General features: G+C 40.5%; 8 protein-coding genes across 15 annotated transcripts; 6 read left to right on the forward strand and 2 right to left on the reverse strand.

The window, feature by feature from the left end:
- Positions 1 to 63,877: 63,877 nt before the first annotated feature.
- LOC124072755 (fructose-bisphosphate aldolase A-like) lies at positions 63,878 to 71,535 on the forward strand. 2 transcript variants are annotated; one of them, XM_046414402.1, is made up of 8 exons: positions 63,878 to 64,032; positions 65,201 to 65,317; positions 65,914 to 66,180; positions 67,057 to 67,217; positions 67,458 to 67,541; positions 68,499 to 68,673; positions 68,763 to 68,962; positions 71,005 to 71,535. In XM_046414402.1, the coding sequence occupies exons 2-8, from the start codon at positions 65,206 to 65,208 to the stop codon at positions 71,098 to 71,100; spliced, it is 1,095 nt and encodes a 364-aa protein (XP_046270358.1). In that variant the 5' UTR covers positions 63,878 to 64,032; positions 65,201 to 65,205; the 3' UTR covers positions 71,101 to 71,535. The 2 variants fall into 2 exon arrangements, with proteins under 2 accessions (XP_046270358.1, XP_046270359.1); XM_046414403.1 differs by having other exon boundaries at positions 63,915 to 64,032; positions 65,168 to 65,317.
- A 774-nt stretch (positions 71,536 to 72,309) lies between these two features.
- Positions 72,310 to 80,593, reverse strand: gps1 (G protein pathway suppressor 1). Its single transcript, XM_046414400.1, has 14 exons — positions 80,405 to 80,593; positions 78,984 to 79,076; positions 77,816 to 77,997; positions 76,988 to 77,152; positions 76,228 to 76,363; positions 75,899 to 75,976; positions 75,589 to 75,649; positions 74,949 to 75,034; positions 74,506 to 74,600; positions 74,307 to 74,412; positions 74,076 to 74,156; positions 73,719 to 73,856; positions 73,501 to 73,635; positions 72,310 to 72,744 (listed from the first exon to the last, which is right to left on the reverse strand). Exons 1-14 carry the CDS (start codon positions 80,435 to 80,437, stop codon positions 72,670 to 72,672), a joined length of 1,464 nt encoding a protein of 487 aa, XP_046270356.1. The 5' UTR covers positions 80,438 to 80,593; the 3' UTR covers positions 72,310 to 72,669.
- Positions 80,594 to 83,538: 2,945 nt separating this feature from the next.
- On the forward strand, positions 83,539 to 102,045 carry LOC124072756 (calcium-binding mitochondrial carrier protein SCaMC-3-like). Its single transcript, XM_046414404.1, has 10 exons — positions 83,539 to 84,370; positions 90,086 to 90,209; positions 90,854 to 90,941; positions 92,174 to 92,285; positions 92,513 to 92,671; positions 93,489 to 93,641; positions 93,787 to 93,900; positions 95,232 to 95,399; positions 95,691 to 95,841; positions 95,956 to 102,045. The coding sequence occupies exons 1-10, from the start codon at positions 84,164 to 84,166 to the stop codon at positions 96,135 to 96,137; spliced, it is 1,458 nt and encodes a 485-aa protein (XP_046270360.1). The 5' UTR covers positions 83,539 to 84,163; the 3' UTR covers positions 96,138 to 102,045.
- Positions 102,046 to 107,083: 5,038 nt separating this feature from the next.
- Positions 107,084 to 135,479, forward strand: pdxdc1 (pyridoxal-dependent decarboxylase domain containing 1). Of its 3 annotated transcripts, none has more exons than XM_046416634.1 (24): positions 107,084 to 107,293; positions 110,669 to 110,809; positions 111,036 to 111,104; positions 111,249 to 111,332; positions 111,790 to 111,939; positions 112,731 to 112,920; positions 113,198 to 113,266; positions 113,360 to 113,438; positions 113,606 to 113,690; positions 114,662 to 114,710; positions 115,450 to 115,551; positions 115,720 to 115,845; positions 116,385 to 116,435; positions 117,893 to 117,937; positions 123,984 to 124,044; positions 124,490 to 124,560; positions 125,623 to 125,728; positions 125,862 to 126,036; positions 126,480 to 126,598; positions 126,707 to 126,828; positions 129,010 to 129,102; positions 129,926 to 130,022; positions 130,410 to 130,508; positions 130,693 to 135,479. In XM_046416634.1, the coding sequence occupies exons 2-24, from the start codon at positions 110,733 to 110,735 to the stop codon at positions 130,977 to 130,979; spliced, it is 2,406 nt and encodes an 801-aa protein (XP_046272590.1). In that variant the 5' UTR covers positions 107,084 to 107,293; positions 110,669 to 110,732; the 3' UTR covers positions 130,980 to 135,479. The 3 variants fall into 3 exon arrangements, with proteins under 3 accessions (XP_046272590.1, XP_046272591.1, XP_046272592.1); XM_046416635.1 differs by having other exon boundaries at positions 111,793 to 111,939; XM_046416636.1 differs by lacking the exon at positions 117,893 to 117,937.
- A 391-nt stretch (positions 135,480 to 135,870) lies between these two features.
- On the forward strand, positions 135,871 to 147,569 carry gspt1l (G1 to S phase transition 1, like). Of its 2 annotated transcripts, XM_046416637.1 has the most exons (14): positions 135,871 to 136,351; positions 137,365 to 137,409; positions 139,655 to 139,909; positions 140,945 to 140,978; positions 141,072 to 141,149; positions 141,387 to 141,567; positions 142,290 to 142,444; positions 143,664 to 143,804; positions 143,927 to 144,020; positions 145,212 to 145,292; positions 145,533 to 145,706; positions 145,989 to 146,078; positions 146,214 to 146,382; positions 147,342 to 147,569. In XM_046416637.1, exons 1-14 carry the CDS (start codon positions 136,159 to 136,161, stop codon positions 147,392 to 147,394), a joined length of 1,743 nt encoding a protein of 580 aa, XP_046272593.1. In that variant the 5' UTR covers positions 135,871 to 136,158; the 3' UTR covers positions 147,395 to 147,569. The 2 variants fall into 2 exon arrangements, with proteins under 2 accessions (XP_046272593.1, XP_046272594.1); XM_046416638.1 differs by lacking the exon at positions 137,365 to 137,409.
- Positions 147,570 to 149,408: 1,839 nt separating this feature from the next.
- On the forward strand, positions 149,409 to 153,024 carry si:dkeyp-72e1.6 (transmembrane protein 238-like). Its single transcript, XM_046416639.1, has 2 exons — positions 149,409 to 150,153; positions 150,893 to 153,024. Exon 1 carries the CDS (start codon positions 149,610 to 149,612, stop codon positions 150,138 to 150,140), a length of 531 nt encoding a protein of 176 aa, XP_046272595.1. The 5' UTR covers positions 149,409 to 149,609; the 3' UTR covers positions 150,141 to 150,153; positions 150,893 to 153,024.
- Positions 153,025 to 157,157: 4,133 nt separating this feature from the next.
- rrn3 (RRN3 homolog, RNA polymerase I transcription factor) lies at positions 157,158 to 171,013 on the forward strand. Its single transcript, XM_046414525.1, has 17 exons — positions 157,158 to 157,584; positions 157,666 to 157,722; positions 157,823 to 157,912; positions 159,394 to 159,523; positions 159,936 to 159,995; positions 160,151 to 160,214; positions 162,207 to 162,276; positions 163,171 to 163,269; positions 164,651 to 164,746; positions 166,028 to 166,151; positions 166,317 to 166,447; positions 167,455 to 167,585; positions 167,702 to 167,889; positions 168,312 to 168,420; positions 168,514 to 168,666; positions 169,299 to 169,383; positions 170,353 to 171,013. Exons 1-17 carry the CDS (start codon positions 157,489 to 157,491, stop codon positions 170,500 to 170,502), a joined length of 1,833 nt encoding a protein of 610 aa, XP_046270481.1. The 5' UTR covers positions 157,158 to 157,488; the 3' UTR covers positions 170,503 to 171,013.
- A 386-nt stretch (positions 171,014 to 171,399) lies between these two features.
- si:dkeyp-72e1.9 (syntaxin-binding protein 4) lies at positions 171,400 to 243,136 on the reverse strand. 4 transcript variants are annotated; one of them, XM_046414523.1, is made up of 21 exons: positions 242,722 to 243,136; positions 214,619 to 214,692; positions 209,173 to 209,268; positions 204,221 to 204,290; positions 204,045 to 204,119; positions 200,559 to 200,638; positions 198,620 to 198,743; positions 197,735 to 197,876; positions 191,142 to 191,248; positions 190,837 to 190,978; positions 189,968 to 190,040; positions 183,284 to 183,372; positions 180,540 to 180,636; positions 178,207 to 178,334; positions 177,997 to 178,089; positions 177,551 to 177,616; positions 177,230 to 177,427; positions 174,795 to 174,911; positions 173,627 to 173,676; positions 173,374 to 173,504; positions 171,400 to 172,872 (listed from the first exon to the last, which is right to left on the reverse strand). In XM_046414523.1, exons 1-21 carry the CDS (start codon positions 242,784 to 242,786, stop codon positions 172,814 to 172,816), a joined length of 2,076 nt encoding a protein of 691 aa, XP_046270479.1. In that variant the 5' UTR covers positions 242,787 to 243,136; the 3' UTR covers positions 171,400 to 172,813. The 4 variants fall into 4 exon arrangements, with proteins under 4 accessions (XP_046270479.1, XP_046270478.1, XP_046270477.1 ...); XM_046414522.1 differs by lacking the exon at positions 242,722 to 243,136 and adding an exon at positions 241,600 to 242,634; XM_046414521.1 differs by lacking the exon at positions 242,722 to 243,136 and adding an exon at positions 239,405 to 240,412.
- Positions 243,137 to 243,793: the final 657 nt, after the last annotated feature.

Consider the following 243,793-nt stretch of genomic DNA (forward strand, 5'->3'; position numbering starts at 1 on the left):
ACCTCTCTCCTGCTTCGTATGCCTGATGATTAGCTACTCCTCTGTGTCAAAAATGGTGTCGCGTCGCTGACGCAGAAATTTACTGAATCGGGGTTCAGTAAATTTTGCAGAGTAAGAAAGCGGCAGGCGTGGTGGAGGTCCAAAAACACTGGTCTTTTATTAAACAAAGCTAAACACAAAAATCACACTTACTGTGGCAAAACAACTCCTGGGCAAACATGGCAAGGCATAGCAAGGTAAAACAAGTTCCTGGCATGGCATGGAGAAAAATGCAGAGCATGGCATGGCATGGCATGGCATGGCATGGCATGGCATGGCATGGCATGGCATGGCATGGCATGGCATGGCATGGCATGGGGGGGGGGGCTGACGCACTGACAATGGTGACTGGGAAGACAAGGACTAAATAGACAAGACAACGAGACACAGGTGACACACATCAGGAGGGAAAAAGCAATCAGGAAAACTAAAGCAAAGCTACATGAAAACAGGACATGCAGGGGAAGAGACACTTTCAAAATAAAACAGGACATGACAAAAAACCTTGAACATAATACATGGAAGCACAAGACAAACATGGAACATGGCACATGGACAGAAATCAAAAGACAAAGCATAACCAAAAAACACCAGGCATGACACTCTGCCTCATTTACTGATAAAGGTGCTTGTAATAAGTGTAGCCTTTTTGCAGCCCTGGAGGCAAGGCTTAGTGCTTTGGAATCCCAGCTCCGCACCATAGATAGTAAATCATTAGTCTCTAGCAACCTAGCTTAGCCACCGTTAGCCGTTCCCCCGCAGCTCCCAAGCAGCCGGCAAGCCAGGCTAGTTGGGTGACAGTGCAAAGGGGTAGTTCAAAACAACAGCCCTTGATTCACCACCAGCCCCTTCACGTCTCCAGCGACACACCTGCTGGGACACACCTGTTCCCATTATCTCTAAAAACCAGACTGGGAGGCGGAATTTGAGCTACTGTGCTCCACTTCTGTGGAACCAACTCTCTCCATGGGTCAGAGAGGCAGACGCTCTCTCCACATTTAAGTCCAGACTAAAAACACTCCTCCATGATAGAACTTATAGTTAGGGCTGGCTCAGGTAACTGAGGTAACCATTTTATAGCTATGCTACCATAGGCTTACACTGCTGGGGGACTCATCAGGACACAAGGAGGCATCTAATCCCCTCTCCTTTCCTCTCCTCTCCTCTCCTTCTACACATTTGCTGTTCCTTCTTTATCTGTTATACTGTATAGTCTGGCCTTGGTGTCTCACTCTCTCTGTGACTTCACAGATTTCTCCAGAGCTCCATCCACCGGCACCAACATCCACCTGCATCACCTCCTTCCCTGTGTTTCTACCCTGCCTGCCGTCCCTGCTCATCAACCAACCTGCTGCTCCTGCTTTCCCTGTTCACGGCCCAACCTGCCCACCAGGAGCTGCCTCCATCAGCTCTCCCCTGACTGAACATTCCCCATCTATCCCATATCTCATGTTGTGAACTGCTTTCCTGCCTGTACAACATCCATTGCACGTCTGCCCGTCCTGGGTGAGGGATCCCTCCTCTGTTGCTCACCCTGAGGTTTCTTCCATTTTTTCCTGTTAAAGGTTTTTCTGGGAGTTTTTCCTTAGTCGATGTGAGGGTCGAAGGGCAGAGGATGTTGCTGATGTTATGTTAAGCCCTTTGAGACAACCTGCTTGTAAAAATGGACTAAACAAATAAAGTTGTCTTGTCTTGTCCAATTGCAAACTCACGCCACAATGCTGAGCTTTGATGGAAAAGAGAGTCATGGAGTTCAAAATTCAGCAAACTGTCGTATTTCCTATGTTGCACCATCCACTTTTACATCAGCTGGTGTGAGCATAAATGGCTCCACACAATAGAAGTGCAGTCAATTGTTGACAAGGGTGGATGGTACATATATGTTTCCCTCAGTTAACTGTGTTAATTTACTGTCCAATTAGCAACCAAGGCATCGCCATGCATTGGATGCAGAATAAATTTTACTTTATGGTTCGATCAAACACGAAGCCACAAACTGGCTCCAGCATTCAGCCCTTGTTATACTTTGGCCCATGTTATAATTTTAAGCCCTTCTGAGCTTTCATGTGTTATTGTTCTCAGTCTGGTGCTCCTCTATGCTTGTTCTACAGTTCTGTCCAGTAATGCTTCCCTCCCTTACAGCATGCTGCACAGTGTTTAATTCTGTTCTTTTCCATGCTGTTTTGGTTGAGTGTTTTGGGCCTTGGCTGGTTATTAACAGCCTTTAGGGTGTCATGAATAAAATATAATCCAGATCTCTCTGCCAATCTCCACCACAATGATACATTGTTCTGTGTTTTTGTGTTTGTGTATTTGTGTGAGGGAGATTAAGAGCTTTAGCAGTGACTGACACACTGTTTGTCCATCCATACAGTGTAAGTAATCTCTTTCCCTCCCACACTCAACTAAACTTGTTAAAATTGCTGGTAAGAGAATAAATTCAACTTTTTTTTTTCATTGCACAGCTACTGCAATAGCAAAATGCAATTAACTGCTAAAAGTAGTAAAGTGCAGAGCAATGTATATGAGTCATAATAATAAATAGTCAAGGATAATTATGAATATACTTAGTTATATGCAATATGAACTGTAGAAAATGAATATGCTAAGATATATACAGAAGGCAATGCAAGTTTAAGGATAAAATATGAAGTGCAAGTATGCACATACAGACATTATATACAGAACAAAGAGCTGGAGGTATGATATGAATACATTGTATACACTCATTGTGTGTACATTGTGTACACATTGTACTCACTATACCCTCCACTATACTGGACAGTAGTATGTTTATGAATGGGTATTTGAGAGCTCACAGCTGGTGTTGAGAGCCAGGTTGCTGCCACAAGATGCGTATGTATATATACATATGCACAAATACACACAATATTGGCTGTTGAGACATGGAATGTGACTTTACTGGGTGAGGAAGGAGCCTGAAGTTGTGCGTGAGGTCGAGAGATACCAGCTTGATATAGTCAGGCTCACCTCTATGCACAACAAGGGCTCTGGAGCCACCCTCTTTGGGAAGGGTTGATCTCTCTTTTTTCTGAAGCTTCCCTGAGCCTTCAAGTTGGGGAGTGAGTCCTGACTGTTTTTATGATTATACACTAAATGGCAGTCCAGTGTACCCACCCTTTTTGGAGTCTTTGGGATGGGTGCTGGAAGATGCCCCTACTGGAGACTCTGTTGCTCTGCTGGATGCCAAATAGACCCAGGAGGAAGTAAACAACTAACTTATTAAACAACCCACAAGGGTACACAGATTGCATTTTATAGACATATCTTTTCTTTCCATACAAGGGAAATACATGGAGGACCTTCACCTTAAGAACTTGAAGAAACAGCAATGGAAAGATTATGATTATCTGCACAGATTATCTGCTCAGGAAAACTCACCAGCATGCTCGTTCTCACCGGAGTCTTGACCTGAGCACAGTTTGTCATAGTAACAAGGAAAAATAAATGTACAGTACCACTCGAAGTACTTTTTCACTACATTCACATTCACCCATTCCCACACAGATGGCAGCGGCTGCTATCCATCAGAAAGCCATTATCAAACCATTGACACACAATCACATACCAATGGTGCAACATCGGGAACAATGTGGGGTTCAGTGTCTTGCTCAGGGACACTTTGAGATGCAGACTGGAGGATTAAACCACCAACCTTCTGATTATTCAATTCAATTCTTTAAGGGGCCAGCCATCTGCCTAGACTAGTTGAGTTGAGTTGTGAGAGAGAGATAGAGGGTGAGTCAGAGATAGAGATAGAGAGGGTTCATCTGGTGTTTTCTAAAAATGACACCAACAGGGAGTATATACGGGGGGAATAATATTGGTCCAAGTACCAAACCTTGGGGAACTCCATGACAAATTTTTGAGCATATGGAAGATTCATCATTAACATGAACAAACAGAGTTCGATCTGATAAATAAGACTGAAACCAGCTTAAAGCAATTCCTTTAATTCCAATTAAGTGTTCCAATTTGTGTAATAAAATTTAATGGTCAGTGGTGTCAAACGCAGCACCTATCTCTGACAATACTAGTACAGAGACCAGAGACTCACCTGATGCAAGAAGGAGGTCATTTGTGACTTTGACTAGTGCTGTCTCTGTGCTTTGATGAGCTCTAAAACAAGCCTGGAAATCCTTAAATAAACTATTACTATGTCAAAAGTCAAACAGCTGATTAGCAGTTTCTTTCTCAAGAATTCTCTCAAGAAGAGAAAAAGGGAAGGTTAGATATCGGTCTATATTCGCCCAAAATCTCTGGATCAAGAGTAGGGTTTTTAAGGAGAGCTAGTGTGCAGCATAAATTTAACTGTACTTATTTTCCTCAATGTAATAAATTTGTCTCTGTTTAGAGACAGATATTATTTCTTATATCTAGTAGGGAAGTAAGGGTAGAACTTCTTTGAGCGACTGAGTTGGGATGGGGTCTAAGGGGCATGCTGTCAGTTTAGATGCAAAGATGAAAGAGTGTAGTTGGTGAAGGTCAATAGGAGAAAAGCAGTCTAAATAATTATCCAGTCTTACAGCTGTTTCTAAGGCTCCAGTGCTTGAAGGTACATCAGTGCCAGTTGAGGTTAGGAGGTGAAACATTTTATAAGTAATAAGTAAAATTTGTCATTAAAAAAGGTTATAAAGTCATTGCTACTAAGGGTTATAGGAATACAAGTCTTGATGGCTCTCTGTCAGCCTGGCAACAGCGCTGAAAAGAAACCTGAGATTATTCTTATTTTCCTCAATTAATGTTGAGTAATAGGCTGCTCTGGCAGTCTGTAGGGCCTTCCCATACGATTTAAGGCTATAGGATTTTGAGTGGATAATTGTTTTAGTGGAAGCGTGGAGAGGTGTGTAGGACTGCAGCTCTGGCTCTTGGTCTCAACTCTGGGTTGTCATGTTTTAGTTTATTAAGAAACAGATTTCTAGATATGAAAGCTACTCTGTCCAAAGTGGGACGAACGTCTCTCAAGTCAAGTCAAGTCAAGTCAACTTTATTTGTATAGCCCATTTTTACAAGCAGTTTGTCTCAAATGGCTTAACATAACATCAGCAACATCCTCTGCCCTTCGACCCTCACATCGACTAAGGAAAAACTCCCAGAAAAACCTTTAACAGGAAAAAATGGAAGAAACCTCAGGGTGAGCAACAGAGGAGGGATCCCTCACCCAGGACGGGCAGACGTGCAATGGATGTTGTACAGGCAGGAAAGCAGTTAACAACATGAGAATGACATTACTAAAAAGACAAGTAAAACAAAATTTCATCTGTTTCTCCTAATCAGACCAAGTTATCCCCAGAAAGTCTGCAAGTTATCTACAAAGCCCACATTGTTTGCTGGACACCACCTCAACTGCCAGCAGCTGAATAATGACAGGTGGCTAAACATGTCATCACTGGCCAGATTGGGTAGGGGTACAGAACATAGTCTTTGCAAATGTACACACCAAATCAACATTAACATTTTTGTGACCTTACCCTACTTTAAAATATAAGTTGAGAGTGTCTGAACAATTCAAACAATTGCATTTAATGAATAGTGATAAAAATGATGGACTATTTACACCATATTATCATACATGTATTATTAATGTGACATTAATATTTCATTTATTAATATGAAAGTTTCCTTTCATATTAACTTGTTTATTGTGAGCAGTCCAAAGCATACCTGTCAGTTGTATGGATTCTCTTGGCAAAGGAGTGCTCACTAACACTAATTTTAACAAATTTGTCAAAGAATCAGAGAGAATTAATTATTTCGTGTGTATAAAAAGTCTTAAATCGTTTCCTTTAACTTGTGAAAAAATGAGAGCAAAAACAAAAGTGCACTTATTTTTCTGTGTACAAATGATACTGGAAACGGTATCATTTAACTTTTTTTTAAAGGCAGTTGTTCCTATCTGTGTCTTTCTGTATATATAGAAAAAGTGTAATGATGCATGTGGAGCATAAGAGTTTCTAAATAAACAACACAAGTAATGAGTTATTGTCTGGCTCAGAAAATGCAGAAAAATCTAGTTTTTCTCAATTAGAGGAAATTGCCTGGAAAACAATGTGTAATTTCAAAGTGTGACAACCATTATTCTATAAAAAGACTGCTGCTTTCCTTTCATATATCCATGGTTACAGAGCTAATTGGCTAATTAATATCCAGCAGAGTTTGTTGTTTGGGAAACCATCCAGTCCCCACCACCCCACATTTCCTCACAGCCCCCACACGCGTGTTATGCCAGAGAAATGTTGTTGCCTAGAGTGCTTTGCCTGTAAGCCATTTTCAAATTTCACAGGAAGTATTTCACAGCTCTGTGTAGGGAAGATGACACACACACACACACAGTGGGTGACTTCAGCATGTTATATGAAATGACAGTATCTCACACACAGGTGCACATGTACAGTACAAATTATGTGCCCCACCTGCATACAAACATGATCACCTGGAAATGATGAAACGGTCATAGCAGCACAGAGATGAAGTGAACTCAGACCCCTATAGAGGCTGTAGTGTTCATTATTAAATCAGCCAAAATGAACATTATTCTGACTTATTATTATTAAAGCCTTGCCAATAGTGTGGTTAAAATGTAAAGAGAGTCCTAAGGGTGCCTGTACAGGAAAGGGCATTTAAAAGCATAAGAAATGAACCTCTTCACAGCATGAATGTACTCAGTTAAAAAAAGAAAAAGTAATAAAATGTAATATAGTTTCCATTGACATGTTGAGCTGAAGGGCATTACTGGAAGAAAGTTTTTGGAAGGTGAAGAATAAAAATTCATGCACATATGCATGTAAGAATTCTTGTGGTTTAGTGGGTAGCACTGTTGCCTCACAGAAGAAAGAAATCACCTGCATGATTTACCTGCCTATTAATAGACATATGGGATAGATGAATTATGAGACTCAAAACTGCCATTTATTGGTATGGGTGTTGCTGGTTGTTTTTAAGTGTGAATCAGACAAACTTGGTTGTACCACAGCTCTTATACCTATTTCAAAAAGTTACAGTCAAAGGCTGGATAAATAGGATTAGGCCTGATGGTGACACTAAAGGAAAGGTTACTGGATTAAGGCAGATCTTTCTGTGAAGAACTGTAAGATACCAGAAAAGGGCAGGTCAAGTGTTCTCTTGATATATACAGGATAATCTCTCTCTCTCTCTCTCTCTCTCTCTCTCTCTCTCAGACACACACATGCTTTTGCCCTGTTATGCCTTAACATAATCTTTGTACCTTGTTTTTCTGAATCAGTGACTATCAGGGAAAAGGCATCCACAGATAGTATCAGACTAAGTCCTGAGTCTGTTGTCTATTATATGGTCTCTACTGTTAAATCAAGTACTCTGGCAAGAGTGCTTTATAAAGCCTCCATACTATATCTTGGTATTCCGGTATTCCCTGGCATATGTACATACATCGTGCTGGAAAAAAAAGCTGTACATGTATGTACGTACATGAGATGGTAACAGCAGCTGAAACTCAAATCAGATTGAGTGATATGTACAGGTTTTAAAATTTCCTAAATTACTTAAGCAACAGAGAAGACTACAGCAAACAGCAGTATGGCAGAGCCTTTGTTGGAGCCTATGGCATCATAAGCACATTGGCAGTGTGTGTTTCCTTACTATCACTGCAAGAGGGTTGACATTCCACACTGCAGGTTTAAAGTAAAGTATCTTTTGGTACACAGCACTAAGTTAGTACCACTGTTTAAATGGTATTAATATTTCCAGTTCAATAGTTTGGTAATTAAAATATAATAAGACAGAAGCTGAGTAGACAGTAGTAAGATAAGAGCTATTATCATCATTGGACTTGGACTGGGTTCACACAGACACACAACGTAGTAGCAGTCAGTCTCTGGCCTCTCATTGAGCTGCAGCTCTATGAGAGTGTGTCCTGAGCATGTAATTTACATACTCCGCTCCAACTGAACAGCTGTTTCCTGGTGTAGTCAATATACTATTCACAGAGAAGTTTGATTCCTGAGTGCAGAATAGCATTTTTTTAAATCATGCATACAGGCTGTTGAAACTGTTTAAATACAATGATACTCAAACAAGAAAGACTGGTGTGGACCTGAATCTACAGAGAAAGCGAACCCAAGTAGTAAACAAGTCTGTGCTTCTATATCCTTCTGCATAAAGTTTAGTCTTTCTCAGCTTCCCTTGTAGTGCCGCTGTAGCTTTGAGGACAGCACCAGGTGGCAATAGTAGGTCCTATTTACAGTGAACAGCTGTTCTAGCATGCAAACATTTGCACATACATTGGGACAAGTATATGTAAGTATACTTATATATGATAAGTTTCCTCTGCCTCAGTCTGTCAGAATAGAGAACAGGACTTCAGTCAGCATCATCACAAACATTGGCACACCACAGGGTTGTGTCCTCAGTCCCATCCCCTACACCCTGTTCACCCACGACTGTGTGGCCTCCCACAAGGACAACATCACCTGAAGTCTGCAGACAACACCGCCGTGATAGGACGCGTCGCTGGCGGAGACGAGGCGGCCTACAGCAGGGAGGTGGCCACTCTGGTGACATGGTGTGAGGACAACGACCTCACCCTCAACACAGACAAGACCAAGGAGATGATAGTGGACATGAGGAAGGAGAGGAGCCCTCATCAGCCACTGGTTCTCTGGGGACTGGAAATGGAAAGGGTGAGCAGCTTTAAATATCTGGGGGTCCACATCAGCGAGGACGTCACCTGGACACTCAACACCACACAGCTTCTGAAGAAAGCTCAGCAGCGGCTGTACTTCCTGAGGAGGCTGAGGAAGTTTGGCATGTCAACAAAGATCCTCAGCAACTTCTACAGCTGTGTTGTTGAGTCCATCCTGACCAGATGCATCACTGTGTGGTACAGCAGCTCTACAGTCATGGACTGCAAACGCCTGCAGAGAGTGGTGAAGATCTAAGATCACCAGGACTCCTGTGCCCTCTCTGCAGAGCATCTACTACCACAGAGTCCGCAGGAGAGCTGCCTCCATCATCAAGGACCCCACCCACCCCCAACAAAGTCTGTTCACTCTCCTCCCCTAGGGCAGGAGGTCCAGGAGTGTGAAGTGCAGGACCACCAGACTCAGGAACTCTTTATTTCCCTCCACCATTAGACTCCTCAACAGCTGAAAGGAGTCTGTAACAATGAACTATACCCTTACACATCCAGTTTACATCCAGAAACACAGTACAATGTAATATTGTCTACTGTTCATGCACCTTAATATTCAATAATTGCACATGTACCATGCTGTTTACCTCCTGACAGTTCTTGCACAATTATTCATTCTCTGCTGAATTTTGCACAGCAGCTAATGTAGCACACATGCACATTTATATATATAGCTTTACTTTACCTTCTTAGTCATAGTTTATATTTTATGTTTACTTTTGCATGCCCTCACAGACAGTAAATTAAACTTCTGTATTCTCTATCTGTCTCAGTTGGTGAAAAATAATTAAATGAACTGGAACTTCGCTTGAAGTGATCAGAAATTTCTGGGTTGATAATAGGGTGGTTTCTCGTGCTTTTGTGAACTTGTGTTCATTCTTCTTTCTTAAATTTTTGTTTCTTATTCTTTTTAGGTTTGCTTGTCAGCAAGAATAAAGATGCTGGACCAGCCATCAAGAAGTTCTCCGCCAGTGTCGATAATGACAGCGCGTCTCAGCGGCCACACTAAAAACAACTTTTTTACAATCAACCAACTTTTATTTTTTATTGTCTGCTGTAATTTTTCTATTTTGTGATTTGCATTTTATTATAATTTATATTAAACTTTCAAGTCCTGCCAAATTTGCCTTTTCATTCATCACTGATCATATTCTCAGGTAAAAACCAAAAAATACCATTCTACAGAGACACAACGTTAGGGGAATATTAGGGCAAAGTTGAGGGAATCAAACATGTAACCCAACAACATTAGAGGAACTTTCAGGGAATCAAACAGGTAACCAACACGCAACGTTCTGAGAACAACTTTCCTCTGCAACCAAGCGGCAACCAAAACCTAACCAAAAGTAACGTTCAGGGAACCCGACTGCAACCTGAAGCTAACGTTCTTAAAATCTTCTGGGAACCAAAATGTGCTACTAGGGAAATAACTAAAATTCCTAATTGGTTAATGCCACACTTTTGTCAAACCCCTTGAATTAAAGCTGAAAGTCTTGAGTTTTTCATTTCAGATTCAATCTGATGATGTACAGAGGCCAAATGCCAAAAACACGTGTTCCAATATAAAATGGACCTAATTTTCAGTCTTTGTGTATTAGAGTAGGAGGCAAAAGCAGTATGTATGGAAAAGAACTGTGTTCTAGACCTGTCATTTTTTATTTGGTATGTCTCTTTCGTCGGGTGGTCAGGTTTGAATCCCGGTCTGGGCCCTTCTATGTGGAGTTTGCATGTTCTCCCTGTGCCTGTGTGGGTTTTCTCCGGGTACTCCGGCTTCCTCCCACAATACCAAAAACATGCACATTAGGTTAATTGGCTACTCTAAATTGCCCCTAGGTGTGAGTGTGAGAGTGTGTGGTTGTGTGTCTTTGTGTGTTGGCCCTGCGATTGACTGGCGACCAGTCCAGGGTGAACTGCCTCTCGCCCATAGTCAGCTGGGATAGGCTCCAGCTCCCCCGCGACCCTGACAGATAAGCGGTATAGAAGATGGATGGATGGATGTCTCTTTTGTCAAACTGTATAATGCACATAAGAAACATGCAGAAAGAGATGCAGAGCATGCAACTTAAAGTGTAAACTAAAAGGTTTTGTGATTATCAGTTGTCTGTAGTGAATTGCATGAGGGTTTTTATGTGCGTATGCATTTCTCTGTGCGATAAAGAGATACAAAGTGGATGAGAAAGGCAGAGGAAAAAATGAGGGTAGAGAGAGAGAGAGAGAGAGTGCTGGGGAGATAAAAGAGATGACGGGTGAGCAAAGAGCACAGAGATAATGGACAGAGGAACAGAAAAATAAGTAGGACAGGGATAGGGGCCAGGGATGGGGTTTTGTGATTTGAATTAAAGATACGGACAATTACATTGAGAGAGAGAGATGGGTTAGAAAGCAGGAGAGAGGTACAGTAACTGTTAAATTCTCAGATATACACACATCAGTCCAGGTAAAACAGCCCAAGTAAGTCACAATAAGAAGACAGGTGAATGTTGTGAACCTGGATGAACTAGGCAGGGAAACTTTATTATTATACTTGTTTATTCTAATAAAACTTTGTTATTATTAGAATAAACAAGTAAGTAGAATAAACAAGTCCTCCAAATTCAGTGAGTGAACACATCAATTGAGATTTGTTTTCCAAAATCGTTAAAAATGGTCGGTACAGATATGTTAACTGCGCGACTGTTTTCTTATCTGCTGTGGTTAAATGATACAGTATTCATATTCTATGGAGGCACAATGGAAAGAAAATACTGAGATTTTTCTGAATTGTTTTCACACATTATTCCAACATGTTTAGTTGACAGTGAAATAAGATACAAAGAAAAAAATAGCACTCCTTTTAAATTTGCTAAATCAATATATTGTGGTCATAATAATGATGTAATATACAATTATAACATGCACTGTACAATGAACACAGCATCATTGCACGTCTGCCCGTCCTGGGTGAGGGATCCCTCCTCTGTTGCTCACCCTGAGGTTTCTTCCATTTTTTCCTGTTAAAGGTTTTTTGGGAGTTTTTCCTTAGTCGGTGTGAGGGTCGAAGGGCAGAGGATGTTGCTGATGGTATGTTAAGCCCTTTGAGACAAACTGCTTGTAAAAATGGGCTATAAAAATATCGTTGTCTTGTCTTGTCAAAAAGATGAATCACTGCCTGATCAGAAAGTAACCATGCTATGTATTTTATCCATATTAAATGAAGTAAAAACAGCAATTGTGTTATTTGAACATCACAAAGTTATCTGGCTGAAAATTTTTATTCCACCTTTCAGTGAAATTAAATATTTTTATTCAGTCTTTTTGAATTAAATAGAAAGATGTTTGATAATATTACTAATATTATTTAAGTTAGATTTTCATTGCTACAACTAGTACGCATCAAGCAAAAAAAGTACATTTAAAAAAACTTAATACTGATAGCACATTCTTAAAAGCTGTTATTCATTTGTTTCTTTTGTTGCAATATAGTGGGTTTTTAAATTTTTGACAATTTTACGATTGTGCATGCAAAAAATATTAAGATGCCGTTTCAATGTTGATATTTCCCAAACTGTGCATTAATCATAGCAAAAAGTAAAAAATGAAAACCCTAACCCTAACCCTTTGAAGCCCCCTAGGAGGTATCATGAGGTCAGAGAAGGTCTTGTAGATGTGAGTCTCAGGTGATGCACAAGTGGTTGATGGAACGCACCAAACTGGCGATGTATTCAGTCAGTTTATTCAGATAGACCCTACTTAATTAGCTGTTCATGTTCTAGTCCTCTGAAATTTCTCAGGAGAGATGCGAATATCCATCCATGTTCTATACCACTTACTCGTCAGTGTTGCGAGCCTATCCCAGCTGACTACGGGCAAGAGGTGGGGTACACCCTGGTTTGAATTGGTTGCCAGTCAATCGCAGGGCTGACACACAACGATGGACAACCACACATGCACACACACCTAGAGGCGCATACAGTGTGTGTCCATTGGATGGGTCTGTGCAAGTGGTAACAACTATGGCCAGGATGGGCTCAGAGACTTGCGGAGTCCATGGGGTGGTAGGTGTAACATGGACAGAAGAGTAGGAGCGCATGGGTGAGGAAGAGCACAGCTGGTCAACATTGGCTACAGATGTTAGTTTTTACCAGACATAATGAAAATAAAAAATAAGCTCAGCATTAGTGATGACAGTCTGGGCTATGTTTACGCCAAACAAAATGGGTCTTGAAGTCTGAAGTTAATAGCAGTGACAAAGCATTTGGTGAGGAGTTTTCAGGCAATTAGCTAATATACAAAAAACAGAATATATTCTCGAGGTGTGAAATTAACTTCATCTTCCAAAAATAGCTCAGGATGAGCATTTCTAGTGTGAGGGTGCTCAATCGTGACAATTTAAGCTATGAGCACATGTTCATAACAATTCCTAGCCTTATCCATTTTTATTATATTGGGACAGCCTTCCTCTGGCACCTTTGATTCAGAGAAGAAAATGTGATCTTCGTGCCAGGGCACTGGAAGTTAGACTGGTGCAGTTGAGCACTGTTTGCAATAGTGATGTGGAGAGTTATAATTCTTAATTTAAGTCATTATGGACTGACACATCCATATTGAAAATCAAACTGCAGAGTTTTAAAATATTACTTCTGGTATAATTTCTAAATAGGATAAATGTCAATGCAAGTAACGATTAAACATTCATGATAAGAACACTAAATAGATATCATCACATATAATTTAGTTACAATTAAGTGATATCCAAATAAAGGACCCAACAACAGCCAAATCTGCACCACTGGAGTAGATATTTGGTTACTGTTGTAACCACAGATTCTATGACTATAGACATAGTCCTCCATAGAACAATTTCTTTCTGTTGTGTGACACAAGTTTCTGAGTTGCAAGTAGCAGGTAATGAGTGAGGTATGGAATGTCACGGACCTGGCTAGGTGAAAGGAGGACTCACATGCACGACTCGAGTCGGTAGAGCAGAAAAAAAAAGGTTTATTCCGGGCAGAGGTCGGTACACAAAAAGGCAGTCAAACCAGGCAAAGGTATCAAAGTCGAGAGGCAAAAAGACTAGGTCAAAACGAGCAGGGATCAAACACTAAGAGGCAAAGACTATGGCTGTGAATAACGCTGGAACGTGAAGCTATGAACAACGACAACCGTACCACCATAGACATGTGGCTGTCAAGCAGTTTCATGGTCAGATACGGTCTGTTCCCTCATTAGTTCATGACAAATGAAGCAGATAAAGGTCTGGAGTTGATTCTGAGTGTTACATTTGCATTCGATAGCTGTTAACTGGAACACTCAACATGAGGTCCAAAGAGGCGTCTATGCAAATGAAAGAGGCTGAAAACATAAATATATAAACCCATCAGGGAGACAGCAAAAACACTGGGGGTGACCAAAACAAAGTTTCCACTTCCATCCATCCATTTTCTATAGCGCTTATCCGTCAGAGTCGCAGGGGGGCTGGAGCCTATCCCAGCTGACTGCTGGCGAGAGGCGGGGTACCCGCTGGACGGGCCAATCAATCGCAGGGCCGACACATAAAGACAGACAACCACACACTCTCACACTCACACCTAGGGGCAATTTAGAGTAGCCAATTAACCTAATGTGCATGTTTTTGGGACTGTGCGAAGAAGCCGGAGTACCCCACACATGAGGGCCCAGACTGGGATTCAAACCTGACAAGAGGGTTCCTCTTGCTATGAGGCGACAGTGCTAACCACTGCACCACCATGCGTCCCAAGCTTGTGCTAATTTATTAATTCAGATATGGATATGGATATACAGTGATTCATCTTAATAGAACACCACTTTGTTTCTGGATAAGGACATTATTACTAAATTTGAATGTGACCATGTACATTTTTTCCTGTAAATAATGAGGCATATTACTCCTAAATAATTAAATTATTTACTTATTTTAAGATATATTGGGCACATTCCCTCAAGATTCTAAATAAGAGAAGATAAAAGTATGTATTAACTCATCATTTATTGATTTTATTTTATTTGATACAGCACATGACATTTGTTTTGACTTCGATCTTTGCTGTTCATATGACTTAATCTCTTTATCACTTTATCTCATTAGATCACAAAATTAAGTGACAACAAGAGATATTCAATATTTTGATATATTGTATGATAGAAACGAAATGTTATATAGAAAAAAAAATCAGAATGAAATCAATATCCCTATTGTCCTTCAATTATTTTTTGGTCATATTTACATCAATACACTGCTGTAATTTGGGAAATAAGTTTTTAAATGTATTAAGAGAGTGGCAAGAACTGATAGAACAGCCTGGTCAGGTAGGAGACAGCCTTATGCCAGTGGACACAAACAGCCTGACACTGACAAGGAGAGGAATATGTGATCATTTATAGACAAATGAGTTCCCATCACCCACTTAGTGCATAAACAAACAAGAGCCCCCTCCAGCAAACATTGCAAGGATGTTGTTGAATTTCAATGAGTTTCTACCCAGCTTGTCTAGTGTGACGCTGCCTGATCCATATACAAATACTGGAAATATGGCTTGGCTATGGCTTGTCTCAGCCATTTACCCACTGTTTGCCTTCCTCCATATGAGAAGAATTAAGCTAAGCCGTGAGACATTCACATCAAACATTCCTCCATCTTTAGACACACACAAACACAAGCACCATATTTCCATCACTTTTGGGGACATTACATAGACTTACATTAATTTCTTGGAAGCTTGACCACCAGCTAACCAGCACAAAAAATATTTCTTGCCTAATCCCAACCCTAACCCAAACCTAACCACCCTAATATTTAATGATTAACATGATGGGGACTTGCATTTTGTACCCATAAGTAAGGTGGATCCCCACAATGTTACTGTGTAAACAGATTTTCGTCCCCACAACTACAGGAATACACACACAAACACATACAGATACATTTACATATGCATACACAAATCAGGGTCAAACAGAGTCTGGCTAAAGAACTGCACTGTCTGTACATAGAACAATATAAATGTCAATACATAGAATTACTGTGCACCCTGCCACTACTGCCTTGGAAAAATCCCTCCCTTCATCCAACCTTCCATCCTTGTTCTGAATTTTCAGAAAACATTTATCTGCAGAGGCATACCTTAAACCTCCTACTCTCTCTTACAGGTTGGGTTGAATGCCAATCTGGGTCTGTTTATCCTTGAAACTGAACAACATATGGTTATATTATTGTTGAAGCTACATATGGTTGAGGTTCAGGATTTATATTCACAGAAAGTACTTGGTATGGGGTTGATCAAAACTGTAATCCTTCTTCTATTAATAATGGCTCAAATGACTATGTTTAATGTATTTTTATTATTTAGCTTATTTATTAATTATTAATATTACTAATTTATTAATTATTAATATTACCATAATTTTGATATCAAGGTCAGAAGGTCAAAAGGTTTTTTTATTGTCATTTCAACTGTTTACAGTTGAACAGTGAAACAAGACAGCCTTCCTCCAAGGACCAGGTGCGACACTAGAATTTAAATACACCTGTAATACTGTACATAGTGCAAACCAACGCAAGACTATACATAGTGCACAAGGCCTATACACAGTGAGAGGAAAAAAAGAAAAGAAAAAAAAGACAAGCAGCAGTACTAACCAGAACACGGTCCTGTTTGGAATGTGTCAGACAGCCATAAAGTGCAGGTAGGGACACTATTATAAACAGTGTCAACAGTTATTGTAAACATTACAAAGTATAAGATGACAATGTGCATGTTCTGTTGTGTAGTGAACTCAGCCCAGCCTCTGAGAAAAGAGGAGTCTTAAGGCCTGGAGAAGAAGCTGTTGCACAGTCTGGTTGTAAGAGCCTGAATGCTTCAGTATCTTTTCCCAGACCAACAGTTTGTGTGATGGGTGTGCAGGGTCATCCACAATGCTGAGGGCTTTGCAGATGCAGCATATGGTGTAGATGTCCTTCATGAGGAGGAGAGAGACTCTGATGATCTTTTCAGCTGTTCTCACTTCCAGCTGTAGGTCCTTGCGATCGGCTATAATGCTGTTACCAGGCAGTGATGCGCTTTCCTCAGCCACCTCAGGAAGTGGAGCAGCTGCTGGGCTTTCTCAATAGTGCAGCTGGTGTTGATGGACCAGGTGAGGTCATGCGCCAAGTGAACACCAACGAACTTGGTGCTCTTGACAATCTCCGTGGTGGAGCCATCAGTTTCCAGTGGAGAGTGGTCATGCTGTGCTCCTCTGAAGTCTGCAGCCATCTCTTTGGTCTCGCTCACATTCAGGGACAAGTTGTTGACTTCGTACCAGTCCGTTAAACATTGCACCTCCACTCTATTAGCTGACTCGTTGTTCTTGCGTTGTTCTCACAGTTGACAGTGCATGTCAGAGCACAAACTAAGCCATGAAGTCAAAGGAATTGTCTGTAGACCTCCAAGACAGGATTGTGTCAAGGCACAGATCTGGGGAAGGGTACAGAAAAGATTTCTGCTGCATTAAAAGCCCCAAAGAGCTCAGTGGCCTCCATAATCCATAAGTGGAAGAAGTTTGGAACCACCAGGACTCCTCCTAAAGCTGGCTGCCCAACTGAACTGAGTGATCGGGGAGGAAGGGCCTTAGTCAGGGAGGTCTCTCAGACCACGAGAAACAGAATTCTCTGGTCTGATGAAACAAAGATTGAACACTTTGGCATGAATGACAAGCATCATGTCTGGAGGAAACCAGGCACTGCTCATCACCTGGCCAATACCATTCCTACTGTGAAGCATGGTGGTGGTAGCATCATGCTGTGGGGATGTTTTGCGGCAGCAGGAACTGGGAGACTAGTAAGAGTCGAGGGAAAGATGACTGCAGCCATATAGAGAGACATCCTTGATGACAACCTGCTCCAGAGTGTACTGGACCTCAGACTGGGGTGAAGGTTTATCTTCCAACAGGACAACAACCCTAAGCATACAGCCAACATCACAAAGGAGTGGCTTCAGGACAACTCTGAATGTCCTTGAGTGGCCCAGCCAGAGCCCAGACTTGAACCCTACTGAGCATCTCTGGAGAGATCTGAAAATGGCTTTGCACTGACACTCCCCATCCAACCTGATGGAGCTTGAGAGGTTCTGCATTGAAGAGTGGGAGAAACTGCCCAAAAATAAGTGTGTCAAGCTTATAGGATCATCAAGACTTGAGGCTGTAATTGCTGCCAAAGGAGCTTCAACAAAGTATTGATCACAGGGTGTGAATACTTATGTACATGTTATTTATTTATTTAAATAAATTTGCAAAAAATTCAAGCAAACTTGTTTCACTTTGTCATTATGGGGTATTCGTGTAGAATAACATACAATGTGCAAAAAGTGAAACATTGTGAATACTTTCTGGATGCACTGTATGTTCAACTTTTGCTGTGAACTCCTTGTAGGAGTGTAGGTTATTTGAATCCTTTGAAGGAAATGCAGACTTAGCCACTAGTGATGAAAACTACTATATAAAGCGATAATCATAGAATGTAAATACATTGTATAGATATTGCTAAAAAATGAAATGACCACAATAATTATGAAAAATGAGCTATAATGGGATATAGTACTAATCTTAAGGATTAAAGCTTTTATGACATTTCTAAATGACCTTTCTATAGTTCACTAGATCTTTGCTATAATCACTCAGTGAATTTCAATATATCTTATAAAGATACTGCAGCTTTCATTACTTGACGGATTTCTTTCTTACTTTCTTTCCTTCTTTGTAAATATGTGGTTATGGACCAACAACAGCCTGCAGTGTCTGAAGTCTTCAAGATTATTCCTCATTCCCTCCCTCTTTCTCTCTAGTGTAAATGACTTTCTGCTCTTTACCTTGACTAAGCTGCAGAGAGCTGCGGAATGGCTTTAGTTGATGATATTTGGCAAAGGTTGTTTGATGTTTGTGTTTGTGTGTGTTGCCTACACTGAGAGAGAGAGAGAACAAGCTGACGTATAGAAGTAGGAAAGAGCGGACACTGTGGAGACTGTTTAGAGCTCATCAGGCTGTCCTGTCTTTCTCAGGGTCAAAGTCAAGAAGTTTTTATTGTTATTACAGCCATGTTTGTGCAGTATATAGAGTAATGAAACAAGGCATGCTTCAGGCATCCGCTCTACATCACCATCTCTTCCTTTTCCACCATCCAACAAATTAACTCATACATGCGTGTGTAACTGCCACATTGAACTGTTCATGCCAACTTCAGTATCTTCCATGTGGGATGGGACTAAATCAGTTCGTTGTTGCAATACAGAAAATAAAGACCTCTAAGGGAGGCTCTGATCACTCCCTTTTGTCACTGTGGTATCCCCGTTGATTCCTTGGTTAAGGGATGTTGAGTGAGCTGTAGTGTTGGCACTGCTCCTTTGTGCTGCAATACTCTCAGTGAATGCTTAAATGTACAGTGACAGGCTAGGGAAAATATTTGTTACACCCACTGCTTGGTTTAATTACTGATAACATGAATATTATGTCCCAGTTGGTCGTGCCTGGAGATTGTCAGCTTGGAGTTGGATCTTGCCTGCATAAGCTGACTGCCGCAATATAGAGGTATTTCTTTCTGTCTGTCTGTCTTTCTCAAGGGCAGCTTTAGGGGGACACAGTTGAGTTCTTTTGCGAAATGAACGTGTTCCAAAACAGCCACATCTTTGTATCTGACATGTCTTTTGCTCATAAAGTTGCCTAGAGCCACAAAAAGACAATGGGTGGTATTTTTGATATTTGATCAGTTTGTCTATGTGTGTGTATGTGTGGGATGGAGCAAGATTTCCTCTGAGGGATGTATGGATATGTCAAAGGGCAGCTGTTCTAATGATAAAGGCACCTGGCTACAATCCAAATATTTTAATTATGAATTAAATTCTTGGCAGTAGCCTCTGTCTTTGGCAACATGCGCAAAATGACTAATGCAGTAGTGATTGAGGAAGTATTTAATTCAATTCAATTCAATTCAATTCAGTTTATTTATATAGCGCCAATTCACAACAAAGGGCGGCACGGTGGTGCAGTGGTTAGCACTGTCGCCTCATAGTAAGAGGGTTCCAGGTTCGAATCCCGGTCTGGGCCCTTCTATGTGGAGTTTGCATGTTCTCCCTGTGCCTGTGTGGGTTTTCTCCGGGTACTCCGGCTTCCTCCCACAATACCAAAAACATGCACATTAGGTTAATTGGCTACTCTAAATTGCCCCTAGGTGTGAGTGTGAGAGTGTGTGGTTGTCTGTCTTTGTGTGTTGGCCCTGTGATTGACTGGCGACCAGTCCAGGGTGAACCCCGCCTCTCGCCCGTAGTCAGCTGGGATAGGCTCCAGCTCCCCCGCGACCCTGACGGATAAGCGGTATAGAAAATGGATGGATGGAAATTCACAACAAAAGTTATCTCATGACACTTTCGAGCAGGTCTAGACCAAACTCTTCAATTAAATTGTAAATAGAGAGAGCCCAACATTCCCCCTTGAGCAAGCACTTAGCGACAATGGAGAGGAAAAACTGCCTTTTTGAAGGCAGAAACCTCGGAGCAGACCCCGGCTCAATGTGGCCAGCCATCTGCCTTGACCGGTTGGGTTGAGAGAGAGAGAGAGAGAGAGAGAGAGAGAGAGAGAGACAAAGAGAGAGAGGGAGAGGGGGGTGAGGGGGTGTCACCAATCAGCTATATGACTTTCTTCAATATAATAACTTATTTAAGGATATTCAGTCTGGCTTTAGAGCTCATCATAGCACAGAAACATCATTGGTCAAAGTCACAAATTACCTCCTACTGGCATCATCGTCCTTGTACTGGTAGACCTTAATGAGGCATTTGATACCATTGACCATTCTATCCTATTACACAGATTGGAACACCTAATTGGCATCAAAGGAACTGCACTGAGCTGGTTTCAGTCCTATGTATTATTTATGCTAACTATAGTTTGCATAAAAGTTACTTCTCAAATTAATCATTTTGTTGATAGTGCTGCAAGCACACTGAGAATGACATTCAACTCTATTGTCACAGTGCTATCAAGCCTTGTATTCCCGTAACCCTTAGTAGCAATGACTTAATAGCCTTTTGTTAAAGTTGACAAAATATTACTCATTAGACACAAAATTTATCATCTTCTAACCTCAATAGGTACCGATATACCTTCAAACACAGGAGACTTAGAAACAGCTGTAGGGCCAGATAATTATCTAGACTATTTATCCCATTAACCTTTACCAGTAAAATCCTTCTCAAAAAACTCTTAACTCTTATCTTTATCATCTAATCTTACAACATGTCTCTTAGACCCCATCCCAACTAAGCTGCACAAAGATGTTTTACCCTTACTTAGCACTTCTGCTTTGAGAGAAGAAGGCACTAGTCAAAGTCACAAATGACCTACTACTCACATCAGATCAGGGTCTTGTTTTTGTACTCATATTGTTAGACCTTAGTGCTAAATTTGACACTACTGACCATTACATTTTATTACACAGATTGGAACACTTAATTCCCATTGAAGGAACTGGTTTCAGTTAACAATGAATCCTCCATACATGCAAAGGTTAGTCACAGAGATTCTGAGCTCGGACCAATACCATTCACTTTAAATATGGTACCTGTTAGTGATATTATTAGGAAACATTCCATAAATGATCATTGTTATGCAGATGACATGCAATTACACTTATCAATGAAACCAGATGAAACAAATCAGCTAACCAACCTTCACATGTGTCTTAAAAACATAAAAATCTACATGATTTGCAATTTTCTACCTCTAAACTCAGACAAAACTGAAGTTCTTGGGCTGGGCCCTATGGAACTTAAAAATAAAATATCTAATGATATAGCTGCCCTGGATGGCATTACCATCCTCACCATAAGAAATCTGGGAGTTTGCTTTGATCAGGATATGTTCTGTAACTCACACATAACACAACTTTCAAGTACTGCCTTCTTTCATCTATTTAACATTTCAAAAATTAGGCACATCCTGTCTCAGAAAGATGCAAAAAAATTTGTCGGAATGTATTTATTATTATTATTTCCAGGCTGGAATATTGCAACTCCCTATTATTAGGTTGTCCCAAGTTTCTAAAGACTCTCCAGCTAATCCAGATGTTATCAAGCTCCTCTCCTACAAAATCAACTTTTCTTTTTGATAAAGCTGGTAGTTAGGGCTGGTCTAGACTGGCCCTTAGTTATGCTGCTATAGGCTTGGACTGCCAGAGGACCTCCCATGATGCACTGACCTTCTGTCCTCCCTGTCTTTCTGTACACATTGGTGTTCCATTAATGCATGTTACTAACTTGGTCTCTTTCCCAGGGTCTTTCACCTCCTGTTGTGGTCCTGCTTGAGACCGACTGCCATTATTATCATTTAGTCATATTTCTGTTTTTTTCTGTTTATTTCTGTGTTTTTGTTATCATTACTAGTTCCAGTACTCTGTTATTACTGCTGTTGTTATGCATGTCTGTCTGTGTGCCCCCTCTTGTCAAGGCAGATGGCAACAAACCTATAGCTGGGGTCTGCACCAAGATTTCTGCCTTCTTAAGAGAAGTTTTTCCTCGTCACTGTCGCCAAGTGTTTGCTCATGGGAGAAGGTTGGGTCTTAATGTATTAAAAAGTAAATTAAAGAGTTTGGTCTAGACTTACTCTGTTTGGAAAGTGTTATAAGATAACTGTTGTGATTTGGCACTATATAAATAAACCGAATTGAATTAGGGTTAGAGCTGTTTTGTAGTTACAAGATGCTCACAAGTCACATTTTGCAAGTGCAAGATTTAAGCCTCTAATGGTTGTAATGGGCCTATCCTTCATAATTAATAATGAAGTATATGAGTACTTTTACTTTTGGTACATTAGGCGATTTTGATGTGAATAACTACAAATTTAAATGCACGACTTTTACTTGTAACAGAATCTTTCTACACATTGGTATTGCTGCTGTACAAGACCCGAGTACTCCTTCCACCTCTGAACACATCTAATCAGAGCAACTGCACAAAGTGGCATAGTTTACAAAGCAAAGTGAAGCAAATTTCAAGGTCAAAGCTGCTACTCAGCTATTGAGAGCAATTGAGATCTAGAGACGACTGCTGGAACTTCTCGAGGAAGTGGCGAGTTGCAGTGTACAATGAACATTGTAGTGTACAGTAATTAATTCAATTTAATTTCAATTTCAATTTATTTATATAGCACCTTATACAATCAAAACCGTCTCTAGATGCTTTACAGAGACCCAGAGCCTGAACTGGAGTACTACTGGAGGGAAATCAGGGAAAGCACATCTCTGATGGGTTTTGAGTTTACCAGATGTGACACACAGAGCCTCAGTGCCTGCCACTGCATCAACCCGCATCAGCAGTCTCTATGATTTGTGTTTTAAACACATATGATATTTGAACAGAATTTCTCCCAGGTGTCCCGGATATTGAAGTCTTTCAGGACATGTGGACTGGTAAGTTCTCATCCAATCTCTTACAGAAACTCTTGTCTGTGGCTACCATTCTGTCATCTTGCTCAAGGTTCCACCCACAGGACTACCTGATGGTTTAGCTATATGTCACAAATAGTCTGATACTGAAGGCTCCTATGCCACAGAGACTGAAGCTGCTTTAGTGAGTGAGCAGACATGTGTGTCACGATGAAGGCAGCAGACAGTCCCGAAGTTCCATCACAATCATCACAGCCTTACCATTTATTTCTAGAATGCATGCCCAGTTACTCACCACTGAAAATGCCCAGTGATATAGCCTAAAGAATTTTGATGGAGGCAGAAGTGACAGCTTTTAAATCATCTGTCACTCCTCCAAAACCCAGTCATTGTTGTTCAGAGTAAAACACAGTACATATCTGTGTTATGTAACTAAGCACTGCAACTCTGCATCCAGATTTAGGCAATTACTTTCTAAAAAGTAAATTAAAAAAAACAGTGGCAGTAAAACTGTATTTCATCTTATGGGACTTGCACAGATTAACTACATTTTGTTGCACCATTAGTGAGTGTGTGTATGTGTGTGTTTCATTACATGACTATTTTGGTAAATATTTAACTGGCAGCAAGGCAAATAGTCTGTCTAGTCTCTGAAACAGATGTGTACAATAATCAATCCATCCACTAATCATAACCTGAGGGACTCTAGTGTAAATAGTATTTTTCTTTTCTGTACTGTGTACAGCTGCAGGTACTTGTTTCCTGTGTATTTATTCGTTTTGAATGCCCATCCTTCTCTTATCCCTGCATGCTTTGCACCCTCTATATCCTGTTTGCTGCTATAGCACTGTAATTTCTCAGTTATGGGACTAATAAAGGATTATCTTATCTTATCTTATCTTATCAAGTTAGTTGAACCGAGTTGAACTCAGAGCAGCCACACTGTCCACAGGAGCAGCACAGCTCACATGTGTGTCATGTGCAGCTCCTGTGTCAGCTCACCCAGAAATCTGGGGTCTCACTCATGCAGTTCTCACCAAAAAGGATCCATGGATAGTCATATCAGGGTTATACCAGTGTTGCACTGCACAGTGTCTATGTCTGCAGAATATGTCATTGATATAAAATGCACACAAAAAAATAACCAGGTGAAGGGCAATCATTTTTCAGTGTGTTCCACGTTGAAAGATAAAGCTGGTTGTGGCAGTGTCCCAGCAGCAACGCTATCTGTCAGGACACACAAGTGCACAGGCAGTTCAGCAATGCAACTGTCACACAAACAGCCAGGATGTTGGTCCCTTGACAGGTTTTAATTTGTTTCAACATGAACCCCTTGTGCACCTTACATTCTGGAGATGGCTTATGATAGTGAAATGAACATTCAGCTTATTGGTAGCAGCTCTGGTAGACATTCTTACAGCTGGCATTTCAATTGCATGCTCCCTCAAGACTTGCAACAGTATGGCTATGTGTCGTGTGATAAAACTGTACATTTTAGAGTGGTGTTTTGTGACCAGTCAAAGCAGACTTATATTTGATTTATTGACATAAAATATTGAATAGTATATCTGTCTAATAATAACTTAAAATAAGTAGTGCTTAACCTTGGGTTTAGAACTAGTAGGCTTGTTTGTACAGGTTTAGGTTTTGATTATGCAGACTTGTTGTTGTGTTTGGTCTCAGGCCTCTCAGACCTGTGGCACCAGCCCTAGTTGCTATAAAGATACAGGCTATTTTATCCTGAAGGAGGCGGTTTGTGTAAAGTTTCATCTTTATTAGTAAAAATGAATGTATCTGAGTTATTAGTGTGTGGCTTTTCTATTGTTTTAAAATAAATTTAAACATTTAAACACATTAAGGTTAATTGGCTACTCTAAATTGCCCCTAGGTGTGAGTGTGTGAGTGTGCGGTTGTCTGTCTTTGTGTGTTGGCCCTGCGATTGACTGGCGACCAGTCCAGGGTGAACCCGCCTCTCGCCCGTAGTCAGCTGGGATAGGCTCCAGCTCCCCCGCGACCCTGATGGATAAGCGGTATAGAAAATGGATGGATGGATGGAAGGAAATGCCAACTCTTTTTTGTGACTATCTAAGGAAGTGTAGATTGGGTCAATTAGAGATGAAAGCGCTCAGTTGCTGCTGAGAAGTGCTTCAGTTGAGAAAACAGAAATTAGAGCGTCATCCTCCACTCATCCTCCCCCCCCCCCACACACACACACACACACAGAGCTAATGTGGAGATAGAATCTTTCATGGACCACTGATCATTTTACTCTGACTCAGCAGCAGTCCATAGCTATGTCTGTCATGTCAGGTACATATAACCTTATCTGCATGAATGACAGTACTCTGACAATTGCATGTAACATTCTGCAGAGAACCGTGACCTCTGTGCAAGGACAGAGATAAAGAAAAACTGAACCATAGATAGGGATGCCACCCTTCAAGGATGAGTACACAAGGAAATGACCTCTAGCGTGACAGTGTGTGCATCTGTGTGCACGCTCTCATCTCACTATGATAAGACTCTTCTCCATGCCTCATAAAGCCTTCTTATTACCTCATCTCACTGCAATCAATCTCTCTTCTGTGTGTATGGGTTTTTGCGTGTAGTCGTGTCAATTCATATCTGTGTGTGACTGTGTGTGCAGAAAACAGTGAGTATCCCAATGTGGTACAGTGTCTTTGTGTGTGTATTTATGTGTTTAGTTTGTATGCGCTTTTGTTTGTGTGTGTGTGTGTGTGTGTCCATTGCCTGCATGGCTGCACACTCGTGATCATTGTGTAATGTGTTTATGCTTGAGTGTGTGTCTGGGCTTAAGGCTATTTCCTCTCCAGTCTCCATCTCTATTCTTTATTCCTTTTATCTCCCGCCTTCAGAGACTGAAGGAATGTTTTTCTTTGTCTTGGAGCTGGCACAGCAGCTATCTGATCTAACCTTGCCACTCCATTTTTACAGCCAGCCTTTACGCTGTTTAACTCATCTAAGCACCCACATACAGACAAAGATTAGATGTGAAAGCAGTTGGTTGTCGGGTGACATCGAGGTGTCAGCAGAGGTGTGTCAGTGTCCTTAATCCAGAGGATGAAACCTAAAATGAGCAGTGAGAATGAGGACACAGACTGCTCAAAACACTGCAGCTAGAACCCCGTCCAGCTAAAACGTGGAATTGTATTTATAATGTGTTCATGGCATTTATAATGCACTGTCACCTTACAGCAAGAGTGGCCACAGTTTGAACCCACTGTCCTGCTGGTGCCTTTCTCTAGTGTTTGTATGCAGGTGATGCAGTTTTCTTCCAGATTGTCTGTCGGTGTCAAAGACTGTCTGTTTCTTACCAGTGTGATATACTGGCAAACTGTTCAGGGTGTGTTCAACCCAATGCGAGCTTAGTCTCCAGGGGCCTATTTCACAAAGGGGCTTTGTGAATACTGATTACACAGAGATCATAAATGGTGGCAATTGTCTCGGTAGTCAAATTTATTTCTGTGGCACATTTACAGCACTTTGAGCTGACCAAAATGCTTTACAAACATATGCAAAAAAATAGGGTCAATAGAGCAGATAACAAAAATCATGCATATGTATACAAAAGGGGCGGCACGGTGGTGCAGTGGTTAGCACTGTCGCCTCATAGCAAGAGGGTTCCAGGTTTGAATCCCGGTCTGGGCCCTTCTATGTGGAGTTTGCATGTTCTCCCTGTGCCTGCGTGGGTTTTCTCCGGGTACTCCGGCCTCCTCCCACAATACCAAAAACATGCATGTTATGTTAATTGCCTACTCTACATTGCCCCTAGCTGAGAGTGTTGTCTGTCTTTGTGTGTTGGCCCTGTGATTGACTGGCGACCAGTCCAGGGTGAACCCCACCTCTCGCCCGTAGTCAGCTGGCATAGGCTCCTGACGGATAAGGGGTATAGAAAATGGATGGATGTATACAAAAGTAGAAGATAAAGATAAAATTCATGAGGAGTGAAAAATTAATAAACAGCCAAGATGAAAGGCCATTTAATAGAAAAAAGGTGAGTCTTGCTATGTTTTGAGCAGCTTGATGGAGGATCTGATGTGGTTGGGCAGTTTATCCCACAGACTAGATAGTCTGTCTTTCTTTCCCATCATGTAGACGACCAAAGGCTGCATTGACTTTGGCAATTCTGACATAAACTTTATACGTGGATTAGAGAGTTCTTGCTAGTCTCTGATGCTTTCCATCATAAGGAGGAGGCTTATGGCTTTCCTGGTTTACTCAAATGAAGGTGGAACAGCCAGAGAATAGTTTATTTAATCTTGTGGCAGTCTCACAATTGCTGCCTGGTTGAGGACTGAAGTGAAGTGTTCAGCCCACCTTGCAAGTATTTTGTCCTTCTCTGTTAGGAGTTTGGTTTCATCTGCATTCAGGAGAGTAGAGGTTCCTGAGTGTTGTGGGCTATCAATCTGTTTGAGTGCATTATAGAAGAACTGTGTTACTACTGTCAGGGTAGGACTGAATCAGCTTTTGTGCATGGCCATATATTATGCTTGACTCCAGAACATACACAGACTTTTGCTGTTAGTTCAGCAAGCTCAATTCAATTCAGTTTAATTTTTTTAAGTAACTTCCAACAATAACAGAAGTCATTTCACAACACTTTCATACCGAGGAGGTCCATATTGTACTCTTTATAAATTTACTTAAACAGACCCAACAATTTCCAAACATGAGCAAGCACTTGCCTACATTGTTAAAAAAAAGAAAAATACAACCAGGCCATGGCTTAATATCTGTATTGTTGATATTAAGTGATGGATTTCCAGAAACCTTTTACAGCTGAATACAGACAAGATTGAGATACTCAAACTTGGTCCTAAAAGTCAGAGACAGCAAAACTTTTCACATATGTGTCTCTTAAACACAGTGAGCAAGTCAGAAACCTTTTAATTTTTTTTACAATATAAAACTCAATTTTGATAATTATATTATCTGTACCCCCATGACAGTGTTTTATCACCTGAAAAATTTATCAAAACTGCTTTAAGTTACTGTGGTCCTGTTCTCTGGAACAAACTGCCTGTCCATCATGGTTCTTCATAACCGTGCCCACTCACCTGTGGACTTGTCCATTTTGATGGAGCCTTTCAGTGAAAAGCACATTGAGTTTACTTATGATTATATTAATAAAAGTGCCATTGCCAGCTGCCTTGACCACGTGGGTTGAGAGAGAGAGAGAGAGAGAGAGAGAGAGAAACGTCTTTTGGCAACCTCAAGACCATTCTGAATAATCTCTACTTGCATGTGACTGCTTTTACTGTGGGGTCCGTCAGTTCTCTCTCCATGTTTCCTTTTGTCCTCCACCAGGGGCCTGGTGAGACCTCTCTTAAACAGAGTACAACAAGGCATGGGCAAGAATACATTCACTGAACTTGGAATCTGAGGCAATGCAGTGGCTCGGATGGCACAATCTCTTCCAAGAGGGACACACCAGTACTTTGACAGGTATTTCACCTCCATCAAGCTACTGGATGGCTCGAAAGCAAGTGGTATCCTGGGAACAGGGACTATTATGAAGAACTGAATCCCTGCACCGTGCAAATCAAAGATGTCAGATGAAACTACAACCAAACTACAAAATCAAGGAAGATGTAAATTTGAAATGGTTATTAGAAAACCATCTGAGGTTGCCTTTTTTCAGCCACACCACGCTGTAGTTCTGCACTGTTTTGTTTCAAATAATCACATTTTTACAAAGCCAGCTTACTTATTTTCCACTCCAGCATCCAGCAGCTCACAAAGGGAAAGTTAATGCTGTGTAATGCATCTGTTTTTCAGAGCTTTTAAAAAGTGCAGAGTAGCAATGATGCTGCTGCTAGTACATCAGAGACAGCAGCTAGCATAACTACTACTTTAGCATCAGCAAGCACTGCTTCACCTGTACCTTCCCCAACAAGTGCTGCCCCAAAGCGTGCATTTGGTACAACATTAAGATCATTCAATCCTGCCTGGTACCCCATACGACCATGGCTAGAGTATAGCATAAGATGCCTGCTTCTGTTTCCCCTGTTGGAAGGACTTAGTCTTCAGGCGGGACACCCAAGTTGGACAGATCTGGAGATAGAGGCCTGACAAAGTGCAATCCACTTCTCCAGGTTGGGGTTGGACACATAGCTAACAACCCAATTCAATGAAGGTTGAAGGTTGTTACTATAAGCACAGGAAACAAAAAGTGCTGGAGCATGATGTGTATGCATGATGCAACCTTCACATTTCTGACCGCCCCCTCATATATGCCTGCCTCGAACTGGCCCTGCTGAGGAGACGATTGCTCAGGCACAGGGAGGGCAACAGACTGATGATGTGGCCAGTGATGATAATGAAATGAAATGCACTCCATTTGCCAAAGATGGAGCAGGCAGTACATTCATCACGATGCAGAAGAGATGCAAAGGGAAAACATCTGTCAAGTGCATCAAGTGTAATGTGTTTCGTTCAAAGACCAAAAACTGTTTCCTGTTGTACCATGCAAGATCTGCTGTGATTTGGGGCTGTATGTGATGTGACATGAAATACCCAGCATCAGGTGACTATCAAGTGTGCAGAATGTAATGTGCAAAGAGTTTATTTGAGTATTCAACTATTCTTGGGCAATCTGCTAAGTTTAAATTCTTGTTCAAATGTTTATTGTGAGAAGTATCAGTAAGGATATTCCAGTAACTACTTGCCCTTGGTCAAATATGTGTTTGTTTTGGCACCTTTTTTAACTAGTCCTGTTTAGTAAATTAAAGAGTTTGAATTAATTTTGTTTGATAAATAAAGCCTTGATCTGGATTGAACATTGATCTGTAGCCTGGGAATTTCCTTCTAGTTGGTTATATAACTTGTCTTGAGAGGAGACGGGGTCCATGTAGGTTAAATAACATTACTGTCAAGAACAAATACCCTCTTCCTTTGATCAGCTCGACTTTTATTTTCTCCAAGCTAGATTTCACAATGCCTACCATCTAGTGTGTATAAAGGAAGGGGGTGATAGGTGCGAAAGAACCCCTTTCGATCCATCCATCCATCCATTTTCTATGCCGCTTATCCGTCAGTGTATATAATGTAAAGTGTGTTTGTAAATAAATGCTTTCTAAAATTTTATCAACATGTTGATTTTGTGTTATAGGCTACTCTGCCATAGAATAATAAAATATCATAATACATTATTCATTCATGAAATTATAATTAATCAGTGGTCTTTGGTTCTTTTAACCTTTTAAATTTTGAAACTCCTGAACTTTAGTAGTTCCTATACTTCATCCACTCTGCTTTCTTTGCTCATGTTCAAAACTTTCTGCACATATGTGTGTTCTCTGACATGTCGGGAGAAAAAGTAATCATTTAATGAGAATTATTTTTTGTTAAGTCTACCTGCCCTATTCGAATCTGTGCATTACCCTGCTCTGCTGCTGTGGTATCCCCTTCAGTCTGTCTGACAGACACACAAACGTTTAGCATCGAATGAGAAAAGGAGGTGGAAACGCACCACAAATCCTCACTAAATGTTAAGTTCAGAGCCTCTGGTCAAGTGTAGCTCACACAGACCAAGTTTGCATCTCCTGAGTTGAGGGGCCATGTTTTGGAAATATTTTGATGAGAGGGTAGCAAATACCAGGGCTTCCACTTCATCTGATTCTGCCACATCAAACGCCTCAACTGCTGCCATGATGGAGATGCGGGCCTACCTGGCGGAGCCACTCCTATCCCGCACATCAGATCCTCCATAGGGCACAGTTTTATCTTCATCACCTCAGACAGAGTTTTAAATACAGGCGAGCACATCTTCCACCATGCCAAAGGATCTGCCCCTCCGCTGGCAGCCGCAGCAGGACCTTGAATCTCCGCCTCCTCCTCACTGCGACTGGGGTGATGTGCTGCAGCAGCAGACTGACAAAAACACTAACAGGTTGTTTGAAGAAGAAACCAATCTGAAGGCTCAGAAAACCAGACAGTACAACATCCAAGTGAAAAAAGTTCAGTGCCTATATGGCAAATCAGAAACAAGCCCACCTTCAGCATCTGAAAAGGGAAGAACATGAAACTGAAGCCAGGAATGCAGAACAGACTGCTATGGAGGAGAAACAAGTCCAGCAGCATAAAAATATTATGTTGTATATATAATATACAATATAAAAATAAGGCTAATTTTAGCTGAATAATGAAAAACATTTTTGCTGTTTTTTCAACTTTTTGCATCTTGTTACTTTCTGGTTCTCTTGACCAAACATCAAGACAGTGCTAAAAGAAAGGGAAAGGGGGAAACGACAGAAGGAGGAAGGTGGAGGAGGAGGAAGAAAAAAGGTGATTATGTAGGAAAAATGGTGGAGGAAAGAATGTATGAGTGAGGCGAAGAAGGGAAACTAGGCGGACAAATGGGAGAAATCAAGCAGGGAAGGAAGGGTTTGGATGGAAGAGATTTAGGAGAAAAGAAAGAAGGGAAGAAGGAACCCAGTGAGGTAAAGAAGGAGGAGAAGGAAGGTAAACCATTGAAAGAATTACCAAAAGGGAACAGAAATACTGAAAGGAGGAGAAAATTGAAGGAAGGAGATGGAGAGCAGCCTGGAATGGAGTTAGAAAAAGAAAGTGATGGAAGAGTGAAGTGAAGCAAGGCAAGAGAGAAAACAAAGCTTGCAGTAGATGTGTCTGTGGGGAAGAGAAAGCAAACAAACGCAAGAGGGAACGAGTGTTTCATGGAGCCCCCTGGTTGTTTTCTGCCCGGGTGGAAGACAACGATAAGGGAGAAAGCCAGACAGAAGCGTGTGTGTGTGTGTGTGTGTGTGTGTGTGTGTGGGAAGGAAGGAGGGGAAGGCAGAGGGAAGGAGGAATAATGACAGAGAGGAGGCTGGAGGCTTGATAAGAAAACTCATTCAGTCATATTCACACCAAGCACAGATTTTGCACTGCTATAGGAATACACACACACACACACACACACACACACAGACTGATCTAGGTTTTTATCTTAACTATACTAAATCCCATCATTGTTCATAAAACTGACATGTAAATGTTAACCTTTTAAAATATACCACCTTTAAGCCTACTGCAGAACTTCAATAATCTTAAATGTACATGTTTAACAGTAAAACACCTTTTTAAAACTCAAAACCATTAACAACAGTAGGAACTCTTTCTATAAGTGCTGAAACTATGCTGTCCTTTGATAAAATGACCCAAATGTATGTATGTCACATTATATTGTACCAATGTACCAATACCAAAATCAAGAAGGAAAGTAGATCAATAAAAATAGCATTCTCTGCATCAGTTGGTCTTTTGTAGTCAGAGTCAGAGTCAGAATAAGAGAAAAAAAATACCTGAATCCTGTTACCAGAAAAAAAATCTGTTTTGAAGACTAATTTTGAACTAAGGTCTACTTCTCTCTTTCACATTTACCAACTATCCCTTTCATCATCACAGAATGTATTTGAACACTACTCAGCAACTGAACAGAACAAACTGTTTATATTGTTTGTATTTAAAGCTTTACACAGCTGCACACTGTGTGTGTCATTTTTTTTGGGCTCAATCTCCATGAAAACCTTATAGTGCCTCAAAAATTGCCCCCCACCCACAGGTATATGTCTTTCAACTATATGTACACATATATATCCATATATGAACACATATTTACATATATATGTATAGCATATATGTACATATATGTGTATGTAGGGGGCCAATTAAAAAATATGTGCATATATGTTGGAAAATACATGTGGCATAGATAAAAAACATATATGTTCATGTATTTTCTTTCCGTGTGGGGTGATTTGCAGAAATTCACTGTTGATCTTAAAAAACGAAATACCACACCTGTGTTTCAACTCCTCCACTCCTTTACCACAATTTCCTATCTTTGCAAGGAAAATGTTGTCCTTTATCAGCGTGTAATTGCTTCGCTTCTTCACTTCACCCAAAAGTGACACCCTCTCTTCCTCCAGTTTATCTGGAGTCTCTCCACTTGGAATGTCAGGTATGTGGTTAGCCTCTTCTCTCTTAGGTCTCTTGACTTTATTTGCTGGTGATCCATCTTCTGGAGTTTTAGACTTTAGGGAATTTGCCAGTAATTCAGAACAGCCGATGCCCTTTAGCCGAGTTTGGTAGTTGCCCATTTGTGTCTTCAACAGCTGCTTCCATCCATAGCAACCGTTGCACGAGCCAGGTTCAGCTAGACCTGGGTGCTTCTTGAATCGGGCTTCGGTGACAGCACTGAAGTCAGCATCTGTTGGGTAAGCTTTGTACTTGAAAATTTCTTCAGAAACCTTTTTGAAAATATCTGGCTTTGCTCTGGAATTCAGTATCAGCCTTGCTATGTTCGTGTTGTACGCAGCATTTCCCTTTTCTAACTGCAGTTTGGTGTCATAGGCAAACGTTGGTATTGGAAACTCTCTTGGCGACATCTGTGTTCTTGTACAGACAGAGCTGGAGGGTGTGGAAATAAGCTCTGCATCATCTGATTGAGAGAATTTGGCCTCAAGATTTACAGGGGTAATTCAGCGTTGACCTGAAAAAAACAAAGAAAAAGGCAAAAAAAAAAGGACAAGACCCAATTTACAAACTTTTAACAATACAATTTCTGAATTTCAGCCTCTTCTGTCCAAGATGTATTTGCGTTAAACCGTGTTGATTTTCTCACCTGTGACACATTGAACGAGGCAGGCAACCTTTCCCTGATGTCAAGCTGGGACTCGGAGCAGGACTGAGATGCAGAGACTCAAGTCACAAGGTCAGCCTTTATTAAGGATGTCTGAGGCAATACCTCTTGGCAGAGTGATAAAACAAAGAGGCTATGTAAATAACCTGACGTGAGTTCTTCTCTAGAAGAGAATCCACGGCTATGAAACATTAACAAAAGAAACGAAGAAACAAAAACTGGCTATGAGAATTTTCGGAACAAAAAACGCTCCCAAGGGAGGAATAATACTACTATCAAAGAACAAAAGATCACTCTAAACAGAGGAAAATCAAAACTCACTAAACAAAAGATCTACAACAAAAAATCACTCTTAAAGAGGAAATAATCTAAGTCAAGACAAGATTCTGTGGCTGTGACGAGATATGCTGGTGTGATCATACGGGGACGAAACACACTGGCGAAAGACAAGGGAAACGCAGACTCCTTGAACGCATGAGGGTAATGGGAAACAGGTGGAGCCAATCAGGTAATCGGGAAGACAGTCAGACTGGAGACACATGAGGAAGGGCAAGTGACCTGAAACCAGAGGAGAGTTACTCTTCAAAATAAAACAGGAAATGATGAGACAAAAACCCAAAACAAGACAATACCTCACCGCGGTGTGACACCTGATCTCTTTGATGCTCAGTTGAAGACAAACAACATCCTGTCTTCTATGAGAAAAAGTATTATTATCAATTCATTGATGGTCGCCCTCTCTCTCTCTCTTCTTTAATTCAGACAGAATTTTGAGCCGCTGTTGCTCTTGGTGTTCATTGCTTTCTCCTGAAGGATAATGTGGGAGATACATCGCTTCCCCTTTGCATGCTTTTTTAACATCTTGGGCTGGTTTCCTCTCACAGGATGCTTGTTTTTGAGAGAACTGCACGTAACTTCAGGAAATCCAAGATTTCTTAACTTGGACTTAAAATTCCCCATCTTGTATTTTAGGCTGTACATCCATCCAATCCATCTGTTGTGACTTCCAGGTTATGTTAGACATGGGTGTTTTTGGACTAAGGCTTCAGCAACCTGTCCAACCTGAATTCAATTAAATTTTATTTAAAGTGCCAATTCATAGTTAGTTATTTCAAGACACTTTGCAGGTGTGTAAACAACACATTCAAATAAAGAAGAGAATCAGAGAGAAGCAGGTCCCAGGGCAAAACCCCACACTGAGTAAGCATTTGGCAACAGTGGCAAGGAAAAACTTCCTTTTAACAGGCAGAAACCTCGAGCAGAACCAGACTCAGTGTAGACAGCCTTCTGCTGTGACCGTCTGGGAGGGGGAGGGGGGAGAGGAGAGACAGGGAGATGGAGAGAGAAAGGAGAGGGAGAGAGGAGAGACAGGGAGGATAGAGAGAACAGTGCAGAGCAGGAGCAGCAGGATTCAGGCAGGGCCATGGACAGGGTTCTGGATCCAGCAGCACTATCAGTACAATAGGCAGGGTCATAGAGGGCTCAGGATCCAGCAGCGGTATAAGCAATAAGGTCCTTCAAGAGAGGCTCCAGGACAGTTTCATAGCCAAGTTTCTTAACATCATTAGCTTTGCAAAGAAGTGCCAAATTAATTGATGTCAATTGGAATCTCATTTCTGATGGCACATCTGCAAGTACTCAGTACACAGCTGTCACTTTATGTTTTTTCTGTGAGGTTCCAAGTGGATTACATATTTCAAAATCATCCACATAAAGTATAAGTGAAATTCTTAGCTCCCCATCCGTGTAAAACTCATTTAACTTAAAATATTTGCCATCTCGAAAGGATGAAAGCTGTGATGCATTGCCTGAATGTGTTGTCAGTATTTTACTTACAGTGTCTTTGTTGCTGCTATAAGGATTGTAGGATGGGTACATATTGAAAAGAACAAGTGTCCAGTGGATCAAATACTGTAGTACTCTTTTAGTATGACTCACTCAAAATGCTTTACAACACAAGCCAGTATTCACCTATTCACACACACACATTCATACACTGGTGGCAAAGGATACTATGCAGGGTACCTCCTGGTCATCAGGACCAATAAGGATCCCACAAATACTCACACGTCGATGGAAATGCCATCAACCCTCTGAGTGGCAGTTGACCACTCTACCTCCTGAAATACAGCCACCCAGAGACTTACATTATGCATCAGTAGTAATGCAAGCATTGTATAGAACCCTTGTGGCTAAGAGGGAGCTAAGCAAGAAAGCTTTCAATTTAACAGTCCATCTAAAAGTTTTTCCCTTACTTAGCACAGGCCATGTACCCCAGTCTTTTAAAGTAGCTGTAGTCAAACCTCTCCTTAAAAAAAGAAACACACACTTGACCCAGAGGTTTTAAGCAACTATAGACCAATATCTAACCTTCCATTTCTCTCCAAGATCCTTGAGAGAACAGTCATTAGTCAAAGGCACAAATGACCTCCTCCTGGCATCAGATGACAGACTTATCTCTGTCCTTGTACTGTTAGACCTTAGTGCTGCATTTGACACCACTGACCACTCTATATTACTGCACAGATTGGACACCAAATTGGCATCAAAGGAACTGCATTAAGCTGGTTTCAGTCTTATTTATCAGATCAATTTGAATTTGTTCACGTTCCACACTCACAAAAGTTAGTCACGGAGTTCCCCAAGGTTCTGCACTCGGGCCAATACTATTCACCCTTTATATGCTCCCCATTGGTGATATTATTAGGAAACACGCCATACATTTTCATTGTTATGCAGATGACACACAACATACGCAATTATACTTGTCAATGAAACCAGATGAAACAGATCAGCTAGCAAAACTTCAGGCATGTTGTAAAGACATAAAAGCCTGGATGACTTGCAATTTCCTACTTCTAAATTTCGACAAAACAAAAGTTATTGTTCTGGACCCTAAACACCTTAGAAACAAATTATCCAGTGGTAGATGGCTTAGCCTTGGCCTCAAGCTTCGCTGTAAGGTTATTTTTGACCAGGACATGTCCTTTAACACACACATAACACACATTTCAAAGACGGAAGTCTTTCACCTCCGCAATATTGCAAAAATTATTCACATTCTGAGTCAGAAAGATGAAGAAAAAACAGTCCATGCATTTATTACTTACAGGCTCGATTCTTGTAACTCCCTCTTGTGAGATTGCCCCAGTAAGTCTCTAATGACTCTCCAGCTGCTGTAATGGATACGGAAACCGTTAGGGGCATATTTCCTGCATTTTTACCTCCTGTATAAGGAGCAGAGGGTCTCGTACATCGTACAGACTTTAAAGCACAATGAGGCTTTGTGATTTTGGGCTATGTGAATAAAATTGACTTGACTGCTGACTAAGGACTTTTTGCTGTGACTACATATGTGCTTTGTATGTTTAAATTGAGGTGTCAGAAGGAACTAGGGTGACCAGGCATCCTGGAAAATCTGGGACAGTCCCAGATTTCAAACAGTTGTTCCAGAATCCTGAATCCTATCCTGTTTCAGAATAGATACAAACACACATCACACAAACTAGTTCACTTGAGTATCATCTCCATCATGCCATACCAAAAGGCAGCTCCTGCACTCCTTCTTATTGTCCTGCTGACCTTCTCAGTGTGTCCTATGTTCAATAGAGCATCAGATTTCCACATTATTGGCATGATCACGACTCTGTAGCAACCTGAGTCAGCTGCACACCTCATCAAATGTAACACCATGGTAAACCGTTTGCTGTGCTGTCTCTGTGCATGTTAAATTATAAATTACAATGAACATTCTACACCAAACTGATTGCTTGCTGATCAACCAACCACACATCCACAATTGGAACAATGAGCTACTTGACTGCTTTTGAAGTAAGTGTGGTGTTTTTACTTGCTGCTAAAATTCTCCACATCCCAGCTCAGTCCAGAGAAGATGCACTGAACTGGAATAATACTGATGTCAAAACACATCAAATAAGAGGGGAGGTGATGAGGGGGCAGAGGACAGGTAGGGGAAGAAGGGAGAAGGAAGAGAGAGAAGTCAGGAAGACAAGAGTAAGGATGGTGTGTGTGTGTGTGTGTGTGTGGTTAGTTCCAGGCATCAGCATACTCATTCCAGCACTTAGACTGTATTCACATGACATCCATTTGCCTCTGACATCTTGCTTAGTGTTTCAAGACATGGCAACGTGGAATATCAGAGTATGTTGTGGAAAGTGGAAATGAACTGCTGGTATGTTTACTAGCGGGCTGATGAAGGGAGATGGGAAACAGGTGACTGAGTGTACAGGGAAGGTCAGGTAATTGCAGAGGTGGTCAATATTTAGAATGTGTTGGGCCCAGCGTAGGGGAAACCTGAGCGTAGCATGAAAATTAACCCTTTTTCCCAGCTCCCAAGGATTGATCAGTCCACAGCAGAATGCGGTCCAAAACAAAGTAGTAAATAATAAACCAAAAGAGCATCAGGCTGAGCGTGACCCAAAATAACCCAAACAGACCAGTCTAGTATTAGACAGAGCTAACTTGCCTTGTTCATGAAATAAAAGAAAAGAAAATACAATACTCTAACCTGAACTGCCTAAACAGAAATCAGGAGAAAAGAGAACAAAAAAATAAAAAGGGCATCCCACGCCTACCGTTATCTGGACCTTGGATCATAACAAATGCCAGAAAAATAATAAATAAATAGTGTAACCAAATACATAAAATGTCAAATGTAGTGTGTGAAAAATATCAGTATGCAGGCCACCACAGTATCCTGGCTATTCTGATCCACAATCCTTTGCACAGTGGAAGATCTGTCTCATCAACTGAGCCTTCAAGAGGACACAGACAGATTACACCATATTGGCAGCATTGCAAATCGCAAACTTTGTCTTTTTAACTTCAAATTTCATGCTATGGACTGCAACAGCTGCATCAGCAAGAGGGTCAAAGTTACACAATGTTATGATAATGTTATGTCTCAATCAAAATATAATATAATTCAATTGTCTAGTCCTCTTTTCCTCCCTTATCAGAACTTGTATATAGCTATATATTGTACTGTGTTTACTGTACTTTGTAAATTGTTCATTTATTTTACCTCTATATTACTGTTTATACACGCTTTTTGCTTTTTTTTCTGTTCTTGTGAGCTGCCACGACAAGTGAATTTCCCCACCGTGGGATCAACAAAGTTCATTTTATCTCAGAATCAGAATTCCTTTATTTATCCCAGAGGGGAAATTCTTTTTTCTTCAGTAGTTCAATTATATGCGTACTAAATCAAATAGTAGGCACTTTGTAAGGTTTAAGCTTAAAGTAAAAAGAAAAAGTATCTGATTTGGAATTTAGCAAGTCAGAGGGCATGTGGTGGACAGGAAGGCGGATGAGATGATGCAGCTTTCATAGAATAAACAGAAAGTCACAGAAATATTTTTATATCCTGTTAGAGTCATATGTAAACTACCTGTGTATTGCAGTTTACAAAAGACTTAAATATATCACTGTTACCATTTACTCAGAGAAATGGCCTACATATACTATTTTTACAGAAGAGACCAGAAGCCTGACTTTCATCACATGGTACAATCAATTGAAGCTATATAGTAGCAAAACCAGTGAGCTTGTGGTGGACTACTGCTGTACTCTGTGAGGCTGGAACTGGACTGGCATGGAATTTTTTGACCCATGTCAGAATGTATTCTTTGTGGCCATTTTCTATCAGACCAGAGTTAGTTGGGCCTGCTTGTCAGTCTGCAGTTAGTCAGCCAGCCTCTGACAGACTTGAGAATAACATTAACCGAGAATGTTCTTGGGTTTCAAGAGGGATGGTGACTTTATAGAGCTTTTATTTAAAAACCTGCACTGCTTAAGCTGTGCCAGAAATAGGAGCAGACATGCAGACATACCAACTTACCAGGACAGGCTCTGCTCATCATTTCCTGTGTATTGACCTTCCAAAATGATCCATGTGACCCTTATCAACAGGATAACTTTAGTCAACAGCCTTATTACAACCAAACGTTACTGATCACATGACTGCTTGCCGCATCTTTGAGTGAGTTTGGTTTGATTTAAGTCACAAGCATGTCACAAGCATGTTGCAAGTCTTGACCTTCGAGTCTGAAGCAAGTCTCCCAAGTTACTGTGGTGGGAATCAAGCTCATCAAGTCAATTCATTGTTCAGGTAAAGCAACTCACAAAGTACAGAACATGAAATTCAGATTTTCCGCCTGTCATGTTGGCTTCTACCAGTCTACTGCATTTTAATTGGTGGCCTATTTTGAACAAGTAATTACACAATCATATTTCAAAAACAGGGAGGCACGGTGGTGCAGTGGTTAGCACTGTCGCCTCATAGCAAGAGGGTTCCAGGTTCGAATCCCGGTCTCGGCCCTTCTATGTGGAGTTTGCATGTTCTCCCTGTGCCTGCGTGGGTTTTCTCCGGGTACTCCGGCTTCCTCCCACAATCCTAAAAACATGCACATTAGGTTAATTGGCTGCTCTACATTGCCCCTAGGTGTGAGGGTGAGAGTGTGTGGTTGTTTGTCTTTGTGTGTTGGTCCTGTGATTGACTGGCGACCAGTCCAGGGTGAACCCCGCCTCTCGCCCGTAGTCAGCTGGGATAGGCTCCAGCTCCCCTGCGACCCTGACGGATAAGCGGTAAAGAAAATGGATGGATGGAAAACAGAAGTTTTCTATATCTTACAAAGAGCAAGTAGCTGATTATAAAGCCCTTTGCAGTCATCTGTCCACAAGTCAAGCAAAGGCGTCTCACTGATTGATTTAAGTATGCAATGGCTCAAGTAACAACAACATGAGGGTGTGTCCATAGAGTAGTGGTAGAGCAATTTTGGCAGAATAGCACTTGTAGGGTCCTGGGATGACAAAAAATGCTCAAAAGCCACAAGGGCACGCAAAATCAAAGAATATATTTTTTCAGATCTATCACAAAACATTGTAATACCAGCAGAGTAATTGTTACATAGCCTTGGAGGGCGTACTGGAATGATCTAATATGACTTTACTTCAAGATAAAGCAAAACAGTTTGATCATGTATTGGTAAGGGCAATTCTGTCTTCTAAAAATATTGGTAGAGACAAAACTATACCCCCTAGAGTTAAATCTCAACTCATTTCTGTCAGTGTTAGTGAAGTCTCAAATCCTCAAACTTTGTGACGCAAGTCAAGTCATATGACTTGATCCCCAACCTCTCTCAACATGACCATTTCTGTCATTTTTCTTTGAGGGAGATGCTAAAGCCTGCCAGAAAGGCTTGGAACTAATAAAAAAAATGTAGGTCTGTAATTTTTTTAAGTTGCATGACGTGCAAAATCCATCTATTAGAAAGATGTGCATGAGAAGGAAGGGAAATGGGTTCCCCCCTCTAACCACCCAATCTCAAATCCTCCCCCTCCACTAAAGCAGAAATGCCATGAAAATAAATCTATTTTCTCTGGGTATAAAAATACCACCAGTTCTAATATTCTCTCTGTCGGGGTAATGGCTTCCTTATCTGGGCTCTCTGTAGTCTGGAATTAAGTGAAAGTGAAATACAGGCATGCAAAAATATACAACCTCTGGACATGCACATAAGCATACATTCACATGCGCATGAACACACTCACGCATGCATACACATGTGTACACACACACACGCACGCACACACACTTCAAATGCAAAAGCAAGCACATATGGAAACACTACCATACTGACAAACTCACACAGATACATGCACACCAAAAATATAATGTGTCCATACCTGCATTAGACCACCCCCTTGGCCCTCACACACACACACACATACACACACAAACACACACACACAAACCACTGGCAACAACAAGATAAAGCCAGTTAATGGGAATTTAATTATTAGTGCAGGAGCAGTCTGGTGGCCTGCCATTCCAACCTTAGGCATTCTTCATCCAACAAGCTACATCCTGATTTAAAGACTTGCCAAGCTGTGGACAGTATAATAAGTGGACAGAGTCTGAAAAGTGAAGCCAATTTAGGAGCATCCTAAATCTGTCTTCCTTCTAATGGCCAATAGGTGGCAACCCCAGTGCTTACAAAAAGAAGTTCAATTGTATATAACCTTATGAGGAAATAACCCCAATTCAGTCACTAGTTTCAAGTCTTCTCCAAAACAGCATGATGTTCATTATGTAAATGATGTTCTCATTTAGTTAAATAAAGCAGGGTATGCTTTTGTTAGGCTCTGTTCAGTTGTTTTTGTCTGTTTTTCCTCAGTTCCCTGCCCTCCTCCTTTTGTTGTGTGTGTGTGTGTGTGTGTGTGGCTGGGTTAAGCCTACCTGGAGCGGAGCTGGACATTCCTGAGTTACTCACCTGCAGTCATTGCCTCCACACACCTGTGTCTCATTCATCAGCAATCAACCCTGCTGCTTCAATAGACCGACTTAACCGTCCATCTCCACCAGACTGTCTTCAGCCTTCCTGTGGTATCCCACTGTATTCTGAAAGAATCCGCATTATTTTTGAGATCTTCCTGTACTTATCTTGTTTTTGCTCTGTTTAGGTTTACTGACTCTACCTGCTGTCCTGCTCAGTCTCTGCTCAAGTTTTTCTTCCCTGCTCCTTGGTTTAGTCTTGGATCTCTTAATGTCTGCATCATAGGATACCTTCTTTTGGGTTTTCACCAAACACACTCACCTGCCGCCTGGTTCTTCCTCTTGGATTCAGTGACTGTGATTTCTTTTCCGCATTAAGTAATCCCCATTTCTGTAACTTCAACTATTAATCCCTCAGTAAAATTTCTGACTGCAGCGCTCCTGCCTCTGTGTCTGCTTTCTGGGGTCCTTATCTGTAAAAAAGCCTACCAGCTTTAGGGCATGGCCACCTTGTGGTTGACAAGTTGCTACCACAGAGTGTCTTTAGTCAGAGCCAATCAGTATTGTCCCCAGACATCCAAATATGGTCACTTTTGACCCTAAAACACAAGGTACTGATAGTTATGAAGCCAATCAAGGCTACAAGAATAGAATAGAAGAATAGAAAGCTTTTATTGTCATTGTACAGGTACAACGAGATTTCCGCTTTCCCATAAAGTGCACACAGCAATAAAGTAAACAATAAAGTACAGAAATGTAAACAATAAAGTACAAAAAAAAAAATAATAATAATAATAAAGTATAAAAATAAATATATATGGCAGTATATGTCAGTATACAACAACCTCAACATACAGCAGAGCAGCGATAGTGCAGGTGACAAAGAGTTCCAGGAGTTCCTGGATTTAGCAGCAATTATGGTGTACAAGCTGTGATCCTTGTACCTTCTACCTTTTGGTAATTTTTGGAAACATGTGAATGATATCCATCAGCCCCATTTATTTTCTCAAACCCATATCCCTTTCTGATTACAAGTCTGTGGTCGTCTTGCAACTTTCTCAAACTCAAACAGTGATAAAATGAGGTTCTCTTCATAGGCACAAAATCTACTTTGATCTAAATCTATCTGGACAGCACATTGTCTTTTGTCTGCATACTTTCATCTGTGCATTATTAATCATTTATGCTGACATCAAACAGCATCCTCATTCTCATTCGCACTCTGATTTCAGAGTATCTTCACTTTCTCTCACACTCTTAGATCCTCTTCTGCTATCCAACTCAATACACAGTCCACCTGTTTGACTACGATGGCCTCACTCCAATTCCATAAAATTGTATTCACAATTCCCTTATGTTTTTTCCTTGCATGTTAGTTCCTACCACTTAGGATGCATGAAGAGATGCAAAAAAACAATGCAAAGAGAGAATTAATGATGCTCTCTCAAGCATCACATCATATTACATCTCTTTCTGATGACGTCAGTACAGCTGGATCTACTGCAAGTGGTCAGCAACTATTATATAGACACAGACACAACTGCCTTCCTGACTCCATTTAGACACATTGACTTGTATTTGCATTGTTATGTAAGTAATTTGTCACAATGACAGGGCAGATGTTCACCAATGGTAATAAAAGAACTGTCTCTATCCTTGCCTTACTATATAATTCACTTTGTCACTTTGATGAACAGATTCGTTCAGTTCATTTACTGACAGTGATTGAATTGCTCTCTCTCTCATGTACATCCTGTTGAGCTATAAGTACATGATTGTTTGTAGACTTTGGGGACATGAAGGCCTGGGACATGGGCCACCACACTTGAAGCTCCTTTTGTGTTTGGTGTGTATTCTGAAGTGGTTTTTAAGTTTGTGTTGCGCTACACTCCTAACCTTTGAGCATTGCCCTAGAAAGAGAAGATATTATCCATCCATCCATTTTCTATACCGCTTATCCGTCAGGGTCGCGGGGGAGCTGGAGCCTATCCCAGCTGACTACGGGCGAGAGGCGGGGTTCACCCTGGACTGGTCGCCAGTCAATCACAGGGCCAACACACAACAGACAACCACACACTCTAGAGAAGATACTAATGTGGCTGAAATTATTATTGCTTATTAATATGTATTCTGGCTGTACAGCTCAAATGAAAACGTCCTGTACACATAATTGCACAGGTAACTACAATGGTATGTGCTAATGTAAAAGGGCCCAAAGGTTAAAATCAGTATATATATGTAAGTGCTTTACCACATTCTACTTTGTGTTTAGTGTGTTTTTAAATGTATGTATATTTAATTCTTCAGTTTGTATTCAACACCATCACTTCTTGTGTGTTTGATGTGGTTTGACTTGTTAAGGATACTGGATTTGGGCACTCAAGAAGGCTTTGTCCTTTCAATACTGCAGTATTTGCAAAATTATGTATAATGTGTTCATCTACTTTAACATTCAGACGATAGAACACTCAAGGGATATCACCGTTTTCTTGGTAAGGTCTAACTTTTTCATTTAAAGAACTCATTTTTACCATTTAAATTACTTCATTTTAAAGTATATGGTATCACAAAATTGCTTCAACAACAAGGTACGGTAAAGATGTTCACTTTGCCAAAATCTCCGGTTGTCTAACTAATTTAGTTGTTACTGTTGTTTGTACTCAACAAACGAACAGCCACCACCTGTCAACCTGTGCAGCCTTGAGATCCCTCACCAGGAGACTTGACCTCGATTGTGTTTGGCTAACATATTGGCTCACAACATAAGCTAGGTGTCTTTGGAAAGGCTTATGTTTGTATTTAGTGGTGTGTTTGCATACTAAATAGTCGTATTTTTAGTGAGAGACAACCCAAATTCCTCTTTCACATTAGTTGGTGATCAAATCAGCTGTGGGCAGGTCATTCGTTCTTCGGTGTAACTTAACGTAACTGAGACACAGAGCTGGATTGAACTGTGAAAAGAAAGATAAGGGCTACTGCAATGCCCCCTCCCAGCATGTGCAGTCAAACCTTTACAAATGATCCAGAATGTGGCAGCACGTTTGGTTTTAAATGAACTCAAACGGGCTCATGTCACTCCATTACTCATCCAACTACACTGGTTACCTATGGTAGCCAGAATCAAATTCAAGTCACTAACACTGGCTTACAAAGTGACTTTGGGGTCTGCGCCCAGCTACCTGAGCATTCTCATTCAGGCTTACGGCCTTGCTCAGGCTCTGTGTTCAGCAAATGAACCTCATCTGGCTCTGCCATCCCTTCACACAAGGCACTCCCAAGCCAGACTTTTCTCCCACAGTGTTCCACGCTGGTGGAACAGCCTGCCAGCCACAGTAAGAGCAGTTCGTCCCTCTCTTCCTTTAAACAGCACTTAGAAACCCATCTCTTCCAGCTGCACCTTCTCTCCCAACAACCCTCACCCTCTAACACCCTTTACTCTGTCATGTTCTCCTGCTTTCCACTCTTGCTCTTCTACGTAAGCACTTCTAATTATGTTTTAGCTCCAATCTTATTGTACTGAAATTTGTTGTTACACACTCTGTAAATCGCTTTGGTTAAAAGCATCTGCTAAATGAAGTGTAATGTAATATAAAAGGGACAATTTGTTGGTGACTGATTGGACAAATTACTTGTACAGCTAAGCCTTCAGAACATCATTCAGGTACGGATAAAGAAAGTTTTTTACTTATGTGGACTGCTCTTCCATCCAGTCAACAGATATTTTATGCGTTTAACGTACTGTATTGTACTGTACTGTGCTGTATGGTTACAATTAGGCCTGAGTGGGTTATGATAACTTGGGATAGAGGCCCACGTATAATACTTTGGTAAAGTTAGAAACAGACTGACAGATTCGAACTCAATAATTAATTAGTTATTGGGGGGCACATATTGATGCGTAGCAACAGCGATAATAACAGCATTGGAGCAATAAAGAACAGCATTAGCAATAATCATGATGGAGGCAGTAGTAGTAGTAGTAATCCCAGTAATAATAACAATAATCTAAAAATATAACAGGTGGCAATAACAGTCTGTATGTTTATATGTGCACTGCTGGACAAATTGCGTTTCAAGTGAAAGCATGCAATGACAATAAATAACCTTGAACACTGGTCGGTGTCAAGCAAGACCACAGCAGGAGGTCTACACATGATCCATGGGAACCTGTGAGACGAGAAAGCGCAAAGACTCCAGAGAAGAAGGAGTTAGTGACCAGCATTAATGGGATATGAATGTATATGGAAAGAGAATTCAAGGAGAAGAGAGAAGCTCAGTGCGCCGTGGGAGATCCCCAGCAGTCTAAGCCTATAGCAGCATAACTAGGGGCCGGCCTAAGCCAGGCCTAACTATAAGCTTTATCAAAGAGGAAAGTTTTTAGTCTACTCTTGAGCATAGAGAGGGTGTCCACCTCCTTCAATAACTTCAAAACTTACAAGGCATTAAGAACAAGTGTCTGTCACATTTAAAGTCCATGGAAGCACTTCTGTTGTGAGTGTTCGCATCCCATGTATTGTAAAATTGTTGACAAAACTTGTCAGCACTGGTTCAGAGTCACTATTCACACTCAGTGGCAGGTCTTCTGTTCTGTTGTCCTCTGTACATCTCTTTTCTTCTGTGTCTTCCTTTGGAATCAAATCCCTCACTCCATTTTCATTCCTGGTTCATATGACGCAAAGCCAGTGGCGGTTTTTCTTGTCAACTTGACCAAATCCAGATTTTGATAGCTCAGGACAGATTTCAGAGGAATAACTGGACAAAAAGCACTTTAAAGAAACAAACTGTACATATGGATACATATGAGGGGGGAATTCCTGATTTACATGCGTCTATAGTATGTTCAGATATTTGTGACATGAGTAGTATTTCGACACATGGTTAATCAAAAATAATAGTTAACAAAAAGGTTCACATATAGGTACTATATTATCGTGATAGAAATATTTTAAACATTTGTTATGCTGTAGGATCAAGACAAGAAATTGCACAGTGTTTAAAAAGACAACACCTTTTGAACTATACATTGCAGCAAGATTACTTTTTCTTCCACTTGGGTGTCTTTCAGGCCTTTAAACATTAAATCCGTACTGATACCAATATTGGATCATTCCCAGTGTCTAACTTTTGTCACTTAACTCATGGCCCATGCCATCATTCTTCCACCAGTGTCCTCTTTGTTTGAAAAACAAAATATGCATCCTATGTGAGACCCAGTATTGTATTAACTTAACTTTATTAACTTTAACGTTAACATTGTGTGTCACATAAAGTATCGGTATATTGATAGCTCAGCAAACATGTATATTTATGTCTTTTGTGTTATGTTGGTCTGGCTTTAAACCTTTGTTTTTACTGTATATTCACAGGAAGAGCTAGATGAGATCAAGACAATCTGGAAAAGCCACCACATCTGACCATCAAGGAATGTTGGAATGTTGGGCTCTCTCTATTTACAATTTAATTAAAGAGTTTGGTCTAGACCTGCTCAAATTGGAAAGTGTCATGAGATAACTTTTGTTGTGAATTGGCGCTATATAAATAAACTGAATTGAATTGAATTGAATCAAGGAATCACATTGTAACCAGTGGGATTCCTGAAGGGATGTATACTATACTTTGCCACAACTGTGGGGCTCAGAGGATTTCATGGTTCCAAAAAATGACCTTGATGTCTGTAGACAGGCATGCAAATTTCTCTCACTTGTTCCTTGTGATTAAGATATATTTAAGCTATGTAATATGATCATGTCAGAATCAGGACTTACGTTTCCCAAAAACATATCAGAAGCTCAAGAGTTTTACTTGCCAAAACGCAAGACTCTTCATTCCCTCATGTTTGATTGAAGAGCCTAGCACACTGAGTGACAATTAAAAGCACTAAAGACCACTCTCAGACATGTTTTAAGACACAGAAAATACAATACTTTTACTAAGTTGTTTCTGCCTTGGTTTTCCATGAAGTTCTAAACATAGCAGTTATTAATCCATGATGCAGAGTTTACATTTGCTGCCCTATTGTAAAAAGCACAGAAAATTAGTATTTAATTGGATTATGTATTTAATTTTATACCAAGGCCTATACACAACATAAAGAGTACTTTTTTTCTACAAAATGATAGCAATATTAAATTTCAAAGTGGAATTGACCCTCACTTTTAGTGACAGTGTTGTCACAGATGTAAGACATTGAATTAATTTACAATTAAATCCTTTTATCGTTCTCAAACTTTTGGTGTCACTCATATGTTTTTGCTTGGATTTGAAGCGTCTCTAATGATGTGTACAGGTGAGTATAGTTTTTGTGTGTATAGAATTAACCAAAATACTGTTCAGCAGCTTTTATTTCAACAACTTGGCTGCTATAACTACAACTACAACTCATACAACTCATTTATTATTAAGTATTATGCGTTGTTTGATTGTTATGTTTCCATACATTGGATAGATTGTTTTTAGAAGTGTCTTGTAAGGTGTCCTTGAGAGTTTTGAAAAATGGATTTAAATAAAATGCAATCTGTTTCTTCTTCTTCTTGTCATTATTATTATTATTAGGATTATTATTGTTATTAGAAAAACAAAAAATATTAAAGTGCTGCCAAAATGTCTGGATCTTCCGCACAAGTGAATCTATCACTGCAGCAACCTGATTAGATTAGCTTTTTAACAATTAAAATAAATCATAATTAGCTTCTTTCTACAACATTATCTGGAATCATGAAAGCTGAGCAGGCAGTTTCATAGATGTGGTTAACTTTGCTCAGTCAGTGTTGATATATTCTGCATTTTGTCTAGGTGTATTTATGTCAGATAAATAAAATGTAGAAAAAGACTCAAAGCTGTGTAATACTCGGTACCTTATGACATTTTATAGTGTAAGCTTCTGGGTTACTTTACCTGCAGCAATAAAAAAAAAATGTTGGATAAACTGAATATTATTTGATCTATTCCACTCCTGTCTGAATTCCAAATAATGGTGTTATGTGTCGTAGTGCATTAAATAGCAACTTATTCCCTGCTAGAGGCACTTTCATTTTCATATAGCTAAATCTAGTTCCAATATAGCTAGATATATAAATATTCACCCCTTCAAGTCAGTATTTTGTAGTTGCACCTTTGGCTGCAATCACAGCACTGAGTCTGTGTGGATAATTCTCAATCAGGCTTGCACATCTGGACACTGCAATTTTACTCCATTCTTCTTTGCAAAACTGCTCAAGTCCTCTCAGGTTGAACAGGGATCAGGCATGAACAGCCCTTTTCAAGTCAAGCCGCAAATTCTCTATGGGATTAAGGTCTGGGCTCTGACTTGGCCACTCCAGAATGCTTCGGGTCATTGGTTTGCTAGAAAATAAATCCTCTTCCAGGTCATAGTTCTCTTGCTGACTGAATGAGGTTGTTATCCAGGGTTTCCCTACATTTTGCTGCATTCACTTTACACTCTACCTTTACTGGCCTTCCCAGGCCTGTTGCTTGTGTGTATGAGTTTTCCTGCCTTCCTTACTGGGCAAAAGGTCAACCCTGGGCCACGATGACATGGCAACTGTACTAAACCTTGGGATGCAGACAGCTTGGCATTTCCCTTGGATGCAATTGTGGTTTGCTGATACTAAAGACCTTGAAAGGGACATGAGATTGAGGATCACAAGTCAGCATTTCAACCCCTTGCACAACATTTACTTGTTCACGGTTACCTGACCAATAGAGTGAATATATATCCCCTTGTCATCATCTTTTTCTAAGATTTTTCCTTGAGTGGGGTATGAACTGTCGATAGTATTCCATAAATTGTATAAACACTAGCACTGGGGAACATCCCTTCAGAACTGAGCAAACATCACTCACTGTTTTCTCCTTAGAGCCCAAGCTTCAGTAAATCTCTTTTACATTACACTTCATTTAGCAGATGCTTTTATCCAAAGTGACTTACAGAATCACAAGTTTCAGTACAATAGAATTAGACTAAAGCAATAAGAGCCAAAACATAATTAAAAGTCATCTTCAGCATAAGACATCCAGGCTTCGAGCACTCTTTCCTCCATGGTAAACCCTCCACTGTAAGATTTTCTTCCTAATACTGCTGAGAAGCGTCCCTACAGCATGGTGCTGCCACCAATACGCTTCATGGTGAGGATGGTGTGTTTGTGGTGTTTTGTGTCCACCAAACATAGCATCTGGTCTGATGGCCAAGAAGCTCCATTTTGGTTTCATCAGACCAAAGAACCTTCTTTCAGTTGACCTTGGAGTCTCCCACATACCTTTGGGTGAACTCTAGTCAAGATAGTTAAGATTTAATGAGCTTTCTTCAACGGTGGATTTCTCCCATGAAGGTTTGACTGGTGAAGATCATGGCCAACAGTTCTTGTATACAGAGTCTCTCCCATCTCGGCTGCTGAAGCTTTTAACACCTTCAGTGTAGTCATAGGTGTCTTAGTAGCCACCCTCACTAGTCTCCTTCATGCACTCAGTTTGTGAGGATGGCCTGCTCTGGGCAGATTTATACATGTGCCATATTCCTTGCATTATAATGATTTAACTGAACTCCAAGGGATATTCGGTGACTTGGAAATTTATTCTATATCCATCCCCTGACTTATACTTTTCAATAATCTCTTCTTGAAGTTGCTTGGAGCGTTCTTTTGTCTTCATGGTGTAATTGTAGCCAGGAATACTGATTAACCAGTCACTCTTTAGACTACAATCACTTGAGACACCTTCACTGCACTCCAGTGATCTCGACTTTCACTTATTGTGAAACTACTAGCATCAATTGGCTGGATTAGGCCAGTCACATTAAACAAGGTAAATATTTATGCAATCACTTATTTTATCTGGCAGCACCAATGGTCAGACCATTGTTGTAATCAAGACCACCTAAACTAAGAGCAAATAATGACCACGACCAAAGTGCATCAAGACGGAGACAAGATCAAGAGTGTGAGGGATTGAGATAAGTCAAGGCCAAGACCGAGACCTATCTATCTATCACACTATATATTTTGTATTAATTGACATTAATTTGTAGAAATCTATTTCACTTTGACATTAAAGATGTGTTTTTTAGTCAAGTCTTGTCTTATTGATTATGATTCCATTTATAAAGGCAATAAAAAAACAAATTAGGGAATGAATTTTTTAAAATACTTTTAGATATACCTGGCAATAAAAGAGAAGAAGTTTTCATTTTCTTCTGGGTGTGTTATGGGAATATCAATTTGAAGAGTGCCTGTGGTTTACATTGGTCTGCTCTGGTCCTGGTATTGACTGAGTTTTGCCTTGGTCTCAGCCTTGACTTGGTCTCAATCCCTCACACTCTTGATCTCGTCTTGGTCATTATTTGGTCTTAGTTTAGGTCCTGATTACAACAATGGCCTGACCATTGGTCCTGCCAGACTGCTACTACTATTGGTTGATGTGGGTGTAGGAGTTTAAACAATGAAAAAAGACATGTTTACACATAAAATATTACTTTTCACCAAAAAGTAGCAAACACAGACTGACAGAATTTCTCATAGACCTAGCACTGATGGACTGATTTTTTAACCTAAAATTCTGTTTCACCAAATCTAAAATTGTTTTCCACAACATGATGCAGGGAGGCAATTTAAGTAGTTGTGATGATGCATTTTATGGGAATAAAACTAGTCTCTTATTCAAGTTTTGAAATCTTGTGTCTCAAGTGTCTTTCCTCCTCGTGGAGAATGTCTAAATCTGTAAGTTCATTAAATAAATTAAATATTGTGATTGAGTTATTTTTGAAAATGAAATGCAAATAACTAGACTATGTCTCATGATTACAGACCTATATAAAGATGTCTTGCATCATTCACCTCTTGTTCTTAAATAACTTGTGGTGACTCACTGGAACAGCAGAAAAAATAATAAACCATGTCAGAATTTATTAATGTAGTTCTGAAGATTATATGACCTCAGGCTAAGTAAGTTGAAGAAACTACCATTCTTTTAAGTAACATTTATTCAAGAAAACATCTGATTTACATAGTGCTGTGGAAAAGAGAAAACTGAAGAAGATATCATGAATTATTGCCTTGTTGCCCCCTGTCAGGATGGGGCTCAGGCAGGACTCAGATGCAGAGCATTGACTCCTGACTCCTGCCAGGCTGTTCAGGATGATCCCGATGAAAGTCCTCAATGAGAGTGTGATCCACTATGTGCCGTGAGGGAACCCACAGTCGCTCCTCTGGACCGTAGCCCTGCCATTCCACCAAATACTGTTAAAAAAAATCACTCTGATGCAGAGGCAAAAAAGAAAGATGCTCAAGGCAATAATCAAAGCTGTGGCTGTGGCAAAGACATGGCTGGAGTGAACGCACACGGACGAAGCACAAGACAAGGGAAAAGCAGACTATTTGAACACATGGAGGTAATGAGGAACAGGTGGATACAATCGTGTAATTGGGGAGACAATCACACTGAAGACACGTGAAGGAAGGACAAGTGACCTGAAAAGAGAGGAGAGTTACTTTTCAAAATAAAACAGGAAAAGACGAGACATAAACCCAAAGCAAAACAATACCTCACCGCGGTGTGACAAGTTTTTGTTGTTGTGATTATTGTTCATTCCATTTTTAGCCATGCAGGGGACTAGCAATTCTAGTCATTCAGTTGGTCCACCATTTTAGTGAAGACAGAAATATTTCACCAGTTACAGAATGCACACAGACATCCCTAAAGCATATAACCTTAGTGATGCCCTGACTTTTGCTCTAGTATGATCCTCAGGTCAAAATGATAAATAGTGGTTTGCATCACCTCTTAAACATAAAGTGCTGCTACCCTGCTAGATTGGGTTACTTTTGTCACTTTATTTTTGCTTTTAACCAACAAAAACTCATGAGACTCATTCTGTAACATCAAAGACTGATGTCCAATTCTACACACATTTCCTACATGCCTGCTCAATAAACTCTGCCCCATCCTCTTCTAACACAGGTTATCATTATTATATAATTAAGAGTAATAGATTCAAAGATAATTGCTAATTAATTTTAAAAATTGTTTCAACACTTCAGCAAAGTGGAAAAAAATACACTTTGCATCTGACACAAATATGTCCCTGTTACATCCTCCCAACAAAATAGCATATGGTATTTTTCATGACACTCTTGCCAAATGTGGCTTGTTTTTGTCTTATTGTTTTCCAAATGTCTGTCACTATGGGAAACGTCACCAGAACCTCACCAACATCCACAGAAAATTGTTTTAAAATTCTGCCATGACAGTAGTTGTTCAGAAAACTTGGGCCACACAAGGGTCCAAGGTACAAGTTACTTAATTAATCCCAAGCTGGGAAATTACTTCTCTGCATTTAACCCATCACTGATTGAAACACACACACATGCAACATGCAGTGAAACACACAGGAGCAGTGGGCTGCATCAAGCACCCGGGGAGCATATATTGGGGTTTAAGTGCCTTGCTAAGGAGGCTAAGGAGGGTGGGGACATTATCAATCCACCACACTCAAATTTTTCCATCCGGTAGGGGAATCGAACCAGCGGCCTTCCGATCACAAGCCGCTTCTCCAACCTCTAGGCCACGGCTAAATCAAACCAAATGTAAACCCACCATGACATCAGTTATTGCTTTGTGAACTAGCATTTTGAAGTCTTGAGTTTGGCATTATGTCTAAAATCGTGATTTTTTTTTGAGTCACAAATTTGGATGAGAGAGTGGAGCTGAGGAGAATACTGATTGGCTCTGACTGAGAACCCAAGGAGGTAGCAGGGGGTAGCCACAAGGTCATCACAATCACAAGGTATCCATGCCATAAAGCATAACTTTCTGTGTTTTCCTCTAAATGGAAACATCCATCCATTTTCTATACAGCTTATCCATCAGGGGGAGCTGGAGCCTATCCCAACTGACTACAGGCGAGAGGCGGGGTTCACCCTGGACTGGTCGCCAGTCAATCACAGGGCCAACACACAAAGACAAACAACCACACACTCTCACACTCACACCTAGGGGCAATGTAGAGTAGCCAATTGACCTAATTTGGTACATAGAAGGGCCCAGACCGGGATTCGAACCTGGAACCCTCTTGCTATGAGACGACCATCACACTGTATTGAAGGCTTTAAACTGGTGACTGACTCCATAAACTTGTTGGGAAACTGTTCTCTGAGGTAATAAATCAAGTTAGATGTAAGCTCATTTTCTCTTAATCTCACATACAATGAAATTTCTTTTTGAGAACAGTGCAGTTCAATTGGAATGAATGTAGATGTAAGGTGCTTCAACTTCTCAGACCTGGAAGCTCCTAAGATAGATTGTACACTCAGTGAATGTGAGCAAGGCTTCAGAATCTGCCAGCAAATTTCTGATTGATTTTCCTTTATTGCTTAAACATAATGAAACATACATGAATCACACTTAAGATGGAGAGTCAGAAGCCTGACTCACTTTGACTGACATTGTTAGACACTCCAGTCTATTGTTCAACATCACTGTAGCTATTTTTACTCGTCTCTCTATTTCTTTGTCACCCTCTTTTAGTCCCTTTTGTCTTTTCATTTTTGTCCTTATCTGTTGTCAGTCCATCTCTTTTCCAATCTGTGACAGTGAAAGCATTTGACAGATACTGACATGACATTATCCCGCGCCCCACCCCCGCCACACACACACACACACACACATGCGTTTCTAAATCTTTGTCTCTCTTGATGTCTTTTCACTGTCATGCTCTTTCAATCTGTTCTGTCTTTGTTCATGTTATTCCTCTGTCATCTGACATTGATAATAGTTCATTTAAGGCTTTTAATAGACTCACCTATTATCAGTAACATGGATTTGAATGCACCTACTCAGTCAGGAACAAGTGGATTATGTTAATAATCTTCTTGACACATTTTATTGATTATGCACATGCCCAAATAGAGGCGGGTCTAACTGACCTGCCAAAACACTTGAGCTACACCATTAACTAAACACGCATATTCTCAATACTATGAGCACAAGAACAAACCAGAATTCACTGAAAGTGTGTCATGTGCTGTACAGGTTAGAAATGTGTGATATTGATTTTGGTCATTTGACTTACGTTCATGAGCAGAATGAGACTGTGAGTACAAGCACGCAAATTGAGTTTCTATTAAAAGAGTTTATATTAAAAGTAAATGTTACAGGTTCCTTGAGGAGGATCTGGATGACATGACTGAGAAGGACACTTGGGCCACTTAACCCAACCTTACTTTGTGCTTTGTCAGCTCCTGCATGAAAAACATGAAGCTTCCTCATTCATCTGAAGGAGCCCAGTCAGTTAATACCACAGGAGAGCCAACACAAAGCAGAATAAGGCAAAATGAAGCTGGCTTAAGTTTTGTTGGACTGTATTATATAATCTGGCAAGGGGCTGTAGTGGTCAGTCCAATGTGTGCACGTACTTATTTGTGATTGGTCGACTAACTTTCCTGTGTAAATGTTGTATTTCTGCAGTTATCTCACATCATTTGAACCAAAGATAAAATGATTGCCAGTGTGATAACTGTTAAAGTTTGAAAATCCTGTCTGATCCTCATCTGATAAATCTTGAATTGCACTGATCTGTTAGTCAAACTTGACTTGATCATATTTTACCTCTCGCCGGTATCAGAAAAACACAGCCTCACAAAGAAAGCTTCTTGGACTGATTCAGCTCGCCTTCTCATGCTTTATTTCCTTCCTCACGTATGCATTTCTGTCCTCTCTCTTTCTTTCAGTCTTCTTGTCTCTCTTTCTTCTTGTTTCTTCTTAAATAATGGAAAATCATACAGGAGAGTTACAAGTCAGATTATTTTTACTGTATTTTCTCCATTATGTTTTTTTTTCTTTGATGCCTTATGATTCCCTCTCTCTCTCTCTCTGTCTCTCCACCCCCTCTTGTCTCTTGCTATCTTTTCCTCTCTCTCTGCTTCCTTCTTTTACAGCCAGCCCTAGGCATAAGCAAACAGCTGCTAAGGGCTCTAAGACCACCAGGAGACTCTCAAATGAGCAAAGAAAATTTTTCTCCTGTGACTCCACAATTAATTTTTTTTTTTTTTTGTCATCGCTTAAGCATCAGTTTAATTAATGTCACGCTTTTGTGCTAGTTTCACATTTGCACTTGCGTAAGTATGAAATTGTGCTGAAAAACTTTTTGTATTTTAAATTCTCCTTAGGGCCCTTGAAAAAGCTGGGACCATCCCTGGCTTCTGCCTCTCCCTGTTCTTGTCTCTCTCATCTCTTGTTTTCTTATTTTTCAGTCAGGCATTTCCTCTCTCCAGCCATTTATCAGGCAGTTATCAATCTGTCTGTCCCTCAGAGTGTGCCGCATATAATGTGAGAAGCGGTTATAAATCTGTCCAAGTGAGTCTCTGAATAATGTGAGAATGAAAGCTCTCAGTTAAATAGTCGTTATTACCATCTTGCTTCAGTGGGCTCGGACCAAAGTCATCACCAGAAATACTTTCAGAAACAAAGTCGGGCAGTGGATAAATGAAAAAAATTGGCAATGAGCTTCTTGGCCTCAGGAAGACAATTTAAAAAGACCTCCTTATCTAATCTTTCCCAGTGTTCAAATCCAGCATCTCCAGAGATGCAATACAAGGCTTTCCATGGCGAGTATAATTTTGAAAAATTTTCACATAACCATTTGAAGCTGGAAAAATTCAATGTCATTCAATGTCTTATGTCACATCTTGTCTTACCATTGTCTCAGTAGTTAGGGCTATAGTTAGGGCTGGCCTAGGCCCGGCCCCTAGTTATGCTGCTATAGGCTTAGACTGCCGGGGGCCCTCCCATGACGCACTGAGCTCTTTCTTCCTCTCCCTCTCCTTCTGCACACATTCATGTCCCATTAATGCATATTACTAACTCAACTTCTTCCCTGGAGTCCTTGTGCTTTCCTTGTGCTCGTCTCGCAGGTTCCCATGGATCGTGGTTGGACCTCCTGCTGCGGTCCTGCTTGAAACTCACTGCTATTACTACTGTGTAGTCGTAAATTATTTTAATTCAATTACTACTCTGTACAGCTGCTGCCATTATTACTGTTACTACTATTGTTATCATAATCACCATAGTACCTGCTGTATACTTCATCATTATCATTATCTATAGTTCCAATACTTCTGGTATTATTGCTGTTGCTACCCATCTCTGTTTGTGTGCTCCTTCTCTCAAGAGTTTGGTCTAGACCTGCTCTAATTGGAAAGTGTCATGAGCTGTGAATTGGCACTATATAAATAAACTGAATTGAATATGTGTTGGTGAGAGTCATGGCTGGGGACAGAGCTTAACGACTGGCCAGTCAGAGCTCGTGTGGCCTGAAATCAAGTTCAGCTTTAAAGTTTTCAGTTTTTGTCTTTCCCTATCTAAAACAACCACCTTTAAAAGGCCCGGGCCCCTGGCACCTGGTGCAAAAGGGTTTGGGGCACTCACAAAAAAAAACAAACAAAAAAAAAACAACACAAGACAACTTTATTTGTATAGCCTATTTTTACAAGTAGTTTGTCTCAAAGGGCTTTACATAACCTAGAGACAATTTTTAATTTAATTGTAAAAAATGGGAGAAACCTCAGGGTGAGCAACAGAGGAGGGATCCCTCACCCAGGACGGGCAGACGTGCAATGGATGTTGTACAGGCAGGAAAGCAGTTAACAACATGAGATATGGGATAGATGGGGAATGTTCAGTCAGGGGAGAGCTGATGGAGGCAGCTCCTGGTGGGCAGGCTGGGCCGTGAACAGGTAAAGCAGGAGCAGCAAGTTGGTTGATGAGCAGGGACAGCAAGCAGGGTAGAAGCACAGGGAAGGAGGAACATGAACATGAACATGCTGAACATGTCCCCATATAAGGGACACTGGAACTAGGCCTAAGGATCGCTGCCAATCCATCATGAACTGTCCTCAGGATCTGGGAGAAGTTCAGTTTTGATTAGGCCCTTGAAGGGTCAGTGCCCTTCTAAGCAAGCCTGAAGTTCTACAGTAAAGTGTGATTGTTGGAAAGAATGTTGTGGTGATTAGGGTCACAATGGTGTTTGATGAATAGTAATGTTGCTGAAACAGCTGGCACAGCCTAGATGACCTGTTTAAGATCTTCTCGGTGGTGCTTTGACCCTGTTTTGTTGGCTAAGGGCCTAGACCTGATACTTCACAAACGATTACCTGGGCAGCATTTTCACATGTTGTGTCTCCATTACCTACAACTGAACTTCTTATCTCTTCTTTCCCTATAACTCCTATTACACACACTAACATTTATACTGTAGATATTCATCAGACTGAGGAAGTCAGACTGAGCTGTCTGAGGTGGTGAGGCCTGATCACCTTACATTTATGTTACCAGGTTTAACATTGAAAAGTGCAGAGAAAAATGGCAGTTAACATCTTCAACTTACTCCTGACAGTGTCAGTCCAGAAGGCAGTGTTGTTCATGCTGACAGCACTGAGCTTAAAGTGAAAGCTTCCCATATTACCGTCAGAATAAAACTTCTTCAACACTGCCACCAAGTGGTACAGCTCTGTAGCATCACAGACATTATTACACAAATGTTATCCTGGTCAGGGTTTTGGGGCTTACAATAAACTGCTGTGGATCAGACGGTCGGATGTGTTATCCAATATAAATAAATGAGACCTCCAAGCTCAAAAAAGCATAGGAACTTAAAGATACACCAAACAAATATTTATATATCAACAATGGATTGAATGACTATGTGTAATGTGTAGTGTGTTGCTTGCAGTGATGAACCCAAAAAGAACTGCTACCAGCTCTGCACTTCCCCTCAGTTCTATGGAGCTTTGAGCTTACGGACTCCTCTCTTTGCAACTTTAGATGCAGCAGGCAGCTGTTTTCAGTGAAAGAAAAATGTATACTACCTGCTCAGCACCACACTCACACACACACACACACACAGAAACACACACTGACAGAGAATTTTTCATTAATAATCAGTAGCTGAACTGAGCAAACCATAATAACTTCCATGCCGAATGAAAGCAGGGTGAAGTTCCTCAATCAACAGCAGGTACAAGATCGAAATCACACACAGCTGGACAAGATCAATAAGAACTCATGATCTGTGTATAACTTGGTGTTCACTTGGTGCTCTGAAACTCTAGAAATGTTTCATGGATGAAAAAATATCAACTGACTTTCTTCTAGCATGGGGATAAATAGATAATGGCTGAATTTTAGTGTTTGGGTGAACTTTTTAATTATTTGCCTTCATAGGTAACCAATGGACTTTCCCATAGATAATGTTGTATTTCCACCCCTGCGCATCATTGTCTTTTTTTTTGACTGATGTTCAATTCTAGCATTTTAGATAATATTAACAGTACATAAAAATATTGATAAAATGATTTTTCGCCCTTGAGCAGTTTGTCTGTAGACATTGCAGCCCCAACAACCTTCACCATGAAGGTAGGACAGCCTGTAGGTAGCCTGAGAGAGACCACCCAGAGCAAACAAAAGTCTGCAAACCACTGGTGGACACCATGGGATGCTCCCGAAGCCCATTACTCCAAGTGTACGGTAATAACAAAAGCAGTTTTTAACTCAGATCCTCTCTCATCTGGACTATCTGGAAGGTTCTTTTTATTTACAGTAACAGTTTACTAAACCTCAACATTCCACGAAGGGTTTGTCCTCTGTGGTAGCTATGGCTCTGCACAGGCATGCAAGATTGATGTGTCTGCCCAGTGGTAGGAAGCTGCAGACTCCTGCAAAGCTTATTCACAAGTATCAGAGTTTTCAGATTCCTTGGGTGCAGGGGTGTAGAGCAGCATGGGAGAATTCACAGATGCTAACAGTGAGGAATGCTGCAGATTTGTTTTCAGACGGGAGGCCACTGAGAGCAGTTGTGTTTTTCCAGATGAGAAATGAATAAAAGTCAAACAGAGACTGGGCTGAGTCCCAGCTGAGAAAGATTTTAACTCAACAAACGTGTGCAAGATAAGATAAGACAAGTAAAAAACAGGAAATAGCATAGAAATTATAGTGTATTAAATGCTAAAATATACACACATACATACAAGTAAACTTATGTATTAATACTAAAAATCAAATATACATACACTGTATGTACAAGAGTAGTGCAGTACTGTCTTAAAGTGGATAGTGCAATAGTGCAGTGTACAATGAAGTGGGCTATGGGGGTGGTCTGACAGTCTGGTGATGATGTCAACCTGTGGTTTCCCCTGCTTTTATAGTTTTTATAGTTTTAGAGTTTCAACCTGAGGGATCTCAGCAGGAGTCAATGTTGTCTTGTCAACGGCCATTTTAAAAGCTGAACCAGATGGCAGGACTGTTGTTTTATGGTGTTCTTCTCTTCTTAATCAATCGTGATGTGGCAAGCTGAAGATGGCAAGAGGTACAGCACAAACACAGCTGAGATGCACTGTAACTGCAAGGAGGAGAAGGCAAATTGTAGCTATGACCAACTGAGATGAGATGCAGGAATAAAGATAACCTCACACTGTTTTCAGTACTAATGTAGGATCAGTGTGTGAAAGGGAAATCTTAATACTTCAGTGTGTGGAGCATTAAGTAGATGTGACAGTGCCTCCCAGCACAAAGTCAGGTCCATAAAGAAATGGCTTTCCTAATTTGGACTACAAGAACTCGCTGAAAAATAGTGGTGGCAAGACAGAAACAAGAAGAGTAGAGGCTGAAGGTTAATGCTTTTACATTTAATCATCTTTCGGTTTTAGTCTGGGAGGCAGACACCCTCTGTACGTTCAAGAGTAGGCTTTCCTTTTTGATAAAGTTTATATCAGCTAAAAAGCAAATACGTACAATACATAGTCTTCAGAATTCCAATTATAACAACCTGTCATGTCTGTCCTTTGTAATTGATGATGTTTATCACATGTATGTTTCTCTCTTTCTCTCTTTCATCCTCTCTGTCCTGTCTACCTCTTCTTCACCCCCTTCACCCAGCTGACTATCAGCAGGATAGTTCTCCCTTGTAAGCCGGGTCCTGCTCAAGGTTTCTTCCTGTTAAAAGGGAGTTTTTCCTTGCCACTGTCTGGTTGCTTGGGGGTTCAGGCTCTGGGTCTCTGTAAAGCATCTAGAGACAATTTTGATTGTATAAGGTGCTATAGAAATAAATAAATTGACATTGAAATAGTTTGTGCTGGCCTAGGCTGGCCCATAGTTATGCTATTTATAGGTTTAGACTGCTGGGGGATCTCCCATGATGCACCATGCATCATCTCTATACCATGTTTGGAGCAGCACTAAAGTTGTATTACATAACACTGTCTGAATGACTGAGGGTCACAGACTGTAACTGATTCCTTATTCAGTCAATGATTCGTTATCATGTGAAGCGTTCTTGTCAGGTTTTACTGAGGCAGCTGAATACGTGCATCATCTGCATGACACAAAGTGAAGTAAAGTGAATAACCGTTATTTGTTTTTCAAGGACATAAGCACTCCATGATGGCGAAGGTGAGGTGTGTTCACCTATATGAAATATTCATCAGCTTCATCAGTATATTTTGCAGCTATGACTGTTGAGTTGATCTGTAAGCCACGCCCCTTCGGCCTGGGTGTCACTCTGACTGGAGATACCAGGAAGAGCGCACCAGGTGAGGTTGATCACCTAATCAAGCAGTCTAAGTGTGAGCCACACACAGAGTCACTCAGCAGAGCAGCACTGGGGGAAACAGCAGTGTGCAAGCAGAGAGAGGACTTTGTGCAACAAACGGAAGCTTGTTTCAAAAAAGAGAAGGAAGGAGCATACAAACATGTTTGTCTGTGTTCTGAGTTTAGAGGACTGTTTGTGAGGCAGTTTCCTGGGTTGCTTGGGAGATTGACTGATTTATTTGATTGATGGCTGGGATGTATGTTCACTGTGTTTATATGTTTACTAAATGCAGTTAATTTAAAGATCACGTGTACTGAGGATAAATAGTTTAAAAATCACAGTTGCTGATTAATTTAGTGTGGTCTAAATTAAAATTTGGATAATTTATTTTTGATTAATTATGTAATCATGACATTTAGATCAGATTTTACTTTAAAAGCATCTTTATTACCCCATATTTACTTTATGTGATATTTGCTACTCATTTACAAGGAGTATTTTTTGGAATATTTGAAATTTGAGTAAGTAAATTTTTCATGTGTTTATTTTGTTTTTCATGTCTGATTTGGTTTTCTGGTTTTTCACCTGAGTAATTGATCAGCATGGCTTCAAAACTTAAAAATAAAAGGGAAGAAGAAAAGAGCAAAAAAAAAGTGTGATCAATGAGTGGAATCCTGTTTTACCTTCCTGGAACTGGCTAAAATTTGCACATTATACCCTTAAATGGAGAGGGGCCACTTGACAATGACTCTGAAGTGAAGGTGTTAGATTAACTGCAGAAGTTTCAGAGTAAAAAGGTGGAAACACATCACAGAACATTGACATAAGCCACTACTGTGGATGGCTGGCTCTGCACCAGTGAGGTTTCATCAGAGTGATGATGCTCTTGTCACGTATCACCCACACATCCTGCATGTGAGGAGCCTCACGTAGGCTAGAACCGCATGGGAAGGTGCTCCGTAAGCCCTTAGCTGTGTTTCACAGGCAGCAAGTACTTCCACTGTAAAAGATCTTAAACAATAGTATGTTCATTGTAAAGTCTTCCGCATTTGATTGTGAAGTAAGTGTGTTTCCTGTATTATTGCATGTTTTAGAAACAACTGCTCAACGGAAATTGTCCAAAATACAAACTTAATGGTACAGTGACTGTTACATTGACTCATGTAGGACTCTGTGTGAGGACTATAGGTTGATAAGTTCTCAGATATACTTCAATACATGAGTTTTCCATCCATGGTTTAATCTTGTTGACCTAAAGTGCAGCATAATGACTGCCCCAGTAACTGTTCTTTGAGTTCTTTTGTACTGGAGTTTTCAGACCTTCTCTTAGACTGAGAACAAAGTCTTTTTGAGTTAATGTAACATCTCTTCCCCAGTCATGCATGCATTGGCAGCAAGAGCCAAAAACATCTGACTATGCACACTTGCCCCTGGCTGCCTTGACAGTATTTAATAGCCAATCAACTTTTCATGAGTAATTATCATCCATCCATTTTCTATAGCACCTCAGGGGAGCTGGAGCCTATCCCAGATGACTACAGGCGAGAGGCGAGGTACACCCTGGACTGGTCGCCAGTCAATCTGACACACAAAGACAGACAACCACACACTCTCACACTCACACCTAGGGGCAATTTAGAGTAGCCAATTAACCTAATGTGCATGTTTTTGGGATTGTGGGAGGAAGCCGGAGTACCCGGAGAAAACCCAGGGAAAACATGTAAACCCTGACCAGAAGCGCCCAGATCGTCATCAGTATTCTTCTTATTATTATTATTATTATCATTAGTAATAGCAGTAGCAATATCAATCATCAGTTATCTATCAGATTTAACTTGAACCCAAACGTGTTTTTAATTCAATTCAAACAATTTTTCCTCATAAAAATGTTGCTCTTTCTAATAGTGACTAACTGATTTATTAAGCTGGCCCAGGCTTACTCATCATGATGTTTAAAACGTTATCACTGTCACTTTTGAGTGTCACATTTGAAAATGTAGTAAGTAGACCAGGTTAAAATTGTTAACAATGTTTAGAATACTTGTGGCCAGTCTAAAACACCTCTGCAGAGCTGTCTGGCAAGAGCTTTCATCAATTTATGAACTATTTGCCTGTAAGACAACGATTAGGGTTTATCGACAAAAACATTTGGGCGTCATCATTCAAGCCGGTAGAGCCCAACGAGACAAGTACAATGTCGTCCTACTGGATGAAGGCTCAGTCAGCCCCGTTGAACGCTACGTTCTGATTGGACATTCGCAGAGGAGGCGTCGCCCCTCTGCTCGGTCCTTCTCTCCATCTGTCCCATTTTACAACAGCAGCTTCCTGCATCTGTCTGCTTCCGTCTGTCAGTGCACGTAGCAACAGTCTGGTGAGTTTTTATTTTCTCCATCCCAAAATTTAACACATTAACCGAGAAGGTGACAGTTTTGCTGATATTCACGTAGTTTAGTGTTCGTTACTTTAGCTTGTCACGCCCTTATTATACTTTTTGAAAGTGACTTTTGAAACTTTGTTATTATTAGAATTTCAAATTATAAAGTCTTCTCTCTCTCTTCGCCACAGTAAAATAACTTAATGTAACGACGTCGTTTGTCTTGACGTTTTTCTGGAGGCCCATTTGGAGCCTACTTGGGAACTACAACTCAAAGTCATTCAGATGGCTTGGCAAGGACACGGAAGTGCTGTCACGGGAAGCTGTGACATCGTCATGCCGCTGCAATACTACAGTAGACTATTCATAAGGCTACTCCTGTATAGCACAAGCAGGAAAACAATTCCAGTTCCATTATGCGGCAGAGGTTTTATGTAGTCAAGTCTCCAGACTTAAAGGGCAGACGGTGACGCAGTTTTCAGCGGTGATTTATATTGGCTTTAGGTGTTGTCAGCTGCCGCCTGGAGCTCTTCAAGCTGTGGAGAAAAAAAAATCAGATTATCAGATTAGACAATTAAAAAATAACAAGTTAAGTATTACTATAAGAATTATTTAGCAAAAGTCGCTAAAATCTTAACTTTTAGGTACTTTTACGTAGGCTAATGTAAAAACAGCTCTGAATTCAAAAATGAAAAGGTGTCCCAATACATTTGTCTATATAGTGTATTTTCCTGCCTTTTTTTTTTTTAATTCTTCATTGTATTTAAATAATATTGTGTTAATTTTGTTTAAATATGTATGTACTTTTGATGATGAGTGGCTAGGGATTGACAGACTGATTTTGTATGTTTTCATATACAGAGGTTCATGCAAAGAAACATAAAAGAATGTTGTGTATAAATGGGTAAATAGAATTCAGTTATTTTCCTCACTGAAACTGAATTCCTGGATGGAGTGGAGCTTGCTCTCAGTGCATAGCTGTAAGCTATAAGCTCAACAAATTTTGGAACATGAAACCATTTTTGAAGAAAGAAAAACTGCTCTTAATATTTCTCTTCAGATGTGGAGAGTGTAGCGTAATCATCTGGGATTTTTGGAAGATTGCACGATCTTATTCTGTTTCCTTTACGAGGCCTCTGTCTTTCTCTTCTCGTCTCCGTCTCAGTCAACATGACCCACGCGTATCCCTTCCTGAGTGCTGAGCAGAAGAAGGAGCTCAGTGATATCGCTCAGAGGATCGTCGCCCCTGGAAAAGGCATCCTGGCAGCTGATGAATCAACAGGTGCGACTACATCAGGCGCACGCCGACTGTGTGACTGGCGTGTAGCGTGATCACACACACTCTGCTAACCACACACACACACACACACCAGCTCAGTTCCACAGTAATCACAATAAAAACAGAACATCAGTGTGCTGCTTTGATACTTAGACTTGAAAGAAGTTAAGTGAATAACTTGAACTGCTCAAGTTAAAGGAAGCTGCTGAAAATATAAAAGTACATAAACATGTTCCATTTTTAAATCCATCAACGTACACATTTATACTACAACCTGAATTTAAGTCATCTCAGATGCACTGCTGTTTGTGTAGAAATCAATGTTGGCCTAAAAAGAATATATCAAATATTTGTTCGCCAGAAGTTTACTTTTAAGCTGTAAGAGGTTGTTCTCACTACATTTATTGGTCACAGTTCTTGTATATCACATGTTAAGATCCATATCACACATTCGTTTCTTTTTAATTCTTATATTGTTCAAACTCCACTTCTACACTTCCTAAAGTGCAGCGTAATAGTTTTCTTTGTCTTTTAAAATTTTGTTTCGCTCTGTAGTATCTCTCATTACGACCTTCTTCCCTGTCTCCTTGCACCTCCAGGCAGCATGGCCAAGCGCTTCCAGAACATCAACACTGAGAATACAGAGGAAAACAGGAGGCTTTACCGCCAGCTCCTTTTCACCGCTGAAGACAGGGTCAACCCCTGCATCGGAGGCGTCATCTTCTTCCATGAGACGCTCTACCAAAAGACGGACGATGGCAAGCTCTTCCCACAGCTGGTCAAAGAGAAGGGCATGGTGGTGGGCATCAAGGTGGATAAGGGTGTGGTGCCCCTGGCTGGCACAAATGGAGAGACCACCACTCAAGGTACAGAGGTGCTACAATGAGGGCAGGTAGAATACCTGTGTCACGAGATACATTAGTTGTGTGCCCACAAATATTGACGAGTGCTGATTACTGAGGTCTTGTTCTGTCATCAGGACATACAGTGAAGGGAGGCTGTGGGTTTCCACCAGTCAACACTGATCCTACTGGTTATGCTCATGTTTATATAAAAGCCATATATGAAACACAAAGAAGAGCATTTTGTATATGCAGCTTCGAGTTGTTGAAAAAATAAGCTTATTTAGTTCCTTTCTGAAAATGAAAATGTCTTCCTGAGGTCCACACATTAAAAGATGTTCCAACTTGTTAAAGAAAGAAAGTTGCTAAAGAAAAAAAAATTCAAATTGGGTCAAAGTACCATGTTTTATACAAATAAAATAAAGGCAAACAATGTCCCTAAAAAGCACAGACAAATGACAGCTAATAATTAATTCAGCTTTTTTCCGATTCAGTTTATTTATATAGCGCCAATTCACAACAAAAGTTATCTCATGACACTTTCCAATTAGAGCAGGTCTAGACCAAACTCTTTAATTAAACTGTAATACAGAGAGCCCAACATTCCCCCTTGAGCAAGCACTTGGTGACAGTGGTGAGGAAAAACTGCCTTTTAGAAGGCAGAAACCTCGGAGCAGACCCCGGCTCAAGATGGGCGACCATCTGCCTTGACCGCAGTAGACAGAGATCTTATAGTCTTAGGTGCATTTAGCTACATAGTGAATATCTGAATGAATGTATTTGTGTTTGAAAGATCTCTGGCGGTGTTTGTTCAAGCCTCCTTTTCCAACCTCATTATTGCGTTTGTGCGGTCCACATATCGCTCATCACTCACACCCACGTGCTGTGTCTCCCCGTCAGGTCTGGACGGACTCTATGAGCGCTGCGCTCAGTACAAGAAGGACGGTGCTGACTTTGCCAAGTGGAGATGTGTGTTAAAGATCACCCCCACCACCCCGTCCGAACTGGCCATCATGGAGAACGCCAACGTGCTGGCCCGCTATGCCAGCATCTGCCAAATGGTTAGACTCACACACTCAAAACCCCGCCACACATTTACATTGCAGTGTAAGAATCTGATTTCTGAACGCAGAGATGTACAAACGGCTGTTACACAACGCAAGTTCCATTTAAACTAACCGTGTGACAGTTGGTGCACAAGTCACAATGTTAAGAGAGGAAGTGCTATATTTTTTTTTTGGTGTCGACATGCTGGTGGCTATGTGCTCTTCCATCCACTGATTAACTGCCCATCCCAACAGCATGGCATCGTGCCCATTGTGGAGCCTGAGATCCTTCCAGACGGTGACCACGACCTGCAGCGCTGCCAGTATGTGACTGAGAAGGTGAGTGATTGAAGCTGTAACAACTGGATGAACTGACAGACCGACCTCTGAAATTACAGATATTAGACGGTCATTATTGTTCATGATTGATAGGATGAAACTAAGAGTCTTGGCAAAAAATAAGTCTGTGTGTACTGGCCAGCATCTAGTAATGTGTGTAGTGCATGTTTTGTGTGATCATTTCAGTGGCATAAGTTTTGGATGGTGGAATTATGAGACGTAATAGGTGAAAGCCGGTATGTGTCCACTCATCTGTTTTCCTTCACATTTTTAACTTGTGCATAAAAACAGTAAAGCAAATTGTTTTTACACTTGGCTGAAAAGCAGGCAAATAGATGTCACAGTCCATGCTTCTTCGGCAAAACACTCATGTCAGCTTATACTTGCTATTACAGACCTCCACTTCACCAAATAGAGCAAATAAAAAGGTTATTTAGAATCATAAAGAGGCCACTGCCATGCTAGCAGCTCTCAGACCACTGGGACAGCAAACAAATCACAACTGAAGCTGCACCATGGTGAAGCCAAAACATCTTGATGGAAAGCTCAAGGACAGGTTCTAATACTGTTTTATCGTCATTAGTCATTTGATGTTATAAAAAGAGGATGAAACATCACGATTAACAGCCGAACTCTTCTCCTGATTGGGTCAGAGGTGTATGAGTGGGAACTCAATACGACAACTCCACCACCTGCACAGACTCTGGCTCCAAATGATGTCACCAGAACAAAGATGGCAGCAGAGATATTTTGGAGTCATTGTTGTGCAGTGGAAGGAAGTGTATGTTTTGATACTATTCAGGTTCACCAAAGAGAAATTTCATATTCTTAGACCAAGTGACATTACCAACTCACGGCAGCGATCCTCTAGCCCAGTCAAATCTGTGCCTGTGATCATGAAATAGGAAGATTTCATTGGAACCAAGGTAATCAGATCAGTGTTGCTGTCTCTCTCAGGTGTTGGCAGCTGTCTATAAGGCACTGTCTGACCACCATGTCTATCTGGAGGGCACACTGCTCAAACCCAACATGGTGACCGCTGGACATTCCTGTCCCAAAAAGTACAGCCCTCAAGAGATCGCCTTGGCAACTGTCACCGCTCTGCGCCGCGCTGTGCCCCCTGCTGTGCCAGGTAAGATGGACATGTACATATTTGCACAGCAACAGTTGTCACATCTGTGCCTTATTTCCACATGACCCTCCTTCATACACTTCACCCAGGTGTGACCTTCCTGTCCGGTGGTCAGAGTGAGGAGGAGGCCACCATCAACCTGAACGCCATCAACCAGTGTCCCCTGCACCGTCCCTGGGCCCTCACCTTCTCCTTCGGCCGGGCCCTACAGGCCTCAGCACTGAAGGCCTGGGGAGGCAAAAAAGAGAACGGCAAGGCCTGCCAGGATGAATACATCAAGAGAGCCCTGGTAAGGAGGGAGGATGAGGAGGGGAGAGATAGAAACACAGAGGTCCGGAAGACTCCTGACAGGGTAGCTCTCAGCCACAAAGAAAAAAGTCACATATAGAAGACCATGGTTCATGCTCGGCTCAATACAGTTCAGTTCAATTTATCTCTATAGCACCTTATACAATCAAAATTGTCTCTAGATGCTTTACAGAGACCCAGAGCCTGAGCCCCCGAGCAAGCAGACAGTGGCAAGGAAAAACTCCCTTTTAACAGGAAGAAACCTTGGGCAGGACCCGGCTTGCAAGGGAGAACTATCCTGCTGATAGTCGGCTGGGTGAAGGGGGGGAAGAAGAGGTAGACAGGACAGAGAGGATGAAAGAGAGAGAGAGAGAAACATGCAATAAACATAAATTACAAAGGACAAACATGACAGGTTGTTATAATTGGAATTCTGAAAACTATGTATTGTATAAAGCACAATTTGTGACCAGTCTTCAGTGATGGAAGAACTATTCACATTCTTAATTTAAGTAATGGTGGCAGTAACCAAATGTAGAAGTCATACTCCATCACTGATAGAAGTCAAAAGTGTTCTTGAGATGTTCCCATCAAGTACTCACAAGTACTCATTTATTACATTTTCTCTTATGTTGGTGAATGATTATTATTATTATTCATGCCTTAGCATGTAATGTTTTATGCCACATTCTAATATGTGACATTCTTTATACAGGGTTTATAGGTGGAAACTATTAGTTACCAGTCATATACTAATTAGTGGATAATAAATGCTTTAGAGATCAGCAAAAGGCTGTTTGTAAGATGTGACTAACTCATGACCCTTCATTAAAAACTTATACTTACTGTTGGACAAGTTAATTCACAATAATGGGTCATATTTCATTAGCACAACACATTATAAGTTAGAAATGTAAAGCATGAAAAGGAAAAGGAAGTAGTAACTATAGCCACCAGTTGATTGTAGTGAAATACAAGTACAGAGTAACAAAAATGAAAATACTCACTCAAGTGTAATTACAGTAAAATTGCACTCAGACAGTAGATGTGAACTGTCAGCACCATGTCCAAACATCCATCCATCCATTTTCTATACCGCTTATCCGTCAGGGTCGCGGGGGAGCTGGAGCCTATCCCAGCTGACTACGGGCGAGAGGCGGGGTTCACCCTGGACTGGTCGCCAGTCAATCGCAGGGCCAACACACAAAGACAAACAACCACACACTCTCACACTCACACCTAGGGGCAACTTAGAGAAGCCAATTAACCTAATGTGCATGTTTTTGGTATTGTGGGAGGAAGCCGGAGTACCCGGAGAAAACCCACGCAGGCACAGGGAGAACATGCAAACTCCACATAGAAGGGCCCAGACCGAGATTGGAACCTGGAACCCTCTTGCTATGAGGCGACAGTGCTAACCACTGCACCACCGTGCCGCCCATGTCCAAACATTTGACTCTATTATCTCCAACCACTGTTACAACATCTGGGAGGAAATCAGCGAGGCGAGTTACTTTTCCACTTACTGTGGAAACCAAATGTTGTCATAAAGGAACATTTTGTTTGAATTAAGTTAGTGTAAGTAAATGGGAGCATAAATAGTTTATGCGCCTATTTTTAATTGATCTCTCTGTGATACCACTCAAACCTTATAAAGCTATTAATCTTTACACATCTCAGAAATATAGCGTTTCATTAAAAAAAAAAAAAACCTGCTCATTAATTTTCTAAAACAGCTGGTTACTAAAATATTAACAAATTTGTTGGAGACTATTTTGTGCAGTAGATTGGTCCGTATTTGCTACTCTGCCGAGTATTTATGGCAGCAGGGCGGTGTATGTGGGATCCAAGTGTGTGTTCATGGTAATGAAGGAACATGTCACCCAGTGTTATGGACGCATTAATGTATTGTTAAATTTCTTAGACAACAATGGGAGTTCTGTGGCTGAGGGGAAGAAGATACATCAGTGAAGCACAAGCATTCCAACTCATCAGAACCCCATGTTTTAATGGCTCTTTGATTGTTTTTTTATTTCTCCACAGAATAACAGCCTGGCAGCTGTGGGGAAGTATGTTTCCTCTGAAGCGAAAGGAGCGGCAGCTGAGGAGTCTCTGTTTGTGGCTGACCACGCCTACTGAGGTTTTCAGGAGTGACTAACCAAACATTCAACAACACTCCATTAGCGATTAGCGCCTACTGAGCTCCTGCAAAGAAAAATGTTACAATTTGAAAAAGATGACATCGATACCCATATGCTCAGTAGAAATATTTCAATTCGATCCTGCTTTCCGGGTTTGACTTCGGGTTTGCGAAGGCAGTGTTACTCTATGGCCATACTCACGATTGTCATGTCACTTTATTTTGTGTTTGTGCACTTTAACACACACACATGAGACAGTTCCCATACAGAATTGTCTTCAATTTGTAATTCCTAACATAAACTTAATTATGTGCCTCCATTTACCAACTGCTGGAGGGACACTTTGTAGAAGATCTTTTAATGAATATACAGTATCAGAGTATATACACTGGAAAGAAAAAGATTCACATTAAATATTCCACGATTAAGGATGTCCCCGTGTTGTTCTGATCACTTTGTGTACATTTGCTGATGATGATAAGGAGTCAGAGGTAATGTTTAAGTACACATATATTACACCTATACTTGTAGAGTGGAGAAGGTGCTGCTTTATTCTAACCCTGCTTTGTTAGAAAATAGATTCTGCTTTTTTTTTTTTTTTTTTATTTCCCAGTTCAGCTTCCATATCACCAACTGCTGTGTAAAGAATTCAGAGATAACACTGAATATAAAGTGTGCACTTCTAATCTAATCATTTTATTTTGCCCCTGCAGGAACTTGGTTCTTTACTATCTAGTGCAGTATCAACAATGTGTCAAATATATTAGTTTGCCATAGCTGCAGTGGGAATCAGTACAGTACAGCTATTCTTTTCTCTGTGCCTCAGGGTTGAAAATGGACTCTGCTCCTTCTCAGCAGCTTCCTGTACACCTGTATGCAACTTCATGGATTTCTAAGTTACACAAGTGACTACTAACTTCAAACACACCCATAATGTAACATTCATGCAGGGTTAATGTTATACAACTCCATACATGCGTGAATTGAGTTCTGCAATTTTTCAGATAATCAGAAAGCCTCCATCTGTATTGAAAAATGAACCAAGGCTTAATGGGGAAAAAAAAATGCTTTAACCTTTAAAATTGCGGCCCCTTTTATTTAAAGCACATACAGACACGCAGGAGCTTCATCATCCATCTATGTTAGTTCAGCTATTGGTTGAATATTCCACTAAGAACAGAGCTAATGCACGAAAACAACCACTGACTGTATGTTTTGGCAGGTAATTTTATTTTAAAACCTTGTTTCGGCTTGTGTAAGCAGAGCAAAGTGCATCTCCTACCTCTAATGTACAGCTGAAGTGCTGAGCTTCCATCACAACACATTTCAAGTCATCAGACTAACAAAAGGGTTTCCCCCCCTCCCCCCTCATAACATCTTATGGGGAGAGCAGAGATCAATTCAGAAGATTAAAGTCTTTATATTGTGTGTCACTTCTGTCTCCAGCAGAGACACAGGAGAAGGGGTGGGGTGGGGTGAAGATAGGGGGTTGGTGTTGATGAACTATTAGTCCACAGCTGCTGTCAGCATAGTCAGCATGCAGACTTTGAAAACGCCATCATCCTCCTCACATATTGGTGCTCATCCTGGTCTGGCTGTTGGCTGGTGTCAGTTCACCCTGGCTGCCTTCTCTGGGTGGAGACTGAGGAGTGGACACAAAAGTTATCAGTCTAAGGTGTCTACATGTCCTAATACATGCAAATATAAAGCAGTTGTGTTAACTTAAGCTTGGGAATCACTGTGCCTACAAATGTATGCAAGGTATACATATTACAGTTAGGGGTATCGTGATATACTAGTACTGACATAAACCATGATATTAATGACTAAAATGTAGCTATCACGCTAATTATACACTGATCAGCCACTACATTAAACACCACTGAAGTGAGGTAACATTAATCATCTGTTTACAATGCGATGTTCTGTAGAGAAACCTTGGGTTCTGGCAATCATGTGGATGTTCTTTGGCACACGCCAGACATCTAAAGCTCGCAAAGCAAATGTCCAAAAATGTTGTGGCTGATCAGTCTAGACCAGGGGTCGGCAACCACCCAGGGGATACTGTGGCACTGAAATGTGTGCACAAGCTCCAACACATGTACTCATGGTGTCAATGTGCTCAAGGGGCTTCTGCAGGCTTGGATTACGTGAAGATATTTCATGTTGTTTTTCTGACATTAAACAAACTTTTTTACTTTTTTTTTTTTTTTTTGCTGTGAAGCTCCAAAAACGTTCACCTGACTTTCCATCAGCATGGTGGGAAGAATTCCTCTTTTAACTCAGTACTTTGTCAGAGTGTTTTTCTAACAATTAAACATTTAACTGCTGTTAGATAAAGAAATTCAGTTTAGACAGTGAAGACCAGTAAGATGATTTGTTTTTTGTTTTTTTCTACCTTGACGTGGATCTGATTGCGCAGCACAGCGGCTCGGAGGATCATGGCTTTGGCTCTTCTCTGGAACTCTTTGCCCATGTGAAGTGATTTTTCAAATGTGGTGCTTCTCTGGTCCACATCCCTCGCGTACAGAATCTATCAACATGTCAGAGCACCAGTTTAGAAAGACTCAATTAAGAAATGACTCTTGTCAACATTTGCATGTACGTGTATCTCACCTTGCTATGGGAGTCAATCCGTGCATTGATCAGCCCCTCCAGTATGAGCTGAGTGAGCTCATCTTCCAGAGCTGCTACTGTGGTGTTGAAGGCCTGAGCCATCTTCATCATGTCTGCTGAGACGTAAGGGCTGAAATACTGAACACACATCGCACATACATCAGCTGTGTGCTCGCTGGCTGAAAACGGTGTGGATTTGATCCACAGAGTTTCTCACATCGTAAAGTGATCGCTGATCAAATCATTTCAAAAGGTAGAAGAAGTGTGTACACCGTATGCAGGTTTCCAATTTCCCACTTCTGTTTTTATACACTTAAAAATGTGGATGGAAGCACGCCAAGTGTGTTTATGTCTCACCTGAATAAGGGCTCTGTTCCTTATCTGGCTGTACAGTGTTTTGACGTGTGGGGCCAGGTACATGTCCAACAGGAGGTTATCCTTGAGGAAACACCACAGTCACTCATCTCAATACATACGCTCAAAATGATCATACTATATGCCTAACCTCATAACTGCTGGGCTTATGGCATTTCTATCACAACAGCACTGTGTGTAGCCTTAGCCGAAGACAAAGGACTCTGCTCTCACCTTCATTTCATCCAGCAGCTTGAGACAGGATGCGTATTTGGACTCGTAGAATTTGAAGATGATGTCACGGATCTGTGGCTCCAACTCTAGAAATAACTTAAAGGAGCTAAAGACAGACAAAGATTATGAATGCATACATTGTTTATTCAAGATATTTTTTTTTTTCAGTTTCCATTTACTTAAAATTATGTCCACATACCTGCTGGAGATGACATTACGCTGGAGCTCCTGTCTGTCAAACGTGGCCAAAGCACACAAGCCTCCATACACAGCTACATTACTGGGCGACAGGAGCTGCATGAAACACACACAACACCAACAATCACACATAACTAATCAGAGTTGTGACAGGTTTTTTTGTTTAAATTTATTAAGATTCAGTTACTTCAATCTATTTAGTACAAAATGCTTGAAGTGTTTTCAGGTATGACACAAAGAAGAATTTTTGTATTAAACAGAGCCTCCCAATCTTGATTTGACTAACAGAGATTAACTTCAGCTGAATCATGGAATGCATTTTTCTGCGGATGCTGACATTGTTTTAAGAACAGATCTCTCTACGCCCAGTGAGGACCTGACGTGAACAGGTTGCTTTGGTGATTAAGTTGTAACATGAATGCACCACAGGCTAACACCCCTCACCTCTGGACAGTCACAGTGGTCAAAAGAAGCCTGCAGGAAGCACTTGGCAGCTGGTTTATATTTTCTTGAGGCCAACTCTGCCAGGCCTGAAACACCAATAAACAATATAAGACTTAACAGCTTCCTAAAAATCATACATTACTGCTCTCTATAGACACAGCAATTACAAGTCACTGTTTTCATTGTAGTAGCTGTTAATGGGCAGCCGTGGCCTAGAGGTTGGAGAAGCGGCTTGTCACCGGTTCGATCCCCCCACTGATTAATGCGACAAATGCCCCCCCCCCCCATTAGATGGCTGATGTGCCCTTGAGCAAGGCACTTAACCCCCCAATATGCTCCCCGGGCGCTTGATGCTGCCCACTGCTCCTGTGTGTGTTTCACTGCATGTAATTTGCCGGGTGTTGCATGTGTGTGTTCAACTAAGGATGGGTCAAATGCAGAAGACAAATTCAGTGTGTGTATGTAAAAATATATATACTGTCAATAAAGCTGATTCTTCTTTTCAGAACATTTTTTAACACTGTACAAAATCAGCTCTTATTTATCCATACTTAAAAAAAAAAGACATGGTTATCAGGCAGCTACTTTGCTGCTTTAGTACTGGGTGACATTAACATCACAGAGCATAACACCATCTTACCTGCAGCACACTTTAATTTGGTGAGGACTGCTTGATTTTGACTATCGCGCTCTCCTCTTTGCTAAACAAAAACAAACACAAACGGCATCAGCTGAAGGCAATAGGTCATCTCCACAACAAGCTTTGATAAAGAAAAAAAACAAAAAGCTTGCACAAGTGGTTTTGTGCTGCATTGCAAACCACTGCAGTTTGTGGTAACAATACCCATCGCTCGTATTTAATATTTACGCTGTTTAGTCATTTATAGCTGGACATTTAACACAATCAAGACAGAGCATGTGGAGCATGAGCTGATATTAAGAACTCTCACCTCTGCTATCTCTGGTGTGGATTCTGCTTTGTTGACGTAGCTTAACACATGAGACCAGTTCTGGAGGTAAACACTAACCTGTGGGCGCATAAAAAAAAAAGAAAAAAGGACATACTTCATATAATTTCATTGCTAACGCACAAAGTGTAAAAACAGCTGCTCTTGAAAACACATATCTCAGGTTTAAGGTGCTCAATGCTGTAATGAGATCCACAAAAAGGAAGTGTAAAGAATATATTCACACTGAAATTTAACAACAGCTGATGCAATGGTTACTGCCATATGACATGAATGCAGCAGCAGTACATTGTATTCCCATCCTGCTGTACCTTGATGACATTCAGACACATGTTAATGACATGTTTAGCACTGGTGCAGTAGTCTCTGGCTCGGGAGTAGCACTTGAGGGCATTACTGAGGTCACCACAGTCCAGGTAATGGTCCCCCAAATCATCATGGCCTCTCCTGAGGGGGGGGAACAGAAGGGAAGGAGGGCACAAAGGAGTTAAAGAGGTGGTAAATACACCTTTTTAAACACAAATACTACAATACTGCCATACAGGAAGACCTTTCATTACGCCAGTTTTGCTTTTCTACGCTGAAACAAACATCGCTGGTACACCGGTGCCCTTGTAGGTGATTTTATACAGCACGCCGGGGTTCTAAAAGCAACAGAGGCGTGATGTTCAAGAACAGCTTTTGTGCGTCCCGACCTGCTGGCTCACCCTTTTTACACAGAAGTCGATTTGACTGTCACCACCTCTGCTGTCTGCCTAAAGGTGGAACAACAACGCATCCCCATTCTGTGTTTATACATTTCACAGAGAGTGCTTTTTGATGATGTCTTTAGCAGCTTGTTCATCAGTCCCAGGTACTGGTTTTGGTAGCTACAAATCGTATTTGTTTAACTTTGTCACCATTTTAACCTAAGTCTTCAATTTTCAGCTGTATTCAATTACCACTGACTAATTTAAGCACGTTTTCATATTCTTCTTAGACAGAACATTCATGAAAAGCACGACTGGGTTTTCTGTAAGAACGGCGATGCTGAAAAACGTCCATGATAAACTACGCCCTGTCCCATCATACCTGATGCTCTCTTTAATGGAGTTTCCCTTGTAGTTCTTGAGATCAGTATCCAGTTTCTCCAGTTTGAGCAGAGCCTTTTTCCTGGTGGACTCGGCCCAGGCTGAATCTAGAGGAGGAGGAACAACCCCGCCTTCAGGTACTGTGTCCGGCACACCCTGCACTTCCCTGTAGGTTAAAAACAGGGTGAAAAGGTTATATTTTTTCTGTCAGATTGTGACAATTCAGCTTACAGTTCCACCTGACTTCACTGTTTTTGTAGAGCTGAGCGAAGATTTGCCAATCCTTTGTTCAATTCTATTCATATAACAGGTCTGATTTCTATTAGGCAACATTTGACTGTGAAGACATGACATTTCAAAGTAAATCACCACAGTATCTAATTTAAATGTGTGCCATAGCAGATAAGTCTAAACTTAAATCCACTGAAGGCCTGCATAGACAGCCTAATTGTGGTAGCTGCAGTGTCTGGTGAAACAACAGAGTCTTACTTCTGCTTCTTGACACTGATGGAATATTTATTGCTAACTGTTCTTTAGCACGTTACATACAAGACTTCCTAAACATTGTACATAAATTTCCAAACAGCCATACATGTCACCAATACAACAACACAGCATTCATCTAGCGTAGTGTTCAAAAACATATTTGTGCTCCTCTGTCCAACACCTGTTCTCAAAGTGAAAGTTCCTCTGTTAATTTCAAGTAAACATGGAGCTGAAACATCATTAACCTCTTTAGTAAGGGTACGCTGCTCAGCTTGCTAACACAAACGAGGATTACCTCATTCAAATACAAACTCTCTCCAAAAGCAGTCATTAACAAGAATACCGTGTGGCTTCGGTGAGTTTGCGATGGATCTCCTCATAAGTGTCAACATTGAAGGTCCTCTGGACAAAGGTGAGGGCCATCTTCAGTGCTTCCACTCGGAGCTGAGGGCAATGCTCGGCAATGAACTGGAGCCTCTCAATGCGCATTAATCCACTGTAGCTGGTTGCGTACTGTTCCAGGTCCTACACAAAGGGAGGGACAGGCGAAGGAATAAAGCTGCTTCACTCAAATGTTCAGCTGACATTACAACGTGACAGTCTGTTAGACGGGATTGATGTCACAGTAGTGCTATTGAAGGAAAGTTTGGGTTGTTTTCATATGTTAAACTATCATTCACACTTATTCTTTCATGTATTGCATGGAAACAAATTCAAACTCAATAGTCTCAAACTATAACATCAAATTCAAGGACAATAATGACCATAATTCATTACACCTCTTTTCTGAGACAAGTGCAAAGACTGATAAGTAGCTCCAACCGGTCAAGGCAGATGGCCGCCCATCTTGAGCCGGGGTCTGCTCTGAGGTTTCTGCCTTATAAAAGGCAGTTTTTACTCGCCACTGTCGCCAAGTACTTGCTCAAGGGGGAATGTTGGGTTCTCTCTATTTACAATTTAATTAAAGAGTTTGGTCTAGACCTGCTCTAATTGGAAAGTGTCATGAGATAACTTTTGTTGTGAATTGGCGCTATATAAATAAACTGAATTGAAAACAGCCTTTATGAACATCATATTTTACCTGTAAGACTCACATTGCAATGTTTTTTTCCATCTATGACCCAAAAGTATCATATTTACACACAGAAAAAATAATATTAAAAAAAAAATAAAAGCGTGTGTTCTGGTCAAAACTGAGTTCTAAAATCTTGTCACATCACGGACTGTATTTCAGGCTGTCAGCTAAGGTGGACAAAGGTAGTTTAGCCAGCTTCACTAGCAGTCAGCATTGGAGCCAAGACTGGCAATCAAAAGGGAGTCAGGCTGCTTTCTGTTTCCATTGCAATCAGTTTTGTGGTCATTTTGAGACAAGTCTCTATGAAAGCTGCATACAGTCTGCTATGCTGTTATCCTGTGCTGCTGTACGCACAGAGGACAAAAAAAGATTGTGTGCCACCATCAAGGTTTAGTGGTAGGTTAAGTGTGTGCAACTGCAAGTCTGAGGGCAGTACCAGTGTTGGGTTCTCCACAATGTAGTTGGTTTCTGGAGCATTCTGCTGGTCCTCCTGGGGATCTGCATCAATCTGCATGGGTTCCACAGACCCCTGGGAGAAACAAACCAGGGACAGGTTAGCAGAAAAAACACTTTAAAAAAAACTGCTAACTAGTGAGAAGGAACAACAATAACAAAGCAAGAGCTGCAGCCCATTCCACCAGCACAACAACATAAACATCATTAAGGCTAAACTTCCCTTGCTTGTGGTAAATTCATGATGTTTAATGTGGGTTAAACGCCGCAATGTAAATAACTGTGCTTTATTGTTGTTATGTGTCCACACTAATTTCAATTATAAAAATAGTCTTAAGAGCGGGTTTACATTTCTAAAACGCAGTTGCCCTTGTATCGGTGAACGCCCATGAGGAAAATTTATTGAAATTGCTGAAACATTGTCCTGCACAGTGAACACGGCGTCAATATGTATGCTGATGTCGGTGGACAACACTTGACTTTACTCACAATAGGTTTGAGGGCTGTATCTAACCGGGGTTAGCAACAAGGGAGGAGAATGACTGTTAAAGGTAATCTGGCGTCGCCACAGACAAACGTTAGCCTAACATTTGCTCTGTAATATTTTTAACGCACAGACACAGGTGGACAGGCTCATGCACATGCTAGCTGCTACTTAGGGCTAACTGCTAATAACAGGAAGTTGGCTTGGCAATGCTATGTTTCGTTAGCAACAGGCTACAATGATAAACACACACTGTCCTTCAGTCTCTGTTGTGTTTTGCTTTGACGAGCAGTCACACTTAAGATGTACGCATCTCAGTGAAAAATAATCTTCGAGAGCGGTTTGTTGTTGTGCCAGCGCACACAACAGTGCTGGTATTGCCACGGTTAATGTTAGCCAAAATAGGCCTTCTGTCAGTTGCCAGTCTTCATTTCTAAACTCTATTAAAATAATCTCAATATCAAATGGCTTGCCTTACTTTTAAACAGACATGCATTTACAACATATCGAGATTTTGATTCGGCACGGTGATTATTTCAATAAATATGTCTTTATTAGCTATCCCTTCGTTTACCTTCCCTAAGATGCACTGAAACGTTAGGAGAGGGCAGTAACGTTACCTTTAGCAAAAAATACTAACCATTTGAAAGACTGACCTTATCAAATTAATGTTTAATCCAAAAACGTGTTTCTTCCTATACGTCTGATGTTACTTAACATACGGAACTAATGATGCTTGCGTGGTCTTAAATGATGTTATTTAACCATGAATCGTAATGTTAGCTAAGTTTCTTTGGCTAACATAGCTAGCTGACTACCAGCTAAGGTGGGAAGCTGGTACTGAAGATGCTTCATTTTCAGTTTCCAGCTTATCTTTCCTGGTTGGAAATAAAAAAATGACAACAAGGGTTAAGGCTTACCTGAAAGTTAAAGACTTGAACAGGCAAAGGCATCTTATTTATTTCTGACTTCAACGCCTTTGGGTGAATATATCATTAAAGATGTTTACTTGAGCGTGCAGTCCAGCAACCGAGCCTCTAAGTGCGGCTGTTATATCTCACCAGCTACCGGTGCCGAGCGAACTTCGCTACGGCTAGCGGGAAGGCGCAATTTGACAGATTCCTCTTCTTCTCTTGATGTGTAATGGTGGTTGGAAAACAATTTTTAGGTGCATTACCCCCACCTTCTGGACTGGAACAACTTTGACAGTACATAATTAACGTAAATTCTCCCGATACCCTCTCTAAAAACCTAAAAATTGTCCCATATCCCACCTCACCTGAATTCCTTTGTAAAAATTCTCCTAAATTCAGAGTCATCTGGTTCCTCTGGAGTACTGTTTTGAGTGTTTGCCTCAACACTCTGAGGTATCATACACTTGTTGATACCTTCGACATAAAAATACATGCTCCAATTTTTCTTGTAATCCACAGTGTTCACACTTGTAACATGCTTCTTCATAGTCATAGTGTATAATGTGCTATTCAGGTTAGTGTGACCGAATCTCATCCTTGACATGATAATTTGACATACTCCTTTTCTTCTTCTTGTTCTTTACATATCAATGTGAATGCCTTCACCTATTCATGGGCAAATTTTTGGACTCCTTAGTAATGCCCTATATCGAAAAGTACAAAAGTACCGACACACACCTCTTTATTATTGAATTCAGGTGTGATATTTGACTGTTTTTCAGAGGTTGGGCTCAGCCCCTTACTTAGTGTGGAGAGGAATCTTAATGCCTCACCATACCAAGACTATGCTTCCAACTTTGTGGTAACTGTTTGTTGAAGGTCCTTTTCTATTCCATTGTTCCCCAGAGCACAAACAAGGTCCATAAAGACATGGATGAGTTTGGTGTGAAAGAACTTGACTGGCTCACACAGAGCTCTGACCTCAACCCCATCCAACACCTTTAGGATGAAGTGGGGATGGCGAACCAGGTCTTTTCAACCAACATCAGTGCCTGACCACACAAATGCTCTCCTACATGAATGGGTAAAGATTCTCAGAGAAACACTCCAAAATCTTGCAGAAAGCCTTCCCAAAGGAGTGAAAGGTGTTATAGCTGCAAAGGGGAGACCGACCCCATATCAATGTCTATGTATTTAGAAGGTAATGTGATTAAAGTCCCTGTTGGTGAAATGGTCAGATGTCCCAATAATTTTGTCCATGTAGTGTATACAATATCCAATATATTTCAACATAATACAAGGAATTGATTTTCCTGACAACCTGTCTTTGATTAAGGTTAAGATTGTTGACTCTTTGCAGAAACCTTTCCTACCTTATTTTCTAAAGCTTTAGTCACTGTTGAATGAGATGCAAATGTTCAGCAAACATGCTAATTATTTTATGTCATTACTTTGCTGTTCAGATATTGTTCTTTCTTAATCCACTTTTCTTCTTTTGCATATGTCTGACTCTGCTATCGAACTACCACTCCATACCTCCATAATCCCACCCATTCAACACTTTTCATTCATTCACATATGTTTATTTTCTGGTGGCAGTGAATGATTACATCACAGTTAACTGTGAATCCACAAAGGAGATACAGAGAAGACGACATTAAAAATGGAGTGTGTTCATAATCCATAACTGGAAACACACTCACTACAAATGAGCTGCACCACAGTCACTTGGAAGGCTGTTAGTTCCCTCCCATACTGTAAAAAGTAACTTAACACCGCCTGAAAATCAAATATTTGCTTGATTGTAGAGCACATTTCTGCAACTGAAACTTTCAGCCACAAGGGGTCAGTGAAACAGTGCTTTACAGACTAGTGTTAAAACTTCTGACTTCCTCTACTTTAGATACTGAGTATATTTCCCACCATAAAAGAAAGTATTCTACGCTCAGTGTTTAATTGGTGTCTTTTCACATCTTCTTATCTCCTACTGGTGAATAAAACAACTTGTGAGATGGTGAGTTCTCAAAAATACGATGGATTTCACATTTAGTCCTCCGATGACAATAAAATGTTAAATGATCTAATGTTTTGAGATGTATGGTTGTGATGTCTGTTTTGCCACCGTGCTGGAGGCAGGAAGTGAAATAAATGACATTAAATGACCAAACTACGTGAGAACTGTCGCATACCGTGAGTTCCCACGGAGCTTGATAAAGCTATACATTTATTGCCACAGGCACATATGTTTTTCTTTGTGGATGAAAACCGAGAGGCTGGACCTAACATATGGACATACCGCGAAGGAACAATGTGTCTGATCCCTACTTTTCACTGGATCAATGGCAGCTTAGTGGCTTTGCTGCACGTCACAACTTTAAATCCCCATTAATAATTGCTATTAATAGCTAATAAGGTATCAGTGGCTCATTTTACTCACACGGTGATCTATAGGACTGCTAATAACACATCTTCAGTGTTGGAAGAAGTAGTTAGATCTTTCACTTAAGGTATTGGCATTATTGTTATAATATACTGAATGTACTTTATGTACAACTTCAACATCTGCAATGTGAGTAAAATCCCATTACAAATCAAAGCACTGCATTCAATATCTTACTCAAGTAAAAGAACAGAAGTAAACTACAGCAACAAAATGCAGAATATTTAAAATAGCTTATCAGAAAAGAATTGGAAAAGGGCCATTCGGTGTTGCATTATTATTATTTATGCAATAATATAGCAGCATACTCGCATGGTTATGGCTTTATGGTGGTTCTTTAGTATTCATTAAATAAGGATATATATGTGTGTGTGTGTGTGTGTGTACTGGAATCGGCTTGTATTTAATTGCAGAACCCAAACAACCCACAATTAAACAAAAAAAGAGACTGATTTATTGCTTGAAATGGTGATTTAGGATGTGGAATATAACCATTTAAAATACTAGTTTATTTTTTGACGGATTTTTGTTGTGACTCTCGAACGCCCCCTGAGCTACTTAATTCTCTGCGTAGTGGGTCAAACAAAGTCACGCTTCTCGTCCACGTAACTGTAGTAAAAGGTTTGAACTCAATACCCTGTGACTCACCGTCCCTGCGCTGGAGCGTGCCGCGAGAGCTGCTGAGAGCGCGCGCGCTGAAGATGCCGTGCGTATCGCGTGATGCGGCAGAGCTGCGTGAAGTCACAGAGAGTGGATGGATTCACGTGTGGACATAAACGTATTTTAGTCATTTTCTCTCATCTTGATGTGTTTTATCTGATCTTTGCTGGTTGCGAAATAGAAATAATACGGCAATACGAGCCGACCGCGGGCTTTTCGCGCGCGCACAGATGTATCAGCACTGCTTTGAGAGACTGCGGTAAAACCGGCCGCTCATTCGCGAGCTCCTCCTATGACGAAAACTTTAATTCATCTTAACGAGTTGACGGATTTGCGCGTGCCGGTGTGATAGAGCATGCTAGCTATGTAGCCTAAACGACACGGGGATTAAACTGACGAGAGCTCGTTTAAGCCACTTCCATCATCCAACCATTTATCCATCCACCTGAGAGAGAAATTCCTCAGCGGAAGAGGCGGACGAACAGCGCAGTCACGTTTGGGTCTCCTCCTTTTGGTCATTTCGGTTTCTGTTATGGTGTGAGGTAGCGACCCGTTCTCTCTGGAAACAAGGACAAACCTCGGACTTGCGTGGGTTGTGAGAGTGTTATGCTCGGCCGTGAAATTAGCAGTCGACAACTACAGAAAACCGTTTTTCTCTCTTTCACATGGGCGAAGACGAGGAGCGGTTCTGCGTCCCATCTCGCCGCGGAGGAAAGGAGGAAAACGGAGATACGTCTCTGGACCCGGACAGAGAGAGGAGATATGCGGAGCTGTTCGAGCAGCTGGACTTGAATAAAGATGGCAGAGTTGACATCAGTGAACTGAGGACCGCACTTGCAGCTCGCGGTTTACATCAGGGACATGCAGAAGAGGTGAGACAACCACCAGAGAAGCAAGTTGATGCTTTTGGGGGCAGGTGCACACACACACACACACACACACACTTCAGCTCTAACACACATGCAGGCTTGACATGGAGAGTCCTCTGTCCAATTAGCATCTGCTTTATTATCGGAGTGGGGAAGTCCTGCAGTGATGAAGTGGCAAATTGCTATAGCAGACAGGAAAACGTAGCCTACAATACAAAAAATACGTACCATAAAACGAAGCCACAACATAATGTGCAGCCTTCAGTCCTGTCTGTTCCTATATATGAATGATGATTAAGACGGGAGGCGGCTTTGCGTGCTTGTATGGTCATTACTCATACTGTATCTCCCTCGTCGCAAAAGTAAATGTTTTTATGCGTTCACTGTGTCTCAAGGTAAATGTAAAAAGGCTGTAACTAATTCTTAAAGGCTTGAGATTTAAAAAAAGCAAAAAAATTCTCTTCCAATACCCGTTATTAGTGATCAATGAGACCGATAAGCTGTATTTTAAAGCTACACTGCGTTCCAAATTATTAATTGTATGTAAGTGTCATAAAGTTTTTCAATTAAACTCATGGATGGTATTGTGTCTCAGGGCTCTTTGGATCACTGAAATCAATATCAGACACCTGTGATAATTAGTTTGCCAGGTGAGTCCAATTAAAGGAAAAACTACTGAAGAAGGACGCAGACCAACATTTTCAAGCAATATGGGAAAGAAAAAGGATCTCTCTGCTGCTGAAAAGTGTGAAATAGTTGAATGCCTTGGACACGGAATGAAAACCTTAGACATTTCACGAAAACTTAAGCGTGATCATCGCACTGTTTTGTGGCTGATTCGGAGCACACACGGGTTCGTGCAGACAAAGGCACGATGAGGAAGGTTTCTGCCGGACAAATACGTTGGATTAAGAGAGCAGCTGCTAAAATGCCATTACAAAGCAGCAAACAGGTATTCGAAGCTGCTGGTGCTTCTGGAGTCCCACAAACATCAAGGTGTAGGATCCTCCAGAGGCTTGCAGTTATGCATAAACCTTCTATTGGGCCACCCCTAAACAATGCTCACAAGCAGAAACGGCTGCAGTGGGCCCAGAAATACATGAAGACTAATTTTGAAACAGTCTTGTTCACTGGTGAGTGCAGTGCAACCCCGGATGGTCCAGATGGAAGAAGTAGTGGATGGTTCATGGATGGTCACCATCTCCCAACAAGGCTGCGATGTCAATAGTTTTTATATCATCATCAAACATAGCATTTTTAATCGAGTTCACTCACGTAGTAACTTTCCTAATTACATTAGTAGACTTTTCCAATACACCACCTGTGTCGACATGCCGTTCAATAAAACATGAGTGCGCTGACAGCACTGTGTGGGGTTACGCTCTTGTTTTCCCAGCCACCATAGAGTCAGTGCCACAGGATTACTGACAGCTAAAGTAAATCAAAATAGTTCAACTCTTCCTTCAAACTTTCACACAGAGTTTCACATATTTCGGAACACGGCTTGAAGTTTTGAGATCGTGTCAGCGGTCTGTCTCCACAGAGCAGCTGAGATGCCCCAGTGTGTGTGTGTGTGTGTGTGTGTGTGTGTGTGGACAGCCATTTCTGAAGGGATGCACAAAAAGGATTTCAAAGTTAAGTCTACTCTTAGAGAGTTTCATCAGTATACAGTATCGTGTGGTATTTGAAATACTGAGAATCCTGTCACAGACTTTTGGAGGTAATTGTGGCATAAAATATTTTCTGCCTTTAAAAATTAACAGTATGGTTAAAAACAGCCCAGTCGAGTCCATTTGGGTCATTTCTTATCATTAATCAAGCTTTTTGCGGATCAGTCGCTCATTTGCGTGGCCCGGTTACAACACTATATAAAGAAAACCTGTCCCAGTTTGCAGAGGCCTCTAAGCCGTTGTGGATGAATATTTTAACATCTGTAAAATAAACCTGCTACACTGCTGACCTTGGCTGACAACTGATTTGTCAGTCTGACTCTCACTTTAATATTATATACTTATCTTTGTCTTTGAGTACAAGGCAGATAGTCATTTGAATGCTCATGAAGATGGCTGCATGACTCTCCTACCCTACCCTGATGCAGCATCCTTTTCTGTCTGTACTCTGTAAGACTGAATCATTTTTGCATTTAATCTAAACAACTGACAAGAGGCTACATCATTTTTTTTCCATTAATCAGTGGCGCAAACACAGGAAAAGTAGATTTTTCTTTGCAATCACTTTCCTTACTCCCTCATTGCCTGTAAGCTACTTGTCATTCTTAATAAATGCGTTGAAGCTGTGTTGATGAGTGTCATAAAGGGCTAATTATACATAAACCCCCCGGAAAAAAATGACTTGATTCACTTCACAGACGTGTCCTCATTCTCTAAGCCTAACAGTGGTTCTCACAAGTTTAAAAGTCCAAAAACAAACACAGCGGGAGGGTAATTAGCTGAAAAACTGACTTTTTGAGGGTACTTACATTCAATGGTGCTTAGTGGTCGACAAGTGTTCCCAACAAACTAGTCCAAAGTACCTGAAGTAAAAGTGAGCAGGACATTTTTCTACATCTGAGGGTTGAGGGGCTCAATAGGCCATTTAAAATAGGTATATTAGTTTGAGTTTGACTTGGAACAGTTTCTACTTATTGTTAATCACTGAACAATCACATCAGGGGCCAAAGGCTGAGAGAAAATTATATAAAGAAATTCTAGATCTGCACCAAACCATTTTTCCTTGCACTGTGGCCTATCCCTCACATCTTCACTGAAGTCTGTTGACAGATTTTTAGGTATCCTAGTAACAAATAAACAAATGTGACTGAAAACACAACCTCCTTAAATCCAGAGCCGTGTTTTCATTTGTTGACAGTCTGTTGCTGCCAGTTTAGAGCAGAAGATGATGAATGTGAATGAAAAGTTAGCATATAGAAATGTTCATATTATTATAATGTTGTTGTTTTTGTTGTTAAGTGGTTAAATGGTTTGTGTAACATTTATTTGATAGGTTTGTTGGATATAGTAGGGATACAGACAGGAAATGAAGTAGAGAGGACACAGGAGCTTGCTTTATCCAGAACTGAGCTGAGGATGCTACCATAATATGGCATCTAAAATCTAAGGCCTCCAGGACTATTTTAAAAGACATTTGCAAAACAGTTTCCATCAAGTGTCAGTTTGCCTGGTTGGTTCTCATTTTTTTTTAGGAAATTAGTCATGCATTTTCTTGTTATTTCTACTTATCGCCTGAATATTTCTGTGGCACAAACACCTGCACACTCATGCTTACTGAGTTGTGACTCTCATGTCGCTCTACATGTTTTATGCACTACAGACTGAAATGTCCATCAAACAGTAACAGTTGATATGATTAATGCAGAACCTGTAATAGAGTAGATTATTAGGTCCACATGTGTGGCTAAGCAGGTGCCAAGGTGTAAAACATTTTTTGTTTGTCATTTGAAGGTGCGTATGTTACATGTGTGGATGAATTTTAGTTTTAAAAAATTAAAAACTGAACTAAAATTATCAACAGTGTTGAAGTTTTGCCAAAGATGCGTATGCATTGCGTTGCAGAGATATCTGTTGAAGTTAGCATGCTAACCAGCTAGTCCCTGCTCATTCTGTCTTGTAATACCACTTTGTACCTCTAGAGGCGATAGTCAAACAACCCCTTGTAAGTTTTAGCATACAGATGGAAACTTCTCTGGAAACTTCTTCTGGAAAGTTTCACAAGGACTAATAAATAAGTAAACATCAAGAAAAAAAATATTTTCACAACTATTTTCCTTTTTAAACAGAAAAATACAGCTGTACGCTTTCTGAATTAATGTTTCTCAGACTAAGAGAAGCTTAACTGTCCTGTTAACTCATCGTAACACACATTCCATTCAAATGAGACATTCAAGAAATAAAGCACACCAAAACCATCTTGATTTGTCTTTCCATTGTTCAAACAATCGTCCACTCTGTATCAGTCAAAATAAATCCTCAATTTACTGAGTCAGATGTGAAAATATTTTGGCTCCATGGGCTGTATATCTGCCATGTCTTTGTTATACCCTGAGTCCTGGGTCAAGTATTTCAAAAACCTTTCATCCTGATCAGAATTAATGCCTTTTAATCCATTTTCTCACTATCAGATAAACCTGATCCTCTCGGTTTTGCCCTGTTTTTTCAAAGAATTTTCAGACAGGATCATGATCAGCATTACAGAATCTGGATTTGCATTTGGTATAGGCTAGACCTTCATCTCCTGGTCAAAGTGATATCACATTTCACGAATACAGATGTGAAATCAGCTTGCGTATTATTCACGTTCACTTCTAGGCTAAAGTTACAGAGGGACACCAGAAGGAGTACGCAGGAAAGGAAAGGCAGTGTGAGGTGCGGTCCTCTTGATGCTTATATGTCGTATCAAACAAACTGAAAATGCATAAGTGGGAAGCGCTACAACTGTAGAGTGACAGTGGCTCAGGAGGGACAAACTGTATAGTGACTCAGGGGGGATATTTGCACTCCTGGCTGCATTGGTTAATAGTTTAATTTAAAATGGATATTGTTTTGGCATGGTTTGTTACTTTGCTGTTACTTTAATGTACAAGCATTGAATAAAATACTAATTAAATATGTGCCATTTATTATTATTTATCGAATCTCTAAGGTGGCTTCGAGTTTTAAAATACAGAGCTAATCATTCATTCTGGATTCTAGGTAGGATCGCATTACCAAAACCGTATCCAAATCAGGCTCCTTTGCCAGTCTAAGCACCTACGCTGCCCCAGTGATCTGGTCTAAGCAGACTCAAGTCAGTTAATAGGGCCGCTAGGTGCATGGATAACTGAGTTATCTAGCTAACAGCTGCTAGAAGCTTGTATCTAGCAGCTATACATGGCTGTTATTGGCAGTTATTCAGTTGTTACATGCTGCACCTCATTTTTTTAATGCTTTAATTTACAAATATATTCCTATTAACCTCCAGGATATTTTGCGCTCACTCAAAAGACAAAGTTCTAATTAGAGAATTAGTGTTCTAATTAGTGTTTGCTATATTTCCGGCTAATTAATTCAAGTTACCAGTGCTAGTGTAACCTTAAGATCATAAGTTTTGACTGCATTTTATTTTGACTGCACAGTTGCTAAGCAAACGTAACAGAAAAGCAAAAAAAAAAAAAATACAATTACAAAAATAGAAGATTAAAAACAATTTAAAATAAAAATACAAATATTACACAGATGTATTTACTTTTTGTGAGTGATCAAGACCTTTACACTGTCATTCACCTTTTCAGTTTTTAATTTAAATGTTACTACACTACAAACTGTACTTGTACTTCAGTGAGGGTGTAGAACAGTAACAGTATATGAGTGTGTTTTTCCACCCTTCTGTGCACAGGAACTAGTATTCTTTGTTTCTCTTTCTCTCTCTCTCTGTCCTAATCAAGAGAGGGGAGATTATGTTTTCAGCCAGGTAAGATGTGGTTTACTTCTTGACTGTCACAGGGAGCGCAGTGCCTTACATCCTGTCCTCTTCTCTCCCCACTGTTGTGCATCTGTTGCACTCCCTGTACACCCCCTGACCACTGTCACTTCCATGCCATTTAGACTATCATCACAACTGCATCTGTACACCCCTTCCTCCGCCATCTATCCGTGCTCCATCCCACCTTAATCTGTGTGTACTCCCTGCTGAATGACTGACAGTCTGCCTCTGCTCCTGCAGATAGTCCTCGAGAGTGACATCAACCATGATGGTCTGCTGGACTTCCAGGAGTTTTCCCAGTACCTGCGGGCTCATGAGAAGAGGCTGTGGCTCATGTTCCACAGTGTTGACCGCAACAATGATGGTGTGGGCATGCCAAACACCCATGCATTTGGCATGGGTACACACACACACACACACGCATACACATACACATACACAGTAGTGTTTCCGTCCCTTTTGGGGACATCACATAGACTTCCATTCATTTCCTGGAAGTTTAACCACCACCTAACTAAAACAATAAACATTACTTGCCTAGTCCTAACCTTTACCTTAACCTAACCCTAACCCTAACCTCAACCTAAACTTAAAGCAAGTCCTCAGCCTAACGTGATTAAATTTCAGGGACTTGCATTTTGTCCCCATCAATAAGGCGGGTTCTCACAATGTGACTGTGTAAACAGATTTTTGTCCTGACAACTACAGGAATACACGCCCACGTGCACACACACACACACACACACACACACGCACACACACAAACACAGAGCTGTGTTTCCATCACTCTGGGGGACATTAGACATTAGACTTGATTGATTTCTCAGAGCATTACCCTAACCCTAACCACTACTTGGCTAACCTCAATTCTTGTCTTAACCTTAACCTAAACCCAACTTTTTCCCAACCTTAAACCATGTCTTCACCTTTTAAGCGCATGAAGCATGTCCCCACAATGTGACCATACTGTTTACAAAGCTGTAATACCCCTCTGTTTTTTTCTCATAGGTCGAATTGATGTTGGAGAGATCCAGCATTTACTGCACAAGCTTGGAGTGGAGATCACCATGGAGCAGGCCTCCAGAATACTGCAGAGGTACAATGAGAGAGAGAGAGAGAGAGAGAGAGAAGACAGAAAGACAGAAAAAATACAACAATACTAGCATTGAATTTGGGATCTAGGAAGGGCTGGGTTCTTTTTAACAGCTCAAAGCGTTCTTCTAATAATTTTCCTAAATTGGTTCTTTTAAACTTTTTCTAACATTATGAGAACTTCTTCTAAAAAAGGTTTTGAATGATGACATATTTCAGAAATCTGCTCCAGAAAATGTCACATTACTTGTGTTTGTGGTCTCACAGACCCAGGCTGTAAAGCCTTGTTAAATACACTGGATTTTCATCTGCTCTGTATCTGCAAGTGGAGTTTGCAGGACCTTTTACACAGCTCTAGCCTATACCTCCCAGATCCCAAATTACTCTGATTACTTTATTATTAATTATTCAGAACAGGGATTTTGAGCTCCGTGGTATCTAACTGACCAAACATAACCCCAAACATAAACATGCCACTCTGTAGGATAACAGATTATAAATATCTGTCTGTGAAAACATTTTCATGCAGAGCCCATATACATATATTTTAAATATTCATGTTGTGTCAAAGGGAGGCTTTACCAATATTTCACTACAACTTGGATTTTAGCAAGGCTGGAAGAAAAGAACACACACAAAAAATCAAGTAGGGATGTCTCTGGAACACCCAGTAATGAGGAAGTGATGTCAGTCAGAAGTAGTGTCAGCAAAAAAGAAGATGTAACCATATATGTGTTAGTGTGGGATAAAAAGCACTCATTTGAGTTTGTGTTTACAAAGCTTTGAAAGGTCCTACATAACCATTGTCACACAGATTTGTGTGTACAGACTGGCTGACGTCTACCTGAGCTTGGGATTAGTTTTGTGGCCCTGTTTTGGGAGGGAGAACTTCGACCTTTGTCAGTCATACTGATTTATCAAACATCAAAAATATGTACATTTGTAGCCTACTCCTTTATCATCAAGGTCAACAGAAGTCAAACTAATAAACTGACCTTGAACAGGAGAGTGACAAGCATTGACCCAAGTCTATGTTGCAGGTTCAGTGCTCTGATGCAACTTTAAATACGTGAGCTGAAGGATGAAGTTGCTCTCCAGTCCACACTGAATGTCATGACAATCTACCCAACAGCCATTTAAGATGCTTTTGTCTTTGACTACTGAAAAGTCGTGAGTGATCCCACCAATGCCACTACTGTGTGTGTTCTAATTTCCTGCTGTAACGCTTGCTTCCAGTATGGACAGGGATGGCACTATGACGGTAGACTGGACTGAATGGCGTGATCACTTCCTGTTCAATCCTTTCCACAACATGGAGGAGATTGTCCACTACTGGAAACACTCCCATGTGAGTCACCAACTTGTTCCAGTTAATGATACTGACAGTGACCTTACACTTGTGTGAACCTGAGAATGGGACATATGTAGCGTAACAAAACAAAACAGGAAAAGACAGCTGAGACTGAACACACAAGAGTGACTAAACAGCACATGTCGTTGTGATAACACCTCTGCAAAAAAAAAACAAACAAAACAAAAACAGATTGCCCCTTTAATTTTTTAATGCTGTCACAGATGTTTGACATTGGGGAACAACTGACGGTGCCAGATGAGTTCTCAGAGCAGGAGCGGCGGTCAGGTCTGGTGTGGAGGCAACTGGTTGCTGGTGCAATGGCGGGAGCTGTGTCCCGGACAGGGACTGCTCCTCTGGACCGTCTCAAAGTTTTCCTGCAGGTGGGCCATTTCGCTTCCACTCCCACAAACCTCGTTAGTTACACATACAGTTAAAGTGATGAAGAAATTTCTCAGCACATTAATATAAGCTACATACATTGTACATTGTGTTTAATAGTATGTCAATACATGTATTGGGAACACTTGTCCACACTCGCACACAGTGAAGCTACAATATTAGCCAACTGCATCTTATCCACAGCCTCTGTTGTTTGGTTTAGCCGACTGTGAGATTTGTATTACAATTTTTAACCTAAATGATACTTTAGACTTGAAGCTGATTATCATTATAGCTGGAATATATATATATATATATATATATATATATATATATATATATGCACACTGTTTTCTCTCTTTTGAGCATTTGATATCTGCACTTTGGCCTGTCCATAAAACAAAAACAAACTCTGTCCATATCTCCACAAGAGGTGAGTCCATACGGCACCACTGAGGTTAGCAGGAAATGCTATTCAGCAGATCCATCATTCACAGAGTCAGAGTCATCATTGTTTTTCATTTCTGTGGAAAAATGAGAATGTTCTATCTTTCTTTCCCTCAAATGCTGCGCCGATATTCACTTAAAGTCAGTTACAGAAATGAAACAAAAGCGTATGTTGGTTGGTAGTTCAGGTGGGTGGTCGGAGCACTCCCAGCTAAAACACAGCTATCTGCCTGTGTTGATAGCTTGAAATGTCACTAGCCGGTTAGGTAACAAAAGAATGACGCATTGATCAGCAGCACTCACAAACCTCCTGCTGATTCATTTCCACAAACGGCAAATGAAATATGACCTGGAAGTGCTTGTTGTTACCAGGTACATGGCTCTACGTCTCGGGGGATTAATTTGTGGTCCGGACTTAGGGGGATGGTCCAGGAGGGAGGCGTCTTCTCACTTTGGAGGGGAAATGGCATCAATGTTCTCAAGATTGCCCCTGAATCTGCCATTAAGTTTATGGCCTATGAACAGGTCAGTGCACTCCACTCGGTCTCCGTCAAAGAGAAAAGCATCTGTCTGCTAGCCTTTACATCATATTGCTACTACTTTTCTTTGCCCTCCCAGCATCTTTCATGCCGAATGCCTTCCCCTCCACCTGTTTCTTCTCTTGATTTAGATCAAATGGCTGATTCGAGGCAGCAAAGATGGTAGCAGTTTAAGGGTACAAGAGAGGTTCATTGCTGGCTCTCTGGCAGGAGCTACAGCCCAGACTATCATCTACCCCATGGAGGTCAGTTTCAAATTGTACTTAATAGCAAAGCTCAGATTAAGATAGGGTTTAAAGGCCATTTTGCATTGTTTTGTCACTGTTTCGCAAGCTAAACACTGTTTTTTGTTGTATTTATATGACACACGTTTCAAAAGGAAATTTGTAAAAAAAAAAAGAAAAGAAAAGAAAGACCTACTCATATGAAAAAGCAAGCACAATTAAGTAATTAAGTCTCATTGGATTAAGGATGTTTGGAGATTATTAATGCCAAGCATTGGGTCCAGTTAGGCCTGTCACAGTAATTACTTCTGTTGGAAAATATATTGTCCAATAAATAATTAATTGATGTTATTATAATATAATAGAAAGCAAGTACACTCTTGCAAAAAAAAATTATGAACTCTGTATTCTAAACACTATTCAGACATTGGAATTGGATTGTGAAAAAAGTTATATGCTGGAAATAAATAAAACAAAAATAAAACTGTGCAGCCAGAACAATAATTAATATGCTAAAAGATGCTTAGGTGTTGTAATGGGGAAATCCCTGCTAGTTATTCTGGCATCATGTTAGCAACATTTTTATATAACAAACATGCATGTAAACACTACAGCTAAATGGTGGTCAGCAAAATTGATCAAGTTCATGTGTATAAGTTAATAAGAAAAGTACAGTAGGTCTGTGACAGTGTTATCGGTACGACCTTAAGGCCAATCAGCTCCTCACTTGCTGTGCAGGGTGTGTGAATATCATAGCTTTCTGATGGGATAGTTTTATCGATACAGTGATGTCTTGTGTGCACACGTCCCTTAGTGAACTCTATCCTGACTGTGTGAATACTCAGAGTATTGTTGTTTTACACCATGTAGCAGAGTGTCCTGACATCTGTTCTATGTGACATAGAAGGAGATTTCATTAAACTGAAGTAAGCAGTAAGCAATGGCAAAACATACAAACACACTTCACTGTTTGTCCTTTGTAATATATGATGTTTATTGCATGTATGTTTCTCTCTCTCTTACATCCTCTCTGTCCTGTCTACCTCTTCTTCCCCCCCTTCACCCAGCTGACTATCAGCAGGATAGTTCTCCCTTGCAAACCGGGTCCTGCTCAAGGTTTCTTCCTGTTAAAAGGGAGTTTTTCCTTGTCACTGTCTGCTTGCTCGGGGGTTCAGGCTCTGGGTCTCTGTAAAGCATCTAGAGACAATTTTGATTGTATAAGGTGCTATAGAAATAAACTGAAATTGAATTGTCCAGTCTGGACTTTCCTATCTGTCCTCACCGTTTTAACCATGTTTTCATTGAATTTTTCTACTTTCTTTAACATTATCCTGCCCCGCTCTGATGTTAAGGTGCTGAAGACTCGTCTTACATTGAGGAAGACGGGACAGTACTCAGGTATGGCTGATTGTGCCAGACAGATCCTGAAGACGGAAGGGGTACGGGCTTTCTACCGGGGCTACCTGCCAAATACACTGGGCATCATTCCCTATGCAGGGATTGACTTGGCTGTTTATGAGGTGTGTGCATGTGTCTACGGTGTGTTTTTCTTTACGTGGGTGTTTTTGGGTTTTTTGTTGTTGTTGTTGATTGTTGGTTTGTTGGTTTCTTTGTTTGTTGACTGATCAAAATATCAACTTTCCAAGCAGGGACTCAAAATTTTGTTACTTTTGTTATTGTCAACAGTGTGTTCGTTTGAGAACAAGTACATTTTTATGCCATTTTGTATCTTGCCTCTGTCCTTATATTTACTCTGTTTTTCTCCACTCTCCTTTTTTATTCTCTGAACACTATAATGGCTCATTCTTAAGACTCTGAAGAATGCCTGGCTCCAGAGGTACTGTGTAGATTCAGCAGATCCAGGAGTTTTGGTCCTGCTGGGCTGTGGTACCATCTCCAGCACCTGTGGCCAGCTGGCATCCTATCCCCTCGCTCTCATTCGGACACGCATGCAGGCACAGGGTGAGGTATCCTGTAGATTCAAACAGATTTCAAACGTTCCTGAGCATGACTAATCCAGCAATTAATCTGCTTCTTGCGAGCCTCTGTAACCTTTCATCATTACTCTTCTTTCAGCCATTACTGAGGGTAAACCCAAGCTAACCATGGTGGGCCAGTTCAAATACATAATATCTCATGAAGGTGTACCTGGCCTGTATCGCGGTATCACCCCCAACTTTCTCAAAGTCATTCCTGCTGTCAGCATCTCCTACGTGGTGTATGAGCACATGAAGAAGGTCCTCGGTGTGGGTTACTAGACTGAGGAAGAAGGACCTATGACGAAAAGGCCAGAGGAGGACTTCATTATGGAAGAAGCAGAGGAAAGATGGTTATGCAACTCCTCGGACCTGAAGAAAAAGAAAGGAAGTCTAGGATGAGCAGCATGGACAAAAGAGCCAGTTAACAAATGGGGATTGCACTCCTGTATGCTGCACTTCCCAATGACTCAGGTCAGGTCAATCAGGTTCAAGCTTGGGTCTGTGGGTAGTTTGCAGGTAGATACCGTTCATTTGTGGAATCCAGAGAAAGCAATGAGATAAATGTTTGTCCTCTCTGACACCATTATGCCACATACGTACAGGAAATGCATTTCCTCCCATTGTATTTGAATTTTATAATTTTAACCAACATTTTGACTCAGTCCAAGGCACACAATCAAACAATAACAACATTTTAATGTAAGTATGGAAGCGGTACGATTTGGCTGAGAGTATTTTAGGGTTAGATAATGCTCTGAAATATCAGTTACGATGTCTGGGGAAAAGAGTAGAGTTGCTCAGTTTACATTACAAAATAATGTTTGCATTTGCCTGACTGGCCAAATTGGTAGAAAAAAAAACTCAAGTTCAACACTTTGATGAGCATCCTGCATGCTTTTCCTCTATTTTCTGGGTTGCCAGAGTGACAAGTCCTGCTCCATCTGATACATGATTGGTTGGCCAGTGACTTCAGATATTTTCAACTTTCAGCAGATTTTTCAAAGTGTGTTCAAAGTGCCCAAACGAATAGGTGAAACACTCTGAAAAAAGATGCTGGGTGCAGCTATTTTTCTTTAGGTGACCACATGCTGCTACGCACCCTCCCTCCTCATTTGGAAAATATGAAAAATGACACTGGCGCTTAAAAAGCCAATGTAGACATGGACCCTAACATGTAACTGGCCAGTGCAGAAGAAAGTTTGAAAACTCTAAAATCACTCTTCATTATGACAAATTGACATTGGTTAAATGTTTTTTCAGTTGCTACCGGGGTATGTAGCCATTACAACCACAGACACCACACCAAGTAAGTATGAGATATATATGTATATATATATATACATATATATATATATATAAGATATAGGAGCTTTTAGTGGTTTAACTTCCCTAAATTATACACCTCTACAACAACAATAAACATATAAATTAGTGTTAATGGCTTGGGAGCAACATGTGCGATTTTCTGGTCTGAGCCACTAAACAATGTTTCCGATATTAGTTAACTAAGCATTTCCTCAATTTGAAGCTACATCCAGCTCTGTTCAGTTAAAAGAGTGTCAGTCAAACCTCAAATGGTTGAAAAAGCTGTGGAGAATATGATGGAAATATGGCATTTCTGTTTGTTTCTTTCTTTCACTTATTAGTTTGAGGAAGGTTACAGTCTCCTCAATGCTCTGATGTTTTTCCTCCCACGTTTTTTTTTTTGTGTGCAAATTGAAAATATGCATAAAAATACTTAAATGGAACACAGACCGTATAATGCAGAGGGGACGGAGCCACTGTGACATCACCTATTGGTTTGTGGGCCATGGTTTTGAGGCCTCAAGTTTGTCACTATGGCTGTCACCATCTTGGTGTTTTTTTTGGGGGGGGGGGGTTTTGGAGCTAGGAGTGACCACACTTGGACAAGTTGCCGAAGCTGGGGAGGATACACATTGCCATACCTCTACCCTGTCTGCTTCTGACTGAGAACCCAAAGATACACCAGCATCTTGTCAGTCACAAGGCAGCTCTGCACTAAAGCATACCCTTTATGGTCTATTTTAAGATAATATAAGACACAACACAGGGCAAGACACAACAATAAATAGATAAATAAATAATAAACAACAGTGAATGTAAAAGAGGACCAACAGCTGGCTGGTAAACAGCAGACAGGATGTTGATGTTGCACATGTTGCAAAGGTAGAAATGTTGCTCTGAGTGACGTGTTTATTGTATTGAAGTGTGAAGTGAGTGTGGACTACAGCAGCAGGAAGGAAGGACCTGCAGTATTTCTCCTTCACACACCACCGGTGAAGCAGTCTGTTGCTGAATGAACTGCTCAGTGCTGTCAGAGTGTCCTGCATGGGGTGTGCCTTGTTGTCCATCAGGGGTGATAGCTTTGTTATTATTCTTCTTCTACCCTCCAACTCCACTGGGTGGAGAGAGCACTCCAGGACAGAGCTAGCCTTCCTAAGCAGCCTATCAGCCTCTTCCTATCATCGGTCGAAATGCCGCTGCCCCAGCAGAACCACTCCTAAGAAGACAGCTGATGACACCACAGAATCATAAAAGGCCCTCAGGAGGGCATCCATGCACTCCGAAAGACCTGAGTCTCCTCATCAAATACAGTCTGCCCTGTCCTTTCTTATAGAGTGTATCTGTATTGTCAGACAGAGAATACAGGTGTTCAGGTGAACACCCATGTACTTCTGTATGATTTCACCATCTCAGTAATGGAACCCTGGATATTCACTGGTGCAGGAGGAGGGTATTTGCAGTTGCGAAAGTCCAACGCCAGCTCTTTGGTTTTCCCAGTGTCGCTCTGCTGGCTCCAGTTCACAAAGCCCTGGATCAATTGCTGAATCGTCAGAGAGCTTTGGCAGGTGACAGCTGAACTCTATGAGCTGTTCCATGTGAAGCCCCGTATTACAGGCAATCATGCCAGACCATTCATAAGACAGGGTGGAAGCAGGACAGTATACAGGAGAGGCAGCGGATGGGGGTTTTAGCAGGGAAGACAGGACAGAAGAGGGGATCAAATGATGATCAAACCTGTAAAAGAAAAGATTCAGGTTACTTGCCTACTTCAGGTCCACTGCAGACTGAGGTTTCATTGTAGCCAGAGGTTGTTTTATACTCCCGTACCACTGTTCCTCTGCAGCTGTTCCTCCTGAATGCCCTATTTTTTTTTTCCTTGGGGAGAGCCTTGAAGTCAGGAATAATCCAGGCTTTGTTAGAAAAACAAGGTACAGTTCTGATAATATAGTCATTCATGCAGTGTCCTCCTTATGGTCATCAAAAAGAATTTCCCCCGTAGTTGTGTCATAACAGTCCCTTAAAACATCTTCAGCCTCGTCAGACCTTCTCTTCACTGTGCGAGTGACCGCTGGTTGCGTTTTTACTGAAGGAATGTATACAGGCAGGAGAGGCACCAGGTTGTGGTCAGATCACCCCAAGGGAAGGAGATGTACTGAGTTATATGCCTCCTTGATCATGGCATAAATAAGTTCAGTTCTTTATTATTTCTGTTGTGCTTTTACTCTGAATGGGAGCATAGCTTACAAAGTGATTATAAGACTTAAAACTAGCAAATGACACCATAAACTCAATAGGAAAACTGTTCAACAAGGTAATAAATCAAGTGAAAAGTTGGGTTGTTTGCTCTTCAGATTACATACAATCAGATTTGTTTTTGAAACCAGTGGTGCTTCTGCAAACAGGTGACAGGATTTCAGGCCTAGTAAATTCTGTGGTATCAGATCCATGCACAGATTTGTGTACTTCCTGATACCCGATGCAGCATTTTAGGCTGTATGGGAGGTATTTCTTATACTGGTATCAGTCTCAGAGCAACCCTACAGTTTACCTGGTAGAAACTCTGTGTTATCTAACCAGAAAGGACAGAACATTTCTATCCATGTCAGTGTTTCAATACAGTGAGAGAAAGCTGACACATACAAGTGCATCTACTTTATCTACTCAGTGGACTTTTCTAGACAAACTTTTAATGTGCTAAAGACATTTTTAGAGTGCTTGTTTGAGCCGACAGTTTTGCTCATGGCTAGTCACGTCTTTAGCATCTGATTGCAAACCGTGGTAAAACAATGAATGTGAACTGGTACCAGTAGCCCAGGGGCAGTTAAGTATTTGAACAAAAATTCCCTTTTGTGTCTGTGCCCTCATCATTTGACTTCGAAACAATACATAGGTGTGACATAGAACACCTTGAATTTGTGAAATATTGCTGTCCAAATACTTAAAAAGCTCCGGGTGAAGAATAACTGCGACTTGTGATGTAAGCTGTATGTAAGAGGACTCTAGTTTCATGGTGGTGTAGCGCAGCAGTATGGGCAAAATTAGACTTAAAAATTGGACCTAATTCAAAACACGAGTTGTGTGGGTTGTCTCAGCTACTTACATTATCAGTCTCATCACAGTTTAACAGATGTTTAACAGTCATATATCAGCTTACCATTGATAACTGAGGACACAGAGAGTAACTGATATTTCCCAGTGTTGTAATTACAGCACTATCTTATTTTGAAATAAACACTGCCAACTTAAGGCTTGCCTACAACCATATCACCCGGTCTTCAGCAGATGCAGCTTGCTCGGTTGTCATAGAGATGGATGCGTTGGCATCTAATCTCAGTAGCTGTTGAGATTTCATCTCTAGCACTTAGAGTTTCTTGTACATGCTGGATTACATGGTGAAGGTCCCCTGTGGAGTTTCTTCTAAACAAGTTAAGTTTACATTCAGTGTTACTAAGCATATTGTGTGTATCCTTGAGTGTAGAGTGTATTCTTCTCCCCTTTTGTTATTTTTCCTCTCCTACTTTGTCCTTGCTTTCTTTGCTTTCTCCTGCTTCAGGCCACCCACAGACCCATAGGAGGTTGTTGGCCCAAAGCAGATCAGAGCCCCACTAGAACAACATTCATCTTTACAGGAGGGTGGGAGCCCATTTGCTTGGGTCTGTGGAGCAACTTTCATCCTGAAAACCTAGCTCCTATTGGGCGCTCTCACCATGCTGCCCCATAGTATCCCCTGCATTTACTGACACATTGCAGCAAATCTTGGTCTGTTGCAGCCACCTACTGAGCAGAAACTACTGTCAGAACTGTATATTGCAACACCCACATATGGACGAGTGTTCTTGGCAGTGGGGATAATAGTTTGAACATAATAATCCAAATCAAGTTCCATGTGTTAGCTTTTACTGGAGTTTACGACCACATCACAAGCCTGGCTCAGACTACAGGAGGTTTAGTAGTCAAAGCTGTAGAGAGTAGGTGGAACACCCACATCATGATCAACACACCAGGAGGCAGTGTGGACCTATGAAAACAGGAGAGTAAATTCCAAGTGAACACACGCTGCTGCTGCTGTATATACCTTTGCCATACCTGTTTTCTGCCATGAAACTAGGGGCCAGTGTATTCTGTGAGCATCGCGGCACACTGGGAGACAGATGATTAGTCATCGCAAATATATCAATATATCTCATTTTCTGACTTGTAATATATTTTATAAGCTTAAAACATGTTGAATTATTTTCAATTATTTTATTTCTTGTTCCCTGCACTGGAGCTTCAGCCAAAACCTGAATCGGCAAGTGTCAGAATACAGAATCAACCGAAATTTTGAGAGAAAAGAGGGAAAACAGTGATGGAGTGTGTATGTGCATGATTTTTATCATATTTAGGTAAAACATATGAAGTCCACAGAAATGTGTTATAGCAGTTTTCTTGGTTCAGTTAAGAAGATGCATGTCAGGGGAGTGGTATACACTCCCAAAGACTGTGAATGGCATTATTTTCATTGAAAGAAAAGTATGTATGATCTATATTATTATACTAATGAATGCCTAATTCCCTGAAGAGTTTTTGGTGTCCTCTCTTGCAAGCATACTTGAAATGATAAATGGTTGTTGCCGCTGGGGCCTTGCAAGCATGACATACTATATTTGTAAAGCATGAGTGCATGTTTCTAAGCCTTTTGTCAAAGTGTAGCCAGCTAGTTTCAGTGTGTGAGGACTGTATTGCCTTTCTTCTATGAGCTATTTTCCATCCAAAAGACAGAGCGGTTGTAGTGTTTGATAACATATGTCACTAAAAGATCTTTCTAGTTTTGATAAATAGTCTATATCAGTTGAATGTGTAGTGCACTTTACATTGGAATTAAATCGGTAACATAACACTGTGCAAAGAAGAGGTCTCTTATTGCTCTTAAAGGATGTGTCAGCGTCGTACGGTTGTTTCACATGGTCATCTTTAAAGCTGCAATTAAATTCCTGGCCACTAGGAGGCAGAGGAACAAGCTATAAATACAACAGCATCATCTAATAAAGTTGTCATGGCGCATGCATTAGCAAATACAGTCATTGGCTGTTTACACCCAATCCGAATGATACACAGAATAACATTAGCATTTGTCGGAGACGTGTTTGTGTCTGTAGTCCAATGTTCACTTTTCTTGTAGCTCTGGTTTGGTCTCCAACAACTCCTGAGAAGAATATCTGACTCTTTAGCTGCTAAAAGACTGTATGAAATTTATTAGGACACGAAGGGAGGGGTCAGAAAAGGGATTACTTCTCTTTGCTTTAAGATGGATGTTATGACTATGGTCTGTTGTTTTTGTTGTTTGACCTCAGCTTTAAATTTAAATCCAGCCTTACGTCATGACATGCATTGTTAAAAAAAAAAAAAAAAGTCTCTAAATGTGTCTCTCAGCTAACAAGCTTGATCAGAGTTTGTGGACCCAAAAACTGAAACAAATAGCTAAAACAGGCTAAAAAGCTCTGGTAACAGCAAAAATGGCTACAACATGATGGTTGCAGTATAAAATCAGTTCAAATATTTGTAAAAATAAATAGCCTTGCACATATCAAACACTAAGAGCAACTTTTGGACAGTCATAACTTATTAGAGACATTTATCACTCAGATATCATGTACATCAAAAATCATATGTCCATCTGAAAAGTGTTATTCAGCTTCACCAAACATCCTTGAAACTGGACACCTGGACACTGTTGCTTAGCGACACAGAATGATGACTGTTACACTGTTACAATACCATATCCAAATTGTTTAACCTGGTGAACTTTGATACTGAACAACAATATATCTGATCTGTAAAAGATGTTTGACTGGGGTGAACTGTATCTGTTAAGGAAGTTTATTTAAGCCTACATTTTACCAGATCACTCTTTCACTACTTCTAATTTAAGTTACAGCTGTGATTGCACTTCATTAAACCCTTATCTAAAGTCATGTGATCATAGGGTCTGAGTGTAAAAGAGTCAGCCACCACATGTACATATACTGAACCAATGTGTGTGACCACACCTGTGAAGGCATTATGCAGCAGACCGGTGGCTTTGCTGGGGATTTATACTGGCTACCATCAGGACAGCCTCTGTTTAAGGCCTAGAGGTACATATGGAACATGTAATATCTGTTGCTTTTTTAGGAGTCTTAGGAGTTAATATGAATCCAGATATCAAACCACAGAATCTTTCAGCTTTCAAAGCTGATGGCCCTAATCTGCCATAGGAACTGCCAGAGGATCCTGCTTGTTGAAATGCATACACCAAGACCCATTGGAGCAGGAAGTTGGGACTTTTTGCCAACTACTCTGTCCCCAGTGCATATAAAGAAAGGTATTCACAGTAATCATGCAGCCACTTCTTTCTTCCTTTTTTTCTTTCTCTTTCTGTTTCTGCCTTTTGACTGATCGACACATGAACTTTATCTGCCTCTTGCCTTGTTTGCTTCTTGTAAGCTGTCTAATACATTCGCAGCACTATTATTTATACAGCACCAGTGTTACATACTTAAATCATTCACAGCTGGCTCACAGTAGTTCTTATTCTCAGCCTGAAAGTGCAAAGTGAACATTTAACAGTTTTGAGGGATTGTGAGGGCTTTTAAACCTACCCTAACACATAAATCTAGGTTGCTACGGGACCACAGTATACTGTATAATACACTGTAACTTCATGATCTTCTCACAGCACTTGTTTCCTGGCTGACTTGTTTATTCAGGGTCACCTGCTGGGCTGGGACACTTGGCATGTTTAACAATGAACACATTTATGAGGTCTGTGTTTGGGTAAAGACCAGCTCTCAGACAGGCAGATTAATGTTTGTGTAGTGGCCTTTCTTTGGGATTTGGATATGGTTGCTCTGGTGAACTCAGGCAACTCACTCTATGAAGACTCCTTGAAAAACTCATTTAAAAAGAACAAGTCATCCGTAACCAAGCTGGTATTCTTTCAAATGGAGACCAGAGAGATATTAATGAAGTCATGCTGCATTCATGTGCTCTGTGTGGCTCCTACGTCTGTAATCAGAAATGCAAAAGGTTTAAATGTAACTGGTGGTACCTTCAGAGATTTTTGCTGTTTGAGAAAATATTTTTCAAATCAAGAGACAGAAATCTACTGTCCAGAGTTGTGTGTTTTTAAGGGAACAGATGTAGATGCATTTAGACAAATAAATTAGGGTGAGACTACCCCAGCATACCCTGGATAGCCTGCAATCCACCAGAGGAAGGATGGAGGAAGCATTTTGATCCTTTGATTTTGAAGTAAAATATAAATGCAATATAAATATACTCCATTACTAGTAAATGTTCTATGTCGAAAAGGCCATTTGAGTGAAAATACATAATATCAGAAAAATTAATCATCAGTAAAGTATCAGAACTAACAGTAAGCCTATGCCAAAAACTGGCCACCTTCACTGTTTACAACATTTATGGATTACAAATTCTTTAATGTGTAAGTTTGCTGTAGTAGTGCTTCAAGGTTGAGCTTGATAACAATATTCACCACATGTTTTGCATGTAAAATCTGATTGGTTAAATAAATTTAGCTCGCTGTACTTCTTGACAAGCCTGCAGCTGTTGTGTCGATCAGGACGGCTTTGTGATGAGCTTGTGCTGGGGGTTGGAACTAGATTCTCTGGTGGAGGTGTTAGAGAAAATGGAGCACCATGGACAGCATCTCTCAGCACCTTCATATCTTCATATCTGTATGAATGAATACGGGAGCAGCTCGGGCTACAGACTGACACTGAAAGACAGTAGGTCCTTCCTCGGTCTGCACAGCTGCTCTCTCATTATGGAGCTCTGATATTAAGACAGCTTGCTATTCTGCACTGTTACTGTAAAGGTCCAGTTCAGTTCAGTCATTGGTTTCATTCTTATGTTTACTGTTTTCATCCTTTTATATTCTACTTGCAGTGTTATCAAACCCTTCATTCTGTGTTTTCAGTTTCAATTCATATTGTATATTTCTGGGATTCTAATTTGGTGCATGTAGATGACAGAAACACATAGCTTTCTGTGCAGATAATACTTTTGTGAAAATATTGTAATAATGTACATGTATCCCATCTACCCCACACTTTCATGAATGCACTTTATTTGAATTTTTAGCTTGTACCTCCCTTTGTTTATTTTTTCTATTACTTACATATAGCCTATATATTTGTTTCAACATGTACAGAATATTGAGCATCTCTACCAGAGATGGTAGAGAGACACTAATAATGCAAAACCTTTCCTTTTCTTATCTGAGATTATATAAAATGACATTTAATCAAATTACTGGCACAAAGAAACATTTATATTTTGCTGACAGTGGCTTTACACGTCTTCATTATTTGGATGCCCACAGACCACTATAAGTACAAATAGTAAAGATGACAGAAAAATCTTATATAGGTTTATTATTATTCTTAATTATCTGAGTTGTGACCTTTCTTACAGAGTGACATTAAATATAAACTACTATTCCAACCACTCATACATGCAGAGAGGATGCAGATCTATTATATTTTATATATTTATATATATTTTGTATTTAATTCTATTTTGGAATTTTTAGCGGATCTCAATCACATAGCCCGAGCTATGGCAAGGCAGTAATTATAGTATACATTTGGGTGTACACATACTTATGAGTACTCAGATTTGCTCAAAATGTCACTTTCAATGTATTGATATAAAATACAAATAAAATGCTAGGACTGACACAATCATTTTCAGAACCAAACTTTCCATTTTTTTTTATTATTTATTAACTAATATATATTGCTTCTAGTATTACTGCAGTTCTGTGTGTGATTTATCCCAGTGGTGATGCTGCTCCCCGGCACAAGCTGTTGCTCGACTGCTGTGGGTACAATAAATGTTAAACCCTTTACAGTCTCTTTATTTCATCACTTTCAAATGTCTTAAAAATTGCAAAACTGGAGTGTTATACATGGGGCAGCCGTGGACTAGAGGTTGGAGAAGCGGCTTGTGATCGGAGGGTCACGGGTTCGATTCCCCCACCGGATGGGCAGGAAAAATTTGGGTGTGGTGGAGTGATTAATGCGAATGCGATTAGCTGGCTAATGTGCCCTTGAGCAAGGCACTTAACCCCCCAATATGCTCCCCGGGCGCTTGATGCTGCCCACTGCTCCTGTGTGTGTTTCACTGCATGTAATTTGCCGGGTGTTGCATGTGTGTGTTCAACTAAGGATGGGATAAATGCAGAAGACGAATTCAGTGTGTGTATGTAAAAATATATATACTGTCAATAAAGCTGATTCTTAATCTTCTTCTTATATCACTGTCACCTGGCAAAAAGAAGTGATGTGACATTTTCAGTTTCGCTGTCAGCAATTTTCATAGAATTAAGACAAATCATTAAATTTCAAACTGGTAATAACAAGATTAAGTATGTTTTTTTGTTGTTGCTGTTGTTTTTCAGTGGTTAAAGAGCCATAGACATGGCCTGCCTGGCCTGTTTGGTCCTGATGAGACCTAGCAAACTAAGATTTCATCAGGAACAAAAAAAAGGCAGTTCCTCAGAGCACCAGATAATCAAAAACTCAGACAAGACAAGGAACATCTTCAATAGCTTAAAATATAAATGAACTGAAAATGATTTTTGGCTTCACAAATTACAGTTAGTTCTAAACCTCCATACTCTACAAGCGAAGTATCCTAGCTGCCCATATAAATCTGAATTCCCGATGACAGTCTCTTAAATTAAGCTACATAACTTTATGCACTGATCTATTTTCTCATTCGCATAATAACAAAGATTAACTCTTGCGAGAGACTGTATTCAAAGGAATAGAATTAGCTGATTTAAAAAAAATAAAAAAATAAATAAATAAAAATTCAACTGCGACATGATTGGCCAGTTTCAGAACGTGACGCCTGCTCTGCCAACGTGGAACGAACGTCGCGCGGCAATCCAGGAAGTAAACTGTAAGGTTCAGTTTGCGGAGCACAGAAGGAAGTGAGAGCAGTAAATACGTGTCAAATTCACTATCTCAGCAGCTCGTCCCGTGGACTCGTGAAGGCGCAGCGAGACGTTTACTTGCCAGAGAATTTCTGCATTGCCTTCCACGGCAGAGCTGTCAGGCTGTCGGTCGTGTGCAGTGAAGGTAAGAAGAGCTCGGTCAGCTGTGTGAAGCTGTGTGTCTGTTGCTAGCTAGCTACCTCTGTGTCAGCTCTGGGACAGGCAGCGAGCACCCTCCTTTCTTGCTGTTCTGTGGTGCTGTGTGACCTGCTGGCTGTGAGGAAGCTCCGTGTATTTTCACTAGCATTAGCAAACGCTCTTACCTCAGCATTCCGTGTTGTCCCTTGGAAGAGCCCTGCTGACATTGCGCTTCTACCAGGCAGCAGTGTGATGGGCAGTCGGTTTGCAGTTAACTTTACAGTGACAGCAGCAATGCACCTGTCAAAACCATGCCACGTACATGCAGATAATATGAAGCTTATACAAAAAGTGAAGATTAAATTCTCAGTGTGATTTATATGACGGAAGCTAACTTTTTCTTGTTGGTGTAACAGGGCGCAGGTGACAGTGCAGAGCTTGTAGTAATAGTGAAGACAGTGTGTATTTGTAAAGCAAAAGTCTAAAAGTCTGGCACATAATAACAGATGAAACAAAACTGGAATGCATGCAATACATACATACTGTATTATAGATGCATGTTCATAGATATATTCACAAATAAGCATGTATATTATGCATTAAAAAATGTATTAATAATTATGTTATATTTAAAAGTCAAACAGGAATGAATTTATTGAATCCATTTCCTGCTTATCCTTTCCCAGATCACGCTGGGAGCAGGCTAAGCAAGCTCATTCAGACTCCCTCTCCTCATCAGTATTGTTCCTCTTGGGGTCCCAGACCCGTCTTAGCAACTTGCTTTAGCAATTATTTTGGTTACTACCATTAACTGTGTATAAAGATGGATGGCATTAGTCTCTCAGAAGTAAGGCCATAACATCTGGATCACCCCCTGGTGGCTGGCTGCGTTATAGGTCGTAAACCTCTCCCTCTTCATGTTAAAAGATAGGACATGGGCCAACTAAGAACAAATAGTACACATCAAAGATATTTTATGTAGTTCTTATCACTCTGATGTCTGTTCAACTGCTACTGCTACATTTTATCATAACTTTAAAACAAGACCACAAGTTCTTTAAGGTTCTTCCCAACCCAGAGGGAACATTACCACTTCCCAGCAGAGATCCAAGGCCTCAGACTTGGACACGCTCGCTCTCATCCTATGATTTAGGACATAGTTTGACGAAATTAATGGAACCACATCATCTGCAGTGGATTGAGATGAAATTTTGAGGTCCTGTTACCAAGCACTCTGCTTGCACAGCTGTGCCTTGAGAGCCTGTCCATGAGTATCTCAAACAGAATCAGTGACAAGGTGGAGACCAATGCTCACTGAAGTATCAAATGGAGTATGTTTGAGTTGTGTAGGAAGTATGGACACAACTCTCAGTTTAGTCAAACCTAATGGCTTGTAGTGATGGCCCTGGTACACCCCCCCCCCCCCACATAGCACATGTAGTCTGGATCGTCAAACTCCCATGACCTCCCCAGCAACCCTAAAATGTTAAAGAACCAATTAACTGTTCCTGGCTAGTTTGGAATTTGCATTGCTGCTCCTGAATCGGAACCATTGATTTCCATTTTTTGCATATTATGTACTAAGCTAATATTAATAATTGACAGATTAGTCAGTTATGAAAATAATTGTTAGTTGTAGCCTCTCATCCCCCTTTTTAAAAATGGGAACCACCATCCCAGGCTGTCGCTCCACAGGCAGTTTTTCCTATTCAGAAATAAATTTAACTGCATTAAATTATCGTAATAAGAAATCTACAGCGAGTCAATGGGTCAAATGTGATGTTTGTATGTATTATTTATAATATTAGGATGTATTGGAGCAGTTGTATTCTCTTGTTTTAGTGACTTCATTGCAATTAAATGTTGCAATGTTTTGAACTTCAGGCAAATGTCTCAATGTTGTATGTATTTAAATATCTTAGGAAAGTACTTGTCTTCATTCATTTTATGGTGGCAGTTGTCATCATTTTAATCGGAAAGTTTTACAGTACAGGTATACTCCAGTACTACAGTAGTACCTCCAAATTCCAGAATATCATTCCAGTTCATTGTTGATACAGCTCAACACAGTTTCCAGTTAAGTTAGAAGATATCATTTGGAACAAAGAATAAGTGGGTGATTAGATAACGTAATTTCAGTTGTTTCATACCCTTAGAATAGTCAAAACTGCTTAGCCAGTCAAGCTTTAAAATGTAGCTAAGGATTTTGTAATACTGTCATTTGTCTCTGTGCAGCAGTTGCCCAATGTAAAGACACAGTCAGTGTGCAAATAAATGTCCACACCCATCTGATTGCCTGAAATTACAACCTGTCAAGTACAGAAACTTAATCAGTAAATGTCGGTGTAAACTTATAGCAAAGCAAACATCCACTACCAAAATCTACATGATTGCCAGAACCCGAACATATGTTTAATTCTTATTAATTTTAGCCACCTCACCTGTCGTTGATTTTAATGTAGCTGATGTGTACACTCATGCAAAAGTTATCGCTCTCAGTCATCACTTATGAGCCTCTAGAAGTGTGTGAGGTGGTGTCTGTTTGTACTTTGCTGTGTGTGTGTGATGGGGGGGAGGGTCAGCCTTTGAGAAGCACTTGGTAACATCCAGCCATTGACAGCGAAAGGTTGGCATGCAAGGCAAGGCAAGCTTTATTTACATAGCACATTTCATAACACAGAGGCAATTCAGAGTGCTTTTCACACAGCTAAAGAAATCATTAACAACATTAAAAGCAATAGGCATTAAAAGCCAGAAATAAAAACAAGTAAAAACTGAGGCTGTATTGACTCTCTCTCTCTCTCCCTCTATCAATCCAACCGGTCAAGGCAGATGGCCGCCCATCTTGAGCCGGGGTCTGCTCTGAGGTTTCTGCCTTCTAAAAGGCAGTTTTTCCTCGCCACTGTCGCCAAGTGCTTGCTCAAGGGGGAATGTTGGGCTCTCTGTATTACAATTTAATTAAAGAGTTTGGTCCAGACCTGCTCTAATTGGAAAGTGTCATGAGATAACTTTTGTTGTGAATTGGTGCTATATAAATAAACTGAATTGAATTGAATTGGCTATCACACCAATAATGTGTTTACTGTGAATGTTTCTCTGCACAATCTGAACACACCGTGTCTGTGCTCTCAATAGATAAAGCTCTAACTAGCTATACTTTGGTCTTTTTATGGCTAGGTTTTCTCTCTCACTGTCTACATGTAGAATTGGTAACATGCGATAAACAGTGAAGACTGTGTTTTATCACAATAGCCACCCATTTTATGTTTTTATAAATTAATATGTACTTGCTGTAAATTCAGTACTACGCACACAAGCAGCGCAGCTTTTGTTATGAGTTTTGAAAATGTTTATCTTAATTTTCTCTTTAACTGTCTCCCAGCACACACACTCTCTCTATCACACACACACACACACACACACACACACACACACACTCACTATAGATGATGGTGGACTCCACGCTGGTTCAAGTGGGCAGGAATCTGAGTGAAGCCATGAGAATACTGGGAGATGGACAGAGGTAAGATCAGAAACTGTTGTACTTACATCTTTAATTTAAGAAATGGACATCAAATTTGCCAGCCTCTTTTCAAGCAAACATCTCTGCCTTCTCCTTTCTCAAGCACAAACACTCTTCATAGACATACAGGGAGCACATGAACACAACATTGAACAATGCCAAATTCTAATACCACGTGTAATGCTGAAGCGTAACGAGGTCCCTGTTTGTTTGTGCATCTGTCTAGAGAGTTGGAAGCAGGAACAGAGAGACGGCGCTTCAGCAGAACCAGCATCCCTGGACCCCTGCAGGGAGAGTAAGACACACACGCGAACACACATGCACACACAAAAAGTGCTCAAAGTGCCTTTTATAATAAACAGACCTTGTCGTGAGCAGTTTCGTGGAGGAACTGTTTGCTTTTTCGCATCATTTGTTTTTCTTTGTGTTTCCTGTTCAGTGGTCAAGATGTTGCCACTATACTGCACCTTGTTCACAGCCTTATACATGAAGAGGAGGAGGAAGAGGACAAGCCCAGCCAACAGTAAGTAGAACTAATCAGTCAACGACGTTACCCAGGTATACAACTGCCAGCATTTTGTACCTTGATTGTTATAAGTGACCCATTTAGTGGTCGGAATTTTTGAATTTCCCCAGAACTTTAAGTTGTAAAGTCATAACGCTAAAAAAGCTTAGTCATGTCTGGCAAGCCATTTACTTATAGTTCCTTATTATAAAAACCACATTCTTTTGCATTAAGTACATGATGCTTATCTACTCTTAAACTGTCGTAGAGCAGATGATTATATGAAACGACGCCCTAAATAGCCCGATTGCTAGAAATACTGAGAGGAAAACTGAAAACAGAGTACAGCTAAAGCTACTGCAGTTTGACTGAAATCAGAGAGCAGATACTCCTCCGTGGACATACGAAAGGATTTGGAGGAAACAGATAAAATCGGGATGAAATGTGTGACGAAGCTGCTGTGTGACGTCTCCAGCAGGATGCAGAATGTGGCCGAGCAGGGTCACATGGCTCTGCTGGGCCACAGCCTGGCGGCCTACATCTCGGTGCTGGACAGAGAGCGACTGCGGAAGCTGACCACTCGGATCCTGTCTGACACCACGCTGTGGCTCTGCAGGCTGTTCAGGTAGCTTTGGAGCCAAACAGATCACTTGTGTTTTGATTGTGTTGGCTACAGTTACACAGTAAAATCAGTGCCCCACTGTCCAAAATAATCACTATAAAAAAATATTAATCAACAAATGTAATAGGAATCACAACTAAACTTAACAAATTGCTGTAAATTATTATTACGACTGGTTCTAGTATTACAGTGTGCTGCAGCTCTGCATCCAGTTATCATAATGTTTACTCCATTATATTGTATTTAACATTTCAATCAGAGCAACACCTGTCCCAGCTTGCTACTTACTTGTGTCGCTGGCATCAAATTCAGAAAAAGTATTTACACACAAAATACATTGTCAGTGTACTGTTTTCAACTGAGTCAGAAAGGATTAGCAAATGATCACATTTTGTTTTATTTATGTTTTACCCAGCATTCCAGTTTTTTGGAATTGGGATTGAAATATGCTGAATCTTATCAGATTATTCTTGCCTATGTAATAGCATTTAGATTTTTATACATTTATTTTCACTTTTTTTTTTTAAAACGTGGGTGAAAACGAAATTGAATAGTCTTAACTGTCGTCGTGCGTGTACAACGGAGCTGAACGCGGTCCTCTTTGGTGCAGAGAGTTATTGGCAATAAAAATGCATTTGAATGAAATTCACATTTTCTTAGATTCTGCGATTTGATCATTTGTTGTCTTTGACGACTCTAATAATTCCGAGTGATGCAACGTGTTGGTGTGTTTTTTTTCTTACTGTCTGCTTTCAGTACTCAGTCTTTAGACACCAATGTCCTCTGTCCCGCAGGTATGAGAACGGCTCAGCCTACTTCCACGAGGATGACAGGGATGGCCTCGTCAAAGTGTGTCGACTGGTTATTAATGCCCGTTACGAAGAATATGCCTCTGAGGGTTATTCAGTCCTCAGCTCCAAACAGCCAGTCATCTACCACAGCGCCTCTGGCAGGCCTGGGCTGGGACAGCATCTGTGCAGCCAGGTAGGAAAAACTCACACGCCTCACATAGCATAAATGATGAAGTGTGAACATTTCATATCTATAGTCCTCAAGTGAGAATACATTTTTATTTGCAGAAATTAGATCCCAGATCCAATTCTGTTTTACCTCTGATTTTAAAAATTAGATTTCATCACTTGTAGCCACATAGTCAGACTGATTTGTGTGAGTATTCAGCATTACATGCAGATTTGGCTGTATTTTATCCAATTACTTACATAATAGAAAGTGATTTTAATGTCGGTTTCTGTCTCAATAGCTCGGCCTGCCTCTCTCTAGTCTGTGCACAGTCCCATGCAATACCATCTTTGGATCCCAACACCAAATGGTAGGAGAATCCAGATGAAAAAGACTTTCAAAACACACTTACAGAGAGTTAAAAAGTATTCATTTTGATTCATATCCTGTTTGTGTTTGTCAGGATGTTGCACTGTTGGACAAGTTAATCAAAGAGGACATAGAAGCTGGGAAGCTTCCTTTGCTGTTGATTGCCAATGCAGGTGATTTAAAATTACAGTTCACTGTGCTGTACTTTTCACATTCTTAACATTTGATCATTAAAGGAGTTGATAATAATATTCATTTAGTTGCTGATGAGACTTATGCGATGTTGAAATAAGGTAATTTTTCATGTTTTTGTTTTTGTTTTTTTTGTTTTTTCCCCCAGGTACCCCTGGCGCAGGACATACAGACAAGTTGGGACGTCTGAAGGACCTGTGTGATCAGTACAGCATGTGGCTCCATGTAGAAGGGTAGGTCAGGAATTATACACACAGGGTAGCATTCCGACACTTTGGGCACCAGTACTATCCCCACAGGAGAACATGGCAAAGTCAGTGCAGGGCGGGTTTACCACAGATCATGTGAGGGCACCTTAACCAAGACTGAATCCAGTCTGTCTGGACTGCTCTTGCTAACTCTGTGGGTGCGTTCCTTCCCTTCCGTCCAACCCATCCATCCACTGCGGGACCTCAAAGATGCTTTCTGAGTCCGCTTGGAAAATCAAAAAACATGGTTCGAGTTAATCATCAACTCAATTAAGTTTTTTTTAATTGTAGTCTTTACGTCTGTCTGTCAGCTGCTTATATCGACAAGCTGTCTCACACCCTCTCAGGCTTGATGTGATGACAGTGAACATGTCACAGCACATTGCAGTACAACTGAAGTCTGTAAGGTCTCAGTCCAGAGAGCGGACATATGGGTAGTTTTGATATCCAAACCTAACTATTCCAAGTGTGTGTTGTTTAGATTAGATTCACGCTTCCTGCTTCTTCCTGTAGACACTGATTTACTACTGTATACTCAAGAAAGCAGTACTTCGTATAAACAGAACTACTACATATCCCTGATGGGAATATAATCCGGGCCTTTGTCTCTACAACAGGTGGTCTTAATAGCCACACCTCCTTTATGATATTAATGCATCTAATCATTTAAATTCAGAATGTTTGTGCTCTCTGTATCCTTGTTACTCAGCTGTAGTTTTTGTTTTTGCTTTAAAGCATCAGTCATTAGAGAATTAAGTACACAGTAGATGTCATCAAAATAATATGGTCCTATGTTTTCGTTTTTCCTTTATTTCCTTCCTTTTATCGTTTCTAAGTTATTAGCTGGGAATTATTATATTCCTGTTTTCAAGCATGACTCCAGCATAGTTATTCAAATCCCTGTTCTCTCTGCTGTTATGTTGACATTTATTATGGTGTTGTGTTTTCTTCTTTAGGGTCAACCTGGCAACCCTGGCGCTGGCTCAGGTGTCTTCTGCCATCGTGGTAATCCAGTCTTAAAATACTTTCATCCACTTCAATTTACAAGCTTAAGACTGCAGCACCAGAGATTTAAATACAAAAACAGTGAGATTAAATGTACTGCCTGTTCCCCCAGGGCCCTTAATTAAAGGATAGATTTGTATTTTTCATTTTTTTTTTCAGTTACTGTTTCAAAATAATTCTAACATGTCTGTATGTTCATTGAATAGGTTACTGGGTGGAACTGTTCATTCTGTCTTAAGACGCTTCTATTGTTGTTCATGAGGGACAAAATTCATAGTTCTTGTTGTTTGTAAAGACGCATTAAGTTAAGCTGAAGCTGTTTTTTTTTACACAAAATGAGGAATACAGCATTGTTCCCCTTTGCTTACATTGTATTTGCTTCAGAAGTACACATGAATATTGTTTTAAGACAAACTTGAAAACACAAATCTTACCTTTAAGTCTAAAACTGCAAAACAAATTCTAAAATTTACCACTGATGCAGACTATAGCAGAACAAAAACTCTTATTCTTTCCCCCCATTATCTTCCAAACCGCTGTCGTCCAGCGGTGACAGCTGTCATCTCAAATGCCGTGATTATTGTATGTCTTTCTGTCACTGCCCTGTTGTGTAGTTGAGTGCCCAAAAACCATCACTTTTACAGATCAATAAAATGTAATGTCTGTTTACAGAAGACACCCAGAAAATACCATCTTAAGTTGACTCTTGTAAGGTGCTTGTACTTTCTTACCCCTCCAGGCAGCCAACAGAAGTGACAGTATGACACTGACACCAGGTCAGTGGTTAGGACTGCCTGCTGTAACAGCTGTCACTCTTTACAGACATGAAGACCCAGCACTGGTAGGCTCATTTTATTGACTCAGAGAAATATGTGCTTTTGGTTTCCCTCTCGGTCACCCAATGCTAGTTCAGAATCAAGAGACTAGAATTACTTGTCTTTGTGTTATACGAAGTCTTTGTCTTTCTATAAATGACTCACTGTGTTTGTGTGTGTGTTTTGTGTTTCAGACTCTGGCAGCAGGTTTGACCTCCAGCCAGCCGGTGGCCAAGCTGCGAGCACTGCCTCTCTGGCTGTCCCTTCAGTACCTAGGTCACAATGGAATTGTCCAAAAGATCAGACATGCTGCCTCTCTGGTGAGCTTCACTTAACTCCTCCTCAACCTTAGACTGTCATATTTACATTTCTATTTGTGTACAGACTGAACAAATGAGATTGGTGTTATTTAGGAGAACCTATAAGCTGTAACTATTTATTGGTCGTTCACCAGTAGCTGTGCTCAGCTCCTAAAATACTTTGGGGTAATAGTGGTCAGTGGCACTGAAATGTTGATTTGGTGTAGAAGAATGACAGCATTGGTGTTTAAATTGTAATATTATCAAGGTTATAAAGAAGTATTGTTTGAAACACACTTTCAGATAGTTAAAAATATCTCTGAGCTGGGGTCTGCTCCGAGGTTTCTGCCTCCTAAAAGGAAGTTTTTTGTGCTTTTGGGGGTTTTGTTGGGTCTCTCTGCACTAATAACTAAATTTAAGAGTTTGTCTAGACCTGCTCTAATCGGAAATTGTCGTGAGACAACTTTGTTGTGATTTGGTGCAATATAAATAAACTGAAATGAACTGCTTTTTTGGATATGGAAAATCAGTACTTTCATCCTTTTTTTTCTTCCATCTAGAGCCAGCAACTTCTGCAGAAGCTAAAAACTCTGGCCTCCATCAAAACGTCGGTAAGTGTTCTGTTAATGTCCTGCTATAAATATTAATTTACTAAGATAAACAGGCTGTATGGTTTGTGGAAGAACACACACAAACAAGAAGCAGGAAGACCACTCAGAGATCAGAGCCAAGTCAGAAACCCCTCTCACAGTTACAGTGCCTATAAAATGTATTCTTCCCTTTTATTCCCCATTTTATATATGGAATCATGGTGAATATAATTTGGCTTTTTTGACAAAAAAAACTCAAGTCTGTGTTTAATAGATGCACCTTTGGCCACAATCACAGCACTGAGCATCTGTGAATAGTTCTCAATCAGGCTTGTACATCTGGCAAATTTACTAAATTCTTGCAAAACTGATCAGGTTGCATGGGGGTTGTGTATGAACAGCCCTTTTTAAGTCCAGCCACAAATTCTCTGTTGAATTGAAGTCCTGGTTTGACTTGGCCACTCCAGAGGATTCACCTTGTTGTCTTTAAACCATTTCTGTGTAGCTTTTGCTGTATGCTTCAGGTCATTGTCTTGCTGGAAAATAAACCCTCTCCCAGGTTGGAGTTCTCTGAAGCCTCACCAAGATTTCCGTATATTTTGCTGCATTCATTTTGCCGTATACCTTTACAAGCCTTCAAGGGAATGCTGCTGAGAAGCACCCTGACAGCATGCTGCCACCACCATGCTTTGTGATGGGGGTGATGTGCAGTGTTTGGTGCCCTATCTCTAGTCAATATTTAGAACGAGCTTTCTTCAACAGTGCCTTTGTCCAATAGAGCTTTGACTGGTGAAGAACTCAGGCAAAGGCTGTTGTATGCAGAGCCCGTCCCATCTCAGCTGTTTCAAAGAGTCATAGGTATCATGGTGGCCTCCCTCACTGGTCTCCTTCTTGCATGGTTTGGTCCTCACAGTTTGTGAGGATGGCCTGCTCTATGCAGATTTGCCCATGTGCCATATTCCTTCCATTTCTGAATTATGAATTTAACCGAACTCCAGGGAATGTTCAGTAACTTGGATTTTTTTTTTTTTTTGTGTACATTTTTGTCAAGAAAAGCCAAATTCTGTTGACTCTGATTCCATTTTTCAAGGCAGTAAAAGGGGAAAACATCCAAGGGGGTGAATACTTTTTATAAGCACTATATTGTGTGTGCATTTACCATTTTATAACTCAATACAAAATATCTAAGAGTATCATGCCTTGTGCACTCATGCGGTACACCTCTGAGCACTGCTGTGTATGTCATAGTGCTGCAGTGAACTATTCACAGCTCTGCCATCTACATGGTTTTAATAGACTGACTACATGCTTTTGATTGGAAAAAGCTAAACCTTCATGACACAGTTAATTGTTAATTGTAACTACAAGTGTGACATTTTAGGTATGATGATCAAAGTATGGATTTGTAACAAAATATGTGATGAAATAGAAGAAATTGTCTCCACTAGTTCAAAGACAAAACCCATTTGTGTTTATAGGATGTGTTTGAGACAGAGATCTCTCTCGTCGAGGCTTTGATCATGGTAAAAGCTGTGTTGCTATTGAAATGGTGTATGGGGTACAGACTTGTCTTAAAGGCTTGTTCACTGGCATCCACTGAAGGAAATTAGATTCAATGCGATGTGAATTCATTCTAGCAAAGTTGCTGGTATTTGTAGCGTTTTAAATTAACACTGTCCAGATGCAGTGAACAATCAAGAGTGTTGGGGAGTGGAATCATCACACAGTGGTACTCAAACTCACAGTAACTTGATAAAAGAATGAGTGAATGAATTTCTGTATAGTTTTCAGCTGCAGTTGAGGTTTAAGTACCACTGAGCTAGGGGTGGACAATCTGACAATTTTAGATCACGACCGATCTTGAAGGCGTCCACAATCTAAATTTGAGGCAAATTGTAGTGATTGTGGTATTTCATGTCCTTTTATTTTTCTTTCCAAACTTAACATAACTCCATTGTCTAGCAGGTCTGTGCTATGTGAGCATAGCAACAGAGTGTTATGCTAATTGGATGAACTACTTCATGTGACTCTTCCTTGCATGATGTATTGTAAATAATGAATCGTGAGTTACTACTGGTGACATGAGAGGGTTGAGCCAAAAAAGAACCGTCTTCAGCGAAATACTGTAATGTAATGCTGAAAGCAAGGTCATTTCAAGGCTATTGGCTATAGAATACAGGGTATTTCAAAACTGAGGAAAAGATCACAATTTAGATTGTATGTCATGATTGCGATTAAATACATTGCAATGTTTTTTGGCCAGAATGCCCACCCCTACACTGAACTAGTCGGATATGAATGTGTACAAGCTTGCAGGTCCATGTGTGAGTCCTTTCTGTATGTTTGTGTATAGCTGTAGTTATAGTCAGTATGGGTTGCCTTGGTTCCAGGGCGTGGTGTCACCAATTCCGCCCATCTCCGGGGCCTCACTGCGGGACGTTCTGGGCTCTCTCATGCTCTCTATTGTAGGTGGGACCAAGCCACTGCCTGTGTTCCTCACCCCCCCCCCCCTTCCACTTATCCTCTGTCCTCCCTTCTCTTCCTTTTCTTTCTTCTTGTCACTCCTGATCATTTTCTTTCACTTACATCAGCTCAGCGGTATTTGGGTCTCCATTGGCTGATGGACTGTTCACTTCTTCCTAATTGTTTAGGATGTGGACCACTCAGGCATGTTCTTTGAGGTACTTCAGCGAATGCCTCTGCACACTCATTTTGTTTGGTTGCCTTTGGAAGAAATACAAGGGTCATGAATAATTAATGAATGTGTCATGTGCTGCTGCATCTCATTCTTCTTTTTGTTTAAAATCCACGTACCAGTTGGTGACAACCCATTAGGATTCTTCAAAAGAGTAGATCTAACTGTTAAAGAGACTTTGAATTTCTGCTGTCTGAGGTGGTACAATCATTGCCTTCCCTTTTCTGTCAAGATGTCTTTGTGTGTGTGGGTATGTGAGATTTTCTGTGATGTGAACTTTTAGGTACATGAAGGTGCTGCTCTACCTCTCCACAAGTTCATCAGTTCTTAGGAGTGTGTCATTCTCTGCTTCCTCCACATCCACTTAGTTGGTTCACTGACTTTCAGTGAAAGGTCGTTGGCCTTCCACCATTGTGGCAGCTCCCTGAATTCTTCCATGGTTGGCCTTCTCATCATTATTGGTGTCACTACTGTGTCATCAGCAGACATGGCAATGGAGTGGAGTTTGAGCTGTTTCTGACCACACAGTGTGTGTAGAAAAAGTACAGCAGGCAGCTTAGTACCCAACTGTGGGGTTCACCTTTGTTTAGAATGATGAGGTTGGAAGTGTGACTGGCAACCTGAGTTCTCTCAAGTCAGAAATTCCAGGATCCAGCCACAGTGGGGGGTATTTGGGCTCAGCTCCGTTAGCTTTGCTGCCAGTCTGGTGGGGATTATGACCTGGCAGGAGTGAGGATCTTTGAAGCCTGGTTAGAGTTTTCTGAATCATTGTCCACATCTCTGAATTGTTCAGCGATTGAAATAGATTTGTTGTGCTCGTTGATAACTCTGCCTCCTGTGGAAAATCACCCACTTTTTAGATGGGGTAAATGGGGATGTTATCTTCCTAGCTACTGTAAAAGCTGTGACAAAAATTGTGGCAAGCATAGATGTCATCATTGCAACTGTACAGATTTGAAAAATTACATATTTTTACCAACATCTTGAAAAACAAAAAAGTAATTGTGCTATGAGAAGATCCTGAATTAGTACAAGTTGAAATACTCAAAGTAATTACAATCATATAGACTATTGATCTTCTTACTGACGCATTAACAAACAAGGCAGAAGTTTTGTTGTCTTATTGGACAAGGTGGGTGCGAGGCTTTAGAACTGGGTCTGTCTGTCGATCAGGCACATTATGTTCATTATGATCATTATGTTCTCCAGCTCAGTGGGGCAGTTGCATGCCTGTTGGGGTATACTACATAGTCTCTCGAGCATGTTCTGGGTCCCTGCTCTGGGTCTCCTTCCACTCCCTCATGCTTGGAATACCCCAACACATTTTTAAGTCCAAAGCAACCCCATATTGGGTTTCATGTGACTTTAAGGTTAACAAATGCAACTATAATGACTATTAGTCATTCTTTGTTGTCATTGTAGTGAATGATGTATGCTTTGATTGGAATCCAGTAACCGGGTCTGTGGCATTGACAACATTTTTCTGTAGATTACTAGGAAGATAATTCATCAGTATCTGGTCTTAGACTAACTTCAGTTATGTGTGTGTGGGACTGTCTTAAATCTGATGTGTTGAATAGTTTTTAAAAATGTCTAAAAACTTGTACTCCCCTCTTAGTGTTTGTTTATAATGAGCTCTACTTTACCTCTGAACAGCAAATGTTTGTTCTGACTCATACCACCAGCCTTTTGATTGCTCTTTTCTTTTTTAACACTTCTTTTCCTCAATCATTACATAGACAAAAGTATTGGGATTGGACTGTTTTTTAGGGGTTGATATACAACCCTTACTTCCACTGAAGGGAAATCTTAAGGCCTCAGCGTAGCAAGACATTTTGGACAATGCTATGCTTCCAACTTTTGTTGAAGGCCCTTTTCTATTCCAGCATGACTGCCCCAGTGCACAAAACAAAGCTCCATAAAGACATGGTTGGATGAGTTTGGTGTGGAAGAACTTGACTGGCCCACACAGAGCCCTGACCTCAACCCCATCCAACACCTTTGGGATGAACTCGAACTCGAGATTGCTAGCCAGGCTTTTTTGTCCGATATCAGTGTCTGACCTCACAAATGCTCTCCTGCATGAATGCGCAAAAAATTCCCATAGAAACACTCCAGAATTTTGTGGAAAGCCTTCCTAGAAAAGCAGATGCTGTTTAGAATGTGATGTCATTGAAGTTGCTGTGTAATGGTCAAGTGTACCGATACCTTTGGCCATATAGTGTATGCTGTCTCTTCCTCTTTCTTTCATCTTTCTGTTTTTATGTATGGGCTCCTGATGTGGACCTCTTGGACATCCAAGTGTGTCATCAGTTTTAGCTGTGCCAGTTGATAACTTCCAGGTCCCGTGCAAGTCTGTTGCAACAGCTTCCTGGTTGTATGCGTTTGACTCCAGTTTATCCCTGTTGTCTGCCATTTGCCCTCTGGTGAAGTCACCACAAAGAAGAGAATACATACTGGATCATGTGCCCACCCCCGTACCAGTCTACCTACTTCAAATACATTGAAAATCTTAACGTCTCAGAAGGCTTCAAAGGCTATACACACCAAATTTCGTGGTGTGTATAGCCACGGTCAATGGAGGGGAGAGAGGAAAGGGGTTGGGGATGTGATAAATTGTTCGACAGGGGAAGAAGCGGACAGTTTTCCCTTAAGGGCATCCAAGGAGTGTAGACCTCAACACAAAAAGTGTCAGAAGTAGCTGTGGGAAGAGTGGCAAAGCGAGCAAGAGAGAAAAGTTCAAAGCCTGACTCATACCTGGCCAGTTAATGCATGGGCATTGGAAAGGGGTTTCAGACAAAAACACATGTTGCATGAAGCAAGTTGAGGCTTTGAGACCTGTGTCTTATTATAGGTAAAACACATTACAGTTAATTTTCAGGTTTTCTAACACCACCACATATCCTTGTGAATTATTCATGACCCTCACATCAACATGAAAACCCTGAATAAAAGAGAGCTGCACTACATGCATATTTTCATCTTTTCATCTTTTATTGGTCCAGCACTTGCCTTACACGGTTTTTTTGGATGTGCATGACAATTTTGCAATCCAGAATCATTCATGACATTATCTCAGTGCCACGCAGACATGATGCTTGCATTAACCTCTCATCTCATCTTTATTTCCTGTCTCAGTGGTTCAGAAAATAAAGTGTGCACCACATCTAACATCACTAAAATCAGTGTTCTGTTGAATTTGATTCTGGTTAAATGGCACAGTATAATTTGACACAAATTACAAGGTAATGCTAAACGGGGGGCGCCAACCCTGGTTAATATACTTATAAACACAGATATGTCCAGGTACTACTTGCATCAATGACCTGGCTGCATGGTTAATAGACTTGCTTTATTTTACAGTGTTAATGGAGTGTTAAAAATTTCCAATGCCAGATATTTAGAATCACAAATCAGACTTATTTGATAAGTTTCCACTAAAACATGGGTAAAGGATACATTTATTTTAGTGTCAGTTCAGACACTTGCTGGCAGCCAGTTCTTCTGTCCTTCCAAATCTTCTGAACTGGAACTGTAGCTCTTGTTTGGCCTGCTCCATACCACTGAGAGACATGAACTCAGGGCACTGCTTTCATTTACAGGCTTGATTCCAAAAATGTTGGGATGCTGTGTGAATAAAACACTATCATTATTATTATTATTATTATTATTATTATTATTTTATCCTTTTAGGCATATTCAGTTGAAATTCTTACATAGACAATGTATTTAATGTTTTTTTTGTAAATATATGCTTAATATGAATTTGATACCACATGCATGCTTTAAACAAGGTGTGGCACGAGCAACAAAAGATTGGGAAAGTTGTAGAATGCCCAGACAACATTACACAGAAAAATACTAAACAGGACTAAACTAAAGTGAACCATCCTGATGGTTACCTGCACAAAGTCAAAAGCCAGCATCCGTGATGCATGGGGTGTGTCAGTGGAATGGGTAACTTGCAAGTCTGTGAAGACAATGAAAGATACCTAAAGTGGCATCTATTAGTACAGTAAAACATTGCCAAGCCATATTTTGTACATGTTACAACAGCGTGGCTTTGTAGTAAGTGTGGTTATTAGACTGGCCTGGCTGCAGTCCAGAACTGTTTCTACATTACAACTCAGTACTCAGAATGTAAATGTAGGTGGGGTTGTTGCAGGCTTTGGGACTAACCCCTTTTCACCATTCCAGCAGCTAGGAGTGAGAATTACCATTATTGACACTTAAGCTGTTCATTTACTGCCAGACTGACAATTTACTGCGACTCTTGTCCTCTCCTCTACTTGCATTCACTGTCACTTTTTATGCGCTCCCTTCATACACACAGCGGAGGACATCAAATGCTTTGTGTTATTTCTTCTCGGTGCGTGGTTGTTTTTTACAGCTGGAGTAAAAAAAAACGGAGAGTTTGAGAAATTGCAATGCAGACAACAAGACAACTCTGTTTGCTCCAGTTCTTGTGGTCTGCAGTGTTTTAACATTAGCTTTTTAGTATCGGCTATGCTCGCTTGTAACCTCAGTAGAAATGTGAAAAATGTACTGTTTTCGACTGAATATAGGTCAAAAAGGAAATCGTTGTGAACCACTGCAAATCATTGCGAACATTTTTTGTTGAAGTTTCACACAGTGTCTCAAATTTTTTGGTATCGGAGTTGTAGATCAGTTGGACAAATCAAGCTGAAACAGTATATCACAAACAGTTACAATTAGCATGGCATGGATACAAATCAGAATCCATGTTTATATTGCACCCTTTCAACTGATGATAATTATTTTGCATGTCGTACAGCAGATCATTTGTTAATGATGATCCATTTATCTTGACCCTTGCTCTTGATGCCTGATCTATGTCTTTGTGTGTCCAACAGGTAGAGGATGAACTCAGCTCCCCTGTGGTGTTGTTCAAGTTTTCCCAGGAAATGAGTGCTGGTAAGGGTTGTACTCCCTGGACCCCGCAAACGGGCAAAGCCAATTTTACTGAATGGTCTTTATGAATGACAAACTGTAAAACACCTTCCTCCCTCTCCTCAATGATAAGATGTGTGTTAGAGGGTCTTCACTGGTTTAATTTTGAAAGTGATGATCAGAGTTAAAGGTCTTTGAATGGGTTCCCTCTACACTGTAGTCTTCCACTGAAGAAGACCATGAGATGTAATTGACAGATCTGAAAAGATGACCTTTTGAGTATTTTTGTTCCAAGTATTGTTCCCAAATATCAAGAATAAACATCCATGCTCAGAAGTGATTTGAATAAAGTTCAAGAAATATTGTGAAATTACCATGATGATCTTATCACTATACACATTTAAAAAATATATAGTTCATTATTTTATTCTTACCTTACATTGCCTTTTCCCTTTTTTTCCTATGTTAGCATCCAGTGGAGGTTCAGTAGAAGGTTACTGTGCTGGGGAGAAAGAGGTACTTGATGCCTTCAACAGATGGGTGAGTGTTTTCTCTCTTTAACATGTGCCATACTTTGTACTTAAGTGCCCATATTAGTTAAAGCTGCAATGGTTAATATTTTTATATGAATCAAATTATTGTGTTCAATTTAAGAGGAAGTGATGATCACAGGAAGAACTAGAAGGGCGCTGTGAGAGCTCAGACCTCTACCAAACTCAATAGTCTGTGATATGCAAATCTGCAAAACTTATTATATACTCTTAAAGTGTAAATCTGCAGGTAGAAAAAAAACTGAGTATAATTAGTTGCATGATATTTCTGTTTTCATAGCTACACTGTAGTTTTAGAAAAATGTTTTTTGCAATAGTGGCAATGTTACAGTTGTAGTTCTCACAAACCACTGTTCCAGAGTGCCCGGTAAGGACAGCCTTCTGTATGAAGTTTGAGCAAATTGAGCAAATACACCCCAGAGATCACCGGTACCTGTGAACGTGGATTGTAATATAGAGTCAGATTTGTCACCACTGAACTATACCACCATCTACTGGATTCTAAGATGTATCTCAGTCATTCAGCCAATGTCAAATGCCTTATCTTTTACTGTTAACCAAAATGAAAGTGTTTTGTGTATCTACCAAGTAATTAGCATCCATTCCAAAATTATAAGGGTCCTTCCTTGGCCCATGCTACACCCTTCCACCAAGTTTCATGAAAATCGGCCCAGCAGTTTTTCCCTAATCCTGTGGACAAACAAACAAACCACACATAAAGTAAATGTAATCTCCTTGGTGGAGGTAATTTTCATAGTTTCTCCTCGTTCTGTTTTGAGCTTCTGGTAGCACATTATTTTGGTTTCACATCTGCAAACTCTGACCTCATGAAACCTGTTTCCAACCTCCGTTAATTGTATGTACCCTACCTGCTCATCACCAAGTAGTAGACAAACCCAATTACAGGCTAGCTGATGATCATAGTGAAGAATTTACCAGCTAAAGAGCCAGACATTTTTCCCTGGAGTTGGTGGAGCCCAGTACTGAAGCTAAACGCTTTTTGCCGTCCTGATTGCTAAGAAGTTAACCTTTTAAATTTCCCTTGGTGTAGCTGGGTGAACAGCTGGTCCAGCTTGTTCCCACCAGTGGGATAGATGTCGTGGAGCTTGAAGATGAAGGTACATGTGTTCGCTTCAGTCCCCTCCTGACTGCTGCAGGTAACATGAATGCACAAACACACAAACATTATATTTTGTTTGATATATTTTAATACATGTTAAATATTGCCAGCAAAGTTTTTAAACTTCACCAGGAAGTTAACCATAACCATAACCTCTCTCTTTCTTCCAGTTCTGGGGACCCAGCAGGAGGATATTGAGGTTCTAGTGGAGAAGCTGTCAGAGCTGGTGCCTCTAATGAGCTCTACAATGTGCTTTAGACAGGACTTTAGAGAGGAAACCCACCGACACTCGCCCTCACTCATATACATGGAGGAGCTCAACTGGCCCGGCCTGGGTGCTCTCCGGTAGGAGTGGATAGGTTTTAAATGAGCTGCTGTTGTATAGAGAGCTGTATTGAGTCCATTTTTATCTTGTCAAGTCATGTACCTAGACCCCACTATTCCCAGTATGAGCAAGAACGTGACGATGGTGTCAAGGGAAAACTACCTAACAACAGTGAGCAGGGGCTGGAGAAAGGGACAGACAAAACAAAACAAATAAGTAGACAAACAAAACAAGCAAGTGGACGGTCCTCATGACCTCTTTCAACGTGGAGCAAGACTGAAATGAATTCCATCACTTTAAAGTTCGCCATTCTATACTATGGCAATGTCAGATTGTTAAGAATGATATGCTTAAATGAAGTCACGAGAAGCATCTCCCTAGTGCGTAATACCTCCCTAATTTAATAACTTCAGTGATGTGTGGGATTCAAACACGGGGCTGTGACAGATGTTTTGATGTTCAGGTATGAGCCTCAGGCTGAAGGAATGGATGAGAGCAGAAGGAAACAGGAGTTGAAAAAAATCAACACTGAGCTGCTGAAGAAACTACAAGACCTTGACACTGACATCATTTTCTCCACAGGTTAGTGCTTCTTACTCTTATCTCTTACTCAATTCATAGTATTAATCTTACCACACTGTTCTATTGTTTCTTTCTTTCTTTCCACTTTTCCATATCTTCTTTCCCCAGGTCCTGAGTTTGGGACGGAAGAGGACTGCATCTTTGTTGGCATGGTCACTGAGGACGTTGATGTTGCAGAGCTGGTGGATACAATAGCTGGCCTTGGGAAGGACATAGAGGAGAGTGGAAGGGTAATTGCTATATTCAGTTTATAGGATACAGAATTCTCCAGAGAAGTTCTTAGTTGTTAGGCCTGATGTATGTTTTGTCAATGCTAAGTATTAACTTTTCATCATAACCATTTATGCAAAACAATGAGATTTCAAAAGTTTATTTTAGCACATTAACCATAATGTCCTGACCTATCAAGCTGGTGATTGGTAGGCTGACAAGTGTATCAGCTTTTAAAAACTTGTTGAAATGTTGAGCATCTCTTGGTACAATGGCGGTAAAGGCTTGCGGTTTTCTGGTAGTTTGTTTAGGTTTTAGCCAACAGGGGTCGCTGCTCACCTCTTCCAACAATGATATAGTTTCCTACTGAACTACCTAACTGTAGTTTAAAAAAAAAACATTCTCCAAATGTCATTAAAAAGAAATCCCTGATCCCCGTGTGGCAGGACAACATGGCCCAGCGAGCTACCAGGCTTGCAGCACACTCAGTTCAATTCAATTCAGTTCAATTTATTTCTATAGCACCTTATACAATCAAAATTGTCTCGCCTGAACCCCCGAGCAAGCAGACAGTGGCAAGGAAAAACTCCCTTTTAACAGGAAGAAACCTTGAGCAGGACCCGGCACACTCGCTGAAGCCTTGCGATACACAAAAAGTGTCAAAGATTAAATGAATAGTTCACATTCTCTGTTTTATACTGCCTTTGACTGCTGACTTCTCACTTGCAGTAGAGGCCGCAAGCGATGAATAACTGCTTCAGTCTGCCCTCAGGCACACCTAGTGGATATTTGCACTCTTCTAGTTATACCTGTTTTTATTGGAGAATCGGAGTGCTAATTATGCTCCACTAACAGGGACAAACCCATTTGGGTTACAGTTTCTTATAATCTTTATTTTTTTGTGTATTTGCTCAGTTTCCAGCTCCCCCTTTCAGATTATATTCACCAGGAAAGAAGCTTTAAACATTTAACAAGATTTTCACCACTTTTTACTTAAACCAAAGCAGCTCTGTGTGGGATTTGCGGGAGCTGAACACAGGCAGACTTAAAAACACTTCTCTCTGTCCTCTAGCACAGACACACAGTTTGGTAAGACATGGATGTGGGTCAGGGAGCTATCACCCTGTGGCTGTGGTCAGTCCTGCTACCAAAGGGGGGGGAGCACATCAGCGCAGCTTGATGCAGCATTTGTCATCAGTATTCCCAAATCATGTTCAAACTGCTCTGGAGCTCTCCTTAATATTGGCAAAGATACAACATCAGTTCCAAAAAAAAGCTGGGATGTAAATCAAAACAGAATGCAATTATTTACAAACCAATATCAGTTTCCTTAAATGTTCCTGAGCCCATGTAATAATGTGCTTTATAGAACCATATTTCATAAATTAGGCCCCATCCTGTCCCCAACAAGTTTCAGATGTGCTGCTGGCATCAAACTCAGAATAAGCATATACGTGCAAAATGATGAAATATTGAATTAAATATGTTGTCTTTGTCAAAAAATAAAACAGTTTTTACATTCTTATATAGTCACATATGTTTTACACAGGGTTCCAACTTCCTGGAGTCAGAAGAAGGACCAAATATGTGTCATATATTTCACTGGTGTGTCTCTAGCGGGTGCATAGTCAGTGACTAGTTGCGACTCTGACTCTTACTACCTTTTTCTAGCATGTGAGATATCAGAGCGTTCCCACCAATCTCCTCATATAAACTAAAAGACTTATCCTAACCAGGACAGTGACAGGCAATTTTTCCTCGCCACTGTCGCCAAGTGCTTGCTCAAGGGGGAATGTTGGGCTCTCTCTATTTTACAATTTAATTAAAGAGTTTGGTCTAGACCTGCTCTAATTGGAAAGTGTCATGAGATAACTTTTGTTGTGAATTGGCGATATATAAATAAACTGAATTGAACTGAATTGAATGACATCAGAGGTGCAAAGGAGTTTAATAGCAGGAAAGGCTTGTAACTGGTAAATGTCAAATTTCTCTTGTTGACTATGTCAGAAATGAATGATGGAGGGCTTTTTTAAGATCACAATGAGCTAGAATGCTCATAGAATGATAGTGTATAAAAAGTGGGATTATCATCCATCTTTGGATGTAACAATCAGTTTTATTCCAATAAATATATATGAGAAAAGTATGTTTATTGTCTTATGTTTTACATTTCTACATTGTAATGATTGTATCATATGCAGCTTTTGGAGAACATGACGGAGGTCGTGAGGAAAGGCATCTTGGAGGCAGAGCTGCAGCTGCAGAAGGCCAGTGAGGAGAAACTCATGGAAGAGGTGTGTGTCTGTTTGCAGAGTGGATTCAAAATATTTGAACATAAAACACATCTTATTGGGCTAATAGCAATGTTTCCTCTGCTCAAACAGTGTCTCCTCTGTAAAAGTCTGTGTGTCTGTGCTTGGTGTGATAATATTACAGTATCATGTTCATTTTTAACTCTGGATAGAGTTATTTTAATGCTAGATATGACTTTAGTAACACTTTAGGAAGTGTTAGATTAACTGTGCAAAGATTGGGACAAAATAAACATCAGCATAGTGTTAAAACTGACTCTCTCAGAGTTGATTTAACGCTATAAAATTTGCTGTGATACTATCCAAATCATATCCATAACCTTAACTACGGTACTCTAATGGAGAACTGATCATGGTGAGCAGACAAAAGCTAACTAAGATAAGATAGTCTTTATTGTCATTGTACAGTCACCTATACAGTGAAATTGAAAAGTGCCAAGTGTTACTTTATGTGGCACAGCCACTCTACAAACAGTCTGCATACAGTGCAGGTTCACTGTAGCCAAAAGGTGTGTGCATGTGCACTCAGAGGATGCACACACAGATGTGTGTATACACGCATGCTTGTTCAGAAACACACTTGCACACACATTTATCTGCATTGATGAGCTGTACTAATCACATATGCAGACCCTTTTCACTCCCACAGTGTGTCTGATTTTGTTAGAATTAAATTTCAACATATACTTTTAAAGAGAACAGGTGTCATAAATTGATGGTCCTCAGTTTAGGAAGACTGAGCTTTACATGTGAGTGTAAAAATCTAGTCCATTCATTCAAATATCCGACTTCCTTTGTGTCATAGGGAGTGATGAGACAGCTTCCTCTGGTTGGCTCTGTGTTAAACTGGTTCTCTCCAGTTCAAAGCTCCATAAAGGGCAGGACCTTCAGCCTGGCTGCAGGTATTGTGTTTCACTGTATGGTCTATTGGAACAGTTACTGATGACACTCTGAAGTCACTTTAATGTCACATCAGCTGCACGGTCCAACATCACATGATTACCACTGTAGTTTTTCAAACTGCATCCCACTTGACCTCTTTGTTGTTGCCTTTTTTTTAGGTATATCCCAAAATATATATGACTGTACACCTGTGAAGCGCCTGTGTTCAAAATATGTGTATAATGTTAAAGATACCATGTTTTAACACATACTCAAAGTACATCAATGTTCATTCATGTTGCGCTGTGTGCATTATGCTGATTAGCTCTTATGAAAAGCGCACATAAAGGCTTTAAATGTTTGCATGTAACCTATGTGTTCTGCACCTTAATGGTATGCGTCTATAGGTTCACTGGACTCTACAGAGATGACATATTCCACCAAGGCCCAGACAGGCAGACCATCCCTGCAAGACACCCCCACTCCCTCATTAAAAAGACTGCCAGGTAGGATTATCTCAGTCTCAAACTACACACAGAAGGCCCCAGACCCAGACTCAATATTATATTACTCAAATATTTTTGCCCTTTTTGCCCCTATTATCTTGCAAGCTGATCATGAAGTAGAGTGATTTCCCTCTGCACTGTTGCTACTGACAATCTTCTGTCTTTTCTGTCATTTTCCTCACAGGTCAGAGATTGTTCCGGCGCTCAGCTGGGGGTTTCGACTCCTTAAGCGAAACCAGTTCCATTGGACAAGCTGAGGAGATAACCAGGGAGGGAAGCACCACTGCAAGTGGGAGCATCCACCCGCCCACCTCTCCACCTGCGCTTGAGGAGAGCTCTCACTCTGCAAGTGATGTTGTATCAAGGAAAATCCTGGAGTCTTCTATGCAGGTGCACACACTGATGGAGGCTGGAGTGGCCTCAGAACAGAGGCAGCATGAATGCCAAGAGGTAGAGCATAGTGGGAGATAGGATGACACTTTCTACAGGTGTCCTTCAGCCGTCCGCTAAATGGTACCAGCCTAATTTGCAGATGTTCTGACACATTGTGAATCTAAATCTTCCAGTTTTTAAGGGGAAATTGTTTCAGCATAGCAATGATTTCAACGTTAAACGGAAAAATCCACCCCAGAGATACTTTTCTACTGTGATGCTTAGTGATAAAGTAATCTGATATGATGATTTCTCCAAATGTTGCTGCAGCATTCTCAGAAATGTGTTTTTCCACATTTTTCAAAATGCCTTTTAACCCACCTGAAAAGGAAAATTACAGCTGCTTCTGTTCAAATGCATATTGGCGTGGATGTGACATCTGATAGGAAAATGATCAGTCATTGGTGTTTTGCTTTATGGTCTGTTCAGGCTACTGTAGGGGGAGAAATTGGTAATTAAAAACTTGGTATACCTGCCTCTTCTTCTTTTATGCTGAATATCTACCAGTATGTTGCTATTACATTCATGTTTTAAGTTGATAAAAACTGTAGCTGTACCATAAATATCTCTGACTCACCACGTATTCACAGGGATAACAAGATTACTTTCAACAGTAGAAAATGTGTTTCAGGGGGGATTTTTCCTTTGAAATTAACATGGAATAGAGTCCAGTCCAGCTCTGTTTTACTTTTTTTTCACTGATCTCTGAGTTAGTTGATGACTTTGGGATGTTTTGTTGGATTAGAACGCAATGGACTAGCCATATTGCACATAGAATTTCTTTAGATTTGAAGAGAAATCTGGTTGAACCGGGGCCAGTCCCCATTTGATATGTAATTCTCATTGACACTCAGCTGGAAAGCTCAGTGTTAAAGCAATGAGTGTCACTGCAGTTAACAGTTGAGATTCCTCACTGTAAATAGTCCACATGATTTATATCTAACCCACCCAATTACTAACTTTAATTATTTATATTGAAATAAGTCTGTATAGAAGGAAGAGAGTATCATAATCTATTTAATAAAAAAAAAAAAAGCCTTCTGACAATAGTCACCTGCTTAGGGGCTTCAGATGCTCCCTTCATGTGTGCGACAAATTATCACTAAAGCATAAAGTCTGAAGATCTGAGAGAAGAAGTCACAATATTCTAAGAATAAAGCTGTTAGTATCATTACTAATATTATACTTGTATTTAGACAAAACCATCCTGCCAGACCTGTGTCAAAGTACTTCCCGTCCTGATTACCCTTTAAACATTGTCCAAGTGCCATATTTGAAGTGGATATTTGTGTTTGGTTTTTTTTTTTGTTTGTTTGCTTATTTGTTCTTTTTTTTGTTTGTCTTTTTTGGGTTTTTTTTTGATAAACGAGTTGCTGAGCTTGAAAACTCACCTGCCCTAAAAACTGACGTGCCACCCTGTTTGCCCTTGTCCCTATGATGTGTTCTGGTATAAATAATCACCAATAGTACGGGCTGATGGTCATGAGCATGTTGTTTGCACTTTATTCATTTTCTTTAAAAGGATTTCTGTGTGTAGAACCTAACAAAGCTCAAACTGTCATGGAGTTTGAAATCACATACTATACACTACATAGTCAGTATGTTTACTATCATTCAGCAGGTTTTGTGTGAATAAACAGTAGTATGTAGCTTTTCAGATGTACTGCACAGTGCGTATCACATGACTTTCAATTAACTGATCTAAAAACAATATAATATGCCCAACGAAGCGAAACCTTACTTGCACTTACACTGAAGCATTATTGATGCTACACCATAAATGCATTGGTCGCTGCCCGCCATTGTAATGTTGGTGTCGTTACCATCGCTGCTGCATTGCATTGTGGGATATTTATGCCAGCGTAGTGTGCATTGCTTGCATCTCACGTACTATTGGTCTCATAGTATGCAACATGAAATGCTACATAAAACATGACACTGTAACCACCATAGACTTCAAAACCCTTAAAACTGACATTGTACAGTCTAGACTGTGTTAGACTCTGTCTGATAGTGTGACTTATAACAAACCTGTAAGATTGCTTTAAGGGGCCTATTGAATTGCTAAAAGTTTTGTAACTATATTTTAGCCAACAACAACAAAAAAAAAAAGAAACATGGGAATAGCAGGAAATGGAAGTGTGTCATGTATGCATGCTTCATGTGAAATTTTCCACATGTTGGACAGCGGTGACGGATTATTATAGTTTTGCATGGCTTTTGGTATCGAATTGGCAGAATGGTTTTGGCAGAATGGTTTAGAATTTGCTCTCATGGAGGTAACTGAATGTAAAAACAACACAAAATGTCTAGGAATGAAAGCCCAGAACACAAAAATTTTGCCGCGGTGGTCCTTTAGAACTTTGAGCCACATACTGGAGGAACATTTGCTTTAAAGAGTTGTGAAATGTAGATTAAATACAGTGGCTGGTGAGGAATTAACCCAATGAGAATGAAGATTACAAAATAATTTGTTTCATCTTTATTGCACTTGTTCAACAGATAATTTCTTTACTACTGTTCTTTATTTAATATCTTATATTGTATCAATGAAACAGAATCTTAATGATTATTTCTGCAGTGTGATCATAATGTAAAGCTAAATCAGTAACTTTAAGAAGAACTTGTGATTTGATTTAATGAAATGTCCTGCCTTTTTCACTGTCTGAATGATTGATTGTATTTAATAACCAGAATCTTTTCTCTTGAATGTTTTCTGCCATTAGTTTACAGTACAGCAACACTTTGGATTAAGTTCAGAGTTTTCTGGTCTTAATGTCAGGCCATAGCTTTCTGTGTTTATGCTAGAATTCGGTTAAAAAGTACCTCCCCATCTGATTTTTAGTCTTAGTCTGTACTGTTGAGAGTTGGTGATTTAGTGCAACTGGCATGTTTGTGGTTCAGATAGTCATTCTTAAAAGATGTGTGTATAAAAGCATTTGAAAACACTGTTACAGATTTTTACATGTGGAAAAAAAGGTTAATTCTACTGTTTATCTGTAATGTAGCTAGAAACAGACCCAAATGAGTAATCTTTAAAAATTCAAACTGTCCTAAAACTAAAAGACAACCAGTTTTAGGCAGCAGTAGTACAACAAAAACTGACATGCTGTACTGAAACTTGCACACTTTAGACAAGTCAGAATTCTTTACCAAATAGACAAGCCTACAAAATAAGAAAATACAGCTGTCATACCAAGATAAAATAAAAATGAGACAAAAGTTATACTGATTACTGGAGGTGTGGAATTGCATGACTTGGACTCAAGACAGAATTGACTCTTGACTGAATCTCAGAACTTGAAGCTTGATGAAATCAAAATGCAATGCAGCGTTGACTTCTGTCTTCACCTGCACCCTGGATTGAAACTAGCTGTTCATTTTATTTTCCTGGCCAAAGATAATCTTTGAACCAAGTAAACAGCAGCCATCGTATAGGATAAGCAGTGCATGTTTGGCAGTGGGAGGTACAAAACCTCAACAAGACTTGCATAATCAGTTTGCTCTCAGTTGTTTTTTCTGTTTATCTGAAAGACATTAATATGTTTTACGAAAAGCATTATATCTATAAGTTACCATACTATCTGTTACAATTTTAATTGGAATTCAGTTTGTTTAAGGTCGCGTAATGACCTGTTTGGGATTTGAAGCACAGGCTTTAGGACTTGACACTTTGGAACTTCAAAGCCTGAACTTCAGACTTAATTGTGACTTGCCAAACTCTGACTTTTCCCACCTTTGCTAATGTCAGTTCTGTAGTGGCAGTAATAATTACATTATTATGTGTACTATAGGTACTATACAATGCAGTAATTGTAACACATACATTCTCATGCAACAAATCGTACCTTTGGGAGCCTTTGCTCAAAGCTCAACACTGTGCTCATTTTGGGGACTGTAGCTACTGGTATGTGGGTGTATGCGTGTCTTTTGGATTATGTTTCTGTTATTGTCCACATCTTTTATGCACAGGAAGTAAGTCCTAAATTGTAATATACGGTAGAAGTGTTGCTTTCAGACTAACCATGATCATGTCATAATAACAATAATAATTAATACCATAGCTTCATATACTGCCGATATCCAAAATCAGAATTGGCTAGTTGTGTCCTTTTAAATTTGAAGCTAATGCCTACAGGCACCACTTTTTATTAATAGGTAGCATACGCTAGTTGAACTGGTTTTTTGGTGCCTGAGGGCATATGCAAAACCACAAAATATTCTGAAATGAATTATTTTATCTGTACAAGGTCATGGGTTCCCATTGATTGAATCAGATATAATTATCCGGACAAGCTTTATTTTTTGTGTTAGACTGAGGGCATTAAAACCAATACACTGTTACACTGTTGATTCATTTTAATTCCTCAGTGTAGTTTGTATGATTTATTACAACTCTAATATACACCTCTTGTGCCCAAAGGTGGTTGAGGAGCATTAATGGATGCAATGAAAAAGGAAAAATGGTTTAAACAGTGGTCGAGATTGGTGTGTTTCAAAACCAAACATATTTTTATTAAATCATGAACTTAGTAAGTTGCTGTTGTACTGTCATAATTTTCCTTATTGGTTCGAGTAACGAGGAAAATGTTTAATAGCGTTATTTTCGTTGTTACAACTAATGAAAAAACTTTCTAAATAAATAAACACGAGGAATGTTGCAAATCCCAGAATATGTTGGCGGTTCAGTGTGAAATTTAAGATATTGCACATGAGTATAATGAGCTTTCCACACACCAAAAAAAATCAGAATATACTAATTAAGCATGTAAAAGTCATTTTCTATTTGCTAAACTAAACCTGAGTCGAATCTGCGGTTCCTGAAAAGGTCAGGAACCACTGACGTAAACAGTCCTTTACTCGTGTTTGGGGGGTGTAGTTTTCTTGCCCTCATTACTTTCTCAAAGGAAATGATTTCCACTATTGCATGAGACTCCATATCCCAGAAGTCACCGCGAGTAGCACGTCGACTGACGGGACGCATTAGCTCACGCGGACTGTCTCTGGGAGTGCTGAGTCGAATATCCTCGCTGGCGTCTCAACGACAGAAACCGGCTGCTTTATTTCACCTGAATCGGAGACAATACATTACACTTCGAGTTGGGACGCTGTCAATCACACCACGGGGTGAGGTTAACATCGGGTTTTGGGCGGACACTTACGGAGACCAAGAACTGCGTAGCTCAAATCTCTCAGTTGTGAAAATCCAAGACCCACGATGGACCCGAGAGACACTGCCCCTGATTCCTGGGAACAAGAGGACGATGTGGAGGCCACAATCGACGGACAACTTGAATCAGCATTCACAACCCTGAATGTGAACGCTAAACCGTTTGTGCCCAATGTAAACGCTGCCGAATTTGTTCCGGCTTTTGCCATGAAAGCACACTCGGAAAATCTTGATTCTGCTGGTAAGTTCTCAGTCACGTTGGGGAACTACGTTAGCCTGCCTTTAGCTAGTTGCTAACAGGAGCCTGGGCTGGGTAGTTGCTAGCTCACTAGCCACTGTACAGACACGCGTTCCTTGAAGCGCGACAAACTAGCTAGCTGTTTGGTGTAGCGGTAATTTCGTTGGTTTGCCTGACTCGGTCTGACTTTAACACCAACCCATCTATCATGTTAACGTTAACTCAATCATTCGGGCACAGAGTCCTTCTATGGCTTGTTGAATACTTTGTGTTATGACATAGTCTTGTATGTTAAAGTCTTCAAACCAGCCGGCATTAGCTTGTTACAAGTAACCGGCGGTAAATAGTTAGCATTTTGGTTGGGTTGTGTGGTTTCACAATTGAGCTCTTGTGTTGCTCAGTGTTTAGTTAATACATTTTAGCAAAGAAACTGTTATATATATATATATATGTGTGTGTGTGTGTGTATGTATGTATATATATATATATATATATACACCCAGTATAATAATATACTATAATATACACAGTAAATGGAGCCAAGCACGGAGTATTGCTGGCGGTCATGCCTGCCATAACAGCCCTGTTTCACTTAAGATAAAAGCACAGACAGTCACTGGAAAGAAACTGGTGGGAACGTGAGTGTTTGGTGTGACGTGGATATTCTGACGCACTGCTGGTCAAGAGTGGAGCAAAATGTGTCACTGAAAATCGCGTGAAGGCAGGCCGTAAACCTGGTCGAAAATGTTTAGATTCTCAATAAGCGTGTCCCATCTTTAGAAATTGTCTGACTGTGTGTGGAGAGTATCACCAAATGGTAGTTTATGCTCCCTCATATGTGAGTGCTTAACATAATAAAGTGTTAAACTCCTCAGTTTATCTTGGTTTAAAGTGACCTCGAGGTATAGTTCAGCCCTTGATGGAGCATAAAGGAAGTACACGTGTTTTCTGTTTCACACACCCTCGGTTAAGTAATTACCATACTCTCCCTCTAACTGAGCTTGGTCTTTTTTCAGTTGCTGTTGAAAAGATATCCACCATGGAGGTGTCAGAAAGTGCTGGTATGTATAGATTGTGTGTGTATGAGCAGGATGTTGTCGGTGCTCGCTGCATTGTCCTCATGTTTGCAGACCCACACTGCACAGTTAGGATTAACAATGCCTGTAGTGACTCTTACATCAGGAGTTACTGAGATGCAGTTGCAGAACTTTGTATGAAAGATTCACCCCCTCCCTCCCTTTCCTTTTTATTTATTCGTTTATTTATTGCTAAAGATCATTGCTTGGCATTTTTATCGGACAGCAGAAGCAGACAGGAAACATGGGAGAGGAGGTTATGAAAGGCATCAAAGGTTGCCAGCTGGAGTCAAACCAGTGAGGTTATGACATGTGGCGTTTGCCTTTAGCTACCCAGGTGCTCCCATTCCATCTTTCTGTACTCTTGTAGCATTGTTGTTTTATGTATCTAAGCCTGCCACAGGTTGCCCTCTTCAGTATTTGACCACAGACTAACTGAATAGTGACTTTCTACCATCAGTTTATCTTTGTTTTGGCTGTCTGGATCTTACTTTATCCCATTCCCTAGGACTCTGTCTCTCATTATCGCTGTAAACACACATGGCCTTCTTTTAGTGCGAGATAACGTCACAACGCGCACAGGAACATTTTAAAGGAGCGCACAGTGAACCCTCCTTTCAGTATAAGCTTGAGTTGTGAACTGGTGAAATATGATTATTCTGTGAGATATCTAATTTGCGACTACATTGGGTATTTTTCCCTTTCACACATATTAATTGTTGAAAATAGTAAAAATGCTAAATGACTAACATCACACATGCATACGGTGACTGACCATAGTTATTTGGTCATTCAGTTTTTCAGTCATTAAATTTGTTTGACACTCAGGTGGAGAGCATAACATAGTTAGAAGAAACAGGAAGCTAGCAGTTGATGACGGCCGCTTTGGGTTCTGTAATTGATTGTAAATTAATAGTTTAGAGCACATATAGTCATGTAACTATTTAAAAGTAGTAAAACTTTACCTAAACCACCAGTTGAAATTTGCACATGGTTTAAGACAAGTATTTTTCTCTAAATCTCATGTAAAATGTCATAGCTCTCTGCTCTAAGTGTATAAGTGTGAAATAGTTGGTTAACACAATATAACATAAGATACTACGTCACTATGTTAGTACCACGTAGTTAGTAGTACCCAAACTGGGGATCAGAACCAGCCAAGGCTTTTTTGGTTAAGAAATATTGGCCAATTGAATCTATTCAGGCCTCTAAAGCGTATGTAAGTACATGGTAACATCACTTTATTCCACTGTATCACCTTTCTGTCTCTCCAGCAATCACAAAAGGACTCGGACAGAGATTGTTCTGATTATGTGCTCAAAACGCAAACAGTTGTCATGTAGTGTGAATGCTCTTTTTTTTTTGTTTTTAACACTTTGTGTACACATCCATGTGAACAAGTCGAGGATGCTCTTTATTGTCTTAGAAAATCACGTAACACCGTGATGGCTGTTGCTGCTTCTGCTGTCTGTAATTTATGTAATGATCATATGAAGCAATAATGTACTAACAATTTCTAAAAAGTTGCGACGTTGTCTAAAATGAAAATAAACAGAAAGCAGACATTTGCAAACATTTTTTTTTTCTGAAGTCTTCCTGAGCCCATGTAGTGGTATCCTTTCCACGGTCATGTGTTTCACAAAGTGGTGAACCTCATCCCATCCTTGCTTATGAACCACTGAGCCTTTTGAGGATGCTCCTCTCATAACCAGTCATGATTCTATCACCTGTTACTAATGAACCTGTCTACCTTTTTATTTTTTATTTTTGAACTTTTCACAGCTTTCCCAGTTTTTGGTTGCCATTTTCATTCTTTTCTGCAATAGTTTCATGGTATACTGCACGGGAGCGGTTTGACTTGAATTGGGTTTTTTTTCCCCTTTTATTCCTCAAGTTTATATCTTATTTTCTGCTTTTAATTATGTGTCGCTGAAAAAAAATCAGTTCTGACTTTTAATAAGAGTGCCTTTTGCAGCACAAACAGTTTCCATAGGTCTTTTGTGATAAGACAGCTCATAAAATGCTTCCACTGGTAGAAGGTGAAGAAAAAAATAAAAAATGGGGAAACTTCGAGTATGTTGCTGATTACTAATATTACCCCATTTGTAAGGCTTTGTAGGCATGTTAAATAATGACCACGCTCCTGTTTTTCACCAGGTTGAAATGTTTAAAGTTGCTTATCTAAAGGATGCTTATCTGAATGATGTGTGCTGTATTTGTGGATGTGCAGTGTGTGCGACACCAGTGGAGAACGGCGACACAGAGATGAGCACAGAGGAGCCATGGGACCAGAAAGAGGCTGAGCCAAACGAGGAGGAGCCAGGAGGCGGGGACCGGGGGCCAGTGGTGAAAGCGGCCACTGAGGAGACGGCGGCACCGGAGATGATGGAGGAGGAAGAGGAAGCGCCAGCACCCAAGGTTCCACCTACACAGCCAGACGCCCCCAGGAAGGAACACATCAATGTTGTGTTCATTGGACACGTAGGTCAGTGCATTTACATGTCTGTTGTGGGACACTGAGTGGCAATTCTTTCACAAAGGGCTATCACGATATCATATTTTCACCGCAAAATTATTGTGGGCAAAAGGATTCACAATAACGGTGTTATCGCAATATCTGTAGAGAAATCTGAAATAAATAAAGAAAAAATACAGTCAGTCAGATTCTTCTTTTAACATGAGTGTAGTCAGGTGGAGAGAGTGTAGCAAGTGTACAAAAAGAAGTTACACTTAATGAATAGTGTAAAGGCAACCAAATGAACTGATGTTTATACCGCGTTAATCAAATCTGTGTTACTGAATGACGTGGTTCAGCTTTTACTTAATATCCTTGCTGAATTTAAGCCCTTGGTGCCTCTCTGATTGCTCACATGTGCAGTTTATAGCAAACAGAGGGTAAGAAGGGTATAAAACAGTGTATGCTGTGTGTCAGTCAGGCTTAACTGTTCTTGTAGCTGTTATGTTTGTTCCCCTTGTTTGTTGTTGTTTGTCTACTCAACTGCCCAGCCTGTAAACACTGATGTGCCTGTGCTGGCAGGCACATCAGTGTCTTCTGACTGTTTCTCACTATGTCATCAGTAATGTATTCATAAACTATGGTCTGTTGTCACTCAAAATAGACTTCTTTAAGTTAGCATGGCACCCAATCTTACACAACATAATAACCCTGTCACACTTAGTGAGTAGTAGCAGCCTGCTTCATATTTGTCAACCTTTTGGGAGTCATTCTGCTGCATATAATCCAGTCATTTACACAGAACAGCCCAGCCAATCACTGTGTTTCCTGTGCAGCAACATTTGAGTTTTTAGTTTTTGGTTGTCCCACAAGCTCATATCTCTCTGTCTGAATTACAGAACGGTGTAAGAGAGCCTATAATAGGGTTTCAGTATGTATTTTGCTCCAGGGCAGGGTTTATGATTATTAGTCGTGACTTCCTTTTTGTCAACGCACAAGTGGTTGCATAGGAGAAAGTAATGTCACAGTATTGTCTAATCTAAACCTGCTCTGCTTGCTCTCCAGATGCTGGAAAGTCTACCATTGGTGGACAAATCATGTGAGTAACTGTTTCCCTGACATTCCTCATGAGTATTATTCCTTTTGCCATGTCAGGCTTTTGACATGTTTGATACCTGTTCCTGTCCAACAGGTATCTAACAGGCATGGTAGACAAGAGAACCTTAGAGAAGTATGAGAGGGAAGCCAAGGAGAAGAACCGGGAAACCTGGTGAGTTGTCACCCTTCAATGTCTCAAATAATTTAGCTTTAGGACATGGAAAGTTGGTCTGTGCACAGGAAGTGATGATATAGTGCTGAAGTTGTGAGATTTTGTTGTGTTTGTGTGTGCGCGTTAACATGGGCAGGAACCACGTGTGTCTGTGTTCTGCTGAGCCAGCATTAGTTTAGATTGTTTTCCCCACCACTGGCCAAATCAGCAATAGAACATCACCTTTCTGTCTCCCAGGTATCTGTCTTGGGCTTTAGACACCAACCAAGAGGAGAGGGACAAAGGCAAGACGGTGGAGGTGGGCCGAGCATACTTTGAGACAGACAAAAAGCACTTTACCATCCTAGACGCTCCAGGTCACAAGAGCTTTGTGCCCAACATGATCGGAGGTGCATCACAAGCAGATTTGGCTGTTCTGGTGAGTCCAGGAGATTACCAGTGTTGTTAAACTGCTTAGAGTGGAACATCAGGTCAAAACTAGTACACCTTTTTTAAAAAATTTTTTAAACACAGTAGCCTCAGGGTTCCCTTAACTTTACATCTAAGCATGTCAAAATCCACGAAGACAAATTAAAACCGCAGAAACTCGGCTGCGTCGCTGTTGTTTAAAAAACTAAATCCTTTAATATGTACTCATGGCAGCCGGTTGTTACTTACTGTTTCACTGAGTACTGCACATGCCACATTCAAACTCCTGCCTCATAGTATGCAGGCCGCTAGGAGAAGTGATTCTTTTCAGGGCAGGAACTACAGCTAAGGAAACAAAACTGCAGATGTGTCACACAAATATAAAAGCAAATGTGCAAAAAATATTAGATTCACACTACTTTAAAGTTGAAAAGACAGTTAACCCCACCACACACACACACTCACACTCACACTCACACACACATTCAAAAAACACTCCTGCAATTTTTTTTAATCTGCTTCTGTTGATTTCTACTGCTATTAAATCAGGTGGCCACAAGTAACTTTGTTTATGTAACCTAGGGAACATTGCTGATTGAAATATGATCCTTTTTGTTACATGTTAGGTGGATACCACAAGTAATCATTCAGACATTCTTTTTTTTTTTTGGTTTGTTTTTGCACAGCTCTTATAGACAAAACCATTTACTAAATGAATGTGTTGATCCTCAGGTAATCTCTGCGAGGAAAGGCGAGTTTGAAACTGGTTTTGAGAAGGGCGGACAGACACGGGAGCACGCCATGTTGGCCAAAACAGCTGGTGTCAAACACCTGATAGTTTTGGTGAATAAAATGGATGACCCTACAGTCAACTGGAGCCTGGAGAGGTACATATATGGATAATACTGAGCGAAATTCATGACTCACCTCTTATTTAAACTTTGAACAGCAGTGCATGGATCGCGTTCGTATAATGTCAATAAGCAGTCTATAAAAAGATGATTGATTGCAAACATTATCACACGCTAAGCTTCTCTGCTCCTCCGCAAGTCAGGTTCTGCAGTGAACTAATTTCTTAAATATCAAACCCAAGTCTGCAAAAATCTTCTTTAAGGAATGAACTGCTTGTAGGTTTCTATACTTTTAAACATCATGTATACAAGAACCACCATTTTTATGTTCTTGGATCACAGAAAAAATTTGGCTCTGATACTGTGTGTGTGTGTGTGTGCTTTTTTTTTTAATAGTTCTGGCTTTTCTAGCAAAGTTGTTTAGTTCCCTGCATAACCTGATTTCTCTCTGGCTTCTTGTGTAGGTACTTTCTCACTTGTTCACAGGCCAGACCTCAGTTAAAGTCAGGTTAAAATAGCATCAGTTGTGACAGCACTACATAGGGCAGCATGATATTAAATGTATATTTTGATCTCCAACATGTCCAGTGTCCATGGACAGATGAAAAACATATAAAGGCATAACAAACACTGCTAGCAAACTGGTAGTTAATGGTAGCTTTGAGGATAACCCTCTAGTTATGCTGACGTCACTCTTGCTGGCACTGCAAGACCTCATGGAAGTAAACATACCTATAAACAGAGTTAGATTTAAAAACAAACAACTGGCTTTGCAAATGTTTTTTCACTAAGGAAATCTAGTTGACACGTTTGTTAGATCTCAGTGCCGTACACGATGCATTTCGGTTAGTCAGACTGAAACGTAACTTTCCACATGGAGTCTTTTAATGTTTCCCAAAGGGTTGGAACGAACAATGCTATCCACAAACTAGTCAACGTGCACTTTGCTGTGCAACAGTTCAGATCCCTTCTATTATGGAACAAACTCAATTACCAAATCCACATCATGCCAGATGTCTGGACTGGTGTTAATGTTCATTCTCCCCACCTAATACACCCTTTGGACAATTAGCAGTAGTGGTGTTTTATTGGACTGCAGTATATTGAAAAACATTCTCTTACCTATGGGGATCTATGATATTCAGTACCCATGTCACTACATGTCATATCTTTACACATGAAACGCTTGCTGCCATGTTTGTATTTTTTTTTTCTTCTATAAAGCTGTTGACATCTGCTGTTGTTGACCTCTCAGATATGAAGAGTGTAAGGAGAAACTAGTGCCATTTTTGAAGAAGGTGGGCTTTAATCCGAAGAAAGACATTCACTTCATGCCATGTTCCGGACTGACAGGAGCCAACCTGAAAGAGCCCACTGACATGTGCTCCTGGTACACGTAAGTCCTCCAGCTCGTCCTCCTCAACTGATCACTGTCAATATGATTGCTCTATAGACGACTGATATGATCGTTCTTGATTGATCTGTACTAAGTGCCGTCCGTATTTCATGTTATTTCAGAGGTTTACCTTTCATTCCACACCTGGACAGTTTGCCAAATTTCAACAGATCGAGCGATGGCCCGGTCAGATTGCCCATTGTAGACAAATACAAGGTAAGAATCTGTCTTTGTAACCCCCCCCTTGATTCATATATTTACTTTAAAGTCCATAAAAATATTGTTAGTTTCAGCTACTGTGCATTTTCAAAACATTTCAGGATTCTTTAGCTGCAATATGCTCTATATGCACGTCTGCATTCAAAAAGTCTTTGGCTGTAGATGTGGATAACTAAAATGCTGGAAGTAGAAAGGATTTAAAATGTCTGGATCATGGCGGTCTCCAGAGAAACACTGTATATTACTGTTGTCAGTACCCGAGTGTAGTTTCTAAAATTAGCCCTCTGACTGTCCTGTTTGTTAAAGATTGACTCCATGAATTGGTGCGCTGTTGGTGTTTTGATACTAGGCTGAAGTGTGCTCAGAGTAATGGGAGTGTAAGTTCAACGTACAGATACACAGGTAACCGTTATTGTCCAGTCAGTCTTCGCTGTGAAGTGACACTCGCCCACACATTATAGGACTGTCGAAGTCGTTGCGTTGTTGTATGACTGTCTAACAGTAAAGTATCTTGAAGTTGTTGTCATTTGCACGTTGCACAGGTAAACAAGGGTCACACGTTACTAGGAATCCTCGACCAGTCTGTCTGGTGGCCGAACTGCATTTATATATGCAAGAAGTGACACGTCAGTAGATGCCAGATCATTAGCTTTCTTCTTCTTTTTTTTTTAATCTTTATTAACAACAGTCATTAAAATCTTCCTCATTTCCTGCATTTCTTGTGTCCGTTCGCATCAAGGAGCTGTGCTAGCTCATGTTCTGTTGTAAGTGTTCCAACTCCTGATATTTCCCTCACACTATATCATTGACCTCAGTTCGTCTGCTGTTAATCCCCCTCGAAGAGGAATTGGACTCAAAAGACATTTAACTTTCTAACAACCGCTCAGGCGTCTGAAGTGTTGGCCCGCACTGTGGTAAATCAAGGCCTAAATCATTTAGTGTAAACTTGGCATTATTTTGCCATCACATTTTGAACAGCCTGGTTTATGTGTCATTGACTGTAGTCATCTGCTGCACTTGTCATGAGGCTAAGCCACTCTGTATACACTCAAAACGTGAGTTGAGTCCCCGCCCGGTGGCTGCACTCTGCAGGAAGCAACACATGAATCCTGCCTTTTGATCGACTGATGCAAACACATTGTTCTTGTCTCACCTGCTCTGCAACACTCTGTCAACCTGTCTCACCAGGACATGGGCACTGTGATTCTGGGCAAACTGGAGTCGGGCTCCATCAGTAAAGCACAACAGCTGGTCATGATGCCAAACAGGGTAAGCCTTTTCACCTGGGACAGAGAGAGTAAAAACACAACTGAAACTTCATTATGTAACTATTTTATTTGTAATCCAAATGCTTCACACTGACTATTGTTATTTGATCACATAAAGTGTGTGTTTGTTTTGTGTCATGAGGCCGTGGACTATAGACTATCTCCTCCTGACTATGCTAGACTCCTATCTTTCTCCTGTCTCATTCCTTGTTTGTCTACTTGTCGTCTGTCCTCGTTACAGCATGTGGTGGAAGTGTTGAGTCTCCTGTCAGACGACGTGGAGACGGACGATGCCGGGCCAGGTGAAAACCTCAAGCTGCGACTGAAAGGCATTGAGGAGGAGGAGATCCTGCCTGGCTTTATCCTGTGTAACGCTGAGAACCTCTGCCACTCGGGGCGCACCTTTGACGCCCAGGTCAGCATCACGCAGCTCGTGGTCCTAACCAGCAACAGTTGTACACTGGTCCACTTCCAGCGATCCGGATTCAAATTCATTTGTGGAAAAGCAGTAATAATAAGCTGGAGGATTAGCAAGTTGTGCTGATGTGATGGCTTATCCCTCTCACATTACCGCTGTCTGGATACCTCCAGGGGAACCTCCTAGCAGCCAGCAGAGTAGTTGGAGGAATCCGCTGGTGCACTGAGAGTTTGTTGCTTTAAGATGTTCTCATAGTCACTGTTTCTCTCCTCGTTACAGATTGTCATCATCGAACACAAATCCATCATCTGTCCAGGTTACAATGCAGTCCTTCACATTCACACCTGCATTGAAGAAGTGCAAATTACGGTAAATCTTCAACATAACTCTTACCATGAGGCCTTCGCAAAAACAAACGCAGTCACAGATTGAAACTGCTCATGAGCAATGACTTGAGCTACAAAAATCATGTTTTTGCTGATATTCTGTCTGCTCCGTCCACAGGCCTTAATCTGTCTGGTAGACAAGAAGACAGGAGAGAAGAGTAAGACACGACCACGATTTGTCAAACAGGACCAGGTCTGCATCGCCCGCCTGCGTACAGCAGGAACCATTTGCCTTGAGACCTTTAAAGAGTTTCCTCAGATGGGACGGTTCACCTTACGGGACGAAGGTAAAGTATCTTCAGATTTTTTTATTATTAGTATTGTAAATATAAATTGCAGTTTGCACTCATATTATTTGTGAGGTAAATGTCTTTTTATATAGCTCAAATTCCTAATTATCATTTTTCATAGTCTGTTGACAGTGTGCGTAGGAAGTCAGTGAAGGGAACTTGGGATTATTGTTGTTTCAGTTCGATATAGCAGGCTCAGGCTGAATGCTGCCGCCTTCCCAACTATCACCACAGCAGAGAGGTCAGACATGGCCAAACAAGGAAACCTTCTTAAGTAGTATAATGAAGTGGATATAATGTGACGGAGATACACTACCAAGACACGTCTGCGTGAACTGAGGATCGCTGAGTCTCGTACCCTGGTGGTCAGATACCGACACTTTGGGTTAGTGGTTTGGACCAAGTTTTAGACAACGTGAGAACAAGATGAAGTCTTTCCCCACAATTGTTGACCCTGCCAATGAGTACAGATCATATTTGACCAGAACTAAAATCTTCCAAAACTGTGTCCCAGCACCAACCTGTTGGCTTGTATCAGATAGATTTAATTCGCATTTTATGTAATTCACTGCTCATCTTATTTTCAGGATGGAGCTATAAAATAGGGATACATATCACTTTTGTTTTTTTTTTCATTGTTGCTTAATCTGTCCTTTATTTTCCTCAATTAACCCAAGAGTTGTTTGGTTGCTGAAAGGTCAAATATGTTGAAAATTGTTGATCGTAGAGAAAACCAAAAAATCTTCACATATAACTCCAACCAGTTACTGCAAAAACAAACTGTAGTTTGGAATATGAGTTGGAATTATTTTAGCCTTTAGAAGTCGAAATGTTGAAACATAAATCTGGTCGTAAAAGATGAGGGACATGGAAGGATTGTATTTATTTATTTATTTATGTTGTTTTATAGCTGAGATGGAAACGTGATGGTGGTCTGTTGTTTGCGTGCGTTTCAGGGAAGACCATCGCCATCGGTAAGGTGCTGAAGCTGGTTGCTGAGCGGGACTGAACATGAGATGAGCTGCTTTGGAAGTCCTGGTGAGAAGGAGCGGGCAGAGCTCAGTCATGACCCGCCCACACTGTTGTCAGCGGTGACGGCACCTCCCTGTCACGCGCCGCCCCCACCCCCTCTTCTGCGTGCCGAAGATCAGCTTCAGAAAAAGAAAAAAAAAACAAAAAACTCATGTGATAAAGAAAAACCTGTTTTTAAAGCAAATGACCAACCAAGATGAAGTCCACACAAGTCAGCTTTCTCATATTGAGAGCTCAGCTATGCCATTTCTGGGTTAGCCCTCCCTCCACCTCTGCCCACCTCCCTACTCTGGTCTACTTATCATTACATGATTATTTTCTTCCAGATTATTTTGTTCTTTTTTGTTTTGTTTTTTTTTTTGCTTTCATGAATGACAATGACAAATGGCAGAAATTCTATCTGTAAACAGATGTGGACCAGGGTTGTGCTTGGAGTATAGAAAATGAGTTTCAGGAGTAAATTGCAAAAATTGTTTGAAAGAACATAACCAGTTGAAACCAAAATGTTTATCTTGGGTGTACATGTCTCCCTTTGCTTTTACCCAGTTTTTTTTTTTTGTTTTTTTTTTTTGGTTTCTCATGTGGCGTTCTGGCAGCGTGCTTGAGCGTGTTCAAATGTTATTAAAGCAAACAATTATGACAATAAAATAATAAATTGGGAAAACAAAGTGTGTTCATTTTCGGAGCACATTCGGTGTCTGGGTTCATACTTTTTTTTGCCATGTTGAGATAACACCAGTCACTTAAACTCTTAAAGTGGTTGCCTTTAATGCAGTTTAAACATTGTGTGGGGGACATGTTGGTGAACCATTTCACTCTTAAAATAGTAAATTGGTTGTGTCTATATTATGAGATGTGTACGTGTGTGTCATTTGATGGGTAACAAATGTCAGTTCAAGAAGGGATCTATCGGGATCGTTTAGAAACTCAACATTTTGTCCACCAGAGGGCGCTGATGACTTTATTTTCATACTGTTAAAAAATGTCTACTTAATGAAATGTGTATCTCGCTCACAGCACTGTCAGAACTGTTTAGTTTTTTTTTAAACTTTCATTATCAACCTAAAGAATCCAGTAATGCTGTGGCTGTACATGGAGCACCTGCAGGTACTGGCGTTAGGCTGATCTACATTCACCACAAATGGAGGCGTTTAAGTAAGTGACTGCACTGACATTATATATATTTACGTATCACTGTTTTAGGTCTGATTGATTCCACTGATGAGATGTTGTTCACACAATAAAGTGACTGAGTTTAAAGGCCGCACAGGTGATCAGAGCTGATCTGTTAAGTGCCCTTGTCGACCCACTTTGTCAACACTGCCTCTTCCTGTTTTGGCCAACTGATACAACAGTATACCTGGAATAACACAAAGTTCCAGGGGTTTTTTTTATTATTATTTTTGTGACCTACCAATAAAGCTGAGAGGTTACCTTGTTAAGTAATGTCATGAGTTTCTTGAGACAGCAAGTTGAGGCTCATTAGGTGAATATGAGCTGTTCAGATCAGAAAGCTTAAATAAAGGTTAGATACAGATATGTTTTTGGGGTTGGGTGGAAAATGAAGATATTTTTAAATAAACCCAGAGGTTGCACAGCATGTTGGAAGCTGAAGAATTAAAAAGTGCTGCAGTCCACTGAAAAAAGTCCTACTTTCAATAGAAGACTTTGAGAATCACATTTCAAAGGAATATATTTTATTGTCAAAATTTTATTTTTTAATTTTATTTGTTTGATACTTAAAGACTGGCTTGCACAAAAGAAAAAAAGAATTATTTGAATCTAATATTAATTCAGAGTTTAGCCAAACTAGATTTTGAATTACACAGAGCTGTGTTGCACAATGAATTCATTCCCACTGAATTCCCAGCACACCCCGTCACTTCACACAGGTAGGTGTTACTGTTAACAATGGCTCCGTGCTGTGAAAACAACTGGAAACACATATTCTGGGTAAAATGCATCTGAATCAGTCTGTTCCGTGAAGAAAAAAAAGGCGGGCCTTACCGACCAGGTGGAGCTCTCAGCCCCTCCCCCAGTGGTACCACGCCCCTCGTCTGTGAGTCTGAAGGAGGTGACCTGAGCGCCTCACCTGGCTCACCTTACAGCAGCCCGGAAACTCAATGCCTCGGCTCCAAGGCTGCGGGCGGTGAATGGTTGTTGTCTGAGACCTCAGCGTCTCTTATGTGGACATGGAACCGGTGTACCAGGGTCTGGGCCGCTGTGTGTGCTGTTTTTGGCTTGCAGTAGCCTTTGACATCGTGGGACTGCTCGTGCTGCTCGTCGGGGTGTTTGTCAACGTGTTTTTCTATGACTTGCTCATCTACGCGGGCGCCATCGTCATCTTCCTCAGCCTGGTCTGGTGGGTGTTTTGGTACTCCGGGAACATCGAGGTGCCCCCGGCGGAGCTGGAGGATGATGTCGGGTTACTGAAGAAGGACAAGGGCGCTTTTGGCGGCATCAGCGGGGCGGTGAGGCGCCTCTCCAGCCGCGTGTCAAGCGGCATCAGAAACTCGTTGCGCAGGAACGGAGGACCGTCCAGCACCCGCACGGGCCGCGCGCAGAGGTCAGCCAGCGGGCCGCCTTTGGCCTCTGGTCAACAGGTCGCCGTTGCTATGACAACGATGACCCCACAGGAGGATACCCCGCACGCTGCAGTCTCCTCAGTGGCGGGCTGTCACATAGAGATGCCACACACTACAACAGAGACCTCACCTACATAGAGTGGGCCCACAGGTAGGCCTGTCTGTGAGTCGGATATGAACATCAGGGATCTGACAGTTCAACATCCATAGTCTGCACATGGAACAATTATGTCCTTTTTTTAAAAAACTTTTCTTTATTGTTTTATGTATTCCAAGTGCAGCGATGTGAATCTATCCATTCGATACGCTAAACTACAGTGTTTTTAAGGTTTGATTCGAATTAAAGTTTAATTCGATTGTTTTCTCAGTGGCCGCACCTGATGCCAACACAATACAACTGGAATAAAGATAACTTGTGTTTATTAATATTATTGTTATTAATTCATATGAGTAAAATTAAATATCCAAACATCAAACGTATTGTATTGAATTTCTGTGTTGGATTATGTGAAACAAAAGACATCACATTTTATTCATTTTAAGAGGGTTTCACAGGGTTCAACTGCATAAATGATCCTCATTTAATTCTGGATTTTGAACTATGAGAAAACATCTTTCCAGGCGTAATCTTACTTCAGTGTAACTGTATTTTCTTTCAGTTTGATGTGGTTCAAATGCAGGACTAACTGCAGCCGAGGCAGTAAAAACTCTTATCATTGGGTAAATGATTAACCGTGCTCAAAGACAAGCCCTTACTTTAAACAATAGCAGCTTTAACTGAAACTAACACATCAAATTAATAGGACGACCTCTGTTATAACACACATAAATGATCCTTCTGATCACCTTTTGTCAAGTCAATCATGTTTCATCCATTTTCTGCCCCACAGAGACTTGAATAGAGCCTGCCTGCCTCACATTGTCTTCAGTGTGCTCCAGATGGTGCACAGCTTTTCTACTGTTTTGTTTTTATTGAGAAATTATTCATAATTGATGATGATACATGTGAGCAGTTGTTGAGTTGTTATGACATGTTTTCTATTCAAATGTATGTTTAGAAATGTTTTGTTTTAATCAGTATGCCAGCATGGAATAAGTCTTTTTGAGATCAACAGACAAAGTTAGGACTTTTATATTGATGACAGTTGTAAAAATGAGGCCAATCTCACAGGAAATTCAAAATTGTGTACAGCATATGTATCGTTTTTGGTCTGATGGTCCTTTAACAAAAGTTGAAAATTGTCACTTTGTACCAAAAAATAGTACCAAACGTTTAAATGTTTGTAAGACAAGCGTGAGCTGAATGTGTTACATACCAACATGGTCAATGCTGGAAACCATATTTGTTTTCCAGTACGACGCAACTCACAAATTCACTGAAAGACAAACTGAATTTAGAAATACTGAATCCATTTTGAAAGTTCTTGTCAGGTTTTAGATATTTTTAATGATTTTTGTGGCTGTTGTAATGACGTGTGACCAATGCTTTGTGTGATCTGTACTGTTTTCTGTATATGCTGCTATGATTTTTATCATTTGCAGTTGTAACTTTATTTTAATCTTAACAATCTGAGGAGACTGTTGAATGTTCACCACCGCATATGTCATCCAGAAGTTGATGGACCAAAACTTGCTGCAGTTGAATGTCAACAGAACTATTGCCTTCAGCTTTGTAACTTCCTGATTACAGAAATATTTCATTCAGCTTTGTAACTTCCTGATTAGAACACACTTTTATCTTGCTTACCTTTAAAGTTGCTGTAATTAGATGTATCAGATGACAATGTGAACTCATGGTGACAGTGGTCACTCGAGATGAACCTACAGATAATTATCACGTGAATCTGCAGCTGACTTCTGCTTTATGCAGCGTTATAGTGAGTTTCAACTCATTGTCAAAATTCAAATTCACCCGGCCCAGTCCTATTTTCCCTCACCCATTCTCTCTCAGCATTCACCCTACCCTCAGTCAATGAAATTAGCAAACTTATTCAAAAATCCAAATCTTCAACCTTCCAATTAGACCCCCTTCCTACCATTTTTGTCTCTGTTCCCTCTCATCACAGACATCATTCACTCTTCCCTCACCACTGGAATTGTTCCTTCCTCTCTCAGAATACCCACTGTAACTCCAATATTCAAAAAACCTGGTTCAGATCCCAACAGTCTCAATAATTTTTGTCCTGTTTCAAATATTCCATTCATCTCCAACATTCTTGAACAATTCCAGTCTGGTTTCCGTCCTTTCCATAGCACTGAAACATCACTTCTCAAAATCACTAACAACCTCCTCCTTGCTGCTGACTCCAGTACACTAACCATTCTCCTCCTGCTTGATCTGAGTGCAGCCTTCGACCTCACACACCATCCTTCTGGACAGACTTTCTTCTATTGGCATCACAAACACACCTCTTAAATGGTTCCTTTCATACCTTTCAGACTACACTCAGTTCATCCAGGTAAAATCACTCACTTCCCACCCAGTCCATGTCACCACAGGTGTGCCCCAGTCCTCTGCCCCTGTTGTTCACCATTTACCTTTTCCCTCTCGGTCACATTTTCCGCAAACATCAAATCCACTTTCACTGCTACGCGGATGACACCCAGCTTTACCTTTCAACCAAATCTAGCTCAACACTCCCACCTTCCTCCCTCACCAGTTGCCTCCTTGAAATAAAATCCTGGTTCACCTCAAGTTTCCTCAAATTAAACAGCAATAAACCAGAACTTCTTCTAACAGGCACAAAATCAACATTAAAGAAAGTCCATAACTTCTCTATTCCCATCGATGACTCCTCCATCTCCCCCTCCCCTCAGTTAAAGAGTCTGGGGGTCATCCTTGACAGCACTCTCTCCTTGACCTCCCACATCAATAGTGTCACTCGGTCCTCCTACTTCCATCTCTGTAACATCAACTGTCTCTGTTCTTCCCTCACTCCTCTCTCCACTGCCATTCTTGTTCACAACCTCATCACCTCCTGTTTAGACTACTGCAACTCCCTTCTGTTTGCCCCCCCCCCCCCAAAAAAAAACCCCTTCATAAACTCTAACTGGTCCAAAATTCAGCTGCCCGTATCATCACACGCACCCATTCAGCCGCTCTACTCCCCAGCTCTGGAACTCACTTCCACCTGACCTCCGTAACTCTGACTCACTTCATTTCAAATCCAAACTCAAAGCCTATCTGTTTACACTGGCCTGCTCACTCTGACCACTACTGCATGGAAGCATTGTCCATTTTAAATTGGTTTTTTTTATTTTTATTCTCTGTTATTGTTGCTAATATTGTGTGTGGGTGTTTTTTGTTTTTTATGATTAATGATGTAAGGTAATCTTGAGTGTCTAGAAAGGCACCTCTAAATAAAATGCATTCTTATTCTTCTTATTACTATTATGCATATTTTCATTTCAGTGAATTGTTAATGTAAATATGTTCAATTAAGTAAATCACTCAGGCACTCGAGATTATGTGAGACCACAAGTGTCAGCTGTCCTTTCAGTATCAGTCACAGCTTGTAATGACAACTATACAGGTGTGTCAGTGCACCTAAAGCCCAATGGATAAGCCTACTCTCCACCTTACAAAACATGTAGCATTCTGAAAGGAAAATTCATTCATTCATTCCTTCAGAGCTTTCAAGTAGAAATACCCTTCAGGTAGCCCATAAAGCAGGAGCAGCTGCTGCTTGTGATAACAGCAGTTTGGATCAGACTACCAGCTCATGCGGTTTCAAGTTTATGCTGTGACCTTTACCTTACTAAAGAAATACGGTTTCTGTTATATATCATGTTGCTGGTTAGTTGGGACCTACTGATCCTTCTTGCAGCAGCCAAGATGTTACAGCAGGGAAGATATAATTAAATGCATAATGCAGTCAAATAAAGGTGAGCTGAATGGTTACGGTGAAGAGAATAGTGGCGTGGAAAAAGAAGTGTAGTTTACCACAGGCTCCCTTGTCCCCACCCATGCTGATAACAAGCCTCAGTGTTTAACCTTTGGAACCAGTTGACTTTATTATGCTGCTGTTTCCTCTGGCTGTGGCCATGCTCTACAAAAATGTAACAAATGTACTTACCTCAGTGACATCACCAAGCTACATTAGAGTCACAGAGAGCAAACAACAGCTGAACTAAAGACGGAGGTGAGTTTTCCTGCTGAGCAGTGGGAGCTGCACAAGAGGAAGCACACTGAATTCCAGGAGGCAACAATGCGCTGCTCTTCATGCTTCATGACTTAAAACCATAGATATAAACAATCATTAGAGGCAGGGCCATAGTTCGTGTATTTTGAAAATTCTAGGGTCATGAGCCACCACCTGGTACGTATTCCTCAGTATGAGTTAAAACCTAAACTCCAACAACTAAACTAAATGACATGAGGAAATGGATTGGAACTGAATTTCTGAACCAAAAAAAAAACCCCCCACAGTGATCATTTGATTTTAACTTTGGTGTTGTGACACCACAGCTTACATGAAGTACTGGCCTGTGCTGAAACTGTTCATTAAACTGCCTGTGGATTTCATCTTTAGTCTCTGTTCTCTGTAGATGTGTATCATTTTTACTGATCAGTGAAGTACAGTAGTTCATACACTCTTATGACTCCCTTTAGGATTAGATACAAGACATTTATATTGGTATCCAGAGGTGTAACGTAACAAGTACATTTACTCAAGTACTGTACTTGCATAGAAATTTCAGGTACTCTCTTTATATTCCACTTTCTACTTGTACATCACTACATGTTGGAGGGAAATGTTTTATTTTTTTACTTCACTACATTTAACAGTTAAAAATATTACTTTTTTCACAAAACATACAAAGAGCTTACATGATATGATGTTGCAGCATGATGCAGTATTTATAAGTATAGCTACAAGATTATTTGATTAATTAATGGGTTAATTGGCATCAAATTAATTGACAAGGGAAAAAAACAACTAAAAATGTTTCATGGTTGTGAACTCTTACAAATCAAACAGTCAGTTAATCTGATGGAGAAAACAGAGAGCAGATTAATCCAAAAGGAAAATGATCATCAGCCGCAGTCTTGTGCAAAATGATTCAAAATGAGCTCGACATCAAACAACTGCAACTGCAAAATCCTGCTTTTACATTGAGGCTCGAGTAATAATAATCTAATAAGGTCAGATATTACAGTGGAACAGGCACAGGGGACATTTTACTCACTGAGTACTTTTACTTTGAATAGTTTGAGTACATTTTCCTTATCATATTTCCATACATACTGAAGGACCATACCCATCCAGGTCACAGGCTGTTTACTCTGCCGCCATCCGGGGAAGCGCTATAGGACTATGCACACCTGCGCAACATGGCTTAAGAACAGTTTCTATCCCACCACCATCAGATCGATGAACCCTCTGCACCCCCCCTTGCTGCATCCACTACACCCACCCCTTAACACACACCCTAAAATCCATTCCACACTGCAACCCCAGCACTCATGGGTCTTGTGCAATGGTTCCTGTTCTACCTCCACTGCTACATTGCAGCTCACTGTATACCAGTACTACTCTGCTGTGCAATACTCTGTCGTATCGTACTGTTGCGCGTTAATACTACTCTGTCCTGCAATACCTGGACTTGTGCAATACTACTTGTCGTGCAATACCACTCTGCTGCTGTGCATACTCTTCACCGTATATATTCGTAGCAACTGTAAAATTTTCTTAGGTGGGTTTGTATTTCTGGTTATATTTTTTAGCTGTATATAGTGTTGTGCATTTTAGAACCTTTATTCTATTTAACTGCTCTTATCTAGGGCTTCTTACTCTGTGCATCTGTTGGCCTGCTCTGAACAACATCTCACTGTACTTGTATAGTGACAATAAACACTTCTATTCTATTCTATTTTTACTTAAATAAAAATAAAAAATAAATACATATAAATACTTATAAATAAATAATTATAATAATAATAATAACATGTACATGTTCAATGTACCAGTCCACAAGTGCTGATGATATATATTATTTAAAATAATATATGTTGTGTATACTTATATACTTTTGCCTTAAATTAAAAAAGCTTGCATATAAGGCTCCTTATGAGTGTAAAAATTAATCTGTATATATTTTAACTTTTTATACAGTTGCCATATTTAAAACGTTGGAGGTTGTCTTGGAGGTTTTCAGTAACATTGCTTTTATGACACTTAGAGGCTCTTTTGTAACTGCTGAGATTCATTTATGTGTTATTAAAATGAAATTTCCTTATTACCTATATTACATGTAATTCCATCCATATATAAAAACAAGTATTTGAAAAAAATGTTTACTTTTCAAGATTTATTCCTTTTACTTCAGAAAATCATATTTAGTCAGGACAAACCTCTCACTGGCAATTGTAGACAGTAAATCTGTTGTAAAAAAAAGTCTCATATTTAAATGCAACTATCTTACCATCATGTAAAACTGGTACAGAATATCTCTCAGACATTCCATATATTCTCTGTATGGCTGGGCTGAAGCTGCATTGCTGGACTCTTTCAGAACGGTCTCACAATGTGTCCTCAAACTGTTCCTATTTTTATATTTTAAATATAATAATATAATAAATAAATATGTCCCTTTGGCGACCCCAAGTGGTAGTATAAAAAACAACAGTGCCCACTGTTATAGGCACATAATGTCAGTAGCCTATACCTAGAGATTTTACTAATATAATATACATTTCATTAATAACATATTACTGATATGTATTTTATCTAGTCCATGAAGTCATCATTCATTCACCACTTTGTATCCAATTTTTGAAGGTCTGTTTGAAATCCATTAGAGATAATTAATAAATATTAATAAAATATTAAATATTAATAAAAGAGATAATTGATTGCAAAAAAGAAATGTCTGTGTGAAACACCTTCACCAATCAAGAACAGAGAAAAACTAATTTATCTTTCTGTATATTTATTTACTTACTTATTTTGGAGATGCTTGTGTAAGATAATTATGGCTATTTCGTAGAATTTTATGGCTCTTTTAATTCTAAATGAACCATAGGTAAAACTAGAAATATATTGTTTATTTTCCTGCGTGTTACTTTTTGCCCTCATATAAACAAAAACAAAAGAAAACTATCCGCTTGTAGACTGACCCATCCGTTTGTTGTTTGTGGTTCCAAAGGCCAAGCGGAACCTGTTATTCTATAAGCGGAGCTTATGGGAAGACTTTGAATGCGGCACCGGTGTTCTGTATTCACTTCCCTAAACATGCGGTTCTCTTCCTCTTGGTGCTAACACATGCGTTTGCTTATGTATTGCATAGTCAGGCTTTTTTTCCTCTAAACGTTGTAAATAACAAAAAAGTCGAAAACACTAATCATATATTTTCTCTTGTTACTCACCGTATCAAAACAATGTGGATATTGAACACTGTCTTTTCCTTTACCGGGACGTTGTAGCCTGAGGACAGCTAGCATTGTGAAAACAAGCGTTACTTTTCCCCATGAGAGCAGTGGAATATGGAAATAGACGGTCGGGACTTTTTGAACACTCCTCCTGTTAAGACTGTCAGGTTTGGAGGAAGTGTTGCGGAAACGTTAGCTAAACATAAACAGGTGAGTGGCAAAGTTATGTCGGTCAATGTTTACCAGATAAAAGTTATGAACCTGTTCAAGTGCTTCTCCTCTTGTGCGCAGGGAGACTCGGGTGACTACGAACTGCTGAAACACCAGTTGGCTGACCCTGACATAAAGGTACAGTAAGGCTTCAGTGTTGGAATAAACTGAGATCTGTGGTAAAACAGTAAGCTTTGTGGCGTAGCTTCGGTCTTCAGTGAGCTCTGTCCTCTCACAGGATGCTCAGATCATCAACTGGCTCCAAGAATTCCGGGCTTGTGTGACCCAGCTGACCAAAGACCACGAACAGCTCATCTACACCGTCTTGGTGAGTATCGAAGGAAGAGGGGGAATAAAAAGCATGAAGAGTGCTTTTTGTAGCTCCTCCTATGACCTTTGGAAGTTCCAGCATCTCTTACGAGAGAATGCGCTGCTTTCTTTGTTGTTCATTACATTAAATTGAACCTCTTTGGGTTTTGGTCTGTTAGTTGGACAAAGCAAGACGTTTGTAGGGCTGAATTTATCAAAAGATTAATAAAAACAATATCAACGTGTTGCATATCCAGATCACAGAAGCTGAAGGAGCTTTTTTTGGATAGTATATTGTTGTCAGGGTGATCGCAATATTTAGTATTTAGTTCACTGTACTAGCCAAAAATAAAGATTTCTGTGTGATCATTTTAGAGTAAACAGTTTGTCAAATTACTGTCAAGAAAAAGTCAAGTCAGTTTATTTATATAAAATCACATAGCCTCAGTGGGCTTTACAATCTGTAAAATATACAACACCTTCTGTCCTAAGTCCCTCAGTCCAGTGAAGGACAACTCAGGGAAACAGAAGAACAGAGGAGGGATCCCTCTCAGAGGAAGGACAGATGTTCAACAGATGTCACTTGTATTGAACAGACCATTAAAGTCCATGAGGACTTTGTTGACTGGTGCAAACCCAACCACCTTCACATCAATGCTGCCAAGACAAAGGAGATGGTGACTGACTTCTGCAGGAGGGCCACACGGACTCCACCAGTGAACATCCAGGGACTTGACATCAAGACAGTGGGAGTGTGCAGGTACCTGGGTGTTCACATTAACAACAAAATGGACTGGTCAGACTGGTCCTGTACAAGAAGGGACAAAGTCACCTACACCTGCTGAGGAGACTGAGGTCCTCCACAGGGTGCAGGACACCACCAAGGACTTTCTATGACACTGTGGTAGCATCAGCAACCTTCTACGCAGTGGTCTGCTGGAGCAGAGGTATCACTGAGAGGGATTAGAAAAGACCGAACAAGCTGATAAGGAGGGCAGGCTCTGTCCTGGACTGTCCTCTGGACTCAGTGGCGGTGGTGGGTGAGAGGAGGATGCTGTCCAAGCTGTCAGAGTCTACAACAGCAGTGTATCCCAAGGCTGCTACTGTGACTCCTCCTCTATGGCAGGACCATCTAAATCCTATTCTGATTCTGATCCTATTCTGATATTTCTGATAAATGTAGTAGATACAATCTGTGTGAAGAATGTGGATCTGGGAGGACAGCTGAGCAGCTTGAAATGTCAAGTGGCACCTTGCTCCACAGGACCTCCATGGTGACCTGGGGAAAAACAAATCATATTCACCATGATAGAGGATTATCAGTTGTTCAGAGACTGTGTCCTCTGAAATACTGTATAGTGTTGCCGTTTTTGTGCAGGGTTTTCCCCGCAGTTAAAGCACCAGCAGTCATCATCAGGCATTCAGTGTTTTCTAGGAAAATCTGGACAAACTAATAATCTGCCTCTGTTAACAATCTAGTGTGTGTGTGTGTTTTTCCAGAGGCTTCCATGGGTGGGCCGGAGCCCAGCTGTTGTGGAGGAGTACATGGCCTTCCTCAGTAACCTGGTCTCAGCACAGACTGTCTTTCTGTGTGCCTGCCTCAAGATGGTGGTCTCCCACTTCACTCCCAGTAGGTTCCCCGTACTGGTTGGAAAATATTTCTAAGTTCATAAAATAGAATAAGGAACTCAAGCTTTCACCTTGATGCCAACGTGGTGACGTCCTAATGCCATCTTAAAATCACTAAGATGCACTACTCATTTGCACTACTGTTTATACTGATGTTTATATCTTCTATTGCTTTTTTATATTATATAGCGTTGTTTATATTTATATTTATTTTGTTAGGTAATTGGGCTTATACCGGGACCGGGGAAACTAATTTCGTTCCACTCATGTTCTACGTGTGTGAAATGACAATAAAGCTCCTTGAATCCTTGAATAAAGCTCCTTGAACTAAATGAATTATACCGCACTGTCATTACTTTATGTTTTCATCATAGCTCTGATGTATTTCCTGTTTGTGTGTGTGTTTGTTCCAGAGAGAGTGACCATCTGTGAAGGAGGAGTCGATATCTCAGATTCAGACGATGAAGATGAGAGTAGGTGTCATCCCTCTTATTTCAAATCAAATGTGCATGTGTTAAGAGATGTGTTCGAACACCATTGACATGTGTAACCGGAGGTCAGCTGCTTGCTGAAGTGTGGAGGAGAATACAAATGAATTAACTCTCAGCTGCCCTGTTGATTTGTTCAGACCTTCCCAGAAACTTCGATCAGTGTCACCAGGCTTTGCAGCTCATCGCCAGATACGTTCCATCGTAAGTTGCTTTTCTTTCTCGCAGTTTTTGCTTTGCTTTTTTTGTGTTTTTACTGTGCCTTTACACTCTGTTAGGTACAGAAACTAAAATGAAATATTTATATATTCAACCTGCTAGTCTGTCCCAGCTGAGTGTGAAGGTGAGGCTGCTTTGTAGGCTCCTAGTGAATGTTTAGGTAATATGGGTGATATTTTGTGGGCCTTATTTACACTTATTTACATTTTTTCTCAGTTGTTTACAGACAGTTTCTGAAACAATACCTCAGAAACAAATCCAAACACACACACACATATGAATTTTTAATAAAACCATTACATTATACACTCCAGCAATATGTTGGATGTATAAAAGTGTTCTACAAACAGCTGTGTGACGTGTGTTTGAGTCGGAATGCACAGTAGAAAATTTAAACGGCAGATGTTTAGTAATGAAGAGTGTGCCAAATTGTTTTTGATTAAGAATTGTGAAACTGATTCCAGGGGTTGTGATCGCTCCCTCAAGTACTGTAATAAAGGGCTGCGCTGCCCTGCTAAGAGATAAGCAGCACTGCTGAAAATTGCGTTTTTCGTCTCCAATCATAAACTCCATCCATCCATCCATTTTCTACACCGCTTATCCGTCAGGGTCGCGGGGGAGCTGGAGCCTATCCCAGCTGACTACGGGCGAGAGGCGGGGTTCACCCTGGACTGGTCGCCAGTCAATCACAGGGCCAACACACAAAGACAGACAACCACACACTCTCACACTCACACCTAGGGGCAATTTAGAGTAGCCAATTAACCTAATGTGCATGTTTTTGGTATTGTGGGAGGAAGCCGGAGTACCCGGAGAACATGCAGGGAGAACATGCAAACTCCACATAGAAGGGCCCAGACCGGGATTCGGACCTGGAACCCTCTTGCTATGAGGCGACAGTGCTAACCACTGCACCACCGTGCCGCCCAAATCATAAACCCGTGCACATAAATATAATTAAGGCATACAGAGGAACGCTAAAATAAACACACTCACAGGATGGGTAGTGGATCACAGAAACATATGGCAGAGTTCTACACTCCAGGTAGTTCTGTTCAGAGGTTCAGAGTTCAAAGTTTGGAAAGTAGGGCATGGAAATGTGCACACATATCAAATATATCACTGCTGACTGACTGCTGTGTCCGAACTTTAACATCTGCATTACAAAGCTACTTTACTGGGGTTCTCAGTACAGCAGCACAAGACAAAAGAGCAGCCTTATTTTTAACATGATTCCGCCTTTTTGTTTCCCTCCTGCTTATTTTTCCAAACCGTTAGTGTTTAAACTTTGATGATTTCTAATCTTCAGTCCGGTGTGAGACTGCTCAGGCAACAAAAGCTACTCGCGAAGTAAGCTGTCATTATCTCTCTTTTACAAAGCTCATTTTACCATAAATCTCTCATTTAGACTTTAAATGTCTTATTGAGCCCTTGACTTTGTAGGAGATGTGATGACTTCAGGTTCTTTAACACTTTCTGCAAATCCCATGAACTGTGTTGGGACTTATTTACATCTGTAGTCTTAGTTAATACTGCGTACTGGTGATTAAGAATTGTGTCCTAAAAAACGTCTTTTCTCAAGGATAACTTTGAGTGTCCATATTTAAAAACACAGTGCCAGCATGCTTTTTTTTGTGTGTTGTATGTTTCTCTCTCTCTCTCTTTCATCCTCTCTGTCCTGTCTACCTCTTCTTTCCCCCCTTCACCCGGCCGACTATCAGCAGGATAGTTCTCCCTTGCAAGCCGGGTCCTGCTCAAGGTTTCTTCCTGTTAAAAGGGAGTTTTTCCTTGCCACTGTCTGCTTGCTTGGGGGTTCAGGCTCTGGGTCTCTGTAAAGCATCTAGAGACAATTTTGATTGTATAAGGCGTTATAGAAATAAACTGAAATTGAATTGTGTTCATCACATTGTTCCAAACACTCGTTTCCAGTCCCGGTGTTCTTTATTGTTCTGTAAAGCTTTGCTCTCTTTCTTTCAGCACGAGTCACTTTCTGATGCCTGTTCTGAAAGAGAACTTCCCCTTCATACAGAAATCCTCCAGAACGTTGGTGAGACACAACTTGATCTTGCTTCACACCTTGCAGGACTTACTGCAAGTCCTTCTGACGTTTCATCAGTAGCGGTAATAACGTTTGGAGATATCAGCAACTGCTTCTTGACTGGTCAGAATTCCAAATCAGCATATCCATAGTGTAATTTGGACTGATAATAATAGTAACTAAAGATATCCACAACCAATTTCTCACTAGTCAAAATATTAATGACTGATATCAGTGAAAATTGATTTGTAATATCGCATATCTGGAGTAATATATCCAGTAATATTGCAACCTAATTACAACCAGTCAACTTGTACCATTGACATCTATTTATTCAGACTCAGTTACAGATATCTGTGATTCGATTTTGAAATGTCATAATTCCCTAATGTAAAATAAAAGTTGCAATTCTGATTTGATCTTTACAACTCATTTCTTGTTAGTTGATAAACAAGAAACACAGACTGATACTGATATTTCTAATTAAATTATAGATATTTGTATATCAGATTTGACCTTAATGTAATTCCTGCACATGACACATCTCAAAATAGTTTTACAGTTTTACACGTTAACATTTTAACTCGTCAGAGTCACTTTTTTGGCTGATGTGATTGAGATTTCTATTAGGGGAAACTAAATAGCTACTAGCTAATATGTAATTACCCGCTGTCACCGCACATGAAGGTGAGCTGGGTGTATATTGTCAGCAGCAAGTGGCAAAGAAATGTTGGTCAGAGAAAATGTGTTTATGTCACGGATACCAGTAAACTCAGCTGTTAGCTTGTGGGAAGCAATAAACGAGGCTCAGCTGTTATCAGACAGTGTGAGTGCAACACTGATCAGAACACAGATCATCATTAACACAGCGGCCTTGCACTGATTGGTTGTTGCTCTCCACAGGAGTGTTACGTCCATAACCTTCTGCGGGTGACCGTGTATATACCATCAATTCGACGAGACGTACTGGAGGTGATCGTTGGAAAGATGCTCAAACTGGATGTAAGTGGTTAACCTGCAAAATATTTATGTATATTTTCAACATTTTCAAATGTTTCTGTGTTTGAGTTTTAAGTGAGAAGACAGAGGAGGATACGTTCTCCTCTTACCTTTGCTTGATCCTTTGCTTTAACCAAGTCTTGATCACAGAGAATTCATGTTCTTTGGGGTTGATCAGAGGGGAGAAATGCTCTTAGTGTTGTGTAGAGGTCTATCAGGCCTACCAGGTCTACCTGCTGTACCCTCTGCGGCACAAGTCCCACTCTTGACAACATAGACCACAAAATTCAAATTCATGCACATTTTTGAGCTTAGCTAAATATTTAGTCTAGACATTGAAAAATTTTTTTGGTAACACTAAGCTATGCTTTCTGTACTCTAACACAACAGACTCTTCCCAGCATTCCTCTCTCCAGCCGTCACTCACGGCTCCGGCGTGAACCAGTCTAATTCTTTAAGGAAACTTCTGTCATCTTCCTGTCTCTCCTCTCCCCCCTCTCCTGTCTCTCCATCTCCCTGTCTCTCCATCTCCCTGTCTCTCCTCTCCCCCCTCTCCTGTCTCTCCATCTCCCTGTCTCTCCTCTCCCCCCTCTCCTGTCTCTCCTCTCCCCCCTCTCCTGTCTCTCCTCTCCCCCCTCTTCTGTCTCTCCTCTCCCCCCTCTCCTGTCTCTCCATCTCCCTGTCTCTCCTCTCCCCCCTCTCCTTTCTCTCCATCTCCCCGTCTCTCCTCTCCCCCCTCTCCCTCCCAGCCGGTCACAGCAGAAGGCCGTCTGCACTGAGTCTGGTTCTGCTCGAGGTTTTTCAAGGAAGTTTTTCCTCGCCACTGTCGTCAAATGCTTATGCTTACTCAGTGTGGGGCTTTGCCCTGGGACCTGTTTCTCTCTGATTCTCTTCTTTTTGGTTGTTTTTTTTGTTGTTGTTTACACACCTGTAAAGTGTCTTGAGATAACTGTGTTATGAATTGGCTCTTTAAATAAAATTGAATTGAATTGAACTGAATTGAAACTTGCTAACTAACAGACTCTATCAAGGTAAAGAAGACTATTGTATTCTGCTGTCTTCTCGCATATAATAAATATCTGGACCTGTTAGTGATTAAAAATAAGCAGTTGAAGTCGACTCGCTTTGACGATCTGTGACAATTTGTCTACAGAGAGGTTGTCACAGAGCACAGGAGTTGAATGTGTCTGAAGCTGTTTCCATAACTACGCTACGTTTGTGTGTCATTTTCACGGAAAAGCCTGCGATGTTACAGCAGTGGCACACATCCACACACACACACACACACACACACACACACACACACACACACACACACACACACACACACACCGTCTTCCACTGTAAAATCTTTTCCTGTGTGTGTGTTTGTGGTGTGTTTCAGGTGGGTGCATCCCGGTCAGACATTGAGGAGGCAGAGGAGAATGCAGTGCCGAACCAGCGGGCACAGGAGCAGGCTGAGGAAGGACTCTTTGACATGGTAACAACCACCTCTGCTTTGCTAAGTGAGGAATTAGGAATATGATCTTTCAGCAGCAGCCAGTGATGTTAAGGTTAACACAGATGAAGTAGTTTAAATTGCATGATAATGAGGGAAATAAACCTAAATAACATGACAGTGACCGTATTGGAGAATTTAAATGTGTTTGGGGTTTTTTTGCTAAGAATTTACAGCTAAACACTGAGTTTTTGAACGTTTGAAATTTGTTACTTATGTGAATAAAAACAAGAGCGAGAATTAAGCAGCAGTTTAGAAGACAAAATGAAAGGACTGACAGATAACTATGCAAACAGCCCAGATGAACAGATACTGAATGAATCACACATCCTCAAATTTCAGATTGAAAAAAAAAATCCTTCAGTTTCTCAACCAACAGCTGAGATGCAAGAACTTGAAACGAAATTCTAAATCTGACTCGGAATCAAATTTTTTTGCATATAAACTTGGATTCAACAGAGATTAATCACTCCTAAAAACAATTAGAAATTCACCATCACCTCAAGCCATAAATGAGACTTTCCACACCTTTTACAGCAATCTAAATTCCCCTGAAGTTAACCCTAACCCATCAACTTTTCCATTAATTCTACATAATCTACCACAGTAAAATTTAAATCAGTTACTGCTAAGAACATCAGTATATTCTTATGATGTTTAACAGCTGCCAAAATTCTTAGTAGCTCATACAATTCCTAATAAAGTCATAAAAGTAACAAATAGAATCCACATCACTCAATATGAATTGGGGAAGGTGACTACTTTCACTCTTTATGGCTCTGTCCGAAAAGAAGAAGCAAACCGAATCAAAACAAAACAGATTCAAATTCTTGATTTGACACTGAAAATCAAAAGTTGAATTTGTGTCAAATGTTACTTTGAAACATATGAAACCCAGGATTTCTAAGATCCAAAAAGGAATCAAAAACAAGAATAAAAATCAGTAATGAAGTTGAGACTAATTGTTAAAGGAAATTAAGTCATAACTGAAGTTGAAGCACTAAAAGACTTTGAAGTAGCACTTGAAACACAGAAACCAAAAGGACTAAAAATAGTTGAAATATAAGCGCTAAAAGCAGTTGAGTGAAAAGCAGAAATGAAATATGAAAGGAGATGAAGACTGAGTTCAAGTGCAAACACGCCAAAGGGCGTGTGTTGTATTTGTATTACAGTTTGTTTCAAAGGAAACCATTTCTCCTTTCCTCCTGTCTTGACATCCTCTGTGTGTGTGTGTGTGTGTGTGTGTGTGTGTGTGTGTGTCAGGATGAGGACATGTCCACAGATCACCCCTGCAGGACAGCAGAGATGGCTCACCCGGTGGCTGAGAGGCTGGACAGCCTCATGGTTGTCCTGTTGGCTTATGTCAAAGACGTCAGTCATGTCAATGGTAGATGACAAACACAGCTTTTGCACTCAGGACAAGAGTTTTATATTAATAATATTATAACACAACACGGCACATTTTGGAATCTTGTTGTGTTGTGAATACATTTGGTTGTGAAGTGTGTCACCCTCCTGTTGTTTGTTTGTTTGTTTTCTCTCTCTCTCTTAGGCTCTCTCCATGTGGAAAGGACTAAGGAGCTGTACCGAGATCTGTTGAGTGTGTTCGACAAGCTCATTCTGCCGACACACGCTTCCTGTCACGTCCAGTACTCACTCTTTTACCTGTGCAGCTTCAGACTGGTCAGTACTTCCCGCGCTACGTGAGTGTGTGTGTGTGTGTGTAGAGATAGGAAACAGCAGTGTTGGGCATTTGGTCTTCAGTCAGGTCACTTGACTTGGACATGCAGACACAGACTCAGACTGGTGAACATAGTGGAGTCAGAACAGTCTTCCAGCAGCACCCTCAAAGTTCCTTCGTATAAGTGACCCAAAGCACAAAAGTGACACCTAGTGGAATAATGCGGTATAGCACAGCACAGTACAGTACAGTACCCCTGGAAATGTAAGTAACCCGTAATGAGCGTACCTAAACTAGACAGATCGCACCTCTAACGTAGGTGGAGTTGTTACTGTGGCTTCAGGGGTAATACCTTTCACTTTTCCGGCAGTTGGCAAACAACACAGGGGACTCACCCTCACTGGACTGAACTGCTTGGTGGAAATGAAGATTTAGCTCTAAGAATGGCTCCTACGGAGAATAATGATGATATTAACCACCAGTATTGCTAGAGCTGTAATTTCAATTTTAATTTATCTTACTTTATTAATCCCAAGCTGGGAAATTACTTCTCTGCATTTAACCCATCACTGATTGAAACACACACACATGCAACATGCAGTGAAACACACAGGAGCAGTGGGCTGCATCAAGCAAGCAGGGAGCATATATTGGGAGTTAAGTGCCTTGCTCAAGGGCACATCAGCCAGCTAATGAGGGGTGGGGACATTATCACTCCACCACACTCAAATTTTTCCTGCCCGTCCGGTGGGGGAATTGAACCAACGACCTTCCGCTTCTTCAACCTCTAGGCCACGGCTGCCACCATTTGCATTGTTTAATTGACGAGTGGATTAATTGCTGCCCACGTTTTCACAGGCTGCGTGGCATATTGCATTTACCTGCTTGTAAACTGCCTAACTCCAAATCAGCTCTGTTTTCTCTGAAGATGAGCTCTCAGTGATGTGATCTACTTTGATGAATACACGAATTGTGAGGCCTTGTGTGCATAATCTTTTCTGTGTCCCAGGCCTTGGCCGAGGCCTTTCTGGATCACCTGTGGAAGACCCTACAGAACCCGTCTCAACCTGCTGTCCTCCGACAGGCTGCTGCAGGATACCTGGGGAGCTTCCTGGCTCGAGCCAAGTTCATCCCCGTGCCGTGAGTTCGCTCTGCTGAAGCAAACGCAAAGGCAGCTCAATGCTGAAGTGAGCGGTTTATTCCTCTGTGACCATGTTTGTCCTGCTGTAGCTCTAATCCAGTGTCCCCTCCTATAGCACTGTGCGGGCCTGTCTGGACCTACTGCTCTCCTGGATCCATCGCTACATTGACAGCCAGGACAGTAGCGGCAGGCAGGCGTGCTGTGACATCAGCCTGCACGGACCATTCTACACCGCCTGCCAGGCTGTCTTCTACACACTCATCTTCAGACACAGAGCCATGCTGGAGGGCAACATGAAGAAAGGTACATATGACTCTGTTTGAAAGATTCAAATGCTTTTGTTCATCTGTCCGTCCATCCATTGTCCATACCCGCGTTATCTGCCAGGGTCCTGGGGGGAAGGGGTGACTACGGGCGAGAGGCAGGGTACGCCCTGGACTGATCGCCTGTCAGTTGCAGGGCTGACACACAAAGACAGACAATCACACACACTCACACTTAGGTGCAATGTAGAGCAGCCAGTTAGGTTAATGTGCTTGTTTTTGGAGCTGTGGGAGGAAGCCCATGCAGGCACAGGGAGAACATGCAAACCTGGAACCCTCTTGCTGTCAACCAACAGACTAAATGAAGAACATGAGGGCAAATTTACAGCAAAAAATAATGATAGACAACCATTCATTCCAGTTGAATGAATCCCTCTGCCTTTGTGTGTATGTGTTTATCAGGTCTAGAATACCTGCAGAGTCTGAACCTGGAACGGGTGGTGATGTGTCAGCTGAACCCCCTCAAAGTCTGCTTGCCTTCAGTCACCAGCATGTTCGCTGCCATCACCAGGTACACGAGCTGCCTCTGCTCTGTCATTGGCTCCAGACGTTGAGCATCCACTATTCTCAGCGGTCGTACAAACTCATCTTTTTTTTGTTGCAGGAAGTATCAGGTGGTGTTCTGCTACACCATCATAGAGAGGAACAACCGCCACATGCTGCCAGTGGTCCGCAGCTCTGCGGGCGGAGACTGCGTCACCACCAACACCAACCCTCTGGACAGCTTCTTCCCCTTCGACCCGTACCTTCTCAAGAGGTACACTGGCTGGTTATTGTTTTATGAGTTATGATCTGTAATGGTCACTATATCCAACATAAGAACACGTCAGCAGCTTCAGATGAAGGCTACATGATTGCAGTTTGCTGTTCTTGTTCTGCAGGGATTCAGAGGCAAAGGAAAACGTCAAGCGCAGGTTTAGACACAACAAATCTTATCAAAGCCATGAAATATTAAACTCACCACGTCTTAGCCCTTCTTAACCTAAAGGTGTGCATAAACTACAGGTTATTAACTTATTTTAGAAAATAAAAATCATGAAAGTATCAGTTATCTTATTAATATTGATCATTATAAACAGGGATAATTTTTACTTATTGGTATCAGATGAAAACAAATTCAGATGTTCAGTTTCTACTCATAAACACCTTTAATGTGGGAGTAGTGGGCTATGCATATATTTCGTGCCTACACATCTTGTCTGTTACTTGTGAAATGTTTAGAAATGATAGCATAGTGTCCTATGGGAAACAGTTTTTGCTCCTTAGGAGGGGTTCCAACTCTGTTTGGAGCTTGTTTGCAGTAAAGTGAAGAAGAACAGAGTAGTTAACATGTCAGGACAAGTAACCTTAAACTGCCTGGATCTCAAAGATGTCTGTGTTTGTGTACAGGTCTGGTCAGCTGATTGAGCCTCTGTACCAGGTCTGGGAGGAGCTAGCAGACACAGAGCTGCTTCCCACCAAAACAAGCCAGCAGGTGAGCTGAGACTGATGCACCTGCCATAAAGTGGAGGGACTTTACAAAGAAGAATTAGGGCTGCGTTAGGGATTTTTTTTGCCTTAATTCATTGTTTTGACTATAAATTGTCAACAAATTGTAAAAACTGCTACTGTTATCGATTATTAGCTGTTGACTTAACTTATCAGATCCGAAAGAGAATCGTCAGTATCAGAGCAGCAGAGGTCTGTAGGCTGGAACGTAGCTCATTATGTTAAAAACAGTGGAGCCTACACCTCACATGATGCAACTGGGTAATGACTTATGGTGCGTTTCAATTGTACTCATAAGTCACGTCTCGAGTTCCATACCTGGAAGTGACAAATGGGACGCCCCCCAATGTCAGAACACCAACTCATCAACAGAGGACACCGAGTTTGCTAACCAAGATAGCTGGCCAGAGCACAGACTGTAGTAACAGCTGTGTTGTTCATGTTTTTTAGTGTCCAATTTAGTAAGCAGCACACACAATACTGTCTTACTGCCGCCTATAGGCATGTAGCTATGGTGAGATACCGCGTAACGTGTTGTTTATCAACGGGCGCTGCCAACTTGGCTTGTAACCAGTCGATGTCGCTATAGCAACAGTGGCTGGTTACAAATTTTGTGGCAAATGGAACTTCTAACTTGGTTTTTAACACACGCCACTCCAAGTCCAGAGATACGACTTACGAGGGCAAATGGAACGCACCATTAGACCCTCTGAGCCTGGTCTGCATAATACACACATATTTCTATGTGACATCATCAGGGTTATTTTTGTCCTTCCTCCTCCAGGGACACACACAAGTTCTCCTTGTGGCTTTGACATGTAAAGTTAGTGTGTAACTGGTGGAGTGTTCCTTTAAGTCCATCTTTGTTTTAGGATTTAACATAAACAGTATGTAATTAATACAGTCGTAAATCGTAGTGGTCATTTAAACTTTGCGGTTGTTCGTTATGTGTCAGGGCTCGAGGGAAGATGAGGATGACTTCCTGTATGGGAATACCCCCAAGACAGAGGGCATCGTGGGAATGACACCCAGCTCCTATGACTCAAACCTCCGCAGCCCGAGCAGCGTGGGTTCGCCCCCCGCCGCCTTCCAGAGACAGTTCTAGTCCCTCGTTCTGGTCTGTGCTGTTCTGATGGACCACACCCTGTTTATGACACAAACTTTCAGAAGTTTCTGTGGGACTTCAGCTTCTCTCACGAATCTGTAAAGTGACTCTTCCACTGAAAACCCACACTTATAAGGACTTATAAGACACACGTAAAAGGAGTCAAGCACAAACTGAGGAACACACGAACAGGTCGCATGTGAGGAGGCGTCACCGATCTCTGTTCATGCAGGAATACTTCTTTGATGTAAGAGCTCAGTGTTTTTAATGCAATTATAGGACTACACGGTCTGATTCACGGTTAATCGCAGTTTGAGCCTAGAAACTAGAAACAAGATATCAGTGTCAGTGAGAGAGCCCCCTCTCCTGATGATCAAGGATCAGTAAATATCCTGACGAGGTGTCCTAAGTTTGAACTCGCCATAGACTGTGGTAAAGAGACTTTTCTCTGCCTGTCCTGCTTGGGAGAAACCTCAACTCGAATTAAATTGCCAAGTTGAGTTCAAACATTCTTATGAGGCAAGTGTATTTGTTTATTTATGAAACCGTAAAGCCTGGTGCAGACTGCGCAACTTATTCCCTCGAGTCTGAGTTAATGATCCATCACGATGAGTCTAAGGAGTTCTGAGGCACGTCCTGTCGTCCCAGCGAGCTGACCCAGATACTGCGACGCGTTGCGTCCTTTTGCAGCCACGGCACAGAAAGCCCTTGTGGTTGAAGCACCTTGGAGACGCCTTGTCTAAAACAGTGACACACAGCCGCTAACGACATCACGAATGCAATAAAAGTCACGAAAAATGACTTCATGAGAAAGAAAAAGTCCATGTGTGCATATTAAGCACAGTTGGTGACTTTATTTGAGACCTCAGCAGTCTGAGTTAATTAAAAAAGTGTTTTGCTAAGTAGTTCTGGAGCAATGGTTTTCAACTAACAGACCACCATGAGGAGGGACATGACTAATGCCTTCCTATTATCATCCTATTAGCCTGTGGATTTGTGCCCCATCACTTCCACTGGAGAAGATGTGTCACTGCAGGCATGGGCAGTAAAGTGACCGGCAGAGCTTTCAGTGCACATGTAGACATGTAGTGTTTAACACATTGAGGGTTATTATTGATTTTACTTATCCATGTTTTTGTTTGTGTGATGTGCTCCCTCTGCGTCTCACGACATTCAGATTAAAATGAGTTCGTGTTTGTCCTCCACACCGCAGCCTTTCCTGGTGGCACTTGGAAATTGTACCTCGCGAACACAAAACACCTTGTCTGAGATCAGCTGGTAGCAGTTGTCATTTCTATATATTATTTTACCGCTCTTAGTAGTGGTAATAAAATGTTAGCAAACTGCAATAAACACAACACTGAATCCAGTCATCAGTTATTCCTTTAATATAAAACAGTAACAGAAAGATATGAGGCCACACCAAAGATGCAATCTGGTTGAAGTACAGGACTTTTGTCCATAATGTTCCACATGTAGCCTATTAGACTGATGTCTGCCTAGACACACTTGTGACTACCAAACACAAGTTTACACAGCAGGAGCTACAGCAACATTAAAGCCACTCCTGGATGCAGGAGACAACATGAACCATGCAGTTGTATGAATTCCGACATGTCAGTCTTTGCCTTTTTATTAATAAGGGCACGAGGAGAGTTAGCAAGATGGAAGAAGGGACAGTGTTGGTTTTTCTCTACTTTTTCTCCACAACGGTTCCTCTGCGGCAGAGAAAATGAGTAACGCGTGACAGGCAGGTGGCAGTGAGTTATTATGACACAGGAAGATGGTCCTTTATAGGCAAACAAGTCCTCCTTTACATGCAATCAATGAAGTGAATCTGTGTGGGTGCAGAGAGGGAGGAGGGAGTATTAACCAAGTTTACAGTAGCATATGTAGTGTTGTGGACTCGGTCATGCAGCTCGTCCGACGCCACCTGCTGTCAGAGTAACGCAAAGGAGAAAATCCAGCAGACTTTTTATTTGGCAGAGCGATTCTCATAGAGACTTCTGTACATATGGTCGAATGATGAGAGTCCTTGGGGTCACGACTCCAGTCCATCACACCCAACCCTCCAGAAAGTCTGTGGAATAGACGCTAGTATGATGTGTGTGAGCAAGCTTCAGCTTTAAAACGCTGGCTGTCCAATCCGTCGCTGCGAAATGAGTATTTGAATTCACCGAAGTGATGTCATCATTTTGAGAAGGTGTATTGGATGGTGTCCTGTCTTTTTTACTGTTGTGTAGTCCGTTGTGGTTTTGGCCTTTTTCAGCTTGCCTAGGTCTTCCCACGGTCCTCTCCGGCTCTTTGTGGCTTACATACGATGAGGGCTGACATCTGGGACTGATGTTTCCTCCAGCACTCTCTCTGATGCTGTGGGTCAGTCACAGTCGGACAGATGAACACTCTGACTGCATATGCTTACAGAAACAATAATCATGTAACTTTGCACCGAATGAAAATGGAAAAATGAAAGAAAAAATACACAATATAGACAAAAGTATCCAGACACATTCTTTATGGGGCTGTTTCTTAAACTGTCTATGTGTTTAGAATGCAACATCATTAAAGTCTCTGTGTAATGGGCTGGTGACCCAATACTTTTGTCTATATAATGTAGCAACTTCAGCTATCCAGGATCACTATTTGGCAGGACGTGTTTCAACCTGCACCAATCTGGTCATTTGATGTTAATTTGACAGGCCAACCGAAACCCTTTGACTAATGAGATATGCTGATGGTCTTTACAGTCTGAAAAACACTTCACTTTAGTCAGATGAATTTGATAAACTGTTGCAAAACAAATCTATGATCTAATCAGTGAATGTAGTGGTTGTTTTGTTGTGCAGTATACCGCCATGCACCGCTCTGTACCTTTGCCCTCAGCAGCGAGGGTGCAGACTCCTGCCACCAGCTCTTGGGCCTCCACAGCCAGTTGGAAGGCGGGATCAGGAAGTGGTGACAGGGCGCTGGGGCTCTCTGCGGCCGGAGGCGCCCAGCTGCTCCTATGTACACAACACACACACACATGCATACACAGAAAGATTGGTTAAAGCAGGATTTTGAGTGCCGAGCTGCGTTTCACTAATAGTGAGGTGTTGAGCAGTTGATGTTCAGACTGACTTACCCGCCTTCTCTCCCGAAGAGGCTGGGTGTTGTCAGCACTTTGTGGACGTTCTGAGGACGAGAGGTGAGAGAAAACATTGTGCATCAGTATACAGATGCCAGTTCTTCTTGTGACACCAAAACAAAGAGCTCAGTTCAGCTGTGTCTCAAAGTTTTCAAGGGCTAGATCCTTCGAAGGCTGCATCTGAAGACCAAATGTGTCACAGCAACGCGACGGGGCCATTTTGAAGGCTCCTTTGAAGACATGTGGCTCCGTTTCCTGGGCCAATGAGTGGATCCCAAGACACCCTCAACAAAACACCAGCTGAGGAGTACACTTTTAAATACAAGTACTGGATTAAAGGCCGTTCTGTTAGCTAACGATACAAATGTTAACCGTCAAGGTGCTGGGTGACAGGGCTTCGTAATTTTAACTCTTGATCTATTTGGTATTAATCAGATTAATAGAAAAATTCTTTACTAGGATCTAGTCTTAACTGTAATGGGAAATTCTTACAAAATCCCATAATTCTAAGAATTTTATTAAAGTTTTGTCACTCGGAGCCACACTTAGTACCAGGAAGCTTTATGAATACAGTACCTGTGTGGTTTATCAAGTGTTGCAAAGAGCTGCAGTGTGTCTTTCAGCCACTGGGGGGCAGACTGATTCCATGACAGTTTAGAAGACTGGTAACACATGGGGATATTTGGAAGCATCATGGTATTTTTGATTGGCTATCTGTTGAATCCAGTGTATCAGACTGCATCAAATGTCCCAGTCTGCGTGGATTATGAGATGTGACAGAACACATGCTGATTGTCGAGGGGTCACTTCCCATCTGTTGACAGTCTTACGGGCCTATTCGTTACAAATGCAGTACTTATCTCCCAAACAAGCTGTGGCACAGGCATTGTGCTACAAGCCCGTCAATCCTGAATCTAAAACATCCCTTAAGACATCTGCAGCTAAGGAGGTGATGTCTTTCAGCTTATCTGCTAATTCCAATATCAGGAATTAGTACATTTATTGGGGAGTGTTTTAAGTGCCAGGTTACTCCATGTTTGGGGCTATAGTGAATATTTCTGAGAGCAATAAGATACTGAAGATGTATGGGATTTGTTGACATTAAGAGAAATCTATAATTTCACCTTACCGTTTAATAGCTAAATAAAAACTATGGTGGTTGTACCTGTGCAAAGCCCAGCAGTTTCTTGTTGGAGATCTCCAGGTGTTTCCTGTTCAGCTCTGACTTCCTGAGCTGGCAGTCAATGGATGTCAGCCTCCTGTTCAGCTCCTGCACCTCCTCCTGACAAACACACACATCACACATATCCAGTTTGTGTCAGAGTGTGCTCGATAAACACCGTGTCAGCAGCTGACAACATGCCGCACATGTAGTATTTAACCTCACACCTGTTGCAGTTCTGGAAAAAAAAAAAAAAAAACTGTATCTTTAAAACTTTTAAAGATACCTGACCTGTTCACCAACAGCTCTGTGCAGGTTTCAGATAATGAAACTGTGAAGTCACAGCATTGATTGTATATAAAGATGAATGACATGAGAGCTCCCCGAAAGTAAAGCCAAAACATCTGGATGCCCCCTGGTGGCTTGCTGTAGTTTAGGTCAGAAACCCCTCATGGGCAAAAACTAAAACTCAAAGTACACTTAAAATAACACATAGATGCATGTTCAAGTGTTTATTTTCTCTGATGAGTTCGGTTTTAATGAATTCTTTGATGTTATAAAGAGAGGCTGAAACATCATGACTGACAGCTGAGTGCTGCTTGCAATTGGATCAGAGTGTATGGGTGGGAGATGGCAGTGCTCGTATCCACGATAATATGGATCGCTTTTGTACAGTGGGGGGGTCTATCATATACTTTATGTATGCCATCATTTATTAACTTTTATTGAAATGCCAGTGTTTCCTCCTCTAACAAGCTTAAATGCTTTTTTGGATATTTTTTGCGTACAACATGTGAATGAAAATACATATTTGTAACAGCGACTTTCAATCGGATCTTAATCAGAAGTCTCTAAGGTATTGTGTCTCCTGAGGCAAGGAAGGATGGATGAAAGAGAGACGGTAAAGGAAGGAGGGAAGAAAGGAATGAAAGAAGGGGTAAGAGGAAGGCTCTGGTCAGTGAGACTATGTATGTGCTCAGCAGCTCACATTTTTCTGGTCCTCAGAGGAGGATGATCACTCCCCTGTCCTCATTTCTATTATTCACTCATCCTCTTTGGATATTGCCTCATCTCACAACTGATTCCTGCGAGGCCGTCTGCCAGTGTACAGCCAAAGGATTTACCACCCGAGACGAAACACCGCAGGTAGCGAGGCAGTAAGCCCGAGAGCCGGAGGAAATCGCTATAAAGCCTTCCTCCTTTCGTCAAAGCAGGCTGCTGGTGAACACAGAGCTATAGGTATATATCTGTGGCTTGGTTGGCTCATGTGTCACACAGAGAGACGTGGCAGCACACTGACACGGCGTGCAGGGCCTTCCAGCCTGTGATGGAGCCTCCACGCTCGGCTTGCTTTGTTTTGTTTTTGTTCATTTTAAATTCCACTCCACGTCGCACGCTGAAGGATGCTTCGTGTTTGCGCGGTTGTTGTCTCTGCTTGAGTCCATACTAGCATGAGTAGTTGTTCTTATGCACAGCGACTAAACATAGACAACGTGTGGTTACATGTTGCTGCAGAGATAACAAGTGGGGACAACAAGGACTGTGATTGGTCAGCTTATTTTATTTGTTGATTACTTGTTTTGTATGTAAAATCAACATCTACAAGGGAACTACTCACTAAATCACTCGGATAGCTGTAGTGGGGTAAACAATACAACATTTTCTTTTAAAGATACCGTATTTTTCGGACTATATGTCGCTCCGGAGTATAAGTCGCACCAGCCAAAAAATGCATAATGAAGAAGAAAAAAACATATATAAGTCGCACTGGACTATAAGTCGCATTTTTGTGGGGAAATTTATTTTATAAAATCAGAGACCAAGAACAGACATTTCATCTTGAACGGTAAATTATAGTAATAACAATAGGTTAGAGAACAACGGGCTGAATGGGTGTCTGGTATGTTAATGTAACACATTAACAGGTATTCAGATAACTATAACATAAACAACATAAGTTTACCAAACTCTGTTCCTCTAGCTGTGGCCATCTAGCTTTTAGCCCACGATTAGCTTTTTTGGTTTTCTTCATTGCAGTTAGAGTACTCTCTGCTTTTCGTCAGTCCCTCACAAGTTTCTCGCTAACTACAAACTTTCTTTCAGCTGCTCAATTACCGTTTTTGGCTGCAGGGTCTGATTTTCTTTTTGGGGCATTTGTGTTCAGTCTTTCTCAGTTGTCTTTATAAGTTTATGTTTAAATTTAAATTTTTCGGTGGTACAGGAGTGTAGCAGATACTGGCACACCAGCCTAGAGCGCCCCCTCGCGACTGTCAGCGTGAACATGTGAAATTACCGTATATATTTTATTATATAAGTCGCACCTGAGTATAAGTCGCAGGACCAGCCAAACCATGACAAAAAGTGCGACTTATAGTCCGAAAAATACGGTAGTAGAGTAGAGGTATAAAATGAGGTAAAACAGAATGCTTCTAACTCACCTTGGAGGCCTCCACACCTCGTGCCTGCCTCTTGCTGGCCAACTGGTTCTTCAGGTCTCTGATCTCAGCCTCCAGCAGCTGGATGACCTCTTCGTAGTCCTGCTCTGCGCTGCCGGCCTGCCGCTGCCCCGCCTCAGCCTCAGCTGCCTGCAGACGACTCTTCAGACGATTGTTCTCCTCCACAGTCAGACACGCTTTCTGGGAACAACAACAGAATGAATATGCTCCTGTGTCATGTGCAACTCTCGGCCCAAAACCGGGTCAAGGCAGACAGCCGCCCGTCCAGAGCCCGTGACTGCTCTGAGGTTTCTCCACACCCACCTCTGAGGTCTTCTGCAGCTCCTCCTCCAGGGTTTTCTTGCTGTTCTCCATGTCATTCAGCATCACCTGCCAAGGGAAGCAGCAGATGAAGCTCAGCAGGTGTTCACAGCTGGAATCACCAGGTCAGCGGGTCTGAGCCTTCTATGGATGAAACCAGACTAACGGAGACTTCTTTCCGTCCTTCTTCTTTTTACAGACAAGCATTCCAATTTTAAAAAGTTCAAAAACTTCTGATGCATAATATTTTAATAATATAAAACTGCAGTTTGAAACTATCTATGGCGAGTATTATTATATTTGTATTCTCTCAGCACTTCCCTACACAGCGTCAGATTCTACACAAGAGGGAGAAAGGGATTACAGTGTACATGTTACCATTGCAAAGCTCGGTTTTAAACTTTTTGCTGTAAACCTTTGTGTGTGTGTGTGTGTGTGTGTGTGTTCACCTTGAGCTGTTTCATCTGGGTTTGCAGCTGCTTCACCTCTGTCTGAAACTGCTCCATCTCCTCACTGCTGTAGCTGCATTCTGATTCATATGTCTGCACACACACACACACACACACAGTCACACCTCATTAGGGATATTTTACAGGGTACCTTCATGACAACAAATGAAGCTACATGTCTGTATGTGAGAGGCTGTGAGGACTGCTTACAGGGGAGTGGAAGGCCGACGTGTCCATCAAACTGGCTGCTTCGTGATAGGAAAACATGAAGGGACCCGCCCCCAAACCCAGCTCCTCCAGGTTCTCCTGGAAGACGCTTCGCGTTGCCTCTACAAAGTCTGAGAGTCGACAGAGGAGCACAGAGAAAAATGTTTGTTATTGATGTAAAGCAAAGAGTGCAATTAATGAGGTAAATAAATGATGGTATTATGTATTGCTAAATTGTGGTGTTAAGTATGGTGACGGTCTTGCGATCATGTTTTAAACATGTCATCAGTTGGAGTTCACTGCTGCTAGGATAACTGTTTCTCAACTTCAAGTGACTGGGATTTCATTTGTGTTTCTAAAATGCCCTGTCCATCAGGATGCTCTGTTTTCCTGTCAATAAGTTAGGCTACTGTTGTTACCTTTATTAATGCAAAATGGAGGAAACGAGGGAGTCTTGCCACACAGACAATCATGACACAAACCATCTGAGAAGCAATGTGCCCGAGGGAATTTTGATTTGATACCAGAGAAAGAAAATTTGAGGATTGGAATGAGGTTTTAGATGTAGTGGGCAGTCGTGGATCAGCGGTTAGGGTGTCGGACCCGTAACCGGTGGATCGCTGGTTCGATTCCCCGTCCCGGTGTCCATGGCTGAGGTACCCTTGAGCAAGGTACCTAACCCCCACTGCTCCCCGGGCGCTGCACGCGGTCGCCCACTGCCCTGGGTTTGCTGTGTGTGTGTGCACGTCACTTGGGTGGGTTAAATGCAGAGAACAAATTTCGTTGGAGTGAGTTCCCTCCAATGACAAAATATGTCACTCACTTTACTTTAGTTGTCACACCGCGGTGAGGTATTGTCTTGTTTTGGTTTTATGTCTCGTCCTGTTTTATTTTGAAAAGTAACTCTCCTCTGGTTTCAGGTCACTTGCCCTTCCTCTTGTGTCTCCAGTCTGATTGTCTTCCCGATTACCTGATTGTGTCCACCTGTTCCCCATTATCCCTTGTGTTCAAATAGTCTGCGTTCCCCTTGTCTTGTGCCAGTGTGTTTCGTCCTTGTGCATTCACTCCAGCTTTATTCTCGCCACAGCCACGAAATCAGTCTTCGATCGCCTTTCTGTTCTAGCCTCTGTTACAGAGTGATTTTCTGTTGTAATTTCATAGCTTAGATCTCTTTAGTCCATAGAATAGTGTCAGGTTTTTGAGCTTTGCTTTTGTTTTCCTCCTTAGGAGTGATTTTTAGTTCGTTAGTAGTTCTCTTTGTAGATAGTAGTTGTGTCCTCAGCTTTGCGAGTCATTTTTGGTTCTCCAGTTAGTTTATTGTTAGTTATTCTTTCCTCCTATGGGAGCGTTTTCAGTTGTAGATAGAGTAGATATTTCCCTCGGTAATCTTAATAGCTCTTTTATTTTCTCTCTAGTAGATTTCATAGCTGCGCTTCTTCTAAGGAAGACTGCCACAGGTAATCTGATAGCCTATTGTTTTATCACTCTGTGTGAGAAACTCAAGACAGAGAATACGAATAAAGTCAGCAGTTGTGCAACTATCTCTGCATCTGAGTCCTGCTTGAGCCCGATCTTGACAGTAATTGTCTTACACAGTTACTTTGATGGTCACAGTTGCCCCAAAGGATTACATTGAAGCCATTACAGCCATGCTGCTGACTGAAACAATCTCCTGGACCAGTTCTCACTTTTAACTTTTAGTATGTATGAGTCATGTACACACCAAAGTATTTAAGTATATATAGGGCTTGTTTCAAAAATACAGGAATTCCTCTTTAAAGTCATGTTAACTTGTCAATCAAGAAGAAGAATCAGCTTTATTGACAGTATATATATTTTTACATACACACACTGAATTCGTCTTCTGCATTTGACCCATCCTTAGTTGAACACACACATGCAACACCCGGCAAATTACATGCAGTGAACAGAGGTACTGAAGACATCATTTCTATATATATTCTATATATAAGGATTAGGCTGTGTGGACTGTGTTGAGATTCATTCAACCATGTGTTACATCTAATTGGTTCAAACCTGATATTTTAAAGTAATTACTAGTTTAGTCATATTCTCGTCATATATGTAAGAACCGACTCATGTTGTTAATGAGAGTTAATGCTGTGGAGTATTGAAACCCTGCACTGCGACCGACACAACAGACACAGAGCGACCTCGTGCTCACGCCATGTGACATGTGACACAGCAAGCCACTGACATGCAGCCTGTGATATGACAGGATTTCAACACAGATATTTCACCTTGCTGTTGACACAGCTAGAAGTATGTGTGTGTGTGTGTGTGTGTGCGTGTGTGTTTCTGTACATGCGCTTCACCTCCATAAGCCACAGTGCCCTGTGGGTCTGTGGTCAGACTCTGTCTCAACTTTTTCCTCTTCTCTTCTGTGACGTCCAACCCGAGAAAGGACAAAGCCTGAGAGACGGAGACAGAAAGAAATGCAACACAAAGACGTATTTTTAGGATGGTGCCATTGCAGCATTGTTCTGGAGCAGAAATACGCTATATGTACAAAAGTATTGGGATGGGGGTTTTTCAGGGTCCTGAGCTCAACCCCATCCATAAACTGGAACGGAGATTGCGTGCCAGGCCTCTTTGTCCAACATCAGTGGACATTCACTATTGCAAAAATTCCCACAGAAACACACCCAAAACACTCCCTTGTGGAAAGCATTCCCAGAAGAGGGGAAGCTGCTATAGAAGCTGTCTGTATATTTAGACTACAACGTCTTTAAAGTCCCCCTTGGTGTAAAGTCAGCTGTCCCGATACTCATGTCTTTATAGCGTATGTATGTCTTTAAATCTTGTCCACACATATTCACACATGCAAGGTTATGGTTTTTCTACAGACAGCTGTTGATAGACATGTCTTATAGGCAAAACATTAGAAGTCAGTATAACATGATGGCTCAACAGCAGCACAAACCGCAGTCTCCAAAATGGACATAAGACACCTCTTTGAAACAGTTTCAATAAAACTGAGCATTAGAAAGGAAAGGAAGAGACCCCCAAACAGAAGAAATGTCTTTCTTCTTCTCCTTCTGTCTGTGTGTCTGTCTTCCTTTCTTTCTAACAATACAGACCAATGGTAAAAGTATGTGCAGAGGCTGACCTTTCTACAGCAGCCTTTGCACAACAGTCCCTGTCATAGCCAGCTGCTGTCTAAATCTTAAACAAGATGGACACACTGTAGTATGTATAAACCACACCGCTCTCTGATTTAATGAACAAGCAATGTACTCTACTCAATCTTTAAAACTGTTGGCTTCTCATTTCATGAGCTTTTTGTCCTTTGTGACATTTCATCACCTATTACAGTAGCTCTCAAAGCTAAAAATATCCATAATCCATCACACTCTGTCTCTTTTTCAAAGGAGCCAACAGATCAGGGGACAACTGCGCCTGTATTCAACATTTAAACTCTCTCTGTCCCTTAAATCCCATTAATAAATTGGTAGATTAGGGTCAACCTACGTCCGAATGGGATTTGGAAAAAATTAAAATCAGAGCCACATAAGGGTAACAAAACTGTACAGAAGGCAGAGGCAGAAATTCAGAGAACAAGTCAGAGGACAGCCATGAGCAGGGGAGGTGTGAAGCTGGGGGACAGGGGTGAGAGGGGGGACAGGGAGAGAATGTAGTGATAGAGTAAAAGTAATGTACAAATGAAGTGTGGAGAGAGACTGTGAGAGAAAGATCAATAATAAGATGGGTAGAGAACTCGGAAAAAAGTGCTAACTGTGAGAAAAGCTGCAAGCGAGCTAATCAGAACGAGAGGCATCATCAGTGGAAACTTGTTTCGTGGAGTTTCTCTAAGAACCTAAATAAAACGAGTGCACAGTTTGCCATACGGGTCTGCACAGTGAGTCACCAGAGCTCAACCCTTTCTCAGTTCTTCTTCTTCCTCTTCATGGTCCCGACTTTTCCTCAAGATCTGAATTTTAATGGCAGGTTACATTAACGTTACATTAACTGAGTACACGCAGGGGTCAGCAGTCAGGATTGTTGTTTGATTCATTTGTTTATTTCATTCAAGAATTACATTACACACTTAACAACTGATAAGGAGGTCCAACATACTTACAGCAGCTTATTGTCACACCGCGGTGAGGTATTGTCTTGTTTTGGGTTTTTTGTCTCGTCATTTCCTGTTTTATTTTGAAGAGTAACTCTCCTCTGGTTTCAGGTCACTTGCCCTTCCTCATGTGTCTCCAGTCTGACTGTCTTCCCGATTACCTGATTGGCTCCACCTGTTTCCCATTACCCTCATGTGTTCAAACAGCCTGCGTTCCCCTTGTCTTGTTCCAGTGTGTTTCGTCCCCGTGTGATCACACCTGCTCTCCTTGTCACGGCCACAGGATTCTGTCCTGTGAGCTCACTGTTGAGAATGAGTTTTTGTTGTACCTTCTATAGCTCAGTTTAGTTTTCCAGTAAGAGTAAGTCATAGGTTTTCCTCTTTCTAGAGTGATTTTTAGTTGTAGATATAATTGTTTTGTTAGTTCAGATAGATTTTTTGTTCTTAGTTATTTGTTTAGATTGTTGAATTATTCCTCCTCTGAGAGCGTCTTTTGTTTTGTAAAATTTCATAGCCAGTCGTTGTTTCCTCTTCTCCTCTTATCATTGTTAATGTTTCATAGCCGTGTGTTCTCCTCTAGGGAAGAACACGTTAGGTTATTTCCACAGCCTCATTGTTTTGTTTTCACTCTGCCAAGAGGTTTTCTCAGACGTCTTTAATAAAGTCTGAACTTTTGACAATCGAGTCTCTGCTCCGAGCCCCAGCCTGACACTTATATGTTATTCTTATTGTAAAATTAAAAAATGTATTTATGTGGCTGTGTTTGTGTTGCCCTGTGAAAGTGTAAGGGCTACCATGCATGATACACAGTGGCTGCTTCAGTTACTACAGCATTGGACTAATGACACAAACAGGTTATTTACCTGTGTTCTAAATTTCATTACTTTGTTATTGACTTTATTTTATCACCACAGAGATGTAATCCAATAAATCAAACAATCACAATCAGCTCTAAAGTAAGTTCTCTGAAACAAGGACTGGACTCACCAGGTCTAATTTGTCTGATTTGAGGCGTATGTAAGGGTCCAGCGTTATCTTGGGTTTAGTCCCTGTTGGTGACCTCTGGCTGGTTGATCCTAGAAGAAGAGAAAAGGAAAGGAGGGAGAAGAAAAGAAGAATAAAATCTATCGTTGTCAAGTTAGCTAGTTAGATTATTATCCCTTTCGGGAAACAGATTTTCACAGATTCTGGGCACACAGATATGAAAGAAACGCCTTACAGACACTGGACAGAGAAACAGACATTCACAAACACACAGCATTCACTTCAACAACGACAAACCTAACAGATCAAAACAGGGAGGATCGCTTTGAGCAGGAGTCAGGAGTTGAAAGAACATGGCCGTGTTGGGCATACATTATTTGTATGAGAGGCTGAAGCAGCGGCTTTAAATGGAATGAAAAGAGTATGTGAGGCAACAGTACACCTAGTAAACAACAGGAGGAGAAATATCATTGGATAATCTGTAATATCAGAGCGGAGGGACAGATACTCTCGGTGGATTTGGTGGAAGTGAGTGGTTGTGCTGATAAGGGAGGTGAGCGTGTTTGGGTGGGAGGATGAAAAGCAGATGATTAAAAAGAGAGGAGTGGAGGAAAGGTGGATGATTATATAGATGAGAGTGAGGGAAAACAGTGGGAGAGGGGAGGGCAGGCAGCCAATGCCTAATATTAATTTGATGAGTTTGTCTGTCCCAGATTTGTGAGTCTGCCTGCCATGCCAGTGGGAAGCATTCCTCTGTGTGTCTGCACACCCCCTTTTACTAGATGATCTGATTTCACTGACTACCCTCCACCTCCTCCTCATACCACCCAAAGGATTTGTACCACTCCCCCACCCCTGACCGATGGTGATGATTGACAGACCTGCTGTCGTGACAACAGCCGTACTTTAAACCCTGGTTACTCCAAAACACCACCCCACATCATACAATTTGTTGCCATTCTAGTATAAAAAATACATAAATTATTCCACATCAAACCCATATGCTATATATATATATATATACATATATATACATATACAGTGGGCTGCATCAAGCACCCAGGGAGCAAATTGGGGGTTACGTGCCTTGCTCAAGAGATCAGTCAGCTAATGGAGGGGTGGGGACATTATCACTCCACCACACTCAAATTTTTCCTGCCTGTCCAATGGGGGAATTGAACCAGCGACCTTCCGATCACAAGCCGCTTCTCCAACCTGTAGGTCTTTAGCAATCAGCCATCATTGTGGTGTTTTCTATTTTGTCCCCATTTTGAGGTTTGATGTTTACACACTCAAAAATAAGATTTTAATTAAGACATAATTTTTTGTCTAAAACTATTGCACAAAAGTTACCAATAGCGAGGTGACACAAAGAAAGTGGCTATGTGAACGTTTGTCACACTGAGGTTACACATAGACACACACTGAAGGTACAAGAATGAATTTTGTTCCTGCTTTTGGATGTAAATCGTGACCAAAATTTCAAGGACCACACACGGTGTGTGAATTTCGAGTTATGCACAAAGTTTTCTGCTTTACACAGACGGACACAGAAGCAGTTCTTTTTTTCTCAGAGTCCCGGTGCAGCCTGACTAATGATACAATAGAGCTGTACACAGGAAGTGGCTGTGCTCAGGTAGAGCCGTTGTGCACTAACCAGAGGGTTGGGTATTCAGTCAGTATGATTGTATGTGTGAATGGTTATTGCCCCTAATGAGGAGGTGGCACCTTATGTCATATAAATGTGTGTGTGAAAGAGTGAATACTGGCTGGTGTTCTAAAGGTACTTTGAGTGGTCAATCAGACAAGGAAGGAACTCTAGAAATATAGTCCATTTACCACTTACATACTTTGTGCACCCATTTTAATTATGGCTAAACTGACACACTTAAAGAATTGAGTCCGACTTCCAATTTCCATACTGGAGATATTAAATAAAACAATTTTGACAAAAGGAGGGTTAAACAGAGACAGGATCGGATACAAGACTTACAAGAGGATACCTTAAAGGATGAACTGCACGTAATATGTTCAAAACCACAAATGCAAATCATCAATAAACTTAATCTTAATATTATAGAGCAATATTAAACCTGCCATATTTATCAAGGCATATGGGAATGTGAAATGACTTAAATATTTTGGAGTTAATTCTGGTGATATACTCAATATTCTTTCAAATTACTTCTCCTACAGTGGTGAAGAAAGTACTCACCAATACAAATACCAATACAGCACTGTACACAATACTTGTTTTTTACAAGTCCCACATTAAAAATGTTTCTTAAGTGCTTATTTATGTAAAAATATGTAAGTATAATCAGGAAAATGTACTCAAAGTATTAAAAGTGAAAGTAAAATGTCCCCATTTGATTATTATGACTAATGCATTAATGTTTGAGCTGGATTTTACTGTTGTAGCTTAACAAAGCCATATTCTTGCTCCTCGTAATCCTAACCGCCAAACAGAAATGACTGACTGTCAGGAATCACTATTGCTCTCGTAAATGTAAAAACATATAAAGGCAGCATTTGTATCTGCTCACCTCACTACAAACCGCTGACATCTGTCATGGCTAGCAACTGGTTTAACCAATAAGAGCCTGGAGGAGAGCTAAGTGGTCACAGCACCTAGGAAATAACCTTGACTGCAGTAATCCAGGCCAATAGGATTGGGACAGGCTGGCTTTGAGCCGCGACTCATGGGCGACCCTTAACATTAAAGCTGCTGCTCTGATTTGAAATCTTTCTGCTTTAACATCAAGCATTTCTATCTTTACATTCATTAGAATTGCATTGTTTTCACCGGCAAATGCTTGTTATTAAACTATTATTAGAATTCATATGTTGTTTAATCTCACAATAACTTAACTGACCCGTGACATGTATTTTTTAATCCCACACTGGTTATAGACTGGAACCCCCTGACCTGAACTGACATTACCAGGACGCTCATATCAGATGCTTATGGTTATATGGTTATTGGATGATTCACTTCAAGTGTCCTGTCCCAGTCTGTTTGGGCTGCAGCAACAGCAGATGATCACATAACAAATATTTCAAAGAAAATATTTCAAAAAATCCAATTATCAAACGTGAAGAATACAGATTATTCTGTCTTGTACTTTTTCTATCTCTGTCAAATCAGTAGTCTCCTCACTCAACTCAACATACTGCCTGAAGACGGCAAAGCAAATAAAGACTTTTGTAATACAGCAAACTCTTTGCTTTACATAGCCAGCCTTTTCTTTTGCACAGTTCAGTATCATATTCCCAATATTTCATATCTCAGAATACAACTCCCACATGTTAGCTTAAACAGCCTACTTTTAACTGTTGCACTTATTATCCCTATCCTTTTCTTATTGGGAGACATTGGGAGATTTTTGTCTCCAAGTCATTTACATGCTGCCACGTGCATGTATTCCTCATGAAATACTAAACATCATACCAGAAAAGCTGCTAAACACGCATGTCTGCAGGTATCAGATCGTTACAGATGGAGAAAAGAAAGAAAAGATTTAAGAAAAGCTTTAAAGGTTTGATGATTTTAGTAACAATTGCATACTACTTAAATACTACTAAATCAGTGTTAATTATTGAGAGAAATTCTGATTAATCAGCATGCATGAGCTGTGCAGGTTTTTTTGTCATTGGTGTTTGAAACAGCAGCTGTTACAGAAACAATGCAGATGAGATGAAGTATGAAATGGTTTGATCCATCATAACACTAAAAAAAACCCCAGCTCTTGCATTAAGAAGGGACTTTTGTATGATCCTCACATTCCTGTGAACTCTGAGGTCCCCTGCTGTGCTGTGGTTTCGATTAAATCCCATCCTCTCCTCTCCAACTAATCCCCAACCTCTGTAAGGGAGCACATGTTCCCCATTTTTCATTCTGGGGTCAGCTGGGTTTATTTAGTACGTGTCTGATTTCATGGACATCAGGACAAATTACTGAAACTCTCCACTGATCTGGCAGGTGCTTAATAAATCTTCCAAGGTTATTCTATTGAACGATACCATACAAGTAAACATTGATAGATGGGTGCACAATGATGGTGAAAAGGAATGAGATGTCCAAAAGCACTGATCAACAGGGCAGACAACCACCAAAAAGTATTTTATGAGACTGGAATTTTCTGGACTTTTCCTGTAGTCATCATGAAAACATCAAACCCAACAGTATGCTATTTAACCTCTTTTTTAACACTCTTATTTAACATTTTCTGACTGTCCTGTGTCTGTGGCTCTCAGCCCAGTCATTGAAGACATGCATTTTGAAAACAGATCACAAAAATGTTGTTTCATTTTCAAAAAAGGTTCAGTAATTTAAAAAAAAAATACCCAACTTTTTCATAAACGCTAATCAGACAGGAGGAATAGAATTTGTTACAGCGCCTATAAAAACTATTCTCCCCCTTTGATGTTTCTCTCTTTCATTGCTTTTATAAATGGACTCATGGTCAATATAATGTGGCTTTTTGGCAAGAAAATGCACCAAAAAACTCCTTGATGTCAAAGAGAAAACAGATTTCTACAAAGTAATGTCAATTAATTAAAAACATATAATATAAAATAAGTGATTGCATAGATATTCACCCACTTAAAAGTGACTGACCTAATTCAGCAGAGGTCCTGCCAATTGGTACTAGTAGTATTAAAACTGAGATCACCTGCGTGCAGTGACCGTGTCTCAAGTGATTGGAGTATAAAGACACCTGTGTCTGGAAGGTCCAGTCACTGGTTAATCAATACTCCTGGCTACAATTACACCATGAATTTTGGGGATGGATACAAAAAAAAATTCCATGTCACCAAACATCCCCTGGAGTTCAGTTAAACCCATCATTAAAAAAAATTTAAGGTAGGCTCTTTGTGTACATGTGTGTTTGACAGACAGCAAACACTGCACATCACCACAAACACACCATCCCCACCCTGAAGCATGGTGGTAGCATCATGCTGTGGAGGGGGGGGGGGGGGGGGGTCTTCTCAGCAGCAGGCTCTGGAGGACTTGTAAAGGCAGAGGTTAAAGTGAATGCAGCAAAATGTAGGGAAATCCAGTCTGCAAGAGAACTACGACTTGGAAGAGGATTTATTTTCCAGCAAGACAATGACCTGAAGCATACACTGAAAGCTACACAGAAATGGTTTAAAGACAACAAGGTGAATGCTCTGGAGTGGCCAAGTCAAACCAAGACCTGACCCCCATGCAAGTGGGCAGCTTCTCCTCTTCCACACTGACACTGACCACGGGTGCCCCTCAGGGCTGCCCTCTCAGCCTTCTCCTCTATGTCCTGATGACCTGCAACTGTGTAGCCAAGCACAGCTCTAATACCATCCTGAAGTTTAGAGATGACACCACTGTAATAGGTCTCATCCAAAACAATGATGAGACCACTGACAGGAAGGAAGTTTGTGCCCTGGAAACATGATGTCAGGACAATTACCTCTCTCTCAACATCTGCAAGACCAAGGAGATGGTTATTGTCTTCAGGAAGTGTAAGGGTGGACGTCATGACCCCATTTACATCGAGGGGCCAGAAGCGGAGAGGGTCTCCTGTTTTAAACTCCTTGATGTGCACATCAGTGAGGACCTCAGCTGGACCACTGCAGTTGTCAAAACTGCACACAAAAGGCTGCTTTACCCGAGGAGACTCAGGAGATTTGGACTGAGCTCTACCGCCCTCTGCATCTTCTACAGGTGCACCATCACCGCCTGGTACAGCAGCTGCTCTGGCGCAGACTGCAAGTCTCTGGAGCGGGTGGTGAAGACTGCAGAGCACATCACTTGTTTTTCAACTTCCCTCTCTGACAAATCATCTTCAACACATGCTGCCTCAGAAAAGCACAGAAGATCATCAAAGATCCCACACACAGACTCTTACTGGAGTGGACTACCAGACTTCCAGTTTCTTTCTCTCAGCCATTAGGCTTTTAAACCAATAGCTCTCATCATATCATCTCCCTCACCCACTTTGCGCACATACTTCAATATTGCACATCTGGTCTGTTATTGCACATGTACACATTGTTTCCATGCACACGTACATACTGTTTCCTGCACATATATATACTGTTTGTATAATGTATATAATATTTTCTTTTTTTATTCTATTTGGGTTTCTATTTATTTATCTTATATCCACTTGGAGTTGCTTGCTAGCCTTGTCCCAAGTACTTCATGACCCTGTGTTGATACTGTATATATGACAATGAACCTCTTTGAATCTTTGAATCTTGACTATTTTCTATGGTGGATTAATCCACATTTAGTATTTTGTGGGAGCTGGACAGCAACAGTATGGCTCACTGGTGTGTTTTTAACAGTTTTTGCTTAACAATGGAGCTCTGGCATAGAGGGAGAAGATATATCAGGCTTTGACACATACACAGAACTTGATAGTAGGAGATATTCATTGTTGGCTTGGGTCTTCTTATGGGATTTGCTGACAATAAGAAGGCAAATCAAAGTAAGTGAACGTTACATTAAGCTATGTTGTTTGGTATAAATCAAATGAGTGCCTGTAATGAGTGAAATGGTTTTTAGTACTACCAATAACATCACCAACAGCTCACTGTGCACCCTACACACAGCTCTCAGCAGTAGAGACAGGCAGACTATAAATAGGAGAAAAAAAAATGCAAGAGAGCATGTGTCTAGTAAGGCGTGAATTGTTCTACCTGAAATATGAATATCTGGTGGACAGATATCAGGAGACGACGAGGACACCGGGGCTGGCTCCTCTGTACAGATCTGCAAAGAAACAAACAAATAAAATTAATCAATGTATGTATACCTGGCACTTACTGCTTATTGCACTTCTGGTTAGATGCCAAACTGCGTTTCGTTGCATTGTACTTGTACATGTGTAATGACAATAAAGTTGAATCTAATCTAATCTAATCTAATGATGACATACAAAGATGATTGTATTAACATTGTCTGCCTGACCTGCTTTTCTCCTGCAATTTCCCAGCCTGGGATCAATAAAGTATACCTACCTACCTACCTACCTACCCACCCACCCACCCACCCACCCACCCATCCATCCATCCATCCATCCATCCATCTATCTATCTATCTATCTATCTATCTATCTATCTATCTATCTATCTATCTATCTATCTATCTATCTATCCATCCATCCATCCATCCATCCATCCATCCATCCATCCATCTATCTATCTATCTATCCTCGAAACAACATATGTAATTCATCAACTGAACTGCTGCTTATTACAGAATGGAGATCATTGTGGAGTGCGACGCAGATAATTTTAGACTTTTGCATTATTTAATTTAGCAAACCCATTATGGATATATTAATTCAATATGCAAGCCACTATGCAAAAAACAAACTCTTTTTCTATGAAATATTGAATGATTAACTACATTTAAACTGGAAATTTAGGTTAAAAAGTCATATCAAAATGAGTCTTGCAGTTCCATTATAAATAAACAGAAGAATGTGAGAAAAACATCTGACGGAATGTCAAAAACCTTGACATGCTGTGGTATGTTTTTGAAGTCTGAAACCAAACCAGCTGACCTCTGGCGACCTGATGTGGACTTTTAGGCGCCCAGAGTTGTAGTTGTTGCCTGCAGCTCGCTGGATCCCATTGTGGAGAGATGTGCTGCTTGGAAAAAGTCCTTTCCCTGGTATGAAGGCTATCTCCACTGTACTGTCTTGGCTAGAGAGACAAGACACACACACACACATATATATACACCAAAACATAAGTATTTCCAGAGTGGGATGACTGTGGCAGTGTGTATGGCTGTGAGTCTCCTAAGAGATTCACAGTCTCCACTCTGAGTTACTGATTGAGCAGTTCAGATCTATGCAGCACCCACCCCAGTTTGACTTTGTTCAGCATGCTTTTGGCCTCTTCGTGGGTCACACCTATCAAGGACTCCTTATTAATGGCAATGAGCTGATCCCCAGGCCTCAGACGTCCATCCTGCACAGCAAGGAGACAAAAGCATGAGTCACGCTGAGCTGATGAACCAAACAAGTTCCATATTTTCTTTTAATTGCTCAGTTAGGTTTCTAAAACGTCTTGATTTATGTCCACTTGGATGGGTGTGTATGGGTGTATTGGCCAGTGTCAACAACCTTAGTATAGTCACTGTCAGCCATTTGTATAAATCTGTGCAGTCAATGTGTAGCATTTGTCACAGGTTGTTTCCACTGTTCTCTGACACTTTGGACTCTGTCTAGTTTAGATGACTACTATCTATCTATCCATCCATCCATCCATGTGATAAATGCATAGCTGCATAATTCCCCAGCTGACTCATCCCAAACAGCCAATGACAGTGCATGAAATGTGAGCTTCCTTCCTATGTGACACGGGGGATTAAGAGTTGGGATTTGAAAGAAATGGACAACCTGCCTCCATAAGCACAAGACTGGAAAGCTGAGAGAGTCAGTGTCAGTAGCTGCTGTAACAGAGCCAGGCATTAGTGTATAGAGTTCAGTGAGTTAAAGAGACTTAATGACATGAAGCTTTGCTTTACCGTGTCTCTAACACAGTTGTACGTTGTCTTACTACGCTTTACTATTCACCATCTGTTATTAAGGATTTTGAGTCAGCAAAAGACAAATGGGCTGAAAGAAATACCAGAAATCTTTCAGAACTGATGCTAGATTAGAGGTGTGTGTTTGGAGAGGTGTTGACAGACTTTTAAATGATGTGTTGTTATTCAGAGCATGCAGACAAGTCCTTCATTCCCACTGCTGACTGTACAACTCAACAGTCTAGTCCTCATTTCCTCCCTGTCCTTACAGCACAATACTTACCCACAATCATCACCTTCCACCACTATGCTGATATGTATACAGCCTGTATAGCAGTTTATTGCACAGTGTTTATTTTAAAACTGTTCATTTATAACTGTTTTTATTTTTGAAACTGTTTTGCACACTTTTTGCACTCTATTCTGTTCTTGTGAGCTGTCACGACAAGTGCATTTCTCTGCAATAAAGTTCATTTTATCTTATCTCATTCATGTTTACATTTGATGTTAGTTACCTTGATTCTAATTAAAAAAAAGAAAAAATTGGGATGCTGTGTAAAACAAACAAAAAAAAATTCAGAGTGGGATCATTTGAGAATTTTTGGAACAAGCAAGAACCACAACTTCGGACAGCATTAAAGGCATCATATGAAGCTTGATATGTCTTGTGGCTTAGTAAAAGAATTTCCATTTTGCCTTCGTTTAGCTTTAAAGTGCTATTGTCCCCAATATTGATGGCTGATAAGCGTCTTTAGCTTCATGCTAAAACGAAATGCACATTTGAGTAACATAGGTGTCCAGCAGGATGACATCATTCTATGCTCTGTGACACTGTGTTGATTCTCTTGTATCTTCATGTATTTTCAGTCAAGAGTCTACATGCAAATATTTGTGACCGCGTTTCATTTTGTGTTGGGGGAGGGGAGTTCATGTTTTTTTTGTCCGATTTCATTTATTCAGGAGAAATCTAAACGTGTGCTAGAGACAAAGTGTGGTAACTTTTATTTCCAGTAAAAAGTAATGATAATAAAGCCCATTTGTACATCTTGTACCAAAGTGTACAAACCACTGTTCAAACAACTTTCCACAGAGATCATTGGATATTTTCTTAGCCCTGAGGCCCTTTCTGATTCACCGGCACTCGCTGGCATCCAAATGATATAAAACATTGCAGGACACATGCAACAACAACAACAAAAACTGCTTAGAACCTCCAGGCATAAAAATACAAGTACAGATTCCTGTATGTTTTGTCCCCCGCCCCCCTTCTCCCTCTTTCCTTGTTGACAGTGAGTGGGTGGACAGACATGCAAGGAGAATAGGATTGGGGAGAGAGAGAAGCAGAGAAGCTGGAGGAAAGGAAGAAAGGCTGCAATATGTGTGAACAGGAAGGCTGTGTGTTGTTGTGTGTGCATGTGCCGATCATTGTGAGGTTGTTGTTGTAAGCACTCACTGAGCATCATAATTTTGATTTCCCTAATAATATTGATATCATTATTTTCAGATTTTTCTTTTTTTTCTGTTTCTTCTCCATATGTATTTTTGGCATAGCCATAAAAGCATTTTAATTCTACAGAGTGTCTCTATGATGGTCTAATTTAAAGGACGACTGAAGTACTTTACAACTTGGGTGCCTGTTAAAGGTAAACTTTGCTGGTTTTCAACCAGCTCTGTATCATTTAAGCTTGGGTAGTGCATAAAAATAAACAATGATGACCTTCAGTGCACCCAAAACCTTGTGCTACTTGGACTCCAAAAGACATAAAACACATCATTTGGAACCGCTTACCAGAGTTTGTTGTTCTACTACGGATTGCAGTTCCACATCTTTTTTGTATGGCCACCTACATGCAGAGACAGTTGGGGCTTGTCAGCAGCTTCTACAGGCATAAGCCTTAGAGGTAATTAAAGGTAATTAAATATGAATGAGCCAATGATGGTGAAACATGAATGAAATAGCCGATGTTGATCAGCTAATGCAAGAGCAAGTTCAGTGCTCTTGCTAGAACTAGAAGTGAGCTCCATGATGCAACAAACAAGAATTATCCTTTAATAGCATGACAGTGAAGTGCAATGGAAAGTGGAGCAAGTTGCACTGATGAAGTCTTCACGTCAAGCAAACAGCATTCATTTTCTTTTGTCAACAAATCGCATCAAAAGAACAAAACCAAACCATGTTAATGGAAACGCTCACTAGAGCACCAAATGTCTGTTCATATACTGGTGAAAATAGCTCCAAAAAATGTAATACTTCCTCCTCCTGAGCTGTACAGTGATCATCTGTTTTAAGATTTATTTTGAATAAAATTATATGCATTTGTTAGTCCCACTGAAAACAAAAATATCAAAAAAAAGTGCTATACATCAGGTAGGGGCTTCATTTTGCTGCTGCTCCTGTAGCATTTGAGCATCTTCTAGTATGGAAGACAAAATCCTCTGCACTGTAGTGTATGTGTGTGTGTGTGTGTGTGTGTGTGTGTGTATGTGCATTGTGAGTTGTGGGGACAAAATTTGCTTACATAGTCACACTGTGAGGACCCACCTTACTTATGGGGACAAAATGCGAGTCACCACAACATGACTCATTATATTAGATATTAGGCTGTGGATTTGCTTTAAGGTTAGGTGGAGGTTAGAGTTAGGTCTTGGGGGTATTGGATTTTATTTTTTACCAGGGTTCTGGTTTTTAGTGCACTGGCACAGGGGCCAGGGCAAGTCTGCTAACCCCACACTCCCGTACATCCCCCGTGATGTCTTCGGTGGAATGAATCTATGCTGGGTCCTTATAATAGGTAAGTATGAGTAAAAGAAGGTCTCATAGTAAGTGCTAATAATAAATAAATAATAAAACAAATAATTAATGAATAACAAATACGGGTTAGGTTAGGTTAAGGTAAGGGTTAGGATTAGGCAAGTAATGTTTATTGTTATGGTTAAGTGGTGGTTAAGCCTCCAGAAAATGAATGGAAGTCTATGTAATGTTCCCAAAAGTGATGAAAATACAACTGTGTATGTGTGTATGTGTGTGTGTGTGTGTGTGTGTGTGTGTGATTGGGGAGCAGCAGCAGGGTGATGCCCTAAGCAGATTCCTAGCTTTATGACCTTCACACTTGGTGGAGTATGTTTGCTCTGGGACTCTGAGACTCCTCTAACAGAGCTGACACCAAAACAACACAACACCAAATTTAGAGTTTAACACTCTTTAATCCAGCATGAATTCTTCAATATTCAACAGGATTTAATGAACTGACTGCATTGTATTTGTCACCTTATGGTAATTTCCTTGGAGAGTCAAGGTGACAGTACATATCACAGAGAATACTGTATTCTGTGCTTTTGGAGAGACATGAAAGAAGTTCTGGCATAGTGCCCTTTATGTTGATATTATTACTGACAGTATTATTAGATATTGCACCCATCCAGCCTTAGAATTGGGACACAATTTAGAACTACTTAAATTAAAAAAACAAACAAAAAAACAAAAAACAAAACATACCAACTGCTCAATTTTCCCCAAATACCACCCTTTCATCAAAATCCACCTTTCTTTAACTTAAACTCTGACTTGCAATTTTTATATATTAGCAAATTTATTACTAAGCAACACAGCAAGTCCTGCAAAGTAAATCAAAATTACAGAAAAGCTGCTGCAAGTTAAATCATGATAACAGAAAAACTCTTCAAAATCCTGAAGCTTTAGCAGCTTTAGCATGATAACATATGTATATATAAGACTGTATAAATACATGTTCCACTTACCATATGACATGACAATATTACATTTTGAAAGTAACTTATCTATACATTAGTAGTGCAAACGTGTTAAAGACAAACACAAAGGCCACATTTGCTTTGATACCAATTAACCAATCATCACCTGCCTTGAACAGTTCCCACGGGTCAGTGAAGTATCAGTACTGACACAACACAGTCACATCGCTTATGTTCCCACCTCTTTTCACAGCTTAAAAATTATTCTTTTATCCTTTATCCTATTAATTACCTGGTTCATATTGAAGGTTTAAAGGTTTAAAAGGTGCTGTATAAATCATGTTTATAATTATTATTACATAGGAATCTCTGGCCCTGTTGACAGCTGTTTCTGGACCTTAAGTTGTTTGTCAGCTTTGTCCAAGGTGAACAATGAACTGTCAGACTCTGTGTCACTGTAGATCAGCTAATAAAGATTGATTCTACTCAACATGCGTCTCTACCTACTAGAGAGAAGCTTAAATAGCTCTGCGTTACTACACCTGTGCTTCTTAAACTAATATTATTAACCTAATAAGCAGTGCTGGCAACCCACAGCGCTCATCCGACTTAATTCTCCATTAACACCATTTGAGCAGTAGTAACAGATCCCTGCGACGCTGAGAGTAACAACAACATTAGCTGAAATAACCACATCACTTCATCAACTGACACAAGGTCATAACGTCGATTTGACGTCGATTTATTGTAAGTCTGTTTTTCAAAAAAGCTACCACTGAAAACAAAGACAATGAATTTATTACATACATTAAATATATTAATTCATATCAAGGATCTCAATTATGGCTTAGTCATGTTAGGTGTGTTAGTTTATTACTTTCATTTAATGTTAATCACAATTAAATTACTTTCAGGTAATGTTATTTCCTGTCAGTTTATGGCACAAAGGGTCCTCTAATCATGTTTTGAAGTGTGTGTCTGGACAGTTTTACACATAAATACTTTTTAAAGTGTCTTTTTTTAATTGTTGCAATACAGTGTTGCAAGACAAACAAACTAGATTGAAAGAATGATTATGTAGTAATGTTATGCATTATTACGTTTTGGAAAAGTGAAGTTATTTTTGGAAAAACGAAGTTATTTTCCATTTTTATTACTGTACTTGTGAAATATACAAGGAGCTAACAGACCTTTGATGTTCTGGCCAAGGGGAGAAAAAATGTTCCGATGGACTCCGATACTCTGATACCTACTAAATTTAACAATAAACTACAATAAACTACAGTAACCACAGTACACGATCCAATTACTTAACTTTAGATGTTCCTTGTGCTTGCACAAATACTGGCAGGTTCAGGAATTATGCACCTTTTAAATGGAACGAGCTACAATCTTGCAATCTTAATGAAACAGTCTTATTAAATAAATTAAAAAAAATAATAAAAGTTTGTCACCACTATGTAAGTGGAAGTGGCAGATTGTAGCTGTATGTCCATTGTACAGAGCACAGTCACAAAAACAGGGTGAACAGACTGTGACCTCAGCATGGCTCAGCAGTGTTTTACACTAATCTGAGGTCAAAGTTGCAGAGGTCTGCACATGCCCTCCTTACTTCCTTTCTTTATCCCTCTGTCTCTCCTCCACCTTCTTCCATCATGTTCACTTCATTCCCCTACAGGAAGTCCCTCACTGCTGCACTGCATCCATCTCAGTCATATTTTAACCAGCCAGTGCTCATGGTATCAGAATCAGAATTCTTTATTTGCAGTATGCAGTGAGCATACAGAATGGAAAGTATCAGGTTGTTGCCATAGTTAAGGGAAATTATTAGCTGTGATAAACGCAGCAGACATCAAATAATGCCTTATTCCTGAATTAGTGCTAAAAAAAGTTCACGCAATTCATCCGGTCATGAATGTGGCTGTTACCATGCAAACATTACCAAAACAAAGAGAAGTGAAGTCAGACATGATCAACCCCATCATCCATAGTGTGCCTGCTGACTGTATGAGAAATTAAATGTTTGCTAACATATTAGCATAATGTATGTATATACGCCTGTGATAATTGTGTATCTGTCAAATTATTTAGGGCCCTGGTGGCCAGAATCAATTAATACACTCCCAAGCTTGTTGAAGCCTCTAACAGCGGCAGCTTTCCCTCTCATTCAGTATCTGCACTTCTTGGGGTTAATGTCACTCTTGTTCGTTTCTTACCCGGTGGCAGTCTCCTCCAGACAACACCTCCTGGATAAAGACTGCAGGGCCATCGGGCCTGTTGGAACCTCCTCCAATGGTGATGCCCAAACTGCTGGATCGCGCCACTGAAATGAGCTGAATCACTCCTTCACCAGGATGACTAAAAACATGAACACACATAAACACATCAGCCTTTGAAGTGAAGAAAGATGCTTCCACTTTTGTGAATGAAGGCGCTGGGCACAATGTGTGGAGGGTATACTATCCAGTTTCAATTTCAATTTCAATTTATTTCTATAGCACCTTATACAATCAAAATTGTCTCTAGATGCTTTACAGAGACCCAGAGCCTGAACCCCGAGCAAGCAGACAGTGGCAAGGAAAAACTCCCTTTTAACAGGAAGAAACCTTGAGCAGGACCCAGCTTGCAAGGGAGAACTATTTTGCTGATAGCTGGCCGGGTGAAGGGGGGGAAGAAGAGGTAGACAGGACAGAGAGGATGAAAGAGAGAGAGAGAGAAATATACATGCAGTAAACATAAATAATAAACTACAAAGGACAAACATGACTGTTGTTATAATTGGAACAACCAGTACTACCATAAATCTGCACAGCATGACAGATCAGCTGGCATCAGCTTATCATAGATGTAGATGTGTTGGTGTATATGTTGGCTAATAAGTAAGCACTGATTACAACACATATATACTCTAAGATCCAGATCACTGTTCAGGGTAAACCATTTCCTCTGCACTATTGCCTACTCTGAGCACATGGGACACAAATCTGCAAAATTTGTAAATTTGTTCAGCACAAGTATTTTCTGGCCACAGCTTGCAGTCTCCTCTAATAACAGGAGACCAGTGTTGAGATTGATATGAATCCCGTAAAAACAAATGTTACCTCAGGGAGCGCAGCATGGGCCCACTGTTGTTGTACATGTTCTGAGAGCCTGCTGGGCTCAACAGCAAAGGACTCTGGGAGCGAGATGAGGAACCAGATGATGTGCTATCCAGGTAGCGGCCTCCTTTTGGAATGGTAAGAAAGAATAAAAACACAAAACAGAAAGAGTGAGTATAATTATTTAACCTTTGCTTTTCTAGGAGTAAATGGAAGAGAGAAAACACTTTCACATGAGGTAATAGTTTATTCTCTGGGTATGTGTTCTGCCAGGAGAGTTGTACAGGGAATAAACAGACATACTGTACTGAAAGAGAAGCCTTCAGCAATTTGCTGCTGTTACAGATGGCTCCAGTGGCACTGAGGCTCTCCACTGAACCTGTATTGTTCTGTTAAACATTTCTTAAGCCTGAGCGACTCTAAGCGCTGAATAATGCCCAACATGCTGACCAAAACAGGCCACATATCCACCAGACTTGGTTTTTATTCTGGGTTTTTTTTTCACTCACTGCCTGGGGTAAACATCTGCTTCCTGTCCTCAGTTTCAAAGGTAAGTCTCATAGTGTGGAGGTTATTCAGCATCATGCAAAGACAATATTGATTTTTTTGATCAAGTATAGTTGATAAGACATTTTGTGGGCTGTTACACACAGAGTTCTTGCTTCTATTTGAGTAAATGGAGGAAAAGTACAGCGCAACTGCAAAAAAAAAAAAAAATACTTGATCTGTCAGTATATGCTTGCGCACTGTTTGTTAAAGGGTAATTCTGGTGTTTTTATGCCTGCATCATATTTTTTTTTACATGTTTTTATGTCTAAATGACTAACAGGACTTGAATTGTCCCAGCAGATCATCTAAACTGGGAGCAGAATAACGTCCTGCAATGACTTTTGCTTCACCAGAAACAACAGTTACAACGCTCTGTTCAAATCCACCACATTTCTTAGAGAAAAACGGTAAACTGCTGATCTGCATCAGTCAGTTTGTATGTGTTATTCTGTGACTCGTTACAACACTGACTTTAAACAGAGTGATATAATGTCTCCCGACAGAGTCTAGACCAAAGATAAGACTAACAACTCTCATGTCTGGACTCAAGTGAAGACCATCAAGCCAAGGCATCAGTAAGTCAATTACTGTAACTTTCCAAAACTTATGATCTAACATTCACATGGACTTCATGCCATGACTAGCCAGCTGTGTGCCACTTTTCATGTTTACAACTGTGTGCAACATTAGAAATGCTCTCTAGGAGAAACTGTTGAAAAATGTGTACTGTTTTAGCCCCTTTTAAACAATTATTGCATCTCCATTGTTTTCCACCCCAGACGTTCAAGCATATAAACTTTAGAAATATAAACTTTGATCACTGACATGGTCAGGTATAAACTAGTTCTTTTCAAGCATAATTCATTTCAAGCATGTTCTCATATTCAGAGAAATACAAAGTAACTCTGCCAGCTTTATTGTTTTATCATAATGCAAACATAACAGGCTCTCGCTGTATATGAACAGGATGGCCTTAAATCTGTGCATCACCATTCTTTAGCTGGTGTACCCACCATGCCCCACACAGACCACACAAGACTGCACACGTGCAGAAGCTGTGTTTCAACTAATCTGTACCAGCTGGCTGCCTCCTTCCCCACTGAAACAGATGTTGGCAATTGTGTAATGGACAAGTGCACTTGCCATAAGCCATTTTTAAAGGCAGACTTACTTGATCTGCCCTTTAAGCTTATTACTCTGTCAAATATAAAAAGGTCTTGTTTTTTTAATGTGGAACTATATTCAGATATTACGCAGCTCATGTCTGCTGTGTTTTGACACTCAGGACAATTTGCAAATTTAAACTTTCACATAAATTTAAATGCGCAGGATATTAAAACGTGGTGAAGCACTGATTATGCACTTAATGAATGCATCGTAAGGACTTGCTTACCCTGCTGGATGGGAGAGTTGCGTGTTGATCCCGTGCTACCATTAGATCCATACTTCTCGAGCAACTCGGCAAATTCTTTCCTATTGAGGGAAATCAAAAGACAAACATTTCTTAAATCAGTGTTGAGAACATGGAGGAGAACATATAAAGGTTTGTAAAGAGTTTAACCCACCAAGACATTGTCTCAATCAGAACTAACCTGAGTTGACACAAATAACATGATTTACTGAGTTGCAGCAAGGTGACTGCATTTCCAGTATGGTTTGCAACAGGGTGTGCGGTCAAGCATCAGATTATTTTCAGGTGTTTAAACAGAAATGAGACGGGCATTGGTCATGACATCCTACTTTCTCCATGTGTGTGTGTGTGTGTGTGTGTGTGTGTGTGTGTGTGTGTGTGTATGCATACAGTATATAAACATATATATACATACTGTACACACACACACACACACACACACACATACACACACTGTATAAGGTGGCCAAGTGGGAGCTTATAGAGCTGTGTGTATATATATATATATATATATATATATATGAGACAGAGAGAGAGAGAGAATAAAATTGGTCCCGAAATTGACCGCTGGTGGTCTCCGCACTTTAGTAAGGACTGAGGAGAGACATGATCACCAGTGGAAACAGAGAACTTATGTTTTGTGAGGCGGAATCAAAACCACTCCAGAGACTTTTTTTGTTTTGGTCTTCCTTTTGCCTGGTTTTGTCAATATTTCAACCAAACTGTTGTAAAATGTGTATGTTTTTATGATTAAATTAAATAAAAATGTATCTCTTTCCCGTTTTTGCTACCATGCTGCAGGTGATGATTTGAATGTGGCATTTCTAAGCAGATTATGATAAGCGGTCACATTGGCTCCATGATAAATAAGGACACAAATTATTCTTGGACAGCACAAAAAGACGACCTCAGGCTGCACCTCTTTCATAACCAGCAGCGACAGACGACTGGGTGAAAGGTGCCATCAGCAGAACGGAAGCAACCAGACATAATCATAACAATGCAGCAGTAGTGACAAACTGTCACACTCATTCATTTTATCATGATGATGTCACTTCAGCCTCCACCACTGAAGCATTTTTAGGCATTTTGTGCCTTCCATAACTCATTTATGTGTCACATGCTCAGGTACACAGTGGCATCTTCATTGAAAAGAAAAACGAATGTTTACATTCAGCACTTCTCCTCAACCCGCATTGCTTGTATCTCTTATAATCCAGAGAAATAAATCTGTTAAAAATATCTATTCTCTGTGTTTCGTCCCATTATCTCTTAAATCTTGGTATCAGACAGGCATTTTCATCCCATTAAAGAGCAGTGGGCTGCCAAGCACCACAAAGGGCAAATAGTTGTATTCATGAATGTTAACTCCTGAGCAAACTAACAAATTTTGCACAACCCTGATTCGAAATAAGTTGGCACACTTTGTAAAAAATGTAAATAATCATAGGCAAATTTACTCACATTTGAACAATTTGTGCAATCACGTGTTTGAACCTCGAGCCTTTTCAGAATGCCCTTTACATACTCAAACATGATAATATCACCTGTTACCAATGCACCTGAATGTTCCAAAAAGGTGTTTTTTGAGCAGTACGCAACTCTTTTGTAGCCCTCGTCCCCATATTTCCCCACAAAAAACAATAAACCTTCTCAGTTTGAACATTAAACATCTTGCCTTTGAGAATTGCAAATCATAACACTTTTTTTTATTATGTTTTACACAGTCACAACCTTTCAGGGTTATAGCAACATGATTTGACTCTTCTCTAATCAAGGCTCTCACAGCTGGTAAGCATGTCGCTTGTGCTAAGCTAGTTTTGATTTGATTTTAAAAGAAGTGGGGGGGGGGTGGACACAGACAGACAGGCATAATCCCCCCCTCCGTCCTGCCGTCCACTCCCTCCTGCAGCTCTCTGCAGGGTAGTTAAAGCACACAGCACAGATTAACACACAAGGCTCATCTCGTCAGGAAGGCCGCCCTAGGTTAAGCTCTGTCATTCCCCTGCATGCAGAGCAACACAAAGACAAGGCTAACTCACCACCGACACCATTCTGTGAGAATCCCCTCACTACATAAGAGCAATATCACCAACTCTCAACAATTATCACTTCAAAACTACACTACACAACCTTCATGTTTTAAACTTCATAGCAATTTGCCTCACATTCATGCAGTTTTAGATTTCCATGCTAGGATCTGCCCAGTAAATCCACAGTATGCTACTCGCTGTGTCATCGAGCTATTACCACTATTAACTTCTACTTTCTGACAGATATCCTCTCTAACAGCTGAGGTGCAAATCCTGCCTGAGTCTCTTCTCTGAGGATTACCCTTACAGGCAGGAAATAGCAATTTTTTTAGGAAATATCAGGACTGACACATACGTGTGCAACAGCCTTGCTTGTTTAAATATGCAAATCCATGACTACCTTAGTCAACTTACAATTAAGAATGATGTTGTCTGAAGTGGATTTGAGGGGAAGATGAGGCCTGTGATGCTGACAGCTGGCACTGAGCTTGTTTCCCCCCAAACTGGTTGAGGTCAGATTAGAAAGCTGGTTGAACACTAATACTGCCGTCCTCTGCACTCAGCAATGTCTGTGTTGCCATGTCAACAACACTGCTCATGTGTTACATGCATTGTACACATATTGAGCTGATATACTTGCCTTGTTATTAATTGGCTACTTTACTGGTTATTCGAATAATTTATAGTTTATCAGAAAAACCGATTAGTAAGATGTTCACACTGGCCTGACAAGAAACCTTGAAATGTTGACCAACAGCTAACTCATTCAGCAGACAGTTTAGATGATCATCAGCACTGTATGGGCAGCAGGTCATGCTGCAATTCACTGGACCGTCATGACTAATAAGGTCACAGTCCTGACTTACCCACTTACAGACATGCGCAAAAGAAGAAGTAAACATGGAAGCCACTGAAGTCAGGGTTTAAAAAATACAAAACTCCAGAGGAAATTTGACGTAACGTAAATTTTAACGTCAAATTATCCCAAGAAGATTTTTAAGCTTGGTTGAGATGGAAAAGTTGTATAAATAATGTGACAAAATCCAGTGGCAAGAGAGTTAGTGGTTGGTCTGATTCGCCACAAACAAACAAGATACACAGAATAACTGCATGAGTTTGCTTCACTTTAACAACGGCTTTGAAGAATTGTCCAAATTTGTTAATAAGAGTCAAATCAACATGGGCTCATCACCCGATTCAGATAAAATAGTCAATCTGAAAAACTACAATGGCAGTCTCTTTAGAAATTATGCCTGGATGAGAATGAACACTTTGAATATTCAAATATGAAAATATGAAACACAGTACAGTAGGGTGAAGGGTTACCAATTAAATCTTGGATTGTTTTTAGCTGAGAGAAAAGTAATTCACTTTAATATGGATCCCCTGGACCATCACACTGTATGAACGCACTGCATTGTAGACATTTGCTTACTTTGCTTCCTCATCTCTGGCTATGAGAAGGCGCATGTGATTGGTTGCTGAGGCTGCTCTCAAGACATCCACAGCTCTGTAAAACAAATAGAGGCACGAAAACACATTTACGTTACTGTTACAGCTCATTCATGTGGTTAAAACAATGACAAGAGCAGTAAGACTTCATTGGACTACCTTTCACTTGTGACTCCAACAAGACTGTCCCCATTCACCTCCAAGATCTGATCCCCTGGCAACAGGTTTCCTGTCAGAGGTCAGAGAAATATCAGGTGCTGTTCAGCCAATACAGTATGGTAAAATGGTGGGCAAAGAATTCCATTTTTCAACATGGATGAGAATGGACAAAGACAACAGGAAACAGAAAACACCAGCAATGGAAGATATCTGACACCACAGCAAATAAACTGGACAAGTCAAGTCTCCAGAGCACGTTCAGCCAAAGCCACAGTTCAGTTCTCTTTCTATAACATCCACAGTTCAATGTCACAAACCAAACTGGAAACTTTATCCACAACATATATATATAGGCAGTTTGATGGCCTATGTTTCCATAGACTAGACAGGATGGAGTTGAATAATCTGATTGTGTACAGCAGCTAAAATGATCTATGAATTAGGGACCCCTGTTGCAAGGGGTGAACAAGTTAACATACAATCATTCACAGGGCAAATTGGGTCTCTTCCACTGGTGAGTACTGTTAGCTGCACACATCCTCTGTGCATTTTTTCAATTCATTAATATTTTGCATGGCAGATGGGAAGCTTTGGCCTGCTGGACATGGCCCACAGGCCACCAGTTGATCAGTTGATTGATGTTTGACGATGATCGCATCATGAGGATTCAGTACTGTGGACATGTCAAGCAACTCTGTGGCAACAAATACATAGTACTTCATGTTGGTTTATACTAAAAAGTGGAATGTGTTGAAGTGTTTGTATGTGAAGGATACTATCTAGTAGTCTCTATTATGATGCATACAAAGCAAAAGAGAACAGCCTTGTGGAAGTCACTTATTCACTTACGCACTGAGATTTAGCAGACAAGTAACACTAGCATGTGCCATATTTTGCTGTAGAGGATCTATATTTACCAAAAACTAACCTGTAAAGGAAATTTCAAAAACAAATTTTTATTTACACAAGCTACCAAGACCTGAATTTGGAAAAAAAAAAAAACATGGAAAACTTTGGTTAAGAAATGAATTACATCAAGCTGGGCCAGTATAATACCGTATTTTCCGCACTATAAGGCGCACCTAAAAGCCTTAAATTTTCTCAAAAGCCGACAGTGCGCCTTATAATCCGATGCGCCTTATCTATGGATCAATATTGGTCAATCGTGGCTACCGTAGTCAGGGGGCGTGGCCGAAGTAACAGATTTAAGCGCACTGTGGATAAAACGAGAGCACGTACGGTGAATGTTCGCACCACAGGGAATGAGAAGTCGTCCTTCACTGTAGTTCTCGCTTGCCAGGCTAATGGCCAGAAACTACCACCCATGGTTATTTTCAAGAGGAAGACCTTGCCAAAAGAAAACTTTCCAGCCGGCGTCATTATCAAGGCTAACTCGAAGGGATGGATGGACGAAGAAGAGATGAGTGAGTGGCTGAGAGAAATTTACAACGTTAACGACGTTAACGAGCCGGGCATGTTGGATGCCGTATTCGCCCAGCTGTTCAATTAGGACACTGAAGAAGAAGAATTCGAGGGATTCGTGGATGAGGAATGAACTGATAAAGTGAGCTTTACGTGTTTCTTTTGTGGACAGTAACGTTTGAGCAACATTGAGTTATTGTTAAATGGTTATTGCTTTGCACTATTTCGAGAGTTACTATATTGTTATTGCACTTACGTCTGAGTTACCGTAACGGTATCAGACTCTTTTACGTGTTTACTGAATCGAGGAAAAGTTCCCGTCCACTACGTGATAAAAATGTTGCACTACCTGTTATACCGTGCTGTTGTTAAAAGATAAACTGTGTTGCGAAAATACTACACCGCTGACATTACCTCGGGAAAAATAACACAGCTGTTTATTCATTTTGGGAGTGAACGGGGTTGTTATATTGTTATTACTTTGCACTATATAGAGAGTTACTATATTGTTATTGCACTTACGTTTGAGTTACCGTAACGGTATCGGACTGTTTCTTTTACGTGTTTATTGAATCGAGGAAAAGTTCCCGTCCACTACGTGATAAAAATGTTGCACTACCTGTTATACCTTGCTGTTGTTAAAAGATAAACTGTGTCGCGAAAATACTACGTCGCTGACATTACATCGGGAAAAATAATAACACAGCTGTTTATTCATTTTGGGAGTGAACGGAGTTGTCAGAACGCTGGTTTGTATTCTATTAATAAAGTTTGACTGACTTATCTGACTGTTTTGTTGACATTCCCTTTAGCGCAGCTCCATCTAGTGGACGCAAAACGCAACCCGAACCACTGCTGTAGCTTCTATCCTATGCGCCTTATAATGCGGTGCGCCTTATATATGAAAACAGTTTTAAAATAGGCCATTCATTGAAGGTGCGCCTTATAATCCGGTGCGCCTTATAGTGCGGAAAATACGGTAACTATGAGACAAAATAGAGCATAGAGGTTATAGCATATGTGTGTTGGTTATTCTTGCTGCAGATACTCCTCTCCTTCTGTGGACTTTGTGCACATCAGGGATCAAAAAGGGAAGCTGCTTCAACTCAACTCCAGCTAATACCACTGAGTCCTCCACTCTGAAGATATAAGAAGTCTTGGGATGGAATTACAAGTGTTCGAATTCTTCACAATAACACACTCAACACAAAGGTTCGCTACAAAGAGAAAACCTTGAGGCTAACATGATGTGCCAGATCTCAATGTGCCACATACAGACCCTCCATTCCCTCCATCAACTGCTCATCTCTCCACCCAGTTCTGATATATAGCATATGTACATGCTTATATCAACCTGTCCTGGAAATTCAGTCCGACTATCAGGCTCTCTATTATTACAGTGATGTTGTCTGTTCTCCTGTGTACACTAGATGGACAACCATTTTTTAACATTGTTCTAAATTCAATTTCAATTCAATTCAATATATATAACACCTTATACAATCAAAATTGTCTCTAGATGCTTTACAGAGACCCAGAGCCTGAACCCCCGAGCAAGCAGACAGTGGCAAGGAAAAACTCCCTTTTAACAGGAAGAAACCCTGAGCAGGACCCGGCTCACAAGGGAGAACCATCCTGCTGATAGTCGGCTGGGTGAAGGGGGGGAAGAAGAGGTAGACAGGACAGAGAGGATGAAAGAGAGAGAGGGAGAGAGAAACATGCAATAAACATCATAAATTACAAAGGACAAACATGACCGGTTGTTATAATTGCAATTAGATGTATCATTAAATGTATCAAAAGAATCCCACCAATGAAACCGGTATTTGAAATCCGTGCCCTGTCTCCGTCGTTTATGGCACAGAGAAAGTAGGCCATGACAGTGTGGTTTATTCATGTTTTCATACTCACAGGAGAAAGGCTCCAAAAATACCTTGTTCTGTCACTCCAGAGGTCAGGACTCTGTCAGGATGTCTACTATGTCTAACATTCTCTTTGCTTATTATTTCAGTCAAGGCATTCTCAGCTATAGAGGAGGATATTTACTAATATTTTCAGCTGTTTTTAGGTGATAAAGTTACTTTATTGAAGAACTTTGCTCAGCACAACATCAGGCAAAAAAGATGTTCAAGTCACAAGGGCTCAGTGCTTACCACAAACCATTTAAGATCCAAACCATAAGATCTCTTCTGGTACACCTTAAAGAAAGAGAACCCCTTTTTCAGATAAATCACTTAGATGGTTAGGTTTAATGCCAGTGATACCTTTCTCACCCTCTGCCCTTTACCACACGAGAAAGGAAATGAGGAAGAAGAAGGGTGGACATCAGGTATTCACAGGATGCAGGACTTTCACATAATAGACCATGTTCTGTTTCCCATGTGAAACCAACAGACAGTTTTTATTTAAACCTAACCATAAGCAGTTTTGGTGCCTATACCTAAACAAACACCTGTTTCTCAGAAAGCTTTGTATTGATTTGGATATTTCAACCTGCTTCACATTGAAAATACATTCGTGTCACAAAAAAAAAAAAAAAAAAAAAGGAAAATTTGTGGGCATGTACATGAACCTGAAGATTAAATATTGTGACTATTTCACAAATTGCTGTAATACTGGCTTGGTAGGCCACTGAACCATAATAGTAATAATAGTAGTAATAGTAATAATTCAGTTGATAAGAAGCACTTCAAGGATAAGCGATAAGCTATAAGTAAAAGGATAATTAGCACTGGAGCACTGCTAAGCTGCATCCTATCATCATTTTATACTCAGTACGCAGACGCAGCATCATATTGACCTCTGACCTCTGTACACAGAACAATGATTAGATGTCACTGCTACTGCTAATCAATTTATTTGTACACTTCAGCTAAATATCAAACTTACTGCCAAAAACTTTGGTACGACCTTCGATCGTTCGCTGACATTTGACCTCCAAATCACTAAAGTTGTACAGTCCTGTTTTCTTCGGTTGAGAAGTATTACCCAAACCAGCCGATCACCATCTTTAAATTCACACTCGCCTTTTCTCATTTAGATTACTGACCCTTCTCAGTAAAGCAGCTCTATGTCATTTACAGTTGGTTAAAAATGCAGCTGCAGGGCTATTAACCAGAACTATAGTCATTGGTCCCACATCACCCCTGTTCTTGCATCTCTCCACTGGTTTCCCCTAACATTTGGAAAAGTCTACAAATTCCTGCTTATCACATTTAAGGCACTACATGAAGTGGGCCCCAGTTATATTTCTGACCTCTTACTTCCATACTCTACTTCTCAACCACTTCGATCGTTGTCTTGTCCCTCTGTCTGTGTTCTAGTCCTGTTTCTTTTAACGTTATGTAATGTAAAGTTAGATGGTGTTATGTAATGATGTAGTGCATAGATCTGGACCTAATGTAAATTAATGCCTGTACATATTTTTTTTCACCTCTGACTCGTTTTTATAATAAAGACATTTGAACTGAAGTAATGAGGCATTGTGATAAGAACTTCAACCCCTGGAAACAGTACAGTACAGTACTTACCATCACTTGAAGCAAGGCCACCTGGTAAAATTCGTTTGACGTAGACTCCAAACTCCTCTCCAGTTAGCTCTTTCACACCCCCAATCACCTTAATTCCTGTTGGGAAGACAAGAATAATCACTTGTTTCAGGTTTCAGGTATGTTTTGTAATCAATCATAAAGATCAATGACTTACTTTAACGTACTGTGTTTCAGAGAGCATTTGGAGTTAAGGCATTACTACATGTCCGCCTCACTCAAAGATTCCACAGTAAAACTCTGGTAAACTCCAAATGGAGCAAATGCTAATTGCAGTACATAAATGAATAATAATAACTTGGTCCAGATGGGATTTTAAATCTGAGGGGAGTATGTGCAAGGTCATTTGTCAGCATCTGTCATTTTATTGGTGTATTGCTGACAGAAGAGGTCAGGAAGAGTCATATAAGTCAAATCTCCATTTATTATTTGATTTCAAGGAGCATTACGCTTCACAGACTATTTTCCCTAAGGGACAGAAAAGTGTATTCATTTATTTATTTATTTTTGGTAACACTTCCTATGAGGGTATTCATAGTCTCTTATAAGGCAATTATAAGGCTTCACGATAAAATACAGTACTACATTATACCAATGCAGTCAGTTGGTGGATAAAGCAGCTCTACTAAACCATGGTCCCACAGCTATGGTGGTGATTTCCACATCCACTGTGGCAATAAGAGGCAAAGGAGGAATTATGATTAGTTATTTCATGTCCAATTTAGGACCAGTTTATGCCATTAATGTAATAATAATGACAGCATAATAATACAAATGCATCCTTTCAAAGAGCAATGAACTTGTAATTTTTAATATTCAGACATTAGAATTGCAATGTGAAACAAATATTCAAATAACCTAAATAAATAAAACATAAAACACTAAAACCAAGAAAATTAAAGGGCCTCTCAAGCTCGTTATCAAAGATTGCATTTAAACGAATATGTAACATTTGGTGCAGATGTACAGAGATGAGATTAGATGAGCTTTTAGGTTAGTTGCGGTGCCAACTTTCATTGCCGCTGTTCTCAGACAAGTTGAAATATGAGCTCATTTCACATACACTCTCCTCTCTTCCACAGAAACCTAAAACGCTGTCCACGGTGTCAGACTGTTGAGTGAAGCTTTGAAACCAAGTCCATCTGGACTTATTATTCCAAACTTTCTGGCTAGAATCATGAAATTGTGTGCAAAAACACTGATTAGCCTCAAGTAACACGTTATCATCACTCCCTCTGTTTCAGTCACTCACTACGTGCGTGCGAGTGTGTGTGTGTGTGTGTGTGTGTGTGTGTGTGTGTGTGTGTGTGTGTGTGTGGAGGAGCTGCCTGAGCCGTGCCCGTGGTGAAATTCTGACACAGCAGACAACCAGAAATGACAGAAAAAAAGTGTCTCAGCATAGTTTTATTCTTTTCATTCGGTTTTGGCACTGCACTCAAGCCTAAGAACAACCCTGCTATTTATTCTGGCAGCATGTCGGCTAAATTGTTGGTGACATTCTTATATGAACCAACACACCAGTAAACACAGTGTCGGGGACAGCAAAATATGATTGATGAGTGGATAACGTAACTATTGTATCCAGTCTATTAAGATAATCCTGCTCACACCAAATAAAACACATGTGCGCACTTGAACAAAGCCTCCTTCAGACCTTGCCCCTATATACAGTATGTTCCTTCACTGTACTTGAAGTGAATCCATTGCAAGCGACTGAACACTTGCTGGTAATGTCTCCTTTATCTAACCAGTAGATCAGGGCTTCTGCAGCTTCAGGCTGCTGTTAGCCTGTTACCACAGAGACACTAACTAACTGGCTCTGGAGCAAAGTGGTGCATGTTAATTATCGCCTGCTGGAAGAATGGGGCTATAAAGTTCCCTGACTCAGTCCTCCCTCCCTTCTTGCGCTTCTCTGAGGAAAACAGTCTCTTGTTCTTTTGTTCAGCCTCAAAGCACTCCCCCCTACCCCTCCTTACATCAGATAAGAAAAACATAATTCTAATGCAAAAAGAAGCTGGAGCAAATATAAAAATGTGTCTTTCTTCCTCCCGTTCAGCTTCACATTTTGTTTTCCAAATCATTATTTTTTTGTTCATGATGCTTCAAGGGCTTGTTTGCTTCCCAAGGATTAAATGTTGCAACGCTTTAAGACCTTGTAAAGATCATGAAATTCAATGTGATGAGCAAGGCACAGTTGCTTCTTAAAAAACACCCCAGATGATTTAAGAACATTAAACACAGCATGTTTATTGAACTGCACAGGGCCATTTCTGGACATCAGAGAACTGAAAAATTGCTTCGTAAAACCGCTCAGACAAAACTGACTGTGACGAAGATGATGTTCGCTATGAATACTGTCCCGCGTCTACATGCTGAGGTGGTGGAGCTTTCATCTGCATTAACACAGAGATTAGCATGTGCTGTCCTCAGCGTGTGCACAGTAGACACTCCCTCTGCTGCTGTGGAGGCTTCAGATGTACAGTAAAGGGGTCTTCAGGCTTTATGTATAGGGAACAGTATGTACACTTGCACGTGCTCAAGTTGGATGACTATAAGCTGCTTTGCTTCTCACCTGTGTGCTGCTTTTAGTACTATCCACATACACACACCGTCAGCCTTTCCTCCAGCTATCTCCTCACATGCATCACATGCAGTTCACTTAGATGACGCAGAAGTCTTTTCCCACCGTTCAGTTCCAATGCAAAGCCTGGAGATAAAACTGTCTCGCACGCTACGCCTTTTATTCTTCTTAATGATAATCGTTAAAACAGTCCCACTGACATCCGTGGCATTTATATTATTGTATTCAATACAAATACCATATTTTGTAGGAAACTTGTAAAATCTGCCTCTGCATAAACTCACTGTTGAATGCAACAGACACAATTAAGTTTCAAATGTCACTTAGAGCTGGAGGAAAGTGATAAAAATAAAATGTTTCAATGCCGTCCAAACCCCCAGCCACAACAGAGCCACACTGACATGCCTCTCTTCGTGGTAAACAGGATGCATTTATACATCGCTTTTACCCGAAGTGCTTCAGAGTGTGTCTCACATTCAGACCCTGATTTCAAAGAGCTACCATGCAAGGCACTGGTCTAGCCACCGGGCGCAATTTGATATGTTACAAGAAATACTACAGTAGACAGTATGAATCCAAAGGAAATAAAAGCTGTGATGTAGACCATATTTTCTTAATGCAGACGTATACATTCCTGTTTCCAAGTGCTTAAGTGAATGCAAATTTGGTAAGACCACATTTATAGTGTATTATGGGTGCATTCATAGTGTATTATGATGCATTTATAATGCTTTATACAACTACATTCATAAAATAGTAAACATATGAATTATGAGGAATTATAAGTTTAAGTCTCTTATGGATGCTCTTGACTAGTTATAAACTAGAGGTTGACTGATGGGGTGTATAATACATTATGACTTCCTATACTCATCTGTATACACCTAAACAAGGACTAATAGTATGCTATAATGCACTATCATAAGTGTCACGCCTTGTTATGCTATGCTATGCCATGTTTCATGTTATCTTGTCTTATGTTTCCATGTATTAGGTTCTAAGTTTTTGTCATGTCCTGTTTTACTTTGAAAGCGTCACTTCCTGTATGTGTCTGTTTCATGTAACTTTGATTTGGTTTATCTTGATAGCTTTCTCCTCCCTTAATGTGTTTCACCTGTCTCTCGTTATGTTGTCTATTTAGTCCTCGTCTTTCCCGTCACTCTTTGTCAGGTCGTTGTTCTGTCTTCATGCCAGGAAATTCTTCTCTTGTCTCGCCATGGCTTTTTGTTGATCTTAGAGCCACAGTAATAGTGTGCCATTTTGAGTTCTTTTGATTTAAATTAAAGGCTATTATTATAGGACCTCCGCCTGCCTGCCCTTTTTGACTATTGGGGTTCAGCTCTCTGCGTCAGTGACGCCGTACCTTTCTTGACACACTGTATGTGTTGTAAGTAAAGTGAAGTATTGGTGTATCTATAATAATTCTTGCATCGTCATAATGTTTCATTGTTGGTGCCCAGTGTAATGCATTTTCATGCACTTAATAGAATTTACGCTGCTTCATAAGTGACTATCATGATGTTGCACGGACTATTACAGCACACTATGAGTCCTCACCACAGCTCATTGTTGAGGTGTGTGTACAAGTCAAAAGTATCCACAAGACCTTATAATTAAATAATAATAATAAAAATAACAAAAACTCAGCTCACTTTTGTCTTTTGTTTTGTTTGGATTAAAAGACTCCTTGCAGCAGAAACTACTTACTGTGCTTTTAAACTTAATCATCAGCACCCTGCATAATAATCTCTATAATTATTCAGCTCATGCATATGAGTTGCTTTAAACATTCTGGATACATTTCCAGTGAGCTGGTTTACAGTATAGATCTGTATGCCTCTTAATGTACTTCCACTTGCATAAAGCTGTGGTAGTAATTGTATTCATGTGTATGGGCTGTTTGCGTGGGCACAAGCTCGACCAACAGGCTGATGTGGGAGTGAAGTCAGGATAAAAACAACAACAGCAGCTCCCTGCATTCTTAACCAAGCTGAGTTAAGTGGGTTAGGGCTTTGCTACATGACCTACTTCCCCTCTGAGGCAAACACGCGAAGATACCTACTCTGCAAAGAAAAGCCTTTTAAAAGTACGATTTAAATTATTTCAGCTGTTCAAAAACAGGTTCCTTTGTGAGAGTGGAGGACGACAGATGCTAGTAAATGCTAGACTTTTGCCTATAAAGTGTATGTCATCACTAGGTATAGCAGCAAAACAAAGAGCACAAAAGAAAAAATAATAAAATAATACAGAAGTCAAATGGATAATAATCCATTTGTCACTAAACAGGACCTCAGTTTTATGCTGTCTTTCAGAATAAAAGTAGCCAATTTTACCGGATTTAATAAAATCTGAAATACAGAGTTAAAATTTCACTTAATTATTGGTTGGTGCCACATATGCCCCTACTGTCTGAAACTACTACAGTTAATTTTTAGTGTGGAGCACTTTGTCATACAATTTGTTCAATTTTTGTGCCAAATTTGTTCACAGATGATTTGTGGATTTTCATATCATGTGGGTTAACTGTTCTGTCAACTGTGTGGAGTTCATGCATGTGGCGTATAGGTGAGTTGGACTAACTTTTATCTAAGTGTGTGTTCTGTGTGATAGACTAGCAACTGGTCCAGGGTTCATCCTGTCTCTCACCCAGCAAATGGTGGCACAGACCCCAGCCCCTGACCACCACGTAGAAGTATAAGCAGGTATATACAAAGAGTGAAAGAGTGTAGATTAATATCTACAGAAAATGAAAATTTCAACACATTTGCTTTGAGAAATCTTTGCCAGGGCAGAAGTATTGCTTTTTTATCCATAGACATCGAAGAGTTTTAAAAAAAAAAAGCTCACCCAGGCCATTCTCACAGTCTGTAAACTCCAAGGAATGAACAGCTCGGTCTACTCCGTATGGACCCATCAGTGTCCTGTTGGGAGGAGATGAGGAGGAGGGTGGGACAGAGTGACAAAAGAGAGGAGACATTAGTTACATCATAAACTCTGAGAGCGAAATTCTTCAGTTTGGAAAGCTACACAGTCAGGCTATGACTCAGGGTGAAGTGTGCCTGAGTGGAGTTTGAGTTTGAGAATACAGAGCCTTATGTCTGAGTGTTCAAGACTGGAGACACGTGACAGATCATGTTCATGGACCAGCCACAGAAGAGATCACCTTGGCAATCCCTGCACACATTTAATGAATACATGTGGACATTAAATGTATGAGGAATATAACAATATGATGTATATTTTTTGTATCCTTTATGTTTGCAATAAAAATAACATGTTTAAGAAGTCCAGGAGCATGTAAACCTTGTTTCACAAATCTTTGTTTTGCAAAAAGCTACATTTTTCTCTTTTTGTCAGATGTAAACAGTAGAAACAGACATGTAGAGTGTCAGCCATTCATGTTTGTTCAACTGCCCAGTCGACTGTATGGTGGAGCATTTCAAGATAAAAACGAATACTGTCTACATAAGAATTCTAACTAGGGTTTACTTTATGATCGCTCTGTAAAGTGTGTTGATGTGTTGATGGTCACTATATTCTCCCAAAATGCAATGCACAAAGGGAATGTAGGAGAAGCTCACAGATGTGAAAAATTAAAAGTAATTGTTGATGGCAGAGAGACAGCACCAAAAACAACTCAGAAAGCTAAAAATAACTATTATATCAACTACTGAATCATTCCTGTTGGTGGAAGACAGTTTAGTGTTTTTATTTTTTTGTGTACTAACAAGTAGTACACTAAAAGTATACTATAAATATATATAATATATACCCAGCCGACTATCAGCAGGATAGTTCTCCCTTGCAAGCCGGGTCCTGCTCAAGGTTTCTTCCTGTTAAAAGGGAGTTTTTCCTTGCCACTGTCTGCTTGCTTGGGGGTTCAGGCTCTGGGTCTCTGTAAAGCATCTAGAGACAATTTTGATTGTATAAGATGCTATAGAAATAAATAAATAAACATTAGTGTATAGTATATACTGTATACAGTTAGCATGTAGTAAAGAGCTACAAAGTGGCCGTTGACTTGACTGACAACATGAAACTAGCATGAAACTTGCAGATCAGTAACACAAGTTTCAGCCTGCTCGACTGTTCAACTGATGTGTGGAGTAAAAAGTGATACAGTCCCTAACATTCCAGACAAATACAGCATGTGTTTATAATGAGACTGTTTTGTTGACATCTTCTCCCATCAGTTTCTGAGAGGTGAAAATATACACCTGTGGATGCAAGCTTCACTGAGACCTATTTAAAGCATGGGACTCCTTCATGTACATTTTTAACACTGGAGCATCCAACCACTAGAAGCCTGCCTGTAAAAAATATATATATATGCTGTTTGAGGCTGACTTGAATAAGATGTGTTGGTGTGTGTTTGCTTCTGGCACCTCAGACACCAGTCCTTGACAAAATGACACATCTAGCTTTAAAACTGTGTCTACGGTCTTCTTTCTGACAGGTTTCACCCCTGCATACGTTCCTTTAGCACATCTGCATACGCTCATCTTCTAATCTTTCTCTGACTCAGCAGAGCCCTGAGATACAATATCTTGGCAGGAATATTTTTTTGTTTTATTTATTTATTTATTTTTTTTGCAAGAATCTGGATCATATGGATTTATATATATATAATATATAGATATAATGTATGGCAAAAATCAATAGTGCAAAAAGTTGTAATCATGTGTAATGCGCAAACTACTAGTTCCTACATGGAGTATTTGATTATGATAGCATACGGCTGATTATTACTGATATAATAATAAAAAAATAATAGTATCATGTATGTAAGCAAAGAACCAATGCAGTGCTCAACTGTCAATCATGACGTTTTACCCCCCTTGTTTATAACATCAAATAACTCATTGAAACCAAACTCATCAATAAAATGCACACCTGAACATACATCAGTGTGATATTAACAACACCTATAATGACAAAAACTATCTTCTGGGACAAATTTATTTGACATGTATTATTATTTTTTTTTTCCAGTTTGGTTCATAGTCCCCTCTGTTAACATGTAAGGGTCGGGGTTTGTGACCTTTATTGGAGTCTGACACCAGGGGGCGATTGAGATGCTTTGGCTTCACTTTTTGGGAGCTCTCATGTCATCAAGTCACAAGTTGGTATCCTCACTTGTCAGTTAAAAAATAAAATATTATTCCATTTATGTACATGTAGAGGCCATTTCTAGAGCAACCTGTCATGTGTAGGAATTTTCCCTCATGGGACGGATGAATTGAATGTATAGAGATTTATGTGCCAGTGCCAGTGACTGAAGAACAGTTAGGGAGGGCAATAAATATTCCATCAATACAAGAAGCAGAAGTCGGACTTATTTCACAAGACACTACTAAGTGCCATGGCCTTAATTGGAGATTTAATTCATTTATTGCACAATGCTTAACCTTACAGATTAAGTTGTGCACAATTTTGAGTATTTTCCCACTTTGACACCAGTAGACTAGTATAAGGTTAAATTTAGGATTAGTTTAAAGACACCAGACTGACTACACTATGGCTGTTATACTTCACCATTTACCACAAACAGAAAAAACAGGTACCTATCCCCTGTAAAATGTCCAGGTAGCATATTAAGATAGCAGAACCTCCTTAGAAAACAATAAGCTCAAGTGCTAAGTCCACAAAGTTAATGAAGACAAAAACAAACAAACAAAAAAAAAACACAAAACAAGAATAACATTGATCATTTGTTCATGCAGCGTTTAAAGCTGAGGTTGGTAAGACTGGAGAAACTTCAGGCCTCCTTTCAAAGCCACTCCTCCACAATGCATGAATGTGCACTGCCTGACTACCTTAGGCTAACAAATACATAAATAAACAACTCATTTAAATGCCACAATCATATAAACACAAGCAAAATAGCTATCACGAAAGTACCTCGGTCTGAAAAGGCTACAGTGGCTGTGTGCTTTATGCTAACTCTGTTGTCACCAGCTGCAGCAGCAGGGCTGTTCAACTGCTACGGCGAAGTTAGCTTTAAATCAGATATTCAACAGGGTGAATGTATGTTGAATATCTGACAAGAAATGCTACGTTCAGATGCTACAGCCAACAAGGAGGAGGAGGAGGACAATGTGATAAGGCGCACAGACAGATATTAATATTTATACACAGACACCCTCTCATCCACTGCATCTGCAAGGTTGTTTTCTGCCATGCCTGCTCCTGTTCTCCTCCTATTTATATCAAAGACAGTCAACACTATACGAACAAAAGTATTCGGACAACTGACCATTACACCAACAGGGACTTCAATGACATCGCATTCTGAATACATACAGACAGCTTTGCAGCTATAACAGCTTCCACTGTGCTCAGAAGGCTGTCCGAAAGATTTTTGATGCGTTTCTTTGGGAAATTATTGTCCGTCATTCATGCAGTAGAACCTTCGGGAGGTTAGACACTAGTGTTGGACCAAAGCTGAGCGAAAATCCCAAAGGTGTTTGATGGGGGTGAGTTCAGGGCTCTGTGCAAGACTCTGGTTCACATCCTGTCCCCTATCAACAGTGAACATTCATTCCCTAGACTAACCTTAGCTGCCAAAACTTGCATTACTGTATTTATTTATTTATTTGACCTCAAAACAAGTTGTAAGTATTGAAACACTTTTAAAGTTGTTATGGTGAATGTTTTATCAGTCAATTTGCACATCCTGCAGACACACAGCAACAATATTATTCATTTGAAGTGTTTGTGTCCATAAAAATGTCTTTCTCTTTAGCTGCTAAGTGCTGAAAACAGTTGATGTGCGGTGGTGATGATGATGAGAGAGATGTTTTCAGGATTCATAAACAAAATGAATTGAAATTAGCAAAAAATAAAGAGAGAGAGCTGGAGAGCTTAGGGGAACTGCATAATGCATTATTTTAACTTACTAACTAAAATTTTATGGATTATAAAAGCTATCCTACAGATTTGCACATTTTAAAGTATTTTAAGATATTTAGGTTTGAAATTAGTATAAATTTAAACTATGATCACCCGTTTTATTTCTGATGTGGTTGTCTGGACACTTGAAGTAAACCATGTGGAGACAGCAACAGTTAAGGGAGCTGCAATAGGACGACAAAGTCGAATCACTAACAAACATCTTGGTCAGTGCTCACACACACTGTACTTTGGGTAATCTGTTGGAGATGAGGTTGGCAGAAATTATTGCAGTATTTACATAACAGTACGGCACAAGAACCGCCCACTCTAGTCTTGCCCAGTTTTCCTTATTCCTAATCCATCCAGTATTGGCTCAATCTAAGAACATTTGCTCGTACTGAACACTGCAAAAGATGGTGTAAAATTCTGGAGATTAACAGCGCGGTGTGAATTCTATTAACACTTTATTGATAAATTGAAGGAGATGATCATGTCCATATTTTGGAAATATCTCTGTCTAGTTGACAAGGAGGGTTACCAATATTCCTGCAGCAGATGTGGAGCACTATGTTCTATTGATGACTTGTAAACATGATAGTGAGCGATACTCTCTCATGTGCATGTCATGTGTGCAGCTATCTTCCACATTAACTTCAACATTATGTTTTTGTTCGCATTCAACAACTGTATTACTGATTGTAATGGGTTAGCATTGCATAGTATAGTATCTGCCCTCCACATATCCGTTATGTGGGACCAGGAATATTGTCATGGACTCAACCTTCACAATAATAAATAAAGACGCAAAATTGTTGCACACAAAACCTATGCTTCAAATGATTTAGACTGTGTTCAAGTTAATGGAAAATGTTTGAGCATTTCAATTTGTATCATGTAAGCGTATTGTGCTAGCTGATGACTCTGGCTCAGCACCAGTGTAATTACTGGTCTAAGGATAAGTTAATTAATCAATTAGTCAATCAACAGAAAATGTATTGGCAACAATTTTGACAATACATACAATAAGTCCATTTCCGAGCAAAACCGCCAAAGAGTTGATGGTTCCAGCTTCCCAAATGTGAGAATTAGCCGCTTTTTCCTCAATCTGACATTATATTTTTGGATTGCTGGCATCTAATAATTTACAGACCAACAATGATTGCACTGATTAAGAGCGAAATTAAACAACATTAATTGATAATGAAAACAATCATTGGTTGCAGTGCTGATCAGCATTATATTATATATTAATATTTTGCTGATACAGTTTTTACACAGTTTTCTAGGTTCACTTTCAAAATTCTTCAGCCTGCTACAATATGATTGCTATAACAGGAGAAGTTAGATGTGCCAGTGGCTCATTTGTCTATAGCTGTGTTTGGTCAATTGAGATCAATAATCATTAGGTCGACGAAAAGGAAGCTTGTTGCCACCTTGATTTCTGATATGGATATTAAGTTCAATCTACATTGCATGGTTAATATGACTTTCTGGCAGGAACATTAATAAAAAAACAAATATAGCCTACATTTGGATGGATATTACTGCAAAGACAAACCAAATACAAGCGTCAGTCGGTGCGCGCGGCGCACGAGCGACGTGCGACAGATGGTGAGGGTCTATCCTATTCTGCGGAATGGTTACTAAAATAACAGCAGCTCCCGACCTTTAACCAGGTTGTTCTACCTGCGTGATGATGTTTGTTCGTCCGATCAGTTTCCACCCTAAGCACCTCAAATATCACACACCATTAAAAGCAACACCTCGTTCACTGGCTCACTGAATGACGGACCTCACTGCATAGCGCGCGAGCCGTACTTTATTTAAACGCTGTGTTTTTTGTTTGTTTTTCCCATACGCGGGAGAATTTTCATATTCTACCTGTCCTCGTGGAAACGGAAACCATAAACATCACTCCGGTGCCGCCGTAAAACTACAACGTTCACTTAACACTTCGCAAAAGTAGGCAGGCGGCAGCGTCAGGCAGTGTTCCCACCACAAACGCCTTGACCACAAGTGTGTTTTACCTGCTAATGATCACAGCTCCTTTATACATGACTGAAAAGGTTGGCATGTTGACATGGAGCCGCTTCTCCGGCAGGACGGTCGATCGGTCGGTAGGTCGGTCGGTCGGAGCTTCCTCAGCCTTTAACCTTCAGCCAGCAGCCACATGCTGCTGTGTCTACAGCCTCTAATTCTAGTTAACCGGACTGCCTGCTCCAAGCATCTCCACCTTCACCCGGAGATTTAATCTCTTACATAACTGAAGTCGCCAAAAAATGTAAAAAAAAAAATAAATAAATAAAAAAAAAGGCCACAGAATGATAATGAGGCTGGAAATTTATCCCACACACATTCAAATACTACCATTTTCTGTTCCACTGGAGCGAGTATCTATTTGTTGCTTCAAACCAGATCTGAAGTGGCTTGAGTAGGATACCCTCAGCACTGCCTGTCTTTGGCACCTTATGCCAACACAAACTCCTTGTATGTATAAACCTAAAATAGGCAATAAAACTGATTCTGATTATTGTGATTAATGATTATTTTACTTCATTATTTACAGTAAGCATGTGGATTATCAGCTTATAAAAATATATATTTAGGGAGTAGGTGTTTTTAAACTTACATTTTAAAAGATTTTATTTAAAATAACAAATAATTATACCGACAAATAATATTATATGTTCTGAAAAATGTTTAAATATAACAGGTAATTTCCTAGTGCGCTGACAACTGTACAATCAAACAGACTTCAAATAGAGCAGGAGGGGCTTAGATGCCTTTAAACACATTAATGCATAAGTGCCCCACTCTCCATTTAGAAACACAAATTTAATCCTCAACTGACATCCATTACTTAGCATTGTCATTTGTCATTCAAGCCTCTGAGCATCTGTGTTATTGCTGTCGGCCCAGGCTGCAACAATTACCTTACAATGTCAGTTCTTTTAGAAAATATATATATATATATATTTTATTAAAAGGGTAAGATAGTGGTGACCATTATGTTCATTATGTAAAATTTGGATGCAATATGATCCTCCTCTCTGGAGTTATGACCTCTCCTTTAAACTTGCTGGAGTTATTCTATATATATTTATGGATGTATATACATAGATCAGGGTTTCCCAGCTTTGGGCTTGGGATACCCAATGGGGTACAAAGTTAATCTGAATACTTTTGAGAATGTAAACAGAATAGGAGATCAGAAAGAGTAAAAAAGTGTTCTGTGAGCAAGACACTAGCATCTTGCATGACACGTTCACCGCCACCACGTGTGAATGGGTGAATGAGAAGCGAATTGTAAAACGTTTTCTCTATGAAGGTATGAAAGAGTGCGAAAGTTTAATCAGCCTGGGTTTCATTTGGGTTCAGTGGTTTAAGATGGTCTCACTAATAAGATAAACAAACTGTCTTATTCATAATTTTAGTACAACAAAGTCTGCGCACTGTTAACAAAATGTTACTGAATATTCACATAAAACATCAGCTGCTGGAAACTTGAGCCTACACAGCCTGAGCCTTTGGATGCATATTAATTCTAGCCAAAACAAAAATATTAATTACAGAAAGCACAAGTCACGTTTTTACCACCAAGCAAAGCACATGTAAAAATGTCTTTGAATACCACATCAGCTCATGCAGCCTCAAGCAGGTGCAAGAAATCAGTCTGTCAGGAAATTCACTTTAAATGACTGTGAAACAGTTGAAAACATACCTGGCGAAACCTAGAGGCACTTTCAACCTTTGGAACATGTCTCAGTTTTTGCTGAAAGCCTGGATATCTGATTCTTGTTGTTAACATTGGCTCTGTATATTCCCTGTCATGACTGCACTGCAGCTGCCAAGTGGATACTGTACTGTATGGTGCCAATTGATGAGGAGATGATAAGCTTATGGCAAAAGGATAATACACACAAATCCATATGGCACAGTGATGGGCTAAAAATAGGCTTTTATAATAGGGCTACTCAATTACTCCAAAGAGTCAGTGCACATTATAATACACTTCTCCTACTGTTTCATATTTTACATATCTTTACTTGCTGAAAACATTTTTTTCTAATTGCTTTGACTAGAAGAACTACATTTTAACTAGATAGTTAAATTGACCCATGTGTGTGAAACTCCATTTAATTCACGATGATTTTTATCATCATTGTTGTTGTTATTTTGAGCCACTTGAGGGCAGTAGAACAATCTTTAAACTAAATACTAAAACAATCTTATACAGCTGTTTAGGTGAAAGTGCTAGTTTACACCATTCATTATATATAAATATATATGACACAAGAGCTCCCCAAAAATGAACCTAAATCATCATACCCATCCACTAGGGGGCGCCCTGTTTTGGTTTTCTAACCCACAACTTTGCTCTTATTTATCTCATTTCCAGCAGCAAGCAGTTAGTGAACATCGTGGAACATTTCTTCAGGACAGGTGGATAAAAACAGAGATAAATGTAGAGTGGCTATTTGGCCTACATTCATAAACACAGTTACAAATGAAAGCTATATTTCTGTGTGTCTGCTGAAAATGTAAATAGGCATCTATTTGCCAAATTTCCCATAACAAAATTGATCACACATTGTTGTGTTTTCAGCTCCCAAATGGCAAAGAATTCAATTAATAAAGCTTTCATTTTTATTCCTTGTTTCTTTGATTCTTTCTTAGTTTTGGTCACCCCTGCTTGGTCGCTCAGATCACAACCTGATTTGCCTCATGCCTGTCTACAAACCTGGTGGTGAAACGACATCCGACTCCGACCCTAACCCACGCGGACTGTGAGAAGATGGGCAGAGGAGGCCAGTGAGGAGCTGAGTGTTTGAGACACCTGAATGGAGGGGTGCTGTGTGGATCACATGGGGAGGAGGTCACCAACAGCCTGGCACACTGCATCACAGACTACATTGACTTCTGTGTAAAGAATACCATGCCCACCAGGACAGTGCGGTGCTTCTCTAACAATAAACCATGGGTGACCCCTGAGCTGAAGGTCCTGCTCAATGAGAAGAAGAAGACCTTTAGATCTGCGGACAAGGAGGAGCTTATTAAGGTGCAAAAAGAATTCAAAAAGAAAATAAAAGGAAGCAAAGAAAACTGGAGGAAGAAGGTGGAGAAACAGCTACGGAAAAAAATGCAAGGGAGGTCTGGAAAGGACTGATCTCGGGACGGAGTAGAGTCAATGGAAGGGGCCCCAGATATGAAGACCAGGCATGGGCTAATGAACTGAATCTGTTTTTCTCTCCCTCTCCCCAATCAGACCAGCCCGCATCCCAACCAAGTCCTCTCCGGCTGCCCCTCCCCACCTCTTTCACAATATCAACTCATTCTGTACCCCCCTCAGGTCACTTCACACACCTCTCATCTTCTCCCCAACAGCCTGTAGGAGGAACTACACACCTCCTCCCTTCTCTCCCACAGCCCCCCACTTCACCATCCACCCCACTGTCCAGCCTCTATATAACAAAAAAACTAGATCAAAACTAGAAAAGCTACAGGTCCAGATGGCATCAGCTCCAGACTGCTCAGGGACTGTGCAGACCAGCTCTGTCAGGTGGTACAGTATATGTTTAACCTGAGCCTCAGTCTGGAGAAGGTCCTGGCTTTCTGAAAGATTTCCTGAGTGGTTACAGTACCAAAGACCACACACACCAGAGAGCCCAACCACTTCAGACCTGTGGCTTGAACCACCTCTGACCCCTGGTGAGCTGCAAGCTGGATCCCCTGCAATTTGCCTCCCGACCAGGCACTGGGGTGGATGATGCTGTCATGGGTATTAGAGGGGAATGACCTGGAATATAGGAAGGTGGATAAGGACTTTGTCGACTGGTGCAAACCCAACCACCTTCACATCAATGCTGCCAAGACAAAGGAGATGGTGATTGACTTCTGCAGGAGGGCCACACGGACTCCACCAGTGAACATCCAGGGACTTGACATCAAGACAGTGGGAGTGTGCAGGTACCTGGGTGTTCACATTAACAACAAAATGGACTGGTCAGACTGGTCCTGTACAAGAAGGGACAAAGTCATCTACACCTGCTGAGGAGACTGAGGTCCTCCACAGGGTGCAGGACACCACCAAGGACTTTCTATGACACTGTGGTAGCATCAGCAACCTTCTACGCAGTGGTCTGCTGGAGCAGAGGTATCACTGAGGGGGATTAGAAAAGACCGAACAAGCTGATAAGGAGGGCAGACTCTGTCCTGGACTGTCCTCTGGACTCAGTGGAGGTGAGAGAGGAGCTTCCCAAGGCTGCTGCTGTGACTCCTCCCCTATGGCAGGACCACCTAAATCCTATTCTGATGCTTATTTACTCTTAACCTGTGCAGTACCTCAGTTGTACATACGTATAAATTCCTTCTGCATAACTGTGTATTTGTTGGACTGCAAATATAACCTTGTATTTCTTTATTTTTCTTATTTTTTAAAGTTTCCTTTTGTAATCTTTTTGCCTGTTTTATACTTTTTCTGTACTTTTTTGCACTTGTCCTGCTGGTCGCTCTAATGACCAAATCCCCCCCCTCAAGGATCAACAAAGCCTCATCTCATCTTATCATATCTTATTTTTAGTTCAAACTTAGTGGAGAACATCATTTAGGTTTTACATACCAAACATGCAATGGAAAAAGGATCACATAAACCACCTACACACCAATTAATCATCTTCAGCCAGATGAAGCTTTGTGATGTTTACCCAGTTGTTAAGATTAGAGGAACCTGGATGCTGTCCAGCCTCTTACCTAACCCGGCAGTCTTGTACTGACTCCAGACACAGGCTTTGAGAGCACAGATGTAAGCCTGGCTAACTCTTGACTGCTATGGTAGCCAACTTGTCACTGCTGTACTCTTATTTGGTAATGCTGGCCTGTTGACTACAGACTGTACATGACAAAAAAATGTGCCCCAACAAGGAAATTATCTGTGAGAACATGAACTCAAATTCGGAGAAACCTGAATTAAAATCACGTCCACTCAACATTTCCACTTTAGTTCCGTATCCTCGGTCTTGTATAGCGCAGGTGGAAAGTAATTCAATATGATGGATGGATGGTGTGTGTAATGCCAAATCTTACAACCAAATTTCATCATCTTGGTGATGTAACACTCACACCAACATGCCAATCCTTCCGTGAAATAATATCACCATGACAGAATGAATGATAGAAGACAATCAGCTCCCACAGCGCCTCACTGACACGCACATGGACCCTGACATCCCCACGACATACTGCAAATCCCTCTACGACTGGAGGAACTCATTCGCTATGACCACTGTTGATGCGCTTTGCTAAGACTTAAACATTTTCCCATGTTTCTGTTCTTAGTTGAAGGTAGAAATAAGATTTAAGTTTCACCATATTCTCTGCACTGTGATCAGATCCTGGTGGCTGAGTCTTAGAGAGCAAGTGAAGAACTTTCAGTTAACTATTAATCACTGTTTCTTTATGTTTGTTTGTTTGTTTTTCTTTATAGCAAATCTATCTATCTATCTGAAAAAGTCCAACATATTGAAACCTCTTTGGTCATAATGAAAATAATTCCCTTGTGTTTGTCACGCCTTATGTCCTGTGTTTTGATTTCTGGTCCATGTGGTGTTTCATGTTGTCTTGTCATGTGTTTCCATGTATTATGTTCAAGGTTTTTGTCATGTCCTGTTTTATTTTGAAAGCGTCACTTCCTGTATGTGTCTGTTTCATGTAACTTTGCTTTGGATTATCCTGATTGCTTTCTCCTCCCTTAATGTGTTTCACCTGTGTCTCGTTATGTTGTCTATTTAGTCCTCGTCACTCTTTGTTGGGTTGTTGTTTTGTTTTCATGTTCATGAATTGCTTGCCATGTCATGATTTCTTATTGCAGCTTGTTGTTTTGTTGGTGACAACAGGCTTATCAAACATGAAGCATATTTTGGCGCTCATGTTTCTCAACCTGTCTGCGGCAACGAGCCTCCTCAAATGGCAACACTTTGGTTCGTGATGCACAGCATCTCCATGAATTGCTTTTAATCTCAGATAATATTTGACAAGAATTTCTCTTTTTGTCCTGAGAAGAGGAAGAAATTTGAAACTGAAATCTTCCAAGATATGTGGATCTGGATCTGAATCATGTTACTCAAATGCATAGACTCTAATTTAAGCTTTAACATGTGCTAGTAATGCTTAGGGTATAGTATGAATGTAGGACACACTGATGGTTTTTGCAAAAAGTTCAGAGTCAAGACCCAAGTTTAAGTCCTAAGTGTTGTGTTTTGACTTGTAATTACTACATTCTGTGCCCTTAACTAAAATTTATTGGAATTTTAAATTATCTATACATTAATTTAGAAATTGTAGAGACATTAAGGAATGCTTTTTTTTAAATATATATTTATTACATTCAGTAAACTTTGATGAGACAGTGATATGTATATTTTTGGTTTATTATTCCGGATGCAGTTAAGCTGTTTTTCCATCTTTACATAAAAATGTAAGTGATATTTGTATGCATTGTCGGGAAAATGTGTTGTTGATGTTTTGTTGTTTTTTTTTTGTTTGTTTTTTTTTTGCAGACTTATTTGTTTTTGGTTTATTTGTAAATGGACCAGAGTTAGATATAAGCCTATTTTTCATGCGTATTCTCTCAAGAGGTAACATTGTCACCACGTTTTCATAAGATAGACCGGGTCAAGTCTAACCTGAAGATTCAGATTCAGATTTTTCCAGATGGCTATGAGGACTGGAAAAAATATAGCGTGTGTGTGTGTGTGTGTGTGTGTGTGTCAAGGTCCGACGTATGCATCAAAAGATTCTCATTACACATTCTTTCTCAATTTCTCATTGTACAATCTTTTACATAAATATCAGTTTATGCATGATAAATGATATATGATAATACATGGTTTTTTTGGGCCCAGTGTAATACAGTCACCGGGTTGGAGGAAACCCTGACATTACTCCCTTTTAAATTCGGAAATATTTTTACAGAAGTCAGGCTAAACTTGATTGGATGATTAAAAGAAAATTATTCTGGGGTTGTATTTGTGGAGACGATTTGCAGTTTGCATGCAGGACAGTTTGTTGTTCCTTTCATCATCTTGACAGCCTTTCATTGGGGGACATGACTCTCTCACTCGGGACCTTAAGCCTTACATTCATCAGCAGCTTCTTTTCTCTCCTCTCCATATTTCAGTGGTTTGATGTGTTTGTGTGTTTTTCAATAGCAATCCAATGTTTGGGGTAAGCCACCTAAATTCTTGAGCATTGAAATGAATGAGCACTTGATTTGGGTGACTCGTGTTTACTTTGATCAGCTGCTGGATTACATAACATAAAATCCTGCATTTTTTTTTTTTTAAATCTAATACCTAGAGAAGCTTAGCAGTTCTTCAAAGCATCTCACAAAGGTGCTTTGAAGAACTGAAGGGTGCTTTAGACCTGAACCAAAAAAGCTGAGGGCTGCAGGGTGCTGCCATATATTCATACACAGCTGAGGTCGAGAATCTTGTTTTTTGGTAATGTGCTTCGGGGTGCAAGGGCTTTAAAATATTTTGGATCATTTCTGTTTTTTGGTAGATGTACACAATTAATGATTATTCTCCAGTCATATTCTTTGCTTTGTATCCAAAACCAATTCAACTCTTCATTCATAGATTCTATGAATGACTGACATATTTATCTATGTTAGTCAACTGTTGCCACGTCCACCATGCACAGCAACCTTAACATTCACTTGGAATCATGTTTAAGTCCAGTATGTACCCTTGTTTCAGCTCCTGCTTTATCTCCGCCAACTCCTGAGAAGAATATGTCTCTTCGGTTGAAAAACCCTCCGCTATGTTCACTGACTAGTTGCTGAGGCGAGTCTAGCTGAGGCTGATGAGAGTGCTTTCTATGAGCTAAAAGAAATTAAAATGCTATGCAGAGATGGTGATAATTCTCTGTAGGGCTGTCACTAGACTTTCATATTCTTAAATGGTTTGCTTTTTGAATGTGGAAAGCAGTTAGTATTGAGCATTTATTTGAGTATTCACTTATTTGTGCATGTAGTGGATATGAATGAAAGTCAAAAATGAGGAGGGCAGCTGCCCCAGTTGCATAGCTATAAGATCATTTTTATTGACTGATGTGAGAAAAGTCTCCCTTACACTGAAAGGTTAAAAACAGCCTAAACCCATTTCTCGTGAGATTTCAGAGCAACACTTATTCTTGAGTGAGACTTGTGTGTCTGGTTAAACAAAACTGACTTTACTCATGACAAAAAGGCATATCTCTGTCAGGATGTCTCTGTTGGTTTGCTTTATTCTTTAATTGTCAACGGTGATATGCAAAATTTTGCCTCACTGAGCTAATTGTTTAGTAGGGTATTTCATTATCACTGTTCACTGAATTGTTATGAAGATACCTTACACTCAATTTGTACTCGCAAGTCGTAATCCCGGACTCTACCAGAGTGGCATCACATTCATTAAAAACCGTGTTGGTTGTGTTCTATTTGCCAGAGCACAAGAGAACTCGTTTGTAACATTATTCCGCCATTGTTGTTATAGCAACATTGACTGGTTACAAGCAGCACCATTTGATAAACAACACATTAAGCAGTATTTCACACCTGACAAGACCATAGCTATATGCCTACAGGCAGCAGTAAGACAGTATCGTTTATACGACTTAGTAAATTGGACACAAAAAAGGCAAAAGCACTAAAAACAATCAAAACCACAGCTTTTATTTACAGTTGATACTCTGGGCAGCCATCTTGGTTCTTTATTTGTCACTTCTGACCAAGAAGAAGAAGAAAACAACTCACGAGTACAAATCAAGTACAAATGCAGCAATAGCATCATATTGTGTTGTCTTTTTACAAAATCCTTTCGTTCAATTAAATATTTCCAAGCAAATGGTAATGAAACTGACAAAACAAGATAATGGAGGTTTTGCTTTACATGTGTGAAGAGTTTCCAGTTCCATAGATCTGTTGGAAGTGATGCATGATTTGGTGATGGTTGCTGGCAGCATCACACCTTGATCAGCTATTATATGAATCCCTTGTGAATGCAAACAATTTGATTGGACCAAAGACAAACTACTATGGAGAAAGCAACTACAGACTGAAAATATATTGAATGCCTAATGGAGAAAAAAGGCTGATCATAAATGTTTGCAAAATGTTAGCAATGTTAGTTTTATGTAATGATACTCAAAAAGATTAATAATTTAAACCACCGACTGTATATAAAGACGGACAATATGAGAGCTCAGCAAAAGGGAAAACATGCTGACCGCAGTAAATCATAACCCCTCCCCCTCCACATTAAAAGGGCAACGTTGACCAAGCTAAAGACTTAAACTACACATTAAATAAAGATGATTTCTGTAATTTTAGGTAGCTCTTATTACACTTATGTACGGTCAAGTGTTCAGTTTCTGATAAATTTTATTTTAATTGGTTATTTAATGTTATCAAAAGAGGGTGTATGGGTGGGAACTTAATCATGTGGCACCACCGCCCAATCACTGCTGTGCAGTCACCGGCTCCGAATGATGTCATCGGTGCAAGATGCCATCTGTATCTGGGAGATTTTAACAAACATGTCTGTCAATGTTTTCAAATCACTTACTAAATATAATATGGCTGTCATAAATGGGTTAATATGAAATTTGGTTGTTTTTCTGCATGAAGTTCTTTAATCTAGCTTGATCAAACTAAAAATGATGCTCAAACATTAGGAACACATCTATGGACAGCCCTGTTTTAAACAACCTAGCAAGTCTTTGCTATATGCATTTCATTATGCAAAAATCAATCGTAATTATCTGTATCTATTTTTTTCAACGGAACCAAAGAACACTAATAAATCCAGTTTACAGTAATAATGTAAGTTCAGCACAGATTTGTGTTTATTATATGTATGATTGTACATGCACATTACAGCACTACACTGCATTAACAGCATTATGTTCTCCCCCTACACACACAGATTTATTTTCTTCCTATTCTATTTGGCAGCCATGGCAACAACCATTTGCCTCAGAACTTTAATCACTAAATCTGCACAGTGGGTCGTTATCAGATTATGGGATTATCCAATCCACACTGAGAAATCAAACAGGCCTGGACCCAATCACAGAGAGACACATGCTCACACACAAACTCATAACTCTTGTGTGAGCATTAGTATGTGTGTGTGTGTGTGTGTGTGTGTGTGTGTGTGTGTGTGTGTGTAATAGAGAGCAATACAAAGAAAGGCAAAAAAAACTTAAGGAAATCACTGTCAAGTGCTTCCATTTACAAGGCTGCCCTCTATAGACAGAAAGATGCAGGTTCAGTTAACAGCAGACATTCTCACAGTATCCAGAAGGTCCATTGATCTGAGTTCCTGGGAGAGTGTATTAAAACGTGTCGTATATACATTTTCCTGTTTTGCAATAGATGTGTGTTTTGGCACTGAGCTGAGGCATGAGCAAGACAATAGTAATCTTTATAATTACACATACATTATAAGCTCCTATAAGAATATTGCAAGATAAAAGGAGATCATAGCTGACTTTATTAATGATGTCAGCCTCATAAAGTAATAATTCTGTGATCTTGAGAAACAAAAATAATTAAACTTGTGGCATCTTCTGCCTTCTGTTAGAAACTATAGGGAAAAATATCAAAGGTTTTTCCCTCCTCTGAAATAATATCAAGTCTCTTTTCACATTTGCATATTTCAAGGATGTATAGCTCTGTAGCCGCACAGAAGTGAGGTTTGCTTGGGATTATTTTACCAGTGTTTTCCCTAGCCTCTTCGTTTTCCAAGTCAAATTATTTTAAGATGTGAACATGCTGGAAACCTCAGAAGTAAAGTCAAGAAGGACCAGAGTTTTAAATTTTCATGCACTCTTGACCTTTCTAGCATTATTTAAATACCAGCTAATTTCTATACAAATCCCCTACAAAAGGACTTTCTAAACACTTCAGCTTTGATTTTCCTCTCAATGATGTTTAGAAGAGTAAAGAGTTTAATGATGAAAATGTAAAGGCAAGTTGGACACATACAGGTTGAGGCGAGATAACATTATACATTAGAGATTGTGTTTGCCCTGTTTAACTTTCCATGAGTACCTGCACCATTTTTTAAACCGGTACACAAGCGGATCAGATAAAGAGTGAAGTAGTAGCAATGTGATAAATGGAGAAAGCACATACACTGAAGAGTTGCATTGAGATTTAAAGATAGACAACTCCTTCAGGTCGGCATTTATGTATGTTTGCACAACGGGTCAAAGCCAAAGCAGGCAGCTGTTTACAGTGCAAAATCCGTCCGTCCATCCATTCATTTTCTTCCGCTTTATCCTGGGCTGGGTAGCAGGGGCAGCAGCCTGAGCAGGGATACCCAGACTTCCCCCTTCCTGGACACTTCTTCCAGCCGTTTCAGGTGACATAGTCCCTCCAGTGTGTCCTGAGTCTTCCTCTGGGCCTCCTCCCGGTGGGGCATATCCAGAATACCTCCCCAGGAAGGCGTCCAGGAGGCATCCGAGACAGATGCCCGAGCCACCTCAACTGGCTCCTCTCAATGTGGAGGAGCAGCAGCTCTACCTCGAGCTCCTCCCGGGTGACAGAGCTCCTCACCCTATCTCTAAGGGAGCGCCCCGCCACCCTGCAGAGGAAGCTCATTTCAACCACTTGTATCTCATTCTTGCGGTCATGACTCAAAGTTTATAACCATAGGTGACGGTAGGAACGTAGATTGACTGGTAAATCGAGATCCTTGCCTTTCGGCTCAACTCCTTCTTCACCACGACAGACCGATACATCGACCGCTGCTGCTGCTGCACCGATTCATCTTTCAATCTCACACTCCCATCTTTCTTCACTCCTGAACAAGACCCTAAGATACTTAAACTCCTCCACTTGAGGCATAAGCTCTCCTCCGACCTGGAGGGGACAGACCACCTTTTTCTGGTCGAGAACCATGGCCTCGGATTTGGAGGTGCTGATTCCCATCCTAGCTGCTTCACACTCGGCTGCAAACCTCCCCAGCGCACGCTGAAGTTCCTGGTTCGAAGAAGCCAACATCATGCGCAAAAAGCAGAGATGAAATCCTGTGGTTCCCAAAGGAAACGGGATACAGTGCAAAAGCTCTGATAAAACCACATAGCTGCAGTTGTTCTCCATTAACTGCAAGATCCAGGGCATCATGGGAAACATCTTGCTGTCGCCTGATCAAAGAGCTGATTGGTTTAGAAGTTGACACAACAATATAATGTGTAAAGAAACCTTTCATCTTACTGAATCGGAGAAATTTTGATTTTATTTATCTGAGATTAACAGGTATGCTCAGCTGATATACATACAGCAGCAAACCAATACGATTTTGATTTATCTTATAACCTTGATAAGAAATCACTGATCATCTGTATAGTATTTCAGTAGGCTACACTGTCATCACTGAAACATCTGCATCGATTCAAATCTACATATGTTTAATCCTAAATATATACATAGAACGCCTACTTTGTGCATTGACATTAATTTTTTCACAGCATACAGGAAATTACATTTTGTGGTGTAGCATATGTACTTGGATCAACTGAGTGACCATAATGTACCCTAGTCGATTTATTGTCAGTGTATTTTCCACACTGCTTGTACGCCTGTAGCACCATGATGGCTACCAATAAAACAAAATGAACCATTTATCTTTCAGATTCATGAAACATTTAAGTGTAAGTGCTTTGAAAATTATTTCTAAGTGACAGTCTCATCATACTGAACAAGAACTGACTGAAAAACAAGTAACATTAGGAACTGCTCTTGATTTGTATTGGACAGGGACAGAAGGGTGACAATGAAGGAGTAAACATCTCAACACCACAGATTTCTAGAGAATATTTTACCCTGACAGCATTTTACCCTGTATCAATACAAACTTGTCAGTTGATTGTGGATTCTGATTTTGAGTGATCCTTCGAAGTAGGAGTGATACGATATACCAGTACTGATGATAACTGCGGTGTTCAGGAATGAAATACTGATAAGATATCAATAATACACACATGACAAGATGGTGGCAATAATTCAGTGCTGATGATAGGCCTTGTGGATCTTATTTTTATTATTACAAACTCTTTCCAGCTCCCTATGCAAATATTTGGAGTATAATTCATTTGTCACAAGAGAGATAAAACATACACAGAAAGCCAAGGATGAATTTGACTGATTTTGTTTGACCGAATTTTTTCATTTTTCCATGGACTCCACAGCTCTGCTGGAATTTAAACACTTACAAGTGTCAAGCAAAGTCTACTGTCCTTCCAATCCCACACCAATATTAAATGTCAGATGAATTCTGATGGACTGTCCTGTCATGTTTAAAGGTGGCTTATCTCCATGTCTTTTAGGTCCCTCGATTGATGTAGCTCCTATGGCTGGAAATCCCATCTGTGATCCCATCTCAGGCGACTGCTGAAGACATGTTGAACGTGCTTTTGGAGGAGAGCACAAGTATGGTGAGAGAACAGTGATTTACACTAATAATTCTCTGAGAAAGTAGAGCAGTAAAAATAAAGCCTTTGTTTTGTTTCTCTTTCAAGGCTTTGAGACAAACTGCTTGTAAAAATGGGCTATACAAACAAAGTTGTCTCAAGTTGTCTTGTCTTTTGAAGTTTGAACTGAAGGCTTTTAAAGACAAAGATACCAAGGCTCCTCTGAAGTTGACGAGGCTACAGTCCTGAGAAGATCTAACAACAGTTTGCAGTAAATTGTTACATCACGCTGGTTTTATCCTCAAAATAAGTCAAAACTGCACTCCAAATCAAACTTCTTGTTTCAGGCTTGGGCAGTGAATGTCTGGGCCTCTGGGTGCTTCCACGATGATCCCTCTTAAAATCTGCCTTCCCACAAACTTCAGAATGTCTGCTGGGGTTACAAAGGCCATTTTGGACAGGGTCTCCAGTGCTCCCACCACTGAGGTACATCAGGCCACCTTCTCCTGCTCCACCCGGGATGACATGGTTCTGTCAATCCTAACAAAGATCAGATGGATGTCACCACATGATCTCCTCACTAGTGCTGCTGAGTGAGACTGTTGATGTTGCAGCAGGACAGCTTTGTGAGATGTTTCATCTCACCCCGGCTACTGACCCTTCTGTCGCAGCTCCGGTCCAGGACAGGGCAGAGAATAACTCTGCTGTGGTGTCTCCTCTGAATCCCTGTTGAATCTGCATCCAAGATTCAGGCTAGGGAGTCTAACAGAGGACTCAGAAGTCAAGACAAACAAGGAAAAAAGAGCTGTGGGCTTCTTCCACTGGCTTTTTCAGTCACTGTGCTGTTGCTTTGCAGACCATGGCACGGAGACTGAAAGGCTCTCCTGGTATAACAAATAAAATAAAAATTAAAAATAAAATAATGTGGTTATGTGTCCAATTGTCAGAAGTGTAATTGTTGTTGTTGTAATTAATACAAATCCACCGATGTTGTCATACACCTTTAACTGCAAAACTATCACTCAGTTAACTACAGTATTAGCAGAGAGACTACAGTATTACAGAGAAACAGGTTGTGTATAAATATTATGCAGAAAGGGAAGTGCACATAATGTCCGTACATTTTGTTTTTATATTTAGTAAATATGGTAATACTAGAAAGAGAAATTATGCAGTTAGATGCAGTATATGCTGCATATATGTTGGTCTTGTGGATATTTTGTTTATCAGTTCATCTGGTTGTCTTTTCACTATTCATTAAGTGTTTCTGTTTTTGATTCTTGTTGTTTTTGTACACTTATTTTTACTCTCTCTACCCCTACCTACACTTGTATTTTGAAAAGAGACAACACACAATAAACGTTAGGTGAAGGACAGTTGAAGTGAATAGTATTAATCATATGTTTGCAATGCAATGTTCTGTGGGGAAACCTTGGGTTCTGTCAATGATGTGGCTGTTCTTTGACAAACACCACCCACAAACATTGCAGACCAAATACACCTCCCCAATGGCAACGATTCTTCCCATCAGCAGTAGCCTCCCCTCAGCTGGGGGACAACAACAACAGCCTGCAGACTCCCCATATGCCAACCTCATTGAGAATCTGTACGAGGAAACGGAATAAGCCAAATCCACCCTCCCAAAAGTTGGGGCATGCCCTCTCTCAATGCACAAGACCAAGAGGATCCAACACTCTGATGCCAGTGACCACAAAATACCCCCAGAGGTCCTGTGTCCCTTCCCCTGACAGGTCAGAGCTGTTTTGGCAGCACAAGGGGGACCTGCAAAATATCAAGCAGGTGGTTTAAATGTTGCAGCTTATCTGTGTGTAATGAAACGCAAAAGGAGTGAATTCTAAACCAAAATAGAGGAAAAAATGTCATTGAAATGCATGAGTAAGGGCTTCCTTAATTAGTTAATTAGCCTTTAGTTGAAGGCATGGAGCTCGTCTCAGCTAATTACAACTGTTAGGGCACGCAACAGCAGCCCACGTACATTCTCTCACTTGAAAAGGAGAAAGAGAACAGGACAAGTGTCTGACAACTTTGACACTTCTAAATAGACATGGCAGACCACTCAGCTAAGTAAGGAAACATCAATAGGTTGAGGGGCAGAGAAAGAAACCAGCAACAATCAAACTTCCCTGGAGGCAAATCCAGTCAGCAATCTGCTTCAAGGTGCACATCTTCAGTGGAGAGAAAATCAAGAAGTCATTCCCAGCAAATCGATCATCACCAGAGGGAATGGGAATGAGAGTAGTCGATAAAGGGGAGAATTGGAATCTCATTACTGCACACTTTACCTGACAAGGAAAAATGGAGTTGATTCCATCTGCAAAATGTAAGAGACAACTCGGGGAGCAGGGAGGAGGGCAGAATTTAGCAAGATACAGGGAAGAAAACCGTATAACATTTCTATCCAACAGTTCTGGACAAAAATGGGAGTCGTGTTTGACAAAAGTATTTGAGGGGGCCCCACAAGTTCATATTTTTTCCTATATGTTTAATCTCCTCAGATTAAAACACCGATGTAAAGGCACAGATGGTTCCAGTACACTGGATGACAGTGAAGGCAGACATGTCACATAGTCATAAATTTAGGCCCATGTATGTTTGCAGGAACCTTAGGAGGAAATAGGACAGAAAATTGATTGAATTGAATTGTTTAGTCTCAGAACCTGACTATGTGGTCTTGGAAATAATAATCTGAGTTTTTTCTAAGCTACCAGACAGGTTTGTTTACATGGACACAAACCCTGGTTATAAGTACTTTTTTTAGAGATATGATCTACAAAAAAAAGAACTGTTGTGAGTAGGATCTTTGTTCTACGAGGAGAAAGGGTACTTGCACACCACCACATATGACAGAAGGTAGTTTTTGAGTTTGGTTTGCAAGGCCTGAATTTTCCATTTATATACTCTATATAATCTAATTCTATTGCACCGAAAATTGTTGTTGCTCACACGGCCAAGCAGCTTTAAGACTTAAACCCCATTGAGAATCAGATAGGAGGATCTGAATTGGTAGAGGCATAACCGAGACGACTGGAAGGCGTAGGATCTACTTTTAGCCTGCAGGTAGCCTTTTTTAGCATTTGAGTAGTTTTGTTCGGAGGTCCAAAATTTTAGAGCACAAAGAGCCCTGCTCTGATGTACTTTTCTTACCTGACTATTTCCCTCAACCTGTCTCAAGAATGTCTTTCTTAAGAATTTGTCTGTTTAATTTAGGACTAGATTGAAATTAAAAGAACAAAGGACATATGTGCATCATAACAATGTGTCCCAGATAAGGTGGTGAAAGATGCTAAGGCTAGGTGACTTAATGAGAGCATGTTGTTTCCTCTGTCACAGCAGAACCAAAGTGATGCGTGTTGCCACCAGAGGCCTGACTTCACAGGTCAGGAGTCGAGTAAATAACCTGTCAAACTGAATCCAGTCACACCTGCCACTGCTGTCACAGCCTGTGGTCAGTTTCACAGTAAAAATCAAGTCAAGGGCACTAAAACGAATAAACAATGTTTATTTGTGTTGCAGATGGTGTTCTAGATCAGGTGGGATGTTTTCATTGAAAAAAGAATATAAAATCTGTCTAAATAAACCATGCTGATGAAAACCTTTTAGTTGGGTTGTAAACTTAGAGAGAAACGAGGTGAAATCCATCCTCTTCAACTCTGTTAAAGCTGCTAATACTATTTTGTCCATGATAATCTTAATTAGACATTGTAACTTAACTTATTTTTTGTCACTGCTTGTTGTTTGGTTCCAGGTAACTTGATACTTAAAACTAGAATGATCAGAATTTTACAGCTGATTTTGACAAAACTACTTTACAAACTCAGAATCCTTTATTTCAAGCAATATAACCTTATTATAGCTGCACACATTAAGAATAGAACAGTGTGTATCATTTGATCTCAAAAGAGAAATGAGGGTATTTGTTGTTTATTATATATCATATAGCTTACATTTTCATTACTGCCTGAGATTAATTTCTCTGCTTTGTAGCAGTAATATTGGCTTATGTTAGCAAGGATTCCTTACTTTAAGGACATGTGCTATTACAAAATAAAAATAAAAAATATATATTCCAGTATTGGAATAGAATCTTATCTCGTAATGTCAGCTGGGTTCAGCTCCAACCACCTGTAACCATCCGAACAGGGTAAGTGGTTATAGGTGATGGACAGAGAAAAGTACTTGTACTTAGATAATCCTAAAGATGAAGCCTTATTTCAAGATAACGACACTCGCTAAATTGTCTCAGACTGGCTGCACTAATCCTAAGATATCTGTGGCTTTTTTGAGACTAAATGCTATTTTAAAAAATCTTACCAACTGAAATTTTCCTGTCCTGTTGGCAGATAAATTTGTTTATTTTAAGCAATACTTAACCCATTATTTATTATTATTGCTGTTTATGTATTGTGGTAAAATATAATATATATTATAGTAAGTAACAGTGTAGTAATCCACAGTTTGAGTTGTATCTGCAGTACCTAGCTCTGTACACAATAGGGGGCAAAACACATATAATCCTGCATTAAGGGACATACACTTTAATAGCTGTTTTCATTATCAGTATGGATGCAATACTATATGAATACTATATTTTCTTTTGTACAAGTAAATACATTTGGGTTGTTTATAAACTGAGAACTGATATGAGTACTCTCAATAACACTTAAAGTTAACCAATCATGAGATCAAAAGTTAAATATCAATCCACAGAGGACTGCCAACTTGACTCATGGAGTCAGCGGAATCACAACAGAGAATTGTTTGCACTCTGCTCTATTTTTGTCATCATTTCTTATCCTAAAACATCTCCAAACTGTTGGCATTGGTCCTCCTCCACCTACCTGTTCAGTTCAACTGACGGAAAATGGGATTGGGTGCAGTTGTATTGGATTAGTTTTATGATTACACGGTATCAGACTGATACCGGACACTCGTCTCTCTATTTTTCACTGTGGTTTGAAATGCAGCCATGAGCCCGAGAGAAATAAACTGTCTGCTCTACTTTCTGAGCATCAGCCAAGAAAATGTTTAAGACAACAGGGTCCCTTGAAAGTCACAAAATAACATCAGAGATGTATGGTGGGCATTATACTATTTAGGCGCCCATGATTTTTCTTTATAATCTTAACCCCAGCAGCCCCACATTCACCCCCCTGTACTACTTGTCAGTTCATTGAGTAAATGTTGAGTTGAGAGGTTTCCAGCAGGTCTTTCCTGACTTCTGCTGCTCCATTCCTAATAACCAGCCTGTAACCTGCTTCTAACCTCTGCTCCAGATGCCACAGCCATCTTCTTCTCCTCAACCTCCTGCTCTCCCACAGGCCTTTCTGCAGCCAGGAGTCACCAGCCAAAGACCATCTGCTCCACATCAGCCCTCCAATGACTTGCTCAGTCCATCCTTCTTTAGCACCTGCCATTGTACTGTTCTCCGTCCCCACTGCTGGTCTGCCTGTCAGTTATTATTAAAGTCAGCCTAAACTTCTGTTTTCAGAAAACATTCTTGAGTCCAAGATAGAACTTTGGATTTTACTGACTGCTGAGCAAAGTTCTCCCACAGCACGCATGTTTAAGTTTAATCGAGTCACCTGATGGAAAAATCATACAAACAAGCCGCAGTGACAGGAAGAACCTCCCTCCATCATATCCGGGGTAAGTGAGAATGACAGCCTGATATTTGAAATTGAGCAAAAGGGCAGTATTGACCTGATGGTTCTGTCTGACCCTGGTATCTAGTGCCAAAAGCAAAATATGAAATTGAAGTGGAAGAGACAGAGATAGAACAAAAAGAACAGTGTTTGCACTCAGTGCGCCATCTGTCCCACTGACTTAACATCCTGTTTGATCTGGGTTGGCAGCAGCGGTGTGTGATTCATGCTCCATGTATCTCTGTTCAAACGGTTTCAGAATGAAACTCAAGAACCATAAATGGGGACGAGTGGAATTCAAAGCATCGCATTAACAGGAACGACATGGAGAACCTGCTAAATGCCAATTTTCTCTGTATATCTGAACTGCTGCCTTTAGGTCAGAGAGTTCAACTTGATACCAGGAAGTTGTTCAGTGATGCAGAATATCTGTTTTAACACTTCAGACAGCCACTACTATATACAGTATTTATATACAGTAGAACCTTCAACCACTCCGATACTTTCCAACAGATTCAAGTGAAGCTCAGTGTGTTCTGTTCAAAGTCAGCTTTAATATTCGCTTCTAGTGTGAAAGCAAAGCAGAGCAGCCATAGCACTGTGTGATAATGTGTCCATCCATCCATCCATCCATTTTCTACACCGCTTATCCGTCAGGGTCGCGGGGGTGCTGGAGCCTATCCCAGCTGACTACGGGCGAGAGGCGGGTCAATCGCAGGGCCAACACACAAAGACAAACAACCACACACTCTCACACTCACACCTAGGGGCAATGTAGAGTAGCCAATTAACCTAATGTGCATGTTTTTGGTATTGTGGGAGGAAGCCGGAGTACCTGGAGAAAACCCACGCAGGCACAGGGAGAACATGCAAACTCCACATAGAAGGGCCCAGACCGGGATTTGAGTGATCATGTGTCATTTTTGCATTTTTTTTTCCTTGCGAATGCTTATCATCTGCTTTACCAGAAGCATCCTCCTAAGCACTAAATAAATCAATGGTCCCCACAATCATGAGAGATGATTTGTTGAACAAGGTGACACATATTTTGCCTAAAAGTTTAAAGAAGTCATGTGCTGTGGTCTGCTGCAGCCACATGGTAACTATCCTCTTTGGAATATTACAGTATTAATGCCTGTTCCTAACTATTGATCATTATGACAGATAATGCTTGAAGTTGATTATTTCTTCATGAACTCCTGGTGACACCAGAGCAGATGGGCTTCATTTATGAAACAGACAAACAATCAGTTGTGATCCCAGGTATTACTAAACCAAGTGACTTTCCTGCTGGTTGTGTGGGGGTATTGCAGTTTTCTTTTAACAGACATAATGCTCACAACACTTCAACAAAACAATCACTTTAATCCCAGATATGCAACTACAGGGCAGGCATTGTATTTTCCTGTATTGCATCAATAAAGATTCAGAAATAAGCAAAAATGACCATGAATAATTTCCACTCCACCCAGTCACCTCCTTACCCACCTTTTTTCCCAAGAGCCGCTTTCAGGTCATTTATTTTCAATATCTATAATGAGCTGACCAATCTTTTTATTAAAAACTAAATTCCAAAATACAAACCACAAGAACAAGTTTATGGTATTCCGACAACTCTGATCTCATGAAATGTAGTCCCATATTCTCATACTGGTCCCATCTATGACACTGAACTGTACCGGTGAGATACATTAATTTCATGTAGAAGTGCAACTTAACATTTATTTAAAGCAACCCAGGCAAGCCTGTCTCCTGGCAGTGACTTAAGGCATCCCTCCACACCACTGCTCCTGACCCTCCCTCTGTCACACATACCTGGTCTTAATGGTGGGGTTCATCCTGAGGGGAAACAGTCCCAGGTCTACGTCTTGGCTGTCAGGATTAAACTCTAAGGCTCCTGATATGTAAATGAGAAAGTAGTCCCAGAGCTCGGGTAACTTGTGGGAGGAGAGGATCATGAGGGAAACTTTAGGGGTGTTCTGCTAGCGGGAGAGTAAAAAAGACGACTTTCATCCAGAGACGGGAGGAGGGGGGACACCCAGCAGTATTTGAACACCTCCCTCCAACTTGCCTTTAAGCGCTCCCCAGCTGAGCCAGCCCCAACAGTCCACTCAGCACCTACATTTAGCTGACTGACTCCTCCTCTCGGGACAGAGCTCAAGAACAAAATGAACTCGCCCTCTTTGTCTGTATCTGTTTTTTATTCGCAAGGCACGGTGTTCCTGGGAGAGAAGTGATCGTTGCTTTATAGATGCTGAATGTGTTTTCTATTAGGTTCTGAACACTGTGTCATGTAAGCACATATGTGACAATTATGTGACAAAAAGAATTAGAAAACAGTCATTGCATTAAGTTATATATTATATTATATTATCATGAATTGCTTCATCTGCAGGGGTTTGAGAAAAGGTGCTACAATACTTACTTACAAAAATACTTTTTCATTAATTTTGAGATATCTGAAGCTGAAGCTGAAGCTTTATCTTGTGTTGTTATTGTGTTGTGAAATGTAAAAAAAAGCAACAATTGTATATTACAAACACCAACATACACACATGCTCCACACACTACATCGCACGTTTCTTTGCAGGTCAAAAGAAATTTAAAAACACGACAATCTTTCAAAGACGAGAGTTCAGGCGACACACGTCATTAGGTAACACTGAGGATTCTAATGTTATCAATCTCAAATATCGCCTGATCAATCACTAATCACAAATTGACACCTGCTTTGCGACTACCCCGTACATCCGCTGTGTGTGAGCAAGTAGCTAAGCCAGATTCCAGTTAAAAAACTTATTGATTATGTGTGTCCAATCAATCAGGAGAACCATATGCCTAGAAGAAGCTTTCCAGTTACATTTAAGGGGAAAACAAAAATTCGCATTTGAGCGCATTCGCTATTTCTTTCCCAGAAGGAACGAACTTTCCACGTACCAGTAAATGAGCGACAGTCCGTCGAAACGCTCGAGCTCTCGCCCCCGCTGTTTCAGCAGAGACATATTATTCAAATATGGTCCAGGTGATCTAGCCCCCTCCCCCGACACCGCCGCTGTGAACTTTCAGAAGAGAAACAAAGACACCGCCGTCCCCCAAACGCAACACTCTGCCCGCTCTTCAACTGGCCTCGAGCTGTGAGGCTGAGTCGGGTGCCTTCGCTGACTGCGTGGATGTGTCAGCATTTATTCCCCTTCAAATCAATGAGACGGACTCTCTTCAGCGGTAACGGGACGGTCTGTCGGCCCGATGCTAATCTGACCGACACGTGGGTTTGTTCCTGCTGACTGACCTTTAGTCCATCGGTTTGACAAAATTTCAATGTCTCCTGAGCCGCCGCCGCGCAGTCCCGACAGATACTGTCCGTACGGCAGGAGGACCCCGAGTCGGTGTGTTGGGGACACCCCGTAGACTCCTGTGGGTCAGTACTGCTGCATTCAAGATCCAATTAAGACAGCCAGACGTTTCACTATCCACAGGCACAGTAGTCTACCGAAATAGTCACCTTATTTAACCGTATGGCGCAGTTGTCTGTTTTGTTTTGTTTTTTTAAAGGAAAAAAAATAAAATAAAAAGGTGGCCATGCATTGTGTTAAGAGATTTTCTCCAGGCATGTTTTAAGATATATAAAATAGCCTTCTTCTTTTTGGAATAATAATTTATGATAGTTAGTTTGATAGTTTTTCAACACGAAAGTTCCCAAATTAGCCTACCTAGTTAAATGTCTTAAAATTACGGACACATTCAGTGAAGCTCAGAGAAGATCAAACATCACAGTCAAGTAACAATAAGAAAAACACATTTGGGAGATGAGGGTGATTATAATCTTGAGCCTGCCCTTTAAGTGGATAGGCTATTACATATTCCTAAAAAATCCTATTGCCTCCTTTGTTATCAAAATATGACTCAAAGCAAACCTGGGGCCAGGAAAGCATAGTAGTAGTCCAGCCACTTTTTCATTTTGATGGTGTTGGACTGTGGTGTCTTCTGCTGGACTACAGGGGGGTCAAAC

This window comes from Scatophagus argus, chromosome 16 (assembly GCF_020382885.2).
Source record: "Scatophagus argus isolate fScaArg1 chromosome 16, fScaArg1.pri, whole genome shotgun sequence".
NCBI lineage: Eukaryota > Metazoa > Chordata > Actinopteri > Scatophagidae > Scatophagus > Scatophagus argus.

What these genes read in the sequence shown, in the direction of transcription:
- si:dkeyp-72e1.9 (XM_046414521.1), bottom strand. Translation starts at nt 239,556, where the DNA reads ATGGCAGGTGCTAAAGAAGGATGGACTGAGCAAGTCATTGGAGGGCTG. An exon ending in AATCAGACAAATTAGACCTG is followed by an intron (nt 180,637 to 183,283) that starts GTGAGTCCAGTC and finishes TCCGTCTCTCAG; the next exon opens with GCTTTGTCCTTTCTCGGGTT. An exon ending in GAGGTGTGGAGGCCTCCAAG is followed by an intron (nt 174,912 to 177,229) that starts GTGAGTTAGAAG and finishes TGTGTTTGTCAG; the next exon opens with GAGGAGGTGCAGGAGCTGAA.
- LOC124072756 (XM_046414404.1), top strand. Translation starts at nt 84,164, where the DNA reads ATGGGCGAAGACGAGGAGCGGTTCTGCGTCCCATCTCGCCGCGGAGGA. An exon ending in TGTTGACCGCAACAATGATG is followed by an intron (nt 90,210 to 90,853) that starts GTGTGGGCATGC and finishes TTTTTCTCATAG; the next exon opens with GTCGAATTGATGTTGGAGAG. An exon ending in ACTACTGGAAACACTCCCAT is followed by an intron (nt 92,286 to 92,512) that starts GTGAGTCACCAA and finishes ATGCTGTCACAG; the next exon opens with ATGTTTGACATTGGGGAACA.
- si:dkeyp-72e1.6 (XM_046416639.1), top strand. Translation starts at nt 149,610, where the DNA reads ATGGAACCGGTGTACCAGGGTCTGGGCCGCTGTGTGTGCTGTTTTTGG.
- rrn3 (XM_046414525.1), top strand. Translation starts at nt 157,489, where the DNA reads ATGGAAATAGACGGTCGGGACTTTTTGAACACTCCTCCTGTTAAGACT. An exon ending in AGCTCATCTACACCGTCTTG is followed by an intron (nt 157,913 to 159,393) that starts GTGAGTATCGAA and finishes GTGTTTTTCCAG; the next exon opens with AGGCTTCCATGGGTGGGCCG. An exon ending in ATCGCCAGATACGTTCCATC is followed by an intron (nt 160,215 to 162,206) that starts GTAAGTTGCTTT and finishes TCTTTCTTTCAG; the next exon opens with CACGAGTCACTTTCTGATGC.
- gps1 (XM_046414400.1), bottom strand. Translation starts at nt 80,437, where the DNA reads ATGCCTTTGCCTGTTCAAGTCTTTAACTTTCAG. An exon ending in TGTGTCTGAATGTCATCAAG is followed by an intron (nt 75,977 to 76,227) that starts GTACAGCAGGAT and finishes ATGCGCCCACAG; the next exon opens with GTTAGTGTTTACCTCCAGAA. An exon ending in AGCTGCTGGATGAAATGAAG is followed by an intron (nt 74,157 to 74,306) that starts GTGAGAGCAGAG and finishes TGTTTCCTCAAG; the next exon opens with GATAACCTCCTGTTGGACAT.
- gspt1l (XM_046416637.1), top strand. Translation starts at nt 136,159, where the DNA reads ATGGACCCGAGAGACACTGCCCCTGATTCCTGGGAACAAGAGGACGAT. An exon ending in ACCATTGGTGGACAAATCAT is followed by an intron (nt 140,979 to 141,071) that starts GTGAGTAACTGT and finishes CCTGTCCAACAG; the next exon opens with GTATCTAACAGGCATGGTAG. An exon ending in AAGCAGATTTGGCTGTTCTG is followed by an intron (nt 141,568 to 142,289) that starts GTGAGTCCAGGA and finishes GTTGATCCTCAG; the next exon opens with GTAATCTCTGCGAGGAAAGG.
- LOC124072755 (XM_046414402.1), top strand. Translation starts at nt 65,206, where the DNA reads ATGACCCACGCGTATCCCTTCCTGAGTGCTGAGCAGAAGAAGGAGCTC. An exon ending in GGCAGCTGATGAATCAACAG is followed by an intron (nt 65,318 to 65,913) that starts GTGCGACTACAT and finishes TTGCACCTCCAG; the next exon opens with GCAGCATGGCCAAGCGCTTC. An exon ending in GCCAGTATGTGACTGAGAAG is followed by an intron (nt 67,542 to 68,498) that starts GTGAGTGATTGA and finishes TGTCTCTCTCAG; the next exon opens with GTGTTGGCAGCTGTCTATAA.
- pdxdc1 (XM_046416634.1), top strand. Translation starts at nt 110,733, where the DNA reads ATGATGGTGGACTCCACGCTGGTTCAAGTGGGCAGGAATCTGAGTGAA. An exon ending in TGGCCTCCATCAAAACGTCG is followed by an intron (nt 116,436 to 117,892) that starts GTAAGTGTTCTG and finishes TTGTGTTTATAG; the next exon opens with GATGTGTTTGAGACAGAGAT. An exon ending in TGACATCATTTTCTCCACAG is followed by an intron (nt 126,599 to 126,706) that starts GTTAGTGCTTCT and finishes TTCTTTCCCCAG; the next exon opens with GTCCTGAGTTTGGGACGGAA.